The sequence below is a fragment of the Diplotaxodon limnothrissa genome, linkage group LG7 (genome assembly GCF_057381915.1).
Source record: "Diplotaxodon limnothrissa isolate DT_005_m linkage group LG7, D_limnothrissa_male_GT1.1, whole genome shotgun sequence".
Taxonomy (NCBI): domain Eukaryota; kingdom Metazoa; phylum Chordata; class Actinopteri; order Cichliformes; family Cichlidae; genus Diplotaxodon; species Diplotaxodon limnothrissa.
The window spans coordinates 45,700,437-45,976,457 of record NC_140602.1 but is presented as its reverse complement, the minus strand read 5'-3'; the positions used below and the strand labels follow the sequence as shown (position 1 = coordinate 45,976,457).

General features: G+C 41.5%; 21 protein-coding genes across 25 annotated transcripts; 13 read left to right on the top strand and 8 right to left on the bottom strand.

The window, feature by feature from the left end:
- The first annotated feature begins 6,918 nt into the window (after window positions 1-6,918).
- On the top strand, window positions 6,919-21,849 carry LOC146628967 (uncharacterized). The gene is made up of 11 exons (XM_085359761.1): window positions 6,919-8,900; window positions 15,494-15,693; window positions 17,691-17,813; window positions 18,078-18,207; window positions 18,423-18,604; window positions 18,695-18,814; window positions 19,142-19,246; window positions 19,347-19,492; window positions 20,691-20,748; window positions 20,882-21,124; window positions 21,451-21,849. Exons 1-11 carry the CDS (start codon window positions 7,019-7,021, stop codon window positions 21,568-21,570), a joined length of 3,309 nt encoding a protein of 1,102 aa, XP_085215887.1. The 5' UTR covers window positions 6,919-7,018; the 3' UTR covers window positions 21,571-21,849.
- Window positions 21,850-26,128: 4,279 nt separating this feature from the next.
- On the top strand, window positions 26,129-28,238 carry LOC146628966 (uncharacterized). The gene is made up of 3 exons (XM_085358245.1): window positions 26,129-26,146; window positions 26,407-26,510; window positions 26,937-28,238. The coding sequence occupies exon 3, from the start codon at window positions 26,955-26,957 to the stop codon at window positions 28,236-28,238; it is 1,284 nt and encodes a 427-aa protein (XP_085214371.1). The 5' UTR covers window positions 26,129-26,146; window positions 26,407-26,510; window positions 26,937-26,954.
- A 2,718-nt stretch (window positions 28,239-30,956) lies between these two features.
- LOC146628965 (transmembrane protein 119-like) lies at window positions 30,957-33,821 on the top strand. Its single transcript, XM_085358244.1, has 2 exons — window positions 30,957-31,011; window positions 32,953-33,821. The coding sequence occupies exon 2, from the start codon at window positions 32,966-32,968 to the stop codon at window positions 33,812-33,814; it is 849 nt and encodes a 282-aa protein (XP_085214370.1). The 5' UTR covers window positions 30,957-31,011; window positions 32,953-32,965; the 3' UTR covers window positions 33,815-33,821.
- A 2,875-nt stretch (window positions 33,822-36,696) lies between these two features.
- On the bottom strand, window positions 36,697-39,090 carry LOC146628964 (uncharacterized). Its single transcript, XM_085358243.1, has 5 exons — window positions 38,955-39,090; window positions 37,844-37,957; window positions 37,554-37,664; window positions 37,365-37,443; window positions 36,697-37,268 (listed from the first exon to the last, which is right to left on the bottom strand). Exons 1-5 carry the CDS (start codon window positions 39,054-39,056, stop codon window positions 37,177-37,179), a joined length of 498 nt encoding a protein of 165 aa, XP_085214369.1. The 5' UTR covers window positions 39,057-39,090; the 3' UTR covers window positions 36,697-37,176.
- Window positions 39,091-44,203: 5,113 nt separating this feature from the next.
- On the bottom strand, window positions 44,204-47,794 carry LOC146628963 (uncharacterized). The gene is made up of 5 exons (XM_085358242.1): window positions 47,641-47,794; window positions 46,530-46,643; window positions 46,239-46,349; window positions 46,050-46,128; window positions 44,204-45,953 (listed from the first exon to the last, which is right to left on the bottom strand). The coding sequence occupies exons 1-5, from the start codon at window positions 47,740-47,742 to the stop codon at window positions 45,862-45,864; spliced, it is 498 nt and encodes a 165-aa protein (XP_085214368.1). The 5' UTR covers window positions 47,743-47,794; the 3' UTR covers window positions 44,204-45,861.
- An 8,189-nt stretch (window positions 47,795-55,983) lies between these two features.
- On the top strand, window positions 55,984-57,179 carry LOC146628962 (chemerin-like receptor 1). The gene is made up of 2 exons (XM_085358240.1): window positions 55,984-56,046; window positions 56,159-57,179. The coding sequence occupies exon 2, from the start codon at window positions 56,167-56,169 to the stop codon at window positions 57,169-57,171; it is 1,005 nt and encodes a 334-aa protein (XP_085214366.1). The 5' UTR covers window positions 55,984-56,046; window positions 56,159-56,166; the 3' UTR covers window positions 57,172-57,179.
- Window positions 57,180-58,999: 1,820 nt separating this feature from the next.
- rnf185 (ring finger protein 185) lies at window positions 59,000-65,391 on the top strand. 3 transcript variants are annotated; one of them, XM_085358239.1, is made up of 7 exons: window positions 59,000-59,057; window positions 59,294-59,562; window positions 62,695-62,713; window positions 62,833-62,945; window positions 63,035-63,089; window positions 64,116-64,233; window positions 64,317-65,391. In XM_085358239.1, the coding sequence occupies exons 2-7, from the start codon at window positions 59,399-59,401 to the stop codon at window positions 64,412-64,414; spliced, it is 567 nt and encodes a 188-aa protein (XP_085214365.1). In that variant the 5' UTR covers window positions 59,000-59,057; window positions 59,294-59,398; the 3' UTR covers window positions 64,415-65,391. The 3 variants fall into 3 exon arrangements, with proteins under 3 accessions (XP_085214365.1, XP_085214363.1, XP_085214364.1); XM_085358237.1 differs by having other exon boundaries at window positions 64,314-65,391; XM_085358238.1 differs by lacking the exon at window positions 59,000-59,057 and having other exon boundaries at window positions 59,072-59,562; window positions 64,314-65,391.
- A 67-nt stretch (window positions 65,392-65,458) lies between these two features.
- On the bottom strand, window positions 65,459-68,718 carry LOC146628960 (uncharacterized). Its single transcript, XM_085358236.1, has 2 exons — window positions 68,589-68,718; window positions 65,459-66,357 (listed from the first exon to the last, which is right to left on the bottom strand). Exons 1-2 carry the CDS (start codon window positions 68,716-68,718, stop codon window positions 65,645-65,647), a joined length of 843 nt encoding a protein of 280 aa, XP_085214362.1. The 3' UTR covers window positions 65,459-65,644.
- A 6,932-nt stretch (window positions 68,719-75,650) lies between these two features.
- Window positions 75,651-76,406, top strand: LOC146628959 (visual system homeobox 1). Its single transcript, XM_085358235.1, has 3 exons — window positions 75,651-75,873; window positions 75,955-76,187; window positions 76,326-76,406. Exons 1-3 carry the CDS (start codon window positions 75,657-75,659, stop codon window positions 76,404-76,406), a joined length of 531 nt encoding a protein of 176 aa, XP_085214361.1. The 5' UTR covers window positions 75,651-75,656.
- An 896-nt stretch (window positions 76,407-77,302) lies between these two features.
- On the top strand, window positions 77,303-84,003 carry ess2 (ess-2 spliceosome associated protein). Its single transcript, XM_085358234.1, has 10 exons — window positions 77,303-77,663; window positions 80,050-80,218; window positions 80,350-80,433; window positions 80,644-80,813; window positions 82,210-82,327; window positions 82,453-82,586; window positions 82,762-82,864; window positions 83,160-83,269; window positions 83,353-83,468; window positions 83,567-84,003. The coding sequence occupies exons 1-10, from the start codon at window positions 77,517-77,519 to the stop codon at window positions 83,844-83,846; spliced, it is 1,431 nt and encodes a 476-aa protein (XP_085214360.1). The 5' UTR covers window positions 77,303-77,516; the 3' UTR covers window positions 83,847-84,003.
- Window positions 84,004-86,233: 2,230 nt separating this feature from the next.
- dgcr2 (DiGeorge syndrome critical region gene 2) lies at window positions 86,234-108,080 on the top strand. Of its 2 annotated transcripts, none has more exons than XM_085359760.1 (11): window positions 86,234-86,612; window positions 94,975-95,007; window positions 98,169-98,291; window positions 103,694-103,771; window positions 103,860-104,064; window positions 104,319-104,395; window positions 104,490-104,672; window positions 104,765-104,968; window positions 105,381-105,533; window positions 106,198-106,434; window positions 106,534-108,080. In XM_085359760.1, the coding sequence occupies exons 1-11, from the start codon at window positions 86,531-86,533 to the stop codon at window positions 106,764-106,766; spliced, it is 1,608 nt and encodes a 535-aa protein (XP_085215886.1). In that variant the 5' UTR covers window positions 86,234-86,530; the 3' UTR covers window positions 106,767-108,080. The 2 variants fall into 2 exon arrangements, with proteins under 2 accessions (XP_085215886.1, XP_085215885.1); XM_085359759.1 differs by having other exon boundaries at window positions 104,490-104,678.
- Window positions 108,081-109,703: 1,623 nt separating this feature from the next.
- On the top strand, window positions 109,704-113,125 carry car15 (carbonic anhydrase 15). 2 transcript variants are annotated; one of them, XM_085358233.1, is made up of 8 exons: window positions 109,704-109,764; window positions 109,889-109,918; window positions 111,805-111,981; window positions 112,056-112,201; window positions 112,311-112,403; window positions 112,489-112,555; window positions 112,644-112,804; window positions 112,901-113,125. In XM_085358233.1, exons 1-8 carry the CDS (start codon window positions 109,707-109,709, stop codon window positions 113,123-113,125), a joined length of 957 nt encoding a protein of 318 aa, XP_085214359.1. In that variant the 5' UTR covers window positions 109,704-109,706. The 2 variants fall into 2 exon arrangements, with proteins under 2 accessions (XP_085214359.1, XP_085214358.1); XM_085358232.1 differs by having other exon boundaries at window positions 109,707-109,758.
- Window positions 113,126-118,876: 5,751 nt separating this feature from the next.
- Window positions 118,877-131,595, bottom strand: setd1ba (SET domain containing 1B, histone lysine methyltransferase a). Its single transcript, XM_085359758.1, has 18 exons — window positions 131,291-131,595; window positions 130,881-131,032; window positions 130,534-130,632; window positions 129,973-130,243; window positions 128,966-129,087; window positions 127,490-128,578; window positions 125,128-125,847; window positions 124,373-124,546; window positions 124,191-124,284; window positions 123,891-124,099; window positions 123,714-123,795; window positions 123,274-123,618; window positions 121,850-123,136; window positions 121,424-121,590; window positions 121,213-121,338; window positions 120,977-121,096; window positions 120,499-120,636; window positions 118,877-120,392 (listed from the first exon to the last, which is right to left on the bottom strand). Exons 1-18 carry the CDS (start codon window positions 131,349-131,351, stop codon window positions 120,219-120,221), a joined length of 5,430 nt encoding a protein of 1,809 aa, XP_085215884.1. The 5' UTR covers window positions 131,352-131,595; the 3' UTR covers window positions 118,877-120,218.
- A 5,065-nt stretch (window positions 131,596-136,660) lies between these two features.
- On the top strand, window positions 136,661-140,138 carry rhof (ras homolog family member F). The gene is made up of 5 exons (XM_085358231.1): window positions 136,661-137,486; window positions 137,715-137,802; window positions 138,769-138,878; window positions 139,208-139,342; window positions 139,588-140,138. The coding sequence occupies exons 1-5, from the start codon at window positions 137,358-137,360 to the stop codon at window positions 139,750-139,752; spliced, it is 627 nt and encodes a 208-aa protein (XP_085214357.1). The 5' UTR covers window positions 136,661-137,357; the 3' UTR covers window positions 139,753-140,138.
- Window positions 140,139-141,072: 934 nt separating this feature from the next.
- tmem120b (transmembrane protein 120B) lies at window positions 141,073-150,222 on the bottom strand. Its single transcript, XM_085358230.1, has 12 exons — window positions 150,092-150,222; window positions 147,592-147,710; window positions 147,317-147,433; window positions 147,175-147,234; window positions 146,977-147,072; window positions 146,795-146,884; window positions 146,612-146,677; window positions 146,468-146,529; window positions 143,007-143,099; window positions 142,677-142,741; window positions 142,425-142,493; window positions 141,073-141,855 (listed from the first exon to the last, which is right to left on the bottom strand). Exons 1-12 carry the CDS (start codon window positions 150,152-150,154, stop codon window positions 141,739-141,741), a joined length of 1,017 nt encoding a protein of 338 aa, XP_085214356.1. The 5' UTR covers window positions 150,155-150,222; the 3' UTR covers window positions 141,073-141,738.
- Window positions 150,223-151,210: 988 nt separating this feature from the next.
- Window positions 151,211-152,374, top strand: morn3 (MORN repeat containing 3). Its single transcript, XM_085358228.1, has 5 exons — window positions 151,211-151,370; window positions 151,470-151,627; window positions 151,713-151,872; window positions 151,961-152,145; window positions 152,309-152,374. The coding sequence occupies exons 1-5, from the start codon at window positions 151,226-151,228 to the stop codon at window positions 152,372-152,374; spliced, it is 714 nt and encodes a 237-aa protein (XP_085214354.1). The 5' UTR covers window positions 151,211-151,225.
- A 2,592-nt stretch (window positions 152,375-154,966) lies between these two features.
- orai1b (ORAI calcium release-activated calcium modulator 1b) lies at window positions 154,967-156,129 on the bottom strand. The gene is made up of 2 exons (XM_085358227.1): window positions 155,941-156,129; window positions 154,967-155,838 (listed from the first exon to the last, which is right to left on the bottom strand). Exons 1-2 carry the CDS (start codon window positions 156,052-156,054, stop codon window positions 155,281-155,283), a joined length of 672 nt encoding a protein of 223 aa, XP_085214353.1. The 5' UTR covers window positions 156,055-156,129; the 3' UTR covers window positions 154,967-155,280.
- A 1,209-nt stretch (window positions 156,130-157,338) lies between these two features.
- On the top strand, window positions 157,339-184,567 carry kdm2bb (lysine (K)-specific demethylase 2Bb). The gene is made up of 21 exons (XM_085359757.1): window positions 157,339-157,485; window positions 158,035-158,179; window positions 158,283-158,361; window positions 158,504-158,550; window positions 159,584-159,762; window positions 159,918-160,024; window positions 162,117-162,210; window positions 162,356-162,509; window positions 162,622-162,737; window positions 163,307-163,427; window positions 163,807-164,213; window positions 164,321-164,407; window positions 169,660-169,890; window positions 175,179-175,322; window positions 175,412-175,498; window positions 175,636-175,962; window positions 177,735-178,810; window positions 178,902-179,065; window positions 180,401-180,562; window positions 182,315-182,533; window positions 184,232-184,567. The coding sequence occupies exons 1-21, from the start codon at window positions 157,441-157,443 to the stop codon at window positions 184,411-184,413; spliced, it is 4,173 nt and encodes a 1,390-aa protein (XP_085215883.1). The 5' UTR covers window positions 157,339-157,440; the 3' UTR covers window positions 184,414-184,567.
- Window positions 184,568-190,588: 6,021 nt separating this feature from the next.
- On the bottom strand, window positions 190,589-199,387 carry rnf34b (ring finger protein 34b). The gene is made up of 7 exons (XM_085358226.1): window positions 199,184-199,387; window positions 196,984-197,214; window positions 196,705-196,917; window positions 193,008-193,070; window positions 192,684-192,885; window positions 192,569-192,592; window positions 190,589-190,773 (listed from the first exon to the last, which is right to left on the bottom strand). Exons 1-7 carry the CDS (start codon window positions 199,385-199,387, stop codon window positions 190,589-190,591), a joined length of 1,122 nt encoding a protein of 373 aa, XP_085214352.1.
- A 19,297-nt stretch (window positions 199,388-218,684) lies between these two features.
- On the bottom strand, window positions 218,685-259,325 carry lrrc75bb (leucine rich repeat containing 75Bb). The gene is made up of 4 exons (XM_085358225.1): window positions 259,026-259,325; window positions 246,422-246,550; window positions 244,412-244,524; window positions 218,685-219,297 (listed from the first exon to the last, which is right to left on the bottom strand). The coding sequence occupies exons 1-4, from the start codon at window positions 259,311-259,313 to the stop codon at window positions 218,685-218,687; spliced, it is 1,143 nt and encodes a 380-aa protein (XP_085214351.1). The 5' UTR covers window positions 259,314-259,325.
- A 9,825-nt stretch (window positions 259,326-269,150) lies between these two features.
- On the top strand, window positions 269,151-275,819 carry ggt1b (gamma-glutamyltransferase 1b). The gene is made up of 13 exons (XM_085358224.1): window positions 269,151-269,198; window positions 269,926-270,100; window positions 270,197-270,327; window positions 270,453-270,542; window positions 270,785-270,977; window positions 271,066-271,226; window positions 271,653-271,802; window positions 272,942-273,078; window positions 273,351-273,538; window positions 273,633-273,760; window positions 273,992-274,104; window positions 274,200-274,313; window positions 275,545-275,819. Exons 2-13 carry the CDS (start codon window positions 269,934-269,936, stop codon window positions 275,689-275,691), a joined length of 1,719 nt encoding a protein of 572 aa, XP_085214350.1. The 5' UTR covers window positions 269,151-269,198; window positions 269,926-269,933; the 3' UTR covers window positions 275,692-275,819.
- The last annotated feature ends 202 nt before the right edge of the window (window positions 275,820-276,021 follow it).

Sequence of the window (276,021 nt, the reverse complement as noted above, 5' to 3'; positions counted from 1 at the left end):
CTCAATAAGTAATTATAGCTGAGCCACTGTTTCCTCATATTACTACAGATAACTGAACCATCACTGAGCTTAACTTATATTTTACCTGCTGCAGCTGCTTTTGCATCGTGAGAGAACATTTCATGTGAAAGCATACTAGTTTATATGAAAGAAAAAAGTGGATGTGACCGTAGCCTTTTTAATGCCTCTTTGTGAAGCACCGTACCTCGGGCCAGGAGCGTCTCAGACTGTTTTTGGTCAAAGACTGTTTTGTTCTTTCTGCTCAGCGGCTACTTCACCCTGACCTCCTCCAATAAAGTTAATCTAATCATGTACTGAAAGCGCTTAGTTTAGTCCACGCATGACTTTGCAGTATTACATAACATATCTCCAACACATTTACACACAAATGTATCGAACAACAACAAACTTCTACTTGAGTTTTTTAGCATTTGATTTTCTAATAATTGGTTACATTGTAAGTAACAACAAAAAAAGGTGCATTCGTTTTTCAAGTGGATGTTGAATTGATTCAGCCTAACCTGATCAATCATCTTATGCATAAGAGAATGACAGAAGATTGAAAGGCATTTAGACCCCGAGCAACAACCAGATCATTTCTGATGTAACCAAAGCTGTAACATGCACGGACACTCGGATTGCATCCACAGATATTTTTAAATTCACACAAATCACATATACAGTAGATTATGCAGTTGAGCACAACTCTAGTATCCATTCACACCATGCACAGTCATACGAAAACAGACCAGGAAATCAAAAAAATATATTTTTTAATCTCTTGAAAGTTTAAGGGATTAGTTGCGTTTGTTCGCCGTGTCAAGTGGAGCCCATCCCTGTGTAATGTATAACTTATTTGCTCTAATGATAACATTTGATCCACGTGTCAACTGGTTATGCTGTAAAAATTTGTTCATAATATACTGTGAAATTGAAAAAAGTAACTCCAGTCACTCCTATATGAAAATCAGATGATATTTATAACTTATTGTACTGGATTTCCTTTATTTTAAATGCAGAGAAGGTAATCTATGACATCAAGATGATTGCAAAGCTTAGCACATGCAGGTTTACACACATGTGTCCCAGGCAGTTATTTCAGAGCTTTTTCTAATTTTTTATTTATACTTTCTTTCTTTCTTTCTTTTTTTGTTCTTTTTTTTTTTTTTTTTTTTTTTTTACAGTGTCGCATAGCCTAAGGCTTCTTCTGGTTTGTTTGTTTTTAAAGCTGTTTCCTAAGTGGTGTGCCACAAATCCAAAGTTGCTGTGCCACAAGGTTTATTCTCTGTAAAATTCTCTGTTTGGTTGCTCTTGTGTCGATTCCCTTACTGGCGCGCTGGGTGTGCTGCTAAAGGATGCCTGTTTGTCTGCAGAGAAAGCGTGTGCACGATGTATTACTGTGTTTAGCACTTAAGAAAAATGAAAACTGTGCAAAGAACGAATGCAAATCATTTGGTTATCTTCAACTGTGCATTTATTCTTTATTTTTGTGGAAATTTGGTTTGTTTTTAATTCGATAAGTATGAACAACAGTGCAACCTCTGTTCCTTTTTCTCCCCGGACTAACTGAATCAGAGGGAGCTGCAGGTTTGCTCCACTAATTAGATTAAAATATTTTGGTGCTCAATTTAAGCTGGTCTTTTCCTTCACATGGCCATTTGAGTGTTACGTAACACAAGATGATTGAAAGAGCTTGCAACTGAACAACTTCAAACTGAAAAGAGTTTGAATTCAGAAATTGTAACAAGTGATGAACTTGCAAAGGTTTGTGAAAGACAGATTAAGGAAATATTATATGGAGCTAAAAAACTGGTATGCTTTAATGTAAGTATGAAGCTATAGCCATTATCCAGTTAGCTTAGGTTAGTGTGATGACTGGAAGCAGAAACTAAGTTTATGGGTCTCTGTGTAATCCACCAATTTATTTCACTACTTGACATATTATCTTACTTAAAAAATGTGAAAAATCTTCTTTTTTTGTTTGTTTTTGTTGTTTTTAGTTTTCATGCTACGCTAACTAGCTTCTGACTATACCAATCAAATGCCAAGGTGGTGTTGATTTTGTCGAAGTAAGCATACTTTATCAAATTTCAAACTATTTCTTTAATGTATTAAAGGTGGGATTCCACGTTAAGCCAGTTTTTAGCATTTTAAAGCTCTTGGCACATGGACCTGATTAAGGTTGACAAAATTCCTGCATCCCTGCACCACAGCACTATGTTTGGCTGGTTTTGTCCCTTTTTTTCTATTTAAGTGCCTTAACCTCAGCCTTAGCTCTAACATAAAGCATCACAGGCTTTGCAAATTTTCTGTGAGTGTGTTGATGGTCTGGCTTTTTGTACATTACTTAACCTCACTCCCAATAATAACCATTACCCTTTGCAATGTATAACTTAGCACATATTATAATGTATGCAAACACACTCGAGCTCATTTACAGCAGCATCTTCTCCCTCAACGCACTTGGTGGACTTCCATTTATTAATAGCCTCTAATAATGATGTAATTGTTTGATATTGTTGAGACTTGTGGTACATTGTATTGGTTCAATAGCTGAAGAACCTTATTTGCTGGAATGAGAACTATCATTTACATTAAACTGTTAGATAGGATGAATTTATCTTTGAAATTTACCAGTCTGTACATATTTTTCTCTACAATTTGCTATTTGAGTATATTAGCTTGCAGACATGGTCAATATTTAAGAAGAAAGTATTAAAAATGCTACTGTGTATTGATAAGTACTCATAATTAAGTTCTCGTGTTTGTACCACGCAAAATATTTTATATAATCTCTAATTTAGGCAGTTTTCAGGCTCTATGGAAAATGGCTGTGTTTGTTTTATTGCATTAGTCCCAGGCATCAGGCCTCAAAATGACAATCCTACTGAAGAGCCAAGCACTGAGGACGTTAAAAACACATTGTAATGTAGGGAGGGGGGGTTATTTGAGGTATTTGAGTGTATTTATAGAGCACAAGTCAGCCCCAAAGCACGTGAGCTTGAGTGGAAGATGTAAATAAGTAAAAACCTCCCTGAGAGTAAGATTTTGTTACGTTTGATGCTTTTTGTTAACTTTTGTGTACTGTACATTGCCAATGTTCATGTGTATGCACTTTTTTTACATTTTGTTAATATGTTGTCCAGTCTAATGTTTATCATGGAAATAAACTATTTCCTCTGCATTATCTGTGTAATCAGTTGGATTTTGCATGCATCCAGTGTAGACAACACACACTAGACTAAAGAACTCAGTTTAAAATTTTAGCAATGCGTGTCATCATTTGTGTAAACATATAGACTCAACAGCCACTTTGTTAGTTACATCCTTTCAGCTGCTTGTTAACACAAATATAATCAGCCAGTCACATGGCAGCAACTCTGCATATTTAGGTGTGAAGACATGCTTACGATTACCTGTTGCAGCTCAAACCAAGTATGAGAATAGTGGAAAAAAGGTGATTTAAGTGACTTTGGATGTGGCATGCTAGTTAGTGCCAGACAGGCTCGTCTGAATGTTTCAGAAACTGCTGATCTACTGGGATTTTCCCACATAATCATCTCCAGTGCTTACAGAGAATGGTCTGGGGGAAAAAAAGAAAATATCCAGTGAGCAGCAGTTCTCTGGGAAAATGGAGTCTTGATTTCTGCTGTAACATTTGAGTGACAGGGTGAGAATTAGGCGTAAACAAGATGAAAGCATGGATCCATCCTGCCTTGTATTAATGATTCAGGTGGCTGTTGGTGGTGTAATGGTGTAGGGGATCATTTCTTGGCACTATTTGTACTCCTTACTATCAATTGAGTATCATTTAAGCACCATAGACTACCTGAGTATTGTTCCTGACCATTTCCATCCTTTTATGACATCTTCTGATGGCTGCTTCTAACAGGATAGCACACCCTGTCGCAGAGCTTAAATCATCTCATACTGGTTTCTTGTACAAATGGCTTCCACACCTTTGGGTGTGGTGGAACAGGAGGTCTCATCTATGATCTGCAGCATCTGTGCTATCATGTCAACATGGACCAAAATCTCTGAGGAATGTTTCCAACATCTTGTTGATTCTTTGCAATGAAAAAATAAGTCTGTTTTGATGGGAGTTCAACCTGGTACTAGTAAGGTGTACCTATAGTTAAAAATAAAAAAACATTTCTTTAGATGCAGTCTAGTTATGTTGGTACGTTACTACTAAAGAGAATGTAAGGGAAATGAAGCAAATCTGACCAGCAAATCTTCTGGTCTTGTCTTTCTCTTTTAGTCAAATGGACAGAGCAGAAAGCACCCTTATTGAATTAGTCAAATGAAGACGGTGTGACATCACAGGGCAGGTGACTGCTGGAGGAGCAAAAAGTCCAAAGTCCTACGGGCATGCGAAGCATCTGTTTGAAACATCACCCTCAGTAAGTAGCTTCCTCTTTCCATCTGCTTTCTGTAAACATTTTTAGTGTTTTCATGTCAGTGGTGCTTAGATAACATTCAAAACTATGGACAGTTAATTGCTCGAGGGGAATTCAGAATAGTTTCAGAAAGTATTCATTAACAGTAAAGACTACAATAGAAAGCTAGTAGAAAAATGTATGTAACTGCCTCATGACATTTAACAACATAAGAATTTTCATTCAAGCTTTGAAAAGCTCCATTGCTGTATCACCATCTACTATCATTAGATGTTTAATATGGATATGTAATTATATAATTACATATGTATGGTAGATGTTTAATGAAAATGTTTTTCAAGTTTAAGAAACACCTTATTGGAGCGTTTAGTTTATTTAAATCCATCATGCCACCTTTAAAATTGAAGGCCATTTACCTTTTTATGACCAGCCGTACAGAAAGCTATGGAAATTTTACTGTCAGACTAGATAATGCATCTGAATATCATCCCGTTGTACTGACAGTCTGAATTTGAATTTGAGCTTGTTACTTTGTGAGTTAACACTCTAAAGGAACAGTAATGTAGTTTTAACTGGAAAAACAAAGCCTATGCAGAGACCAGGCTAATAGTTTGGGTACTCCAAGTCACAAGTCTCTTATAAACCGTGTGCCTACTATTGAAAGCATGACAGACACATGAATGGGAAATGAAGAGGGGGTGGGGGTTTAAAAGTCAGTGTCACAGATGCCTCCGCCGGCTGCCCTTGTAACACAGCCATCCCAAAATAACACTTTAACACTTTAGATACAGTAAAGCTGCAAGTCGAGCTGTTTTTAGCCGCATAACAGATAACCAGAGCTGGAGAAATAACAATGAATGATGAATTACATCCTACCTTCCCATCAGACACTCACAGTATTATTAAGAGCATTATTTATTTAATTTTAGATACGTATTTAAACATATTTTTGGATGAACCACCTTCCCATTGGCTATCACTTTAGCATCACTTTATTTAATAGAATAATATATTTTTACATTCAAACAAACAGAATTTTTTTTTTAATTGGTAAAGATTCGACACAATCTTTATCTTATGTGAAGGGAGCTAAAACAGGGGTCAAGGTTCAAAGATAACAGTTCTGTTTTTATCTTATTAGGTAGGTAGACAAGCTTAAAAGAAGTGATGAGCCACTTGGTGCTCCTCAGGCGTGAAATGGCTGAAGCAGAAGTACATTCATTCCAAATCCTGAAGAGGTTTGGTCAGTTTCCTCACTCCTTTTTCAGCCAGCAAAATCCGTATTACTATGGCGATTACTCAGTGAGAAAACTTCTCATGCGGCAGCTCATGATTTGGTGTTTGAAATGAAGTCTGTGTGTGCACAAAACTACCTCATGCAACAATACACTCTCCTTGCTTTGCACTTGGTTTGCCTGAAAGCTAAGAATACCAATTCCACATAACACTGAAGCCCGTTAAGCTGTTTTCCCCTTTGTAATAATGGACCTTACACCATCCATCATCATGTCTGTGGTTAAACTCTGTTCTCATCAGACCCTGGACAAACGATTCCAGCTGACCTTTCTCTAAACCCCGTCACCAAAACAATCACAAACATTTACAGACAGTCTGAAGGCAGGCACGCACAGCACAAACACGCCTTGTCTCAGAAGCAGTAATTGACAGCGCATGACGCCTCACAAAGGCACAAGCTTGACTAAAATGTATTTTCTTGCACTCACAAATTATACAAAACATGGATTAGATGCTACTGAATGCTTATTAATGTAGTGATTTAGGTGTTATGTGTTTATTCAGTGATATTAGATTTGTTCAGACTGCCTTGTCTGACCTTGGCACCTGGCAGCTGACCTCCTATATAACTCGTCGTGTTTCCTTTTTGGCCTCCTGACTCATTGGCAGCAGCCAGACCCACTTTAATTATAGCCGCCACAGCATTCCTCTTTGACAGAATAGGAAGAGATAGAGAGAGAGAGGCCTCAGGAGGGCAGGTGTGAACAGTGCAGAAGATTATGCAAAAATAGAGAAAGACTCAAGATAGTTGATAATGGTAGCGTCTGTTGTGTGATTTCATCTCACTGGGATGGGCAGGCAAGCCATCCGCGTGACTTCATTATGCCATGCTGAATCTTGAAGTGTCCCTAACGCTCTTTTCCTAATGCTAAGACAGAGCAACAGCCATGGGCCAGAAGCTGGAGAGGCTGTCGGAAAAAGACGAAGACTCACTTGATAACTCTGACTGTTCAGAGCAAACCGGAGATACACAGCAGACAGAGGTAGCAGAACAAGACGAGGGCAAACAGCAGGATGATGGCAGCTTTGTCACCCCGCGGGGTATTGGTGAGATTAGTGGGATCAGTGGCAGCAGCCTAGCCACTGGGAAAGCATGGGAGCACACAGTCACATCTCCATGGACAGACCCTCAAAGTGGGCAGCCAATCAGGCCTCTAGGTCAGAAGGAGCACCCTCTGAACACTAGGACAGAGTGGGTGGGTGGAGTAAGTAGAAATACAGAGAAGTCAAAAACTGTCCCGAGGGCTAAGGAGACTAGACAAACGTTTGGCAAAAAGCAAGGCTCTGAGAATAAGGCTGTGGCCTGTGCTGGGACTACAGCCATGGAGAAATCAGCCACATGCAATCCAACTACTGAGGAAGACTTTGTGGTTCTTGAGAAGGATGAGACGTGGACGTCACCGGAAAGGGAAAACGATATTGTTTTGAGGCACAGGATAAACACAGAAAAGCCTGAATCACTAAATAAAAGAGGAAGTAAGGAAGACACACCAGATATCTGCAATGACGATAACTTTGTACATCCTTCCAAGAATACCCCTCGGGAAAAGGGTAATGAAAAGAAAAGCAGAGGAAACTCTGACACGCTTTTAATGGGAGCTGACACACATGCTAGGACTTCACCCACGGTCTGTTTTAAGAGGGAAATGGGTCAACGTTTGGCTGAAGTGACAGGCAGCAGGTGTCAGCTAAAAGGAGCTGGTTGTGTTGGAGCTGGAGCCCAGAGTGAGACAACTGGTAGCGGAATAGCAGAGGGGGAGCAAAACTTGAGAGACCACACCAAGGAGAAAGTTTCTACTGACATCCAGCAGGAGCACCTGTCAACGCTAAACAAATCCAAAAGTCAGGATAAGGAAAGCCACAGTTCGGGGTTTCTTGCACAAAGACAACAAGTGGATCAGTCGTACCAGAACAGATTTGCTGGGGCTGTGTATAAGAGGGCTAAAGCAGGGGTCACGGGCATTGTTTCAGCATGCACCAAGAAAGATGACAGCCAAGATGTTGGCAAAGCAGCCAACTCTATAACACTGCTACTGCAAGACAATCCCCCATTTACAGTGGAAGAATGTGATTTGATCCCTAGTCCTCCTCTGCCAGAGAATGGAGGCTGTGATGGAAAGATACAGGTCGCAAGCCTAAAGAAGGAGAGCGAGCTTGTTTGCTTCTCTGCTGTCATCACCCCTCCACCTTTAACTCATGTGATGCCCAATAGAGACACAACAATGATGAAGCAGCTTGACACAAATGCGGTCAGTTCAACAATGGCACCAGACGCCACGTCTAACAAAGGTGAATCGGTGACAAAAGAAAAGCCCAAAATCAAAGGTCCACCGCCACCGGTTCCCAAAAAGCCTAAAAATCCATTTATAAAGCTGAAAACTGCACAGTTAATGTCTACAGATGTGCAAAGACGAGGAAAGGAACACCTGCATTCAGAGGAGAGGGTCAAGAGGAGGCACACTTTTCATTTTAACAGAGACCTTCCGTGCAGCACTCTAGCTAATCAGGACATGTGCTTACTGTGGGATGAAAAGGGCACTTACACTGTGCCAGCTAACATTCGTCGACTCTCTGCTGACCTTAGCCCTTGGGACCATCTTTCACTGAGGCACATGGATGACCGGTATGGAGATATGATTGACTTCGAGTACTGTGTGCGAATGGCAAATCTGTCTCCAGAGGAAGAGACACAAAACTTGGACATGTGGCAGAAAAGAGTATTCCCAGAGAGACGGACCAGAAGTAAATGGTCACCTCCACCCTACGCACAAAAGCCCTCGAATCCATTTGAGACACTTCCCAAACCGGAGGTCACAGCTGAGAATGAAGGTGAAAGACCAAACCCTGCGTCTTCAGGGAAAAAAGAAATAGACCCAGAGGTCCAACCTGAAACAGTCCACACACAGGTCAGCGACCATAACCACGTTAACTATGCTTACCATAGAGATATAAGTGATCGCAGCACTGAGAGAGATGCAGGGAATGGCAGTGAGATTGGTTCCTACAAGCCTGTGGCAAAAATTATCAGAGAAGCAAACCAAATGCAGAGACATCAAGCCGGACAGGGACCTGAAGGGTCCAAAGCTCCAGTTCGTGTGTCAGAGCAGAGTCCGAGCATCAAAGTATCCCAAATGAAGAACGCCTTTGATGTCCCAAAGAAATCCAAAGAAAGGCCAGCAGAAGTGCAACAGTCTCCAAAGAAAGGTAAGTTCTTACATATATTCTATCAAACCATTTATGCAAGCAATAATGTTGACTTTCACTTAAAATAGTTATCTCGTGGTATATGAAATCTACTAGAAGTGTCGTTTGATCAATTCAAACATTTATGTTCAAAGTAAGGTCATGGTTGTCTACATAACGATGGGCTGATTAAGACTGATGTGCTTGAGTGCCAGTTATTTGGAGGGAAAGTGTTTCCATAATATATTTTCATTTGATAACCCAGAGAAGAATTCGCTGCAGTTTCCTGCAGCTCTAAGAAGTGTCCTTTTGGCCTCTTTAAGTAGTTTGTTTTGGTTTTAAGTCTGACCTTTAACGTCATAACTCTTGTGGACAGGAGTAAACAGTTGACAGATAGAGTTAGCAGGAGGCTGATGAGTAGTGGAGCTAGATATTTCTTTGAAGAGGTAAAAGCAATAACCAAAAACAGCTCCATTTCTATTTACAGCTCTATTTACAGCAAGCCTTTTACTCATGCTGAGTGAAACAGAAGTCTACAATAAGGTCTAGGTAATGAACAGCAGTCACAAACCGCATACTCTAGTTAACCCTGAGGTGTTAATGTGAATATTAATATAATAGACCACCTTATAATCCCAGTGGCAGTCTTGGAAACTGTCCATGATTTTCCCCCAACTTCTGTTGACACATACTGGGATAGGCTCCAAAGCCCTTGTCCTTATGTAACAAGCGGGAAAAGAAATTGGAAATGCAGCATTAGAAATTAATGAGAAGTCAGTGTTGACCTTTATGAAGACATGATGATGGGAATGAAAGGCCTGAAATAGGCCTGTTACTTTCTTATCTGTCCCAAAGGTCAATAACAACTTTAAAAAAAATTTGAATCAGACATGTAATTACTAGACTGCATAAAAACAACTGAACCCTTTATTTTAGGCATCAACTAGCAATAAGGGAAACTGGTTCTATCACAAACATCTACAGATGAGGACAAGTCAAACACACATCTCCTCAGCAAATCCAGCCCATTCTTCTTTGGCAAATCACTCAAGCTCGTCCAGATTTGATCGTCTTGTGGCATGAACCTCGCTCTTTAGTTCATGCCACAGATTTTTCTCATTTGTGCAATACATCAGTAATGTGGAGGTAGTTCTTCACGTGAAGCGGCGTATGTTTTGGGTCGTTGTCGTGTTGGAAGACAAAGCGACAACTTAGATCCAGTTTTGCTGCTGACTGCTTGAGTTTTTCTTTCAAAATCTTCACACATACTTTTTCTTCATGAGTGCTCCCACCTTAATGAGCTGTCCAGTTCCAGACACACTGAAGAATGCCCACTTCTACCACCATGATCCACTATAGGGACGGTGTTCTTTGGGTTGTATGATTCTCCCTTCTCTGTGGCCAAAGTTTGGTTTGGTCTCATCTCACCAAAGAACACATTTACATTATTCATAATCTTTCTCCAGGTTGTCCTTGGCATACTTAACTCTGGTTTGAAGGAGTCTCTTCTGCAGAAGTGGAATTTTTCTTGCTCTGCAACCTCACGGTCCCTACCTGTGCAGGGTTCAAGTGGTTGTCTTCTTTGAGACTACAATTTTCAACCTTGCTAAGTCATTCACTGATGTCCTGGCAGTTGTTCTGGGGTCTTTATTCGTGTCTTTTTCTAATTTTCTTTCCAGAGTCTTTGACATATTGTGCTTCCCACCTTAGCTCCCATTCCAGCTTGGCAACACTGTGATAACTTTGTATATCCATCTCCTGCTTTGAGAGAATCTTTTTTTTTTCTCAAGCCCAAACTGATTTCTTTTGTTTTTGGCACAATGTTTTCTCAAGTGACAGGTCAAACCCTTGCCGGTGTTTTTATACTGTGTGTAAACTGGAAGATAACCCTCAGTTTTAACTTGATTTTACAACCTATAACATTAAAGCACATCATTGCATACCAGTGGTTTGTGCTGTGGCTCAATAAAAAGGTCAGTTTTTGTTTAGAAAATTTTGACAAAAACTTTCAATCTCATGGGGGAGGAGATGATACTTGTGTCCTCATCTGTACTTAGCTCATCTGTACTTTGCTTTAACCTCCTAGGACCTGCCGTCCACATATGTGGACATCACATTTTGGGTTATTTAGACCAAAATACTAAATTTTGCTCTACATGGGCCTGATATCCACTTACAAGGACATTATACTGCTACTGTTCTATCAAAATTTTAAATGAATATCCTCATATGTGGCTCTCATTTTTCTTAAAAACAAAAATTCTTTGTTTCTACATTCATCAGGCCCCAATATGCCCAAATATCAAAGAGAAATTAAAAATGCATGTCGTGGAAGAGTTCAGGTCTTAGGAGGTTAAATATGTTCAGTGAAAATATAGTCACTTAATTCAACAAAGGCAGCATTTAATGGCTGATTCCCCTTGTTAGACTGGGTGCGAGAGGTCGGCGGATCAATCCAAATATCGATAGTATCCATACCAACACTGGTATGGGATGGATACTAACGCGATAGGATGAAACCAATACACCTTAAACATCCACTGTGAAAAATGTCCGAACCTTTTGTGCCGACTGTCACGTCTATTTTATTTATGGCCTATAGTACCTATAGCATAACAGAAACAACGAAGGTTGTCCGAAAGTGCTTTAAAGAAAGGCATATTTACATTCCTGGTCTCCAAAAAAAAATAAAAAATCAAAAAAAAAAAATCAAAAATCCCCTTTCAAACTACATAAAAAATTGAAAGGCATTGTGGAAAGTAAAAAATCACAGTGATTTAATGATTATTAAACATAAGGTGTCCGCATAGGTTTAAAGTATTGGTATCGGTAATACTGGCCCTGTATTTACTTGATAGTGGATCAATACCAAAAGTACAGAACAGTACAAATGAGCGCTCGTCCTTTCTTTTTCATGTTTTTGGACAGGACAAGCTGGTAGGTGGGAGGAATGGGACGGAGGGGGAGGGGAGGGACCCTCACACAAAAGATGCTCCTGTTTTTCCACATTTTTTTGCGCTAAACGAATATTTTCAGAATGTCTCCTTAAACAGAAACACGCGGATACAGTGAAGACACCCAGTTTTCCAGCAAACCCCATCCCATTTAATCAGAAGCAAAGAAAAAAATCCGACTTTTCATTTGCGCATGTGCCGTAGCCAGTCGTCAGCGTATTCTATTGAATTCAATAACGAGATGAGAATAGACGAATACTAGACTTCCGCAGGTGAGGACCGAGCTGGAGATGCTCTGTTTGCCATCTGGCATCCTGAAATACCACTAGATTTTTTTAAATTGCCTCTGGCTACCCATCTGCAGTGAAGAAAGGGGAATAAGAGCATTGCGGCTGGGCTTCTTTTTTTTTCTTTTTTTTGGTGGTGAAGTCAAGGGATACTAGCAACGTCCTGCAGGATAAGGGCCCGCCTAAACTACCACATTCATGAGTTGTGATTGATTTGCCCCCCCTCCCCTTCCCCGTGCGTACGAAAAATCTTGCATAGATTTAGGAGGTAAGAAAGAGTGACATTGTGCATTTTGCGTGTTATATATCAGTGGTTTGTTGTGCAGCATCTGTGTAGCTCGTTGGATGGGTTTGAGAATGGGAGCAGCCAAAAAAGAAGGGGGGAAAAAAACCTTTGGGTGGAAATATCTGCACTTGCGTCAGCTGGCAGAGCTCCACCGCAGCTAACTGTTAGCAGCTAGCCGTTAGGATGCAAAACGCGCTGCCCAGCTAGAGCAGCGGTAGTTCGTCCCCGGTAAACGCTGAGTGAACCACACACAAACCCCGCATGTGTGAGGAAAAACACTCCCCGCCCGTCGCCTCCTACTCGCTGGCGGTGAAACGCTTGCGTGCCCGCCGCTGCTGGTGACCCAGCCCCGGCCCACCGGCACAGCTGCCGAGCTCCCCCCCCCTCCCCGGCAGTGCGGCGGAACAGTGTCTGCGGTTATCACCTTCCCCTGAACCGTATAAATTTTAGTCTGTTACACCGTATTTGGTTAAAGCTTAGATTAAACTTCGCTTAGTGCTGTGTTTCTTGGATATCTCTGGGGAATGCTCCCCCAAAACCCTATACTGACCAAAACACACATGTCCACCCCCCATCCTCTTTTTCTTCTTCTTTAAAGCCGGTTTGCTAATGGCACGTAAAGCTTTTAAATAACGGTAACTATCTACTTTTAAGAGTCTGAAGAGGTCATCTAAAATCACAAGTGAACATTGACTGCTAAATAAAATTATTAATATAACTGATTTAAAGAGGAGAGCGGGGGGCGGAGGGGACATGCGGAGCTTTGTGGTTGTGTCGGCTAACGTTAGCCAGCAACCTTTGTTTAACGCTAGCACAGAGCCTCCAATGAATACGACGTACATGAAATACTCAGCCTTTAATTTTAAAATATATATCCCATGTATGTGGCCATTATTATAAACAAAAGCTGAATTGGATTTAAAGTGGCAGTATCGCACACACCCATTTAATCACAGTTGCCCAGACTGTGAGTATAGCAGCCAGGGAGGCCACACACCTTGGGGGGCTGCTGACTGAGTCTTTTTAGCATCACACACCAAACTGTCCCCCTTCTGACTCTCGGACCACAAAATGTTAGCACTAGTCTTTACCTGCAGCGTCAAGGCTAAATACTGTGTGCTCTGCTGTCTGTAAGGCAGGGGTGCCCAATCCCGGTCCTCGAGAGCTACCGTCCTGCAGCTTTTAGATGCATCCTTGTTCCCACACACCTGAATCAAATGAATGGCTTGTTATCAGGCCTTTGCCAAACATGATGGCATGCTGAAGAGATCAAACCATTTGATTCAGCTGTGTTGGAGTAGGGATGCATCTAAAAGCTGCAGGATAGTAGCTCTCGAGGACCGGGATTGGGCACCCCTGCTGTAAGGCCACCATCATGACGCTCAGTGATGTGTGTGCTGGGGTTGGGTGGTGGAGGGCAGAGAGCATCATTTTAAATAAGTAGCATCAACTAAAGCCTGCGGGGTTGTGAGGCATCTCATCTCGTCAGGTGAATATGTGGAGTGAAGGTGACTGCTGCTGAATGGAGATCTAATATTGACTGAGGGAACATGCTGTTCCGATGGGCTGTAAACAGCAGCGCTTTGCTGTTCAAGCATTATGCAGCCCTGCAGCAATGTGGTCAGTGTTTGCAGCTTTGGGAATTGCCATGGGAATTTCCAGAGCAAGCATTGTATTTCTAGGAAGAGCAATTCACCACTTCCTTATATTGCACAAAGGTGTGATAATATTTGCAGATAGAAGTGCTTTTAAGGCATTATCAGTGCTCTCCATATGGGCAGTATAAACTGTGGCTGGTGAGGTAGTTATTTACACACTAAATATGAATTAAAAAGCAGCCACATTATTATACGTGACGCAGCAAAACTACAGAAGAGTGTCAGTCAGTCCTGATCTGTACACATGCGCACAGTCCTGAAGTCTAACCAGCCTGAATAATCAAAGACATCTATTCAGTGTGGGTGTATAATGGGCTTTACAGCGTCAATCTTATCTTGACACATTGAGATTGGTGAGACTGGAGCAGCTCATTCTGCTTTAAATGTCTTTAAAATCAGTAAAATTCTGGAAAACTTATTTGCAAAGCTGTTTTGTTTTTTGTTTTTTTTAACTAAACTGCCAAAAAATGATGGTAGTCAAAAATAATGCGTGATTCAGCTTTCCATTTTCAGAATCTGTGGCTCGACGTGTGAAAGCAGGTGGGTTTGGTGTGTTGACAGACCTGTGGATGTCAAGAGGGAAAAAAGAAAGCCTGCAGCTTGTGTAACGCTCAGTCGGTTCAGACTGGCACCTTAATTACTGTCCTGAGACAGGATGTTTCCCACATAATTATACAATAAAGCCTGTCACTAAAACGGAATAAAAGTCCTGAATACCGAGAGTTTAGGAATTACAATAGACTGTGCCTAAGACAAGCCAGGGTTAACTTCATGAGATGTCTGCACTTACTACCTGATGACTTGGGCTGAATTCAATAAGACACGGGGGTAATGTGCTTAAAGACACACAGAGCTCCAGCGTGCATCAACAATTCAGATCATAGCCAGAATCTTGGAGCAACAACAGGCCATCTGTGGTGTGCTCACAGGAACTGATGCAGCACTTTAAAAATATAACATCCGCGATGACGGGGCTGAACTTTCGTTGCTGCATCTGAATCAATAGACCCAAAATACATTTTGTATGTACATGTTTAAGACTTGAAATGAACCGCCTTGGGTTGTTTTTAATATACCCATCTAATGTGTACGTGTCACACTCGGCATGCAAGATGCGTCTTCTTCTATGGTTTAACTTCATAGCATTTGCCAGTAGGTAGAGCCGACTTGTTTCCTCTGCATGCACAGGACCAAATTTAGTCACTGTTAATGAGCATAATGTGAGATGAGAGTCTGTGTTGGCACTAAACCAAAGTTACCCCGAGGTAACTTTGGTTTAGTGCGTTTACCAGTCTGCACAAATCTGAGGTAATTGTCAGATTTGTGCAGACCAAGAGGCCACTTGGTTTTCACTTGTGTAGCAAACTGTCGTCATTTAATTAGAACATTTGCCTGCAAAATGCACAAAACCCTGACATCCTCTCTGCAGATATGATGCGGCGAGTTGTGCGACAGAGCAAGTTCCGTCACGTGTTCGGCCAGGCCGTGAGGAACGACCAGTGCTACGATGACATCCGCGTGTCCAGGGTCACGTGGGATAGCTCCTTCTGTGCCGTCAACCCCAAGTTTGTCGCCATCATCATAGAGGCCAGCGGGGGAGGTGCTTTTCTTGTACTTCCTCTCCAAAAGGTGAGATGCCTTGCTTCCATCGGTGTCAAAGAGTTGTGATGGCAGATCCATTTAAATGATATAAGAGAGAATAGAAGTGTGCAGTCGTGTGATGTGATCTGTGATGTTCTTTCTTCCGCTGTGGTGGGAAATCATTTTGTTACAAAATGTCCCTCAAATGATGTTCATGTGATATGATAGTGCAGCGTTTTTTCACTTTAAATGCAGCTCACAGTATCCAAGTGGTAATTCATATTCAGAACTGGCCAAACAAGCTAACACCACGACAACACTGAATAGATAGAAACAGCTACTGAACAACAGTGTGAAAGCTGTTATACTTTACGCACCTCATGAATAAGAATATATGTAATTGTTACATTTCGGAGTTCACCAATAATAATTGCAAGAAAAACAAGATTGGGGGGGATCTCAGTGACCACCAATTAGTTGATCTACTGAGAGAATGTTTGCATATAAGCAGCACCTGTCTGGGCGCAACATCAAAGAAATTCTAAGTTCTATAACTAGATATGCTCACCGGCCTCTTTATTAGGTACTAGTAATAATAATAATGCATTGCATTTATATAGCGCTTTTCGAGACCCCCAAAGCGTTTTACAATTCCACTATTCATTCACTCTCACATTCACACACTGGTGGAGGCAGCTACAGTTGTAGCCACAGCTGCCCTGGGACAGACTGACAGAAGCGAGGCTGCCATATCGCGCCATCGGCCCCTCTGGCCAACACCAGTAGGCGTGATGGCCACCATGTTGTTTAGATTGAATTTTAACTCTATCACCTGAACTGAGACTCATCAGAGCAAGAAGTGTTTTTCCACTCTGTTGTCCAACTTTGTGGAAGCTGTGTAAATTGGGTTCATTTTGTTTTAGTTTAGTTTTGAGCTGACAGGAGTGACACCTGGTTTGGTCTTCTGCTGGTGTAGCACATCTGCTTCAAGGTTTGATCTGTTATATATTAACAGATTATTTTTAAATTGATTTTTTAACTGCTGACATCACCAAAATATTTCCACCCAAAGAAATTCTGCTCACTGGATAGTTTCCCATTGTCTGCAAACCCAAGAGATAGTTGTACAGGGAAAATCCTAGTAGACCAGCAGTTTCTTAAATACTCAGACCAGCGCAGCTGGGAACTCGGCTGAAGGCCCATTTGAACTTATGGATATGATGTGATTGGGGTGTTTCATAATGACATTGCAAATGTTTTTGATCTTAATATCAAAGGCAAAAATTGTGGCTTTAAATGTCAGGTTGGAAAAAAAATCTTTTAGAAAACTGTTCCTGGTTCAAAAATTGGACACTGATAGTGTAAAGCTTACCCAGAGGCACAGGGGGTGTTGCAGCACACTCTGTCATTCAGAACATGGTGAATTAACCATGAATACCGGCTCTTCAGTGCGCCCCTGCTGTTAGCCCATAGATAATCAATGTTTAAATTCGCACAATTCTAAAGGCATTCAGTTTGTGTCATGTTACAGCTGTATCAGTCAACACATAATCCACACAGAGGACAGCTGCTCTGACATTATTTTAGGCTGCTTGGATGATTAGGTTATAGTTGCTGCTCAGTGTCCTACATCTGGAGTAAAGTGCTTTTACTTTGAGTCATGTGGAAAAGACAGAAATGATACTTGGATATCAGATTTTAAGTAAATACCCAAAAAGCATTAAACTGATCTCCCGTCTGCAGCAAGTTGTTTTGCAGCTGAATATCAAAGTTCACCACCTCCACTTCGGCCACAAATGAATTCAGTCTTTGGAAAACATCGTGAAATGTTAGGTGCTCTTTTTACGGGTTGTAATGGACTAAATGTGATTAAACAGACTTTTGTGAATGAACATGTGTTTTCTACTAAAATTCAACAGGACTGAATCGCTTCTGTTGGCAATTTTTGCCTATTTTTAACTCCTATCAGCTAGCTAGACTTGACTGCGCTGCCTTAGCTTACACTTTTTGACCTCTTTATAATAAGCTTGTGCTGTGTGTTGTAGACTGGCCGTATAGACAAGGCCTACCCGACAGTATGTGGTCACACAGGCCCAGTGTTGGACATCGAGTGGTGTCCTCATAATGACCATGTCATTGCTAGCAGCTCGGAGGACTGCACAGTCATGGTAAGAACATGACATTTGATTTTTCTTGGGGTTTTTATGGTTTATGCTTTAGTATTTAACAGAGCAGTACTTTAAGTGCAGTTGCCCTTTACAGTTTATGTATTGTGAACTATGTGCTGTATAATATAAGAGAAAATAGGATGTTGTTATAAACTAGAATGGAGTTAATGTACCGCTGTAAAACTTGCACTACTTTCTGTGTAATATTTATTTAAAAAGATCTTTATTCAGCAGATTTTCTCTAACTTTCTTTGTCCGGTGTAGGTCTGGCAGATACCTGAGAACGGACTGGAATCTCCCCTTTCAGAGCCTGTGGTTGTGTTAGAGGGCCATTCTAAAAGGGTTGGCATTGTGTCTTGGCACCCCACCGCACGCAATGTTCTTCTCAGCGCAGGTAACCTTTACCTGAAGCTTTGGAACAATCCATTCCCTCCAAGTGCAGTAATGCTGCCTGCATGGGTAACTCATCCTCTGCACACAGCTGAACTCCAGATCTGACCGATTATCTCGACCCCCTACCGTCGTTGCATTGCTCCGTGTGGTGTAAAGTGCTGAAAATAAACTCGGACAAAGAGGCGTGTGCACTCACACTGTGCGTGTCCATTTTAGGGTGTGACAATCAGATCATCATCTGGAATGTGGGCACAGGAGAGGCTATGATAAACCTGGAGGACATGCACCCTGATGTTATCTTTAGTGTCAGCTGGAGCCGCAACGGCAGCCTGCTCTGCACCGCCTGCAAGGACAAGAAGGTCCGCGTCATTGACCCTCGTAAAAAAAAGATTGTGGCGGTAAGTGAAAGCCCTGAGGGATTCGGGGGCCGTAGCGCTTCACTTCAAAGCATTGATCGCCAAACCTGACCAGTGTGTTTCTGTTTTAAGGAGAAGGACAAAGCTCACGAGGGAGCTCGGCCAATGAGAGCAATCTTTTTAGCAGATGGAAACATTTTCACCACTGGATTCAGCCGCATGAGCGAGCGCCAGCTAGCCCTCTGGAAAACTGTATGTCACTGAAGTCATTTAATACTGAACACACTGATACATCACATTACACTGTTATCCTCACGACACTCCTGTCTTTTAAAGTAATGTTAAGGTTAGGGAATTTTGCTTTCTGTCCAATAATACAAGTCAAAATATCAGGGGCATCGTCAGTTTCTCCTGTCCTGATTGGTACAGGAGGAGCATTTATCTGTACTCTGAGGCTATGACACCTCATCTCCAGCTGGGGGCAGTCAAATCAAAGTCTAACAGGGGCAGATCTATTAGATCTGTAAATGTTATCCGACACTATGCTGTCACTACATGGGAGGAATTTTATGTTTCCAGGATAGCATGGATGAACCAATATGTGTTCAAGAGATGGACACCAGTAATGGAGTCCTGCTGCCCTTCTATGACCCCGACACCAACATAGTTTACCTGTGTGGAAAGGTACATCAACCTCTTATTTACAAATGCTTTTCTTTTTATTTGAATTACCCTTTATCACTCTTTTCACAAACTTAACTTTAAGCTGTGAATGTGTCCTCAGGGTGACAGCAGCATTCGGTACTTTGAGATAACTGATGAGGCACCATTCGTTCACTACCTCAACACCTTTTCCACCAAGGAGCCCCAGAGGGGCATGGGGTACATGCCGAAAAGAGGTCTGGATGTCAACAAATGTGAAATAGCAAGGTACAGTAATAATATTTCTACTCGATGTCCAAGGTTAACTAGAAATAAACTAAAAACTACGATTCAATGTGAAAACCCATTTTAGTTCATTAAAAGGAATATGAGACATGTTAAAAAAGTAAGCTAAATTAAATTCTTTTTTTGAAATTGGAAAAATGAACTAAAATAAAAATATAAAGGAAATATCATTAGTTTTATTTTCTGTCAAAAATTTACTACAGCTTGCCTGATGAGTCTTTGATGGACGTGTTTATTGAGACGAGCAAGTCTGTGAGTCGACTGAGCACTCAAAGGACCTTCCTTCTACATATTCACCCATATGCATAGAAGGGCTTTTTTTTCTTCTAAGGCTAATCCCGTTTCACCCAACATTTACGCACTTGCGCTCCAATGCGTGTATCAGGGGCAGCTTGGGGTTCCTCGACATGTAGACATGTGATCGAATCGCCGACCTTCTGATTGGTAGGCGACCTGCTCTACCTCCAGAGCCGCAGCCTCCCCAAATTAGATTTACCAGTAATTCTCAAAGTGGAAAGTCCCCAAGGAGATGTGACTCACAGTTGAGGGAATCACAGAATATTTTTTTTTATAAATAATGTAGTTGTGGTATACCATAGAAAATGTGTGTGTGTGTATGTAGATGTGGTGGTTATTTATGCCAGCAAAACAAGTGTGTTAAGTTCATAACTCTATTTTTAGCTTAATCCAAACTTCACTCTAAGCCCAAAGCAGCAAAATCTGTGTTTCAGATAATATTTTATGTGACCAACAATCCACAGATGTTCAGTATCAAAATATTCACACTTTAGACTTCATGTAAAACTCATTTAACATAATGGAAAGTTTTTGTTTTGTTTTTACTGTAAAGCCATAAGGGGGGAAAAAAACTTCTATAATAGTGACATCTTTTTATTCAAATGTTTAAATGTCTATTGCTTTGGCATTCATTCATATTACATCAATGCGCGAAGGCTTTTATCAGTTGGAAAAGCTGTAAAACTTATGAAAATGCAGTTAAAAGTCCCAAGCTTATGTCCCCCTTTATATTTTCTAAAGCTGTCCAATTGTCCGGATTGGAGTCTTTGTCAGGCCAATTTTAGTCCCTGGCCCTGCTTTAGAAACTAGAAGTAGGACTTCTTTTGATATTTTTGCTCCTCTGACAGCTCGTATTCTTGTCTAATATTAACTTTCTCTGTAGGTTCTACAAATTACACGAGAGAAAATGCGAACCAATCATCATGACAGTCCCACGTAAGGTAAGTCTGTTTATATAGCTTTACCTGCCTGCTGTGCTTCCTTTGCTGCTCTAAAGACCAGGTCCTCTAACTTTTACACCTCAACATTTGTTTTTGTTTTTTTTCTCTCCCTGTATCATCTGCACCTGCCCAGTCGGATCTGTTCCAGGACGACCTGTACCCAGACACGGCCGGCCCTGATCCCTCCCTGGAGGCGGAGGAGTGGTTTGCGGGCAAGAACGGTGGGCCCATCCTGATCTCACTGAAAGATGGCTACGTCTCCACAAAGAACCGGGACCTGAAAGTGGTCAAGACGAATGTTCTGGAGAGCAAGCCGGCCACAAAAGTGGAAAATGTCCCGACTGTCCAGAAGCACGCTTCTCCACAATCCTCAGTAGTGAGTGTCGGGACTGAAAAGCCGAATCTGTGTTGTGTAACGTCGTCTCATTACTGCTCCCTCTTTTAGCTGACTTTTCAATTCTCCGATCCCAGTAATTATTATGGTTGGAACAATTCACTAAAATTATGGATCAGCACATACTCGGGTGTTGGAGTCACAATTGAGTGTGACAGCAAAGGAAAATGTTAACTGCTGCAGGGTCTCTAAGTCAAGAAATAAATAAAAAAATCACAGTTTCCAAAAAGTTGTTTAAATGTTTAAAATGATAAACGACGTTTTTAAATGGCTTCATGGAGCTAACTCACTCTGTGTTTTTTGACCAGAAAATGGAAGACAAGCTGGAAGAGGTGCTCCGAGAGTTCAAGTCGCTCAGGGACCGCGTCATCCTTCAGGACCGTCGCATCGCCAGACTGGAAGAGCAGGTCGCAAAGGTCGCCATGTAAGACGCGGCCCCTTCCCAGGACCACTCGTCGTTTTTAGGGAGAGAACCGACCAGATGGGGTCAGCCACGGCCAAATTCAACAGATTCGGCTTCATCGAGCTTGGCATCGTCCCCGTGACGATTCCAAGCCCACATTCCAAGATGAACTTTTTATCTTTCCTCATCAAAGCCTTCTGTCTCACATTTCGCCCCGACAGCACGGCGGGAAAAGGAAAAACTCTCGCAGCCCGTGTTCACATCTGAAGCAAAGACATTTTTGTTGAAGGAACAGTCTTAATTTCTTTTATTTTCTTTGTTTTTTTGTTTGTTTTGTTTTTTTCAAATTGTGGTTCTTATGTAACGTTTGTACTCTACAACTGTATGTAGCATCAGTATTTCCATTGTTCATTTTTGTGTTGCCAAATATGGATTGTGTGCCATTTCATGCACTGCTTTTACATTTTGTTTTCTTTCTCCTGTTGTACATTCCAGTCACAGCCTGGTAGAATGACAAACAACCTGGATTGTTTTTTGTTTTTTTTAAACAGTATATGCTTCTTCCTCCCATCAGTTTGCTCAATGATAATCCATCAGATTTATGAATGTGAAAGAATCCCTTCTTAAAAAAACATTTTATTCCTGATCTTCTGGGCTTTAAATTTAACTGGGGTTTTAATCGAGGGAGAGGGGTGGGAGGGGTGCATCTCTCTGGTGTAAATGTTGTGCAAATGTAGTGGTGCCTCTCGTCACTGTCAAGGGTCAAAGGTTGCCCTCTCCAGTGTATATTGGTGTTGGGAAGGGACCACTCACCCAGCTCGTGTTTCACTCAAACCCCTCCCCCTGACGAACAGTTCTGTGCACATAATAAAGATTTTACACATGGGAACCCTCCACCTGCCTCCGTTTATTCTGATCCTTTTGGTGCGTCAATCCAAACCCATCATGCTGTCTCATTCAAGTTCTCACACTGAAAAATTAAGCGTAGCATTTCAGGCTAGTTTTACAGGCCTCATCTGGAGACGCACTGCGCATCAGTCACTGTTGGCAAGAAGGACATTTGATGACTGCTGTAAGTGTGATACTATTTAGCATTTCTACCACTTTCTTACATCTCAGGTTTACAAGATCAAGGTAATCTCACAAGGTTGCCAGATTCCATTTTGCTTATGACAGCTGTAGTTATTTCACAACATTTAGCATTCAAATGTGTTGTTACTTGGCTGAAATCATCTTCCTTTGGCTGCTTCCATCTGTTCCCCCTCGCTCCAGTCCTCTACATGTCGTCCTTCACCATGTACATGAATCTTTTCTGTGGTCTTCCTCTCCTCCTGCCTGGCGGATCTATATTCTGTGTCGTTTGTAGTCCCTACATTTCAAATCACTCTCGCCTCCACACTCCTGTCTTCCCTCCTCTCTCGCTGCCTCCATGCATACCTTCTTCCTCTCCTCCTTTGTTTTTAGTCAACAGTAGCACAGCTTCCACTAGCACAGCAGTATCATTGGTGGTCATTGTTATTGTAGGCCTCAGCTGATAGTCAATGGAAGTCTAATGGAGGATGCCCTTCCTATTTATCCAGGCTTGGTACCAGTGCTAGCACTACAATGGCCTGTGGGCCCCCGTGATCATCAAGATCATTTAACCTGTACTCTGAGCTGACCAGCACCTTTATTACAATTCTCTAATGTGTAAATAGACCAATAATGATAATCCAGGAGGCCCCTTGGCACTGTGATGCTTTAAAGAAAAGGTCAGGCTATGTTTTTTCTAAATCTAAAGTAACCTGTGAAGTGGTCTGAGGAGGGACTAGATTCCTGCTCCAACTTTGGGCTCTGCTTTCAGAACAGAGGTTCTCAAACTATGAGGGCAGAGCACAGAGCCTACACAGGGGAGAAGTGGAGGACTAACCTATGCTAAGCTGAGCTAAAATGATTTTTTTAAAGGGAAAATTAACAAGAATTTGGTTTTGCTGTAGTGTTGACTTTAAATACCTTGACCCTTGTAAAGATGGGGAATGTCAGAAAAAATGTTTGCGATCAACTGTTTTAGTATAAAGGGGCAGGGACAGTTATGGGTTAGTTCTGTGCAGAGCCAACACGCAGCTCTGTGGACCGTTGTCAACATGTTTACTGTCAGCAGGGGGCAAAAAAAGTGAGGTGGACCAACTGGACTGTGAGCTATTTGTGTTTGTGCTGTTGTTGGTCCATCACTCAGACGACTGAAGTTCAAACTTGCAAAGAGCTCAAGTGAAACTGAGTGTTAAAGATAACTAAATGTGTCCACTGCAGGCCCTGTATGGTCTTTTCTTCGTCTTTTTTTAAATGGTTTTTGTGCCTCTCCTCAGTGGTTAACTCCAGTGGTTCTCCCTTAACTGTTCAGGCCCAATTTTCAACCAATCAGCATTAGCTCTGTGCACAACATCATCCACAAAGAGCCATTGTGAGCTACTTAATGTTGGGTTTTTGCACATCTGCGGATGTTGTATACCTGGAGTCCTTCACTCTGCATGGCCAAATATCTATGCACATAGACAAGCTTGAATTGCGACTTTGGAGGTGATCCGCAGTTTCTTTAATGGCCATTTGTGGCTCACTTCAAAAGCGAGTCATTCCTCACATATTTGCACGTAAAACCGCTGTCTGTGAGTCACTGAACCTCTGACTGTGCTGGTGGTGCCATTACTGGAGTTATAGTTGTAATATTATGGCCTGCTGTGTGGTTTAGACTGTGAGTGAGTGAGTGAAATTCTTGTGGTTAATCAGTCTATTACTTTGAGTTAATTAATTGTTAATTAATTGAGCTTTTGGATGGTGCTTGCTTTATTTAGCATCCACCCTATGTCTAAATATGCGGTGTGATTAAAAAGTTCTGGAAATGAGAATAATTCTCATACAAATCAGAAACCTTAACTGATTTCAATTTGAAGGTCATTTCTCTAGACGGCAACAAACTTGTTTATTTCAAACTGACCCCAGTTTCTCCAACTGTAACTTTGAAGAGTCCAGCATTTCCAGGAACAAGGAGTAAGGTCAAGAGCGTACGCATCATCTTTTAATACAATTAACAGGGTCATGCACTGTGAATTTCAACACTGGCTGTCAGTGCGCCCTGAGTGGAGGGCAGGGCATTCAGAAGGAAACAACCTTAGTTGTTGTGCAGACCAGCCCACCATTGTGCCCAGGAAGTGAGCTTTTTTCATCCACAACAAAACCACCTTAAACCTACTTTCCAAATCTGCCTCTCTGCGGCTTTGGCCACTTCTTGTTAGTAAAGCTGGAGGCTTACCATTATGAAGAGGCACGGGTACAAGAGGCCCATAACGTATGCATAGTGGCAAAAACAGTGCGAACACTTAAAATGGTCCAGAGGTGACTATTAAGGAGGTATCAGCCAGATAAAAAACTAGGGTTTTTTTTAGTTTTTTTGGACTGATTTCCAGGATTTTCTTTTTTTTTTCTTTAAACACACCTGGTATGATCACTGTTGGCTCCAGAAAAAAATTTATAAATAAAATAAAGCACTGGTTAAAAGCATGGTGCTACACTTCAGACAGCTGCTGCTCAGGCGTTGGAGCAGCTGATCAGAAGGCTCCCACAGTGTGCATGTCGAAGTTTCCTCAGCAATTAGACGTGTTTGTATTAAGTCGAAAAGGCACTACACAAGTACAGTGTATGGCCATGATTGGACAATTTTGAGTCTGATCTAGAAGATACAGCTGCACAGCTTTAGTCTTAATATTTCTTCCAAAAAATCCAACAAGAAAAAAGTCTGTATGCAGTTACAGTTTTACTCAGTGAATTTTCTCATCTAAAGCAGGTTAACAATATCTGACAGCACTGGCACCTAGCTATAAATATCCACTATACAATAATAGAAGACAAACTGTAGATATTGACAGTGAGATTTAGCCAATATTGATGGATTATTTTAAGCCACATGTAATCATCTAACTGCTCAATGTTTTAGATAAAGAGCTTCGTTGCATGATCTGTATAGATCTATGTTGTCAGTTTTTCAATTTGGTAGTTGTGTGTGTGTGTGTGTGTGTGTGTGTGTGTGTGTGTGTGTGTGTGTGTGTGTGTGTGTGTGTTTGTTTGTTTTGTTCACTTCTTGGCAACGGAACAAAAAAAAATCTCATTTTTGTGTCACTGTCTTTTAAAGCTTGCGTTTTGCTTTTTTTGTAGCCACATCTCAGTGTGACTCACCAGTACAGGAAGTGACAGTTATCATTTCCACAGAAGATGAGCATTTCAGTTTCCCCAGCGTGCAAATGTGGGTGTCCAAGCTTCTTGTGAGGTGACTGTTACAAGGTGACAGGCTTTCAAATCATAAGACACCAAATCAGGTATCCGTCTATTACACACGATCCATCCATCGTATATACGTTTATATGTAACTTTGTGTCCTGTCGCTGTGGTTAACCATGATATGCGCATGACATGTAGCTTTAAATCTTAGACAGAAATGTGACCATAGGGTGACATGCGGGAAGCATCTGAGCAGTTTGCAGAACTGAGTACTTCCTGTTACGTTAGATGAAGTAGTAATCAGACTGGCCAAAGAGCAACAACTGATCCATTCTGAGCTTTCCATCAGAAAGGTAAGACAGATCTTCTGCTACATACCCGATTATAGCTGACAGGACTTGGTTATGTCTTCAAATGTTATTTTTTATAAAAATGATAAAAACGAAACAAGGTTGTGAAACGGTTTGCCTCCTGGCTGATGCAAGCTTAAGCTGTGTGCTTCAAAAGGAACTGTCTGTATCTGAAAACATTACATAGTGCCGTGTTGGGTTTTTCAAAAAAAAAAAAAGTGTGAACATTTCCTGTTTTCTTTTATTCTCTTCTTTCTGTCAAGCACCTACAGTCAGTACTGCGAGACTGTCCTCTGAGAGTGGCTGAAATGAGCTGAACTTTTATCACTTTTCGTCCTCACCCGTGCTCTGTTCCACCTGCAGACAGGTAAGACACGTCCACTGCTGTGGTTAAACTTTTCTGACTTAAGGATCTACCGCTTATCTCGTTATGTTTAATGGTGCCAGATAAGTTCTGGCACAGGAGTCCGATTTATCAGATTTTATTTCTCTCTACATATTTTACATTTTGGTTTGTTTTTTTGTTTTTGTTTTTTAAAGATTAGAATTTTCTCTGACTGAAAATACAAAATGTGAATCCTCTGTCAGTCTGCTTAAAAGTTTTCACATTTAATATTCAGTGCTATACTTTTGAGTTTTGGTGTGAACGTAAAGCAAAGGGTGTGGTGACAGACACATGATTGCCTCATCACACGATGTAACTGGTACACTTGACACAATGATTTTTCCTCCCATGTATCTTTTTTCCATGTATCTTTTTTTTTTAAACTTTTAACTTATTCTGCAATTTCAGATTTGGTTTAACGCAGCTATGACACTCCTCGCCATGAAGACATTTCCAGCCTTTTTATGGGGAATATTCATCGTGGCTGCTTCCACCCCAGAAACCAGTGGTTCTACCTACACTGTTGAGCCCAACAAGACAAGCGCCCAGCTGACAACTGCACTTGCGTTTCACAATAAAACAGATTCACACCCTGCAGTGTGGGGAACAACTCACAGACCTGCAGCTACTACCGTTTCTGCAGCGGCACAGAGCACAGTGGTAACCACAGTGGAAACTAGCGCGGCAGCTATCAGTAACAAAACTAAAAGCTCCATTGACAGTGTAGTCACTTTGATTCCTACAAGCCCTGCAGCAGCAGTCCCAAGCAGCTCCGCTCCGCAGTTACTTCATACCTCCACAGCTTTGATTGAAACTCAACCCACCCACCAAGTGACCATGAAAGAAACAACAACACATGCAGAGGACGGGTCCCATCCACAGTCAACCACAGCGCCAGACACCACTGCTCCTGCAACATTCTCATCAACAGCAGCTGTGTCTTCTCCACAGCCCACATCCATCACTGAGTCTGCAATGACATCAGTGTTATCATCCACTTTCTCTTCTGAGAAATCTACTGCAGCTCCAGGCACTCAGAACCTCAGCAGCCTTTCAGTTTCTACTGCACGCCCATTGACGGCAGAGTCGATCTCAGAGACAACACGTGTGCCACAGGTGTCCACCTCTTTGCCCCCCACAACAGCCAAGACACTGAAAACCAGCCCTGAGATTTCATCTGCAACTCAGTCCGTTTCTGCCTCGAGTTCTTCTATCTCCACACAGTCAAATGCTACCTCTACGTCAACTGAATCTCCCAACTCCACCATTGCAATAATCCCGTTCCCCCGTAGGCCCACGGTGTTACCACATCCAATAACTAAGCCAGCCCCAGCTACTAAATCGCCACACGGTGAAATCTCAAAATCAACCCCCAGCACCGAGGTTCAACCCTGCTTGACCCAGAACGTGGTGAAGCAGTGCCTCATTGTCATCGCCTGCCTGGCTTTGGTGTGCACAATCTTTATCTTTACTACCATTGTCCTCTGCGCCAAACTGTCATCGAGGAAGCGCAAGCGCAAACCTCAAAAGGAAACGGAAATGATGTGCATTTCTGCTCTGCTGCCCGAGAGGAGCTACAACTATACGAGACAGCACAATCCGGTGCCCAATGGTGTCCTGGTGATGCCAAGGGCTGAAGACAGCGATGACGAGGTGGGAGATAATCTGACTCTCAGCAGCTTCCTTCCAGAGAATGATCGCTACGTGTAGATGGATTTTACTATGCTTTCATCTGTTTGCTATCAGTCAGCATGGAAATAGCTGCTTTTTTAATAAACTCCTGCTTCCCCTTTGATATTACTGGTTTTGCTTCAGTACCTGCCGTATTTCAGTGGAGGAAGAGAGAAACCACAAACAGACAAACATTCACGGTTTCATGTGCAAGTGCCTGTAACTGCATGTGGTATTTGACAAGGTCTGTGCTTTTTGCATGACTTTAGCCTCCACAGGATGAAGTGATCAAAGTTTGTTTTTTGTTTTTTTTCATCCGGAGTTGAGCCCTGCTGGTATTTCACTTTACGACAGGGGACAGGAAGACTTGCTGTGCAAAGGGATATTATTGCTCTGTTCAGACACTGTTCAGTTTACAAGAACTATCCAGGTGGCTGAACGCTTAAAGGGACAGTTCAGCCTCAAGTCAAATTTACATGTTGTTCTGCTGGCCTGTAGTGCTATTTGTCCACCTGATGTGCCGGTGTTTGCAGATATTTACTGTAGAGTTGCCTTCCTTGTCTTGAATATACCAGAACCAGGTTACAACTGACTTCTGCTACTCATTGCAAATTTCCTTTTTCAAGAAATCATCCTCAAATGGTGTTGTGAGCAGTTTTATGCAGGAACTATGTCTTTTCGACCTAACTGCATCAGCCAGTCAAAAGCTAATATCACACCTCAGCTAAGGGGGGAAACAATCGGTGTTTACATCCTGTCACAACGTCGTTGTGCAGTGGCACACTTCCTTCTGCAAAGTGATGCAATTGGCTGGTGCACTTTAGAAAAAAGAAAATGTAACCACACAAAACTGCTCGTTATGGTGGATTTATTTTCCATAAGTGGGTTGTTATGATTGATAAGAGCCAGGGAGGTTTCAAAGACAGTTTTTGAAGCTGTGAGCACCATAATTTTAATATCTAACACCATTATATTAAATAAAAAAAGTGAGATAAGAGAAAAAACAAGAGATGGATGGATGGATATCACCAATTTTGTGCAATTCACACCAAAAGATGAGCAGATACATAGATGGTTGAACGCTTGATGATGTAATGACCCTCTTGTCAGTTTGTCTTGGTAGGTCATGTGACCCTGGCATGGAGCTAACATGGCTTAGTTGTAGGGTTTTCATTCATCAGGGGCTGATTGTGGCATATAAGGAGCAGTCCTGGTGACTCTTTGTGTCCTGTCCTGTCCTCTTCTGTATGGACTCCCTGCAAGCCTGTAAGAAAATAGGATCACCCGACTAGGCCACCTTCGGTCCACCTGAGTATCACATGACCTATAAAAACAAACCAACATGGGGGTCGTCACAATGCACAAAACTAATTTCATGTTGTTTAAGTGTGTGTGTGAAGAGATCTACTTTCTGATAATTTATTAAATAAATGTCTTTGTTAACTTTAACATTTTAGTAACTCTTCAGGTTAAGAGTCATAATGAAAAAAAGAATAAAACATTTCTGCAAACTTAGAACTGATCACTTCTCAGTGTAGAAGTTAAACATATTCTGTGGTTCTCTCATGACAACAAAAGTTTGAGGAACTTATCTGAAAGATTTCCTCAAAACGATTATGCCTTGCAATCCATATTGTGCTTAGTGTTATGAATATTTTCAACATTAAAAGTAGCCTTTTTAATAAAAAAAAAAAACTGTCTGTAAATTTCTAAACAGTCAAAATAGAAATAAACTTTCTGTGATCTCCGTCAGTGCCCTCGTTTATGAAAGCCCTCACAAAAAAAAGCTTTTTTCCTGCTCCTGACTGGATCTCAATTTCACTTCCTTTCCTGAGAAAAGAAAACAATTCCCTGAATACATATTAGGGCCATGAGACCACATTTTTTTCTCTCTCTTTTTAAATTTTCCCCCGACATTTACAGACGTCGGTGACTATCAACAGAGCTGAGGCAAATGTAAACCTGGAGGATGCAGGAACCCATCGCACGCTCCTCATGACCATATAAAGCTACGTTTGTCGTGAGCGATCAAAAGCAAAACAGACATGCAAGAAAAATGCAATCACTCAAACAAAGTCACACTCTCTCCCTTAAGTGGTCTCACACACATACATACACACACACACGCTTTAATTGCTCGTCTCTGGATAAAATGCTCCACATTGTTTCTAACAGTCTCCAGCGTGTGGCCTTTACCTTCCCCCTTCTCTTTGCTGTCCACACAGGAACCATTAACCTTTTCCTGCATTGGCAGATCACTCATACAAGCTGCTCTCTGACTCTTTTTTTAGCCCCAGAGGTTTGCTGTTATTCATCAGTGTGAGGGACTAAGGGGGTAAAACGAAGGAAAGGCTGTCAGTCAGAGGCTCTGTTTTATTTTTAGAGGGTTTATTTATTTGTGATGCTTTTATAGCTCTTAAGAATTAATTTTGTTTTGTGGAATTGGCTTTCCACATCCACTGAGCCAAACATCAGAGTGGAGAAGAGGTCCCTGCCCCCACAGCACATTATAAACTCCCACATAACAAGAACAATCTGTGTGCAGGCCGGAGAGCTCAGACGCTCTCGGGGGAAACTGGAGGGGGAGGAGAACAGTGGATAGGCAGAAGGAGGGATTTCTCCTCATGGTAAACTGCTTTTTTTTTTTTTTAAATACCCAGACAAACCTCCACACTGAAACCTGAAACTCGCGGAGGGGGCGTGCTTCACCGAGCATTCGCCGCTCTTTGCTGTGCTAAGTTCACTTTTTTCCAGTCTCATCCTCCTCATTCTGAGGGCTTTTCAGCAGACAGCTCTTCTTCTGCAGTGGATGGTGAGTCAAATGTGTCATTTCATAAGGTTTTGTCCTTAAAATTCAATAACAGCATCTTGACACCTTGTTTGACAGCATCATGATAGAAGGATTCAAACTCAGGAATTAGGAACATGATAATAAAAAAGTAGAGACAAGGTTCAGATTTAGACATTAAAAGTTTTCGACATTACGTTTGCAAATAAAATAGTCGCACTTGTTAAATCTGCTGAGTGAAGATTTGTGTGTGCTTGTGACCTCCTTCTGTGCGTGTTACTGTGTCAGTGTATATTAGGTCCAGGGTGAGCAGGGTGATTGATTTGGGAAAAAAGAAAGAAACAACAACATCAGAACCCGTTTCCCAGACTTTCATGTCTCGCAGCTTGCACACAGATGGCGCAGAAAGATTTGGGAGACAGACTGAGCACGTAGCTTAGTGTGATCAAAGTTCTGGTTGAATTCTGGTTGTTCGGTTAAATTAATCAAGTTGCAAACACACATACTATTTATACTTCTTGTTGTAGAAAGCCATGTAAGATACTTTTGGTTATATCTGAGCAGGAAGTTTTCCTGCTAAATCAACACCTCTCGGGTTAATGATACGCTCAATATAATTTATTCTAATATGTAAAAAGGTGTAGTAAAAATTGTAATTTGTAGAGATTTGGTTAATTTGCTTGAGATATAATTCTATGGTCACTTCTTTAGATACACATTGCTAGTACTGGGTTGGATGCACTTCAGGGTTTTCATGGCAGAGATTCAAAAAGGTGCTGGGAACATTCCTCAGAGATTTTAGTCCATATTACCATGACAGCACACAGTTGCTGCAGCTGTGTCTCATCCGTGATGTGAATCTTCCATTCCACCACATCCCATCGAGATCAAGATCTGGTGACTGTGGAGGGTATTTGAGTGCAGGGAACTCAATCTCATGTTTAAGAAACCAATTTGAGATGATCTGAGCTGTGCGTTATCCTCCTGGGAGCATGTGGGCATAAAAGGGATGGAGATAATCAGCAACAAAAGTCAGGTAGGCTGTTGCATTTAAACGATTCTCAGTTGGAACTATTAGGTCCAATGTGTGCCAAGAAGCCGTCAGCCTAAGCCATTGATGCAAGGCAGGATGGATCCATGCTTTCATGTAGTTTATGCTAAATTCTGACCTTAACACCTGGATTTCATCAGACTAAACAATGTTTTCCACGCTTGTCTTCTTGTCTGGTGTCGTCCTCTGCTGCTGTAGTCAGTCTGCTTCAAGAGAGATGCTCTTCTGCATACCTCGGTTGTGGTGATTTTAGTTTATTGTTGCCGTCTTATCTGTTTGAAGCAGTCTGGCCATTCTCCTTTGACTTCTGGGATTAACGAGGCATTTTCACCCAGAGAACTGCTCACTGGATAGCTTTGCTTTATTGGACCACTCTCTGTAAACCCTAGAGAAGATCAAGACCAGCCTGTCTGACACAAGCAACAAAGTCTCTTAAATCACTTTTCTTTTTTATTCTGATGCTCGGTTTGAACTGTAACAGATCAATGCACTAAGTTGCTGCCATGTGACTGATTAGAAATTTGCATTGATAAGCAGTTGAAAGTGTATGCCTAATACAGTGGCAATAAGCGTATAAGGCATAAGTATAAGTTTACATGTATTTCTTTCAAAGTGCAATTTCAACTAACCCAGAGCTGGGAGCCTTTTCTACTCTAACTTTTACTCATGACATTTAAAACAGTGCAACCAAGTGAACATTAAGATAGACAAATATAACTAATAAAACATGATCTTCTCGTACTTTGTAAACTGTGGAATTTCAGTCATCCATCTTTGTTTTTGTTGTAAAGCAGACTGAATGTCTCAAGAGCAGCACTACTAATTTTACTTTTCTGAAAAAAAGATGTTAAGCAAATACACACAAAGCACATATTCTCTTGACGTGTGGCACTGATGTTAAGTGTTATTTACAGATTCCGAGGGGAAATGCCGCTCCTGATGGCCCTTCATCACATTGGTCTGTGCGTGGTGCTTTGCATCAGTAGCAGCCTCTCCACACCTCTGCCTTACTCAGATACTCTGGAGGGAAGCATAGATGAGGAAGACAACAACTACTTCACTTTCTATCTGCCTATTACCAATGTCTCCACAGAGTACCAGACCGCACCTGCCAACACAGCCCAGGAGGAAACTGACTTTCTGAATCAGCTTGTGAACTTTCTTAATGAGAACATGCTCCTCATCCTCGTTGCAGCCAGTCTCATCCTTCTCGTCTTCCTTATCATCTGCGGGGCAGTTTTCATGAGCCACAGACGCAAAGTCAACGCTTACTATCCTTCCTCCTTCCCCTCAAAGATGTATGTGGATGACAGGGACAAAAGTGGAGGTGCTAAACCCTTTAACGAAGTTCAAGAAAAAGCTTCCCCGGGGCAGGAAAGCGAGCCAGTGGACTCTCACAAGCAGCTCCAGGCTGACATTATGAGGGCTGCCAAGAGCCTGCGCGCTCCAAATAAATCTGTTGATGCTGCAGAGAGAAGCGATCCCAGTCAGAAAGTAGCAGACCACAGTCCCGAGGACAGCTCAAAAGCAGATGACAGCATCCTAGACCATCAGCTCCCAAGTCTCCCAGAGGAAAATGAGCCGAGCGAGCTTTCCGACAGTGAGGCCACCACCACAGAGGGCAGCTCAGAGCCGAATCCTCCTGAGCTGCCTCGGTCAGAGGAAGTTGATTCACAAGAGCCTTTGACGGGCAGGAGTCCGCGGCCCTCCTCTCTGCACATTCACAATGACTCTGCTACACTTCAGCTCATCGCAGGAGAGAAAACTGCCTTCTAAGAAATCACATTTTTGCAGAAAACCAAAGATTTCTGCAGGATTTTATTTGAGGAAATGCAGAGAAGTTACTAAAGATACAGCAGGCAGAGTTGAAGATGATACATGATACTCTCTTTATGCACCTTTGTACAAGTTTCACAGTACACAAATAGTGTTAGTATTTTTTGTGTTCCTGTGTTTGAATTTAAACATCTCTGCTGGTAACAGTAGGTGGTGTGGTCCCAATTACTCTGCGCTTCTATGCAGAGGTGTGGACTCGAGTCACATGACTTGGACTCGAGTCAGACTCGAGTCATTAATTTTATGACTTTAGACTTGACTTGAAAAAATGTTCTAAGACTTGTGACTTGACTTGGACTTTTACACCAATGACTTGGGACTTGAATTGGACTTGAACCGGTTTACTTGAAAAGACTTGATATTTTACCCCAAATATAAAATTTAACATGCATATTATATAGAGATTGAAAATGTGACGTCATTCACGGGTAGAACCGCAAAGGATTCTGGGAACTCGTGGCAAGCGGTACTAGCGCACGCAGGCTTTCAATTAAAATCAGTCACACAGCGATAAAAAGAAACACAAAAATGTCAAGAAGCTGTTGTATTATTAACTGCAATAGCCGGTCGCATGACAGCCACGGGAAGCCGACGGGTAAAGAGATCGGTTGTTATCGGATTACCTCGTTGAAGAGAAATTGTTCAAGCCATGTTTCCGAAGTAACAAAGAGGCGACTGGATTGCAGCCATTCTAAGACCAAATATAACGTCCCAGAACACTCCAGCTCACAGGTTAGTCTGCTCCAAGCATTTACACGAAGGTCAGTGTTTTTTAGTAGTTAATACGTCATTTTCTTAACATAATTGGTGATATAGGTTACAAGCAAGTCTGGCGCTGAACAGAAATTGTCGCGCTATGCTCCTTTATTTATTGTGCATAAATAGTGAATTGTCCTGACACAATATTGCGTTTCTCCTCTGTTATTATGGTACACTGATAAAAACACATACTTTTATTCACAGGATAAAACAGGTTTTTTGTATCACTAATTGTCCAGTACGATTACAGCATACAATATTGTTGTCACTGCCTCATTTCTGTGATGGGTACCAGAAATTATTTCCACTGCTAATTAATTACCGTTGAGCTCAAAGGTCCTATTAATAAACGGTTAACGAATGTGTATTTATGACGACAATTTGTGAGACTGGTAAACTTATGATACGTACGATGGTCTTTCGTTCTACACGGTACATTTCAAGGTCCTGTACCCATCCGTCGGTAAACTGTACCTGGGCTTGTTGCAGTGACCTGAAGTTACTAAACTTCATGAGTGTATGCACTCACTCCAAGAGCCGTATGATTATAAATATGCATATAAATATGCTAAGATGAGATAGCTGACTTCATCTAACTAGCAAATGTTTTCCAGGCTACGTTGGTGATACAGTTTTTTTTAATGTGTATATTTTTGTCATGCGATTTTAAAGCCGGTCCTACAACCGCATCCAAGAATAACATGCAGCTTATCTCAGAACTGTCGGTGAAAATTATTCTTGGAGCTAGGTTTAATTGAGCTGCATTTTAAAGAGGTGCAATTTCACAATTTGTGTATATTTTCTAAGTTCACTATTTTGTCATGTGTTGAGAAAAACACAGATTTTAAAATTACATGGTCTAATATTTACATTTAGCATATAACTGCAACATGCTTTTTTCATATTTTTTTTAAAGATTCGAAAGGACTTGAAATTCAAAGTTTCAGACTTGTGACTTTACTTGGACTTTTACACCAGTGACTTGAGACTCGACTCTGACTTGCCTGACATTACTTGAGACTTGACTTGAGACTTGAGGATAAAGACTTGAGACTTACTTGAGACTTGCAAAACAATGACTTGGTCCCACCTCTGCTTCTATGCAAAAAAAACAAAAACAAAATTGAACAACTAGGACTCAGTTCCGTTTTTGAATTTTTAATATGAACCTGTTATGCTTTTCCCCATTTTCTGTCATATATACACTGCTACAGTAGGGTGGACTTTTATATTAAACATGTCCGGAGTTTCAAATAAAAAGTTCTCTGTGACATCACCAGGGTACACATTCCTGATAATGGCTTGTTTCAGGAAGTAGATGCATTGAGGCAATGCTCTTTAAAAAAAAAAACAAAAAAAAAAACAAAACAGCATGATGATTTTTGACCTGCGAGTCATGTAAAGCTACTCCAGCAGACTCCAAGAGTAAAACTGTGGAGTTTTAAATTTTTCTCTTTTTAGGGTGCACGCTTAGGATTCCATACTTTTACGGAGCCCGTCTGACTGGTTTTATCACTGCACATCACACGCTGGACCGCTTAAACATGTGGGCTCGTACACATCTCAGTGGGACTCCAACGCAGCCGCCTCTGTGAAAAGCCTCCAAATTAATCAAAACGGCAATCGGACGGCATGTCGGGTCTTCATGTAACAGCCCAATAAAGCTAGTGAGTGCAGATGATGTTGAACGTCGCTGTGTTCTGCAAAGGCGCTTTTCAAAATTGTGTGCACGTAAGTCAGAGAAATAGAAAGCGGGTGTGAGGGAGAGAGAAGCTGAGACACTGAGATAAAGCGAAGCAGTCAGGATTTGTCAAGTGTATAAAACCACAATCTGGTGTGTTTTGGCTGCAGCGGATCTCAGCTGCAGAGCTTTTTTAGGTGCGTTATTGTAGCAGGAAGTGCATGGGCGTATTTGCAGGCTCTGTGTCTATGTGCAGCTTACTCAAATGGATCACAAGGATGACTTATTTAAAGAGAATTAAGAATAACCTCATTAGTTATACCTGTATTTTTCTGTAGCTGGAGGGTCAAATGTTTAAATAATAAACAGGATTCAAAAAGTACAATTAGGGATCATTTTATTACAGACTTTTAAAGAAGCATTTGTAAATATAAGTTGCATTTGAAACTACTGGACCCCCTTTCTTTGGTTCAAGCCACTTTGCTTAATCAACAGGTCAGTGCGTTTAGAGTGCAGAGGGTATAAACAGCTTTTAGCTTTCATCCATACCTCCATCACACCTTTCAAAATAAAAAACACTCCACCTGTACAAAGCAATTTCCAAAATAAGGCTCATCTCTGTACCAACAACCCAAAACAGTGCTTATATTGTGCGTTTACGTGACAGGCTAAAAGATACAGTATACACGGTTAGAGGATCGCAGACTAATAAAAACAGCCTGGTGTAACACTGCTACAGAGGGTTGAAAGGTGGTGGGCTCGTCATCATTGCCGCAGGAAAGTGAGGTGTTGACGCTGGACTATTTCTCTTCTTGGCAGCAGGGAGCCAAACCGGGCCCAGCACAAAGCGTGAGCGCTCCATTTAATTGCTGGCTCTGACTGCCTCCTGCTGGTCATCTTGTTGCTTGAGACGATAGTCAGCAAGGGCTGCCTTGATGGCATCTTCGGCAAGCACTGAACAGGAAATAATTGGAGGTTAAATGTGCACATGTGCAGAGAAGTTTGGAAAAAAGAAAAAGAAGAGCCTTGGCGTATTAAAAGAAAACTTACTGGAGCAGTGAAGCTTAACAGGAGGAAGACTGAGCTCCTTGGCGATGTCTGTGTTCTTTATCTTCAAAGCTTCGTCCACCTGAAAATAAAAGCCCACACACAGCCATGAGCGGAGCAGAACACGCTAAATATTTAATAGATTAAACATTCAAAGGAGCTGAGATGCAGGTCTGTAATGTGTTCACTCACAGATTTGCCTTTCACCCACTCGGTGGCCAGAGAGCTTGAGGCGATGGCAGAACCACAGCCAAAAGTTTTGAACCTGGCATTCACAATCTTCCCCAGGTCATCCACCTCAATCTGAGAAAAGTTTTGACTGTTACTCATGTGACCAAAAAAAATGAGCAAGAAAAAAAACAAAAAAACAAAAAAAAAAAAAACCCAAACAATCCTGATCTCTCCCATTCTTTAAAATGTATCCCTACTAAACTAACAAAAATAAACGCCTTTAAGTCACACACACTTTGTAACAAACATACCTGAAGCTTCATTACATCCCCACAGGCCGGGGCACCCACCAAACCAGTTCCAACATTCTTGGAGTTTTTGTTCAGCGAGCCCACATTTCTGGGGTTCTCATAATGATCCACCACCTTCAGACAACAGAGAGGGGAAAAGGAGCATCAGGCCAAATGCACTCTTCCTGTTGCTGTCAGAATTCAACAATCACATATTTGCAGGAAGGAAATGCCATCTATATTCAGATACAATGGTAAAAAGAATGTGTACAAGTCTTGGCATCCTTGTTACACAACTACAACTTGACTCACTTGCATAACTGACACTGGCATGAGCAGATTACGACTGGATTTCATGGTCTACACAGTGCAAACTCTGTCCTTCAGCCCTCCTACTCTATTTCTTGCTGAGTCACTCTGACCAAGACAGTGTGAAGTGGCCGAGCATCGCAAAACCTTTTGCATTTTTCATCAGAAATTAAAGGTTTAAAGCCAGATTCCTCAGCTGATGGCTAAAACATGACCTCTTATCCAAGAAATAATTTTAATAAAAGGCATATAATGTCTAAACCTCCACAATCACCCAAAAACATCCAGCTAAACATAAATACATCACAGTTATGGCTGCCATGACCCGGTTAACCTGCTGTTGCATCAGTACACCTTCACAGGTATCACATAACATTTACCTGACTCTAGCACAACATACTGCCACCCTTTAAAGCGCATCAATCGGATATGGTTAAAACTGTGGCAGTGGACAGCTGGTTGCAGATTAGTGACGTTATTCCAGCCTTCAGTAAGCTAAATAGCTACAATGAAACAATACATTTGTTCATTTTAACGGGCTAGCATCATGGAGGTGAAGGGTTTGAGATAACCAGCGTAAAGGCAGTCTGATGTAACTTGAAACATTTGTGCAGCCAGCTAAATATAAGCCACCGTCCTATGGTTGTCAACAAAATGCCCGAGCAGAAAGATCTTACAGAGTCGTGGTTGCCCGTGTTTAGTAGATCAGTTAGCTGATATACTCCAGGATGCTTTCAGTAGGAGTAAACATGAACCAACAAGCAGCTGCGACGCTGTAAGCCGAGCTCCCCGTTAAAGAGAAGCTACAGACTGGACCACTTACCTTCTTGTGATAGCAACACTGAGTGATGAACTCGGGAGCGGAGAGCCTCCCAGTGAGGAAAGCCAGAGGACTGAGACACTTGTTCGCCACGGTGCTCGCCATGTTGATCCAATGTCGCAGTTAAGAAAGCTCGCAGCTCAAGAGAATGGAACTACACGTTACTGACAGGAGGAGGAGCTACAATAATCACATCTGCGCATGTCTGGTTTATGCAATTTACAAAAAACGCTCTTTTGATAATACAATACAATTAGACTTTCATTTGTTTATTTTTTTTTCTCTTTGTATTTTAATTGATCAAATTATCTCTCTTTACGAGTCTTTATCAAGCATTTAGTAGAGGTGGGTAGATTAAGCCAAATATGGAGTGCCACAGGATTCATACTTTAGTTTATTTCTGTCCTCTAAGGTTCATCAAAAAAGAAACATGCCTGTGCAATCGCTGCTCCACTCATGCAGTCACTTTGACATTAACTAATTATAAAAATAAAGTGTTATTGGTCGTCTTGGCTGTTAGGTTTGCTAACTGATTAACAATAGACTATATTCAGACATTCAAATAATATATTCAGCCCACTGAATTGTGTTAAATACTTTATTTTATTGGAAATGAAAAACTACACCTCAGACATGAATTCTGAAAAATTCCTGAGCCCTTTTGTGTTGACTGTTAGGTCCATTTTATTTATAGCCTAAGAAGCATTTAAATGGCAGGCGTTGACCCAAAATAGGAGACAGTCACGTTAAAAAACAAAAAACAAGTTTCAAAATACACGAAAAAGCTGAAAGGTGGGTTTTGTTCTGTTAACTAATTAATCTGTGAAGTTGAAAGAAAATGACAATGATTTAGTAGGGAGTAAAATGTGTTCAGAATTTGCTAATTGATGATGATTCATGTCATAAATCAAGACACACTGCTCTCCACTACATAAGCTGCATCAGCAATACTGGCCCTGTATTTACTTGGTATCAGATCGATACTGATATTTGCATCGCACTAGTATTTAAAGAAAACCTTTATGTTCTCCAGAGTCAAAAGATTACATTCAACTTATATGTGGGTTTTTCTTCTTGCTGCTGTTCCCTTGAGGGGTTGGCGCAACAGATCTTCCTGCATTTCACCCTATCTCTAGCATCCACCTCTGTCGTACAGCCCTCTGCATGTCTTCCTTCACTACAGCCCTGAATTTCCTCTGTGGTCTTCCTCTTTTGCTCCTGCCTGGCAGCTCCATATTCATAGAGTCCCGATCAAAAATTTAAGTCCACTTGAAAAATGGCAAAAAAAAAATCATATTGTGCATGGTTGGACCTTAACAAGGTTCCAAGTCAAGCTTCAACGTGCAACAAGAAGAAATGGGAGTGAGACGAAACTTTTTTATTTATTTTTTTTGAGATATTCAGAGCTCTTCTTTGGATGTTTGCTGCCTTTTCTTCTGTTCTCTGTCAGATAGATCTCACACTGCTTCAGTGATGTTGAGGTCTGGGCTCTGGAGAGGCTGAGTGATATCCATGCTTTTACTGCATTGCCAGTTTGTTTGTGTATCACTGTTATGATGAAATATGAAGCTATTTCTAATCAGTAGTTTTTGAGATGTTACTGCTTGGTGGATTAAAATCTGAGGGTACTTTTCAGTGTTCACAGTTTTATCATTTCATTTGACAAGATGCCCAACTGGACTGTCTCCACCGCGACAGAGCCTCCACCGTGTTTGACAGATAGACACTTACTGTTGTACCTCTCTCCTGAACTCCTCCATACATGCTTTCGTTGTATTATTGTAATGTCTTTAACTTTAGGGAGTGAATGAGCCAACTGCAAAACTACAGGCCTTCAGCTTTTGGGAACAACCAACTGCTCACCAACTTTGCTACGACGATACAGTCGTTCGTTCTTTACAATGAATACTTCCCGTACTCTGTCTGTAATCTGTGTTGATTCTTGGATGCTCTTAGTAAACAAGGGTGCTAAAGAGGGGTCCTCCCTTTGGAGTTGGACAATATTGCTCGGGACAACCAGGAGCTCCTCAATCTCTGGTTCAGGGAGTGACTCAGCAATTTCTGTCCCCCTCACTTTTTCCTGTCTTCTCTGCATTCTACTTTTCTTTAAATGTGGCCTATTTGGTCCATCAACATCCGGAATTTCACTGACTGAAAAGGGCAACTCACTCAAACCTAGCTCTGACTGAGACACTCTATTACCAGACCTAGTGACGACTAGCAGACCTTCACATGCAACATGCAGATTCTTCTCTTCTCTGTCTTTGCTAATAACTCTCCAAGAATTGGCATGTCCGGGTCCAAGACAATCTGGTACTGTAAGTACGTACTCCTTTTCATTAACTTGAAGGCAAACATTGGCAATAGGATAATCAACATTATCACCATGAACACACCAGACTTTAACAAAATGCGGTGTCGCTAGGGAGACAATCTTGCCTGACAAGTGTGCGGCTACTGCCTGAATCCAAGAGGGCAACACACTGCTTTCCCTCAATGAAAACACAGATGGTGTGCTCCTGATCACTGGAGGGTACGAGAGACTCAGTTTCCTCCTCTAGCAAGTCAAAACACTGTGGTGAAAGACACATGTAAGTCTTACTGACTTGCTGACCTGGGCAATCTGCCTTAAAGTGACCTGCTTGACCACAAGCATGACATACCAATGGGCCTCTCTGCTTTACTTCTCTAGCGTGGCTACTGCTAGTGATTGGAGAACTTTGTTTAGGGCCTTTAGCTCTGGACCCATTCCCACCCCCTGACTTACCCACAAATACAAGGGCTGAACTGGGTTTTCCTACCATGTACCCTTTTTGTGGGCATCCGGCTGCAAGAAAAGCCTCTGCCATCTCTGCAGCTTCTTTTGAAGTGGTGGAGTTGCACTCTTTCACCCAGGTCCTCAGCTCTGGGTTAAGAACTCTGAGAAACTGCTCCATCACTATGACATCTCCTATTTGGTCCTTTGTCTTCTCCTTTGGAAGCATCCACTTTTCATATAGGTCTTTAAAGCGCGTTCTCAGCTCTTTGGGTGTCTCATCGTCCTTCACCGTCATGTCGTGGAATCTGATTCGGTAAGTCTCAGCACTTATTTCAAATTTTTCAAGAACGGCGGTTTTTACTTTATCATAGTCCATCAGTGTCCATAGCAACATATGCCGCACGTGCTTTAACACTAAGAAGTGGAGCCAGATGCAGTGCCCATTCTTCTTGTGGACATCCTGTCGCAATCCTCTCAAAAGTGGTTAAGTAATGTTCAATATCTTCATCCTCACCATAGGGCTGCATCTTCGGGCCTTTCCAACCGCTTACTCTGCCCAGATTGGATGAATGTGGTGCTGCGAAAGATTCAGGGGGGTTTCCTCGCTGTTGAACAGGCTGTTGCACCTTTTGCCGAACTGAGGGTCTCAGTGGCACTCCGGAATCAGCTACTGCACCTTCCCACAGCACCTGATGCTCCCGGCGCTCCGACTGGACCTCCTGCTGCAGTTGGCTGAACTGGTGTTGCATTCTACGCCACCGTTAATCCTGGCGTTGTCTGTCCTGCTCCCATTTTGCCTCACGGTCAGCATGCTGTTGCATCAGGCCTTTCAATAAAGTTGAGAGCTCAGAGAGACTTTGTGCTTTGGTGCTGTGCTCACCCGTAGTTTCTGGCAGGTTGCCATCATCTGGGGCCTCCTCTGGGGGAAAATCTGTTGGCCCTTGAGGTTTCCTTGACTTGGTTGATTTCTGCATTGCTATCACCTATTGGCCTGGAGCCACTGCTGCCACCATTTGTGAAGTAGCGTAACATAAGCAGCATGGAAAGTGATAGGAAGACAGCATCTGCAGACTGTTCAAGTTTCTTTTAAGTGTTCTTTATTTTCTGGCGTAGCCTTTCAACAATTGTTTCACAAAAACATAAGAACCTTTCAGTCTTCTTCTTTTTCCTTTTACGTATTATTGGCGGTTGGCAAACAACTGCATGGTGCATTACCGCCACCACTGGTATGGAGTATGGACAGAAATCACGCTAAAAAAAAACAAACAAAAAACAAAAAAACAAAAACAAAACACTTCATATCCTCCCAAACAACTTTCCTTCTCTCAAAAACTGAAACAATGCCTGATAACATTTATCCCCCGACTCCTTCTGTAGTAACCCTACAAGATCAAGGTTCATATCAATGCTACTGAGATTTCGGACCAACCGTCTCCTCTCTACCATATATTTCCGACACTGCAAAATAACATGCTCCAAAGTTTCATCCGCTCAACAATAATCACATTTCCCTGAGGCATGCTTCCCTATCAAGAACAGTGTGGAATTCAAACCCGTATGCCCAAATCTCAGTCTTGACACCACCGCCTCCTCTCGCCTACTCCTTCTTGTGGATCGCCTCACTCCCACCCCCCTTTGAATTTTATATAACCACCTTCCCCTCCTGTCTTCGTCCCACTGTTTCTGCCATCTTCCCCTGATTTCTAGCTTAATAATACTCTTTACTTCCTCCTGACCAAAATTCACCGCCAGATCAACTATCTCATGATTAGTGGCTGCTTTTGCTAACCTGTCCGCTGCTTCATTCCCCCTTACCCCATAGTGAGCAGGGACCCATACAAACACTACCGATAGACCCATCATATGTATCCTGTAAAGGGTTTGTTGAACCTCTAATAAAATATCTGACCTACCTTTCGAATGACCATTCTGTAGACTAACCAAGGCTGCACTGGAATCTGAACAAATAATTGTGTTCAATGACCTCAAATCTTCCACCCACTGCACTGCTAATAGAATCGCTATCATTTCTCCTGTAAACACAGACAAACCATTATTAATCCTCATCCCAATTTTTACCATAAAGTCCAGAATTACCACTGCCACCCCCACTTGACTAGCTGGATTCTTCGAAGCGTCCGTATATACCTGCACATACCCATAATACTGATCTCTGAAACCCTGAACTATATTAGAGTCTAGACCGCCTGCCCCGTCCTTACTCTTCTGGCGCAACAAAGAAAAATCTACAGCTGCTTCAGGAAGTATCCATGGAGGGATTGCAGGCCTAGGCACTCGCCGACATATGTCTAAGTGGTCCAATTTAAGTTGGTGCGTTATTGTAGCAGGAAGTGCATGGGCGTATTTGCAGGCTCTGTGTCTATGTGCAGCTTACTCAAATGGATCACAAGGATGACTTATTTAAAGAGAATTAAGAATAACCTCATTAGTTATGCCTGTATTTTTCTGTAGCTGGAGGGTCAAATGTTTAAATAATAAACAGGATTCAAAAAGTACAATTAGGGATAATTTTATTACAGACTTTTAAAGAAGCATTTGTAAATATAAGTTGCATTTGAAACTACTGGACCCCCTTTCTTTGGTTCAAGCCACTTTGCTTAATCAACAGGTCAGTGCGTTTAGAGTGCAGAGGGTATAAACAGCTTTTAGCTTTCATCCATACCGCCATCACACCTTTCAAAATAAAAAAAACTCCACCTGTACAAAGCAATTTCCAAAATAAGGCTCATCTCTGTACCAACAACCCAAAACAGTGCTTATATTGTGCGTTTACGTGACAGGCTAAAAGATACAGTATACACGGTTAGAGGATCGCAGACTAATAAAAACAGCCTGGTGTAACACTGCTACAGAGGGTTGAAAGTAGGGGTGGGTTCTTATAATCGATTCATCGATTAAAATCGATTCTGGCTTGGATAACGTAAAATCGATTCATTAAAATCCTGAATCGATTTTTTAATATAAATTTATTTTGCCCAAAATGCCAGAATCTCAGGTGAAATCTCACAAAATTTCAAGAACCACCAAACAGTTAAGACAGTAAATGAGAGCAGGAACACGGATTCTGCACAAAGACTTAAACACACAGCGGGACCCGCGGATCAGAATCAGTTAGATGTCGCTTTTCTCACAGTCGGGGCTGAAAGCCGACAGCTCGCTGACTCTGATCTGTCGGCGGGTCTGCGCTTTGTGTGCACGCCCTTTATGCGCCGATTCTAAAGCTGTTAGTTTGATCTCTCTCCAAACAATATTGACTGAACCAGCAGCAAAAGAAGATCCAAACGCTTCACATAAACATCGTCATGAATTCACTCAGACTTTTACTGTTTTGCTTCCACTGCGATGCACAGCTCTCTCTCTCTGTACTTCAAGAACAGTTTCCCTTTCTTCATTATTCGCTTGCTTGTTACGCACAAGTCTACTGTTGTTTACAGGCTGTCGGCCGCTGTTTTTTCCCTTTTACATTCTTCCGAAAAGAAAACCTCATTTCTGCTGTTCAATACTGAACAAATTTAAACTTTTTAAAATTAGATTAGATAGAACTTTATTAATCCCTCGGGTGGGTTCCTCTGGGAAATTCGATAATTATTCGATAATTATTCAAAATGCAAAACGCTGTGTCTGTAATAAAACCGCTGTAACTTCAGAGGTGATGTTCATATGTTGATTAATGGTTTTCTTTCGTTTTTGATGTACTGCAGAATATTTTTATAAAATCCCAGGCCAGGAAAATCACCTTCATGTTTTTCTGTGTTTTATCCTCAGCTACTTTGACACAAAGGCCTCTGCTGTGATGCTCACACCTGTGATAAAGTCTTGCGTGTGTCAGCTTCCTTTTTATTGATACAAAAATATGTAAATGTACTGATCTGAATTATAATATTTCTGACTGTCAAAATTTCCCAGATTTAAATCGAATCGAATTAAATCGAATCGTGGATCGAATCAATTCGGGGCCTTGTGAATCGGAATTGAATCGATTCTAGAAATCAGTGACGATACCCAGCCCTAGTTGAAAGGTGGTGGGCTCGTCATCATTGCCGCAGGAAAGTGAGGTGTTGACGCTGGACTATTTCTCTTCTTGGCAGCAGGGAGCCAAACCGGGCCCAGCACAAAGCGTGAGCGCTCCATTTAATTGCTGGCTCTGACTGCCTCCTGCTGGTCATCTTGTTGCTTGAGACGATAGTCAGCAAGGGCTGCCTTGATGGCATCTTCGGCAAGCACTGAACAGGAAATAATTGGAGGTTAAATGTGCACATGTGCAGAGAAGTTTGGAAAAAAGAAAAAGAAGAGCCTTGACGTATTAAAAGAAAACTTACTGGAGCAGTGAAGCTTAACAGGAGGAAGACTGAGCTCCTTGGCGATGTCTGTGTTCTTTATCGTCAAAGCTTCGTCCACCTGAAAATAAAAGCCCACACACAGCCATGAGCGGAGCAGAACACGCTAAATATTTAATAGATTAAACATTCAAAGGAGCTGAGATGCAGGTCTGTAATGTGTTCACTCACAGATTTGCCTTTCACCCACTCGGTGGCCAGAGAGCTTGAGGCGATGGCAGAACCACAGCCAAAAGTTTTGAACCTGGCATTCACAATCTTCCCCAGGTCATCCACCTCAATCTGAGAAAAGTTTTGACTGTTACTCATGTGACCAAAAAAAATGAGCAAGAAAAAAAACAAACAAACAAAAAAAAACAAAACCCCAAACAATCCTGATCTCTCCCATTCTTTAAAATGTATCCCTACTAAACTAACAAAAATAAACGCCTTTAAGTCACACACACTTTGTAACAAACATACCTGAAGCTTCATTACATCCCCACAGGCCGGGGCACCCACCAAACCAGTTCCAACATTCTTGGAGTTTTTGTCCAGCGAGCCCACATTTCTGGGGTTCTCATAATGATCCACCACCTTCAGACAACAGAGAGGGGAAAAGGAGCATCAGGCCAAATGCACTCTTCCTGTTGCTGTCAGAATTCAACAATCACATATTTGCAGGAAGGAAATGCCATCTATATTCAGATACAATGGTAAAAAGAATGTGTACAAGTCTTGGCATCCTTGTTACACAACTACAACTTGACTCACTTGCATAACTGACACTGGCATGAGCAGATTAGGACTGGATTTCATGGTCTACACAGTGCAAACTCTGTCCTTCAGCCCTCCTACTCTATTTCTTGCTGAGTCACTCTGACCAAGACAGTGTGAAGTGGCCGAGCATCGCAAAACCTTTTGCATTTTTCATCAGAAATTAAAGGTTTAAAGCCAGATTCCTCAGCTGATGGCTAAAACATGACCTCTTATCCAAGAAATAATTTTAATAAAAGGCATATAATGTCTAAACCTCCACAATCACCCAAAAACATCCAGCTAAACATAAATACATCACAGTTATGGCTGCCATGACCCGGTTAACCTGCTGTTGCATCAGTACACCTTCACAGGTATCACATAACATTTACCTGACTCTAGCACAACATACTGCCACCCTTTAAAGCGCATCAATCGGATATGGTTAAAACTGTGGCAGTGGACAGCTGGTTGCAGATTAGTGACGTTATTCCAGCCTTCAGTAAGCTAAATAGCTACAATGAAACAATACATTTGTTCATTTTAACGGGCTAGCATCATGGAGGTGAAGGGTTTGAGATAACCAGCGTAAAGGCAGTCTGATGTAACTTGAAACATTTGTGCAGCCAGCTAAATATAAGCCACCGTCCTATGGTTGTCAACAAAATGCCCGAGCAGAAAGATCTTACAGAGTCGTGGTTGCCCGTGTTTAGTAGATCAGTTAGCTGATATACTCCAGGATGCTTTCAGTAGGAGTAAACATGAACCAACAAGCAGCTGCGACGCTGTAAGCCGAGCTCCCCGTTAAAGAGAAGCTACAGACTGGACCACTTACCTTCTTGTGATAGCAACACTGAGTGATGAACTCGGGAGCGGAGAGCCTCCTAGTGAGGAAAGCCAGAGGACTGAGACACTTGTTCGCCACGGTGCTCGCCATGTCGATCCAATGTCGCAGTTAAGAAAGCTCGCAGCTCAAGAGAATGGAACTACACGTCACTGACAGGAGGAGGAGCTACAATAATCACATCTGCGCATGTCTGGTTTATGCAATTTACAAAAAACGCTCTTTTGATAATACAATACAATTAGACTTTCATTTGTTTATTTTTTTTCTCTTTGTATTTTAATTGATCAAATTATCTCTCTTTACGAGTCTTTATCAAGCATTTAGTAGAGGTGGGTAGATTAAGCCAAATATGGAGTGCCACAGGATTCATACTTTAGTTTATTTCTGTCCTCTAAGGTTCATCAAAAAAGAAACATGCCTGTGCAATCGCTGCTCCACTCATGCAGTCACTTTGACATTAACTAATTATAAAAATAAAGTGTTATTGGTCGTCTTGGCTGTTAGGTTTGCTAACTGATTAACAATAGACTATATTCAGACATTCAAATAATATATTCAGCCCACTGAATTGTGTTAAATACTTTATTTTATTGGAAATGAAAAACTACACCTCAGACATGAATTCTGAAAAATTCCTGAGCCCTTTTGTGTTGACTGTTAGGTCCATTTTATTTATAGCCTAAGAAGCATTTAAATGGCAGGCGTTGACCCAAAATAGGAGACAGTCACGTTAAAAAACAAAAAACAAGTTTCAAAATACACGAAAAAGCTGAAAGGTGGGTTTTGTTCTGTTAACTAATTAATCTGTGAAGTTGAAAGAAAATGACAATGATTTAGTAGGGAGTAAAATGTGTTCAGAATTTGCTAATTGATGATGATTCATGTCATAAATCAAGACACACTGCTCTCCACTACATAAGCTGCATCAGCAATACTGGCCCTGTATTTACTTGGTATCAGATCGATACTGATATTTGCATCGCACTAGTATTTAAAGAAAACCTTTATGTTCTCCAGAGTCAAAAGATTACATTCAACTTATATGTGGGTTTTTCTTCTTGCTGCTGTTCCCTTGAGGGGTTGGCGCAACAGATCTTCCTGCATTTCACCCTATCTCTAGCATCCACCTCTGTCGTACAGCCCTCTGCATGTCTTCCTTCACTACAGCCCTGAATTTCCTCTGTGGTCTTCCTCTTTTGCTCCTGCCTGGCAGCTCCATATTCATAGAGTCCCGATCAAAAATTTAAGTCCACTTGAAAAATGGCAAAAAAAAAATCATATTGTGCATGGTTGGACCTTAACAAGGTTCCAAGTCAAGCTTCAACGTGCAACAAGAAGAAATGGGAGTGAGACGAAACTTTTTTATTTATTTTTTTTGAGATATTCAGAGCTCTTCTTTGGATGTTTGCTGCCTTTTCTTCTGTTCTCTGTCAGATAGATCTCACACTGCTTCAGTGATGTTGAGGTCTGGGCTCTGGAGAGGCTGAGTGATATCCATGCTTTTACTGCATTGCCAGTTTGTTTGTGTATCACTGTTATGATGAAATATGAAGCTATTTCTAATCAGTAGTTTTTGAGATGTTACTGCTTGGTGGATTAAAATCTGAGGGTACTTTTCAGTGTTCACAGTTTTATCATTTCATTTGACAAGATGCCCAACTGGACTGTCTCCACCGCGACAGAGCCTCCACCGTGTTTGACAGATAGACACTTACTGTTGTACCTCTCTCCTGAACTCCTCCATACATGCTTTCGTTGTATTATTGTAATGTCTTTAACTTTAGGGAGTGAATGAGCCAACTGCAAAACTACAGGCCTTCAGCTTTTGGGAACAACCAACTGCTCACCAACTTTGCTACGACGATACAGTCGTTCGTTCTTTACAATGAATACTTCCCGTACTCTGTCTGTAATCTGTGTTGATTCTTGGATGCTCTTAGTAAACAAGGGTGCTAAAGAGGGGTCCTCCCTTTGGAGTTGGACAATATTGCTCGGGACAACCAGGAGCTCCTCAATCTCTGGTTCAGGGAGTGACTCAGCAATTTCTGTCCCCCTCACTTTTTCCTGTCTTCTCTGCATTCTACTTTTCTTTAAATGTGGCCTATTTGGTCCATCAACATCCGGAATTTCACTGACTGAAAAGGGCAACTCACTCAAACCTAGCTCTGACTGAGACACTCTATTACCAGACCTAGTGACGACTAGCAGACCTTCACATGCAACATGCAGATTCTTCTCTTCTCTGTCTTTGCTAATAACTCTCCAAGAATTGGCATGTCCGGGTCCAAGACAATCTGGTACTGTAAGTACGTACTCCTTTTCATTAACTTGAAGGCAAACATTGGCAATAGGATAATCAACATTATCACCATGAACACACCAGACTTTAACAAAATGCGGTGTCGCTAGGGAGACAATCTTGCCTGACAAGTGTGCGGCTACTGCCTGAATCCAAGAGGGCAACACACGGCTTTCCCTCAATGAAAACACAGATGGTGTGCTCCTGATCACTGGAGGGTACGAGAGACTCAGTTTCCTCCTCTAGCAAGTCAAAACACTGTGGTGAAAGACACATGTAAGTCTTACTGACTTGCTGACCTGGGCAATCTGCCTTAAAGTGACCTGCTTGACCACAAGCATGACATACCAATGGGCCTCTCTGCTTTACTTCTCTAGCGTGGCTACTGCTAGTGATTGGAGAACTTTGTTTAGGGCCTTTAGCTCTGGACCCATTCCCACCCCCTGACTTACCCACAAATACAAGGGCTGAACTGGGTTTTCCTACCATGTACCCTTTTTGTGGGCATCCGGCTGCAAGAAAAGCCTCTGCCATCTCTGCAGCTTCTTTTGAAGTGGTGGAGTTGCACTCTTTCACCCAGGTCCTCAGCTCTGGGTTAAGAACTCTGAGAAACTGCTCCATCACTATGACATCTCCTATTTGGTCCTTTGTCTTCTCCTTTGGAAGCATCCACTTTTCATATAGGTCTTTAAAGCGCGTTCTCAGCTCTTTGGGTGTCTCATCGTCCTTCACCGTCATGTCGTGGAATCTGATTCGGTAAGTCTCAGCACTTATTTCAAATTTTTCAAGAACGGCGGTTTTTACTTTATCATAGTCCATCAGTGTCCATAGCAACATATGCCGCACGTGCTTTAACACTAAGAAGCAGTGTTGGTCAAGTTACTTGAAAAAAGTAATCAGTAATTAATTACTGATTACTCCCCCCAAAAAGTAATCCCGTTACTTTACTGATTACTTATTTTCAAAAGTAATTAATTACTTAGTTACTTAGTTACTTTTTAAAAACACGATTTACAACCTGAAGAGGTGATAAAGTGATAGATCTTTCAGCCCAATTCTACTTTTTCTACATAATCCATCATACAAAATGTAATCAAATGGAAAAGTCTCTTTTTTTTAACTTGTTTTATCAGTTTTAATCTTTTAACTTTATGCATCAAGCAAAACATTTAATTATATGCAACATTCTCTGACTTGAATAAATTAGTTTAACATTTAAACCTATTTTCTACACATTCCAGCACATAAAATAAAATATTTTTTGTGTTTTCACTCACTCTTTCAAACAGATGCAAGTAAAACACAGCAGAAAATAAATAAAGTCAAAGACTCAGCGGTCCTTTTGCTCTATTTTCACCTGTAAAGCAGGAGCAGGGTAGGCGGAGGGTTACCCTGGTGTAGGTGTGCTGCGGTCAGTTGAAGAATCCGCGCGAGTGTCTCTGTGAGTTTCCCATCACATCGTAGCTACTCGGTGCTTGCTCGGAAGTTTAGGGGTTTTTTTCGCTGTAAAAAGAAGTTTTCTTCCCACGCACGATGGACGCTAATGTTTTTGTCACTTTTTATGGAATCAAACTCAAAGTAAGGTCAGTACTTCCACGCTTTAAACGCTGCACGCTCATACTCTCTCCCGCACTCGATATATTATCCATTGTTGATCTGCACACAGCTGCTGTCACCAACGTCGCACTTGCTTACGTCACTGTCATGAGACATTCTCGCAAAAAAAAATCACGGTTTTAGTAACGCAGTAACGCAGCGTTCCTACGGGAAAGTAACGGTAATCTAATTACCGATTTTGCAATAGTAATCCCTTACTTTACGCGTTACTTGAAAAAAGTAATCAGATTACAGTAACGCGTTACAAGTAACGCGTTACTGCCCATCTCTGCTAAGAAGTGGAGCCAGATGCAGTGCCCATTCTTCTTGTGGACATCCTGTTGCAATCCTCTCAAAAGTGGTTAAGTAATGTTCAATATCTTCATCCTCACCATAGGGCTGCATCTTCGGGCCTTTCCAACCGCTTACTCTGCCCAGATTGGATGAATGTGGTGCTGCGAAAGATTCAGGGGGGTTTCCTCGCTGTTGAACAGGCTGTTGCACCTTTTGCCGAACTGAGGGTCTCAGTGGCACTCCGGAATCAGCTACTGCACCTTCCCACAGCACCTGATGCTCCCGGCGCTCCGACTGGACCTCCTGCTGCAGTTGGCTGAACTGGTGTTGCATTCTACGCCACCGTTAATCCTGGCGTTGTCTGTCCTGCTCCCATTTTGCCTCACGGTCAGCATGCTGTTGCATCAGGCCTTTCAATAAAGTTGAGAGCTCAGAGAGACTTTGTGCTTTGGTGCTGTGCTCACCCGTAGTTTCTGGCAGGTTGCCATCATCTGGGGCCTCCTCTGGGGGAAAATCTGTTGGCCCTTGAGGTTTCCTTGACTTGGTTGATTTCTGCATTGCTATCACCTATTGGCCTGGAGCCACTGCTGCCACCATTTGTGAAGTAGCGTAACATAAGCAGCATGGAAAGTGATAGGAAGACAGCATCTGCAGACTGTTCAAGTTTCTTTTAAGTGTTCTTTATTTTCTGGCGTAGCCTTTCAACAATTGTTTCACAAAAACATAAGAACCTTTCAGTCTTCTTCTTTTTCCTTTTACGTATTATTGGCGGTTGGCAAACAACTGCATGGTGCATTACCGCCACCACTGGTATGGAGTATGGACAGAAATCACGCTAAAAAAAAACAAACAAAAAAACAAAAACAAAACACTTCATATCCTCCCAAACAACTTTCCTTCTCTCAAAAACTGAAACAATGCCTGATAACATTTATCCCCCGACTCCTTCTGTAGTAACCCTACAAGATCAAGGTTCATATCAATGCTACTGAGATTTCGGACCAACCGTCTCCTCTCTACCATATATTTCCGACACTGCAAAATAACATGCTCCAAAGTTTCATCCGCTCAACAATAATCACATTTCCCTGAGGCATGCTTCCCTATCAAGAACAGTGTGGAATTCAAACCCGTATGCCCAAATCTCAGTCTTGACACCACCGCCTCCTCTCGCCTACTCCTTCTTGTGGATCGCCTCACTCCCACCCCCCTTTGAATTTTATATAACCACCTTCCCCTCCTGTCTTCGTCCCACTGTTTCTGCCATCTTCCCCTGATTTCTAGCTTAATAATACTCTTTACTTCCTCCTGACCAAAATTCACCGCCAGATCAACTATCTCATGATTAGTGGCTGCTTTTGCTAACCTGTCCGCTGCTTCATTCCCCCTTACCCCATAGTGAGCAGGGACCCATACAAACACTACCGATAGACCCATCATATGTATCCTGTAAAGGGTTTGTTGAACCTCTAATAAAATATCTGACCTACCTTTCGAATGACCATTCTGTAGACTAACCAAGGCTGCACTGGAATCTGAACAAATAATTGTGTTCAATGACCTCAAATCTTCCACCCACTGCACTGCTAATAGAATCGCTATCATTTCTCCTGTAAACACAGACAAACCATTATTAATCCTCATCCCAATTTTTACCATAAAGTCCAGAATTACCACTGCCACCCCCACTTGACTAGCTGGATTCTTCGAAGCGTCCGTATATACCTGCACATACCCATAATACTGATCTCTGAAACCCTGAACTATATTAGAGTCTAGACCGCCTGCCCCGTCCTTACTCTTCTGGCGCAACAAAGAAAAATCTACAGCTGCTTCAGGAAGTATCCATGGAGGGATTGCAGGCCTAGGCACTCGCCGACATATGTCTAAGTGGTCCAATTTAAGTTCCCTAGCTCTTCCCCCCACCACCCATCCAAAGCTCTTTAACTCCCTCCTGCCCTTCTCCCAGCAAGGTCTAAGTACATCTAATGCAGGGTGATCTGTCCCCTGACCCTGTAGGTTTGCCCATTATGTCAATGTAAGCTGTTCCCTCCTCAACCCTAGTGGCATTTCCCCCATCTCCACCTGCAAGGCTACAGTGGGAGTCGCCCCTGTACAAAGTCTCAACACCTGATACTGAATCAAATCTAGCTTTCTAAGAGAAGTGTCTGCTGCCGAATTATATGCCACACAACCATAATCTAACGTTGACCTCACCAATCCAGTGTATATAGCCCTCAGGGACTCCCTATCTGCTCCCCAATCCTTCCCAAACACCTCAAAATGTTCAAAACTTTTTTACACTTATCCACCAATTCCTGAACGTGTGCACCCCAAGTTAACCTCTCATCAAACCACAACCCCAGAAACTTAAATTTCCTCACTCTTTCTAATCCTATGCCATATAGCTTCAGCTTAATTTCCTCATTAACCCTCTTACTTGTAAAAAACATTGTCTTAGTCTTATCAACTGAAAACTTGAATCCCCACGACCATTCTTCCACTTTACCAACCGCTTCCTGTAACTTCTTTACAACAAAACCAACATTCCTCCCTCTCCTCCATCATCAGCAAAAAGTGAACACCCCACCCTCTATGTCATTAAACACATCATTAATCATTGAACCTGTCAGTCTTCTTCTTCTTCAGTCAAGTTTAACGGCAGCTTGCATCCAAAACTGTTGCATTACTGCCATCTCCTGGCTGTTAACCGTCCGTCACTCCTGAATCCTCAGATCCTCTTGATGAGACCAGTACTTCTCAAAAACGAAAAACCACCACTTTCCCTTCACGATGACTTAACTTATCAACCACTTGTCCAAATGTAAGTTCCCTTCCACCACTCAGTTCACCCCACATCACCCTCCTGTGTACCTGTCAGTCAAAAGCTCTCCTGCTTTATATAGAATTCCACTCACACCTGGATCTCATTAACCTCTACAATTGGGAAAACAGGGTAGACTAAATAACACAGTCTAGACAAAGAAACAGGAATAAAATCATTTTTCCACTTAACAAACTCATTCACCCAACGAAACAGTTTGAAAAGTCAATCTCTTCACGTAATCTGACTCATGAGGTTATTTTAAATGAAATAAACAATTTTACACAAAAGAAACACCCCTTCATTTGGTTACACCCAATTGACATGATCAGGAAGTACTGGGGCGGCCCTTCCCACATACCTGTTTTACACATAGGACCTGCTCAAAGGAACACACAATGGTAAGTATAACCAAACTACATAAACAAATGAAAGATCCAAATCAATTAATGATGAAGTGACATTTAGCTTTAAGTACATTTGCACAGATGAAATGAATATAACCAATGCTACCACAAACAGACCCAGGATAGTATGTAGAGCCAAGGTTACATGTGTTGTGTTTACATTAAAGCATTATGATAGACTATACAGGATAACAGAACACAAAATAACAATATATGCAAGTGACAAATGGCAAATGAATTCTGTCCTAGCCACTTTGTCACAGGCTTGTGTATTTTTGCTGCTAGGTTAAAGCCACACCCTTGAGCTTTACTAATAAGAAACAGAGAGGAGCTGTATAAATGTACCAATATTGATCTAAAATGTGTCGTGAGTGAGATTTATTTACTGCTTCCTTGTCTTGTGATTCCTGAAATGAAAGTTGTTTATTAATCTTTTTTCCCCACTTGGTTTGTTGCATAACAGCTTGGTATTTGATTTTGGGGAACTGCAAAAGGAACAGAACTCAGAATGTCCTGTACACGTGAGCTAATTGAGCCATAACTGATTCTACCTAATAATGTTGTGTAAACTGGTTTTTACAATGTGGGAATTCAATTTTTTTAGATGCCATGTGTAATATTTGTGGTATTGTATGTCTCCCATCTGCAGTAAACCAGTTTAATTATTTCTTATGAGGTCTAATGCGAGCTCAACCACAGATTACAGTTTTACACAATAACTTCCATTCCACTAAAATGATCTGTAGGCACAATCCTGGTCAAGAAATGTGATATTTTTTTGCCTAAGTTTTGGAGGATATCTCTTTTTGGATATTACAGCAGTTTTTTCCCTTTCTCTTCTAGTTTCCTGTTGCAAAATACCTACGTCAGTACTTACTGAGTACTACTGCCCAAGAAACAGAAGTGAGAAAGTCCACCCAACGGCACAAGCAACTTTAAACTCTCTATTTTCACACGAGACATAAAATCCCTATGTAAGTATCTTTTTCTCTATAAAAAAACTTTGTGTTATTTATAACCTATAATTTTAAAGCTTATATGTGTAAATGTTTGTATTTTTAAAAGTCGTGGTTCCATATATTTCAGGAACAATCATGGACGTGGAGTATTTTGATTATGATAACTACACCGCAGACATCGATAGCAACCTCACCACTGAAGGAACCCTAAATTTATATAGCGCCTCGTCCTCTTCAACTTATGCTCTGGTGGCAGTCAACATCATCATATGCGTTTTGGGGCTTGCAGGAAATTCCCTGGTGATTTGGATTTGTGGATGGAAAATGAAAACCACAGTCATCACCATCTGGTACATCAGCCTGGCCATTTCAAACTTTTTGTTCTGTGCCTTGTTGCCTTTCGAAGTTGTGTACATGATAACTTCACACTGGCCCTTTGGAGAAGGCTTGTGCAAGCTCGCCTCATCTGCCCTGTTTCTCAACATGCACAGCAGTGTGTTCCTGTTGGTTCTCATCAGCACTGACCGCTGTATCATGGTCTTATTTCCTGTGTGGTCGCACAACCACCGCAAAGTAGGAAAAGCCTTTGGAGCCGTCATCCTCATGTGGGTTCTTTCTGCATTCTTAACAGTGCCCTCACTTATGTACAGGAAAACCACGGTCCACGGCTCGGTCATTCAGTGCCACACGGACTATGGGGTCAGACATAAAGCGGTGGTACTGACCCGTTTCATTTGTGGGTTCCTGATTCCTATCCTAATGATTGTCTTCTGTTGCTCTGTGCTTGCCATAAAGCTCAGAAGTCTGACCCACAAGTCAACAAAGCCGTACAAAATCATGGCTGCGCTCATTTTGTCTTTCTTCGCCTGCTGGGTCCCCTACCACACCTTTGTCCTGCTGGAGATAGACTTTAAGAAACACAACCTGGAGGTCATTAAAACTGGACTAAAAGTTGGGGCCACCTTGGCTGCAGCAAACAGCTTCCTATCTCCAGTTCTCTATGTGTTCATCGGCAATGACTTTAAGAAAACCCTAAGGCGGTCTTTATCATCAAGGATTGAGGATGCTCTGGCAGAGGATATTCGTACAGGTGGTCTCAATCACTCAAGGTCCAAAACAATGGAAACTGGCCTAAATTAGAGTTTTTACTAAGGAGTACATCACAGTGCATAAATATGATTAACGTTCTCAATGACACTGATAATATTGAATGTTGAACTAACAGGTTATTATGGTAACTTTAATAGATTTTTGCACAATATCACATTTCAAGACAAAGTGATCACAATCGGTTATTCAGACAAGCAGAAATCTGGGAAATTGCTATTAATTCTTAATCCATTCAGGTTAAACAAAGCATATCTTTGCTCAGGTATTTTTGTGTGTGTGAATGACTGTCTTGTCTTATTGATTATTGTCATGTTTCCTTTGAATTTTATATTTTAAGTTTACTTATTGTACTGCATTGTTAGCTCTGCGATAGATGGGTGACCTGGCCTGGGTGTACCTGCGCCTCTCGCTCCCTGGCAGCTTGGAAAGGCTTCAGGCCTGAAATGGATAAGCACAAGAAAATGGGAAGATGGATGAACTGTGAGGAGCAAAGTGATGCATGTAAATATTAATATGAATATTAATATGAGTGCCAAAAACTGTGGACTCACTAATGAATGTAATAAAATACTGAAAAAAAGATACACACTCAGTCTCCCTTAAAGGGAACTTGACAAATAGTAGTATTTTATTGTCACTTTCTTCTGTCAAAGTTCTTACATTTCAAACTTACACCCGACCTGCACCCATTTTCACACCTTAGCTCGTGTGATTAGTCCAGACGCTTTTCTTTCCAAGCTACTTAGACTTACATTTCAAAGTACAGTCAAGGAAGTCTGCTCTAAATTACTGTATTACTTATATTTGTACTTTTAATTAATAAATATTAAGTGTACCTGTATTCATTTTTCCAGTAAAAATCAAACTATCACCTGACTTTGAAGTTCCTGCAGATTATTTTTCTTTGTAGATAGTTTTTACCTCTGCCAAGAAGGTTATGTCTTTGGTAGCGGTTGTGTGCGTGCGTGTCATTCAGTTCATTCAAGAGCTCGAATTTTTTTTAATTATTCTGATCAAACTTTGTAGGGGTCCAGAGTGAGGTCATGTTAACTATCCATTAAAATTTGACTTTTATCCACTAGGGTCTTCAAGGTCAAGCAAATGATTTATTGGTCAAAAATTGATAAAATGCCTTTTAACTTACAAACTATGATTCTTACATGTGTGGTGTATATAGAGAGTACTGCATGAAGATTTTAAATATCAGGTCACATTTGAACTCTGACTTCTCCTTCAAGGTCTATAGACTGATTTGAAGGTCAAAGTGATAATAATGCCATATGGAGCTATTTGCTGTTTTTTTTTACTGCCATTGTATGTTGATTGACAACATAGGCATGCAGCAAATGATATATGGGGATTTTAAATATCACGTTACTTTAGACCTCTGACCTCTTCTTCACAGTTAAATGAGACCAAACTTTCACAAAATGTCCACATCTTGGGGCGATCGTGGCTCAAGAGTTGGGAGGTCGCCTTGTAATCGGAAGGTTGCCGGTTCGAGCCCCGGCTTGGACAGTCTCGGTCGTTGTGTCCAAGACACTTCACCCGTTGCCTACTGGTGGTGGTCAGAGGGCCCGGTGGCGCCAGTGTCAGGCAGCCTCGCCTCTGTCAGTGCGCCCCAGGGTGGCTGTGGCTACAATGTAGCTTGCCATCACCAGTGTGTGAATGTGTGTGTGAATGGGTGGATGACTGGATATGTAAAGCGCTTTGGGGTCCTTAGGGACTAGTAAAGCGCTATATAAATACAGGCCATTTACCATTTAAAGCTCTGCTTAAAAGTGGTGGAACCTTTTGTCAGGTTCACCTGAAAGGCCTAACTGAGGGCCACAAAATCCCACGGATTCAGTCTTAGCCACGCCCCCTCCAGGGATCTACTACCGGTTAAGTGGCGTTGCTGAAAGTGTGATGCAAAGGTCTGTAAGGCTATTTTCTAGACTCCTCACAACAAATTATGAGTGTCACTCACCATCCAATCATTTTCTGAGTGACACCGTTTAACATCTGTCGCTCAGCTGTTGGTTAATCTCTGTGAAACTGTCGTTTTGTGCTTAGTTTTCCTTGTTTGCTAACGTTAGCGTAAATGTTCGACATGGACGTTTCTTCCAGCAGGGTATTTTTGTTTGTTTTCACTCCTTTCTCCTCTCGTTAGCCCCACTTCCTGGCCACTGGACCTCTTTATGTGTATGTATTGAGACCCCGGGTGCCATTGTAGTCACCCCAGCTACTTGTTTAGAGGATTTAAGCTGTGTGACAAATGGCCAACGCTGCTCCTCCGACTCCGGGCGTTGAAAACGCAAGTCCCGGATCTAGTAGCTCGGCTGCCGCTGACAGTGGCAACCAGGACAGCACCTTTGAATGTAACATATGCCTGGACACCGCCAAGGACGCCGTGATTAGTTTATGTGGACACCTCTTCTGGTAAGAAGCGTGCTGCTGTCTGTGACACATGTTTATATTTTTAATTGTGAGCCACAGGTGAGTCGGGGACACATCAGCATAGCTCCTAAAGACCAATATCGGTTTGTAACTGGCAGACATGACGAGATCGTTTCCAAGCATGCATAACTTATCACATCATACTTGGCAAACACTGAACGGAAATGCTAAGTTTTGGTAGAAGTTAATAGTAGTAGTTAATGTTGCCTGTTTATTAGTAAATTGTGAGGCAGGTCCTACAAAATTTCAGATGTGCAGTGTGACATCCAACATGTAAACAGGGATGGTTTGAGTTCACCTCCACTTCTGAGCCTCTGCGAATGTAATACAGGCCAACCTCGGTCCACACAGAATAGCCAAGGGGTGTGCTATAAAGTGAAGTGTCTCAGATGTGGCTCGATCACTTTGGTAACTTACGCTGAACACACAACCTGGTTCATAACAGGTTATATTCAGAGTTTTGCTTTAAATAAGTATCACATTTGCCCTAATTGTGGTCCTTCACCTTACTAACACTGTCAAATGAAGCAAACCATGCATCATGCATTCAGTTGGTGAAACGTGCTTTGATTCTTAGTTCTGATTAGTTGCCAAGCCTGTTTTAGAAAATTCATCAGTGTATTTGTGGGCTATTAAGTGGCTTTACAGTGTGTGAAGTTTCTCTCTGATATGAGACGGGGAGGAGGCACAAACCGAGCCCTGGGGGTTCACAAGCTCGTGCACTCCCACGAATATTAGGACGGTTGAGCCAGGGTTGGCCGTTGTTATGAAATCTGTGCAAAATCAAATATGCATTGTGAACTCCTGAAAAACAAGAACAGTCAGAAGGACATTTTATTTGTAAGCTCTTTATCACAGAGAATATTAAATCAGTCAAATATACTTCCCTTTGATTAGGCCACAAACTGAGTGATTACCAGATCTTCTTCATGAGGCTTTGTGACACTGACCTGACCTGACAACACCAAGGGCTCTGAAAGCAATGTGCAGCTGTCCTGTCACAAATAAGCAGCAGCTCCAGGAGTGCTAAAAGAAATAAATCAACTTGTGAATTCACAACAACTCTGTCATCTGACACTTTTGCAGCTCCAGCGGTCCTTTCTGCAGTTTTATTATGTTTGATATATCTTTATTCCTGTAGTATACACAGTGTACCTGTTGTGTACACAGACAGCTGGAGACCTGGGGCCCGTTCTTCGTACGTCGCTTACTACATCCAAGATCAAATGACACATCCAAGATCAAATCATCGCGCTAACTCTGAGCTCGCTATTCCGGTTCCCCGAACACACCTGTTGTTGACGATTAGTATAGCTGGATGAAGTAATGTGAGATCACTGGGTGGCCCAACAGGGGCTACGCATCGATAGTAGAAACATTGATCGGCAACCCTTTGATTGGTCGGCGAAAATGTCGAAGGAGCGCGCTCGGTATTTTTCAGCAGCAGAGCAAGAACTCTTGAGTGAGGGATTTTAGGAGTTTCAGAGTCTAATTAAAACGCAAGGGAACACTGCAAAGGCTGCAAAAGCAAGGAGAGAGGGCTGGCAGAAAGTTGCTGACAAATTAAACTCGTAAGTAATTTAATAATAACAATAATAATGGAGTGGATCTATATAGCGCTCTTCAAGGCACCCAAAGCGCTTTACAATGCCACTATTCAGTCACTCTCACATTCACACACTGGTAGCTGTCACAGCTGCCCTGGGGCAGACTGACAGAAGCCAGGCTGCCATATTGCGCCATCGGCCCCTCTGGCCAACACCAGTAGGTGGTAGGGTAGATTTATCATATCACACCATATTATCCAATATTATATTACATTATATTATATTACATTATGTTATATTATATCCCCTTTCACATTAGAGCCACAACAGGACCCACTAGAACATGGGAACAAGTAAAAGTGAAATATAAGAATATTCTACAGAATGGTAATATTGATCACTTATATTGCTTTTCGTCTCTTGGACAGAGACCCTGAAATAATCTGTTTGTTTGTTTATAACAGCAACCAAGAAAAGGGGCAGCGCAAAAAAAGACAGGTGGTGGTCCTGCACCCCCTCGTCAACAAGTTGGTTAAGTAAATAATACCCTCACGGGAAAATCGATATCTCTCTATGAGCACACTGTCGCGCTGAGCTAAAGGATCCTGTCTATCCCGCAATATACGCTGAATTCTGAGGACTCTCCTTATCAATCTTGCACCTTCCGCAATGGGTGGCTCGCGTATACGGACAGGACATGGCTGCGACAGACTTCCCAAATCCACCTTCGCTTTTATAGCCGTGGTCTCTCATCTTGATTACACGAAGTAATTTACAATTACTACTCTGAAATATGAATTACATCTGTAATAATCACATACATGTAATAGAATGTTAATAGTACATTTCCCTTTTTTAGGAAATGACCTGTATGTATCTGTGTGACATCAATAAAAGGATCAAGTGCTGCATTATCTTTAGTTACATTGATGTTATTTATTTATGGTGAAACAGTGGTAAAATATCGCTGTTGCTTTCGTATACATGAAGCGGAAATACCTGAGTGGCCGCGATCTAATCCTGTTTACATAAAGTAAACCTGCTCCCGAGCAGGTTTACGCTTACGGCTCTGTTGCTATGACAGCAAGTCCCGGATGGGCTTCGAAGAACCGAACGATCCAGGATCACGCGAAATCGTCAACAGTCAAATCCGGCTAACTTACTTAGCGAGGTACGAAGAACGGGCCCCTGCTGGTTGAGTAGTCGTTCCTGTTATACTACTTTGAAGCCACCTGGAATGCCTGTGTAGTTGGTGCACTGGGGTGTAAATTCTCACTGGATGAGTCTTTTGTGTTCACAAAAAATACCCAAGCATGCAAGATGAACTTTACATTACTAGGATCCAAGCAAACCCCAGCAGACTTACAGACACAGAAAGCATAATCCCGGCCTAAAGCAAAGAAAGCCTGACCCTGTAGAACATGCTTTGTAGTACACCCCTTCTGGGCAAAATTAAGTTAAATTTTCAAATTTAAGTTCCTGCTTTGTGACTCATAGGTGCTCAAGGACATTTAATATCTAACTAATCAAGCTTCTCCCATCTTCATTTGCATCTCCTCCTGATTAGCTGGCCTTGTTTGCATCAGGTAAGCTGAAACCGTTGTTTCCTCTTGTTTTTGCACTCCACCAGAAGCAGCACATCGTTACAGATAAAGGAAGCGATTAGCTTCTTCACTTTTTTTTTTTTTTTTTTTAAATTTTGTAGTGGCTGGAGACTCGACCCAACAGACAAGTGTGTCCAGTATGCAAAGCTGGTATCAGCCGAGATAAAGTAATCCCCATATATGGGCGCGGAAGTACAGGTCAACAGGATCCAAGGTGGGTAAAATTGGTGACTGTGATAATTAGATAGTATTAAATATTAGTGATTTGGAGTCATTTTGGGTAATTCTGGTTATGTTTTACAGAGAAAAAACACCCCCACGACCACAAGGACAAAGGCCCGAGCCAGAAAACCGTGGGGTAAGTACTATAGATCAGTATACAGGGCTCTAGAGTGCGACCAAAGTGTACTTCAAGAACAGTTTCCCATCTCAAATCTCTGTTTTCTGCATTATTCATTCGCTTATTATTACCCGCCAGTCTACTGTTGTTTACAGCGCTGTCGGCTGCTGTCTGTCAAGAAAGCCTAATTTCTGCTGTTCAATACTGAAGTTTAGACTTTTTAAAATTGTGCAAAATTGCAGAATATTTTTAAGGTTATCTGCTATAAAAAGCCAGGCCAGGAAAATCTTCATGTTTTTCTGTGTTTTATTCTCAGTTACTTTGACACAAAGGCATCTGCAGTGATGCTTACACACCACACAGAAAAGATCAAAAGAACGATTGATAACCTTTTTGTTAAGTTAAGGCCTGATCCGTCTGAAATTCATAGCCAGTGCTCTGACACGGAGCCATCAATCTCTGAACTCTGAAAAAGCACAGTGTACCCAGGAAACACATGGGCAGTGCATTTATCGCAGCATAAGTGTCCCCTCTCCCCCCCTCTGCCTTTCAGCAGCAGGCAGCAGCAAACAGGTAAAACTTTAGTGTTAAGCGATGCAGTTGAAAAATTTGGGTGTGCCTAAGAAAAAAAGTTAGGTGCACCAGTGCAACCGTGGCAAAAAGTTAGTCTAGAGCCCTGGTATATTTTTATTATCATCCTGAAGTATGCCAAATTTTAAGCTCTTTTTAAAAAAGAATTTAGACATAGTGTAGTGTTTTATAGCCCTGTAAGCTGCCCAGCAATATTATGAATTCATGATGAAACCATTGCATACAGTGATGTAGGTTTGCTGTATCCATTAACAGACTGACATTCCCCACCGGGATCTGTTGGATAATAAGTGTGGAGAGCCAGCGCGTCTCCAGAGAATGATATCATTTGGCACTTGCTGTTGCGTCACGTCTCACTTGCTGTACATTAAACTGTACCTCAGATATTGCAAAGACACGTCTGCTCATTAAGGCAACTCAGACTTTCGTAACTTTTGATGATACGTATTACAGGGTTTTCAGGGATTTGGCTTTGGAGATGGAGGCTTCCAAATGTCGTTTGGGATCGGTGCCTTTCCGTTTGGTATTTTTGCAACAGCTTTTAACATCAATGATGGAAGACCTCCTCCAGGTATTTGTTTGTCACACATCACTATGACCGCTCCAAGCATTTAGCATGTCAAATAACCTCCTGTAAAACAATTTCCCAAGCAGCGGCTCCGGGGACACCGCAGCACACGGACGAGCAGTTTCTGTCTCGACTCTTCCTCTTTGTGGCTCTCGTGATCATGTTTTGGCTGCTAATTGCATAAAACTCAAGAGATCTGACACATCTGTGATTCTGCTTTCATACTTCTCCCCCCCCCCTCTTGCAATAAATGTGATTATACATAAACAAATGACACATAACTGAACTTTTGTCATTTTCATGCTATAAATAATAAAAAGCAAAATGATCCTACTTATAAAAGCAGTTCAAAGTTTTATACAAACATTCTTTAGGGACTGATGAGTGAAATGTACAGTGTTTAAATTTATTGAAGTGTATGTTGTTATTGTTGCCATCTAAATCTAAAGATCTCCAGATTATTTGGAATTGTATTTAATTTTTTTTCCTGGGTCTGGTCACTGAAACAAGGTCAACCTCAGTGCTGATCATTTGTTGCAAAAAAAGTTTTCAGAAACCCCAAAGTTTCATCACACAATTAGTGGTTTAGTCTTGCTAGTGATGGCGACATAGTGTATGGGTCTACAGCCAGAAAGAGAAAACAGAACTTTATTCTGCATGGAAGGCATGCTGGGAAAAGACAAGAAAAAACAGTTTGCCAAACAGGACTTTTGGCTTGATGCACTTTGCAGTTAAAGTTATTTGGCTACAGTAACAATGAGCATGTCCTTTGGGACATACTTTGGGGATCCAGTGATTATTTTAACTGAGTTTTGCAACATAACAAAATTACTTAAATGTAATCTGAAGCTGTTGAACTGTGTGTCGACCTTTACAGATGGTAGTGACCTTAAAAAAAACAAATCTGTCCAGGAACTGCTCGAAATGAAATTACCCGATCAGAGCATAAATCCCACTAAATAGCTGAGGGTGACTTCAAACGGACACTTTTTCAGAATACAAGAATCTTTATTTTAGATTTAAAAAGAAGCATGTAAGCAGAAAGAGTCATTCATTAAACAGTGTTCACCTACGCATTTATTCTCATCAGTTTACTGTATGCAATTGTAATTACATGTAAAATACTGTAATTATTAGAGTAAAAATTAAGACTGACTAAGAAACAGCTTTTTCGAAATATGTTTGAAATCTATTGATAAAGTTATGTAAATAAAGATTAACTGTCTGTTTATGGTGTAAATCTAATGACCTCATTGCCTCTAAGTCTTTATTGCCTAATAAATACACTAATCAGGGGGAAACAAACTACTTCACATAAAAAATTTCTTCAATATCTACCACTTTTACTAATTCTGTGGCAGAAGTTTATATAAAAGAAATACAATAAAGTATTTTTTTAAAAGTTTAAATGTAATCAGTGCTGTGTTTCTGTCTCCACCTTCTTTTCTTGAGACGCTGAATGTGTAACGTTGAACTCTGCCTCGTACATAATCTGCTGGATCTTTATTTTCGTCTCGCACCTCTTCTGTGGAGCGAGTCTCTTCAGAGCGGGAACAAAGCTCAGCAGGAACAGTTCATCCTCGTCCCGCGGCTTAGTGGGAAAAGAGGGGACATTGTCTTTGACCAACCATTTTGTCGGCATGGGCGCACTTTGGGAGGAAGGTGCAGACGGCGGCTCTTGGGCCGGTTTCCGTTTCTGTCCAGTAACGCCAGTGACAGGCGAGACCTGTGGGGGTGATGGTATCTTGGCCAGAACAGCCAGCTGAGCCACCTGTGTGTCCTGAGTCGCTGGAGGAAGCTGCGTTACAAATGTCACCTGTGGTTTGAGGTCGGGCAGACTCGCGGGGACCTTTACAGCACTCTGTGGTGTTTTGATTGCCTCTGACAAAGCGGTTTCTCCATCCACGTTGCTAGAGTCTTCAGGGTTGTCGTGGTCCTCATCATTGTTGGCAGAGATTTCCTGCAGTCCACTTCTTGACCCAGTGAACGGCGCAATGAAGTTCATAAGTTGTCTATATTTCCATTTGCTTTGAACGTTTTCTCCCTGCTTCTTGCTTTTAAGCTCCATTCGGACCTCCTTCAGGTACCTGTCTCTCATGTTCTTCCATCTTCTTTTGCAATCCTCGGCTTGAAAAGTAGAACATCAGAACGTAAGAAGCAAGAAGCCACAGGATCATTTCTTAATGAGCAATAATAAATATTCAGAAGAGTAAAACAATGGTCTTTTGAAATGAACTGCTCATTGCTGTCCATTTTAGAAATATTTAAAAACTGAATACAACATCTGTCAAAACAACAACTAAAACCTTTAATTGTATTGACGTGTAATACAGTGTTTCTGTTTAAAACTGGGGGCTGTGTGGGCTTAATGTTGTCAAACTTTTTATTCACATGCTCCTAAATCTGTTTGCATTGCAGGTCTATTCTTAGCTGCAAATGTGGGTGAAATGCTCGCGTTTACATCGTTTAGCCCATCTGCGTGCTACAAAGCCGTGCCTTAATATCTGTCGAGAATTTTTTTTATAATTAAATTATCTGAAATGATGCAGACCTACTGTATTGAACTGATTTTTTTCCCCTCATCTCTAGAGTAAAGCCTACCACTGCTGACTTGATCAGTCAAGTCATTTTGCATCGAGGGGCACATACAGCCCACTTTGATCTTAAGTGGCCCAGTAAAACTATTTTTGTCAGTGTAAAGACATTTAATTGCACATTTAATCCTTAAGATATCTTACTATGAAATAAAGAAGTGTCATTTCAACACCACATTTCAGTTTTTCAACATGATAAATGTGTATATATAAAAAAAAAAAAGTTTTGGCAGTTTTTCGCAATTGATGAAAATTTTGTTTTAACCAACATTTTTATAGTAGACAGTAAAAAACAGGACCTTTTCTGTCATATATAATTCATTATCTGCTTTAATGTAGCATGAATGGCTGTTGGCAGTTTGCCTTGTAATCGGAAGGTTGCCAGTTCGAGCCCCGGCTTGGACAGTCTCGGTCGTTGTGTCCTTGGGCAAGACACTTCACCCGTAGCCTACTGGTGGTGGTCAGAGGGCCCGGTGGCGCCAGTGTCCGGCAGCCTCGCCTCTGTCAGTGCGCCCCAGGGTGGCTGTGGCTACAATGTAGCTTACCATCACCAGTGTGTGAATGTGTGTGTGAATGGGTGGATGACTGGATATGTAAAGCGCTTTGGGGTCCTTAGGGACTAGTAAAGCGCTATATAAATACAGGCCATTTACCATGTAACATTGCTCAGGTGATACCAAGGGGCTCAAAGTGCGCCAAGAAAACATCTCCCACCTCATTACAGCACCATCAGCCTGAAGTGTTGGTACAAGGTGGCATGGATCCATACTTTCATGTCTGTACCTAACAACACTGGTGAGTGTGTGTTTTTATACTAGACCAGAGTTTTACCTGGCCCAGAAATGGCCTTTTTAGGTGGTTTGTTGTTGTTTTTGTTTGTTTGTTTGTTTGTTTTTATATCCATGCTTAGTTGTGCTTTTATTTAAGACAGTGAACCTGAAGTAACATATTTACAGCCATTTAATAAACAAAAGGAATTATATTTATCTCATGCGGTTTAGTCTAGGGGAGGGCCAAATTTCTCACCAGGCACTCCAGGTTAACTCTTTGCCTCTTATTTCTTTCTTCTTCCTTTTTAAATTTTGTATTCTTTACTTTTGAGTGACTTTCCATGTCTGTCACTTTGCTACTGGAACACCTGAATTTGCCCAATGAGGGAGAATAAAGGTCGTTTCTTTTTTTTTTTTAGAATTTTTCTTTATAAAGAAAAGTGACGCGCTTTGACGATACTTTCATCTCTTTGTACAATTTTTATTTGTGCTCCTTTTTCCTTGCAAAGTCTGGAGGTCATGAGTTCACCCCTTGGCCGCGAAGCAGTGCACCTGCTTGTATTTGAGGCTGGGGGCTCTCCCTGCCCACGAGCTTTCGAAAGAGGCACGCGGCTCTACGACTCCGTACCGGAGCGCAAATATCTTCTTTCCTCCGCCGCGCGGTGCTGAGCACGCGGCGGGGAGCGCGGAGGAGCGGGACCGTGCGGTTCGGTGCAGCGCGGCCTGCGCACCTCGGGCCCACGACGGCGGCGTGCGAGCGAGCCGCTACCGCTAGCACGGTGCGCGCGACTGCATCCACACCGCAGGTCAGCCGTGCAGAGAAACACAAAAACCATTACAGATGCCCCCAGGTCAGTGTGAGAAACAGCCGCAGCTCTCAGAAAAGCGCAGTTAACATTTCGCGTCCTTTCAGCCCTCCGCGCCGAAAACAGCTGAACAAATAATAACTGCCATTAAAGTTGTAGCGAACAGAAAAAACAAGCGGCACACTCACTCGGAAGTCCCAGCTCCATGCTGATGCTTCTCCAGGAATTTGTCCGACTTTCTGTGCAGCGGTAATTCGGCAGTGTAACGTTGTAAAGCTCCGGGTAATTAAATACAGCCAATATTAACTTATCGTCCATTTTGCCCCAGCGTCGTCTGTGCTGCGCGGACGCGGAAGCGGCAGTCTTCTCCCGCCTTTTCCGCCCAGCAGCTGCTGCTAGCGCGTGTTATCGCGAGTGGCGGGCCGCCTGCCGCGCCGTGCCGTGCCGCTCTGCTGTCAACACTGCAGGCTTCCGCCACACGGGGGCGCACGTCACCTGTCAGCCCTGAACTATTGAGCGGGGAAGCTTTAATATGTATGCTTAATAATAACAATAATAAATTTCAAAAAATGTGTCTTTCTTTTTGAAACCTCTTTTTAAATATAAACTTTTATCAGAAAGTCTGTTATTTGAATTTTTTTATGATTATTGAATCAGAATCAGAAAGGGTTTTATTGCCAAATGTTGAGTGGGTTTACAACATTAGGAAATTGCTGCGGTGCTTCAGTGCAAACATACTGTTATAAATACTGTTATAAATTAAGCTTAAATAGACATGAAAATAAAAATGAGAATAAGAATTAAAAGTGCTAAGTAGACAGATAGATATATACATGATATATACATGAGTGTAGGTGGTGATCAGTGCCAAACATGGAATGATGCAGTGAACACAGCGTAGGGTCATGTGTTAGTGGTGGGAACATTGTACAGCTTTAATGTCTTGTGACATAGGATGCTTTGAAGGGAGCCATTGAGTTTTCTTCCTGTTAGAGATGTTACAGAATAGTAGCTGTTGCAGTTTACCAGTGTCATCTTTGTCACATTTCTTTATTTTCATATATATATATATATATATTAGGGGTGCAACGATACACAAAATTCACGGTTCGGAATCACTCATCTTTGGAAAAGAGAGTTTATTACAGAGAAATGGTTCTTTCCAAAATAAAAGCTATACTATACGCTTCTTCTGGGCTATATTCTCAGCAGCATATTAAACATATCAGGTCCCCATAAGGAGAATCATGTGCTAACGGCTGTCTAAATGACTCGGGTAAAGTTTGTCGTTGCACCCCTAATAAATATATATACATATATATATTAGGGGTGCAACGATATTCGTATCGATATTGAACCGTTCGATACAGTGCTTTCGGTTCGGTACGCATATGTATCGAACAATACAACATTTGTAATTTATTTTATCAATTTTCCTTCTGACGATGCTGTCTGTGTTGAGCGCTCAGTGAATCTGCGTTCGACTACTCCGCCTAGGCTGCACTGTCGAGCGCAGATCCACTGAGCGCTCCACACAGACAGCATAGTCAGAAGGAAGAGCGCAGGGCAAGCTAGCGTGACAGAAGTTAAGCTCTCGTTGCAACATGGACCTCCCCCACCCTCATTCAGATCTGGCGTTTGGAATTATTTTGGTTTTCATGTGACGTATTACCCTGAAGGTAAGCGCGTCATGGACTAAAGTAAAACAGTATGTTGGATGTGCCACGCAATGCTCAATTACATTGGTGGGAGCTAGTGCGTTAGCGCAGTTAGCTCGTTAACGTGTTGGCCGTCCAGCCCCACGCACTGGGCGATCCGCAGTAGCTCGTTAATGGAGATTTGCCGTGTTGTGGCGTTAAAATCATTTCAGATTAACGCTGACAGCACTAGTGGGAACAAAACGAATGTGACTGCACATTTACTCTGACATCATCCTAGTGCAAAGACAAAAACAACAAGCATGCTACAAACTTTACCCGAGTCATTTAGACAGCCGTTAGCACACGATTCTCCTTATGGGGACCTGATATGTTTAATATGCTGCTGAGAATATAGCCCAGAAGAAGCGTATAGTATAGCTTTTATTTTGGAAAGAACCATTTCTCTGTAATAAACTCTCTTTTCCAAAGATGAGTGATTCCTCAATCAGATAGATTTATTTTTTTTATTACTTTGTTGTTTCAGCAACATTAAATTTAAAAACTGTACTTTTGAGTTAAAATATATATTTATAATTTTAATAAATGACAAATTAAAAAGGCATGAACATTTTTTTTTGTATCGAAAAAATATCGAACCGTGAATCTTGTGTATCGTTGCACCCCTTATATATATATATATCTATATATAAAAATTGTCGTTATTATTATTATTATTACTTGGTTAATGTGTATTATAACAATATCAAAGCTGGCACATTGGGGGAAAGTCTGGAAGAAAAAAGAAAAGGGAAGAGAATATAATAAAATGATAGAACATAATTAGAAAAGCACAACACCTGGAAGAGAAAAATATGCAAAACCACAGATACACAAATCAACAATCTAGTTAAGACAGTTTACCACATGAAGACTACCTCTAGTATTCAGAAGTCAACACTGCAGGGCACACACTTTTCTAAAGTGGTTATGAAGAAAGCACAAAAGACTGCCATTGTGGGTCAAGTGCATGTTAACATTCGCCACTTTTCCTGCACCTAAACAGCTCCCAAGAGAGGAAATGTTGACACAGTACAAAGCAACAAGCTACTTCCACAAAGAAAAGAAAATGCAGCTACAATAAAGGCAGGAAAGATGCCGGCTGACTCTGTGGGAAGGCAGTCCTCGGAGCTTTTGTTAGCTTAATTTCTGGCTTACAATATTTACCTAGCTGGAAAAGTTGCATTCAAATATACTGTAAAACTGTACATGTAGGATTTATGTGTATTTATGTTTTAAGTCATACATACACGGATTTCAGATTAGCGTGGGAGATTAGAAGTGCTCTTTGTTTAGTTTGTTGGGAGCTAATCACCTAATATTTTATTAATTAAAGACACATTTCATTCATTATTTAATGATGTACTTACTTAAGTTATTTTGGCACCCTAGGCTTTCCTTAATGTCATCACCATACTGAGGCATCTCTATAGGTTAACCTGTGATTGGGGGTCTCAAGTAGACTTTATTTCATTTTAAGGAGTCAAAAGTCAAAAAGGTAAGGAAACCCTGGCATATAACCTACAGGATTTCTGCATTTATTACTGAACGTTGTCAGATCTTCATCTAAGTCACAGTTATAGACAAACACAATCAATAAGGTACTCAGTGCTTTTATTCTCATGTCTTTATTGAGTACACGAGTAATCAATTAAGGTGCAGGGATAAAAAAAATATTAAGTGAACCAAAACCCCTGTGCTACAGATTTCTCCAACTGCTGAAGTCAAGTGTCCCAAATGTAAGAGGTGAAACTGGAAGCATGGGCTGGAGGGGCGTCCCTCCCCCTACATGAACGCACACAGAGTATGATTAAATTCAAAGTGCACATCTAACACAACAGCTTTCACAGGTCCTCAGAGGTGACTGGAAAAAGCTTGAAAAGGCCTTTTAAGGGCCTGTGTCGATCAATCCACAGTGAAGTGTGCACTCCTTTAAAAAAAAAATTAAAAAGGTGATAAAGAGCAGAACATCTGCACAAACCTCTTGAAGTCTTTGTTTATGTGTGCATTTGAGCTGTCAGTGAAATGAAATGAAAATGATACAAATCGAATCTTTAATTTGTTTAATGTGTTTTTTGTCTGTTTAGCTGTTATTTATTTTTTGGGAAATGAATAAAATTGTAAATATGAGTGTGAAGAGGAAGCGAGTCTCTATAACCTGAGCTGCAGAATGAAAAAAGCAGACCAAAAAAAGAAATTGCGCAATTTTTCCCTGTTACTCCCTTTTTGATTCCATCTTTTTCTTGCAAGCTCAGTCTTGCGCCATGATTTTGAAGCAAAACAAACTAAACACCAGATCCCACTTCAGGTCCTTGAGGGGATATAATATATATATTTTAAAAACACAATAAAGAAAAACATTGTGCAATGCAATTAAAAAATACTTTATGCAACAATGGAGTGGTACTCCAGATTCCTCCTCCCTGTTGGTGCATTATGTCTACAGTTTTTTTTTTTCTGCACAAGTTCAGGAGGAAACAGAAAGAGTAGGAGGGTGTGATCCCCCGGTCGCCCTGATTCAATCTCTGTTTCTGCAGGAGGTATTGGGCCTGGGTCCAAACACCAAGCACCAAGCAGAGAAGCTGAGCATTTTCACACGTCAGCGTTCTGCTGCCTTGCACAGCTCCCTGCTCGTTTATCAACAGTCCGTGTGTGGGTGTATTTATAATCCAGTGTCTCCTGTCTGATGTGCACTGATTTGATTTGTGTCCTTTAATCTTCTCATTTTTTCCACCCACGCGCTTTCTGTCTGAATAGCCATTTAAAATATAAGACTGTGACACGTAACCCTAAAGAGCGCACACGCTCAGAAGCATCCAAGCAAATCAACATTCTGTGTGGCAACTAATATTTTCCAGGCTCTGTCTTTCAAATGCAGTGTCACACAACAAAAAAGAAGTTATTATAATGATTACAGTGTCTCATTCACCCTCCGCCTCATTTAGTTTATTTATTCAGTCTTCTCATAAAACACAGACAGTGTCGTCTTCTTCTCTTCTTTCAGCTGCTCCCTTTAGGGTTCATCTGCCTTCATCTCATCGTCTCCCCAGCCTCCTCCTCTGTCACACCAACCCCCTGCATGTCCTGCTTCACTACATCCATGAATCTGCTCTATGGTTTTCCTCTTTTCCTCTATCTCTCCTCTCCAAATCTCCAAACCATCTCAACCTTGCCTCTATAACTCCCACTGACAATCTTAGCATCCAGCTCTTCCACCTTCAGATCCACCTCTCGTCTTATTGTTAGTGCCATCGTCTCCGAACCATACATCACAGCAGGTCTCACTGTCGTCTAATCATCCTTTCATTATTGCTGTTATCCTTCCGTCACAAATCACCCCTAACACTCGTGTCCTCTCGGTCCACCCTCCTGCGCTCTTATCTTCACCTCTGTTGTGCTCTGTCCACTGGTTTGGATGACTGAGCCCAGGTACAGCCTGATATTTCACCTTCACTACCTCTCTTCCTTGCATCTTCACTGTTACACCCATCTTCCTCTCACTGACACACATATTATGTTTTGCTTCTTCACCTTCACTCTCTTCACTTTTTTGTGTATTTCCATCTCTGTCCTTAATCACCCTGACCATCAGTTCAATCTCTCATGAGTCCTTTTCTTCTTCCTTAGCGTCCAGCCTCAAATATAACTCTTTGAAAGCCTTTTTCTTGTCTCTTTGCTGCTATACGCCTAGCCTCCTGGTACCCCTGCCTCCTCTCTTCATCTCTTCGATTATCCCACTTTTTCTTTGCCAACTCCTTCCTTTAAATACTTTCCTGTATTTTCACAACCAAGTCTCTTGCTTTTCTGCCCAGAGGATACAGCAAAAGCCTTCTTGCCAGTTTCCTTCAGCACTTTAACAGTTATCTGTTATCTGCACAACATTCTACTTTTTTCAACCTCCACTATTTAATCCTTGCCTCTGCCTTCACGCGCTTCCTCTTGTTGATTTCCATCCTACAGACTACTATCTGATGCTGTGTAGATACATCCTCCCCAGACTTCTGCAGACCTTCTGCACTGGAGATAGTCAACCTGTCCACCTGTGTATTGTAGAGGCAGCCAATCAGAAGAATGTTGACAGAGGTGCTGAGCCAAGGTCCATTTTAATGATTATGATTATGAAATTATTATTTTGAACAGTTATTCATTCACAACTACCTTATAATACCATACCAACATACTTTATTTATAAAGCACTTTTAAAAATACATTGTACAATTCATGTGATATTCAGTGTAATAAATTCCAGCATATCAAGCAAGATTTTTCCTTAAGACAAAGAGTTTTATACTATTTTTGAATCTCCTAAAAATGCGGAAAAGAATTCATCTGCCACCCATCGGCTGTGGTTCTTTTCTCTTTTACTCCTTGTACCAAATATTGCTTACAACAATAAAATGGATCTTTATTGTTGTAATCCCCAGTAATGAATTTTGAACTGTTTGAACCAACATGGATATAGTACAATTCCTTCTATTGAGAACCACAATAACTGCAGATAAGGATCTCACTTTCTGCGCAAACTATACATCAACAATCTGGATGCTATTAAACCCGAGTGAAAAGGATGAGATGGTGTTTGTTGTTATCTGTTTTCAAAAAGCGCTTATAAAGGGAGCTTAGGACAGATTGTGGAAATCCATTAATTCTCTGGGAGGGGGAAAAAAAAAGGTGTATTGCCTTGTATGAAATCACAGGATTTGTCGGGGTTGGAGGTGGTGGTGGTGGGGGGGCTGAATTTAACCTGTAATAGCTTTACCTCAGCTGCGCACATTGTCAGAAAAGTCAGACTGAAAAGACTGCAGCACAAAGATAAGACACATGATGCACGATCGTGAATACAAACGACTGGGATGGATCCATATCTCTGAATTTTCTCTCTCTGTGTGCAAACATACACAGGCCAAATGAGTCACCCCATCATCTGCAGCGCCCTAATCACTTTGTAATCACTTTAAGTCTGCATTGTTGTTGACAGTGTAGCCCCAGCTTGTGTAAATAAATATACCAATTTATGCAGGATCGTTTGTTGACAGAGCTATACGTGGAAGCGACATTATGAAGTGAATTTGAAGAACTAATCCTCAGACTCAGCATACACAAGTCTGTGGCCACACCAAGAACGCTCATCTTTAAATCCAGGTTTCTAATACCAAGAAATCCCCTTGCCTCTAAAACCTTAACAATAAGGATCTTAGGAGCTCTCCACTTCTCATTTTATGCAGCGAAATCTGATTTCTTTTGAAGAAAGGAATGAGGCGAGATTAACTGAATCTGCCATCCTCCCTAACCTCTTCACAAAACTGCCCAGATTAGCAAGGAATTAAGTTTCAACCGTTTTTATGTGTCTGGTCCATAGGGGGGGATTATGGTTTTACTTCTTTTTTTTTGGCCTCCCAATTTCACTATAAGGGCTTGACACGCTGCTGTAAAGAGAAGAAGGAGAAGGAGAAGAGCAACTGAGGCTCGAAAAGTCCTCTGTGTGTGTGTCACAATAACCTGTGATCACCACTGCTTTTGAGCTTTCACTGAAACCTCTTTGGAGGTGGACTGATCAGGATGGAGAGGCAGAAGTTCCCCTTTACTATTGAGAACATCCTGAAGTATCCGAGCAGGAGTGGAGATAAACGGTCCTACGGAGCGAGTGGTCTTGGCTTAAAAGAGAAGACAGTGAGTCCTGCTGGAGGCCAAACAGAGGCGGTTCATCATGCCTGCCTGTGCTGCTGCTACTGCTCCCACTGTGCTGACATACTCCAGCCTGACTTCATCCACGAAGGTAGGACCATACCTTCCGCTTTTGTCTGTGGTTGAGCTTGATTCTGCTCCCCCAACCTTAAATCAGACCTCCTCCCTGCAGCTTGTCAGTATGGCTGGAACCCAGCAATCCTCTCAGATTCGTGCAGGCTGGGAGACACTCACAGGGAGGAGCAGTCACCCAGTCAACAGAGGCGAACCCGGCGTCACCGGACCATTTTCACTGAGGAACAGCTGGACGCACTGGAGGAGCTGTTCCTGCAGAACCAGTACCCAGATGTGAACACAAGAGAGAAACTCGCACAGCGCACTCACTTAAGAGAAGAGAGAGTGGAGGTAACACTGCAGCATCACATAATTGTTTTTATTAAATATGATGGTCTGCTAATAATGTAAATGTGAATAAAGACTACTGTAGATACTGAATTTAATAAAATGACAGCTCAACAATGTTGCCTCTTTTCTGTCAATCAGGTTTGGTTTAAAAACAGAAGAGCCAAGTGGAGACGTCAGAAAAGACTTTCATTTGTTGTGGGAAACACAGAAAAAAAGTGAAAAAAAAAGAAGTTTGCATGGCTCTGTGTGATCCAATCAAAATAGTTTGCATATACCTATATGTAACATATAATTCTTATATGTAACCATATATGTAAAATCCTGGCATGTATTGATACTATTACTGTAAGTAAAACCTTGAATTTGTAAATGGGTTGTTGTAGTTTGCACAGACTGTTAAAAAAAAACGTGTCCTTGAGAAAAAATACAGTTGTCTGGGGATTTTTTTAAGAAAAGAAGAAATGCCTTTTTTGTGCCACCAATAGAAAACGCAGCTAACTTATTATTATTACGGTATTATTATTATTATTTTTTATTTTTTTTAATAGAATTTTAACGCCTTACTTTATCGATTTCTTTAGCATTTCTTTGTCAAACAAACGACCAGGGGGTCAGAACTAGCCCGCCAAAGAGTCCAACATGGCTCAGTGGATGGTTTGCTATATCTGAAAATTACAATGAAGTCATTAATATGTTTAGTATGTCTAATATAAATTTTCCCACAAAATGTTGTTCGTTTCTGGTGATGACAGGCATGAAAATGTTTCAAAAGTTTAAATCACTTCTGACTAATTGTTTACACTGTAAATAAATATATAAAAAAATTATTAAATTGTTAGGCACTAAAAACTCCACATGTGAAGGTCTTGTGCTTTTGTAAAGCCACTGTGAGACATGACACTAGAGTTTGTCTTCTGTACTGTAAATGGAGTGTAAGTGTATTTCATGAAACAAAAACTATATAAAGCCTTTTTAAAAATTATATATATAAATATTTTTTTTTTTTTTTTAATTTAAGTTAAGGTCTGCGAACTATCAAACCGCTGTTGGCTTTCAGGGTTTATTTTGGAAAATTCTAGCGAAGCCGTAAATTTCCGGTGACGTAATTGTTCGGCTGTGCGTTGTTTGTACGCTGGTGGCTAAAAGTCAGCTAATGTGTTAGAGTTGGTGGCGTTGGGCATTTTTAAGTATCGGGTTTTTACGTTGTTGGTTAACTATTTAAACGGTGTTAACCCACTGAAAGAAACACCCTCTAATAGCTTAATTTTCGTCGCTATTTGTAGTAGAAGATTATTTAGCCATCTGGCTAGGAGGCTAACAGGGACCACAATGGAGGGCAGCGCCAGCGTGAGGAAAGCACTGTCCGGGACTCTCGTCCCTTTGGCGGTCTCAACAGTGGCTCTTCAACAGCAACCAGAGGATGAGGAGAAGGGAACGCTGAAGAGAAACGTCCTGGATGAGGAGGAATACATTGAGGTAAATAATAGCAGACATAGACAGGCGCGACTGTGTTAGCTAACAACTGTAAGTTAGCAGGCAGGTAATGTACAACACAGCTACATTTCTTTAGACTAAATACTTTATTGTACTAGTCTGGACAGACATAGAAGTGTATAACAGCTCCAAATATTATGCAGTCAGTGTGGAAAACGTGTTTACTTATCAAATCTACGTATAGGTTTAAAGTAAGGTGCTTGTTATGACAGTACTTCACGATATGAAAGTGCAATAGCAAATTGCTCAAGTAAGGATTAAGTTACTAAATTTACATGAATAGCATGGTAATGGCATGCTTATACCCCGAAAATATTTGGTTAAAAATTGTTTAACCAGTTGCACCACGACGAGACACTTAAGTAGCTATCAAAAAGCCCTAAATAAATCTAGCTGGATATTGGATCACTCTTCTTAGAAGAATTGTTAGAGTTCATTTAAACTGATTTGGTTCCTGGCACAGACGTGGCTTTAACCGCAGTCCACAAGTTTTACAAATTTTCTTGTGTTGGAGCACACAGCCCATTGCCACAATGCCATCCAGAGGGTCTTTTAATAATGCTACTGTTTCACACAGTGGGGCAGTCAGACCACAGGGTCTCTTGATAGGACCTAGATGGCCATCAAGGATCTGGTTCTCCACACTCCTCAGTCTGGTGAGTGGGGTCCTGTGTGTCTGTATACTGTGGCAACTCAGAGTTTAAGCTCAGAGCAGGGCTATATGTTATATTTGTAAGAAAAAGGGAAAAGCTCTGCCAAAACAGCTTTCCCACCAGATTGTTGACACAGTAAAACAGATGTACAAAAAGTCTCTTCAGATATTAGTTGCCACACTACCAGGAACATTGCCTGGGCAGTAATTCGAGGTGTTCCATGAGGGGAAATCTGTGCAGCAGAATCCTTGGCAGTGCCTTACACGGTTGCTAGGGTCACCTGACTTAATCTGGTCTCAGGACCCACTCAAGCTTCAACTATTCTGCCATTGGCTGACCAGTAAGTTTTTCCTCACGACACTGCTAGTATAAGTCATCTTCATTGTTTACTGCAACTTCTGTAGGCAGGAGGGAAAGAAACCTAATTAAAGTTACAAAAGTTACCACGGTTCTGTGAACTCCCAGATAACTGCCAGTCATGCAGTTCACTTGGAGCATCTCAGTGCAAGAACATTTATAGAGATCGGATGTAGGGTACCGGGGGGGTTTTATGGTGTACACGCGTAGGTAGCCTACAGGTCACACAGTTGACTTTGTTTATATGAAATCTCAACCTGCACTGAGCACAAGAAGACATAGCTGCATTGTTTATTGTCACTGGCAGTCTTCTGGGAATTCACAGAACCATAATTACCTTCGTAACTTCTGTTTGGAAACCTCACCTTTAGTCCTCCAAATGTAACTCTTGACATTGTGGCCAATGAGCTCAAACTTTGTCACTTCTGACCATAAAACCTTTCTCCAGAAGGCATTTGGCTTCTCCATGTGGGCAGCAACAAGTTTAAGTCGAGTTTTTAAAGGTATCGATTTTAGAGCAGAGGCTTCTTTCTTGGTCAGCTCCCAGTTGGTCCACAGTGAGTGGAAAAACTTTTTTTTTCTTCAGCAGTTTTCAGTTCATGGCAGGTTTTATGCCTTGGTGGTTACAGGGTTGTTCCTGAACAGCCTAACCAATTTCCTGTCATCTGAGGTTGACAGTTTGGATTTTCTTTAAGACCTCTGCAAAGTGGTGACACATCTGTTAATCTTTTACGTACAGTTATTTGAAATGATGATCTTGTAATCTGCAGTTGTTTAGAAATGGATTCAAGAGATCTTTGCAACTTGTGTAAATCTAAACTTCTCATTCTTAGATCTTCATTGTGTTCACTGGACCTTCCCATTGTTCTGAGTATTGGTCAATCCAGTGACTACAGTCAAACAAATCCTTTCTATGCTGGTGAAGAGAAAATACCAGTTGTAGTCAGTCGTGATCAGTTACACAAAGTTTTGTCCTTGTTGTGTCCTTGCCCTTGTTTTGGCTTTGTTAAACCTTTAGCAACACTCAAAAGATTTTAGTGTGTGTATATATTGAACCTGTTTACATATATCTAACCCTGTTTGAATTAGAGAAAATCCAAAGTGAATTCAAATGTGTACACTCTTGTTTTTTTGTTGTTGTTAATTTTTTAATTGATTAAAGTCGTGTACTGTGCAGTAATTGCACCATGGAAACAAACTATTCAAAAAAAAAATTAAGACTAAAATTACCATGACATCCATGCCCATGATGAGTGTATGTAAACATCTGAACACATCTCTATGTGCCATAAGCCCATATTTCCTGGTAATATGTCCTCTGTATTAACCTTCTGCTTGTGTTTTGTTTTTGTTGACAGAGCTTAGAGAAAATTATCCAGAGGGACTTTTTCCCAGATGTGACAAAGCTGCAGGCACAGAAGGAATATCTTGAAGCAGAGGAAAATGGAGACCTGGAGAGGATGAGAGAAATTTCCATCCGATACGGATCTTCGTTGACAAAATCTACACCGCAGTCTTCTGCACCATGTGAGTGAAGTGGAATTAAATAAGACATTATGTGTTCTCCAAGTAAAATACTTGTTAATGATAAAATACTTGAATTCAACAGGTGTTTTTTTTCTCATTCAAATTTTTTCTTTCTCTTCTGTTTGTGTAAGATGTGACGCCTGCTAGCTTTGAAACACCAGTGGGCCAGTTGGGATCCCCTGCTTCCACTTATTCTGCTAAAGCTGTAGATGGAGGTAAGTAAGCAGGGTGATGAACACATAACGACATGCAGTAAATGTGTAATTTGTTAAAGCTTCACATCCACGTCTCGCTGTTAATCCTTCTTTTGACATTTACATGCTTTCCCATATTGTATACCATTCTGTTTCTCATTAGTGGTTAACATGTTTGGCACTAAATTGATCGACTATGAGAAATTATTGGTATTTTTTCTTTTTTTCTAGAGAAGAGGGCTGACGACACAGAAGAACAAAATCTGCCCAGCCTGGACCGCTTCCTCGCTAAGAATACCAGTGAGGATAATGCATCCTTTGAACAGATAATGGATCTGGCAAAAGACAAGGAGAAACTGAAGCATGCCTGGTTGTATGAGGCTGAAGCTGAATTCAAACAGGTATGGATGGTTAGCTGTGTAAATGCAGGTGTGCTGATCTGTTTTCTGGGGCTTTCATATGTTCACGAGTGTCAATTTATCGCAAAAACTTGTAAAAGTATTTAAATCATTGCATTAGTTTCCCACAGACTTAAACTCATAATTTGTGGCGATGTGGAGCACGTATGTTAGGGATGACCATTTAAACTAGAATTGTTATTCACCAAAAACTAGAAACAGTTTTTTTGAGATTGCTCACTCTAGCTTTACCTGGTGGAGTTTGCGGTGAACCAGATTTTTTTGTTTTGTTTTTCAGGCTGTAGTCCTCTTTGGCTCTGCATGTTTCCCCTGTTTTATATAGTAGCATCGCATCTGAATGTGCCACACGCCTTTTATCTGCCAGCAAATGGAAGCTAATGTGTTGCTTCTTCTATTTGCTCATCGCATGGTGGTCAGCGAACAGTTTGTAGGACCATTAATACCACTTCCTTCTGGTAGAGGTGCATTATATATTCACTTAGTATATATACTAACTAATTATATACTAACTAATTAAATTATACTCAGGATTTATTCCCCCCTTTAATAGCAGTTACATTGCTTAAAAAAATACTTTGTGCAGCTGTTTCTTGTCTTAAAGGATAAACAGCATTTTCCATTCTTTTTAAAACAAGAAAAAAGAAACTCATGTCTGGTATGACATAATAGACTTGTGCCACCAGAAGGTGACATTAGTGCACCCAGAAGCTTTGTCAGCTGCCAATAAACAAGAACACGAAGCTATTTCCCAGATGCTACTGTACAAACAGAAGATTGCTTTTATAAAGATTTTTACCAAGACAGTCTTGTGCAGAACTCCTTAAAAAAAAAAACAAAAGACAAAATAAATGTAAATAAACTTTAGTCACTCCACCAGGTAAAGCTAGTGTGACGTAGTGTAACTTCTGAGAAGAGTTTGGAGTTGAAGAGGATGAGTATGAGTCCCTTATTCTAAAGATAGACTCCTAACAGGAGTCTTTGTTTCACAGTCTTTCAAAATAAGAGCAACAGGCTTGTCGAGTAAAGTAAAAGTGTAAAGTGTGCGTGTTAGTCCCCATAGGGAAATAGTTCCTCTGCATTTAACCCATTCACCCAGTGAAGCAGTGGGCAGCCACCAGTGCAGCGCCCGGGGAGCAGTGTGTAGGGACGGTACCTTGCTCAGGGGTACCTCAGGGTAGCCGTTCAGTGGAGTCGAACCCCCGACCTTCCTATCATGGGGCCACCACTCTACCTACTGAGCTATCCCTGCCCCTGAGTAGTAAACCACTCACCTAAAACATGCTAAACTGAGTCACCAAATAGACTTAGGTGAGTGTTAATAGATCCTACCTCTTGGCTGCATTCAAATCATTTATAAAAGCTTGTGATTGTTTTCCAGCGTCATGAGCAGAACCTTGCCTTACCGTCAGTAGAGAAGGCAGCACTCGAATGCACCAAAGCTGGACTGGAGACCTGGGAGTACAAAGCCAAGAATGCCTTGATGTATTATCCAGAGGGTAGGCTCGAGCGTCGATAGTTGTGTGAATTTGCAAAATTGGCTAAATTCACTTGTGTATGTCAGTGAGTGAGGTTTTTATTTTGTTCTACAATTATTATTATTTTCTTCCTTTTTTAAAATCAGGTGTTAAAGATGATGATGCCATCTTCAAGAAACCAAGGGAGGTGGTTCACAAGAACACTCGCTTTGTTGGAGACCCATTCAGCAAAGCTCTCAACAAGAGCCAGATTCAGCAGGCAGCAGCTCTCAATGCACAGGTAGGTGTTGTTAATGTGATACTGTATTTAAAACAATGACTGTCGTTGCCTTTATGTGCCACTTATTTCTGAATGAAGTGCTTGCACTGCCTGCCAGTCTGTTCAAATGGAGGTAGGGGAGGCAAAAAAGTGGATTTCTTGATGATGCAGAACATATGTTGTGTTGTTTCTGTAGTTCAAACAGGGTAAAGTAGGTCCTGATGGGAAAGAGCTTATCCCACATGAATCCCCATCAATGAATGGATATGGTTACGTAAAAACTCCTTCACCTGCACCTGGTGAGTAATCTTATTATTGTGCTTTGCATAGAACAGACCTGTTCCATTATCTGACTGGGGCAGCTAAAGAATTAAAAGTTTACCACATTGAACTGTTTCCTTATCAAAGACGTGATGTGACTACGTTTCGTCTGTTCGCTTCGCCTGCTGCCAAAAATCAAGCCCCCCCCTCTCATTGTTAGCGATTGTGGTATTTGATAGACAGCAGATAAAACATGAATACCAAAGTATCTGTTTCCACAATCAGCTTGGAGCTGCTTTGGCACTAGATCTCTTAATGCATTTGTCTTTTCAGGTGTAGCTGAGTCACCTCTGATGACCTGGGGTGAGATCGAGAGCACACCATTTCGTCTGGATGGATCAGACACCCCGTATGTTGAGAGGAATCATGGACCTTCTTTTAAGGTGCTGAGAATTTACAGGTGGATTGATGGTTAATTTGTAATTGTTTAAGTAAAATAGTTGACTTTAATTACCTTTTGTTAAAGATCCCAGAACCAGGGAGACGAGAAAGGCTTGGTTTAAAGATGGCCAACGAGGCTGCCGCTAAGAACCGTGCAAAGAAACAGGAAGCGTTACGAAAAGTCACAGAGAACCTTGCAAGGTATTGATGCTCACTGCGTCTGTCATTTCATTTCTACCAGAATTAAAGTTGTGAAGTCTTGAAGAAATGAAACTAACATTATATTCTTTGTCTTGCAGCCTGACGCCTAAAGGTTTGAGCCCGGCCCTTTCGCCTGCCCTGCAACGGCTCGTAAATCGGACTTCCAGCAAATACACAGACAAAGCACTGCGAGCAAGTTACACCCCATCACCCTCACACAGACTCGCTGCATGCAAGTCTCCCTTCGGGGGCCCGGCGACTCCTTCGGGAACGCCAACGCCAAACAAAGCAAAGACTCCAAATTCTCAGGACGTCACGTCGCTCACAGACAATCTGCTGCAGCTTCCCAAAAGACGGAAAGCATCGGACTTTTTCTAAGAGCAGCACCTCTCTGCTTGGATTGTACAAAAAAAAGACTTAACATATACATTAAAGAGCACATCATTTTGCTGGAGGACTGGAAAAAGAAATAAATGGTGGAGTAGAGACTATAAAAACTTTATGCACTAAAATGCAACAAAGGTCATTGTAGGTCCAAGAGAAATAATTTGAATGTCTGAATTCTATTTTGATTTTATTGTCTTTATCTCGCATACAAGGGTTTTTGTTTGTTGTTTTTTTTTTGGTTTTTTTTAAACAGCTCCTGCTACTCTAACAGACTGACATTCTCAACAGACAATATTTGCATATTTTAAATCATTTGTATTGTCATTGAACGTTTTTCCCAAAAAATTCACAGATAAATGAGATGACATTTCAGAGTTTCTCTGCTTCACAGGAATTAATCAGGACAGGAACAGGAATCTCCGGCTGCCGTGTTTCCAAATGGGAGAAGAAAATGTGTTTTATTAAAGCTTGAGCCTGCTCTCACCATCATAAAGATGTAGAACCCTTTCCTAAACTTTCTAAATGTAAAATATACCTTTTGGGGCTAAAATCTGTGTTTGCAATCAGATAATGAATTGTCAGCCGTATAGTTTTGTTCTCCCATCTGTTGGTGCTAAAGGAGTTGGGTCAGGGTCCAAATAAAAAGACCTGTCATGCTTTTATGTTTTCAAATGCTCCAGTTTGCCTTCAGTCTGGTTTGCTGTCAGAACTGATGGTAAAGAGGCCCCTTTTTTTTTTTTTTTTTTTTTTTTTAACTTGCCACAGATTTAAAGTGTCACCCTGTCAGTTGTGTGCATCCTAGTTAAAGTTAACATTTTATTTGATCTAAGTATGTTTTATCTCAAAGAAAAAGGTGCTTGTGTAGAGTTGCCACACACTTTTCATGTCCATATGTCCATTTAAAGAATGATTGGCCTGACTAAAAAAATATATATTTTTCCAATGTTAGAGATTCCTTTCTTGTGCAGGACAGCACTAAGACATGGCAGAGACAATATTTACATTTAAAATAAATAAAGCCAATACGAAACTTCAGTCAAGTAGTTATGAAAGCTTGTCAACGTTTTAAGTTGCTATCTCAAAGTTTTGATTACAGATGGCAAAAAAAATTTTGGGTTTTTTGTTCAGTGGTGGAAAGGAGCTTCCATAAGTAGGTGTCATCTGACAATACAGCTATTTTCGTACAAAGGTCTCACCTGTTTCCTCTTACCTCCATCATTTTTTGATAGAGGTAAGGGTGAATAATAAAACATCATTATTGTTTCAGCTGAATTTACTCCTTTTTAATAAGCTACTGACTCTAAATGATGTTGTAGTAAAGTGGGAAGAGATTGCATTCACTGTCTGTGTTGTCTGAAAGAATAATTCCACTGATCATTAGGTCTTCTAGTGCACAAACAATGTGATTTATTTTAAATGTAAGCTTCTTCAGTTCAATTCAAGTTTATTTATACAGCGCCAAAACACAACAACAGTTGCCTCAAGGTGCTTTACGGTAAAAACTCTGCAGTAGTTTTGGAGAAAACCTCAACAGTCAGATGATCCCCTGTGAGCAAGCACTAGATGATTGTGGGAAAACTCCAGTTTACCAGGAAGTGACCTCTGTTTGGATCAGGCTCAGGGAGAGGTAGCCATCTGCCCCAACCGGCTGGAGGGGTTGAATGGAAACTTAAGTAAGATTCATAATAGCTTTAGGACAAGGTTTGTCATCCACATTCCACAAACTTCATCTAGACATGTTCCAAATGTCTGGCACGATTTAGTGTTGTTGGGTTAAACTATACTCTTTCTCAGCTGCTTTTTTCCTTAATTTTTTATTGAAAAAGACTATTTGGTTTAAAGTCTTTCAGAATTGACATAGGTTTGTATAACTTTGCAGGATAAATTATCTAAAGTTTAATTTTCTTTAAAAAAAAAAAAGTTCTAAAAAGAAAACACAAAATGTGCACACAGCTTGAAATATGTGCAAATTATCTGAAAGTAAATATTTTCAGCTTTAAACTGAACTGACTGTTTTAAATACATTTACAACAAAATAGAAAAGACAATACTAAATACAATCAGTTAAATTTACAAGAATAACAGTTATATTTAGAACGTTTTATTCGATACATTAGTCTTAAAACCCTTTTCTCACGTTAAATATTATTATTATTTCCCAGAGATGATAATAATAATAATAGTATGATGTACATCTTGTGCCTTTTTAGTTTTATCTTGAGTCAAAGAAATTATTTAACTAGCGATATTTAGAGTTGAATGGCCTCAGCACACACACAAACACACACGCACGCGCGCAGTAAGCCCCGCCCCTGGCTCCTCCAGCTGATGGCCTGTGTGTGCGCGCTGCATGTTTGGGATTGTTGTGATGGGAGGCCGCGGCCATCTTGGATGAGAGTCGCTCGGCACCGAGCAGCGGGACGGGACGTTAACGGCAGAGCGGCTCAGCTAGCTAACGTTAGCCCCTCGGAAGCACGACCCTGGTCGCTGAGCGGTACGACTATGCTTGTGCACACGCTGTTTTCTTCCCTCAGCTGCCGCTCCGACTGCGTGAAAATGGGCACAAATTGCGTTCAGCTTTTCGCGGTGTAGTTTCGGAAAGGGCGGCGGCGGTGCAGATCCTCGGAATATATCTTACATTTCTGGATAGAGGAGTTACTATGAATGGAGGATAAATGTTGCCGAAAGCTGACAGCAGCAGTTTCGTCCTCTTCTCTCTTCTCTTCGTCCTCACCTTAACGGACCCACCACGGGCAGGTAAATAGCCTCTCCGAGTTGTTTTTCTTGTGCATGTATTCCCCCCGGGCTCTGCTAGAAAGTGGGACAAACGGATTAGAGCTGGAGGCAGGGGGCGGCAGGTTCACCGGGGAGGCCTGCTCCACAAGCCGGGGACTCCGGTACTTTTTAACCCGTGTTCCTGCTGCTGCTGGACAGCGGGGAGGACCCCTTTACTGCTGCTGCTGGCACTCTTGTTATGTTTAATCTTTTAAAGTAATGCCCACCAGCTTGAAATCTCTAAACGAAATTATAATTTATTTCACCTGAAAATCAAGTAAGGCTGTGTGTTGTTGTCAAAATAAACAAGGTCGCTTCGAGTCAACCGTCTAGTTTTGACCTTTTGATACAGCTCATAATCATTTATTCACTTAATTGTGCTTACGCAAGGTGGAAACGATATCTTGGCTCAATCCAAAGCTTTGTAAACAATGTAGGTGTATTTAGGCTTCACTACATTCCAGGGTTGGTCTCCGCTTCCGCCGTGAAGCCTCAATTTGAAATGCATGTCAGAGATTCATGCTCCTGCATCACTAAACCGGTCTCACATCATAGAGCTGCAAGCCCAGGCACATCGCACTACACACCAGTGTGATGACTAAAACGATAAAGCTGTCTGAAGGAAACTTCTTAGTTGATGAATAGAGATTAAAGGGTAATGCGTCATGTCTCTGTGGCAACATAAGCTCGTAAGCTAATACTCAGGGCTAGTGGTGCCACTATATGAATATAGTGGTCAAAAAAACATCTGTATAGAAAAATTCAGTTTAACTTCATTTATTGGATGTTTTGTCTTATTTTGACAAATTGCTTGCACTAAAAATCTGCAGCACATTAGTGCAGGGAGTAGAGCAGGGCGATATGGCCAAAAATATTTATCACGATATATATTTGAAAATTTGCGATAACGATATAACCGACGATATAATTGATGCGAGACAAAATACAACTCCACAACATTACTAGCGCAAAAAGACAACCTTCCATTTATTTTCACTTAAACAAGAAGCTGGTTTTTATGTACATTAAAGCTTTATAAAAATGTAACAGTGCAAATGCAAATTCCTTGCTGAAAGTTTAACCAAAAGGCATTTCCAGTAGAAATGGGCTGACATATCCTGAGCATAACCATATATAATATCCACTGAAGTTAAAAAGAGGTGCAGTACGCATTTTTCGGACCATAAGGTGCACGGGATTATAAGGCACATTAAGCGAAACAAAGCAGTCAGATAAATCAAACTTTATTAAACTCATTCTTCTTGCTTCCTCCACTTCTGTACCATTGATTCATTAATGTTGAATTCTCTGGCAGCTGCTCTATTCCCATGTTGTTGCAGTATATTAATGACTAACCTCGTATTGTGGATGGATTATCTCAGTTGTTCTCCTGACTGAAGTTTGGTCCGTTTACAGCACCCTGCCATGCGATTGCATTTGTCTCTAACCATGAAGAACCTTCACGTTAACTTTTATAAGTGGAAAAGTGTTAGTGTTCGTCCTCCAGCTTCACTGTTTATGTTATGCTAACATAGCTGTGTCGCTAGCGATCACGTAGCACATCATTATATACCAGCTAGCCCAACTTCAGTAACCCTACAAACGTCACTGCTGTTTAGTTTCCTGTCTTCATTTATGTTGGAAGTGATAGCAGAGCTGTACGTTTGATTTTTTTCAGAAATCTCTCAGTCAGAACATGCAATATCATGCTTAGGTAACTAGCGAAACTAGCGAGCTAACTTCCGCTAGCTTCCTGCTAACTTCTAACTCCGTTAAATGTAATAACTTTTGTTTTCATGGATGCCTGGAAGTTAAACTTTATAGTTACACCTGGTAAAGCAGCAATGCTGATCGTTTTATTAAAGATGAAATAATTTAGACAGTTTTTAACTCTAAGTGATGCTGCAGTGTTGTTTGACCTGAAGCATATGGAGTTTAGGACCCAGATTACTCCCAGATTTAAGAGCATCTTAGTCCGACAAATATGACAATAACGACGGCCGCTTGCATGTTCTGCAAAAAAATGTGCTTTGTTGTGTATCTGACGGACAAACACCAAACCAGTTCCACATCACGGAAGTTGCACCATTTTTACAAACCAATTCTGGTTCATCTGTTTCACTCAACAATCGGCCATGTGCGTATGAAAACAAAGGCACTGCGCATGCGCGTTTTACTCCCATTCTATCGCGATATTTCATTTTCCTATCGTTGCCTAACATTATACCGGTATTACCGTGAACGGTATAATATGGCCCAGCCCTAGCAGGGAGGTAGGGTAAGGGAATGTAGCCAGAAAAACACCTTTCTTAGATGATTATATATATTTTAGAGTCCACAAAAGACGGGGATTGTGTGTTGCAAATCAGTTTTCTAAAGCTGAGTTTAGTTGATTTAAGGTTAAATACAATAAAAGGAAAAGGTTTGTTAAATCAGGTAACACAGGCTTTTTGCCTTAACTACATGCGCCCTGATCAATATCAAAAGTCACTGCCAAAAGCTCATTTTGAGCAAAAGGAACCCTGATTTATGTCTATTATTAACATCATGGCAGTATTTGTTTTAAATATCATGGCACCCCTGCACAGGACACACTGTAACATTTGAAAAGGGAAAAAGAAACAATCAAATCCCTAAACAAAGAAATGCATTTTTTTGTTTAAAACTACTCTCCATTTTAACACAATATTGTTTCATATCTGTAAAAACCACCCAAAGTAAGAGCTTATCAACTGATGTTTAGGAACAATCACTTTGACTTGTGTGTATTGTGTTGAAGAGATGCCCACTTAATAAGAACTAGTGCTGTGCTATACTTTTGTGTAATACCATTTTAAACTCGAAGATGGTTTAGTGAGTCAGTGTAACCTTCAATGAGGCTTTTTATAATTGCAGCCTGGCACAAAGGAAACAGCAGTACCTAAAAAGAAATGCCAACAGTTAAACAGCAGCTCTTGTTTGAAAGTACCTGAGCACATCCACTGGTAAAATGCTGCCCCCTGGTGACAGTGAATAATTATAAAATACACCTGGAAGGTCATAGAAATCCAAACAGGTAAAAAAAAATTATTATTTGTCTCTGCTGTAAGTGTGTTCTACTTTTGTTTCAAATGCAGAGCTTCTAAGGTGCTGTTTAGATGTCCATTTGAGCAGGGAAAGGCCAAATGCGTCTTGTGGTTTGCTTTAATCCCCGTCTTGTGATCCTGATATTCAGTTCAGACTATCAGTTCAGCCTCATGAATAAACACTTTATTGTCTGCCTCGATCCAAAGGAGAAACCTCCCACCTAGAAAACAATTGGCACACCAAACAGGGCGTGCTTTTTATCGGTCGTGTCGAGGTTTGTTCCCTGGGCAAATGTTTATTTATATTAGGAGTTTCCAAATAGTACAGTCATGATTTTCTTAAATGCTCAGGAGTGAATGCATCATCTTGTGTTTTTATAAGTTGGGCTGGCTTTTTTTTGTCACTATTTCAACCATGACTTGGTCATTTGACTTGAGATCAAGACTGCGGGAGTATAACTCCAAATCTGAACGTACATGTAAATAATTGCTTAAGACTTCGTGTTGTGGAGACATTAACTTGGTATTGATGTAACCCGCTAAACCACATCATCCTCATACATTTTTAACACTTATAAAGGGCATACCTGCTTTCTACATTTGTTTCACAGCTGACTCCAGCAAACTCTCAAAGGTTCAGATTATGCATTTTCCAATGAGGCAGGCAACACTGAAGTGTCACACATTTTAAGGCAAATCTATGTGATCGGGATCATCTCAATTGGCCAGCTGAGTTTCACGTGCAAATAAGGCAAATCAGCAGGTTTCCTGCATTTGCATGATGCATAACAATACACGCTAGAAGCAGTATGTATGGTTAAGATAAAAGCAGAAATGCACATGATAGGCCCAGTGGTTAGCATGTGTCCTGTGGGTTACAGAGACTAGAGGTGAACCGAGCTGTCTGAGAGTGAAAAACTTCAGTGTGCGCTCTAAAAAAAGAGTCAAGAGGTTAAGCACAGCCAACAGCGTATAAAAGTGAACAGAGCTTGGTTGTTTTTGTGTAGTGTGACTGACACAACCATCAGCTTAAACTTGAGCTGCAGTCAGCTAATCTTTGGGTCTTGTCTGTGGGTCTGAGCAGCCGATTTGTGTTGCACTGTCGGCTGTTCAGTAGTCTGTTTTTCACAAAAAAATTGGCGGTGTTTCAACCTGTGCCATTTATCGTTTGAGGATTTTAACAGGTAGACTTGAAGTACAGCCACGCAATAATACAGTGATGCAGTTTATTGAAAGGTCACTGAGGCAAATGTTTGAAACATGACATGTGGGCAAAATAACCCTGTGTACGTGTATTCTGGCAGCTAGCGAAAAGCAGTAAATGAGATAATATGGCGCTTGAGAGAACTCGTGAAATTTGATGTCAACATTGTCCAGACATGAGGCTAAGTTATGGTTTCCATTTGGTTGTTTTATGGGGTAAATAGTGTCTATACGGGTGAATTACTTCCTTCTGCAGGATTGCTGTAAGACAGCCCTCATCCCCTTTCACATTTCTGGCTGTAGAGCAAAACTTTTTCACTTTGACACTTCTCGTCCTGGTTTGCTGGGGACTGCTTTTGTAGAGGAATTTAAAATAATATAGAAGTGACTCAAGGACTGATTTCATAAGGCGTCTTATAGCTAACATGGTGAATTGGTCTATAGAGATAATCCGTATTGCCCCTTTGACACTACTTACTTTGGAAACAGTGTTAACTTTTTCTAATAACATTGTAGCTTCCAGTCACACAGCTTTGTTTACAATTTTAAATATTAAGTGTGTCTCACAGCTGAACTGACAGTGTTAGCACAGGAAAGGCGCTTTACTTTGGTTAATTATCACAGGAAGCTGACCAGCAGTGCTTTCATGCACAAGGTGCAGATAAAAATATGGCTTGTTAATGTGAGATGGTGCAATGAAAAAGAAATAAATGAATGTCCATACCCACACAGTGCTTTTAACAGCAAAGCTCAGTGCTGATATGAATCATCAGCAGCTGGAGATGATGCAGCGTGTGCACAAGGCCGGTTCACTGTGCCGTTACACTTGAGCGGGACCGAGCTGGGGCAGTCTCATAGTCTTTATTGTGCTTTCCTGTCGGTTATATAAGAGATGCAGAGGCTCACTTCGCTCAGGGTAACCAGTGTTTGCTGATTCTTTTGTCAACATGTACAGATCATAAAATCCTGAAAAAAAGCCTCGGCAAGGGATGGGGTTTTTTAGTTGTTGTTGTTTTTTTTTGTTTTTTTGCCCCTGTTGCCTTTAACTAAACTGAGATCTCTGATTTTCTGACCTTGTGTTTTCCCGCAGCAGTAACAAAACAATAACTGCCTAATCATTGTTATTCTGATATATGAACAGGTTGGATATGCACAAGTCCTGATTTCAGCTTGTAATGTCTGATAACCTAAAGCAGGCAGCTGCTGGCATCTTATTCTGATTCCAGTAGCATTTGTGGGTTTTCGAGCAGTACAGATACCAGCTATGCACTGAAAGCATGAATACTGATGTGCACAGACAGTCATCATTCAAATGGAGCACATATGCTTGTATTTTATAGTTCTGAAGGAGCACATGTAACTATATAAAGAGTCAGCCAGTAACAAGCTGGATTTGGCTTTGTTTGCTTCTTAGCCTTAGCAACAAGTCTTATTGCAATATTCATTAGTGGGAAATGTATGGGGAAAATTTTTTAAATTAAAATATTGTTCCCTGTCGGAGGATTTGTTACAATTATCTGGCAGCCTTGTAGGGAAGAGGAAAAAGCTCACATCCTTCTCTGATGAAAGTGTTTATTCAGCTACACACAGCAAGAGGCTTGTTTTCTTTAGCAAGTCTGCAAACATGTACATTATAAGGTAATTGGTTAATTCGTTTGTAATATATTTAATACACAAGAAAATGTTTCACAATAAAAGCATGCGTGTTTCAATAAACTGTATTGCTAGTGTCCACTGAAACACTAGGGATTTTGATTTGAAGCAGCTTTTATTGTGGCATATCAGAGGTTTTATCAGAGGTTTTATTGGGCTGTGTTTTATTTATCTTTCTGTAAATAAAAAGCATGGAAAGTCAACCTGTCCTCATGATCAATTTTCAGGGTCGCCACTTCCCAAAATCCTTAGCTACTACCATAGCCGGTGGGTATCCACATAAAAGAAAAATCACACATAAGTCTGGATGTCCTTTTTTGTGTTTCAGTCACTGTTTGCAGTCTGACTATGAGTAAGGAGCTTTTTATTTAAACTCAATAAATAGCTGAATTGTGATTGGACAAAGTGTTGATGTGTTTGAGATTCATTTCAGCCAATGTATTCCTATTTTCCAAGTCTGTGCTAGTCAGTAAGACTCAAAATAGAAACCAGAACTGCTAATAAAAGTCTTGTTTGCTTCCTGCACATGGAGAATACTATATATCAGAAACTAGGGCCTCAAATTAGCATTTATAATGTAGGAAAATACCCAAAACAATTAAAAGCATTGCACCGGACTGGTCCAAATTGCTCCAAAGATGAATTGACATCCAATGTGGACAACGTCTGATGTGCTTTCCTTCCATGTTTCTATGAGACTTAAAAGATGTGAAATTGACAGAGTGCAGACATCTAAATCTACTTAAGACACCTAGGATCACACTCTGGAGAAAAAGGAAGTGCCTTCATCTGAACAGGGACTCAAACCAGTGACCTGCACGTTACTTATCGGTTATTCGGACCTCCAGTCTTGAGCTCACTCGGCTTATCCCCCCAACAGTTTGATCCTCAAACTGACCCTGATCCCTCCCAAAGTGTATAAATCCCCCCTGTGGAAGCATTTAAAGGGGAAATCCCCTCACTTTTGAAATATGATTGCCTGCAGTCATAATGTCATGACTTTAAGAGGGCAAATATGAGGGAATCTGAGCGAAGCTTCATTCAATGCACTGATTGAACTGGGGCATTAGATTTAAAAAAAAAATCGGACTCTAAAACAAGCCTGCTTCCAACTAAGGGCCATCACCTTCTGCCCCTGTTTGATTACCGTAAACAAAGCTTTTTAACCCATCCACCAACAATTATTTATCATAAACTTAAGGATGAATTATTATTATTAGCTCCCTCTAATGTGTTTAATTGTTAATGTCTTTAAAGTTATCTGTCATTTTGACACACATTCAAGTTTGATGATGCACTCACTCCCTGGAGACTGAGATGTGTCTGTAATGCACCTCAGTCCACTTAGCATTAACCAAGAGGTGACATTTCTGTGTGAGATGGCTATTAAAACACCCGTGGACTGTGTGATCTTGTTAACCTTAAGGGTTACAGGTTCAGTAGCACTGCTTCGATCTAACATTAGCTTTCCTAAGCTTAAATTAACAACTCTGGCGCTGTTTAACCCTCGGACAAGCATTACACTAAAATATAGATGAACTGGTAGCGTTGTAATGCTTCCAAGAACAAATTGCAATGAATTCATCCCAGCCACAATGTGGGGTTTTTTCTTCATCCTGCTTCTCTATAAAATAGGGATGTACAGTCCAGTACTAGAAAAAGCTTTTTAATGCTTAAATCATGGTGTAAAGCCCAGTGAGAAGTTCCCACAGGGTTGTTAGTGTCTAAGGAATCCTTGTGCAGTAAGGTTGCAGCAATCAGAACTAGGCTTTCTGGAAATCCGGTGGTGTTGTTGGGCTTTAATGCTTGTTGCAAAAGAACGGTAGCTAAATAGTTTGGCTATAAAAGTTGAAGTATGATGGTAATGAAGTCAGACATCTGGGAAATAACTTTTATTTAGAAAATCTGACATCAAAACTAACTCTTATAACTAACTGACAGCTTTTATTTGGGAAATCTGGTTTTTTTTTTCTTGTAATTGCTTATTTATTTTGCACCACCTGTAGTACAAATAAATAATATTTAACACTGAAGTCCAGTTTAGGTTGTGGTCGCAGCTGTGTTGATTTTCAAAGCTGGAGGTCTGGTTTTAAATTAAATAAGCTTTTTTTTTCTCCCTTTCTCTCTCTTCTAAGAAAAAAATTGTGTTGCTATATTTGTCAGGCAAGTGGGTGATGCAGCTCCTCTGCAGGTTTACATGACTACCTGTGTCCTCACAAACAAGAGGGTGGAGAGAACAGGTGACAGTAAGAAATAAAGAAAAAAATCACGAGCAGCATAAAAAGGATTAAAAAAATATAACTTTTTTTTTTTTTTTTTTTAAATCGGACTGGATTAAATGAAATATATTTTTACTTTTTTTTGAAAGACGACACACTGATATACAGGCTAGTCACTCTATTTTTTTTTTCTATTTGTTTCAGGTCCACGGGTAGCTCTGGCAAGATTATTGTCAGGTAAGCACAGTATGTTTTTGGGGTTTTCAAGCAGATTTTCAATATAAGAGTCACCCTGTATTAAACTAAAAGTCCTTTTAAAGCAGTCAAATTTATATTTTAATATAAACCAGGTGGGCTAAAACAGATTTTAGTTAATGGGCTTCATGTAGCACAGTCTGATCTCTAATGGGCAGGACTGTTAAATCTATTGTTGAAAATAATACCCTGTATTAAGGAAAGGAACTTAAATTTCAGTTTTTATTTTCATTCACTCTGTCCTAGGGCTGTTCGATATAATGATATATATCGGATGACGATATAAAAACGTCTATCGTTTCATTTTACGCTATCGTTTGTTTCGTGGTGTCGCAAAATAAACTGTTTACGGAAATATTTTTTTCATCGTTTTGATGGTCACTGTAGTGGCTATATTAATTTCTTAAAGTTCTCTCTTTCTCTTATATTTAATATAACCACAGTACGGTCGGACAAGCGCCTGTTTTTATGAGTTGTCGTTAGCAACAACAACGATAAAACCATTGGTGTCCGCTTGTTTATTTTCCACATAAACCTTTCAGAATAAAGATCAAGAGCCTGTTGAGACTTTTCAAAATAAACTGAATCACGTGAAAGAGCAGATTATTTACGGATGAGAAGCAAAAAAGAGCCGCCAGGTGCTAAAAAATAAACCTTAGACTCAAACGTTAGAACAGGCTTTTCCCCGCAGCACGCCGTGTAATAAATATTCACAAATAAAACGGCAGCCATTACCACTTATGTCTAAAAATGTATTGTTTCATGCATCGGTTAAAACATTTGACTCCAGGTAGGGCTGCTCGATTATGGCAAAAATGATAATCACGATTATTTTCACTGAAATTGAGATCTCGATTATTTGACAATATTTATTTAACCCTTACGACCTACTATAGAACCAAGTCCGCCAGAGCTTATATTATTTTTTTATATGTTGTAGTGCCATTTGTGGGAGCATTTCAAGTTGCTATACAACTGTTATAGCCCATATTTTAATAATATGTATGCATTAAGTCCATAGTAACTACATTAATTGCAAAAAAGTGCAATAAACTAGAAAAAAATTGAAAATCGTTTTTGTTTTTTTTTACATATATTTCTACTTGGAGAAATTTAAGAGGTTTATCCCTCAAAACTTTTAAATACAAAAAAGTTGCAAAAAATAGTTTACAACAACAGGAAATCTAAAAACAGCAGGTGCATCAAAATAAACTATTTCCAGCAGTGCAATTCGAGTTGCAAGCATCCCAGAAACTATTCAGAAAAGTCAAACATGACTTATAAAAACACCAGTATAGGCTTTTAAAGCCTACAAGTAAAAAACTACATTTTCCGCGAAAATTATGTCACTTCCGGTTTCGGGCAGGAAATGGCGGACATGCGATAGTTTGCGCTGACGTCTGTTTCACTGTGGGAAGTGTTACGAACAGCTGATCGGATCGGCAAAGCGTGTTTCTGGAATATTGTGTTTTTGTTCCTGCAAGCGCTTTTTATGCAACTTTTGCAAAGCTATATGTGGAAGGAAACCGTGACCGAGGACAAGCTGATGGCATAAGATGTAAGTAAAACTCCTCTGGTTTCTTATGCAAAAAAAAAAAAAATATTGCCCTAGCTTACACGGTTCAGGTTCTACAGGGATTTAAAAATGTTACACAAAACGGAGCATGGTGCTCTGACCGGCTTTAAAGGGTTAACAATAACAATGTATTGAATAATGACTTTAAAAAATAATATAAAATAGTGTACAACACCACTGAGGTTTTTTTTTTTTTACCTCTCTTTTCAACCAACGGCAGTCACTCTCCAAATAACTTCTGCTTAGCTTTCCGAGCTTCCCTCGGGTCCTCTTAATCAGCGGTCTCCAACCTTTTTTGCGCCAAGGGCCGGTTTATGCCTGACAATATTTTCACGGACCGGCCTTTAAGGTGTCGCGGATAAATGAGGGAGGGGCTAATAATCGGCTCAGTCATTTTTAATGATCGTTGAAAGCCCAGATCGTAATCGTGATTAAAATTTGATTAATTGAGCAGCCCTAACTCCAGGTACACGATGCCCAGCTGGAAACACTTAACAGAAGTATATGTACTTTCATATGACAGCTTAAGTAAAGGCAAGCGATATCCCGAGTATGTTGAACTTACCCTTTTCTGTAACAATCTAAAAACAAGCAAATAGTGATAAGTTATTGATCTGATGATCAGTAATGTTGACACTGCCCACTGAGCTGTTTAACTGCATCGGGAAAGCTCAGTTTATTTCATAGGCCGCTAAACAGACAGAACATAGAAGTTCAGTATTGTCTGCTGTGTGCCTTAGGCTTCTTCTTGAGTTGCTGTCATCACTGAACTGCTTGCAGGAGTACTCAGCGCTCTAATGTTACTGAATATCATGAAATACTCTTAGCAGCAGATTCTATTAATGTCAGGCTATAAACATAACGCAGTGGCTTGCAGACATGATGAAATGGCTCTGCAGATTATCTTCCTCCTTGCAGTTGATCGACATCTCTGATAAAGTTTAAGAAATCCAAACATACAAGCAAGGGGCTTAAGGGTCACTATTACTTCCTAGGCACAGAAATGACACCACTACGTCAAAGGAAATACCAGACAAATTCTGTTAAAGTGGCAGAGCTACTCTTAGGACAGTAGCTCTGCCCTAAGAGTACCCTAAGAGTAATAATTAGGACAGTCACAATCACAGGAAGCACAGTTGATTGAATTTTTATTCAGTTACAATTTTGTCTTCCACTCATTTATTAACATAATAACGTTGTGTGTTTTCCAATAATGCTCTTGTTTGGCCAAAAAGTGCATCCCTTTCCTTTGCATTTGGCCTGTTGTGGTTTTTTTGTTGTTGTTGTTTTTGTTTTGAGCGTGTAAGCAGTTGTGTTAAATCATCCCAATGTCAATACTCACGAAGTAATGGTGATGATGATTTTTGCCGTGATCAAGCAGCTCTAATTGTACATTTACCCATTCGCCATCTCAGACATCTTATTTTATTAACTGCCTTGAAAGCTCACACGGCGCCATTCAGACTGCTGCACTCTGAGTTTAAATGGTTTTTCTCTTCTTAGGAAAAAGGCCTTGGTTATGTGCAGGTTTAACCACATAAACCCTCTTTTTTTGTGTGTATTTCAGAGCAGCGCTGCAGCCCCGGGCAGTTTGCCTGCCGCAGTGGGAAGATGCAGTGTATCCCGATGTCCTGGCAGTGTGACGGCTGGACAGCGTGTGAGGACAAGAGTGACGAGATGGACTGTCCCCGTGAGTGCAGCTCACTTAAGCCCTTTCACACTCAGTCTGTTACCTAACACCCATAACATGATTGATTTTTGGAAAGTCTAGCAACACCCAGAACCTTTTAGAACCTTTTCACGCTTGGATGATCAGACCACAGCTGAGCAGCTCTGAATACAGGTGTGGAGGATGTAGCGCAATCTAATCAAGCCAAACTGAGAGATGTTCAGGTGAATATATGCACAGATTTAGTATACAGGGTAAATGGAAGTTATCTGCAGGTGATCAGCCATCAGTGCCTCAGTTTGTAAACAAAGACGCTGTTAGTCCATGTCATTAATGAGCAGTGACATCTACATACAGAAGAGTTGATTGAGTGAGTGTGTATTAAGGAATATGATGGAGTAAAAGAGCAGGATGAACAGGACATGTGCTTTCTCTTTGAAAGAGCATGGCAGCTCAGATCAATGAGAGGCAGCTGAAGGAAAATCAATATGTTTTTGTTTTCTGGGTAATCTCCTTCCATCTAAACCGGTTATCCAGCTCATGGTTGTATGGAGGCTGGAGTTATCCCACCTATCCCACCTGGCTACACCCTGGACAGGTCGCCAGTGCGCCAGACCTGTGCAGGGAAGCTTTGTGGAGCCCACAGCTTGCACTTACTCTTGTGCTGGTGCATTACATGTTAATTACAGTGTGGTCGTGTCCTGGTGTTTTCCATGCGATGCCAGGCAATGTCAATGCTTTGTTGTGGTCAGTGTTCTTCGGGGGCTTGAGGGGACTTTTTCCATTTCTTTGTACACTCCCTCGTCTTCATTCTGATAGTTTCAACAATCTCCCTTCAGGAATTTGCTGATATTTGTGAGTTCTAATATTGATTATTATTCCTTACATTGAGGCGATGATTTTATGCTCTCACTGATAAATTTGAAAAACTGAACCAAAAAGTAGCCAGACATACACAGGAATAATTGACCAATCAGAGTAGTTGTGGGCTGCATTAACCCAATGTGTGGTTACATTTCTAGGGAGGTGCATGTAAGGCTAATGCGTTGAGTTTCGACATAGTTAGGTTGTAGATTTCCTGCTAAAGCGTAATCCCACAGGAACACGGCTACAAAGCAAGTCGCACACCATCCATAAACATGCTTTTGCACTACAGGAGACGGTTGGAATACTAACTGGGTCTGAACTGGATGAAGCCAGAATATCTGTTTCTTTCTTTTCTTGTTCAGAAAAATCAGCTGGCCCCATGTCAGTGTTTTTTATTTTTTTCACAGTGCTATTTTTGACACTGAGCATTCACACGTTTGGTGTTCAGTGTGTATGTATGTTACTGAGCAAGTTCGGAAGTGGAAAATTAGGAATTACATGTCACTTGGGTGAATATCGGTAGTATTGAGGGCCAGAAATATGCGGCGCTCAGCCTTAAGTTTTTCTACTTTGAACACATGCCATCTCTCCTTCTCATTCCAGAGAAGTTGGAGAACTGAGTTAAATTGAGCACAGTTGGCAGTAAAATCACCTGCCTTTAGCATTAGTAGATCAGGTTTTATGACTTTTAAATACCTGCGTCCACTCCTTTCAGTGCACCTCTTCAACAGATACTGACAATAGCTTTGTTTTTATCACAGAGGTTTTTCCTACCAAACGTAAAAATAGTAAATCTTGGCCCTTGCGTCCCTGTCTGAACTGCAGCATGGCATAGTTGCATTTAATACAATAACCACCCACATAAACAGTCCTGTCTTACTAATTTGCTTTTGCTCAGCTGCTCAGATGTGGTTTTGTAGTCCTCACAGTGAGTCCGCTCTATTGACAGCGTCAGATGGCAGGGGGAAGAAGGGTTAAAGGCTGAGTGGCTGCACATGTGTCTCTGTTTTTGTTTACTGCTGGTTCATCTGTCCTACACTGCATAGATGTCACTAAGCCTTTGACCAAAATCCTATTGTCCATCCATCCATTCGCTTCCGCTTATCCTTTTCAGGGTCGCGGGGGGCGCTGGAGCCTATCCCAGCTGTCATAGGGCGAAAGGCGGGGTACACCCTGGACAAGTCGCCAGTCTGTCGCAGGGCTAACACATAGGGACAGACAACCATTCACACTCACATTCACTCGCACATTCACACCTAGTGACAATTTGGATTAATCAATTAACCTATCCCCACAAGCTGCATGTCTTTGGACGGTGGGAGGAAGCCGGAGTACCCGGAGGGAACCCACGCAAACATGGGGAGAACATGCAAACTCCACACAGAAAGACCCCGGCCTGATGGTGGAATTGAACTCAGGACCTTCTTGCTGTGCGGCAACAGTGCTAACCACAAAATCCTATTGTTCTCCGCTTAAATCTAGAAAGACCTTATCCCGAGATCTCTAACAGCATAACAGGAGTTAGTGAAAGGATTGAGTGCAGCATGTGACCTCCATACAGCAGCCGTCCACGCTCCGAGTTAACGCTCCATGCCGGCACTGCTGTTAAACGATTAAGGGTTCACACTGAAGTCTATTCATTCTGCAGTAAAACCCCATTTTTAACAGAACAGCTTAAGAAGTTGAGAAGTAATTTCCTTCTGCTTCTTTTTCTTTCTGTTTATTCAGCAGTAAAACTGGACAAATTCATATATCTGATAGTCTGCATGTTTAGAGGGACAACTACTGACCTTTTGTTTTTTTTAAGTGTGAGCTTACTGAGAAATGCAAGCCTTACTCAAGTCAAGGGCTTATTGTCACGTTAATCAGCGGCTTGCTGGAGAGTCTTTGTTCTTGTTAGGGCACTCATCGTTGTATTTTTACTCAGTTGTATATAGTATTTGTATTTGTATTCTATTTTTATCTTATTGTATATTTATTTTATTTTATTCTACTGTATATAGTATTTTATTTTATTCTATTCTGTACAGTTGTGTACTGTATTTATTCTTATTGTATTCTAATTTTTGCCTCATAACTTTTGCACTGTCCACTTCCTGCTGTGACAAAACAAATTTCCCACGTGTGGGACTAATAAAGGTTATCTTATCTTATCTTAACTTTTTTTAATAACACTAAAAGGTGAAGCAATCCTTCAATCTTATAATAACAGCAGAGTGGCCGATGCAAGAAGAAACGTCTCAACTTTACAGTTGAGAAACTTGAAAAGTTGAAAATACCCAGCTGAAGGCCTGTCACTGTATGCAGTGAAAACTGTGGCTACAGATTGTTGTCATTAGAGATGGACCGATCCGATATTATGTATCCGTATTAGTCCAATACTGACCTAAATTACTGGATCGGATGTCGGAGAGAAATAAAAAAATGTAATCCAATCCATTAAATATCACGAAAGCACCTCACAAAACTTGCAACATGGCGTAACTCAGCTCATAACCTTAGCACATCAGTCCAATATGTGTCACATGATAGAGCGGCTGTAGCGTGCGAGACCTCTTGGCGGTCTGGTTGAGCATTTGGAGCCTCGCTACCAAACCGGCATTTCATCTCAGAGAAAGTTAACCCAGAGAGAAGTAAAGCAAGTGTGTAAGTTCATCTGTGAATGTTTGTAAAGCATTCCCACGTTAAGCTTAACAACCAATATATGGAGCGACTGCCTCTCATTCTCTCCCTCCCTCTCCTGTTGCTACTTCAATCATGAAACTGATCAATGATCGGCTGATCAGCTTTTCTGTCGCGAGTCCGTCTCTCTTGTTAGTTTTTGGCCCACTTTGCACCAGAAAAAGGAAACCAGCGGCTAAACAACAGCAGCAAGTTTAACCGTGATAAGCTGTTGTTAGAATTTATTTAATATTAATTTCTACACCAGAATCTTTTTCTACGTAGCTGACGGCTGGCAACTGTGCAGGGGCGGATCTAGCAAAGTTATGCAGGGGGCCGATAGGGCATTAACAGGGAAACGGGGGCACATTTAAAATGTCTAGCTGTTCCCTATTTTTTTTTTCTGCTGGTAGTTGACATCCCTATTAGTTAGGTTGTTTAATATTTCTGCTAAGTACTCTTTAAAACACCAGAATAGGAAGGATGGTGCAGGTTTAAGTTTATTAGATTGATCAGTATTGCTGAACTATGAAATATTTTGGGTGCAGTGTATTTTTTGCATACAAATATAGCAGAATAGCTTTAGTGTTTTGTTTTGTTTTTAGACTTGAATATGAACTTATACAAAATGCAGCAAGATATTTTTTTTATTTTTTTTTTAAAGAAGTTTTATTGATTAAAAATTACACTATCGGATTCATATCGGAATCTTCAGATATCCAAATTTATGATATCTATATCGGACATTAAAAAAGTGGTATCGTGCCATCTCTAGTTGTCATGAATCTCAGTGCAAAATCAAAATAAATGCTGTTATAAATGTAAACAAAGTGTATGCTCCTCAAATTTGGTGGGTTTTTTTCAGTTAAGTTCTTCAGTATTTGCTGTTTTTATAGCCTGCAGTTCCTTCCTTTTTGAAGCATCAGTCAAGAACAAAATCTCATTGAGTCATGTAACAGAGAAATAGTCTTTTTTTATCTGCTACCCATTACTCCCTTCAGGGGTCACCATTGTCTCACACCAGCCTGTCCTCTTTTCTACATCACCACATCCATGAACCTCCTCTGAGGTCGTCCTCTTTTCCTTCCTGCCTGCTCCAAATCCAGCATCCGTTGTCCAATATAGCCACCATCAAAAAAAGCAACACACCTCTGGTTGTTGTGCCAGAGGTGTTTTGCTAACAGGGAAGTTACAGAGGGCCCTCTGGTGGACAGATTATGCAGCATCAACACAGAAAAGCATTTGAAGGCTGTTTCTCTTGTCTTTTTACATTTTAAATGCTCATTTATCAGCTGTTATAAATGCCAATATCAGTAAACACCTATTATCTGCTGATATATCATATGTGCTCTAAGAGATCAAGCATATTCCCCGTTTTTAAATCTGATCTTTTTCTTCTAGTTTATACTAAGAAAAAGTAGTAAAGATGCCACAATTGAGACAGTGTGTTTTCTTTATAGTTTGTAACATACCTACGTACTTTATTTTCTTACTAGCTAGTCAAAGAGTAGCAAGAGATCCATCGCATTAACAACTTTGTCATTAAAAAGTGTATATTATATTGTGTTGCACATAGACGGTACTGGGGTGCTTCCCTCAGTCTAGACTTTAGTCTCTGTGAACTCCTGATAAAACATAGTAGAGGATGCTATCTGCACGGTCAGCAAAGCATTGCTTCTGCTTTCATATTCCTCAGATTAGAATCAGCCTCAGTATATATCTTATTTTCACTGATGTGTGGTGGTTTTGACTTCTAAATATTATCGCGGGCTGTTAACAATTATCCTACACACTGAAAACACCATCTGTTGTTCTCAGTTACATTTGTTATGGCAGAACGTACAAACAAGTCCACTTTTTTAACCTTTTTGTCTTGATTTGTGCTGTTATAAAAGAGGAGAGGTTTCGTTATGGCAGCGGGTACGACCAGGTGGAAGACGTCATCGGTGTGGCTCAGCCGGTGCGCTTCAACAGTAAGTGTCTCACTTTGCTCTCAGCAGGTTTATTTGAATCGAATCTGCATGGCGATCATGTGCTCACTCTTGTCTTCTCTGTCTGCAGAGAAATGTCCCAGCGGGTGGCATCACTACGAGAAAACAGCGAGCTGCTACAAAGTGTACCTGAAGAACGAGAACTACTGGCAGGCCGTGGATACGTGTCAGAAAGTCAACGGCTCGTTGGCCACGTTTGTGACCAACGAGGAGCTGCAGTTCATACTGAAGATCGAGGTGGACTTTGACGATAAAGTGTGCAGAGATCAGTGCAAGTAAGTTTTCTTTATTGCCACAGAAATAAGCTGCCAGGTTTCAGTTCCTGAACAGAGATCTCATTTCAGTCTTTAAACTTCTGCTTTAATTCTGGTTTGTTTTTGTTTTTTTAATAAGGAAGATATTGCAGAAGTGCGTGTGCTTGTTGTTTTAGATGTTATACTGCTCTGTAGCTGGTTGCAGGCCATCTAGTGGCTGGTAGTAGCTAATGCGTCATCACTAGACATGGTGTAAGTGGTGTTGTTTGTTTCAGATTTTGGGTGGGTTACCAGTATGTGATCACCAATCAGAGCCACTCCTTGGATGGCCGCTGGGAAGTAGCATACAAAGGTATAAAAGATTCAGCTTTGTGAAGTACCTACATGTGCTGTTTGTCTTCTGCAATTTATTTGAATGCTTTAATGTGTGAATTGTTTGTGTTCAGGCTCTATGCAGGTGTTTTTGCCTCCTGAGGGTCTGAAAGACTTGGGGGAGGCCTCCGCCACCCAAGACAATGTCTTCTGTGCACAGCTGCAGCGCTTTCAGTACAAAAGCATGAACGAGCGAGGCCTGCACAGCTGGCACGCTGAGAACTGCTACAAGAAGTTTCCGTTTCTGTGCAAGAGGAGTACGGGTTAATTTTCTGTTTGTTATCAAAAATGTGTCAGTTATTTGCTCCGCTGGGGCCATGTGTTTATTTTGATATTCTCTGTGCCACAGGGCAAACGTGCGTGGATATAAAAGACAATGTCGTAAACGAGGGCTACTACTTCACCCCCAAAGGAGACGACCCGTGTCTCAGCTGCACGTGTCATGACGGCGAGCCTGAGATGTGCGTCGCCGCGCTGTGTGAGCGGCCACAAGGCTGCCAGCACTTCCGCAAGGATCCCAAAGAGTGCTGCAAGTTCACCTGCCTCGATCCAGGTACTACCACCGCATCCAAACACATCCCACTGGTTACAAACCACCACCACCAGTGTGTAATGATTATCAGTGATTAGAAGCCTTCCAGTGCTCGTAGTCCTATAAGATGTTATTCTGCATCACGATTCGTCACCTACACATTTTTACACTGTTTGATATTCAGTATATTAAGTTAAATGAGTCAGGAGGATTCAAATTGCCTAATTTATATAAACAATTAGCTCCTGCTCCTCTTCTAAATAGTGCTGCAAGGAAAAGATGTGAAAGTGTTGTTTAATGTGCAAATTGTGTCACATTCACACATAAACGGTGCAGAATTTCCTTCGAAGCTCAGCAAAAGAACGTTTTTAACAAAGTACGTTTGCAAGGACATATCCTGATTTGATTAGATTTTTCCCGTCTTCTCCGTCAGATGGGAATAGTCTGTTTGACTCGATGGCCAGCGGGATGAGGCTGATCGTCAGCTGCATCTCGTCCTTCCTTATCCTCTCTCTGCTGCTCTTCATGGTACACAGACTCCGTCAGAGAAGACGTGAACGCATCGAAACGCTGATTGGAGGAAACTGTGAGTAAAGTGTTGCAGCACTGAGATCCAAAGTTTACACCTGTGGTCACTTTTTAATCTTTGTCTGTATGAGGAACGATTTAAAAAGCTGAGATAAAAATCTTCCTTTCTAAAAATGAAAACTCAATAAGGATGGCAAAAACGGCCACAAACAACAGTAAATAAATAAATAAAATAATTGTTGAAATTAATTCTAAATATTGATATTTATGTTTTAAGCTACTTATTTTTATTAATTCGTTTAATTTCCCCTCTTGTTTTATGCTTTATACAGCTAAAATGTATTTGTTTGTTTTTTTTTTCTATTTTACATTTATTTCTATTTTTCTGCATCTTCATACAAATGAGAGTAACAACAGTCTTGGCTGTTGCTGCAGTCACATTGGGGAAATAGGTTATTGGAGATGGCAGCACAAAGTTTTTGTGACAATTTACAATCTTGTTGTTTTTGAAGTGGTTGCTTTGGAAACGGAGACCAGATCTGCGACCACTCAGTCAGTTGCCATCTTCAAAGCATCTTAAGTGCGATAAAACAGCAATAAGACAGAGATGATAATGCAATCCATTATTATTATTATTATTATTATTATTTTTAGATGGTCTGAATAATCCAAAAAGCTCACTTTAAATGCACCTTAAACTTTAAACTCTGCTTTAATCTCAGTGCACCACTTTAACCTTGGAAGACGAGTCCCAGGCTTTGACTACGGCCCAGACGCCTTCGGCACTGGTCTCACTCCCCTGCATCTGTCCGATGATGGGGAGGGAGGCGCTTTTCATTTCCAAGAGCCTCCTCCGCCTTATGCAGCCTACAAATACCCCGACATCCAGCATCCCGACGACCCCCCTCCTCCATACGAAGCCTCCATAAACCCAGACAGCCTCCTCTACGTGGACCTCGGTAGGCGCACATCCTTTTCTCTTGTTCTTTACAAACATCGTCATGTGCGGAGTGATAAATGCTCGTTTCCCACTTCTCTGTCTGCGTCTGTATCTTCAGGGCATGGTGGGGTTTCCATCGTGCCGAGCCAGATGAACGCCATGGGTGACGGGCTCCAGGCCAATATTCCCAACGCGACAGGCCCGGTGCCAGACTCCGCGCCGTCCTGTCAGGAGAGGGAGGACTCCATAGACAGCAGCACCCTCCTGGTGGGGCCCGACACACCGACAGATGGCCACGCCCCCGTCTCCATGCCTGCAGACTGCGCCTCCTCCCTCAGCACCGTGGTATAAGACTGTGGGCAGACACCTGCACGTTACCCACAGTTGGAGGAGGGTCGTAGATGTTTTCCGTACCAGGAGCACAAAATGCTGACTGCAGAGAGGACAGTTACAGTTTGTACAGACTCATCAGAGTGTTTTTGTTTTGTTTCGTTTGTTTTTTTTAAAGACGATGACATCTGAAGGAGCAAAGAGACAAAAACTCTACATCCAGGCTGAGAAGGCCACACTTCTGCTTTTAGCCCAGACTGAGAAAAGCTTTTCAAACATCTCAAAACGGGCCTGTTGGTCATAAAAAAACAAAGCCCCTAGTGCAAATACACCCTTTGGTCAGATTTGTAACAGCACGAGGAAAAATAACCGCATACGGACAGAAGAGCCAACTTTTGTTTGTGTTTGCGGCATACTTTCAAACACATACGTATCAATCAGTGTTCAGGCTACGATAACTTTCTCATCCACCCCACAGTCTGTTGCAGCGCGTACAGAAACTGTCCCCTGGTGTTTATTAGTCTGACACACGAAGCCGTCTTCCAGGTTTTTAGAGCAAGTTTGCAGAAAAACATGTTTTGTAGTTGAGAGGTTCAACCTCGCGAGATACGGCTAAATTTCCTGCTGTGGGGTTTTTATCGGGCGAAGCTGACATGTGGCGTCGTAGTGTCAAAGGATGTTGTGCTCTTTTTTTTCTTTTTCTTTTTTTTTGATAATAATTTATGGCTGCAGGTCGTTACCTTGATTGTTTAATTGTGGGATAGATATAGGCTGATTTTCTTTCCCTGTCCATCAACAAAGCGACAAAAGGCTTTATGAGCGTATATGTGAAGATCAAGTTTGAAAAACCCAAAAAAAAAAAAATCATTTATATGAGATAAATGCTCCAATCATTAAGTCGTATAATCATCCAGATGGTCCCAGAGTTGCTTCTGTTTCATTACCAACTCTTTCCAGGATAATTCTGCATTTTCTTTGTGATTTAATTCCTCCCTCGGTTGGATCAGGTGCGTTTCTGTGCTATTCTTCATGCAGTTGCAACTCCGTTACTGAGGTTTGTCTTCAGTTAGTGATGGGATGTCACCAACTGCAGCGGCGGGATTTTTTTTTTTTTTTTTAATGTGTCAGTGATGAGGGTCTGTATACTTGGGGAGAATTACGGTGTCAATCATCAGAGGAGTAATCGTCTGCAGATCAGAGCTGACCCACAACCACCAGCATCCAAGCCGCTCATGATCTGCCTCGAGGAGGGAAAAACGGCTTAAACATGTCAGACTGTGCACATCTGTATAACTTATGTTTGAATGTATTGTATGTAAAAAGAAGTTGTTTTTTTTGAGGGGGGGGTTTTGCTTGTTTTTATTTTATTTTATTTTTGTTTAAACTACCCTCCCCCCTTTTTTTTTTCTTTACTTTGACAATCCACAGTGGATTGTCCAAGAAACAAAATCATGTTCACAGAAATTGTGGGAAAGTGTTCATGTGTGTTTAGGAAATGATGTATTCAGTTTGATTTTTCTTATGTTTTTTTTTTTTTCTTATTTTAAATCAAGTTTCTTTTGCTTTTTTTGCGTTTTCGACCTGTGGTGCATGTTTTTAATCTTTTGGCATGCTGAGAGATTTTTAGTTTTAGTTTTTGTTCTTTTTGATTTGGACAAAAATGTTTTATGCTCAACCATGTGTCCTGTACAGTAGGCTCAAAAGACTCCTGCATATAGTTTAATATCCCCGTATGCATCCAAAACGTGCCCACCACAACCCATCCGGCTGCATTTACACTGTAGTTTCTTTGCTAGAAGGTGGTGTTGATGGTGGCGTGAGAGCTTGTTTTTTGGATTTGGAGGGGGAGCGGGGTTTGAAATGTTTTATGTACAATACAGCAGATGCTACATTTCATTGATGTTTATTTCATAGCCTTTACCATTTAAAAAAGAAATGCTTAATTTGCAGGGGAGCTTGTGTTTTTTCTGAGGTAGATGTACATCTAATCAAATGCCAAATAAATTGCACCATGAAGGACGAGCTTGTGCGTCAGTGGCTCTGAACACATGCTGAACTTTACGTTGAACCTCGCTACATCGTGACATTTAGCTGGTCTGCGAGGCTTTGAGGAGGAAATTCCTTCGTCTGCGGTCACCAAATGTCAATTTAGATTAAGGTGGGATGCAGGGAAATCCCCCCGCCTCCTCGCACCAGTGTCCAATACACGGCAATGAAAAGATTCTCATAATTTAAAGAAAGCGGATATAGTGCACCTCGCGGTGACTCACAAGGGGGCAGGCGGAGAGGAGAGAGTGATACCCAGCCGAGAAGCACCGTCGGAGAAAAGAGGCTTTGTTCATGCAGGCTGAGTAGTGACGGAGTCGCACAATCTATTCCTGGATGGGAAACACGTAACACTTAACACTGAGCTGTTAGGAGAGGAAGTGTAACATCACTTAAAAACATGCGTTTAAGTGTAAAATTAGGTGTTAATTTGAGGGTTTTTAACTGGATTCCCAGAGCTTGGCACTGATTAGAGGGTGGTCCCTCCCACTGTAAAGCGTGGGGCAGTGATGAGCAAATATAAAGAGAACCTCTGAAGTTTAAACACGGTGTCATTTTTACAGCCTCTTTATACCGAGTCATATATATTCTGTTCACTTCTAATCCAGCCTCCTAACACATCCTCTGACTTTCCCATGAGATGAATGGGTCTTGTTACTAGTCACTGGGCATCTATGCTTACAGCAGCAGCAGCTGGGGAGGTGGGGGTGTGTGTGGGTGTAGGGGGGGTGAAGCTCTCCCTGTATCAATGAGCCTGTTTATCAGAAAAGACCACTAGACTGGTAATGACACGGTTGACTGATCAGCCCAGGAGAAAGTAAATCTCAGCTTTCACCTTCCTTCCTATATTTAAGCCGGACGTTCGCCCTCGATTGTTTCAGTCTACCTCACTGTGCGCTCCACCAGGATCCTGGGATGATTTGGACCGCAGCTCTCCTCGTGATCGTCGGCTCATACGCTGACTCAGGTGAGGGCACGACTCTGGTCTCGCGGGGTGAAAAGATATTGCGAACGTCTCTTACGCGCAATTTCGTGTAATTGGATGGAAGGGAAAGAAAGGTGATGTTTGTCGTCACTGTGCCGTTTTCATTTCGCAGATGACTACTGTTATGATGAGCCACATTGTGGTGAGTAACTTATTTGTTTTTTAATTTTAAAACGAGCGCTGTCACGATGTCACATTTTCACTTTATGATTAGAACGGTGAAAAGGGTTCACGATGATAGTATGAAATCTTTAGAAAGGATTTTATCAAATTCCATCAATGACACAGTTACAGTGCACAATACAGACCAAATGCCCACTTCTTTGGTTACACCTTGCTCGTACCCCTTTTGCCTTCAGATCTGCCAGATTCTTGATTCAACAAGGTGCTGGAAATACTACTCAGTGATTTGTCAGCTGAACGCCCATGATCCAAATCTCCTGTTCCACTAAATCACAGATGTGCTCTATTGGACTGAGCTCTGATGGCTGTGGAGGGCATTTGAGTACAGTGAACTCATTGTCATGTTCAAGAAATTGAGATGATTTGAGCTTTGTGACATGGCATGTTATCCTACTGGAATCAGATTATGGCCACACTGTGGTCATAAAGGGATGGACGTGACCGGCAACAATACTCTGGTGGTAGTGCTTTAATGCTCAGTTGCCATTGCACCACCAGCAGCCTGAACCATTGATACCACACAGGATGAGTTCATGCTTTCATATGGTTCACACCAAATTCTGACCATCTGAATGTGACAACAGTCAGTCACGTGGCAGCAACTGAATGCCTTTAGGCATGTAGACATGGTCAAGGGGGCATATTGAAGTTCAAAACGGGTATTTAAGTGACTTTGATTGTTGATGCCAGATGAGCTGACTGAGTATTTCAGAAACTGCTGATTTGCTGGGATTTTCCACACAACCATGTCTAGAGTTTACTGTACGGGGTCTAAAAATAAATAAATAAAGGACAAAATGTCAAGTGGGCAGCAGAGAAGAGAATAAAGCGGCAGACTGCTTCAAGCTGAATGAAAGGCAACAGTAAATAACCAGTTGCTACAACCAAGGTGTGCAGAAGTGTGTGAATCTTGAAGCAGATGTGCTACAGTGGCAGAAGAGACCACATTAGGTATCACTCCTGTCAGCTAAGAACAGGAAGCCGAGGCTACAATTCACATGAGCCCACCAAAGCTGGAAAATAGAGAGTTGAAATGTTGACGCTTGGTCTGATGAGTCTCGATTTCTACTGCAACATTTGCCTGCGAGGATCAGAAATGAACATGAAAGGATGGATCTATTCTGCCTTGTATCAACTTGGTGGTGGTGTAATGGTGTGGGTTTCTTGGCACACTTTGGGGCCCTTAGTACCAACTGAGCATCATTAAAACTCAACAGCCTATCAGCCGGATGGTTGCTGACCACATCAACCCAACAGAGCACCTTTGGGATGTGCTGGAACAGCTGACTGACATCATGGATGTGATGCTCGCATGTCAGTGTGGACCAAACTCTGGGGAATTTTTCCAGCACTTTGTTCAATCTCTGCCATGAAGAGTTAAGGCAATGCTGAAGGTAAAACGACTTATATATTAGATGATCTGAAGCTGAAGTCACTGTTGAAAGTCTAAAGCAGGGATCTCCAATCCCAGTCCACGAGGGCCGGTGTCCCTGCAGGTTTTAGGTGTCCTTGATCCATCACAGCTGATTTAAATGGTTAAACGACCTCCTCAACATGTCTTGCAGTTCTCCAGAGGCCTGGTAATGAACTAATCATGTGATTCAGGTGTTTTGACCCAGGGTGAGATCTAAAACCTACAGGGACACCGGCCCTCGTGGACTGGGATTGGGGACCCTGGGTCTAAAGTATCCTTTCAAAATAAAAGCCAAAATATCAGATATTCGGAAAGCATGGGTTGTCCAAAACTGATTGCTGTGAGCTGATTTTAAGGTTAAGCAAGCAAGGTTCTTCTTACACTTTTTAGTTGTCTGTCTGGAGCTCATGAGTCTTCTTTCACATCCTCAGATCCTTACTCATGGGGAGACATGGTCCCTTCCTGTTACTCTTTACTTAATCACCATCACTCTCCCATCAACTTGGACGAACACATGGTCAGAAACGCCTCTCTGGGCGCTCTGTATCTAGAGGGCTTCGAGGAGACGCAAACAGGCCACTGGACGCTCAAAAACGACGGGCACTCAGGTGAATACCCCACATATTGTAGCGCGTTTTTGTCGCGTGGGCGCTGGGGGTGACGCGTGCGCTGTTGCTCTCAGTCATACTGCAGGTCGGCAGCGGCATGGCGGTGAGTGGTGGCGGTCTTCCAGATGTGTACCACACCATCCAGCTGCACTTCCACTGGGGAGGTCCGGCGTCCAACGGCTCAGAGCACACTGTGGACAGACGCAGATACCCAATGGAGGTACAGTATGGTCAGTAGACGGAGTTACACAGTCACAAGCCACCTGTGTAAGCACACAGATGCAGTGCAGCCTTCCCTTAATGTCTCTGTGGACTTTCTTTACTTCCAGATGCACATAGTCAACATGAAGTCCATCCATCCAAATCTGTCTGCAGCCCTCGACGATCCAACGGGACTTGCCGTTCTTGGATTCTTCATTGATGTCAGTTTATTTCTCAGCCTAGTCCTGAACTACATTTTTAAGGATTTTTAAAGCAAAACTATTAAGACATTATCATATTTCTCAGGTTGTGTATGCAGATAATGTGCACTTTGGACACATCTCACAGAAACTCTCCTCTGTTGCTTACAAAGGTGAGTGGAGCCTTAAGAAAAATCCACTCCTGCCTTCTTGTGTTAGTCGTAGCAATGTTCTCATTATGTCTGTGCATCCTTCCCCCAGGGCAAGCAACTAAAGTAAAGCCATTTCCTCTAATGAGCCTCCTGCCGAAGCACAACATGAGTCAGTATTACCGATATTACGGCAGCCTTACCACCCCTCCATGTTCTGAAGCGGTTGTGTGGACTTTGTATGAGGTCCCCATCTACATTTCATGGTCCCAAGTAAGTCGCCTAGGTTCAGATCAGGTTTTATTTATTTTTTTAAAAGACTTACTTGTTGCTTTAAAATATTATTTTTGGGTTTGGTTGTCTCCTCAGCTGGCTCAGTTTACCTCGCAGATCTTCTCCACAGAGGAGGACGCAGAGCAGGTGACCCCTCTCCAGAACAATTTCAGACACATTCATCACATCTTCAGTCGCGTTGTCTCAGCCTCCATAGATGCCAAACTCCTCAGAGGAGCGGCAGGTCGAAGCCTCTTGTCTGCTACATCAGTGCATCTGCTTCCAGTCCTTTTACTGGGAGGCTTCTTATCTGGACTTTAGCACCATGGTAAATCCAAGGCGTGAAATAGTACAACACCAAAATTAAAATTAAATAAAGAACAGGTTAGTTGAACTTTTCATTTAAGGAGAAGTTTTCAGACATTTAGAAATACTCTAGGAAAAACAAGCAAACTGTGAAGAAGAGTACTGTAAGTGTTATTTAACGTCTCGTGTGTTTTCAGGAAATTTGAATTTATTAGCATGTTGCTAACCGTTTAATGTGAAGCCCTTTGCATTCAAAGTGTGCTTTTAAAAACTACAACCTAATGTACATGCGTATACCTTTGTTTTTCTGTAGTGAGCAATTAAAAAATAAAAATAAAAGCAAAGTTAAGTCAAAGCAAAACTTGGTTGGTTAGCATAGCATGTTAGCATGCTAACAAGATTGATTGTTTATAAAACATTTGAAAAATTAAAAGTATTGGTCAGGCATTTTAAGCTGATGATAATGATTTAAAAATATGCCCAAATAACGCAGTAATGCAGATTTATGAAAAAAGTAAAGAAATATATAAAGAAAAATACAATTAGATCTATAATTCATTAGACAACATAATTTCCATGTCCTTGTATGTCACTACAGTGGATTTCAAACAGTTGAGATGTGATTTAAATGAGAATTTCAGTTTTAATTTATAAACGTTTTATAAAATTTATATACCGTCTTTTAATTAATTGAACAAACCATATGAATTTAAACATAAAGATTGTTGAAACTGACACTCTTACTTCCTCAAGAGTGTGACTAGATGTGAAACTGTTTTTTCTTTACCATCGAAATAATTCTGTGGTCATCCACTTCACCATTTCTGTGGTCTTTCAGACCTTTTTGATGTCGCCAAGCTGCCTAGTATTTATTCCCTTTAAGGTTGAACTGAACTGCTAAAGCTTTTGCTATCGCTCTGATAGATTTATGTATTTCAGGCTAACAGAGGTCTCCCTTACTTGTACTTCCACCTTTATGGGCCTCACATTTAAAATTAGAGTGAAAAGCCACTATATGAAGCTGAAGGTCTTACCCTTCAATCATTTCTTGATTTTGTTTTAATATAAAGTATCCACTGTTGTGTTATAATGAGGCAAAACTATAAAATATATTCATATTAATTAATATTAACCTCCTAAGACCTGAACTCTTTCATGGCATGCATTTTTAATTTTTCTTTGCTATTTGGGTTGATTGGGACTTGATGAATTTAAAAACAAAGAATTAGCAGATTTCTTTTTTTTTTTCTTTTTTTTTTAAACCTAATTTTAGTTTCTGAGAAAAATGAGATCCACAGTTGAGGACATTCGTTTTAAACTTTGATAGAACAGTGGCAGTATAACGTCCTCGTAAGTGGATATCAGGTCCTTGTAGAGAAAAATTAAGTATTTTGGTCTAGACAACCCAAAATGTGATGTCCACATATGTGTACGCCAGGTCCTAGGAGGTTAATATTAATTCTAAGTGTAACTCCTCTGTTCAGTAACCTCAATAGATGCAGAGTCAATCGCAACATTGTTCTGAAGCACAGACATGTCGCTGCTCCGTCAGCATCACCACCATTCAAAATTATTGTTATTTAACACTTAATACCACTTAATGATATGAAAATTGATAGATTATAACCCATTAAACTGTCCGCGTTTGTAGCTATTTCCTATTTACTCATTAGTGTAAGTTATATATTAACATCAGTAGTTTCAGCTTTTTTATGTAATGCAATACTTTTAAGGATTTAACTTCTTTATAATTTACTCATAGCTATTTTAACAATTTTCCAAACTACTTTCAGCACCTTAATTGTGATATTAACATTACTGATTAAGGTTAACTGTGTGTGTTTTCTAAGGGTTTAATTTTTAGTTCAGAAAGTAGTCAAGAGAGCATGGAGAGGATGCTTAGCTGTTTTAACCACCGAGCCAGCTACTCATTGCTTAACTGTGTGCTTGTGTTGGTTAGCGATAAACTCTAACCCTTTCAACTCTAATAGATTTAGCCATACTTTAAGCTGGCTGTTTAAAAGATTTATGATACTATTACATCATGCAGGCCTGTACATTCCTTTCCAAATGACTTGGGCTAAAGCAAAATGTCCCCCTGGGCACTGTTAGCCTTTGATTGGGACGAACATTAGTGCTTTACGGTTATTCCTGCAACAGTACGTTTTCACTGCAGACATTTTGAAATCCAAAGTTACATTACTTTGCATGGTGCCTCACCTGCTTTTCCTACAGTAGCAGGAGGAAAGGTCTGTTTTGAAAAGAAGAGGGCGTTAAGGAAAGGTGCTAGAATATAGCACAGTAATGGCTGCCTAATGAGCCGATTTACCAGCGTCACGCAAAAACATGCAAACATTAGTTTGTACTCAGTGCTCAAGTCTGCATTGAATTTTGAAGTGTGGCCGTACGTCGTGTAAAGGAGGACTGCGGGTTACGCCAGGAAAAAAAGAAACCTGCAAGGAAACAAAAGCCTTAATATTTTCTGTGTGACTGTTCTTTAAAGTGTGACTCGCTCCCTTATAACACTTGTGTATCCTAACAATAAAATCATTCTTTAAAATCCTATTTGCTGCTGTTGTTTTTTTGTTATTCCTCATGCAAAAAGGTTTCAGTATAGGTTAAAGTATGTGGCTGAACTGTGGTCAGCAATAAATGGGGAAACATGCCAGCCGACTCACACAGGTGTAGAATATATGGTGATCATGGTCACCACTGTGACAACATCCATGTGACCTTAATCATCTACCAAGTCTGGGATGTAAATCTCTCTAAATTTAGCATTTCAGGCCTTTTATAACACAAGCAAATAAATGCAAATACTCCACCAAGCAGCTACCTGCAGCTGGGCTCAGACGTTTGCATCCAGTCACCGTGGACATGATTGTCATGATAATTTTGGACCTTTATTTATTTGACGTCAGGGTGGAATGATTGTACAGCATATGTCATTAATGGTTTTAATGGCAAGAATTAGGTGCACGTGGCTGTATTTTATTTTTTTTTAGATCTTCTTGAGGCCACACAGTCAAATTATATACATACATTCATTTAAATCTTTTAATAAGAGGTGCTAAAGGTTCTACAGTGTCTTTTAACTTGGCATGTACATGGCCTGTTATCTTCTCATTAGGGATTATGATTGACTACAACTAGTAGTTTCTCTTTGCCAGCATAGAAAGGATTTGTTTTGACTCACTGGATAGGCCGATGCTCCGAGCAATAGGACAGTCCAAGAACCTCAGTGAAGGTGTAAGAAGCTGAATTGTAGATTTACACAAGTTGGAAAGGTCTCTTCCCTGCCATTACCGGGAAACTGCTGAAACAGCATTACTGTCACCAGCCTGAGAGGCTGCTGACGCCTTCAAAGTCAACTAAAATCTGCAGCTGCATCTGCACCTGCCCGCATCATGCTCTGGGGCTGTTTTTGCCAGTGGTACTGGTGGTGAAAAACTACCTGCGAAATCTTCAACTTCATGTCAAATCAACAGCTAGATGGTTGAAATTTTGATACAGGGAACCAGTCTCACATGAAAACTGTGAAACTGTGAAAACCTTGTGTGCTCAGTTCTTGTTAAAGGCGTACGCTGTACAATCATTCCACCCTGGAAACAGAACAACTCCACGAAATCTTTAACAGCAACAAAATAACCCTGAGCTTCATGCCCATGATTAGTGAGTGTAAACTCCTGAGCACACCTGCACATCATCCCCAATAATGGTAAAATGTAAATATCAGTTTTTCTTTCAGCTTTTATTTTCTAACTTCCCTTTTCATAAGGATTAGCAAAAGAATCAAAGAAAACATTTTAAGACGATCTGAGCTGCAAAGATGACCGGCAAAGCAAGACAGCACAGTTGGAGTGACAACGACCAACCAATCAGATCCTGTGTTTGATTTCGCTAAGCAGATGGCGACGAGTGCGACTCGGGCTCCCATGCTGTCTAAGCTCGCTCTCTGAGCCCAGCCTCCCCGCTTGTGGTCACACCATCCTCCTCCTGTCACGGCCTTAGGGCGGAGCGCGCACACAGGGAGACCACACTGTGAGCCTTTTCTGTCTCCCTGGGGACTGTGTGAATGTGAATCCAGGCTTCTGCAGATTTTCACTGCAGATAAACACAAAAGCTTCTAAATTCACTGATCAAACACATTATTAATCCCAACTACAGAGAGGAGGGTTGGAGCACTGAATCAAAGTAGTTGGAGTCTTGCTTTGACAACTCGTTGGTTTGGTGAATGTTTTATTAAAAAAAAAAAAAAGCCTTGGAAAAAAAATCTAATGCCTTTTCTGGGGTTTATTTAGATGAGCTTCACTACAATGCTTCTTCTGCCAGGGTGCTGTACTCGCTGTCAGCCACAGTCAGATCTGTTGGAGCAGTCATGGATGAAAGGGCACCCTCTACCTCTAACCCTCAGGCCACAAGTCCCATGCATGTATGTTGACTTGCCATTTGCTCATGGAGAATTGTGACTGACCCCTCAGTGAACTGACGCAAGACCTGGTTTGGACTAAAAGTCTCTTTGCGTTCATGTTTGTGTATATAGCGAGAGAGAAAGTCAGCATGTTGACAGTTTTAATTTGAATTGTTTTAGAGTCAGGTTGAATCACCTATGGTCACGTGAAATTTAACAAACCTCTCCCATAAACAATTTGGCTCCTCTCTGCAATCCATCCATCCAATGATCCAGCAAATTCAGGGTTATGTGGTACAGCCTGGGAGGTCATCAGTCCATCGGAGTTTGAAAATGTGAATATTGTTCAAATCATCAGTAATACATTCATAGGAGCATTCAAGAATTTGGGAGTTGAAAGTGGCTCGACAGTAGCAGTGGAGCGCATGATGAGCGTAAGCAGAATCCCCCCACCTGTAGTATTATGAAACCTGCACTGAGTCGCATGATTGATGCATCAGCAGGACGATCTTCATTCCATCAGTCGTATTTCTATCTCACATCGTGCAGCCTCAGGAATAACAAACCACCAGCGTTTATGGATGTATGCAAAAATGCTTTATTTCCATTTTTTCTTCCTTTTTCATACATTTGTTGTATAATAAATAGACAGGAGAAACAGGCTGACACATCAGTCCTCTTCTCATGCCGATTCTGCACCTTTCTTTTCTCCACACCGCAAACTTTTCATAGAATTTACAACAGAAAATTTAAAAAAAACAAAAAACCCCAAAGCTTGACACAAGCTGAATTTCCTGCTACCAGCTCATCTAATTCTGATAGATGTCTGAGCTGTGTTTATGTAGCAAATCCCAGGGAACAAAAATATATATATATTTATATATATATATATATTTATTTATATAGTATTCACAGTTACACTATTTACACATATTAGGATTACAAAGCAAATGGGCAGAAAAATGAAGACGTTTCTACAAGAAACAATCTTTCTAAAGGGAGGTGGAGACTCGTCCTGTACACAGTGGACCTTTTTTTTTTTCTTTAAATAAACAACCTTTTAAACCATCAGATTTCTTTTACAGATCCCTGAAAATACGTTTGTTTGTCTTTTTAAATACTCAGTCTTTTGTGAAAAACAAAGAGAGAGAGAAAGATGCATTTTAAAAGTTGTCAAGATGTATATAAAAAAAGCATTAGATCTTCTGTACAAGTCATCATTTACAATATGAACATCACTGGTGGAAAAAAAAAATCTCCATTTTCAATTTAACTGAATGAAAAGCAAAATGTTAGACTTGGTCTTAGCGGGAGGACTGAGTGGGTGAAAAAGGGGGCGGGGGGGGGGGGGGGGGGGGGGGGGGGCGGACGCATAAGTGCGAGCCCCGAGTGCATTCACAAGTTTGTCTTTTTCATTGCGATGAGTTTAAAGAATCGGCTCTCTTCTGCCTCGCGGGGAACATTAAACACTGGTAGTATAACGAGGACAGAAATCTGTGAGCACACAAACACGAGACGGTGAACCCAGATAGAAAAAGGAAAAGAAAAATCCTCCATCAGCCAAAAACAGGAAGCATTTCTGTGCACATCCATGTTAACGCATCTCTGGATTCCTCGGGTTAAACAAAGACAGTAACGCATTCATATGGCACTTAAAATGAGAACTAACTACTCTCTCCACAGCTGAAAACTTGTACCTTCACTTGCTCTGGAAGTAGACAGGACTTGATTAATCTTTAGTCTTTCTTGCTCTGCATGATTGGTTGGCTTTTTCCATGCTGCGACCCACGGAAGGGGGGGGTGTGTGTCAGTGCACTCACAGTCTCGCGCTCTATCCGGACACGATAACGAACACATTCACACACGAATATAGTGTCTTTGAAGTAAGAAGAGAACCTAAACGAAACCGCAAAACACTGGAATATCATCAATACAAAGTTTGAACATCTTAATTAGCATTTTTTTGCATAAACTAAGAGGAAGCAGCATGATCCGTCGCTGGCTGGTGAGAGCAGGAGATGGTTGGATATTCCAGATTTTGCAATGGTAAGCTTGATTTTTTTTCCTTTTGTTTCATTAGTTTGATTCACGTCCAGGAAAACCACCCGCGTGGAAACGGCACCGTCTGCCATCCGCCTCTCTTCCCACAAGTGGGGAAGAGGGTGGCGTTTACCTGGTGGGCTTGTGCGTCTTAACAGTGTTAGTGAGCAGCTGAACATGAGAGTCTGTGTTGTTTCTATGTACCACGTGTGGTGTGGGTAAAGCTTATGAGACAAATGAGAAAAAAGGAAGAAGAAAAAAACAAAAGGTGTAAAACTTGTACGAGCCAGGCGTAGAAGCAGCCACGCTGAAATACTGTCCGATGTTGAGAGGAGGGGAGGAAACGCTGCACCCGCAAGTCAAGTGTTTGCACATAAAAAACTAGAAGTTTTCTTCTTCTTCATTTTTTTTTTTTTAATTTGTATGTTAAGAGCACCATAATTCGTAAACAATCTAGAGTTAAATATGTGAAGAGGGCCAGACAGGTAGCTGAACTCTGTCCGGGTGACTTGCCGGTTTTCTTCTCCTCACTCCCAAACAAGCGTTCCTTCTTCAGTTCCTCCTGATCCGAGATTTCAAGCACGGAGTTTGCGCCGAGTTTGGGGCGAGCTTAGAGAGAAGCTGGGGGAGACCTTTCTTTCTGACCTCGACTTGACGTTAATTCAGCGTTCCCCGACAGTTCTCTGCCCCACACAAACAGGGGATCTTTTCGTCCTCGATGGGGAACTTGTAGTCGTACGTGATCTCCTCGTTAACGTTGATTGGCTGCCTGGAGTAGATCACGATCTTCTTTTGAGACTCCACAGTGATGACCTTCGCATAACAGTTAGGCTGCAAGAGGGAGGAGAGGGGGGGAAAAAAAGAAGGGCATAAGAACAAATTTTCTTTTTTATATTCATGCTGCTAAACCTTTTTCCCCATGCAGATGTTGCCTTACATTGCAGCTGTGATTGATGAAACGAGCAAAGTTGCCACACTTCGTGGCGTCTATGATGGTGTCGTGGTCGACACGGAACATGTAGCTGCTGCCGATGCCCTCTTCTTCATAGCGTTTCTCCCTCATGTCCGCGATCACCTGCCAGACAAGAACGTCAATCATTAGATGGTATGTTAATACTGCAGATATCTGCTGACACCCCGTGAACATATTAACAGCTTCACTCCTTAGAACCACTGGTGAAGAGCTTGACAACCTAACCCTCTGGCTTCTGTCAAGTCACAATTGTTGGTTACCTGGACTAACCTGAGGAAAGGTTACTTTCAGTGGTACTGAAATTCCTCATGATGCACTATTTCTATACTGTAGGTTAATCAGACACATGTGAGTCACATAAAAGTAGGTTAAAAACAAAAAACTGTTTACATACATGCAGAAAGAAAACCCACATTACACAAACCAGCTGTCTGCCTCTCACCTGTCTGATGTTCTGTCCCACATATTCGATCACCATTTCATCAGCAGCGATGGGCTCCATGGCGAACAGACCCCAATCGTGGATGTGTGATTTGCAGAATCTGATCTTCTTCTTACGGAACTGAAACAGACAAACACTTGGGTGTCACAGGAAGTTTGATAACATTTTAAAGTGTCTGCTGGTAAAAACTGTAGAGTAAGGCAACCTCTGCACAGGTTCTCCTGCATAATATTTACCTTCAGCTGGTTGAACTTGAGCAGGTCGCTGTCACACGCAAAAGAGGACAGCAAGCGCCGCTGCTCCGAACGCCGCTCCGAGCCAGCTCTGGTTGAGGCGTGGACCTGCGCAGGAATACTCATGCCCTGCAGAGACAGAGAGAAGCTAAACGTGTTCACCCACAGCAAGTTTTTGTTACACACACCATCACAATCCACACGTCCTGCCCACCTGTGTGTCAACCGGCGGCTCCTCCGACTGCAGCCGCGTGCTCTGAAGGTACTTGATCTTGTCCTTCTTGTCGATCTTGTAGTATCCCTCGCTTCGCGCGCAGCCCGTCGCATGATCCCTCATTCCGTCATCTCGCCTCTTTTTCTTCACTCCAGGGATGCTGGTAGGTGCAGGGAAGTCAAGGAAGGGACTAAAAACACCTTGAAAATTATTCCAGAAAGCCAGAAAAATCCTTGAACCCTGACTCAAAATTTGCCAACTTCCTCTTTTTCACCACCAGAGGGTGCTGCTGTTCAAAATACAGTGCAATACAATTTCATTTACAAAAAAAGAAAGAAAAAAACCTTTAATAAGAACTTTTATGTTGTTTCTCTCTGTGATATAAATTAGAGACTTGAGCATCGACTTTTGAGAATGAAAGGATATGAGGATGGTTGACCCAGAGCGTGTCGTTGAGCCAGTCGTTACCGTTGTCCTGCTGGAGCATCTTGTCGTAGGTGATCTGCAGAAGCCGTATGTCCTCCTCGTCTATGCCTTCGTTCCAGATGTCATACAGGATGGTCATCTCCTCAAAATCAGAGCGTCGGGTGAAGTATGGCCGTGGAGGCGTGGTGACAGGAGACAGGCTTCCCAGCAGGATCTCATCCCAGGGCCGCCGCGCCCTTCGTGCCGGCTTTGAGACCACAGTGGGTGCCTCGTCTTTGTAGGTCAGGAAGTTGTCTTCATCAGGTAACACCGTCTGAGGCTCCACTTCTCCTTCCCGGAAGTCCAGGCTCGAGTGCTTGGGGGACTGTGCACAGATCGTCTGTACAGAGAGAGCTTCGAGATGTGCTTCATCAGGCAGATGGATGGACTCGGATGAGAGCTCCAAAGACTCCTCAGCCGCAGAAGCCGCTGGCAGCTTTTTGCTTCTGGGTCGTCCAGGTTTCTTCTTCAACGGCGTGACATCGGACGGCACAGGGACATCTAGAGAGAGACCAGTAGGTAGATCTTCAGGGATGCTGACTGAGTGCTCTGTGCCGGCTGCCAGGACCTGGCCTGGCACAGCGCTGATGTGCGGCTCCTTAAAAACTGGTCTATCATCCAAGCTCTCCAAGGACACTTTCCTATTAATTGCTGCAGGGTCAGGGAAGACAGGGGCGAATGTTAAGTCCCTTCCTGGAGTACGGGGCACTCCAGCGCTAAGGACAGGGGACTGAGCAGGGTAGGAGAAAGGACTACCAGGGATGTGAGGGGAACTAAGCAACAGACTGCTGCCCGTGAGCGGAGCATCACTGCCTGGTGTGTTGGGCACTGTGTCGGTGCTCTGGGATTTACCCAGACTTCGGGCACGCTCCATGAGGTCCCTGCCAGGCGTGCGGGGGATATCCTCATCTGTTGGGAGCCGGGGCCGCTGAGGGAAGTCGGGCAGGGGGCCTGGAGGCGGATGGAGAAGGGATCGGCCTTCTATTGCCGGGTGAGGAGGGAGAGGGAGGTGCATTACAGATGCGGAGGCCGATTTGGGGAGACCCATGCTTGAATCTAATTGGGAGGAAGCTAATCGACCAGGGGTGCTGGCTACATCTTCAGGCTCTGCTTTACCTTTTGCTTTTGTCTCCTGGTCACTGTCAAACAGGACGCCTGTGGGAGTGGGTGGCCGAAGATTTGCTACAATCTCCTGATGTTCAGACTTCACTGCAGGAATGTGGCTGTCACTGATGTCTCGCTCTTGGACTGAAAGACAAGAAACAGTTTTTTTTTCCCCCTTCTCTAATTTTCATTTAACCTCTGACAGCATCATTTTAAAAATTAGAAATGCTTTTTGTTGAAGTGATGCACGCTAGACTACAGAAATGGGAGCAAACATTTACCAGGGATGTGTTGAGGTGACGGTGGCTTCAGGTCCTCTGCTGACGGCTCCTCAGGACTAGGAGGTCTGCGTATCTGCTCCTCCTTGACCTCTGGGAGCGGTACTGCAGGAGAGCTCGGAGGCTTAGCTTCTGTTTCTTCCTCCTCGTCCTCCGAAGATGAAGATGTAGAGGATGAAGTAGATGAGGAGGTCGCGGCATCTTTGCCGTCAACCTCCGCATCTTCTGCTGCCTCCCTTTCTTCCTCATCGTCGTCTTCCTCTTCCGAGCTTAACCCGTAGCCAGAGGAGTCAGAGCTTTCTGACGAGGAGTCTGAGCTGGCCTTGGAAGAAGACGAACTCTCAGCTTCTGTAAGAAAAGAGGCAAAAACAAATGAATAACTACTGGAAACGCATTAAAATAAATAAAGCCAACCAGCTGTTTCTGTCAAATATCTGAAGTACCATCATCAGACGAATCTGAAGAGGAGCTTTCACTGGATAAGTCTCCCTCATCTTCACCTTCGCCCTCCTCATCACCACTCTCCTGGAAGAAATCAGAACGAAAAGGTTTATGATACACACAAAATTTCTGTACACTTGCTGCTTTTTTCCCCCCCTTTCATTTTGGAGGCGACTTACTTTGCCAAGCGACAGCCTCTCCGCAACCTCCATTTTAACAGGTTCTTCCTCCCTGTCAGACAGCGACTCTTCCTTCCCTGAGGTGTCCACCTCCTCCTCTCCCTCACTGTCCAGCTCAAGCGGTCGAGAGTGGCGTCTCTTTGCCGACGTGCCGTCGCCATCCAGTTTGGAATCATCTGAGGGGAGCTCAGCTGGGTCTCGTTCCCGGTCTGACAGAAAATTACCAAAAGATAAATTGGGTTTTGAAAGAGAACTGCAAGCATGGAGGACCGAGTGAGAGTGTAAACGGTGGAGGGTTACCTTCGTCCTCCAGTTCGTCGTCCACAGGCGTGGAGGGTCGGGCTCGTTTGTTGTCGCCTGCAGCTGCGGCCTCAGGAGGGTCCTTCCGTTTGACCTGAGCACGACATGCACCATTTTAAACACCTGGTGCATATGATGCTTCCTTCTACAGTTCAGTAAATAAAATTTAGAAATCATGATACCTTGAAGGAGGGTAAGCGGATGGCCCCTCGCAACCCGATTCCTAGGCCCATACCCTCATAGCCCAGCCCCTCACCCTTGTTCCAGTTCTCAAGGAGACTTGAACCAATCGTCTCTTTGGGTTTAGGTCTCTCTTCTTCTTTCCCTTCTGCGCCTTTTACTGGAGTCAAAGATGCCTTGGAAAGAAAGACGTCAACTAAATGAAACCCTGTGTTTCTCATTACCACGAACAGCAAAAAGTAGCTCAGTCAGATTTCCTCAGTGATCAAAGAAAAGGGATTTTAAATTACTTCTTCATCCTCTGATTGTTTGTTTTATCCAATCAGGCACAAAAATGCAAATGAATTAAGTGATTTTAAACAACAAAAAAATAATTAATTTACAAGATGAAACGCGTGACCTCTTCAGCTGTTCTTGCATTCATAACAATTCATTACCACATCAGATGAATTCATTATGACGCTTGTCAAAATAATATCTCGTATTAATGCAAATCTCCTCGTTGTGTAAGCACGCCGGACCACAAACAGGAAAATCAGCTGCAAACGTGCCTTTTTATTACTCTCCTTAATAATCTTGAAACGCATCACGTGATCCAACATTAATGTCACTGCAGTCTGTGGCCTCTGGTACGTATAATTAATTCATATCCTATGGATCTAATTTTATTTCACTATTTAACTGATCGTAATTCAAAACTAGTACAATAAGCAGTCAGTACATGCAGATTTTCCCGCTGGAGCTCTTGATAGCTTACCTTAGCAGAACGTTCCTTCTTATCCCACCAGTCATCGAAGGCCCTAAAAGCCACAACCTCCACCATTTTGCGGTTCAGGTCGCGCTTCATGATGGCCTTCAGCTCTTTGACAATGACCAGGAGCACGCCATCAACAGTGGCCTTGTGGGGATCTTCTTTTTTAGTCTCATATCCAGGAGGAGGAACGGTGGGGTTGAACTTTGGTAAACTGGGATGCTGCCATTGTTGTCCAGGTGCCCCTGTGCTGCCTGCAGGTGTAGCACCCATGGAAAGAGGTGCATAGGGTCCCCCGAAAGGTCCGGAAGCGCCATTGTCCATAAAATGTGGATAGGGATAGGGCCCTCTGGTCTGAGCCATGCGACTCAGCATCTGCTGCTGCATCTGGAAGGACATCGGAATCGTGCTCCACTGCTCCCACCGGAAGCAGCTCATCAGATCCATAGGCACCACCGGCATCGGAGGGTAGGGACCCATGGGCGGCAGCATGGGGTGAGGCACTCCGGTATGGGCGGCCAGGTGAGGGGCCAGGGGGTGATGCGCGATGGCAAAGCCGGCTTGGTGGGACAGGGGGTGGTAGCTGGAAGGATGCATGGCCATGGTCTGCATCGGGGACACGGCAGAGTTCACGACGATGCCTTTGCCACACTCTCCGCTTGTGATCGGAGTCCCGGGCATCTCATCGTCTGAGATTTCCATATCCTCTCCCGATGACTGTTGACCCTGTGTGGAGACAGGACAGCCTGTCAGGACTGAACAAATCTGTGCAATCACCTGCCCTTTTTCACCTGACACCTGAGTAAATGTTATTTTCTTATGAAGACCTTAAAATGAGGTCAAACTATCAGACTAAAAAAAAAACACAAAAAACAAACCAAAGCAAAATGAATATACCTCGACTTGAGAAATGTGGCAGCCCCTTAAATATAAACAGCGCTGGGCATTGTGTGGAAATGTTTGAGATGTTTGAATAAAACATAATGATAGTAAAGGGATGATTTCTTGGGATACACCACTTTAAAAAACAAAACAAATGAACAAACAACAACAACAAAAACACTGGTTTTGTAATGTTACATTTGTCAACATTTAAAAAAGGAAACCCTACAAATCTCAGTAGGCATTCAGTGCCAACTCTCTTTTATTGCCCTCACTGATGTGCTACAGGAAAACTTCAGACTGTACCAAATATTATCTTGGACTCACAGCACCTTCAAAATAAGAGCACTAAATGATTCTACACCTGGTCTGAGTTCAAAGTTCAGTCACAGTCAAACACAGCCGACCCGAGTCTTCGATCAGCGTGTTACCAAACCGAGATGTTTGCTTAGGCACCGAACTAAAGCGCCGAGGTGCAAAACACAAATGCAATACTCTGAAAAACATCTGAGCACTGAACTCTCATCTGTTCTGTTTTATTTCATAAGTCTCAGCTGCTGCAGAAATGAAACCGAGCAGGGAAAGCTCAGCATGGGAGTGGCGTTGTTACCCAAATGACCTGTTTGTACTGTTTGCTTTGCGATAACTTGAAATATGAGAACAGAGACGCCTCGGCCAATCCTGACTGTCAGGCTCAGCTAAACCAGGAAATGTGGCGTGCTGAAAGGGGCCAACAGCCAAACCGTGCTTTTCGTCCATGTGAGCGTGTGCTGCGAGTGTTAGAAAGAGGAAACGAGAGTGTTCAATTCCCCAACAGCAGAGAGGCTGTTATTCTTCCTCGCAGCACGCTGTGTTGAAACGCAACCTGACAGGCCAGACGGTGCTACTGCGACTTTAAAACAAAGAGAGGTGGTTTGTCTTCCCATGAATGCGAAGGCATTTGTAAGGCTGCACCGAAAGCTTTTTCATTCATAACTTGCTGCAACTCTTTTATCTGCGCCTGACAAGGAGTGCGTGTGCGCACATGAGGCAAACAAACACGCTTCCTCAGAAGGTTACAGGTGCTTTATTCTTCATTTTTCATTTGCAGAAAAATAAATAAAGAAAAATGCCAGTGGTAAACTGGAGGAGCAAACACCTTTTTGGTATGGCCCCTATTTTTTTTTTAAAGCACGGTTTGCTGTGAAACCGGAATTTCCTTTACAAAGCAGAAGAAGAAAAAGAATGAAACAAAAGGGAAGGTTTACTACTACCGCCGCACACTGAAACTAGACCCGACTTCCTGCGTCCTCTGTGTAACTGTCATTCACAGCTGTGCGTAAACATCAGCACCGCGCTTCCATCAACTTAATCAGTGCCATTAATGAGAGGTAATTGAAGCAGCACCTGTGCGCCGTTTCTTGTCAAATGTGACAAGCATGGAGGTAAATATGGCGCTATTTGGACACAAATATCAGGGAATTAAGAAAATAAATATTTGCTTTACCGTGTCCATTTTCTCAGCGGGAGAGTGGCCTCCAAAAGATCCTTCTTTCTCTTTCTCGTGGACAGGAGAGCTGATTCTCTTGATCAGTGAGGCAGTCCCGGGAATTGGCTCTTCATCTTCCGAGTCCGGCAGTGGCGTGGGGCTGATGTCCTCCAAACCTGTGCTGGAGGGACGGGAATTTTGCTGACCACCTTGAGAGCCACCTGTGTAAGGAGGGATCGGGGATAGCTGCGAGGACGAGGAGGAAATCGGACTTCCCTCCATTCGCACCTCGTTGTCCGAGTCCCGCTCGTCCAGGAACGGCAGCAGTTTTGTCCTTTTCTCCTTGAGCAGCATCTCAATGCGAGAATCCAGGCTGTTCCTCTCTGGATCCAGAATGGGGGAACCGGGTGAAGGGCAGTGCTCTGGTGTTTGAGGAGGAGGGGTGGTTGGATGAGGAGCGGGCTCTGGTGGCGGAGGCTCCGGGATTGGAGGAGTCTCTGGTCGCTCCTTGGCGGGCAAAAAGTCAACAGCAGCCGTCAGGGGCGGCTCTGGCGGTCGGAGGTATTCACCCTCCCTTTGGGCTGGGTGATGGAAAGCTGGCTCTGTTGGAGGGAACGCAGGGGGCAAAGGGGGCTGGTAGGGTGAGAAGGCGGACTTGAAGTTGGGTGTAGCGGGGGGAGGCGCTGTGTAGTTGAAAGAAGTGGTGGAAGGTGGAGGTTCAGGTGGTGTGAGCTGGTGCTGTTTGAAAGGAGGCTGCTCAGGCGTACTTCGATACATGTTGCTGCGATACTGAGGCCTCTCCGGTCTCCGGTTGTACGCATCCTGAAATTTACTCTCGTGTCGGCGAGATTTGTAACCTCCGGAGCTCTCAGGACGGCTAGATTGGTAGGCAGGCGTGGACTGCCGACTGGAATAACTAGAGTCCTGAGAGAAAGGCGTACCAGCCTGACGCGGGGTATGAGGGGTTCCCTGGGATTGTGGCGTATCCTGTCTTAGGCTGGAGTAGCCGGTCTCCAGGGTCAGGGGGGTGGAGGAACTGCTGGGCGGCAATGTTCCTCCCCCAGCAGACACGCTGCTCTCTGATAACCTGCGGATGGGCTCGCAAGCCTTAGAGGACACAAATATGAAATTGTTAGAGGCGAATTCTAATTTGGGCATTTTCTTGAGAACATCTTTAGGTTCGAGAAGATTCTTTAAATCAGTTTCTCAAACAACTAAAGCAAGTAAGATTTTTTAAAATCAAAATAGCAAGCTGGTGGCACAGCAGTGTGAGGACATCTCAAGATACAAAGCCACAGGTTTGCCTGACTTTCAGTTAAGTTCCTGCTCAGGTGTATCTTGAACCATTTCTACAAAGCACAATAAAGCATCTACACAAGAGTGTGCAACAGTTCCTCCAAATTGACCTTCAACAAACTAGCACAAAACTACTACTGAATTACTATTTTACTCTTAACTGCACAACCTAAGCTTTATTTCTTTTTGTTTTTTTACCAGTAAGGCTTCTGCCAGGCTTCGAGGGGAAACTTCTCTGGCCTCCTCTCCACCAACAGGCAGCGTGCGTGGAGTGTAGCTGCCATTCATCAGGAGCTGGAAGTACCTCAGGCGATTCTCACCTGCAGAACAGTAAACATGTCTGGGTCTGATGCCAGGTTTACAAAGCCAACAGACTTCATCGGGCATCATTTAAGTGACAGTGATTATTCTCCAGTAGCTGAACTCCAAGCTAAACATTTTAAAGCAACAACTTGTGCTTATGGAGGGGGGTTTGCAAACTAATATGATGCATTATTATTTGTATCTGCAAAAGCATCATTATGTTCTGGGATAAATACCACTGATCAGCATATTTTAATTTAAAAAAGCATGCATTCCTTTAGCATATTGATCAAAAAAGCAAACCCTAACTGCACTTCTTAAAAAGACATCAATCACACTTAGGGAAAAAAAATCCATCAATTTGGGGTAATACTTTAACATAAAGACATTACTACGGACAATGAAAACAGTGCAAGCTGTGAATCAAAATATTTGCCAGTATTTATAACATTAAATAATAAGCAAAACTGCTAAAGTGGTATGTTACGATGCGTTCAAGCTGCAGTTTTGCATCAGTAAAAAAAATAACAAGACAGAACATGCATGGACTTGGAATTCAAACAGTGTTAACAACAGAAAAACTAACTTCTTTTCTTAGTTTTAAGTTAAATGCAAACAATTTAAAGTACAGAGGACTCGGACAGATTGGCTTGTGTTTGTTTGCAGGTCTGAAATTATGCACAGTGGGAGTGCACAGCACCGTCAGCTCTGGGCTTGTGGGAGCAGGCTTATATTCAATGAATGAATTCAATTATCCACGTAACCAGGCAACGCACGTAAATATGCACACGTGAACGCTGTCACTCTAAAGGTAACACTCGGCTTGTCATATTTCTGTGCTCCCGACTCTTATAACACATATGATTCTGATTTTTTTTAAGCAAACTTAAGCTCTTGTTTACCTTTCGGGTCCAGCTCCACGTGGATGATGTTTCCCATAACAGACGTGTTGTGAAGCGACTGCACGGCCACTTTGGCGGCTTTCACGCTCTCGAAAACAACTTTGGCTATCCCCAGGTGCTTTTTGTTCTTCGGATTGTACAGGATCTCGACCTCCTCGATTTCTCCGAATTTTTTGCACATGTCGGTAAGAAATCCTTCCCTGATATTGTCGTTGAGCCTGGCGAAAGTCACCTCCTTTGGAGGCACGGGGCCGATGTAACACTCATCGATCTGGAAGAAGAATGACAGGAGTTAATGTTGCACCGCGTGTGTGGAGGGTCATTTCTGACAGCTGAGATAACAACTGCTAGGAGAAGTTTCAAAGATCGCGTTGATGCACTCGGTCGAGTCCGTAAAAGCAGACATGCATCAGAGCAGAGCGTATTATTTTGGTCACCGACAGGCACATTTTCACTTCGCATCCCGGAGATGAGTGAGAGGGGGGTGTGTCTGCAACTTTTGACAGCACCCCGTATCCGCAAGGAAAAGTGTGGCATCGATCTTCAAGCCAGAGTGGATACCTTAAATTTTGGCACCGGCAGGTCCGTCTCTTTGTACTTAGTCCACAGACGACCGATCCTGGGGTCTCGGACGATGTCCACCGGTGGTATCCCGGGGTTCTGTGGGAGAAGAGGGGGGAGACACACACACAATGCCGTTATCCATTCACAGCTCCACACGCTACTAACTTGTTGCAAAGTTGTCCTGCGTCGGTGAATCAACACGAACACCTCCGGGCACCGTGTTCAAGATGCTGAACGTGCCCGTGACAAACCCACGGCCAGCACAGCCACATTGTAACCTATCATGGAGGTCGGCTACTCGGTTACTATTGTAGCCGCTCCGCCGCGTCAAATGCGGCACTTACGGGCATGCTGAAAGTCTGTCCATCGTAGCGATACAGTTTGTGAGATCCCTTCTTAAGCGCCGGGTCGATTATCAACTTGTAACTTCTCCAGTGGTGACTCCGCTTCTCCGCTGAGCCGCAGACGGGATGACTGTCCATGCCGTTCGCCAAACCTGAAACGACAGGCAGCGACAAGGAGAGGAGAGCTAACGTTATCGGGAGCCAAGCGCTAAGCACGGTTCTCCTACCAGCAAAACCTCCCCCCTTTCCACCCCTTCCAACACTTTAAAACAGCCAAACGTTACAGATGCATGACTTCGGTGGCGGGGGTAACCCCAAGCGAGAGCGAAAAATGGGATCTAGTGTATATCCCACTTACGGAAAACAGGCATTAGGAGGGCTGGAGAAAGAGGAAAAAAGAACAAGCTTACTTGAACTCTGCTTTCTGCCATGGTCTTCGTTCAATCTGTTCCTCTCCCCTGGCTTGGACATGGTTCGTCCGATCGAGTGTTGTTCTCTTTGTAATTGATGAAAAGACGAAATCGCTTTCCTTTCGCCGCTTACATTACATGATTTAGCTTAAAGAATACTGCCTCCTTTTCGGCGAGAGCCAACACATATTGTGTGCCTCTGGTCTGTAGCTGCTTGTCTCTCCCACAATACACCGCTAGGCTTGCCCACCTCCAACGGCACTTTCGTTACAAACTTGCCTCCATGGCCGCAGCTTATTTGACGCTGCATTAGCCTAACAATAAAATAAACGTGTTTTTAGGCAGGCCACGCAGAAACGCTCCCATTTATATCCGCGACTAAATGAGGTCTGGCGATAGTTTAGTGTCTCACAAATCCTCTAAACGACATAGTGTTGAATCTACCGGCTGTATTTACCTAACTGGCAAACACAAGACAGACACAGGGGGTAATATCTTCTTAACTGCCACTAAAGGGCTAATAAAACTGCTTTGGTGGCGAGCTTTTCTGTGCGGTCTTGCGGGCGTTTGTACATTCAGGACATGTCGGTTGATATGTTAGGGTAAAAGAGTCATTACGGCGACACGGCAATAGGTGATGGCGGCTAATATAAAAATGTCAAACACGGGGATTGGAATTTTAATACGAACACTCGCATGTCTGGCAGCTCGATTTCGCTACCCGGCTATATAACCGTTGGAACGCGGCGGTTTGTTTGGTTACAGCAACAGACTAGTGCCAATCCGTCGCCTATGTTCCCCATTTGTCCTCTTTTTAAAAATTATTAATGTTATGCTAGCATTTTTTTTTTTTAAACGGTGGCGCTTTTATTTATATAATACTAAACCTGACTGTGCTTCTCTTAGTTTGTAAATTATTTCAGTGGAGGTGCGTTGCTATCGGACTAACTGGGTTTTGTTTGACATTGCCTGGTGCTGTTTGCAGTGCTCGGGCAATTGGCTGGTTAACAGCGGTAGCTCAACGAGCCAATCAGAGCGCAGCAGCAGAGGAGCCGTCTGCTATTAGAGGCACGGCTCAGGAGTCCTTCAACAGAGAGCAGAGAGAGGGGGCTGAGCGCTCTCGGCAGCCATTTTCCTTAAACAGGACTCAATGGCCTATATGGGTTTCCTTTGTTCCAAAGGGATCTTACATTTGATTTCCTCATCTCTCACGGACTATGATAAAACTATGATTGCTCCTTTTAAAGGATTGAGAAGAAGGAAGAGAATGTGCTGGATGCAATTACCCCGTGACATTTTGAGCCTTTTTTCCTCTGCCTTGGAATCCATCTTTGTCTTAACTAGGTCATGGCACACCCATATAACAGTATTTATATTTCTTAAGTGAAAAGAAACCAAAAGTGTTGTGAATAAACAGCTTTATGCTTTTGGAGATGTTTAAAATGATAGAGGTTGGGGTGGGGGAAAAACACAAAGTGACAAAATGTGCAATGGCAGCTTGCTGGCATTGCACTTATGGCCTTGTAGGATATGAGTTGCAATGAGTAAGTTCAAGTCTTTTATCATAATTTATTTTTAAATTTAACAAATTAATGTAAAATGTGAGGCATGCAGTTAATGTTATTAAAAGTATGTCTGTCACTTTTGTCTACTTGAGCTATGTGATCACATAAAAATGCTGCAGCTTTATTGTTTAAAAAAATATGTCCACTGGCATGCTGACATTAAAACATACAAGGCTAAAGGTGCAGGGTTTGTAACATCAGTGCTCCTCAAATGACTGAAAGCAGGCCACGGAGACCTAATGGCCGCTTGTTAAATAGTTTGTTGACTGATAATCCATTTGCTCTGATTAACAACGTCTCCCACTTTTCCTCTCACAACAGCAACGCTTTAAACACCCTGGTGTCTCCTGTTGTGTCCTGTACTGCAACTGTGGAGACAGCTTGAATCGACTAGGTTTGTGCTGTCCAACTAAGAAAGCCAAATGTGCAATTGTCGACTTGACCTTACTTCAAGGGCATAATTTAAATTTAGAAAGAAGCCCACTTAGGAAGTCCCCCATCACCACCACCATTTTTAATTATTTAATTTTTTTTCCAGCTTCTACAGCGATTTTTTTTTCCTCTTAAAAACACAACCTCAGATTAAAGAGATGGAGGGAAAACTTTCAGGCTGAAAATATTTACCTCAGCAGTTAACAGGCCTAAACGCAGGGGCAGGAGGAATGTTTTCAGCTCCATCTTCGGATCCTCTAATAATGGCATTAATAAGGGGTGGGAATGCGTCTCCTGAAAAGGAAGGAATCCATTAGCACGAAAAGATAGAGCTCTTTTGATAACTTTTTTTTTTGATCAGTGGTAGCTTTGCCTCTCTCAGCCAGCGAATATGCATCTTCAAGCATCATCTGTGTGGGCAATATGCAAAACCATCTCTTCTCTCTCCCTGAAGACAGGATTGCAGTCGATAATAGCCTCTCTTGCTTTTTTTTTCGACATTTCTAGCTGATCTACACTTCACTTAAAACTGCAAGGATAATGTTTTGGACAGGTAATGGATTTTTGAGCTATTTCACTCAATTTGCCAGCTTTATGTGTCTACATTAAATAGTCTCATAAGAGAGCAGACATCAAAGAAGCAGTTGATACAAAACGACGTCAGCGTAATTGTTTAAAAAAGGGAAAAATGAGTAACTGTAACCCACATTTTTAATGATATTGCAAACTTACAGGCAGTATTCAAAACATGTAATCCAAGTCTTAAACGAGCCACCAAAAAAGAATCTTATGGGAAGAAATCTTGTGTTTTTTAAACTGCTTCTTCCCCCTCTCCAAACAGAGACCTTTTTAGTGGTATGTAGGCAACACTTGTTCTGTGGTTTTCTCTGCTGTTCTCTGTCTCAAAATGGCTTCTTTACAGACAAAGGAGAGCACTGTGCCGTGAAAAAGCTGCTGCGCCATAACTGGGTGAGGCTCAGGAGAGCGTTTTTTTTTTTTTTTTTTTTTTTAATCCGAGGGTAATTTCAACTGGAAGTAACCACAATAAGCGCCACTGGGGGGTGATTTATTTTTTATTTATTTAATCCAAAATGGTGGCTGCTTTTACACGAATATAAAAAGAGAAGAAAAGACGACAACTGCGTGTGAGGAAGGAAACTTTCATAAAACCGGCGTAGTCAGGCGGTCGGTTGCTAGGCTGACTCGCGCCGAGAGCTCGAGCTCATTCGTTGGAACCCCCTCCCCCTCCTACACACCGTTGCCATATAAGGTCACGAAGAATCCACTGCAGCGGCAGCTCTGTTGTTTGGTATCTAGGCGAAAATAGCACGCAGCGTGCGCGTGATCTCTCGCTTCAAAGTCCAGCGGATCAACGGCTGCTTTACCAGATTAGACAAACATGACATGAACCTCTTTTTTTCGGTGAAGGAGTTAAATATACAGAAGGGGAGGGTCTTTATTCACGTACGTAAAATGGAAGGGGGCGCGGGGGGTCTCTAGATACACCTCTTTAGTTAAATGGTGCAGTCTTTCTCTATGTGTCAGTGTGCGTGTCAGAGGCCTGTTTTTCTTGTTATCAACTGCCGGCCCTAAGCTGCCGGGCGCGCGCATTCAGGTCACAGGGCTTCAATACCCTCCCCCCCTCTCTCTATGTTAAGCTTGTCCTTGCTCACAGCCAGCCCACGGTTACGGCATGTAGAGGGTTTTATGGATATGTTTAAAACAAACAACATAAAAGTGAAAATGTGACATTACTTTAGAGATGGATTTGCGATTAAATCGACACCCATTTGGTTACTTATAGGCCTTTTCTTTTTCTTTTTTCTGTTGTTAAAAAAAAAAAAGCTTCCCGAGTGGGTTGTGCCCGTTCAGCGCTGCCGCTGACAGTCTGGAATATTCCACACAGAGAAGACTGGCCTTTTTCCCCTGCAGGACAGCTGTCTCTTTCTCTTCGGAGTGATAATATTTTGACAATTGTTCTTTCTTTATTAACTGATGAAAATGGGCTGTATGCGTGTGGATATGTAAGGACAATTTAATATCCTTTTAAGCCATATGTTATACTGCCAGTTACACCTTGTAAGTCAATCAAGCACTTTAAAAAATGTAACTTATTCAACATATTTCTTTTAAAATTTATTGCGCTAAATACTGTACAAAACTGACAGGTACACTGCTGTGTCTATTTTTTATGGCTTTTTGTACTTTCAGCTTTAAATCCCGACGGACTGAATCAAATCAAACATTCCTCGGAGTCGTGTTTTTCATTATTTATGGGCACAGTTGGCTTTTTCAAGGATTTTTTCCCCCTCTTCCCCGTGCAGAGATTGATTGGTACTGTAAAGGGGGGGAAAAGCCAGATTTCTTCTTCTTAGCTCTTAAATATTTGCATATGTAGTGTATTGCTGTACTATTCCACATAATGATCTGTAACATACTCTCATTGCAAGTTTTATTACCTCTTGGCTGTGTGTGTGTGTTTGTGAGATGATGAAATAAATAGACTATGCATTAATTTTATTGTTTTCTTTTTATGGAAACTAAAAGGAGATTTTGTTGAATTTTTGGGCCCATCCTTAAAACTGTGCCTTAGCTGTGATGACACAATATATGGCATGTTTCACATGCTGTGGGGTGAGATTACTGGAGGAATTTTGAGTAGAAACACGTTTATCTTGTGCCAATTTATTCACATTTTAAGAATAGAATTTTTGAAATGGAGGAAGGGTGTCAGCCTTTTCTCTTAAAGGGACAGGTTGTTCACATTTTCAGCACTTCCATGATCCAGCTAAACATATCATTAAACATCCCTGGGTTTAATTTGACTTTTTAGTCCACGTCAGCATGTTTAAGTGTTTGGCGTTTTGTGATCATATATGGTTGTTCCCTGTGATCTGCTCTCTCCCGACACCCACAGTCACTGATAACCAATCATCTACACTGCCGAATGAAACACGTTCCCAAACCTGCTTTCTCACACTTTCTGCTGTGTTTGTCTTTTAATATCTAGCCACGTCAGTGTTTAGCTCTAGTTTGTAACACTCACCCTTGTGACAAGAAAATACACCCAAAACACTGGAAAATACAAAAATAAACTTTAAAAAAAATCCTCACGCCCTTGAAAAGATTCATCACATTATAAAAAAAAAGACCAAAAAACCCCCACATCCATAAACTGCACCCTGGGAAGAGAGAAAATAGTTTGTCCTGATGGTACCATCTGTGATGTCACAGCAGAGAAGCATTACTCACATCCTGCTGAGGACTCAAAATGATCACATGGTACAGAAAACACTTTAATTTTAAAGTAATATACAGTTATTTTGATCTAATCTGGAAGCGCTGGTGCTCAGATGCTCTGTTTTCTGTTTCAGATATATTAAATATTCTACCTGCAAGCTGCTTGCATGCTTCCTTAAGGTTCCAACTGTTATATCTTTCCAGCCTGACAGTGGAAAAGATAACCAAAACAGGCTTTTTACCTGGAAAAAGCTCACATTTAGATGGGTGCACCCAGTGACCCACTCAGTCTCACCAAGACAATGCTTCACACCTCCACAGGCAGGAGTCTAGAAACCTCTGTAGTGACAGCTGTCAGCGTCAACAAAAACCTGCTGATCCTGCATCAGTAGGATCAGCGTGAAAAGTGAGCATTTCTCAGTGTTATCCCTCGCACACACACGCCACACGGTCAGTGGGGGCAGTGCTTCAGACTGAGTACCCACCCAGAAAATGAAATACGCAAACACATTGCGGTAGAGGAAGTAGGAGCAGCCAGACTCAGTCGCTTCACATGTGTAATTCGGCGAGAGAGCGGCATGCTTTCAGTGAACAGGCTCATAATAGGAGAGGAGAGAAGTGGGGGGTCAATTGGAGGCAGACAGTGTGACAGGAACAGGAAGTGGTGAGCAGAGTGAGCTACCTGGTAAAACATGAGGCTTGGCTGTTCCTCACTCTGCCTGACACTCCCTGTAAATCATCTCAACCATTCAAAAAATAGACTCGCTAGGCTGTGTCATGTATTTAAGTTAAATCTGGAGGGAGCACCTGCGTGACACTTTGGAGGCGAGATGACACAAAACGGTGCCGGGAGCGGCACCACGAAAAAGGGAGATGAACTTAAAATTGTAATTGTGGGAGATGGAGGCTGCGGGAAAACATCTCTTCTGATGGTTTATGCCAAAGGTGATTTTCCAGAGGTAAGAAGAGCTCCCATGTCACTTTTCACTCATCACAGCTTTCTGAATTTATGAACGCAGTTCAGATGTGTGACTGTAACCTGTCACACCCAGCACTGTAAGCTGCCTTTCCAAAGATTAACGAGGCACACCTCTGAAACACTTCAAATCGGTATAAATGAAGGGATATATAAACATGACACTGTCTCTTAAAGTTGGAAATCTTTCTTTTTTGTGTGTCAAAAACAGAAGTATGCACCTTCAGTGTTCGAAAAATACACCACGACTATCACTCTCGGAGGAAAAGAGATAAAGCTCAACCTGTATGACACAGCCGGTAAGACAAAAAAAAATAAATAAATCAATGATCATCTCTGTGATTCAGGGTTCTTTTCTTCACTTAAATTTCACATTGTATGAGAAGACATCAGGGTTTATTTTTTAGCTCAGAGGCCACATTATTTGTCCTCTGGGTGGAATAAAACAGAAGTATTGTATCTAATCTAATGTGATTATCAAGCGAGTGGAAGAGAAACACCCTTTTATTTTTTTGCTTTTTAAGATATTAAAGTTCAACCACACTCCCATCTTGTGAATTCGGTTGTTATCTTCGTGCTCTGAGAAACACTGTAGAAGGAAGTAGTAAAGGTTGACGCTCATGTCAGAGCATCATCATCATGATATTTCAGGAACTGTCTAAAATATAAGTGTACTAAGCAGCTGTTAATATGAGGGTTTTTTTATAGGGTAAATAAACCAAACGAAACACCTACAATCAAGTAAATATCCAAAAACTTGACTGGAGTCTCAGATTAGACCCTCAAAACATTTTATGGACTAATTTTATGTATTTTTGCTTTGTCAAACCATTTAAATATATATTAATAACAGTATTTTATATGTTTTGAAACAGAGCACGTATGGCCAGCTGTACAGCGTCGACTTGCTAGTACCAAAATTAGATTCGTAAAGTGGTCAGCGTGACTCAAAAGTGACAGTTTTAACACAGAAGAGCTTTTTTAAGAAGACATTTCATTGTCAGGAAAAGCCACGGCAGTCTGGTCTGTCAGCTTATCTGCTGTAGGGTGCCTTACATCAGCTGCAGAGGAAACTGAAGCCAGGATGTGGTTTCTTATAGCCACCATAAACTTTGTAGCATTTTTATGTTTAGACTGTTGCATTTAAAGCAGAATATTTGTTCTTTTGTTTCTTTAGACGCACACACAGAGTTTTGTAGCGTATGGGCGTATTCACACTTCTACATTTATCGGCTAACCCATATTTCTTGCCCTTCTCCTTTCAGGACAGGACGACTATGATCGACTGAGGCCACTTTCGTACCAAGAAGCTAATCTGGTTCTAGTCTGCTTTGATGTCACAAACCCAACCAGCTATGAGAACGTCCTGATAAAGGTGATCCTTTTCTATTTTACAATAAGTGTTAACAATGAGCCAAGTTACTCATGCAGGCACAGGAATGTCGCCAAACGTTCTTGTTTTTTTGTTTAAGATCCAGTTTACGATTAATCATTAATCGCCTGGTATGTTGGTGCTGCCTTGCATTGTCTCGTATATTATTAACTCTTATGTTGTGCAAGCCTTCATGTGAGCAAGGATTACAATACAGGACCAATCAGTGCTGCAAACAAACAGAGTAATGCCAAATAATTCAAAAATCTAATAGGAGAAATAACAGACATGTACTGTATCACACCGTTAAACTCCCTATTCTGTTTGCCTAGTGGTACCCAGAGGTGAAGCACTTCTGTCGGGACACGCCAGTCATCCTGATTGGCTGCAAGACTGACCTCAGGAAGGACAAAGAGTGTGCCAGGAAGCTGAAGGCTATGAATCTGGCTCATGTCACTTACATGCAAGTAAGAAGCGAACCATGCAGACGTTCACCGATCTCTGTAAACATGTTTTCACTGATGTTACAGGATACAAGAGCATGCACGCTAACCAGAACCCATCACCACATCTAAAAGCTACAGAGTTCCTTCAGATACATGTTTTTTCCTTCTTCCTTTACTGATCGTTGTCTTCGCAGCTTTACAGTCTAATTCTTGCTTTTTTCTAAAACTTGCTTTGATTTTTGTTCATTTTTTTCCCCCTCACCCAGGGTGAGGAGACTCGCCAGCACATGAACGCAGAGCTCTACCTCGAGTGCTCGGCGAAGTATCAGGAGAACGTGGAAGACGTTTTCAGAGAGGCAACGAAGAGGGCTTTGGCCTTCAACCGAAAACAGAGGAATAACAAGAGGAAGAAGAAATGTATCATTTTGTGAAAGTTTTTTTTTTTTTAAAAAGGACAAAAAGCCACAAGAACCCTCTTCTTCAGTGAGACAGATTGTGCTCAGTGTCTTGCAGAGATTGAAAGTTGGGGGCCTGCACATGATCCTTCAGTGTTACAAGGAAATGAGTGATGACACAACAGGAAAGACAATTTTGCAAGTTGCAACGTGGAGCTTGAAACACCCTCTTTTGGAGGGTTTTACTTTCATATGTTATGTCTGGTATTTTTATGTATTTTCTTCTTCCTGAGGAATTTTGTACTCTCTCTACTTTTGTACTGTTATTTTACCAAAAACATATTTATTGGAGGCACCGAGTTATTGTTTGTATTGTGATGTAGCTTTTACAATCTAAAGGAGTGAAGGAGAAGAAAAAAAAAACAAAAACCAAAAAACCCAACTCATGACTGTTAGGTTGTTTTGTGGCCGTCAGTCTGAAGCACGACTCTTAGCTTTACCAATAGCGCCCACTAGAGTTGAAAAACCATAACGTGTTAGAGCGGCTGCACAGTTTATTTAGGCTTTTATCACAGGTTGGACTGAAACAATGTAATGAATACAGTGAACACCTGTGAGAACAAGAAAAAACGAGTTACTGTTCTTAATCAGGTGCTGATTTAACCATAACGGACACATGAAAAACTCAGGGAGCAAATTGCATTCTTGAAAAATGGCTACGTACAATTTTTCTTTGTGTTAAAGACAAAGTGTTTTAATCACATCAGATGTGATCAATTTCCCTCAATAAAAAAAAAAAAAAAAAAAAAAAAAAGTACACAGACACTGAGATTCTCTCCAGGAGCATGATTGCACAAGACATGACACAATCAATGAAACCATTTTCACAAAACAAGTGGTTTTTTTTGTCCCCTCCCCCATCCCATGAATAAAAAGTAAGGCATCAGAGAAAACTATGTGAAGCAAAGTGAAAGGTCTCACCATAAATTAATTCAAATATTATAGGGTATATGGGTCTGTGGAATTAGAAAAATAATTGAAAACATTAAAAAAATTCATAATCAGTCTCACAGTACTGGTGCCAATAGCAGCATTTAATCAAAACATTTCTCCAACATGTAACAAAACGGGAACTCAGAACAGTAATTTGAACCATCTTCCCCAAAAACTGTGTCGCTAAATGTTATGTGCGTCTTCTTGGGATTAAAAAAAAAAAAAGTTATGGCTTTTGAAACCGCTGCTTTCAAAAAGACAAACAATGTAGTGCTCCCTTTGTAGTCCCAACTCATCTGGAAACAAAACAGTGACAGTAAAGACAGAGCAGCTGCTCTCACTCGAGACAGCAGAGGGATTCTCTTTTTCTTCCACCCTTTCAGATAATTCTCAATACTCAAGTATCAGCTTGATATATATATATTTTTTAAGCTTTGGACCTACATTTGAGATTTTCAGGACCTAAAGACTAGCAGTAAAAATAATATCACACAACAGGGAGATGAGACAAAAAGGTGGTGGTGAAGTACAGCCTCAAACTGAAAGTGATCAATTTTTTCGGGAGACGTTTTGATCATCATTACTTCACAGAAGTATGAAGCATGTGTGTGACAGACGTTAGGTCTTCAAAGGCAAACTATTTTCTGTTCTGTTAAACGATGCTACCTTCCCTCATTACTTGCATATGATTTGAACAGAGGCTCTCCGCTAAGGTTCATGCACAGACACAAACACCCAAATAAACGCACTCTTTCCACACACACACACACACACACACACACACACACACACACACACACACCTATCAGGTGGACGTCACTTTGTGATGTGCCCATATGAACATCAACACAGTCATACATATGTAAAAACATGTTTGTCAGAAACTTTGGCCGGACGCTGCTGCCCGAGACAAAACGGTGGCTTCAGCCTCGTCGTCTCGACCTGATCACACTCTGTTCAGTCCATCAAGCGATTGTGCGTGTTACTTCAAAATGACTGGCCACTGAAGATGCCTCGCTGAGGTTATTCTCAGTCAGTTTTTTGGACCTTCTCCGGGTTTTTCTGAACTTTTTGGTGGACGACTTTTACCGTGGTGAGAAAGTTTCCCAGGAACAGGACGAGAAATGTTAGAGCCAGCATGAATACCTAAAAGAAGAAAAAAGGGTTACAAGTCATGGCATGTGCAGCTGTGCGTCTTTCAAACAGGACACGAAAATGAAGACGACTGTTCTAAAACGCATCATTTCCTAACACTTGTGTTCGCAGACGGTTCTTGCTGTGATGAGGAAAGTGCAGGCACAGCGCGAGCAAAGTTCAACAGATTGTAGGCGACACTGAACATGGCACAGTTATTAGTGTCAGACTGGGACTTTCCCGCACAACCATCTCTGGGGTTTACAGAGAATGGTCCGAAAACAGAGAATATTCAGTGAGCGGCACTTCTCTAGGTTAAAAAGCCTTCATGTCAGAGATTAGAGGAAATGAGACGGAGGATGAGACTCTGATGGTAGGGTCAGAATTTGTAAATATAACTCTGAATACGACCCCAAATGTGGCCTTAGCTTATACTGCTACCAAATATACATGAGGAATGTACAAATGAGATCCAAAAGAAGCGTCTCAAACATTTTCCTCTTACATAAAATTATCTTTGAGCTCTGCTTCAACATGTCGGTTTGACATTTAAGCACTTGAACTGCAAATGCGATCCTTACCTGCCACTCCTTACAATCCTCATGGCTTGCCAAGCGGAACAAGGTCACAGAGTTGTACAGCTGCCAAAACTGAAAGAAGAGGAGGCATCATCTTTCATGATGTTGCTGCACAGACACATGTTTCTTTTAAAAAACGCCAGGCCATTTTATGCTCTTAATGCCCAGTGAGGATCTTGTGCAGTCCTCCTGAAAAGTGCAATCGAGCAATAGAAGTTTTATATTGGATACAAGTAGAAAAACATGAAAACTTACATGGCCAAAAAATAGAAAAGGCAAAAGAAACGTGAGTCCCCTCCACATCCAAGATTGAAATCCCTCTGCAGAGACAGAAAAACAGTCACTTGTCATGTTTTGTTTTTTTGGAGTGCTCTCACTCCGATTTCACTGCTCAACAGCTTGACGTTTGAGATGTTTGAGGAAGCAGATCTGTGTCATCGGTGCTCCAGCGTGTTGGGACATCTGTGACCCTGCACGCTGTTAACAACTGCCCCCATCTCTCACCCATCCCCCATTTCCCCCACCCAGTCATGATGTTGCAGATGACTCAAACAACTGAAATGGTTATCATCAAAAATAGCTTACCCACTGTGAGGTCCAGCTGATTTCTCTCTCCCAAAGCTCGCAGCCTGTATAAGCAGCCGCTCTGGTAGTAGTACTGAAGGAACTGAACAAAGCCTGGAGGAACAAAAAGATTAAAAATAATTATTCATCGCTGCACTTTGTAACCACGTTCTTATTGTAGAGCACTGATGGCAACAATAACAATCAACAAACTGCAGCTCTCCATGTGAAGTTTGGCTCAAAACCACAAGTTCTACATTCGGTTGAATCTGTCAGGCAGACTTTTTTTTTTTTTTTTAATTATTACGCTTTCAAACATTTGACTTGTCATCCAAAACCCTGACCAGAGAGCACCCTCACAGAGTTGACACCTCATGATATACATAGCAACAAGTACAACCGCCAGTGTGTCACATGACTTCCCTTCTATACTCAGGAGAAGACATATTTCCACAAACTGCTTAACAACGGCTGATGAAGCAGCTACAATCTCATCATTTTCCATCACTGTTAAATAAACTGCTCTTTGTTATAGTCCGGTTAGTTTTTAGGCCTTTCTACAACCTTATTAAATCCAACTATCAACTTTAAATCATCTGTATTATTAAAGCTCTTATTTAAAAAGGTTCTCACCAGGAACCTTTTTACAGACATTTACAGCAAGTTCTGCAAATACAGATCAAATCTAATCCCAGACTACAACAAAGATTTAATGAAGCTCTTCACTGACAGCTTTTTATTTGTGTACCTCAGCTCAATCCAGTTGTATGGCTCCATCCAATGACTTGTACAGTTTAAGAGTAAATATACAGACACATAATACAAAGAGACACGGTTTGCAAGAGCAGTTGCAGACACACTAATAAATCTTAGCTGCCTACAAATGGAAAGGAAAAGTATTCAAATCCAGTTTTTCCAACATCATTGTGAACATGAGATACTGTGACATGACTTTCTAACTACTGTATTTCTTTGTAGTACAAACTTGTAAGTAGGGATGGGTACCGGTGTCCGGTGCCATCATGGCACCGGTTCTGACATAAACGGTAGTAACCAGACCGAAAAGCAGCGCACATTTCGGTGCTTTATTTCGGTGCTTTTTTTTCCTGAGCTGTGATACACCTCTAGCCAATAATTTTACGTTTCCGAGGATAGTAGGCGGGTCCAGGTACGTGCGTTCTTTTAGAGCAGAGCTACAGATTAAAAATGTCCAAGGCGAAGCGGTCATAAGTCTGGCTGTACTTCACAGCAAAATATGCAAACTCAGCAACCTGCAACAAGTGCTTTAAGGTGATACTGTGATACTGTCAAAGGAGGTAACACCTCAAATCCGATGAAACACCTGGCGACGCATAGCGGGTTTTTTTAAAAGCCCAGAAATGCGCCGTATTTGATAGCTTGCTGCGAGACCTCACACCGAGCACATCTACTGTGCGTGGGTTGCCTGTTATCGGACCCGGAGTTAGCAATATCCCCCAAAAACACGAAGAGGAGAGTCCTGGCCCCTAGCCCTGTCAGTGTAGCAGAAATGATGACGGATGATGGTGGCAGCAGCAGCCGTTCTTCTCTGCGTGAGTAGCTTAATGTTGTTCGCATGTAATTTACGTTTAGTAGGCTAACCACGTTATTACATTAATGCATGTAAGGTGAACTAGCAAACATCATCATAGCTACATGCGGCTGTCTTCTTGTTTGATGGCAGATACTCCCTTCACCCTGGCCAAAAAGGCTAAAATGACCAAAGAAAAAGTGGAAAACAGTTAAACATGAGAGGTTTTGGACAAAGTTTGTGTTTTTTCCATTGTTTAAGCACTGCTTCCAGCCAAGAGTGATACCATATATGCCCCATAGCTGCAGAAAAGGCTAACATTGTTATCTTTTTACAAAAAACCAGCTGAACATGAGAGGTTTTTGGACCAATTTTGTGTTCTCCAGTCTTTAAGCACCGGTTTGAGCACCGGCACCGTTTCAAAAGTACCGATTTGGCACCGGTATCGGATAAAACCTAAACGATACCCATCCCTACTTGTAAGTCATCACCTTTAAGTGCTGCCCCATCCTGAAGTCATTCAAAGTTTTTGTTTTATTGGGGGGTTATGTAACAAATTTGGTTTTGCAAGTGACCTGACCTTGCCCTCTTCTGGCACAGTGTGGCATCACACCACAGTGTGACTGCATGTGAGCATCTGACATGGGAACATTCGAGGGAAAATAGTGATGAAAGCATCTGAAGTTTGTTTTACCCCCTCTGGGTCCTCAACTAGAGCTTTGATTTACAGAGTGTGTGTGTGTGTGTGTGTGTCTCCCCTTTTTTTTTTTTTTTTTTTAAATATTGAAATCCCAGATTTTAGACCTTAAGCTCAAGTGCATCTTCTCTCTCCATGCACAGTTTTATGCAATAATTGGCTGAAGGGCAGAAATTATTATTTTCATCCCTTAAATATCACAAAAGCCAAATAAAATGTGATAGAAGCACCTCCAGTCTGACAATTTGCTTTTTAATATTTCTTTTTGTTTACTTCCGCAAATAATCAAAATATATTTGTCTCCGTCTCCAGGAAGACACTCGTATTGCCAACTATTGATGCAATTGGTAGTCATTTATTTGGCACTGCGACAGCATGGTGCCTCAAATGTGATGCAGTGTGGCAATGTTTGACGAAACAACAGAAAACCATGTGAAATGCATTATTTGTTATGAGGTTCCTTATAACAAACAGGAAAGGCTTTCATGCTTAAAACCCCTTTTTTTAAACTGAGGTTTAAGTCAACCCTAAGTACTTTTAGTACTGTACTTCATCTATACTTTTCAGTGGTGTGCCCAGATTGCTCTGCTGTCATGATGTAACTGAGCTGTTTATGTTGGACTTTGAACTATTAAATCTTGAACTGTTGCTTTTAAAGAAGCGCAGGAAGGGGAGTTGGAAAAACAGAAGAATACCTGCTGAAGTTCTGAGCAGCAGAATGAGGAAAGGTGAGAGATTTAAGAGACTTTGACTGTGGGATGGTTGTTTCTGCCAGACGAGCTTGTCTGAATATTTCATAAACTACTCAGCTGCTCTGATTTTGCCCACATAACCATCTCTAGAGTTTACAGAAAATGGTCCAAAAACGAGACAACACCCCATGTGAAAGCTCAAATAACCTCAAACTGGTTTCTTAAAAATCACAAAGAGTTCACTCTACTCAGATTACCTCCAAAGTCATCAGATCTCAGTCTAATAGAGGACCTTTGATTTATTGGAACTGGAGTTTTGCATCACATGTGTGCAGCTGACAAATCTGCAGCAACTGTCAATATGGAGCAAATGTTTCGAGGACCATATTGAATCTTACATGTCATGAAGAATTCTGATCTGAATGCAAAAGGGTTCCCAACTTGGTACTAACATCTGTATCTAATAAAGTGGCCAGTGAGTGTAAAAAAATAAGCTAATTTAGCACCACTAAGTAAATGAATTAATCTCATGGATTCATCTTACTTTGATAGATGGAGAAGGCAAGAAACTGGCTCCTGAACATCTGATACATAGCTCCTTCTGGCCTGAGGAAAGAAAAGACCAACTCATTCACATTTCCCAAAATAAAAACAACACAATGCTGAATCAACAAAGACGATATCTCACCATGTCAGCATAACACCTGACAAGAAGGTGGAGACATAATGGTGAGACACCCACCACCCTTTGATCCTGAAAAGAAAAAAGGAGGAACTTGAAAATTTTCCCAACTAAAAATCTTCCATAGACAAAGGCTTTAATTTAAAAATAACCCACTAAAGGATAAATGCTCCGATAGTAGCAACACACCTGGAGCCGTTGTTTATGAGGATGCTTTCCCTTATGGTCAATGTGCAGTAGTACCACACCAACAAGAAGTTGAAGATTTCATCAGTGACCCTAAACAAGGCAGAAAACAAATAAATAAGAAGCCAATCCTTAATAAAATAACACCACCAGTCATGCTTTGAGGGGGAGGTAGGTTATCTCACCGACAGTTTAGAAAGAAGAGGCAGGTTATTGCTCCGAACATCAGGATTATTGTCATGTAAAGCTTGAACTTCTCATACTCGTCTTTGTAGGCAAATCTTTGTACATAAACGGAAGAAAGAGATGATAAGAGACTGACATAAAAAACAATCTGAACCCACAGCGGGAACCTGCTCCTGAGGCTAAAAGGTGACACATACTTTGCCTGGTTGCTGAGAAGGGTTACATTCACGTTGCCCAGGACCAAATTCAAGTATAGTCTGAAAATGAAAAGCATGCAAGTTAATGAAATAAAGCTTAGTGATTACAGCAGATCTCTCACTAACAACAAATAGTACTCACCCATTTTTCTTTGGCAAATATGCTTCCATGTCAAAGAAAACATTTTCTTTATCTTTTATTTGTGTTTTGATGTCAGTTATTAGTTTCAGCTCTTTCTCGTCACACGTCTGTGCGCACCTGTAAGGAAAGCAGAAGGGCAAAAAGAGAAAAGACGAAGGATACTTTTCACTCTCCATGATATCACCGAAATCAAAACCAGATCATTTAAGTGCTTATTTTAGTCGTGGGAAACCGTCGACTACTTGCTTGACTACTTTTATAGCAGGTGTACTTACTTGGTTAAACTGTGCCTCAAGTCTTTCAGACATTTCCTCTGTTTACTGATGGCGTTGCTGCAAGTTGCTTGAAGACTGGTGAGCTCTTCTAGTTTTTGTCTGTATATTTTGTGAGTTTCCTGTGAATAAATTAAATACATGTCTGGTTAGAAACATCTGCTGAAATGCAGAAATAAGGATTAAGCACAACCAGCTAGGACTTAAAGATAAATACAGCCACAACTGAATCAAAATACAAATACAAAGAAAAGCCAGTGGGTGTTTACAGATTAACTTCAACTGAAATTTGTCATATTCCCTTGAAAACCTTGTTTGATAGAATAAAAATGCATTATTATCCCACACAAGTCTTTGCCAAGCTTTAAAAAACAAACAAAACAACAAAAGATGAAACTTTTGGCTCATAGTCTCTTTCAGCAGTAGTGGAAAAACTGTCCAACCTTTCTGTATGAAGACAAACCGCAAATTCCACAAGATTTTTTAGTAAAATAAATACTCAGGTTTACTTGCGCTCGTAGCTACACTGTCATCACTTTCTCCCCATCAAAAAGCATGAAGCATCTGACACACACACACACACACACACACACACACACACACACACACACACACACCTGTCTTTTACCTGACAGCTTCAATAAGAATTATAAATTAATTAAAAGTAAATTATATCATTTGGAAATATGAACTGCAGTTCAAACAATTAGTAGACTTCAAAATGTAAATAGAAACGTCCTGGCTAAACACTGAAAACTGATGACACACCCATATATAGTCATGCTTCTAAGTTTAAGTTCTTTTATCATTAATTACATACCCATTTTTATTAATCCTATTTATTTATTCATTCTGTTCATTTATTGTCATTTTAATCCTAAGAGAAAGTACAATGAAAGTTTGCCTATGTATAATGACAATAAAAGTTCATTCATCCATTCATGCTGAGAGTGACTCACTATCCTCTGAATCTTTGAGCCTTTAATACTCTGTTCTTCAGTGAAACAGTCCCCGTAAGCGGATCCTATTGTCATACATGTAAACTACATGTAAGTTTGCTAATCAGGGGTCAGATTCCTATCCCCCTTAGAGCCAGTTCAACCCCCTTTGTTGTACCTCCATCCATCCAGCACACCATCACAAAAGCAGGACTGATCTCTTCAGCAGAGAACAGTAATTGTTTAATACTTGTCCTATGAGTGTCCTTATGATGAAATAATTCAAAGTTAGCGACACTACAAAAAGTAGGGAGAACTCCCCAGCAATTAATAGGTAAAAGAAAGCAATCTACATGCAGCTCTCATTTGTTGTGTTTCAGCATTCTTTGTTTTATCACATGATCATTTCCTGACATCAGTTATGATGAGGCAAATGGCCTGTTAAAAGAATGGGTTATACCAGTCAGCCAGTACTGAGCACACGATCTAAGTACACGTCCATTCAAACTGACACGAAAACGATGCAAAATCTGTTTTAAATTCTTCTATGGGTCTGGCACCAGTCTCTTTCTCTCAGAGGTCACATAATCATCATATACAGATAAACAGATAAGTCAGATGCTATGCAGCTGGCCTCCTGGTCCCAAGATCTATACACACAGGAGGAATCAGCTTTTAGCCATCGTGGCCCCAGTGTCTGAAGGTGAATGACTCCACCTCAGTGGCAATTTAAAAAAACCCTTGACTTTTGTTTTTTAATTGAAGTGGGCTCAATATTTCTGTACGTGTTAAAGCTTTACGACATTTTTCTTTTATCGTTTCAAAATTTGTTTACACATTTGTTTATAGTTGTAAAAGTTTAGTCAAAATATGTGTATTAACATTCTCTAAAGAACTGCAGCTGTTTGAAAGATGTAAATAAAGCTGAAATATAAAAGCTATAATATGAACGGGAGGCGGTTTCTGCTCAGTTTCAGATCCACGTGTGCACAAACTGTGAGGTGTCTCAGAATCAGAGATTTTAGGCGAACAATACAGTTTCTTATCTTCATGTTGTTCAAAGTTAGCAAACTATGGCTAACGTGAGCTAGCGTGTCAACTTCACGATGGCTGCTGATGTCCCCAAGGACTCCTAAATAAATCACCCAAGCCAAAGACCCAGAAACTAATTTGTGAAGCCACTTTAACCTCTACCTCAACTTCGGTAGCAATGATTTAACATTAGTCAATAGCACAACAATGCAGTGTGCGGTTAGCTAAGTTACTGTATCTGCTTATTAGCAGCAAAGCACATTAGCCCTAAGAAGACTATTGCTAATGTTAGCGACTACAACACAGCGATGTTACAGTAAAGTCAGAAAAATTATAAAACGCACGGCAAATATATTGCATCCCTCGGATACTGCTGCCAACAGCGCACTTATTGGCTCGATGCTCGGTTTACGGATGACCTGAGAATGAATGTCGAATAGGAAAGAGCTAGACAAACTGCTACAGAACCCTGCATGTCCTCGACGGCACGCTAGCACAAATTATACTATACTCGTTTAAGAGTTTTCAGTCACCTGTAATTGTTGATATTCCTCATCAATTTCCTCCCACTCCGCCTGAAACCTCGGCTTGGACATTGCAGTGTTGTAGCTTATTCGGCGAAGAAGACTCTTTCACAAGGCTTTTCACCCACGGGCTGCTCCTGCTCCGGCCACTCAGGCGAGTTTTAACTGTCTTGTGCGGAGCATGCGCACTTCGTAAACCGCCGTGATGACCAAACACTGTGGTTTAACCACGGGTGAAGCCATCAAACAGTAAATAAAAAAAAATAACGGCAGATAAATAAAACATGACTTGTGGATTAAAAATGACACCCAAACATGTTAAACTCGAATTTTTAAATGGTCTCCCAATTACATTTATAAGTCACCAATAACTGTACACATTGCTGTTGCTAGGATACAGCATACAAACTTGCTCGCCTGCTGCTGCTGCTGGTCACCAGGGAAGCTGTGTACGGCTAGTCGTGTAACATGTTTTCTGGATTTCTTCGGTAAATTAATGGCTTTTGTTTGGCAAAGTTTGCAAGCGGATTCAGTTTCAGTAAGTTATCCGCTTGGAAACTCCGCGAAGGTACAACTACTTTGCTATTTTGCTTTTCCACGTTTCTATTTTACTTGTAATGCTAACTAAGCTGGAGAGCTTAACTAGTTTCCTTAGATTACCTTGTGGCTACTTTTCATATTCTGAATTAGAAAATACAGTTTTGATATACAATTAGACATCATGGAAAAGTGTGTTTAAAATACTGTCAATTCCTAATTAAAACCTCAAAGAAGGGCAGTGTTTTTTGTTGTTGTTGTATGAATTTGGTGATACGTACTGCTTAATGGGTATGGAAGCTTGTTTGTGCCACCAACAAAACTTTTTTTTTTTTTTTTTTGACATCTATCAAGTCAAAAATGTATGTTAGGTATCTCAAAAAATAAAATATCAATTTACTAACTCAAACATGACAAAATAATTTTAAAGTTTGAGTTATTAAGTCAGATTTTGAGACAATAACTTTAGATTTTGACTTATGGGTGGCAAAAAATACAAATAAAAATATTTGTTTTCATTTTCAGTGGCAGAAAGACAGCAAACATGTATTTGTTTTTTTAAATTTCATTCTAATGCTTACAGGTTTCATCAAGCTACAACTAGCAATGCCATTTCTCAAAAGACCTCCAACTAGTCCCCCATTGTCAACACTGCTGGACATTAAATCACAGAAATGTGGACTACGACACACAGTTTTTTCAGCCAGTGGAAACGAATACACCGGGAAGTGGCAGAACAATAAGAAGCATGGTGAGATATAGTTTGTCGTCAGCTTCCACTCAACTCCTGAGAGGTTCGAAGTATAGTGCAGCTGTCATGTTTGCTTGTTTGTGTATTTATTTTTATAAGGCAAGGGAAATCAGGTTTGGAAGAAGTCTGGTGCCATTTATAATGGAGAGTGGAAATTCGGAAAACGTGACGGGTATGGTACCTACAGCATTTTACTCCCAGAATCAAAGAAGTATGTGAAGAAGTACTGTGGTGAATGGACAGATGGAAAGAAGCATGTATGTATCTGCCATAATGTTTCACATGCACGCTACAAGACATATCGGTATGTATGGTCAGTGATGTACTTGTCCGGCTTCTCAGGGGTATGGCACATACTTTTACAAAAACTCATCAGTGTACGAGGGGGAGTGGAGCGAGGACCAACGGAGTGGCTGGGGAAGGATATACTATGCAAATGGAGACATCTATGAGGGCAAGTGGCTGAAGGATAAGAATCATGGAGAAGGAATCTTTATATTTTGTAAGAGAAAATTTTCTATACATGCATGTGAATCAAAACTAGATTATAATTTGGATGTTATAATGCGACTTTCAAATTTTTGTTTAAGCAAATGGAAACAGGTATGAAGGTAGCTGGCGAGAGGGGAAGAAGGATGGTCATGGAAAGTTCTACTACTGTGACAAAGGCCAGCTTTATGAAGGCCTTTGGGTGGATGGAGTGCCAAAATGTGGGACCCTGTCTGATTTTGGGAGAGATGGCGCACCAATGCCTGCAAAATATCAGATTCCAAAGGTACAGCGTTGCTTCTGACTGTTACAGCCATGGATCAAAATTAAATTACACGACTAATTACATTACACTGCTTACATGACATAATCATATGAGCACTGACAACAAAGCCCTGTTCCATTTGTACTACTGTGCATGAAAGCATGCACTTATCTTCTATTTTCAGGTACACCTGATCGATACTCAGCTGGTTTTAAGGGAAGCCGAATCAGCTTACCTTGGCCGGTTCTGATAAACAACAAGAGGATCAAGAGCAAGTTTCCACTTCACCGCATGCTTGCTGATAAAGAATAAAAAAAAAAAAAAGCATAATGGGTTCGCAGCATGTATCCATTTTGTCACAGATTATTTGTCCTTGTCAGAGGGGCAAAATCCTTTAATCATCCATTAATGTGACAAATTTATCTGTTGCCAATGCCAATTAAAAGTGTTTAGATAATAGATCATAAAGGAAAAAAATGCCTCATCAGATTATATTTTATATATATAATATATAATATATTATATATTATATATAATATATATAATATATATATATATATATATATATATATATATATATATATATATATATATATATATATATATATATATATATATATATATATATATATATATATATATACACACCTCTTAAGATTGAAAACATTATATTGGATGACTTCATAAAAATATGAGCACACAGTTGAAAGAGATTGTCATATGATAAATTCAGTATTACACATCCATCTGTTTGTCATATGGTGTCTGATCACACATTAGCCTTGAGTGTGTAAATCCTTGTGAACTTGTAACTAACACACAAGCCGCTTTGTTCTGTTTATAGTTTGTGTAGTTGTCCTAAGAATAAAACACTAGTCCTAACAACCAGTCTGTAAGAGGATGATATTTTGCTATGTTTACCACATCTAAACCTTGAAAAATACTACTGCTTCTCAAAGAAATACAAAAAGATAAAATTTCATATTATTCTATATTCATCGCACACGCAGTGATATATTTCACTACATTTCTTTTTTTCTTAATTTTGGTGATTATGGAATATAGATGAAAATCAAGAATCCTGTATCTAAAATTATTAGAATATTTAATTTAGAGTTTGAGTAAATTACTATTCAAACAGTATAAATACAGTGTATCTCACGGTTTAGTTCAATACCACCAACCACAATCATGTGGAAGACTGCTGACTTGACAGTTGACTAGATGATGATGATCATCACTGCGAATGAACACAGGAAGTCATTGCTGAAAAGGCTGGCTGTTCTCGAGAGTGCTGCATCACAGGATTTAAAAAGTTGACTGCTAGTGTGGCAAGAAAGGGTGCAAAAAAGATAATCACACCTTTGAGAGGATTGTCAAAAACAGCTGACTCAGGAAGTGATATTCAGGCACTCCTGAAGCAGAGACATCACAAATGTCTTACCTCGGCTAAAGATGAAGAACTGAATTTGCTCAGCGGTCCAAAGTTCTCTTTTAAGACGAAAGCAAATGTTGCATTTTGTTTGCAAATTACAGTCTTAGAGGTTTGGAAGAAGAACTGAGAAGCGCAGACTCCATAGTGTCTGAAGTCCAGTGTGAAGTTTCTGCAGTCTGTGGTGATTTGAGGTGCTGTATTATCTGCCGCTGTTTTGGTGTGTGTCCTGTGTTTTACATCAACTCCAAAATCAACACAGATGTCTGCCAGGGTTTTCCAGTGCTCTGCATGCTTCCATCTGCTGACAAGCTTTAAGGAGATGCCAATTTTCTTTTCCAGCAGGACTCAGCCCCTTCCCACAGAGCCAAGCATTCTACTACAAGGTGTGCTGACTCTGCCGTTACTGTGTGCAAGTGGTCAGCCAACTCAGGAGACTGGATTTCAGATTTTCATGAGCTACAAGCCATACTCATCAAAATTAAAACAAACAAAAAAAAAGCTTAAAATGTCACTCTAAGTGTAATATGGTTTCCCCTTTAGAAATACAAAAAAAAAACCAAAAAACTTTTTCATTATATTTTAATTTTTTAGAATTCACTAGCAACTGGATTATGGCCATCTATCAATGTTCCAGCTGCTTAAGTAAACACATCTCTGACCACATTTGGACTACAGCCTCACATAGACTCTTAATTCAAAACTTTTTATGTTAAAAACACAATTGGAAAGCTCTCCGTATGTACTTCAAGACTGAATCACAAAGGCAAAATGCCAGTTCAGAATATGTGAGTGCTCAGACTCTTCAAAATACAGCACTAACAATTAATATTAACATTAACACATTAACATTATAAAGCTGTGTTAGTGTGTATAAAAATGTCAGCAGTCTAAGGCAAACAGATAGGACTAAGCTCTTTTTCATACATATACTGCATAATTTTCTAGATAATCTAGTGTGTGATAACACAAATGTCTGGCTTGCTCTGACATTAGAGGCTCTTTATCCTGCCAGCTCCATAGTGCAAAGTCTGTGTAATATAAGGACAGAACATCTATCTATTGGCAAGTCAGCATCCTCACGAAGCCCAAACCAGACTCTCCACACGCAGTCACATTTTTTGATTTTTGCTATGATCGTTAACTTTTAACATCACTTTGTGAAAAGGTGTTTATTTGAACACCACAGCCTGTGCAAAACGAGACAGCAAAACATACTGAAGTTGTACTGTAAGTTGTGCAGCTGATTAGTCGACACAAATGGAGAGCATTCTGAATGCAAATGATGAACATTTAAAAAAACAAAAACAATAAGACCGTGTAAATAAAGGGTTAAATACACGTGGTGCACATGGTAATATACATAAACAAATGAAGTATTCACTGGCAGACGGTTAAATAAATACAGCAGGCAGCAACAGACAGGATTCCAGGTTACTGTTCAGACATCTCTCCCATACCGTTGGAGATCAGTGAGGCAGCTACCACTGTTAAGACTTTCCGATTTCAAGCTACATGCAGCACGGCGGATATACGAGTTCACAGTCAATCAAGTGTGTTTTCTAAAAAATACAACTGTTCTTCACAAAATAAGTTTCACAATAAAGAGTGAGATTAATCTTCATTCCTGTAAAAACCATAGAAGTCAATAACGAGGCTTCTGACTTGGAGAATTCCCAAAGGGGTCACGAGTTCCAACACAGATGTGCATCAGCTGGACCCGACTATGGGAAATGTGAGCTTGGCGACTGCAAGATGGAAGATTCTCCTCTGTTATCAAGCTCGTTCTGTAGCCTGGTGAGGTTGGAGAGCTCCTCCAGCTCCTCAAACTGTCTGTCAGTCTTGTGGCTCACCAAGGAGCGATAGAAATGCACAGCGAAGACTATGAAAACCAAACCAAAGGGCACCATGATGGAGGTGGAGGTAATGGCAGCAGCCACTCCGGAGGAAACTGTGCTGTTGCTGGATTTGTTGGGCTTGATGGGCAAAAACTTAACCCAGCAGAGTAGAACCACCTCTGCCAGGAAGAGCAAAGTACCAATGACTGTGGAAAACGCCCACGCCAGCTCAATGTGCCGGTGCATTCGCTCATGTGGGGACTCCTTCACCGAGTTGAGATTGTGGACGTTGCTCACGGCCTCTATGTTGGGTAAAATGCAGGTGCTGACCATCAGAGCGAACAGGTGAACGGCTACGAGCACAGTGGTGCAGGCACTGAAGGCAATAAGGAGGGCAGGTGGGTAGGGGTAGCTGTTGTCCAGCTGCACTTCTACCATAGCCACCTGAGAAGACGGAAGGAAACGGGAAACACGTTACAACACAGGTCAGTAATGTCCTCTAACAGATTCGGAAGAGTGCCAGTGCTTGCCAGGAGACCGTGTTACCATAGCAAATCCAGACAGCAGAGCCGAGGTCCGACTGGAAGCCTTCAGTTTAGCTCGACTCAGGTACAGCTTTCTCCAGGACAGCGCTTGCAGGGAATGCTCGTTCAGACTCATACTGCGACACTTAGCAAAAACACTCTGTTACTTAAAAAAGGACAGCGTACACTTACACAGCATTTAACCTCGCACGCTAACTGAACTGCGGAAGCAATTTCTTGTCGTTCTTCAGCGTGCCGCTGTACCGCCTGCACCTTGCATTACCCATAAGTCTGCGCGCTCCCATGGAAACATCCGCTGCTGAGCATTTGCTTTAAAAACATGGTGCTACTCATTATTAATTAGTCAGCGATAATAGTGTAACTACGGAGTTATATATGTTAGCTTGTTTCTGCCAGTATAAATAAATACATACATTTTTTGAAAAAATGGCTAAAGTCACATTTTGCCGGTACTTACTCAACCGTATGAGTAAATAACTCGAAAATTGAGGAAGTATTTGGAAATTCGAGATGTTAAGTTGAAATTTTGAGAAAATAACCGGAAAATTCAGCTTAGCTACGCTTAATGGAGGCTTGTTTCCGCCATTGATTTTTTTTTTTAAATAAATAAATAAAAATGATGCCAGGCAGAGGTAAGTTCAAATTCGGAGTTATTATCTCAAAATGTTCTCAGCGCTTTAAGTTGGTAAGTCAAGATTTTGAGTTAACCTATAATTTCGACTGAGCTACGTTTTACGGACCCTTGTTTCTCCCAGTGGAAAAAAAAGAAGTAGAAAATAAAAATAAAATGATGCCGGGGAGAGGTGAGTCGATATTTGGAGTTATCTCAAAAAAATTGAGTAACTCAAAGAGATAAAAATATGACTTAACAGTTTCGAGTTATGAAATTAAAAAATTTGCAACAATAACCCCAAATTTTGAATTAACTCTGTACTTTCCTCGCACTAGGGAAAAAGGAGAAAAAAACTGATTGAATAGCTTGAAATTTCAAGCTATTTAGTTAACATTTTAAGATAATAACTATTTTTTTTTACATTTTATCTTATTTTTCAGCGGTGGAAACAAGCTTATTAGAATTGCACGTGTAAAACTTATAAACAAAGAAATAAAAAATAAACTTTTTAAGTTAAATGTACCGTTCTTTATAGTTTAATAAACGTGAGTAAATATACCTCCTTTTTATTGCTTGATGTTTAAAATAGATATCAGCGCTATTCGATAACAGGGGGTTTAACCAGTATTAGTATCATTTTCCCCCCACTACTACAATAAAACCGTGTGACGTGGGGAATGTTTATTGTTGGTGAGCGAGGTTAAAAAGCGTACTGACATGCCGTGACGTTGTCCAACAATGTTTTGGTTCCTGGCGGTGACGTAATACACAAAAACATGGTTCCCTTGTTTTGAACCCGTAAAGCGTGCTAAGTGTTTTCTCTCAACTTCGCCACGCACGGAGATGCATTCGCGAAACTGAGTGGCCGGAAAACAATCGTAAAAGACGATGGCTCAGGCCGCAGAGACGTGTGCTGAATCCGGACGCAGGCTGGTGTGTACCATCTGCCGTGTTAAATGTTAGCTTATGAGGCGAGACTGGCAGCGAGCTAATTAGTTAGCTAAGCTAACCCTCGCCACTGTGAGCGTTGGGATATCTGTCAAGTCACTTAAGATGTCCAAGTTTAAGCAAAACGAGGAAAAACGGCTAACTGTCGCATTTTAGAGTCTATAACTTCTTTTCTGATCGCAGTAGTTGAGCGAGCGTAGCGTAATTAAAACGAGATAAATCAATATCTGGAGCAGCGGAGTCGAGCAAACATTTTACAATCGCTTCCATAAAATATCACAAACAGCTGGCTTTGTAGTTTTTGCACTAGTTCACACATTCAAAGAAATGACTGCTGTTATAGTACTATCAAAACTTTAGCACAACCCACTGCTCCAGTTTGAAAGTCACACGTAAAATTAACGATCGGTTCCCTCACACGAGTCACAATGACCGTTCAAGGGGGGCAGAAAGTGGCCTTTTGGGGTAGAAAGAGTTCTCTCTTTCCGCGTGGCTCTGTTTTTGTCTTGTAAAACATCTCGTTTTCAATGGCAGCGCTCCATCTCCCGGACGATGTACGACGAAAACGAGGACCTGTCTGACGTGGAGGAAATTGTAAACATCAGAGGGTTCAGCGTGGAGGAAAAGGTCCTCAGTGACAGCTACAGCGCAGACTTTGTCCGGGTGATGGAGGGTAAAGGTAAAGCAGCACGGTGCATATTAGCTTTCTTATAGGTTACATGTGACTGCAGTAGTTTTCAAATAATTGCTTTGGACCTAAATGTAAAACTACTGTCTTGCAGACTTCACTTATGAGTATGTGCAAAGGGAGGGTCTAAGGATCCCTCTCATTTTTAAAGAGAAAGATCAATTAGGGATCAGGTGAGAAACCTTTCCTTTAAATGTGCAATGCCTGTGCACATGCTGTAGATTCAACCTACTTTCTATTTTATTTATATATATATTTATGGTTTTAAGTCTTTGGGAACTAAACAACATGCATCCCTTTCCTATAAATATGCAGAATGCCAGATCCAGAATTCACAGTCAGTGAAATTAAAGGACTAGTTGGTAAGTAGACACTGATGCACACACATGCATATTTTTACCCGTGCATATACTTATTACTCTTAGCCTGTGTGCAAACACGACCAAAGTATATCTGCATCTTCTTCAGAGAATAAGGGCTTTTGCATTGTTGTAAAAAGTAAAAAAAACAAACAAACCCCAAAACAGTCTGTGATATGGTGAGGCTCCATGCTGACTTAAAAAAATGTAATGAAGTCATGTTTCATGGTCAAATTTCCTTTTAATTTAATTTATGATGAAACATGTTCAGTCTGCACTAACTATGACTAGGCATGTGGGAAGTTTCAGGATAATGAGTAGCTGTTTTAGTTTTGTCACAACAATTTGCTAATTTTATCTGATATTATAGAAATTGCTAACTTGAAAGATATAGTAGAAATGATTTATTTACTGATCTGCCTACCAACCATCCAAATCTAGTGGATGTTGCCGATGCCAAATGCTAGAAATGGACATAAAAAATAGAAGAGAACGTCAAAAAAAGTCACATTTTAATCATGCATGTTAATACATCAGTGTTGTTTTTTGTATTTTTCTTAGGAAATAAGTTATTTAGTGAGCATGCATCTGTTAGTCACTCTGCTGTATGCCTGTATCTCTGTCTGTGTCTACCTCTTGTACTATTGTGTTATGTGTGTAGGATCATCACGATAGGTTCACCCAGGGCCTCTTGCTCATATTGTGGGGTTATGTTAAAGGTCTCATCATGCTGTTTTCTGTTTGCGACTGTTTTCTAATGCAGTGAAATATAATTATGTTAAGTGTGCCCTGGAAGAAATTGAGCCAGGGTATGATTGGGGTGTAGTTGCCCCATCTAGTGGTTAAATTTGGGAATTACAAATAAGAAGTACTGCTCTTGTTCATAGTAGAATATTTTGCAACAGTACAACTTCTCTGTGTATAAATATGACAAAGCATACGCCGACTCACAGACAGACTGCACTGGATTGTGTGTTGATGTTGATGCGTATGATCTCATTGGCTAAATTCATCATATCCTGGTTGTTTTTCGCAGGCAGTCGCCGGTCTGTGGACGTTATGGATGTGAGCACTCAGAAAGGTTCTGAAATGAGCATGGCTCAGTTTGTCCGCTATTATGAGACGCCAGAGGAAGAGCGGGACAAACTGTTCAATGTCATTAGCTTGGAGTTCAGCCACACCAAGCTGGAGAACCTCATCAAGCGTCCCACAGTGGTAATCTGCCCCCGACCCTCGCTGTGTATCATACTATAAGAGGTTTGATAGAGGTCACAAATCTGGTGAAAGATTCAAAGAAGAATGACAAAAATAGAAGATGATAGAACACTGTGATTGGTTGCTGAATGGTGCTGCTTTGATTGCTCTTATAGGTGGATCAAGTGGACTGGGTGGACAACATGTGGCCTCCTGGTTTGAAACAAAGCCAAACTGAAGCCACCAATATCATCTCAGAGATGAAATACCCCAAAGTGCAAAGGTATGCATTGCACTGTTGTGCTTTTGTTTTTATGAAGTTCTCTTTGGAGCTGTGTGTCAGTCTACGAGGGGTGAAAAAAAACTGTGTGTAGAGCAAGAAAATAAATACTAATAAAAAGAAAACACTTGTAGAAAATGTCTGTTTCTCCTCCCATCTCTCATCCATCGCTCCATCACGGTAGAGTACTGCATACTGTCACCTCCTGTACGTGCTCCTTGTTGTTGCTAGGCAGCAGGATTTTTTCCCCCTCCTCGCATAAGAGAAAGGTTTCTAACAACTGTGGTCTGACTGCACACACACACCACTCAGCCAATCAGCCGTTGAAGAGTCAAAATGAATCAAAACCAGGGCTGCCTGTCTTTTTAATGTCAGCTGCCCATATTTTCTACTGTTACACTTAAACCCTGCTAATCTCCTGTATTGTTCATAGAGGTTAGGGAGATGCTGGCAGTGGTTTAGGGTGTAACAGAGTAGAATATCAAACAAGACTATTTTACTGCTGCAATTTCAGCACACTGTGCAGAAGCTAGTTTAGAATCTATTACTTAAAATAAAGCCATTTTCAAAACTAAAACATTTCAGTCATCTGTACTCTTGTATTTTTCCCTTCAGCACACTCACTGGTGTCCCCTTTGCCTAGAGGCTTCACTTTAAAATTGTTAATCTAGTATACTGTTGCATGAAGACACATCCCATGTTGTTTCTCACCTCCTGTTCTATTTAATTGGACACCAGCTTTTTGTTAGGTACACCTGTTCAACTGCTCATTAACACAAATATCTAATCAGCCTGCTGATGTTCAAACTGAGTGGGGAATGGGGAAGAAAGGTGACATAAGTGACTTTGAACGTGGCATGGTTGTTGGTCCCAGACTCGCTGGTCATATGAAAATGTTGATTTACTGCACAGCCAACCCATCCAGGTTGCTTTGAGTTGATACGAAGGCAACAGAAGCTCAAACAACTTCTTGTTACAGCCAAGTTATGCAGAAGAGCATCTCTGAATGCATATCTTGGACTACAGCAGCAGAAGACCACACTGACATTTTTAAGATGGGGGCAGACCAACATGAAAGCATCCATCCATCCATCCATCCATCCATCCTTCCTTCCTTCCTTCCTTCCTTCCTTCCTTCCTTCCTGCATTGTATCAGTGGTTCAGCCATCTTCTAATGGCTGCTTCCTGCAGGATAATGTGCCAGATCACATAGCTCAAACTGATTTTCTTTTAAACATGACATTGATGTCACTGTACTCAAATGGCCTCACATCAATATGAACCAACATCTGAACTGGAATGACTGACTGTTCGCTTTATAATTTCAAATAAAGTTCAGAAAAAGAAAAAAAAAAAACAGGAAAAAAACCAAAAACAATATGAACCGACATCTGAGGTATGTTCCCAGCACCTTGTTGAATCTATGCCATGAAGAATTAAACCAGCTCTGAAGGCATAACGGGGTCCAGCCGAGAACTAGTGAGGTGAAACTCGTGATATAGCTGTGGAGTGTTAAATTTTTTATTATTGTTGCAGTGAAAGCTACCCTGGATATGCTCTCATTTATGATTCACTAGGAACTCAGTCTTCTTTCATGCGGTGATAACACACAAGTCTTTAAATTAAAAAGCTGTGAAATAGTCAATAATGATGTCAGGATTTTTTTTTATTTTTAATTTTGGCTTTGCTGTTTGACGGATGGTTCAACTGGCAAAATTCAAACTTCTTTTTATTTGTGAAGGTGTTAGATTCTCTCTCAGTGGCATTCACAGTATCATCGTGTGCAAGATGTCCTTAGAAGGGCTTTCCTTTAAATGTCTCCAAGTCAGTGGGGATTCTCTTAGAGATTATACTCTTTAGCTAAATTGGCAAATCATTTGTGTCTTGGGGTTCTAATCATTCCTAAATTAATTTCTAGAGGAGAATTGCCTTATTGTGAAGTGTTTTCTACGCTGTGTCGCTCCCGAGAGTTACCTGTGTCGGTAGCATCCTGAGATTATTGCTGCCTTGTAATTAGCCATGTTGTGTTTACCACTTTTTTCTGTTTACCTATTTACTTCTTGTCTCTTAGATGATTTTCTAATTTCCTTTGTAGGTATTGTTTGATGAGCGTGAAGGGCTGCTACACAGATTTCCACATCGATTTTGGGGGAACTTCAGTTTGGTATCACGTATTCAAGGGACAGAAAGTAAGTTTATTCTTTCTTTGTAAAGCTTGGTTGCCTCTTTAGGATATACTGATCACACCTACGAAGACGTCTGCTAATATTCCTCAAAGCTTTGAATGTTGTTAACAGTTACAGACTCTAAGTAGAAATGACTGCTTCTCCTCAGGTGTTCTGGCTTGTGCCTCCAACTCCCTATAACCTTGCCCTGTATGAGGACTGGGTCCTGTCAGGCAAGCAGAGTGATGTCTTCCTGGGAGACCGAGCTGATGGATGCCAGAGAGTGGAGCTTCAACAAGGATACACCTTCTTCATCCCATCTGGTGTGTTGGCATGGTTGTCTTAAAGTAGCCAGCAGGAATAGATTAGGCTCCGTTAATGCTCAGCTTTGAATATTTGACCATTTTATAACACATTTAACTCTCTGTAATTAAGGGTGGATCCACGCTGTCTACACTCCCGTGGACACACTGGTGTTTGGAGGCAACATTCTGCACAGCTTTAACATTCCTATGCAGCTTACCATCTATGAGATAGAGAACAGGACAAAGGTAGGAGTCTATTTTCTCCACTTTGTGGCTTAACTCTGATCTGGACTGCAATATAGTAAACTCCACGTGGGAGAAATTAATCTCTCTGAGAACCAGGGGAAGGTGAAAAGTTTACCCTTGAGAGAGACAGGAGAATAAGAGGTGTGGGCATTTGCAAAACTAATTTTTGGATAAAGTAACCCTTTCTTGGGTTCTTTCTATATTTTACTTGCGTTGTGCATTAACATCTTTGTGGCTATCTTTTTCCACTTCCTGTTAAATGTGAGCTGGTCTGCTGGGATTACAGTTGCATTACTGAGAATTCTGCATAGCCTCTGACTGTCAGAGCACAAGATACTGCTACAGATAGCAGCCGCCTCGTTCCTTATAGTCCTTTATAGTTTGACTTACGCTTTAAGCTGTTTTTTATATGCATTAAAGCTTTTGTGGTAATGGAAGGCCAACTTTGTTTTAACCTTACTTAAATGACCAATCATTGAAAGCATCCATTTGAGATTTTCATTTACTTTTTAATGGTTCTTTAATTGAATCTGTCATTTTTAATTTTTTTTGTTTTGTCATCCCTTCAGGTTCATTCCAAGTTTCGTTTCCCCTTCTATTATGAGATATGCTGGTATGTCCTGGAGAGATACCTGCATTGCCTTACCAAACGGTCCTACTTTTCTCAGGAGATCCGTAAAGAATCTATGGGTGAGTGAAAAACCTCAATTACGGCACCAAAGTAATTGCACTCTATACCTCTTTGTGACCAACAACCACCAGCAACTGCTCGCCGGCTGGTTGGGTAATACATATTTTTCCCTAGCGACATGTGGTTGCCGGGGAGGGGAAGGGGCACTGACTGGAGCCTAACCCAGCTGGTATGTCACAGGAAGTCACTTTAGATCAAACTTGAATGTTTCAGGGGTTTGGATGTGTTGTTGTTGCTTTGTTATATGTGCTAACCTACAAATTGACCCATAATTTCAGGATTACTAACAGGTGCTCCCCAAACTAGAGAAATTATTTGCTCATTGGTATGCCCGTTATCAAAACATCCATTATAGGAAATCTGCTTTCATCCCTGCAGATTTTGAGACAAAGTCAAAGACAGAAAGCCCCTCCTCTGACTCCAGGAGTCAAGACATGAACGAGGACTCGTGTGGGACTCATGTCAGAGATGAGCAGGGTGAAAAACTAGAGAGAGTTCCTCAGGATGGACCCTGCACACCCGACAATGGGAAGGGCCAACATCTCAAAGCTGTTTTATCCATCGACTCTGAGGACAGCTGTAACCCCAGCTCGGCCTCTTTAGATTTCCTTAAAACTCCTTCAGACTCTCCAAACTCAGAGCCTCAGAATAAATGGATTCATTTAACAGAGTTTGAACTGAATGGGCTAAGGACGCTGATTGAAAAGCTCGAGTCACTCCCGGAAAATAGGAAATGTATTCCAATGGGAATAGAGAACCCCCAAGCGCTGTTGGATGACTTAAAGGTAAAAAAACCAAAAACCAAACATGTTTGCGGCATGCCTTCAGATTACTTAACAGACAGGAATCATAGTTCGGCCCTATTTTGATTTTGTTCTCTGTGCCCGTCTAGGTTGTCTTAAAGGAACATACTGATGATGACCCTAAATTAGCCATCACTGGATATCCTGTGGTGTACTGGCCTAAGAAAACCATAAAGGTAAGAAAGTGTCACCTGCAATACATCTGTTTTCCAGCAAATATAGTGTTTTTACTTAATTTTCAGGCACTTGAGAATCATTTTATGTGCTACATACCTGTGTAGTACAAAGCTTATGCACCTTTTGCTTAAATTTGTGGTGCAAGCAACATCACTGAGTATATTTTAAATAGATATTTACCTATCAATACAGGTGTGCATATTTTATATATTTCTTTACCTATGTTATATAGGTACATATCTGGTACAGGACAATTATTAATGGCTAAGGTCCTGTCTTCCCTCACTCATCCCACCACTCACTGCACTCCTTCCCTTTAGCAGGAGATTTAACAGTTTGCATAATTTTGTCATAACGGGCTGCAGTATTGCCTAATGAAGTAAATGATTAGATATTTTTGCTCCTCTGCATAATTTGACATGTGTTTTGTTGTCATTAATGCTTTTTGGTGTGCCTTCCGAATCCAAAACAAGCCTTTAGTGTCCATAAAAACATTGTTTACTAAGAGCAGAAATTATATGGCATGTCTCACCATGTCACAGCCTTCGCGTTTTACGTTGGGGGGACTAAATATTTACAGAGATCCAGAAATATTGCCCTCGCTAGCCTTTTTGCTGTCATATGTTTTGAGTGGTGTCGAGTTCCACAAATGCGGTGTTTCGCATTTGTTCGAAACACCGCGATACGGTTCATTTGAAATTGTGATATCGTAAGACGAAAATGGTTGTTGATGTCAGAAGGCTCGAAGTGCATTTGATGTCATGTTACCTGAGTTTCTCTAGCCATGAGCTGAGCAGCAGACTGTGAGGTCATAATTGAGGCTTTTCATTTATTATCCAAATATAACAACAACAACAAAAAAAACATGCTCCTTAATATCAGTACAATTCTTATCTCACTCACGGTGTAACATAAGATATCCCAAAACAAATCAAAATGTGAATAAATGGCTTTAATCTGTGTGATGGTTGCAATTTTAATTAGAAGTGTTTAAATATGCCACGGTGCTGCTCTATTTTAGTCGCTGAATATGTGTGATTAAAAATGTATCCAAACAAACACACAAGACATCGGAGCCTCAGCTGAAAGTTTAAGAATGAGATGTGCTTTACAGGAATGCATGAAAGTGAAGTTTGTATGGGTCTTACAAACCCTCAGGATCTCCCCCACCGGGCTCTCCAAAGGCCAGCTGCTGGTCGTGGGGCCTCTTTGTGTTTGCCTTTTGTAATGAGATGCCATCTGGCTCTGGCTGTGCAGAGCCTGCTCTCCTCTCCCTCTGCTACTCATCATAAATATGATAATACCTTTACTGCATTTTCTCTCCACATTGGATGGAGGCAGACTCCCCCCGAGTGCATATTCTGATTCACAGCAGCCTCCCATTGGCTCTGCGCTGCCCAGCACCCCCTCCTCTTCCTCAGTGAGTCGATCCATATTAATGAGGCAGGCTTGTATGTGTTTCCTACATCTGCTTGTGGTATTGTGGAGCTTTTGGAGCAGGAGGGAGGGCTATAGGCCTGACAGCAGTAGCAGGAGGAGGAGGAGGAGGAGACTGCAGCCATGTCAGTTTGCTGTAAGCTGGACGGTATCTGAAAACCAGCCATGGCCATGTCGCTGAGCGCCGATGATGAGGACTACGACTCAGACTCCGAGCAGGTTAGCACCCTAAAAGCCCTGCAGGCAGGCGTAAGCAGGCCGCCAGAGGAATGCTTGTGTGAGACAGAGCAGTGTGCAGCATCACAGGGCAGTGAAGTAATGGAGATACCTGAAGACAAAAGCACTGATTCAGTTTATCTTCTGTGCTTGGGCTTTGATTTTCTATTTTATTTTTTTGCCTTTGTTTTTATTTTTTTTTTGCTTCTTTTTTTGTGGTAGATTTGTTGTTTGTGCGTGCGTGCGTGCTTGCATTTTTATTATCAGATAAATCCAGCAATAGGAGCTTCTGTTTATGTAGCTCGAGGTTGCTATTGGTTGTGTGAAGATGCAGGAGCTGAATCTCTAACGGTCTGATTGTAAACCTATCGATTGATATCAGAATACATGTCATGGTAAACCAAAACAAAAGGGGAAGGTTTTTCTTTCAGTGTGCGTTAATGAAAAGACATAATTTTTTGTGAAAACGTTAGACGATGGGACTTGCACGGAAATTGTTAATTCAAATATTTCCCCCCCTACACTCTTTACTCTGAACCACACCCCCCTTACATTAAGCCTGTGCCTGCATTTAGATTAAAAAAATGCTGACTGCAGATGAATGAGTCAATTCTGCTCTGCTGACAGATATTAAAAAGGCTTTTTCCCCCCTCCAAGTTTTATCCCAAAGTTCAACTATTCAAACATCTTTGGGATGTATTACGTCCACAGCAGGTTGTATAACTGTTAAATCACTGCGTTGCTCCAAAGCATAGCAGTTCAACTTCAACCTGAGCAACTTGTGAAATATCACTGCCCGATTATCTGCTTGTGCTGTGTGGTCTCAATATCTCCGATGCATGCTCTGTATATATGGAGATTTTAAAACTGATTGACATTGTAATTGATCTCCATTGAAAAGTTTACTTATCTATATCCCCTTGAAGAGAAATTGTGAATACCAGGAACCGTTATTGCATCAGAGCAACGTGAACATGGTGTGTTTATGTCAGTGCAGAGTTTAGATCATCACAGTGTTCCATGTATTACTGCTGTCAGCTATCTGATTGTGAAGTTTGCCATATTGTGTGCAGTGTGTGTTCGTGTGTGTGCTGTCTTCACTGCAATGATGGGTATCTTCCTACTAGCTCAGGGCTGTGTCACTGAACATAAGGGTCTGCTCCTCATAATGTTTTCCAGCTGAATGAGCTCTGTAGTGCTAAGAAATTACTAGCGGGTCACCCATGCTGTCCTTGTTACTGCACAAAGGGGACAAATGTCCATCCTTCTTGCTGTAAAAAGGCACACGCTACATAATACAGATTTCATTGGCTGCTTTTCCTGAAACATGCTGATGAAGGCTTAGCTGCCACCGGTGACATATTTTCTTGTCAGGAGTTCTTGGATATCATTGCAAAAAAACATGAGCAGATACAGGGAGTACTTACTGAGATTTAAGGGAAGTTGGTTGTCTTTGGTGATGTTGCTGTTGCCAGCCTTTCCTGTGATTGAAAATTGTGTGTCAGAAGGATATCTGCTTTAGAGATCACCCCACTTATCTGTCTGCAGGGAGGGAGCAGAGTTGGAGGGGGAATTGGTGGAAAATATAGACTACAATCCAAAACCTGCCTCCTTGTGGTTCATGTCACAGACATAAACAAACATGAATGGAGGCAGTGTTCCTGCACGGCCTGGTTACTTGTTGTTTCGTGTGAATCTATTGCAACTTCAGCCCATCAGCTGACACTTAAAATGGCAAAAGCTGAGTTGCAGAACATCATGTGTGTTGTTTTGCTGGGTAATCTGGTCTCATTTCATTGTTTCTTCTCTTCTTAATCCCACCCCCTCCCCAACCATCCCATCCTACACACACACACACACACACACACACACACACACACACACACACACACACACCAATATCTCCCGCTAATCCTGTCTGGTCACCACATATCTGACTGCCTATGTCAGTCAATTCTGTGGCTATTGTTGGAATAAATTATTACAATGTGCGCAAGACAGAGCCTACTTAATTTTTTTTCTTTTTTTTTTTGTGTTAGATGGTCTCATTACAGTTCTTATTGGTTACAAGTCCGTGTGTCATAGACTGTTCTGTTAGGGAATGGGACGTGGCTGTTGCTATGCTGACACTAGGAAAATCTGCACTGCCGATGTAACTAAAGAAATCCGATCTTCATTTCCAGGAGCTGCAGTGTTTTGCACTCCTCGTTCATGTTTATTTCATTTCACACACTCCACTCTTTTTATTTTTGATTTTTTTCTTCATGTGGCATGGCTGGCAGTGTTTTGACTTGTGGTTTTCATGTTAAAAATACATTGTTGTGGTGGGGATGTGAGCCCGAGGGGGTGGGGGCAAAATATATATATATATATATATATATATATGACACAAGAAAAATAATGATGCTGATCAAAGACTCCCTCATTTCAATTGGCCACTTCTGTTAAATAGAGCACATTTAATAACGCGCACGGCTGTAAACCATGGAATAATAGATCCTAGTGATCCATGTGTGAAATGTAGCCATAAGTGCAGCTCCTCTTTGAAGTAGAAACACGCAAGCAATTGAGGTGCTAAATTTGGAAGACGCCTCCAGGGACGTTTTTGATGTGTTTGTTTTCTCTCGTACTCTGAGCTATACCAGGCGTGAATAATGTGTTTATGCGCAGCATGTTTCGATCAGGTTTGTGGATATGTGTTATGTGCTGTTTTTGCGTATATAAATGCAGGTGTTTTTTTTCCTTTTTGCTTTCGTCTGCGCCTGGAAATCTTGACCCAGAGATGGGGGGGAAACAAAGAAGGGTCCAGGCAGTACTTTAGACATCAGCTGTAGCACCAACCGCAGCTGGATTTAATTGCCTCTTTTTTTGTTTTTTTCTTTTTTTTTCTTTTTATGTAACATGATTGTAAGTGTGCTCTAAAAGGGCCGCTCGACTGCAGAGCTTCATTATTAGAATGGAGATAATCAGTCATCAGAATGATGATAAACATGTACAGCGGTTTGTTATTAACAATGCAAACCAAAGGTAGTGAAAGCTAATGATGCGAGTACTTTGCCAATGACATCCTAATTGTTATATTAATTAACTGCGCTGCGCTGCATCCCGCGGCGTGCTTAACATGTACTTGGTGAATATTTTGAACATTCACTCTTTGCCAACACATGACTCTATCTGACCTTTAAGTGCATACTTGTTGGCTTATCGTTACTGATGCACCGCACTTTGTCCTCCTCTCTGTTTTGTCTTTCTTGGGGCGATCGTGGCCCAAGAGTTGGCAGTTCGTCTTGTAATCGGAAGGTTGCCGGTTTGAGCTCCGGCTCCGACAGTCTCGGTTGTTGTGTCCTTGGGCAAGACACTTCACCCGTTGCCTACTGGTGGCGCCAGTGTCCGGCAGCCTCGCCTCCGTCAGTGCGTCCCAGGGCAGCTGTGGCTACAATGTAGCTTACCATCACCAGTGTGTGAATGTGTGTGTGAATGGGTGAATGACTGAATGTAGTGTAAAGCGCTTTGGGGTCCTTAAGGACTAAGTAAAGCGCTATACAAATACAGGCCATTTACCATTTCTTTTTTCCTTTTTCTTTTTTTTTTTCCTTAGCCCCGGCCTCCCAACCGGCCAAAACCTAAGATGGCAGCATCTCCCGCATCAGCGGTCAAGCTGTCGGCCAGCCGGGGTACATCTGGAGCCAGGAGGAGACGGACACGCTGTCGGAAATGCGAGGCGTGTCTGCGGACGGAGTGCGGAGAGTGTCACTTCTGCAAAGACATGAAGAAGTTCGGCGGGCCGGGACGCATGAAGCAGTCCTGCATCATGAGGCAGTGCATTGCTGTAAGTATGATGTGTGTGAGTGAACTTTTGTGTGGTGTAGTCATCAGTGTGGGCAGCACGGTGGTTAGCAGTGTTGGGTCGCAGCAAGAAGGTCCTCAGTTCGACTCCACCATCTGGCCGGGGCCTTTCTGTTTGCATGTTTTCTCTGGGTACTCTGGCTTCCTCCTATAGTACAAAGTAGAGCAGGGCGATATGGCCAAAAATATTTATCACGATATATATTTGAAAATTTGCGATAACGATATAACCGACGATATAATTGATGCGAGACAAAATACAACTCCACAACATTACTAGCGCAAAAAGACAACCTTCCATTTATTTTCACTTAAACAAGAAGCTGGTTTTTATGTACATTAAAGCTTTATAAAAATGTAACAGTGCAAATGCAAATTCCTTGCTGAAAGTTTAACCAAAAGGCATTTCCAGTAGAAATGGGCTGACATATCCTGAGCATAACCATGTATAATATCCACTGAAGTTAAAAAGAGGTGCTTTGCAACATTAAACTGCAGTGTGCAGTACGCATTTTTCGGACCATAAGGTGCACAGGATTATAAGGCACATTAAGCGAAACAAAGCAGTCAGATAAATCAAACTTTATTAAACTCATTCTTCTTGCTTCCTCCACTTCTGTACCATTGATTCATTAATGTTGAATTCTCTGGCAGCTGCTCTATTCCCATGTTGTTGCAGTATAGTAATGACTAACCTCGTATTGTGGATGGATTATCTCAGTTGTTCACCTGACTGAAGTTTGGTCCGTTTACAGCATCCTGCCATGCGATTGCATTTGTCTCTAACCATGAGGAACCTTAACGTTAACTTTTATAAGTGGAAAAGTGTTAGTGTTCGTCCTCCAGCTTCACTGTTTATGTTATGCTAACATAGCTGTGTCGCTAGCGATCACGTAGCACATCATTATATACCAGCTAGCCCAACTTCAGTAACCCTGCAAACGTCAATGCTGTTTAGTTTCCTGTCTTCATTTATGTTGGAAGTGATAGCAGAGCTGTACGTTTGATTTTTTTCAGAAATCTCTCAGTCAGAACATGCAATATCATGCTTAGGTAACTAGCGAAACTAGTGAGCTAACTTCCGCTAGCTTCCTGCTAACTTCTAACTCCGTTAAATGTAATAACTTTTGTTTTCATGGATGCCTGGAAGTTAAACTTTATAGTTACACCTGGTAAAGCAGCAATGCTGATCGTTTTATTAAAGATGAAAGAATTTAGACAGTTTTTAACTCTAAGTGATGCTGCAGTGTTGTTTGACCTGAAGTATACGGAGTTTAGGACCCAGATTACTCCCAGATTTAAGAGCATCTTAGTCCGACAAATACGACAATAACAACGGCCGCTTGCATGTTCTGCAAAAAAATGTGCTTTGTTGTGTATCTGATGGACAAACACCAAACCAGTTCCACATCACGGAAGTTGCACCATTTTTACAAACCAATTCTGGTTCATCTGTTTCACTCAACAATCGGCCATGTGCGTATGAAAACAAAGGCACTGCGCATGCGCGTTTTACTCCCATTCTATCGCGATATTTCATTTTCCTATCGTTGCCTAACATTATACCGGTATTACCGTGAACGGTATAATATGGCCCAGCCCTAGTACAAAGACATGCAGTTAGTGGGGTTAGGTTAAATGGTGATTCTAAATTGCCCGTAGGTGTGAATGTGAGTGTGAATGGTTGCCTTTCTTACTGTTTTAGCCCTGTGTAGGATTGGTGACCTGTCCAGGCTGTACCTTGCCGTATGGTAGCTGGGATAGGCTCCAAGCCCCCTGTGATCCTGAAAAGGATAAGCAGAAGAGGATGGATGGATGTACTCCTAAGTGTGCCTGATTTAGGCTTCTGCAGGAAATTTACTTATGACCTATCTTAGCCCTACGCCGTGACCTGACATGTAGTTAAATTTCTCGGAAGATAGATGTCAGGGTACGTGGAAGGTTATGCCGCAGGGTTAAAAGAGGGTAGATTTCCTGCTGAAGTATAGTTCGGGCATTAATTTTGACAGCAATTTCGATGTAGTTGTAGTCTGTTGACTAAAAGGTCATTTAGTTTTAGTCATAAGTTAGGCATCTAAATTCTTATAGTTTTATTAGACTAAATATCATTATAGTAGGCTAAATCTGAAGCTGATTCAGTTGATTAAAATATAAAGTGTAAATGTTGGGCTGTGAGGGTTCGCTCAGCACAGTTTACAAAGCTTCTCATCTTTGAGATCAAATGTGAAGAGCTTCCACATATCTGCTCTTTTCTTGTTCCGAAGCGTTGACATGTTGTCGCGTTTTCATTAGAAACAGGAAGCATGGATGCTAGCTGAATCCTTCCTTACACAATTACAAGGAGATTACTTCTCATTGGATCACTTCCGACTTGTCCTGCCTTTCATCACAGCTTCATTATTTCTGATTGGATCTCATCTGTCCTGAGTACTTTCAACTTGTTTTGATTTGTTGTTGATTTATTCCGTTATTATCTTAATTTCATCAGGAAAAAAAGAATCTTTGAGGAAAAGTATTGGTTAACGAATTAACATTGGTTCTTGTGCTCATTGGAGAACGCACAAACAAATCGTGGTATGCTTGTTGGCTACAGGGGAACAAGCATCATAAATAACACACATTAATGTAAAAAAAATAGAATAAAATTGGGAGAGCTGATTCCTTTCCATCACAAAAGTTCACCAAACTCATACCAGTAGAGCAGCTGTATTCACTGCTTCAAATATAGGAATCCAACAAGCAGCTCTTTCCAATTGAAAGTAATTCTCATCAGATATAGTCACTGATGCTGCTCGAAGCTCGACAACAAGTGATAATGATTGGCCTCCTGGGAGCCACATGCCTCCAGCACCTTGAAGAGCCTGAGCAGGCGTCTGCACAGCTGTGGTGACATATCTACTAGGACTCTCCACGAGTTTCATATACTTATATTCAAAATTGTTAGTTTCACATTTCCATTTCTGTTTTATATAAACGGTACTCACTGTTTTAACTTCCTGAAGTCCCTGATTGGTGGCAAATTCAAAGCCTTTGGTGAAATAAGGAGGTACACCCAGTGGGTGATTCACTTTGGATGAATACTGAAAATGAATGGAAACGCCTACATAAGCTATCTAAAACTTACTGTATCTTCTTTGTTTGATGATGAAGTTATTTAAATGTAAGTCTCTTGCATATTGGTGTCACTATCAGTGAAGAAGTCAAACCTTCTCGACAAGAAATAATTCAAGTATTTAACCTCTGATCAAACGACAGCTTGGTTTCTCTACAGATTAAACAAACAACTTCTAATGCCTCAGTGAGCTTTAAAGTACTTACAGAGCTAGGATAGCTGTTTGTTGTATCTATTGTTAGCTAAACTAAAAGTCTCAGTCACAATCACTTTATTGTCCTTGAGTGCATCTGTAGTGACATAGACCAGTGTTATCCTTTCACTCAGCAGCTGGTTCTGCTTAGCTTTATGTCCCTCGACTGTGGACCCAAGGCGTCTGCACATTAGGTTAAAGCAGAGGTGGTTCCTTTAGTCAACTTCCTTGATACTGTTTCATATTCCTGCACCAATTGAAGGGTGTTCCTCCCTCCCTAGGCAATATTTTCTGTGTAGATTCTCAGTCATCCAGGTCATGGTAGTCTTAAGCATTGAAGGAAACTGCAGTTCCTTTTAGGTTTGTGAAGGTGTTTCACGAAGCCTCTCGAGTGTGGTGAGTTCTCAGAACTGATTGAAGAGTTTCAGATGTTGGTACCACATTTAAGACAATTCTTGAGGTCCTTTTCCAGGTGCTTCAGCTGTCATTCACACATTCATGTGACCTTAAACATAAAGATCCCAGGATTAGATACCACTTGATGAAGAGGTGAAACATCCTCATGAATCTATAGAAAGAAGTCCAGTTGTCTTTGACTCAAATGCTAGACCGAATGGCTCATGACCTCAATGACTGAGAAAGTGAGAAACTCATAAGCCTGGCTTTCTTATAATTATTATAATTATTATAAGAAAATAGTAATTATATTATTATATAAGTATAACTATAATTTATTATGTTTGGTTCTGGAGTAGCTGCCTGAATGTTTTTTTTTTTTTTAGTTGCTGTTTGTTGTAGCTGTGTAATAAAAAAGAATGCAAGTAGCAGTATCAGATATTACCTGTTACAGTAGCAATTATATAGACGCACGGAGAAAGTGATAATGGCCTGGTCTAAATGTTTCAGTACCAAGGACAGAGACTTGTAGAGAGGCTGAGTTTGATTATTTCTGCCTTTTATATGATGAGAAGGACTGTGTTTTAATGTTTAATCATGCTAGTTAAAAGATAGCGAGAGCTGTCGGGTCTTCGGCTTTTTAGCCACCGTGACTCGTGTTTAAATAATGCAAAACATGCTTAACTCGCCCTTCATATTAACTTACTCTAACACAGATAGAGAGCAGTCATCAGAGCCAGCGATTACACACAGTTCATCAAGAGCCACTCTGTTGCTTTAGCCCATTTATTAGTTGGCTAATGTTGTTGTAAATCTGTTTGGAACCTCACGGTAAATGATGAACTAGCTGTTAGGGCTATAACACTCTGGATTCATATGGAATATAAATGAATGAATAAATCAGGTCATTTTTTTTAAAGCTATGGTGGCAAACTTGAGCTGTCAGGCTTTTAGATCACAATTAAGGGTAGCTTATACAACTCTATAAACCAGCTACTGTCTTAGCAATTAGTGAAGTCAATCTTCCATCAATATTACATTATTATTACTTTGAGGTTGCTGTGGCTCAGAGGAGATAGAGGAAGCTGGGAGCTGAAGCAAATGGCTTGATGTTGTGCGTTTGGTCCATGTGATCTTTGGGAACTGAACTCCAGATTGCCTCCAGTGAGTGATTTGTGTGTGTCTATGATGGAGAAAGTATTGGATGTATAGAATAAAACGATCTGTCTGTACGTGTGTGTAAATGGGCGACTGTTGCTTGTAGTGTAAAGTGCTTTGAGTGGTCGATAAGACGAGAAAAGAGCTATATAAATGCCAGTCAATTTACATTTTTCCATCACTCAGATTGGATTTAAAATTTTCTGGGTCCTTAGTTGAGTCATATGAGGAGTAGGCTGTTGAAAGCCATGGCAGCAAATAGTTCCAGCTCTGCTTTGTTTCACCCTTCTGAAAAAGTGTGGGTTAAATTTTGTTGTGACAAAGAATTGCTTAAAAAGACGAGAGTGAGCTGATGCAGAGCCTTTATCTTCTGCACTGTCTTTTCTTTGTTTTTTTTTTCTCCCTCCTCCAGCCCGTCCTACCCCACACAGCAGTGTGTCTCGTCTGTGGCGAGGCAGGCAAGGAGGACACCGTGGAGGATGAGGAAGAGAAGTTTAACCTTATGCTCATGGAGTGTTCCATCTGTAACGAGATCGTTCACCCTAACTGTCTCAAGGTGAAGACCTGAGTGTCAGTCAGCTGTTGAATAATTGCTCGTTTCATGTCAAACGCTGTTTAATAGCCAGTGTGTTTCTTGTTATTCAGATTAAAGATTCAAATGGAGTAGTCAATGATGAGCTGCCAAACTGCTGGGAGTGCCCAAAATGTAACCATGCTGGGAAAACTGGAAAAGTAAGCATCAGTATGGACTTTATTCTGTGTGTGTGTGTGTGTGATGCATTTGTTAAACAGCCGAGTTTTAGTTAAGAATCTAAGAACCAGAAAAATAAAGTTGTGCTCTCTTTTTTCCTAACCTTTTGGCCTCAAAGCAAAAAAGAGGCCCAGGGTTTAAGTATGCATCCAACCTTCCTGGCTCGCTGCTCAAAGAACCGAGGTTAAACCGAGATTCAAAGGAAGAGCCAGACCTACCCATGGTGGCGCCAACACCTATTGCTGCCTTGACTACCACTTCTGCTGTGAAGAGGAAGGTGGAACGGGATGTAATCGCAAAGAAAAATGACGAGGAGCCTCCTAAAAAACGCCCCCCCTTGCTTTCTCTAGATGGTATGCCCCGGCCGAGATTGGAGGACAATCCTCTTAGGAAAAAGAGGAAACTTTTTGACACAAATGATGAGCCTAGCTTTGTTAAAAAGAAGGTAAGACTCATGTCTCTTTGTAAAGTTTTTTTATTTAGGCTTTTTAAAAATATATTTAAAATAGTTTTTTAATGTTGTCGGAAATGTTACAAACGGTGAAGATGCAGAAAACCAAAAATGGAAGAATATAACTATTCTTGAACCACCCTTCATTTCTTTATACTTTGCTTCTAAGAAGTCAGACTGTCTTTTTTTTTTTTAAGTGATCTTGAGCAATAGTTCACCTGGCTTTGTTACAGCCCTCCAAAGTTTTTCTTTGGACATTGGCTGCTTTTTCACTCATTTTCAGAGCAGTCTTTGTATCTGACCATTTTCAAATCAGTGTTTTTTCAATGCCAGGTAAGCTGCTTAACGGTGATCTATGAATCCTTTTGGCACTTTGTTACTAGCGGGCTGTTTCTAAAACATGTAATCTGTTCCCATTTATTTTGGTGAATCTATGAAAAATGCCAAAGAAAACACAGTTTGATAAAAATAAAGTAGTAATTATGTCGTTACCCAGAAGGTGATTTCCAAAGAGCAACTAGCTGAAAACCATATGCCTTATGCATTCACAGCATAGTGCATACTGTGCAATATGTCCTTAAAACATTTGAGGAAGCTGGACAAAAAGAAGGCGTGACATGCCTAAAACAAAAGTCATGTCCTCAAGAAATTGGAAAACATTTAGCAAAGATTTCACACATTGCATAGCATCTGAGCTATCAGTTGATCCATCTACTTTTCACTGATGCCTCAGAAAGGGTCTTAGTTGAAGGTTGGCTGTCAAGAAGCCATTCTTATAGAAGGGAAACAGACTGAGGTATGACAAACTACACAAGTTCTGGACTGAAAATCAGTGACAAAGGGCCTTATGCAGTGATAAAGTTTTTAGTTTTAGTTAATTGTTATCAATATATTTCAAGATTCATATTGTCAATACAGCAGTATACACAGTATACAGTGTACCGAAATTCTGTTTCACCCCAAGCCCCCATGGTTCATTTATAACTATATAAAAGATATATCTCCAAGAGATATAAAACTAGAAATTACAAATAAATAACATGCTAAATTTTGGTAAAATTAAGGGATACAAAGGTAATAATTACTAACTATACAACTACACTATACAACTATACACATGGAGGAGGTGAGGAGAGATACAACAGTGAGTGTCTACAGCAGTTTGTAAAGCATGGTGGAGGCTCTGTCATGGTTTAAGGCTGCATTTCAGCCAGTGGTGTTGGAATTATGAAAGCAGAAAATTACAGTCAGATTTTGATCCACCATGCAATCTCATGTAGAAAGCACGCAGTAAAAGCATACCAGGATGGAAAACACGGAGTGCAACTCTATCAGTCATGGATGGGCCTCCTCAGAAGAGAACGAAGGCCAGCCGACATCCAAAAAAGAGCTTTGAATGTCCTTCAAGAAGCCTGGAGAACTATTCCTAAAGACCTGAAGAAATGACAAGAAAGCTGCCTAAGAGAGTTCAGGCTGTGTTTGAGATTAAGGTGGTAATTTTCCAGTGAAAATTAAATAAATGAGGCTCAAGACTTTTGCAGAGTACGATATTTTTTTGTCAACTTTGGTTTAAGATGTTGCATAAAATGCAGACAGGCACTAAAGTTTTCAAATATTTGTCTGCAGATGTTTAATTAAAAACTCGAATATATTTAAAATATGTCAAAGAAACAAGAACTTAATTGAAAGTCCTGATCTTTATGTGGAAAAACTGATAATTCTGTCTGCTTTCAAAACATAATTACACTCCCTCTTTTCTTTCTTAGAAGAAGCTTTCAAAACCGGATGACTCATTTACTTCGAAGCTGCTTCAGCATATTAAGAGAGAGAATGATCACGGTGATGAAGAAGACGACCAGGAGGATCATGAAGAAGATGGGCTGTCCTTGGAGAGGATGCATTTAAGGGAGAAAAATGAGTATGACGACGAGGACCAAGATGGGGACGCTGAGGAAGAGGTGACGGTGAAAAAAGAGAGGGACAATAATGCAGAGGACAAAGCTAAGGTCCTTCTAAGCCCGCTGCTGAGAACGTCTGCAGCCAGAGAAAGTGACCAGACATCCTCTAACTCTCCCAGAGCGGGACCAAGCGGTGAGTCGGGAGAAGCCCAAGAGAGAAGCTCCGCTCAGCTTAAAGCACGACATCAGCGTAAGCGGCTCCCCAACAAGGAGGCGAGCAAAGAGTTCTGCCAGGAGACTCCGAAGATAGAAGACTGTCTGAGCAGCCAGAAGCTGGGCTCAGTGAAGAAGGAGGAGGACAGCCCAGCCAACCTCAATCGTCGACCACTTAAGACCGAAGACTCCCTGACCAATCAGAACCGAAAACCACTAAAAACTGAGGACCCACCTGCCAATCCGAGTCGTAAAGCCCTTAAAATGGAAGAAGGCGTAAACAATCAAAACAGACTGCCGCTGAAAACAGAAGACAGCTTGACCAATCAGAATCAAAGGCCAGTGAAATCTGAGCCCGAGAGTGAAGTGGACGAACAGAAGCCCAGGTGGCCTCTTAATAATGGCAGCAGCGACTTGGGCGACTGGCTGCGACACCGGGGGCGGGAGATGAACGGGATGCCGCGTGGCTACTCGCCGCTCAGTTGGAACAGAAACACACCGATCGCACCAATATGCCCTCGACCGCTTCCCTGCCGGTCGCCACCGAAGTGTATCCAAATGGAGCGCCACGTGATCCGGCCCCCTCCCATCAGCCCCCCGCCCGACAGACTGCCCCTGAACGACGGCGAAGCGCATGTGATGCAGCGAGAGACCTGGATGATGGTGTTCGGTCACCTCAGTCACAGAGATCTCTGCGTCTGCATGCGTGTCTGCCGGACCTGGAACAGATGGTGAGTAGAAAGATGGTGAAGATGAAAAACGTGCCTTCTGCACTTCATCACACAGCAGTCCAGCGAAAACGTCCGCTGTCTCTCTCATCAGGTGCTGTGACAAAAGGCTTTGGAAGCACATCAATCTGAACCGCTGCAAGTCCATCACTCCCCTGATGCTGAGCGGGATCATCCGCAGACAGCCGGTAGCCCTAGACCTCAGTTGGACCAACATTTCCAAGAAGCAGCTCAGCTGGCTCATCAACAGACTTCCAGGTAAGTAAATCCACCCATCTACACAGGTGTGTTTGTGTCTGTATGAAACAGCCTTAGTGACATGTACAGGTAATGATGAAGGATTTTATGTGGCAGTTTTGTGTATTTATCCGTTTATTAACACCGGAAACATGACACAATTTAGGGAGTTGGTCTGACGGGCTTTAGAAAGAGACATTTTTAAAACTAGTTAATCTCAATCAATATGTATTGAGACTAACTCATTATGTAGTGTCAGTCCATTGAGGACTGACTCAAAATGGATTGGGACAATTTGTAATTGTCTTACGTCTTCACTCTCAGCTTAGTCATGAAAAGAAAGAGACTCGCTGCAAAACAGTTTTACCACCCTTTGGCCATAATTGTGGCAAATAAACCAGATATAAGGCAATATCATGTAATTTTATTTTTTTTTTGGGGGGGGGGGGGGTCAGCACGTTTGTCTCACTGCAAAACCAAATGTAGTGAGCTCATCATGTTACAGAGCCCCCTAATGGTCACATATGGGAAAAAATATTTTCAAACTACTTTTGGGAATCATTCAGAATCATTTTTCCTTTTCTCTTGAGGCTTATGCTGTACTGTTAGAGGATATTTGCAGTCTATTGAAAGGATGTTTCAACAGGCAGAGTGGCCGCAGTGTAGAGCTAATGCCTGTTAGCTCTGCTGCAGCTGCTCTGCCTGGTTGTGGAGGTAAATGTGGTTATGGTTTGGAGTTTATGGCTGATTCTGTGGTAATAAAATTATTTAGATCTGTGGTCCTTATATAGCTCACGTGTTAGTATGTGTTAGCATTCCAAGAGTTCAGAAATACTGCAACATAAATGTAATGCAACCAGTGCATGTAGTTGGTGTTAAACCTTTCCAGACACAGCCCAAATCGCAGCCACAGTCGTCGCTGCAGCTCATCTCATAAGGTTTCTGGAAGAGTGGTGTGAACAGGTTTTACTTACACCTGTGTAGCCACGAGGGTGCATTGATTCACCCTGTGGTCATTGCCAGCAGCTGTATACGTTATAATGTATAATACTGTATCGGAGTGGATGGTATGTCACTGTTCAATCTTCCAGAGAATTTCTAATTCAAATCCATTCATTATGTGCGTTTTATTTTATTTATTTATTTATTTTTTCGGGGGGAGTATTTGATTAAATGTAATTTTTCTGTGCTGACATTTGTAGAGGATGTTTTTTTTTCTTTGCTACACCAAGAATACTGCATCTGAGACAGAAAACGAAGAAGCAGATGCCACATTGTTGCATTTGTCCACATGAAATCAAACAGCAAACCAAACTTTAAGAACTGTCTATAACAAGGTTTTTTGTGTCCTTGCAGGTCTACGTGTGCTGCTTCTCTCTGGATGCTCATGGGTAGCCGTCTCTGCTCTCTGCACCTCCAGCTGTCCTCTCCTGCGAACTCTGGATGTTCAGTGGGTCGAGGGACTGAAAGACGCTCAGATGAGAGACTTGCTGTCGCCTCCCACAGATAATAGGCCAGGTACCAACCGTTTTTCTGTCACAGAACACCAGGACAACATTATTGACTGAGTGAGAGAGCTTGATTACAGAGGGGGGGAAAGGAGATTGTTGGTATAGTGACTCTGTCTGTGTTTTCTTTTCTGAATCACTATACTTCAAGTCACTCCGTTTCACAATGGTAGAATACAAATTCATCTAAAGACAAGCTCAGATGAAGTTTATGTACTAAACTAAATATCTTTGAGAGCTGTTTTCACACATGCCCTTCCCCTGAATTTATCTCAACCTGTTAAAACTGTTTTTAAAAAGCCTCCACAGTCAAATGGCAGTTCTATCACATGCATAGAGTCCTGTGAAAGCCAAATACACTGTTACAGCTTTCATAGGGATTAAGAAGGTCAGTAGCAGCCAGGTGCTGCTAAAAAAAAGCACTTGATTAAGTGATCATCAGCAAGTGTGAGCACCTCAGTGGCAAAATGGATGTCCCAGCAAATTCTCCCCAAAGTCAGACTGTGCAATGTGCAGAAAAACACAAGAGCTACATCTCAGAGACTACAAGTCTCTGTTAGCATTTTGCATGTCAAAGCTCGTGACGGCAAAATTGGAAAAAAGACTGAACAAGTATGACTTCTTTGAAAGGGTTGCCAGGGGAATGTATCTTCTCTCTAAAAAAGAGGCTTAGGTTTGCATCTGCGCAAACCACAAGACTTTGAGACCAAAGTGGAGGTGTTTGGCCATAATAGATAGGAAAAGTAGATTGATTGGTGCATAGATTAACTGATTGATCCTAAAAGGCAAATTATTGTGTTACAGCATTAAGAATAACAATAGTACTGTGTACTGTAGATAAATAACAAAGTTAAAATGTTTCAGGTGCATAGTGAAGGGCCTTTACTGTGTGATGGATGTGTGCAAAATCTGCATACAACAGTGACTTTGAACCCCCCCCCCCCCAATAAAAATAAAAATGAGGCAAAGTTAAAGAAGAGTAAAAATTAAGACTGAGATTGAGCAAGAGTAGTGTAAATTGCATTTATCATAAATAATATGTAGACTATAAATACTGCCTCGGGCAGGATTTTAAACATACTTTACTCTCCCTGCTCAGTAGTTCTTAGTTTGTCTGATTTCTTACTGAACCCATGTGAAGACAGAGCAATTCATTGTTTGACTTTAAAGTGGTCCTGCAGGGTCTGTCCAGGCAGCATCCTGACCTAAACTAAATTGAGACCTTTGAGTAGTATCAGAAATGAATGAAAAGAGCTCTGTGTCAACAAATTCTGATAACTGACCAAAATAAAACATCAAATTAATCAGTCTATCAATAATTGGCCACTTCCTTACCTGGTCTGTAACTCAGACCGAGAGCCAACCCACTGGTTCCTGTTGAAGACCTGCATACATTTAAAAAGTCTGGCCTCTCCAATTTAGCAAATTGCTGTAACTGGTGTATTTTCTGTTGAATGCAGAATTATCAGCCATGAATGAATGCAAAATTGGAGTCTTGGCTAAAGCAGCCATGTTGTAGGAACATGTCACCCAGATGTGCGATGTGTGCCTTTAATGTTGTTTGTAGACAACAATGCAGCTTTGTGGCAGAGAGATGAGTTATGTCAGGCTTTAGATCCAGAGACAGCAGTTGTTAGTAGGATTACTTCACTGTTGGGGGATTTGTTTCTTTTCCATGCTCATTAACTATATACCATGAATCATCTCTCTTTACTTAATCCCTCTGGTAATCTCCTCCCCTGTGTTTTTACACATTTTGTAGGTCAGTTGGACAACAGGAGTAAACTGCGTAACGTAGAGGACCTGCGTCTGGCAGGGTTGGACATCACTGACACGTCTCTGCGCCTCATCATTCGTTACATGCCCCTCTTATCTAAGCTGGACCTCAGCTACTGCAACCACGTTACTGACCAGTCGGTTAACATCCTGACTGCTGCGGGGACAACCACCAGAGACTCACTCACTGACATCAATCTGTCAGGTATGAGTCTGTCTTTGTAGGCTCTAAATCTGCCTGGATTAGACTCATTGCACTGACTTGTGGCTGAAATCAAAATGTATTAGACCTGAATACTGAATTATCACCTCTGTCCCCTTTAGATAATCCCAGTGAATGTATAAAACAGCTTGATATTTAGCCCCATTAGCAACACCGTGCTTTAGAAAACTTGGGTCCAATATTAATAAATAATGCAGTTATAGTACTGTGCAAATAACTCCCATCACCCCTCATTCCTTTATATGTTGCTGGGAAAATTGAAATTAGGTGCAGAAGTTTATTAAAAATTGTGCAAATATACACTGAAGTACAGCATATACGGCAAAAACAGTTTGTGCAGTTTTAATGAGATTAAAAGTCAATATTCGGTCTTTATTCTTTAACATAGCCTGAACTCTCTTAGGGTTAGGCTTCTTGAAGGACATTCAAAGCTCTACTTTGGATGTCGGCTGCCTTTTGTTCTGCTCTCTGTCAAGATGATCCCACACTACTTCAGTAATGCTGAGGTCTGGGCTCTGAGGAGGCTGATCCATGACTGATGGTGTTTTCGTCATGTGTTTGTCTATCCAGGTATGCTTTTACTGTATTAGCAGTGCATCATGTTGAAAAATGAAGCCGCTGCCAATCAGATGCTTTCCAGATGGTATTACATGGTGAATGAAAATCTGACGGTACTTTCCTGCGTTCATAATTCCATTAATTTTGACAAGATCCACAATACCAGATGGCTGTAGACACTCACTGTTGTATCTCCATACAAACGAACGATGATGATAATTGATGATTTCAAATCCTTAAGAGTGGCGTCTTGACAGCCAGCCATCCACTGAGACTGATTCTGACTTGATGTTTGTAGACCGCAAAGTAGGCTTCAGTGAACAGTAGATGGATCAACTGAGGGGCCAGGTGCATGTCTCAGGTCCTGTGTTCAGTCTTTGGATGTTTTTCTAGTTCTTCAGGACCCAGCTTTCAGATACTGTTTATCTGTTGTAGATAGATTTTTGTAGCCCTGCCACTTCTTCTTTGGTCCTGTGCTTGTTTAGTTTTGCATTGCGCACCAGGCAGAGCTGACTGGCTACTAGTAATGTTTTTTAAATTTCTTTTTTGCTAAGCTTTCTGTTATGTGTTGATACAACACTGGTTTATCCCTAGATTTAGGTACCTTTTTGGTTCTTAAATGATTCATAGGTCAGTCTTAAGTGGCTTTGGCTTAACAAACAAACAGACAAACAAAAACATTACTCTGAAAATGTCAGGTACAAGGACTGGACTGAAAAATAGTGAAAAGCAGCCAGTGTGTAAGAAAAATTGCCTTCACAAAGCCTATTGCTTAAGATCGCATGAAGAAATTCCTAGAAAATCTGGCTCCTTGGATCCAAAGCATAAAGAAATGAGGGGTGAGTCAAGACTTTTGCACAGTACTGTAATTTTGGAGAGGAAATCTTGTTCAGTGGCCTGTGCAGAACTGATAAAAATAACTCAATACTTTTCCTCCAAGAATATTATCAAATGGTAAACGCGGTAAATCAAAGGGCCATTTTAGAAACCTCACCATACTGAGACCGTTTGAGCTCCTGTCCCAAAAGGCTGATTAATCCATGCGTGTGCAGAGTCTGTTTCAGCGCAGGTGACCTGTTATACACCATTTAATTTTTTTCCCAACCCAATTTCTCCCTGCAGTCTGTAACAGGGTCACAGACCAGTCGCTGACCTATTTCAAGCGCTGTGGAAGCATTTGCCATATCGACCTGCGATACTGCAAACAGGTGACCAAGGAAGGATGTGACCAGTTCATCGCCGAAATGTCCGTCAGTGTGCAGTTTGAACTCATTGAGGATAAACTGCTGCAGAAGATCAGTTAGGCACACGGACAACTCTGGTGTGATTTATTTTTTTTTTTTTTCACAAGTAGTAAAAGTGCCGTCCACATGGAGGCAGCAGAAGACTGCTTACTTGTGTGTGAAAGAGCGTGAAGGACTCCTGTAAAACTGATATAAAGGGAGTTTGCGCTGCTAAGCAAGAATGTAAAAATGGTCCTGTAATGGAGATATATATATATGTATATATATATATAAGTTTTTGTTGTCACACCTGTTTATACGTTATTTATTCTTTATATTGATTGTTTTATGTATTGTATCCTGGTTATCTTTTTGGTGTTTATAGACTATTTTTTGTTTCAATGCAAAGTTTATTGCATTATAGAAGAATATTTTTGTATCAGAAAGTGTTTCATACATTTATGTGCAGTATTAAATGGACCACTGTAGTGGCTCCATGCTGTAGTGGTTTTCAAATTCGCCTAATAAGCGAAGGAACCCCCAGTATCCGGGGAGGAGACACGAATCCCTTTGAGGACTGCGTCAGGAAGGGCATTCGGACATAAAAAAAGAAAAACAACAGCCAAATTAAAACACGCGGAGCTACCCGCTGTGGTGACCCCTTTCCAATAAGGGAGTGGCTAAAAGTAGCTTTTATTAAATGCACCACTGTACAGTATCACAGCACTGAAAGCGATTATTAGTTGGCATTACTGTTAAGCTTTTTATTGTCGAGAGACAAAGGTCTAACGATTTGTTGCCAGACTTGTAGGATGGTAGTTTTTGTTTGTGTGGGTGTTTTTATATTTTATTATTGTATATGCCAGAGTTCTGCTTCCTTTTAGATAAAGGTACTGTATATTTTGTTTTCCATGTCTGTTTGGATGAAATATCTAGTTATTTGCACTGATGTGGTCAATACGAATACATGAATGCATTCTTACATACACTATACAGTGTACAGTGTATAAAGCATATTTTTTAAACACTAAAACGTTCTGCTAATTTTACTAACAGCTTGTAGGTAACTGGGCTATTATAAGATAAAAACATCTCCATTACTCTTTAGTATTCCCGGTGCTTTGTGGAAGGAAGCGTTTTAGCTCTGCATGCAGACATGTTTACACCACTGTCAGTAGAGTTAGTAACAGTTAAACGATATAACCATGTTTACTCCCGCTGAACTCCACGTTACCATAAAGAAGAGACTGTGCTGAATCATGCAAGGAGTAAAGAATCTGTAAAGCCCATAAGGTTTAAATTTAGAAAAGAGGATCAGACATACAAATGAAAAATGCAGCTGAGTGTCTCTACTTTGTAAATCGCTCTTATTTTGGGCTTTATATGCCTAAAGTGTCATGTTCCAAGGAAATTGACAACAACATTGAGAAAACAAGTGAAACCAATAACAGTGAAGCCATTCCAATCTCAAAATGTGAGGCCTTCACCAGAAACTCAGCATGAGACCAAATACACTGTATCCAGTGTAGGAGAAAAGTGAAAAGGTCAGCAGAGGGTTGTATGAAAGATTTCTGTAAAATATAAAAGTTAAAAAAGGCTTTTTTTCTTTGTTAGCCAGAAAGTTCACTGAAAACAAAAAACACATTAACACTGGTTTATTTTTTATTTTTTTATGATATTTTGAGTTGATCTTCTGATGTAAGTACATTGTGACCTGTCATTCAGTGATAAAGTTTCAAATTCATAAGCAATGTTCTTACTGTGCACCTATACTCTTTATAATTGTATTAAGACATTCAGAAGTCGTTGGAAGTTTTGACTGACTCATGAGTTTAGTGATTAATAGAATTTCGTTTTCCTCTTTAAAACTCCAGATTTTTCTAAAATGAAGTCTTTTGCGTAATTTTTGAATAGCACTCCAGTCCATACAGGTCAGTGGATGGGTTTACATTTAAAATTTTATGTTTTTATTAAAAGGCCGTGTCTCCATGAAATATTTTAGTACATTACTTCAGATCTATTTATCTGTACATAATGTACACGCAAAGCCTCTTCAGAGTCGACCTTTGAGATATTAAATTCATTTTAAATACTGATGAGTGTGTGAGTTTCGTCCTTTGGGTTTAATCAGTAACAGGTTTGTATCTTATACTGGAAAGCTGGTCATGTTAGATTTACCTCTGTGTTTAATACACGCTGGCTCCTATACAGTACTGTGCAAAACTCTTGAGCCACCCCTCATTTCTTTATATTTTACTTGTAACGAGCCAGACTTTATTGAGAATTTTAAAAGTGGTCTTGAACAATATTTCTCCTGGGTTTCTGGAGGTCTTTCAAAGTTTGATTTTGGAAATTGTCTGCTTTTTCAAAAAAGTCTTTAACTCTATTGGCCCCTCTGTGCTCACTATAATCAGCACCTCGCTGTTCTCTGGTCAAGTCCCTGCTAATTTTAAGTACACTATCATCCATCCATTTACAAAACAAAAAACAAGCTTGACCCTTCTCTTCTTAGCAATTAGAGACCAATTTTAAAATGTCATTTATTGCTAAGATTTTAGAAAAGGCTGTGGCTAAGCAGCTTACTTGGACAAATACAGTTTACATGGCAAATTTCAATCTGGTTTTCTAGAGCTCATTCTACTGAAACTGCATTTCTTAGTGTCCAGTGAGATTTTGATGCCGACTGAGGCTGGAGACTGTTCTGGTCTACTAATATTGGACCTGATCTCCACTTTTGATACTGCTCACCACCACATTTTGTTTTATAGGCTAAAATGTTGGGTGAGTATATCTGGATCTGCTCTGGAGTGGTTCGCATCATCTGTCTGAACGAAGCTTTCCTGCTTCAGGTCCTTGTCTTCTTCCTTTAGCTATGGTGTGCCACAAGGTTCTGTACTAGGACCTTTAATATTTCTATTATATCTGCTCCCTCTTCAGCACATTTTGAGCACCTTTGAGGGCATTTGCTATATATTCCCTTGTATATCTCTTTTAAGCCCCAAGATGTTTCTAAGCTGCATATCCTGAATAAGTGCCTAGCCTTGTCCAACTTAATTTTTTCGTCATTAAGCCCCTTTTTGAGCCCCTGAGAGATTTATGCCTAGTTTGTTGCTGATCCAACTGCAGTGGCTCCCCATTAAATTGAGAGTCCATTTCAAGATTCTGGTTCTGACTTTTACAGCTCTTCATGGACATGGACCAGCAATTAAAAACTTTCTAGATTTGCATTTAGGTAACGATTTCCTTTTTTGTGAGGGACTTATCTTTTTCTTAAAAGGTGCTGTAAAATACAATTTTACTTTTTCAGTAATTTTGAGTCCAGTCCTACTCTGTAACCATTTTCACAGAAAAGTTTCTTTTATCCATCATTTGTTCCCATTTCTTGGAAAAAAAAAATCCAATATAACACAGTTTGACAGGCATACAAATGTATTTTTACTTCAACAGGATGATTCCCAAACCATTGACACTATAGCTGCAATGCTGTCTGGAAAGTGTCTGATTACCTTAATTTTTTTGTATTGTAATGATCCCAAACACACCGCCATTGCAGTAAAAGCATACTTGGATAGAAAAACACTATCAGTCATGGATTGGCTCAAGACTTTTAAACAGTATATCAATCAGTGAGAATATCACAGTTTTATAAAATGAAAAGCAGGGTTTTACATTCTGGTTTGTAGTACTGCATTTTATTGAATCTAATAAATTCTTTTTTTAATATCTTGATTACCAAAATAAAAAGGTTGAACAGTCAAAAATATAAAGATCCAGGATTACGAGTGCTTATGATGTGCTCTCACTCTGATAATACCTTAGCTGCCCGTGAGTGACATCTTTGAGAGACAGCAGCAACAACAAACTGACAGAGTAACAGCGACTGCTACATCGCACGGTGCGAGTGAATTGGAAGCAGAAGACAACAGAAAGGTTGTAGAAAGCAAGACTATGATGCAACTTTAATAGTGAGAGACATGATCAAACTCATGTGACCATAACTAGCAGAAATACATTCTGAAAAACAGTAAATTCTCCTTTTTTTAAACCTTTGTAATGATTAGAATTTTTAATCCTGTCAACTCCAAGGTAAATGGAAAAATATACATTTAATAAAGTATCAGTAAACAACAATAAAAGCTATCTATGCAATTTACTTAACAGCGATTAAATTGCAGTTATTTTATTTACCACAGGCATACTGTACACACAGATACTTCAGTGACATCCGAGTTAACTGGATCTCGTGACAAGAACAAAATGTTTTATTTGCATAACAGGTTAAAGTAAATCAGGCTGCCTCTTACTGTGTGATGGATATTTGGAAACGACGTGGCAAAACGTCTGCGTGAGGAAGTTTCACTCAAAAAAAAAAAAAAGAGTAGCACCCGTTGCCTTCCTACGATCTGACATTAAAAAGGATGACACAAACACGTGATCAATTTGGAAATGAAACTGTATTGCTTGGTGAAAGCTATAGAAGACTAAACCAACTTTAAAATGTAGATAAATATAGGGGCTAAACTCAAGGTCCACTTAGTACCTCCTACTGGGATGTCTAGCAGCATGTCATGGGTTTGTTTTCATTAAATGAAGCTGCTCACTTCATTCGCTCCTGTGTCGTCCTCACCTCTCAGCTCCTCCCGGCAAAGATGGGAGAGAGATTTGAGTACAGAAGCTGCCAAATGAGAAACTCTTGCTTCCATTGTGTCAGACCTATTAGGCAACATCACTTATTTATGATAGGCTGCACAGCAGGATCATTTGTCAGCCCGACTGGTTCTACTGTCCACAGAAAAATTCCCTTAGAAGCTGGTAAAATGCAAGAAGACTTAAACTGATTAACTTAGTTGTGCATTTATAGCTGTGTTACAGTTGTTGATTTAATCATCTTCTAAGTCCTTCATGGATAAGTGATATGTTATCTCTTCTGCTTTTTTGTATCAGGAAACGTAGTTGGTAACAACTGCTACACAATTTTGCAGTAAAATTATATTCCACTGTGTTAGAGTTACTGTGAGATGATGGAATAAAACTGTCTCACGTGCATCCTGTCTATAATCACTGGTGGACGTGTGAGATTTATAAATCAGTTTAGCTCCTAAGGTACATTTAACGATGACTGTGAGGAGAAATGGACCAGTAGGAGAAAGGACGTGGGGAAATAAAATGTACACAGGAGAAGAAGGAGGCCTTTCACATGATCTCCCACCTTAAGTCATGCGACATCAAGGAACATGTCAATGGCAAATCAATGAACGATCACATTACAGAGACTGTAAAATGCAGCAAAAAGCTCTACAACAAGCTTGAAAGTGGGCCTTGAGTTCATTTTGTTGTCGTTGTCTTAATAAACATTCGCACAGTAGATCTAGCAGGAATGTACACTGTGACTTAACCAACCGGCAAACTGCAGGAGTCTTGGATGAGACAACGGAGAAACGATCCTTCACACAGTAAGTGTTAACCGGCTCACGTGTACACACTCTGTTTCCCCAAAGTTCATTTGAGTAAATGGAAAAATAAGAATAAGGTATCACACCAAGCTTGCTGGTTATGTGATGCATATACTGTGAAACTTAACCAAATATCAACTCAAGGCATGATTTTTTTTGGCACCCTACATGCTCCTGTGTGAGACGACCTGGTGCATAATAAATATTTTCTAAGAACACTTCTTTTTTATTTTTTACTTTTTTCTGATATTGCACATCCTAAAAAGAAACAAAGAAACAAACAAAACAACACTGAAGGAGAATGACACAATGCCATGTGGCATGACTGTGTAAACCATACTGACTCAAACCCTGGGATCTTATATTTTAACTGCTTCTCTTCCCCACAAATAACAAGGCGGTCCACTTCAAGTACCCGCAGGACCACCTCCTGCCCACTCCTCTCTTGTGGGTCGAATCTATACAGACACTGGCGAGTACAACGTGATGGCAGGGGCTTCTGCTGTGTGTTTTACGACCAAAGACAGAGAAAATGAAAGTCCCGATGTAGCCGATGCCGGTCCACCAGGGTACAGAAAGGGGGACTGGAACATAAGTTAGTAAGGAGGGCAGGGGGGCAAACCGTGGTAGGCCAGATACAACAGTCTGGTTTTCAAGACCGAGAAGTTGCTCACGCCTGCTGCAGCATTAGGCCCTGTGAGACGTCATGCACAGCAGTTCATTCTCAGTGATAAATTCAGGGCTCGGGCCACGCCTGAGAGCCGCGCCGACATTCACCCACTCACCCACGCTCACACTGAGTTTTAAGACTTGAAGACATGCACGGCCCGCACAACATACTGCCTGCAGATGGGGCACTCGCTCATCCTCTTTCCGCATTTGGTGCAAGTTACCATGTGACCACATTCCAGTAACACACAGTCAATGATGGCATCCATGCAGATGCGACACAGGTTTTCATCAGCCGCCAGCTGAGCTTTGACGCCATCTGTGGATGGGAATATATATATATATATATATATGTAAAATAAATATTTTCAATAAGAAATCCTTCTTTGCTGTGGGCTCATAAGAGTGTATGGAGATCAGCGTTGAGGTGCAGATGCAAGACAGAATAATAAGCACAAACACCATCACCAATGTTCGGCCCAGTAAACTACAGCCCTACACTCCCTGTGGGTTTGAGATGTTATTTAAAATGATAAAGTACTTTGAAGCTTTATTGCAGATATTTATATCTACACTTCTTGTGAGGTGGAAGCTCTCCATCTCCAGCGATTAAAAATATTACCATTCATTTTATTTGGTGACAAGTTAGTTCTCGGACTAATCTAAATCCCTGCACTTTCCATGCCAAAGTAAAAAAACACAAAGAACAAAAAAACTAAACTAAAAAACTTAAAAGCATGTGGTCCTTCCTCTTGGACTGAAACAGTGAAGCCAGTACTGAGGTACTAAAAACGGGTGAAGCTCTAAAATGCCACAAGATGCTGCCATCTCATTTAAATCTGATTAAGGATTAAAGACAGGCATTATTAGGGGTACGGCAACTTTGATTGACATGTCGATGCCAACGAGGCTTGCTTGACTGTCTTTGTGGTGTTGGTTCCTTTTGGAGCCCTGTATATTGCAAACAATATGGCCTTCTGTATGGTTAACTGAACTAGCAGACATGTCAAGAGGTCTGTGCTCTGGTTTTAGTCTAGGCTCTATTTTGAAATGTGTGTGTTAGTGCCAAATAGAGCAACATAAACCTGTCTGTGCTAAATGTTTCCATGTGCAGGGCAAAATAAGGGGTTTTATTTTTTTGAGTTGGAGATAAAATATCGATACTAACAAAAGGAAACTGCTGAGCCGTCCTGTGACAGCTTGTGAACAGAGCCATGCATAATGATCAACACATGCTGATGGTAGGCAGACAGCCTCTCCCATCAAAACCATTTAAAATCACAGCGGCAAATTGTATCAGTGCTCTGGTTTTACTAACACTTAAATGATTTCTGACTGATCAGCTGACTGGCCTAAATCTGGGTCCTGCTGCTCACATCTAGCGTGACAGGAAAAGACCAATGCAGCTGCAGCCTGTCTGCTGCCTGTGCACAGCTGACTAATAAGAGGAGCTAATGTGATCCGCAAGCCCTTCATGTCAACGAGGACGCTTGACAATGCAATTACACCTGAAGACATGCTGCCACTGAAGCACCATGACGGCTCATCAAGAGGTAAAAGCCCTTAAAGAGGGCATTAACGACGGCATGAGAGGCTGTCCTTCAGAATAAACAGAGATGATGTACACAGGAGAAGAAGCACGAGTGACAGAATGCAGACACACCGAACCAGGCAGGAAATAATGACTTAATAAAAAGCACCCTTGCAAGATCACAACAAAGAGGAAGATGGTAAAGGACGGGGTGAGTAAAAGCAGCTGCAGCATGCCTTAACTGGTCTAGCAGATGAGTTGCAAATGCAGTATCAGTACAATGGCGATCATGGAGGAGATGGAAATAGTGTGTGATGTGGCTTTTTTTTTTAGAAACACATCTTACCTCCAACTCCACTGTTGCAGAGAGGTGGAGGATATGCAACCACTATATAGTTAAGAAGGGGCAGTAACAAAGAAGATTAGTTTGGGGGACGTGAACTTGCTCATTAATATAAAAAGTGAAGCAGCAAATAAGCAGGTTGTTTTGCATTAAATGCTTCCTCACATAATTACAGCACATCAGCGGCATAAATGCAATGTTGTAATCACAGATGAATAGACATAATTAAATGTAAGTTACCTGCAGTTATGTTGACATTTTCCACTAAAGCACAAGGAGAAAAAAAAAGTGTTCATCAAGCAAAAAATAAAAATAGTGAAATTTGTAAGAAACAATGAAAATTCAAAGCTCTCACTTGACTTCCTGTTCTGCGCGTTTTCTCTGTAGAGTCGATGCACTCGCTCCAGCAGCTCCCACTTCTCGCAGCAGCCAGAGTAATTGACAAAGTTCCTGGCGAGAATCTCTTTCAGCTGGCGGACGGACAGGTTTTCTATCGCCTCTTCGTTGTCGAGATCCGACAGCGAGGCTCTGATCCTCCTTTGTGTCGCCGGACTGACCTGCAATCCACACACAGCAGCAGAGCCGTAATCACTTACAGAGCAACAGGATAGCATTTCCTTTGACTTTAAAGATACGGACAGTTCGACGCTGTAGATGTGCACAAAAGCGGGTCTCACACCTCTATGAGACTTTCCGTGGGCTCCAGGTTCAAGAGGGATGCTGTTGGAGTATCATCATGCTCCTGTGTGAGTGGAGACAAACAGTCAGGTTAACTTAAGTCAGATCCAACTGTCACAATGATTTTGAACTTGTTAAGATAAATACCAAAGACTTCTCAGGTGTGACAATGACTGATTTTCGTAGTTCGTAGTTTAACTCATAAGATCTAATGCACATCCCATATTAGTTCTTTTCCCTGTGTAAAAATACTTTAAAAATCTCAGGTATATAATGCACATTCATGCTCCTCCCTGAGCCTGGTTCTACTGGAGGTTTCTTCTTGTTATAAGCGAGTTTTTCCTTCCCACTGTTGCCAAAAGCTAGTTCAAAGGGGCCATCTGATTACTGGAGTTCTCTCAGTATTGTTGTACGGTCTTTACCTTACAATATAAAGCGCCTTGAGTTCGACTGTTGTGTTGGTGCTACATAAATAAAACTGAATTGAAGTTATTTACACGACTTTTTGTTAGAACAACCTATTCTTTCAGAATACATGTGCTACAACACTATTGAATGAATGCATAAAATGTTACATCACAATAAAAAGTTCTATACAAGAACCACTCGGTTATTGCAGTTAAAAAAAAGACACTGCAGAGATAAACATTACATACTTTGCCATTTTACCTGATGGCTTAGACCTCTTTTGGTCAAAGTAACAAATGTGGAACCTTTATGGAAAGCATAATAAAATAAATTGTTCCTGCTCTGTGTGACAAGGTTTCATCATTGCCACGATAAAAGAAATTACTTTACCGCTATCTGTGACTTTAACTGCTCAGAAAGCCAACGAATGAACAGAACGAAAGGAGCTACATAAGAGTTTAGGCTCTGTTTTGTGTAGCTGTGCTATCACTGCTGATATTGCCCTCTTTGTTCTTTTATCTGTGTGACAAAACGAACTCGTGAGGCACTGAAATAAGCTCTAATTGATACCACTGAGTTCAGCGCCTCTCCTTCTAGACCATAAAAACTAAACTCCCTCTCTCTGCTTCAGCACATTCCCGCAGACCATTGTCTTTCTTGAATAAAGACGTGTTAATAATGAATCCATCAGGAGCGCTGCTAGGTGCCTAACGCTTTGTGCAGACATCGTGCTTTTGCTCAGACGGCACTCCTCAGAGACACAAACATGAGCTGCAGTCTCGACTCTCACAGAGAGCCGAACCTCAGTGGAACACATGAATGATGTTAGATTTTATTCAACCATCAAAACGACATAGAAGTACTAGAAAGCACTTGAATTAACCAGCAAGGCTGCAGAAGCACAAGCAGAAACAAAACGTTCAGAAGGCTTTTGTGTACAACAAAACATACACGGGCTAGATAGTTTTTATTTTGGCTCTGCACAGAAGGATTTCCTTGAAATGTGTCAGGTTCCATCACATGCTTACTGATTCATAGATTTGATACCAAATGTTAGCAAAAAATGTCCAGACATTTTCAAGGGCCATAACCTCCTGGACGGATGCCGATATCGTCGTATCTCATGCCAGAGAGCTACAAATGTCAAGGTAATTTAAAAGAGAAATTACGGCATCTTGTCAAACAAAGAGGCTTCTAGTTTTGACATTATATTGTGATAAAACAATCCTGTCAATCATCCTGTGCACTGAAATGTTAAATCTCAAAGCAACTGATCCAATTTCTCCCCCTTTCTTTGATATTCAGTCAATTTTCCAGCTCCAGTCTGAAAAGTGACACCAATATCCCCCAAACATCGCCTCAGACAAAATGGGTTATTCATCAAAAGCAACGATGTGTACGGTCCTTTTTTTTGTGAAAATGGTTGAAGTGGTATCAACTCGAGAGTTTGAATATCTAAGTGAGCATGAAAATCTTACTCAGTTCATGCAGTGGCTTTGCATTATCACACAAAAAACTGCATCACCCAAAAAGGTATTTCACTGCAATGTGTAGTTTCAGAAGCTAAAGCTAATAGACGACAAGTGATGTTAACCACTAATCAATCACAAAGCAGAGCCCTGAGCAAAGTGGACACTGTCATTTAAAAAAACAAAACAAAACAAACAAAAGCAGACACCACACTAGGGACATTATCAGGAATTATTTCACAACCCCACAGATCTCAACATATAACATATATATCTGCAACATGCAGGATCTGTGTGGCTTGTCCTGCTGAAATGGTGCCAACTCCAGCACCGGGCATCTTTGTCACTCATCGGTCCTTCTGCTGGAGCAGAAATAGAGACTCCACTGTAGCCCATCTGCTTCAAGTTTTGATGTGTTGCATGCTCAGAGATGCTCTTCTGCATACCTTTGTTTTAACTAGTGGTTACTTGACTTGCATTTGCCTTCGTATCAGGCTATTCTACTCTGACCTCTGGCATCTTCTTGCCCAGAGGTTTGCAGATTCTTGGATATTTTCTTTATTTCAGACAATTCTCCATAAACCGTAGAAATGATTGTGCAGGAAAATCCGAGCAGTTTCTGACATGCTCAGCTCGCCATTCTGATGCTCTGTTTGAACTTGAGCTGCCGACCTTGTCTAAAGGCCTAAATGCACTGATTTGCTGTCATGCGATTTGCTGATATTCAAACAGCAAAAATCAGATGTACCTAAAACGTGACTGTGTCTTTATGTTAATTCACTGAGCTTTTGTAACTATACGTGGAAGTTTCGTCTGCCACCACACTTTTACTGGCAATGATGCCTGTTAATTCTCAGTTAATTTTAATGATGAGGTATATTTTAGGAAGACCACGGCACAAATATATCTGGTACATACGTTAGATTAGTTCAGATCTCACCCCCCAAAAAGCCCCATATCCTACATATGTCTAGTCTAAGAGTGCCGTTTGGAGTGATCTAGTTGGACCGTCCAAATTTTTTGACAGATTGTTTTCTCAATAATTCATGAAGTTAGCACAAATGTCTTAGATGACTTTTGCTTTCTTGTCTGACTGTCTTTGTAGTATTTGTGTCAAAATTTGGTGGTAAGAAATTTAAAGTGCCACAAACTAAAATTTGCACAGTGCCCATCCCATGAAGAGATGAGAGGAGGAGTGTACAGTGGTGTTTCTGCTGTTTGGTTGCAGCTGTGACGCTGTGGGGAGTTCTCAACCTGTGCTCCTGTTACATAACAGGCTCAGTACATGTAACAGTACTAAAAAAAGGCAAAGGGCTTAATCTGCCTCGCTGGCTGGTCTGAGGGTTTTGCACTTACACACAGAGTTAGCCCACATAGCTAACACAGCTGTTTTCAGCTGTCACATGGATATTTTGCTGAACACCACGGAGGAGAGTTAACCTTTTTTCCCTTCAATGGAGTCGATTTTTCATTCATAACAAAGCAACAAGACCAGAAAACAAAACAAAACACAGAAAGCAGCACAAAGGAAAGAGTAAAGCATGAAATCAAATGAAACAGACATCTAAGCCCTCTATGCACACGAGAGTGCTTGTTTGTTAGCGAGTTAAAAAGAGAAGAAGTTAAAACAGCCACTCTGAAACTTAATATGTTGATTTCACCTCTGAAATTAATTATCTCGGACAGAATGAGGACAGATGTGAAGGAAGTATGGCGGATGTAAATCAGGGAATGATGCTTGTGCACGTGCGGCTGCCAGGATGCTCGTTGTTAGGATGCTGACACACTCTGAATGAAAGCGGTGTGTTTGTGAGCACAGACCTGGCTGGTGGTCCCTGAGCTGTCACTTGGGCTGAGCACGTCTCCCTGAGAGGCGGACAGGACCGACTGTTCAGAGGTGGAGCGCGTTGCGGAAGGGGGCGAGGCGGCACGTGAGTGCGGGAGCGAGTGCAGGCTGTCTGTGTCATCTCCCCCTTCATCTTCCTCCTCTTCATCTTCCTCCTCCTCCTCCTCCTCATGTGTATCCTCCTCCTCCTCCTCTTCATCCTCCTCATCCTCCTCCATCACCGGTCTCGGGGTCTGCCTCGCGCCCTGTCTCGCGCCCTGGTGACAGAGCACCAGGTCCACCAGGTCCTCCTTCTCCCTGCATGTGTCGGTCGGTATGTTGCGCAGCAGCAGGTACTGGCGCAGGTCCTTCACCCTGAGCTGCATGAGCCGAGGCCGCTGGAAGGCCGTGCCGCGCAGGAGGTGGCAGGTCGTGCAGCAGCGCAGGTTCTCCTGCAGCACCGAGCACAGAGCGCAGAAGCTCTTCTTACAGTCACAGCAGATGTGCTGCAGGGGGAGGAGAGATTGAAAGACAGATGTGATGTGATCAGTTATTCTTTCTCTTCTGACTGACGCAAACAAACTTGTTCTTGAAGTTGTTCTTTTTCAGCAACATAAGGGTGATGATGTTTGGCCTGTTAACTTATAAACTCTTCACCATTTATGCCACTTTAAAAATAAATAAATAAATAAGGGAAACACCTTCTGAAAGAAATCTAATCAGATCAGACCTCTGAAAAATGGGCAAAGTTTAGCTTTTGACAGACATTCCTTTTAATCAGTACTGAGTGCAGCCATGTCCCCATATAGCCACTTATTTAAATACTGCATGCAGGAGTCGCCTGGCTCTGCCTGAATCGCCCTGACAAAGAGAAACCTTAATAACCACGAACACAGAGTCCCATCTGAAACAGTGCCCAGTCATTTCTAGGAAAGAGAGTCCAGAAAAGAGACGTAAACCATCTGTAGCTCCTGGTGATGTTTGACATTTAACAGGCTTAACACTGTCTCCTGATACAGAGCCTCTGAGTAGATTGACACTTCAAATGGGCAGGAAAGCGGGTCGGCCACGGCTGTAAACATTTTCTTATCGCTTGTGCACAAATGTGCTCTTGGTTCACAAGAAGCACATTTGCACCGTAACAGATACTTTGCTTCAATCAGTTGTTGTTAATCCCCCAGCAGGTTTTTTTCCCCCCTTCTTTTTATAAAGATACCATAAAAATACCACACTGACAGTGAAATGGAAGTCAACCCGGCATCTGTGAAGCTGCGTGGAAAGAGGAAGAGTTTTAATCAGTCCGTCTGACTGCCAGGCAGATAAAACTCTGCCATGCTAACATGTTGAGCTGTGCAGACACCCTGGAAAGGTACGGCGCACATTCTAACACAACCACGTAAGATGTTTAGCAGAGTCCTCTTAAAAATAGTTTTACTCTAAAACAGCGCGTTTGCTGCAGAAACCAGCGAATAAATATACATTAGAGGAATAAATACTATGAAATGTTCAAAAATCTGAAGTTTTAGAGTTTCGAGACGTCAAAAAGAGACAAGCCCGTGAGTTCTCAATGGCTACGCTTACGTGGAGGCTAATATTCACATTATGAAAAGTTTAAAAGTAGGAAAATAATACAACTGCCTCATCATGCACAGCTTGAGCTTTTCTTTAAAGGATTTCTGTCAATAGCGCAAAACAATGTTCTTGACTTGCACCAAAATGGGATAGATATATACAAGTATCAAAGACCAGTCTGAATAATATTACTCTTCACTAACAGGGACCAATTAGATTGACAATGTTTCTTGTAAGAGAACGGCTGCTGTAACAAAGATGGATCTATGCCTACGACTGTGGTTTGGGGAAGGCCTCGGTGAGGACTGGTGGGGGCACCTCAGAGCTGGGCAGATCTCCATGTACTAATGAGAGCCATGAGAACTGAGGAGAAAATGAAAATGAGAACAGAAGAGTGAAAATTTGGCCTTGCTCCTTAAATTAAAAGGTATCTCAAATTAATGATTGTGCTGATTAAGAAGAGCAACATAGGCCCTTTAAAAATAGTAAAGAATTACATCATTTATTATGGATTGAATATAATATTGTATGTATAAATCTTATAAGTTATTAGGTTTATATTAAAATATAATAAATAGGATTTTAAGGTTGAGAAACTTCTAAATTTTTTGCAAGATTTAAAAGAAAAAAAAGAAAAGAAAAAAGATGACTCCGAACTTTAGGGTGCGTTTTCCTGAATGCACAAGGAAGGAAAAGTCGCTGCTCACAACCGCACAGAATGATTACAAGGCTGAAAAAAGGTGTGTAAAATGTTGAGTGTGAGGGATTACTTCGCACCTTTGCAGTCTCTGCGAGTTCATTTTTATATAGCACTGGCATGATGTGACTCTCTCGCCCTACGACAGCTGGGATAGGCTCCACTTACTGCTTTGTCACATGTCACTCGCTGACATCCGTGTTTACCTTGCGTCTGAAGACCGAGAAGGCCAGTCCGCAGGCCTTGCACAGCTGCCCGGCGCTCCCTGAGCTGGTGGGGGGGTAGGTGGAGTACCCAGCACTGGGGGCGAAGCGAAAGGGCCCCGCGCCTGCTCCAAACCCCGGCTGCTGGGCCCGCACCGTGCCCGTGCCCATCACCTCGTTCAACAGCCCGCAGCATGACGCCCACATGGACGATGCTCCTGCCTATAACAACACAGACAGAAATACACCCACATGACTTAGATATGACTTTTAGAGACATCTAGTACAGAAGTTTATGCAGTACTTAAGTATTATCATCGATGAAATTAATGACATTTGAGGATGACATTTTAAATTCTTTTTCAGGCAGATGTAATAATAAAAACATTTTTGTTTGTGCCCTTCTGTTGGCAGAGTCGCATGAAAGACAAGAGGAGCTAAAACGGTTAGTTTTGGGGATTGGATGAGGGGCTGCACTTAGGTCAGTAGGGTGAATAAGGATTGTTTTGAACTGTAAATCAATCAAACCCCCGATAGAAACAGAAATATGGAGCTAGGGAAGAGCAGAACAGCACTTAGGTCTTTTAACTTACTTTCAAATGACTGAAAAATAGAACCTATGTTGTAGAAACATCATTAACATTGGGGCAGATAAAGGTAGAGCCAACTTTAATTACTTTAAAACTACACCTCTGGGTAGCTTGTGAAGATTAATTAAGTATGATCTTATCTTAATACATCATAACGCCATAATTTCTTTACTAATTATAATTACTGTACTGTTAATTAGAACCTACAAAGTTATGAAACAAATAAAGATAAAGTACAATATTGCATAAAGACCCATATAAAATATCAAACTACAGTACGACACTTGAGTAATACTGTGCTCAGGGGAGATCAATGACCGGAAAGAGAGAGAAGCACATTATTGAGAGTGCTCCTGCAGGTCAGAGATAATTAGAAAGAAGACGTCTCAAAAATATATTAATGACATTTTTACCAACAGCGCTGTGGCTTAAATTTATAAATTTAATTTATTTTGAGCCACGTTAAAAGAGTCCAAGCCAACGGCTATTCTTGTGTAGCTCAAATGGGAAGAGGTGGATGTAAATACATACTCTAAACGTCCCGAGGTAGCTTCCAGACTTAAGTTGGTATATGTAAAATTAAAGCAAAATGCCCCATGCAGAAAGAATAAATCGGATGCGTCTGCAGATCTCAAAAACGGCCCAGAGACGGGGAGCAAAGATGGTGCGATGGGAGCTACGGCTCCTTGGAGCATACTGATGCGGGGAGGAAGGAGGGGGGAGGACAGCGAGGAGAGAATATGTCTTCTGTTGTTCCCCAGCCTGCTGAATCAATAGCTGACATGAGCATAATATAAGCCCTCTTTGGTTCATGGCTCCAAAGGAAAAACAAAGGAATTCACGGGATCCTGCCACATCTTTTCTTAAGACGGCCCTCTGCTCCGACTTGTCACAAACACCCTGTGATCTGACTTCACCCATCTGCTTAAGGATGGCGTTATGTAATCTTAGAAAAGACACACTAAATGTGGACTCGGGACGCGGAGGGGAAAAGTCCACTTCCACCGGCTCCACAGTTCAAATCATTAACTAATCTCATTAATTGAATGAATGACTGTTTCCGGTGGGCACCATTAATCTTTCTGTCTCCCTGCCTGCATTTCTGTTTGTCTGTCATTAAATTAATGAATAACAATTTTGCCCGATTTCAATTCATATTTTTTGAGGCTACTACTTAATTCACATGGCATCAACTGGTTTATTATTTTTCAGTTAACCGATAAATTGTTTAGCCTGTAAAATGAAGTATGGAGGAAAATGTCTTCCTCCATTACTCTCGGCCCGAGGTGATATTTTGAAGAGATCGTTTCGTCTTTCCAAAACGCTGGAAGTTTTCCTTTTACAGTGATACAAACACCCCCCTCCCATTGCCGCATGGGTATAGATTCCAGGGAGCTGTGCTCCTCAGAGATTCTGCTCCATATGGTCCTTATTGACATGATATGTTAGCATCATGCAGCTGCTGCACATCCATGATGTGAATCTCGGTTCCACCACATCCCCAAGGTGCTCTATTGGATTGAGATCTTATGACTGTGGAAGGCCATTTGAGTACATCATTACTAGGGGTGCAACGATACACAAAATTCACGGTTCGGTTCGATACTTTGGTGTCACGGTTCGATATTTTTTCGATACAAAAAAAATGTTCATGCCTTTTTAATTTGTCATTTATTAAAATTATAAATATATATTTTAACTCAAAAGTACAGTTTTTAAATTTAATATTGCTGAAACAAAAGTAATTAAAAAAATAAATATATCTGATTGAGGAATCACTCATCTTTGGAAAAGAGAGTTTATTACAGAGAAATGGCTCTTTCCAAAATAAAAGCTATACTATACGCTTCTTCTGGGCTATATTCTCAGCAGCATATTGTAGCGGGTCAGGGCTGTTCGGGGTTCTGTTTGTACAGTTATGTTTTGTTTATGTTGCCATAGTGACGGGTGACGCCCTCTCGCTGCGACGGTGTGTCCTTCCGGGGTCAGAGGGCGCCCTGTGTGTTGTTGTTGTTGTTGCTGTGCGGTTGCCGCGCTGAGCAGTTAGCTAGCGGCAGTGTTCTTCTGCAGATGTCAATAAACGGCTGTGCTCCCTGGCTAGCTCACGGTAAGCAAGACCAAACAACACCTCCGTCTCCTCGTTGTCTGAGCTCGCCACATTGGTGTCAGAAGTGGGATGATGGTGGCACCCCATGTTCTGACCCGAGTGACTTTTCCCCCGCCGGTTGTGACCGGCCGGTGCGCCAAAAGAAGGCACCTGGACATTTGCAGGACTTTGTGTGGGGCAATGGGGTCGTCGGGGACGACTGACCCCTTAGGCGGGGGCTATGTAGCGGGTCAGGGCTGTTCAGGGTTCTGTTTGTACAGTTATGTTTTGTTTATGTTGCCATAGTGACGGGTGACGCCTTCTCGCTGCGACGGTGTGTCCTTCCGGGGTCAGAGGGCGCTCTGTGTGTTGTTGTTGCTGTGCGGTTTCCGCGCTGAGGAGTTAGCTAGCGGCAGTGTTCTTCTGCAGATGTCAATAAACGGCTGTGCTCCCTGGCTAGCTCACGGTAAGCAAGACCAAACGACACCTCCATCTCCTCCTTGTCTGAGCTCGCCACAATATTAAACATATCAGGTCCCCATAAGGAGAATCATGTGCTAACGGCTGTCTAAATGACTCGGGTAAAGTTTGTAGCATGCATGCTTGTTGTTTTTGTCTGCTTCCACTTGTCTTTGCACTAGGATGATGTCGGCGTAAATGTGCAGTCATATTCGTTGTGTTCCCACTAGTGCTGTCAGCGGCAAATCTCCGTTAACGAGCTACCCCTGCTTGGGGCTAGACGGCTAACACGTTAACGAGCTAACTGCTCGCTAACACACTAGTTCCCACCCATGTAATTGAGCATTGCGTGGCACATCCAACATACTGTTTTACTTTAGTCCATGACGCGCTTACCTTCAGAGTCATACGTCACATGAAAACCAAAATAATTCCAAACGCCACATCTGAATGAGGGTGGGGGAGGTTCAATTTGCCATGTTGCAAGGAGAGCTTAACTTCTGTCTCGCTAGCTTGCCCTGCGCTCGTCCTTCTGATGATGCTGTCTGTGTTGAGCGCTCAGTGGATCTGCGCTTGACAGTGCAGCCTAGGCTGAGTAGTCGAACGCAGATTCACTGAGCGCTCAACACAGACAGCATCGTCAGAAGGAAAGTTGATAAAATAAATTACAAATTTTGTATTGTTCGATACATATGCGTACCGAACCGAAAGCACTGTATCGAACGGTTCAATATCGATACGAGTATCGTTGCACCCCTAATCATTACACCAGGACCAGCCCGAATCCTTGAATGCATAGCTCGCAGTTGTTTATGCCGAATTATCTCCAATTTTCCTTTTCTTAGCTGACAGCAGTGGCACCCGGCGTGGTCATCTGCTGCTGTACCCCATCTGCTTCAACGCTTCACTTGTTGTGTGTCCAGAGATGGTCTTCTGTGGACCTTGATTGTAACAAGAGGTTATTTGGGTTTTTTTTCCTCACTGGATATTTTCTCTTTTATCACACCAGTTTTATCTGTAAACCTGAGAGGTAGTTGTGTGGAAAAATCCCTGTATATCAGCAGTTTCTACAATACTCTGGAACCAACAACCACGCCACGTTCAGTCACTTTAATCCTGTTTTTTCCTAATCCTGATGCTCAGTTTGAACTCCAGCAGGTCCTCCTGACCATGTCAAAACCTGCCGAGTTGCTGTCAGGTGACTGGATGAATTACATATCGTAGAAAAATGTAAAAAAGTAAAATAAAAATAAACAAGAGATTTTGAACTTTTCTGATTGTCAAATTTGTTGTAGAGGATGACCCCAGATGCCTCACTCACTGTCTCCTTCTCAATACTTAAACAAACCATACAACCACGCATTATCGGTGGATTGGTAGCTACCTGGCTACCAATCCACCAGTATATTATGTTATATTAATGAAATAAATATCTATAAACATATATATAAAAAAAAAACGCTATATAATAAAAGTACATTTTTAATTTTATTATATAGGTTTTATTTGTTTTTTATAGATTGCTGCTTATCCTTGGTACATTCCTCCACAAGCTGCTCACTTTATCCAGATATATTTATGTAGAGTTACACTAAATCTTGTATTACTCGCCTGTGGCACAAACTTGACCCCGTGGTTAGCTGCTAAGAAGTCTCCGGTTAGATAAAACCTCTCTCATAAGGGAATGAAGCCACTAAAAGGAATTTTACTGCATTCTCCAGGATGAGGAGCCACTGCAGCCTGGCCATGAAAACAGTCTTATTTGGCTTTAAGCCAGCAGCACGAGTTCCCCGTGTCACTTCAATTAGCACACTGCGAGCTCTGTAGGCAGGGAGTCCTGAATAAACAAGTGACAAGTGCAAACATCACATGTAGGGCAGCGATTTATAGTTTTTTTTTTGTGCGTTTTATCTTCACTCAACAGTCTTAACTTGAATGATACCTCTGGGGATACTGTACTGTGCATTTTTATCATTCCTGTCACCTGTCACATTTCACACACTGCTGCTGGGGTTCAGCCATCACACTGACTAGCCCCTACACACAAGCTTAAAGTGTGAAAGTAGCAAAATCTAACAGAGGCATGGATTTAAATAGAAAAACCCACAGGGGAGAGCCTTGTGTGGCCAAACAGCTAGCCGACCTCATAAAATGAGCCTAGAAGATAAAAACTTAAAAACTGCCCAAGCATCCACAAGTGTAACCGGGATGAGAACCTAGATGAGGCTTAAATGGGTCACTGACAGACTGACGCAAACTGGAGAAATGAGTCACATACTGAGACAGACGATTTTAACCTTGCTTCAAACTGTACTGGGTGACTTTTGATAGCGTTTGTGCATGACTTTCTGAACTACTAAACATCAAATGAAGAAACAGTCTCTCAAACAAAAGATCTTCTCTTTCTCTGGACGTGGATATGTAATAGTAAGCAAACACGCTGACCCCACAGTGAAACAGAGAGGACAGGAGAGCAGCAAAGCGGCAGCAGAGACTCTCACGCAGAGCTGAAATTACATAAGTGCACATGAATTGGACTATATAATTAACATAAATGACTTTGTTTTACTTGGAGCTCTGACACTGCTTTTACTTTTATTTTCTGTCCTTATAACTGACATTTTGAATATAGACTAACATGTATCAAGCCAGCTACAAAAACAACACGAGGATGGGGTTCTAATAAAATTACTCAAGTTGCACTATGGGAAATGTAGGAATTGAATAATAAGAATGGAATTCAGCGTAGAAGGAAAATAAACTTTAAATACTTTAAATGGGAGTGCTTTACTGGTGCATTGCAGTGCCCCGATAGCATAATTTGATTATCGATGGTGACCTTTGTTGATGTCACGTCCCCATCCCTCTTCCTTTACCTTTTCCCCCTTGCAAGAAACACAACTGCAAAACTTAAGATGTATTTTAAGTGTTTGCAGGACTCGGAAAGCACTGACGCACGTTGCATTGTTGAATTAAGTCATCGGCTGGGTCTTGGCTTCTTGTAGCAGTACTCAATGTGAACCTCTGAATGATGTTTGTGGTAATGTAAGCATAAGGCTTTGATAAACAGAGGGAAATCTGTAAAAGTGGATATTATTCTTCTGTTAAAGGAGTGAAATCTAAACAAAAAAAACAAAACCCAAAGTTCTCTGGCTACATCTGTCTAAATGATACAAATGACACCTGGGGCTGACTTCTGCAAGTCTGCACGCACATGTGGACCAACCAGAGTCTATTATGAGGACTTTTGAGAGAAAACTGTGCACTGTCATATATTTTATTGAAGGGGCCTTCAACGCTAATCTTCCACCATCCACCACCTCTCTCCCGCCTTTTCATTTCCTTTCTCTCTCCTGAATCTCTCTCAGTTTCCCCCCCTCTTGTATCAACTGCAAATGTCACTCACACTGTGAAAAGTGAATTCAGCTGGCTGCCTGTTTATACCGGAGATAATGGTTTCAGAAAAAAACAACAACTAATTGATTTAACGCCTTTAGACATTTGTCTGAAGATGATGGAGCTAAATGTGATATTTTTCCATTTAAATTATGACACAAATACAGTCAGTGATGTCTGCTGGAGGATGCAGATGTCAAAGTCTGGAGAAATATGCATGTGCAAATCAAACTGCTACAGGCAAAGTTGGATTTGTGCGTGCAAAATGTGAAATTGACAAAGTCTACTCTGAAGGCAAAGGACGACTTGGCTGGATTTAGCCCTGGAAACAGATGCCGAGTCCTGCAGTCCTGCAATATAAAAACTGTCATGAAATATCACCAGGAATCTCGTGCACCCCTTTGATTCTTTATAGCTTCAGTCAGTTTAGTCCCATTTGGAACAAAGTGTGATACACTGGAAGCGGGGATTTGTGACTATTTACTCCCACCATGCCCAGTATGGGCTTCGAGATGGCCGTGAAAACGAGAATTTTTAAATGCAAAATAAAGAAAAAAAAAAGAAAAAGCCAACCACTTAAGTCAGAGGTTTAACTCTGAATAAAATGGCACTGGCAGCACAGACTGTACAGCAGTCTTTCCCGTTTTGAGATGCATGCTTACACAACCCAGCGCCGTCCCGTCCACAGGGGCAGAAAAGCTGCTTTTCAATTTAAACCAGATTAGTCAATAAAACGTCACATCCATTTTGCTTTCCCGGGACACAGCGAGTGATGATGTGCCTCGGGAAAATTAACTTCACAGAGTTAAGCCGTCTGTTTTCTTATCTGCCACAATATTGTGATAAACAGGAGGGGGGGAGGAAGGGAGGCATTAAAAAAGAAAAAAAGGTCTTAGTTGAATCTGCAAGCAAAAAAAAAAAAATTTATCAGAACAGCCTTTCAGTCAAAAATCACGTCCTCTGTGATTTCAACCTGAACCCCAGCTCACTTATTCTCCAAAAAAGCTTCTATTTTATGAGGACGGGCCTTGCACATAAAATCAAGTTAGTTAAAAGCAACCATTAAGAGCTACAAATGCACCGATATATCAGCCAAACATCAATATCGTCCCTGTTCGCTGCCATCAACCTGCCAGCAAATGGGATGACATTTACTGATGACTCTGGCCAAAATGTCTTCTGCTGTGCCACATAAATTTTGTGCCTGTTTAATGTTTGAATATAGTGATATGATGGGAGTTTTATTCCCTTGTTTTCTTAGCACACAGGAGGAAAACTGCAAAAACAAACAACTTCTTTGGTAATCAGCCAAATGGTTATTTTAAGCATCAGAATTGGCTCACAAGTTCAAGATGGGTGCATCACCACTAATTGCAACTATAGAAAAAATATTTCCCTTTTTACCCACTAAGAGCCAAATGAGAAGCTACAATAACACTGATGAATCCAAAGCTAAACAGAAGAGCAGCATAGCTCCAAAACAAGAAAAAAGGGGGATTAGTAAAAGAAAACCTACATAACACAAATAAACATCAAATATTATAACAATCCAGCAATCTTTAGAGACTTGACTGTAAAAATTTGGCAGGCAAAACCTAAATAATATTAAAAATAAAAAAAACCCCTCCTCAACACACTGCAGCCTAAAACGTGCAGGAAAACAGACGACGGGGTGATGGGCCAACACATGTTCAACATTTACAAGAAATGCTGCAAAGTGAGAAAATGTGACCATACACACAAACCACGCAAGAAGCTAAAACGCCCTTCTGTTTAAATGTTTCAGTGGCATGTTTCAGAAAATGTTCCATCTGCTGAAATCCCTGCAGCATTTCAGTGCTGATGATGCTTCCATAAGTTTGCTGTGTGTTGGGCCACTTCGGGGTGACTAAAGAAACAGCCTGACCTGGCACAAAGAACATATCATTTCACTATGAATCGTAGGAAAAGGATTTCACAGAAAAAAAGAGACACGCCAATCCAAAGCAGTGCTTTAGTGAGGAGTTAAAAAGCTATGTATTTGGTTATTTTGCACCTCTGGAATTAAGAGAGGCTTTATTTATAAAAAGGGGGACATTTCCCTTTTAAGGTAATCACTGATGCATGCGATGAGCTTTTAAAAAAATCATCCAGTCAGCTTTAACTGTAACAGATGACTAAGTGTCAACTGCCACCGACAGCAGCACAGTTTTCGTACTGTGTACACTCACGTTCCTTGATGCTGCTGCTGTTTCACTTCACCTTTCACACCGACTGCCACCAGAAACCTGCCACCACCAGAGGACCAATGACATCATCGTTGTAGTCTTCATCATTATCTGTCCTAAGCTGCCAGACAGCTTCATCACCTTTCCTTCCTATGCTGCAGCCTGTAGCTGCTACAGCACAGGCGCACACAAACAAACACACGCATATACACAAGCGCACACTGAGAGGAAGGAGACTCCTGCACAGCCTGACACAGCTTGGACCTGAGAGGTGACCCTCTCGGTATCCCGAGACGTCTCCCGAACATCCCCACGCTCTCTCACTCACCGGCCGCAGTGTCTCTATCTCGTTAGAGCGGATTAAAGCCTGACGATGAATGGATGTCGCTCTGGCCACTGAACTAGCACTCTGGGGTCAAAGCAGGCTCATTAAAAGGCTACACACACTACCCAGTGTTTATCAGGACGGCTGGAGACGTGGGGAAAGCGTTTCCAGGCTTGCACCCTCGACAGGAAAATAATGCAAACCCCAGACTGTCAGGCGCTGGAATGACAGCGGCGAGTAATGAAATGTGATGGCAAGTTAAAAAATTAAAGAGTGTCTGCAGCGTTCAAGCCTGTTGATACAACTGCACACAAATGAAATTAACTGGCATTAGGATGGGGATATTCCCTGCTTCTCGATGCAGCACCCCCTGCACATCACGGCACCGCATGAGCCTCGTTAACAATCCAAATCACAAACGAGCTGCAGAAACAGGCACATACCTTCATTGCACCTCTCGTCTGAGGAATTTGCCGAGTAATGTCAGAACGACGACCATTGCAAGTGCACACGGAATCAAACCATTACGTCTTCCCTCTCTCCGGCTACCAGTGTGTATGGAGTAAGCATAACGTAATGGCCAAGACAGCCACAGCCAATCACAAAGAGCACACGGACTCTGGTATCTTTAGCAGCCAATCCGCCCCGACACATCACCGGAGTAGGCGTTCACGCCTGTGCGTAAGGACGCATCTGAGCGTGCCAGACGAATCACGCTATTTTTTCTCTCCTCAGCGTTGGTTTATTCTGGTGACTTAGCAGCAATAAGCATTATAATAAGGTGGTCAGCTTTAACAGCCCTCACACAAATTTGGTGCCTTTCACAATGAAAACTCCTTGAAATCGCAAAATATAACACATCAGCTTGAAGGGGTCGTATCTACAGGAAGAGGTGATAACTAAGCTTATCTTCCGCACCAGCACACGCTGTGTTATTTCTGTCTGTTTGTACCAAAACTAAATGCGTTTACAGTCTTATTTACAGGCACATTTAGCCCCTCTCTGTGTGTGCGCGCGTGTGCGTCTGTGTGCGCACAAGGATATCGTCTGCAGTAAGAAGATTAGAGGGGTTTTCTTTCTTCACATAGACAGTACCTGCTGAAAGCCCGCAGGGGGCAGCAGATAGCCTTCAGTGAGTTATTATCGTTCAGACACGAGGAAGCCGCAGGCATGAAGGATGCTCCCGATGTTCTTAGTGTGTAATATTACGAAATCCTACAGAAAATATGCGTCTTTGAAATACGCGCAGCTGCTGCAGCAGTGGTGCAGGAGAGAAAAAGTGCATCTGAGGTAACTACACAAGACGCATTGTTGTGTGTGAAGTGAGTACAGTGCCGACTCTCTTTAAATTCACTGTCATCCACAGTAGTACATCAAACAGTGACCTTATGGTGATTTTATTTCACGTAGCCACGTTAAAATAAATTTGTGGATCCCTTCAGGCCAGCAGTGACAGACTTTAGAGTTTTAGATTCGACCTGAATATTTTTTGCACTGTGTGGCTGCACTGCAGGATGGAAGAGTTCTACTTTTTTCTTTCATTTTAAAAACATGCAACCAAGTAGAGGTAGACATATAATCCAGCATGTTCGACGCATCTTTAAACTACTTTTTGGTGGTTGCTGCTTCTAGTTGTTCAAGTTCTGATCTGATAGAGCCACCACGAACAAAGGCTCTTTTGTTCCAGTGATGTTAAAGCGTTTGAATTCTTCTCTTTGTGTACGATCGCTTGTTTTAATTTATTTCCATCTGTGTTTCCTCCTTCTGATCTGGTCATGTCTAAATTGCTTTGACCTCTCTCTGTCCTCTAGTGTAGTGCGGTTCCCACGTCTCAGTGTTATTTTTCTGGGAGTTATATCCTGTTTTACATCCAGTGTCTGTTCTGTGTTGTGTCACACAGTTTTATTTTCTGTTCCTTTCCTTCCTTTTGTGATTTTTTTGCCCCTCCCTCATTCTGTCTCAGTGCCCTGAGATATATATTTATATATTTGTAGTCCTATGTGTTTCCGAATCTTTGTCTGGCTGTTAAATTCTTTGCTTTTTATGGTCCCTTTTGTGATGTTCTGCTTTATTGTTTGTGACCCCGTTTCCTTTTGTGTGCTTTCATTTTTGGCTATTAAACAAATCTTTTGTTAAATTATTCTGTAAAACTCTAGAGGTACACTCTAGAGTTTTACAGGAAGAGCATACTCTTGTGCAACAGGACAGATTTTATATAAAGTCTTTGATGTGGTGACCACAGATGGATCCTGGCTTACATTGTTACAGTTAGCTTGTAACTGACAGAAGATGTGTGGAAATCAGTTCATGTGGTTGCTTTTTTATTAGTTAAAAGTAATTGTTCAACTGTTACACTCTTCTGCAATTAGAGTTACAGACTCTGGGGTAAAGACATGGGGTAAATCTAATAAACTTAACCGAACAACCTGGGAACCATGGGATAAATAAAGAACAAAATACAAAAACACAAGAAAGTCAAGTCAAGAAAGCCTTTGTCCTTACATACACAACACAGACATCACATAGGGAGGAGACCGGTAGTACCATGGAAAAACACTGAAATGTACAATACAATGGGCAAGTTCAGGAGGGGAAAAAAGAGACCTCTACTCATGCTGGGCTCCTATGGGGGGACAGCATGAGAACAGAAAACAAAAGAAACCTCCTCTGCACAAAGAGCACATAAATGTCCACATCACAACATCATGAAGCACGTGACAAGCAACAGGGGTGGGTAAGGGGTGAGAAGTAAGCCGATCCAGACACAGCCATCCTGCCCTGCAACTATTCATCCAGCGCTGGGCCAGACCCGCCGTCCGACTCGGCCTTGGAGATAAGCATACAAGGGCGTTTGGAACGAAGAGTCCAAACACAGTTTGTTATCAGGGGAGAAGTTGTTTGTTATGCTCAGCTCCAGCCTTGAGACCGCAGCTGGTGCCGATATGGTAGCCGCATATGCGAAAAACTGCATGTCAATTTTACAGTCGATCTAACGTCCATCACTGGTTCCTCACCATTCCCGTTGGAGAGCCGTGAGCCTCTCCACGATGTTATCCAGCTACACCAAGATGTTATCCAGTTTGCTCATAGAGCACGAGTGTTCACGACAGCCGTGAGCCTCTCCAAGACGTTGTCAGAGTCTCAGCACTCAACGCAGCTGCAAGCTTCTCCAAGATGTCATCCGTGCTGCGTCTAATGCGCCCATTCTGAGAAGCCACGGCTCGCTCCATCGTTCCAATCAACATAGTGGGCAGCCTTGTGGGGATTTGAACAGCCGTTTCCGCTTTCTTTATTCTTCGATAAGCCAGGGACAAGCCAGCGCCGATCAGCAAGAACCCTGTTATCATGGTTCCAAAAAGGTGGATGTCTTCAGTGGGCTCTCCCGAACCCAGGCTTCTCGTCGAGACGAGGGTGTCAGTTGCATTCAGAAAACCAAGGGCGCTGGGTCAAAGTGACCCAGGACAATGACTTTACTGTGCAAGGCATAACTTTTCATTACTTTACAGTCTCCAACTTTACACAAATTCATTATTAGATTAAAGTGATACATTGTAAAGTACAGTAACCATCGGGTGTGCTGGTTTTGGTGTTTTGTGTTCCCGCCTTCTGGCTTCCCTGCACCTGTGGGTTATCATGCACCTGAGGCTGTTGACTTCCTCTTCTTAAGGAAGCGATTGGAATTGTTGTAATCACCGCACTTAGTGAAGCCTGGCTCATATACCTTAACTTACCTGCTTCTCTTTGTGCTCAGATTGTCTGGGAAACTGCTTGAAGAGGAAAAGTTTGGAGATTGTTTTTGAGCCGTGTATTGTTCAACCCATCTTAAGTACTTGATAAACATCAGCAGATCTGGACACACTCCATTTGTAACTTAATGGCACACTGGACACAGGAGTACTAAACTAGCATGTTTCCACTCCTGTATGTCATTCAGGTACATGGATGATGCATATCAGTAGTTTAGTCTTGCATGGCGGGTTTTAAAAAATCCTTTTTAAGTGAATTAGCTTAAAAATATCAAAGTGACAAAAAGCAAAGCTCACCTCTGAGTGAAAGGGAAATAAATCTTCAGGTCTATCAGATCCAAATAAGGAGAAGCAGCACATCTTCAGATTTCACAGGCTGTAGCCAAATTATCTTCGGTGCTTTCCCTTAACCGACTTTTTAAGACTGTCACTGATTAATAAGCTCTCACCTTAATGTTTCATCTCACACACTGGACACTGTCTTCTTTTCCTCTTAGCATGCCCCTCATTTGCCTTTTACTCTCACAGCTGCACTCAAATCTGAACAAATTTAGTAACTGATTTACGCTGCTAGTTATGCAAATTATAAAAGAAGACCTTGTCGCTGATAGGAAATCAACATTAGTGGACAAGGTGCTTTCCCGTGAGAAATAAATTGTATTCTTTGACTGCCACAAATGAGGAAGACCAAAGCAAAGACCACTTTCGAAGCAGTGTTTTTGGAACCCCCGCATTTCTGGAGGTGGTTTGTGTTCTTTTGTCTGTAGAAACTAACTTTGGATGAGAACCATATGACAAGTTCAAACTCAAGGACTACAAACTCTGGGAGAGAGTCCAGAAGCTATCAGTCTCCAGGATTGTGAAACAAAGCATACTATGGGAATGACTGATCGGTCCCCCCATCGCTTTTTGTTGAGGTAGGGAAGAAATAAGCCATGTGTGTTTGCTTTATTAATGACACATTTACCGCAGTTTCTCATCTGTTCTCCTGGTGAGATCAGAAATGCATGGATGAGTGGAATAAACTCTGAACTACCGCTTGCACTAACAAGCTCTTCTTTCAGCTGACATCCGGAGCTGGCTCTGTGCAGCCAACAAACGCCACTAGATGGAGCATGTATGCTTTCCAAGAAAAGAGCAATCCACTGCTCACTAAAGGCTTGGGTTCATGCACATCTCAGGAGAAGTTAAACAAATGTTCAAGTATTTGGTGTACTGTATTTTTATTACACAGAAAAAGCAGTTTTAGTCACAATATTTTGAATGGAGCAAATCTACTGAAATACAATTGTGCTATACTTATACTCTAGCTCATGCAATTAATAGAAGAAAATCATTTTTTATTTTACTTTATTTCACTTTTTATTTGTACTCAATAATAATTTATCACAAACGAACAGATTTTTACACTGTAGCTATGACGTCTTTTAAAATGTTTTATTGTTACTTTCAGCTCCAGAGAAAATCCAGCACTCCCTGTTTTGAAAGTTGAGTGAATGAATAAACTCCCTTTGCTGCCAACATGAAACATGGCTGTAATGCAGTGTGTTTGCTAACCTGCTAATATGCATTTCATGCCTGAGAAGACCCAGAACAATGAGTAATGAACTGGACTGTTGGTTCAGAAAACCCTGGAGTGCAATCTATCCCAAAATATGTGCAAACACTTTGAGATGATAAAACTGCAGCTATGTTCTCACGTTGCCTTATCACATGTACATCATATTCAGCAGGGGGCTACAGCACATGCCAGTGGCGTACATTCAAAAGCTCCATTTTAAAACTTGGTGATAAATGATTCCTGGACTGACACGAAAGCAGCATTTTATTCCCGCTGCTCACATACTAGGTGGACGATGTAATGGTTGATAATTCAAAGGTAATCCATAAAAGCTTTACTGGTGGATTTCTCTTGTTTAAGGGAACTTCAGATTCATAGTAAAACCTGTTGAGGAATTACCCTCGGTTTAGATGAATGGGAAGTCTTTGATGTCTTCTGCTTTCCAAATTCTGTAGAAAATGTCTGTGACATTTACCTATGACGTCAAACTAAGAGAAAGAGAAAGAGGAAGAATACATGTTTATATATACTTCTTGGCTAAAAAAGTGTTCCCACTGGATTTGAACTAAACAAATAGAGGCTTGGAGTGGACTGTTGGTCTAGGTTTAGAAACACCAGGTGCCCAAAAATGAGGCCAACCATGTACCTGAACATACCGAATAACCAGGTTTTTCCATCAGGGGTTTTTCTTCTTCCGGATGCCATATCCCAGGATGACAATGTTGGGTTTCATCTGGCTCAAAATGTGAGAGACATCATTTTTACACATGCATTGGCCACCACAGAGTTTGCATTTTGACCCGATTCAGAATTTTGGGGATTGTTCTGGAGAAGACTTTACACTTGGTGAAAACATAATGCAATTTCTGGACAGAAATAAATGTGACACTGCATAATCTTACCGATGCGACATCATGACAAATGTGCGCTGCCATCAAAGCTAAAAGTGGACCGATGAGACAGGAGTGTGTGAGCGTTGATGTACTTTAGGACTCCTAAAACATTTGAATGATTCTTTGTTTAGTGTGATGTGTTGTTTTTGCTGCTGCATTTTTTTCTTGTTCAAACTTTGTGCTCGATTTTCATCTTAACGAGAATGCCTGAAGAAATATAATAGTTATACACCCAACGGCAGTGTTACACCTCTGATCTTTGTTTTGAAAGGCAGAGAAACTAAACCCAGCCAGTAAAAGTATTTACAATAAGTAAATATGCTTTATTATTGTCCACTCTGATTTTTGAGACAGTAGTCACAAACTGCACAGATGTGAGGCTCCAGAGGTAAATAGGGGCAGGGATAGCTTAGTAGGTAGAGTGGTGGCCCCATGATCGGAAGGTCAGGGGTTCGATTCCCCTGAACAGCTACCCTGAGGTACCCCTGAGCAAGGTACCATCCCTACACACTGCTCCCGGGGTGCCCAATGGCTGCCCACTGCCTCACTGAGTGAATGGGTTAAATGCAGAGAGGAATTTCCACACGGGGATCAATAAAGTATACATTCTTTCTTTCTGTAAATGTCTGCATAGTGTTTCGGCGTCCTCTACAAACCAGAACAACATCCTCTGTTATCTGACACTCCCGTGTTTCCTTTAGAGGGACAGACAGGAATCACAGATGGACAGCCTCAGGCTCTGCTCCTGCAAACATAAAAATGCCTTGCAAGCAGAGCCACAACTAGCCATCAGGATGTTGATATGGTGGTGCCTCTGACAGGCCCGTACAAGGAACCGTTCTCATCTCTACGCAGCACTAAGAACATGAAACATGGAAACCAGCTGCTGAAATTGGAGCCCCTTGAAAATGTTTAAAGTATTCCTGATGAATGAGAGTACGCATGTGCTTTCCAGGCAGAGTGACTTAGGTGCAACTTGTGGTGGGAGGAATATATCTCTTTAAAGCATATATATATATACGTGCATGTCATAAAAATACAAACATCAAATATACCTTATGCCCCCATAGATCTGACACACATCTTTCCAGTCAGATGAGTAAATTTCCCAGTTATAAGACTGACAGAGTATAAAGCACCGGTAAAACCTGAAAAACAGAAATGTGGGTATGTTTTCCCATGGCAGGCTTAAAACAAAGAGAGACTGTTTAGTGTTTCTACAGAGTAACGAATGAATGTTTATGGTGTGAAACCGGTCCTTTGTGTTAACGAACCAGTGATTATACTGGTCACACGCTCCCATGAGTGCCCTGTTTTGATTTTCCACCCCTGTTCTAAACTAGACAAGCGAGCTGTCAAAACTGCAGCTTGACAAAGTCAGCGTGGATGGATGTGGGTACACGGTAAAGGAATGACTAGTATCAGAGTAAATAAGGGCGATCGCTCTCCTTCTTCTTAAGGAGACAAACTATGTAAGCAGAGCGATCCAGATGCTTCACCAAACAGAATTATTTCTCACTTTAGCGAGAAACAAGTCCACAGAAGGGAAATGTTATTCAAACTGTGTTTACTTCTGAAGGAACAGCAGGCTCGCGAGCCAAAGTCAAATTTGAGTAAACTTTCAAACGACTTTACCGCAGTGAATTTCCAGGAAGGTCAACGTCTTATCTATCAAATCGAGAATGTGGACAGATTTTCATTTCTGCTATGCAGCTGAGTCACTCGTTTATTTTTATATTAACAATAAAAACAGGAAAGATTGCGAATTCAGGGACGGAGTTGCGCAAATGAGTAAACATTTCATTTCTGTGATCAAAGGTAGTAATTTACTCTGCATGTTCAAAACACACTCATGCACACAGTCTAATTACCATCTCACAGACACACAAAAGCCAAGGATTCATTTCATTAATGTCCCCCTGTAAACACAAATACTCTGAATTTCATGAATAACAGCACTGAAAGAGAACAGACCACATTAATACTGGTAGGATAAAGTGTGAGCTGTATTCACAGACAGCAGTTTTTTTTTTTTAAAAAGAAATCATCAAGCTCCCCATTCAAAAGAATTTGAAATGTATTTGGAAATGTAGTGCACACGTAGATGCTATCTGTCTGCGGGTTAAATGCTGTGTTACAGTAAACAGTCATGCCCACTTGTTAAAACCAATACAAAAGGGTGGCAGCCACCCATATATATAAAAACAAACAAACAAAACTCATGCCACAACAAAATCTGATCTGTCCGTGGGAGCGTAACAGCAGAAAGGGAAAGAAAAAGCAGAACTGCTTGTAGTCTACAAAACTGTGAGAACATCTTCAAAATAGGCGGTTTCCTTCTCGTTTCTTGTTGTCTGATTCATAAACGGAATCATTCGATGATCACCATTGGACGAAATGATCTGGGGCTACGGTCCTATTTGCTGAGAAAAAAAATAGATCCTCTGTACACCGTCTCTGACTGAAGGGGCATAACGAGCCCTGATAGAGGCAGTAACCAGTTCATCAGCAGCTCACAAACTCTGTGTGCTCCTGCCAGCATGTGTCCATGCGTGCATCAGGGCTTCTGTCGGCACATCGGCACGGACTTGAAGCATCATTCAGTATGCTTTAGCTTATCATAACTGATCGATTAAAAAAAATAACTCCTGAAGAAATGCAGAGTCCCAGCTACAGCTACAGCTACAGCAAAACTGAAATCATATTTAATGAAAACAGAATTACTTTAATTTATTTCCAGATAAAACATACATATCACAAAAAAGCTCTAAGATTTTACAATAAAGGGCAGAAAAAAACTTGCTTAGTTAGAACAAGAGAGGAATGACTCAGGAATGAACCGATATGTAATCAGTCGTTCATCAGTGCTCTCCCACCCGAACTTCTGACAATTACTTCCTACAGAACCAGCTGGAAAATACGATATTAGTGTGCCATTAGGTGAAACACCTGGGGGTAACCATCCAAAGAGAGAGGTAGTGCACAAGAGATGTGAAGAAGAGAGTGCAGGCAGGGTGGAGATGATGAGTGCCAGAAGGATAGCAGCGAGAGTCAAAAGGAAAGTTTACAGGAAGGTAGTGAGACCTGCGGTGGTGTATGACTTGGAGATGGTGGTACTCATAGTTTGGAGACAAAGTTAGAGAGGCAATACTGAGACGGTTTGGACATGTGCAGAGGAGGGATAGTGGAGATAATGGACAAAGGATGCTAATGATGGAGCTGCCAGGGAGGAGGAAAAGAGGAAAACCACAAAAGAGATTCAAAGATGTAGTGAAGGAGTAATTGCAGAGGGTTGGTGTGACAGGATGTTAGGGATTGGGTGGGACGGAGGAGGGAGAGGAGGACTGGTTCATAATCATACAAAAATTCATCAACTCTGATCCAAATATTCATCAACCCAAAACAATAACTGCTTATTCATTACTAAAAATCTAATTAATATTTAATATTTGTTACTCTGTCTGTGTGGCCTCAGCAGTTCCTCATGACTACTCTATCACTTTGTGTTTCAATCAAACCCCTCACTTTATGGATAACTATGAACGAATCACTAATATAGTGCCTCCAGCTGGCTCTAGTGAATAATTACCCAGTGTACAGTCTTGGATCAGGAGTGCTGATGAACGACTCATTACAGTCAACTTGTTGCTTATACTTTCCATACTCTTTCTTCTCTAAGTAAGTTAAATGTTCCTGTTTCTTAAGTGTTTCCTATGCAGGATAAAATCAAATCAAATCAAATCAAATCACTTTTATTGTCACATCACATGTGCAGAATATATAGTTACTTACATATATATCAGACCCTGACATATTCAGGCAAGGAATGGAAAAAAGAAAGGATGTGCTTAGAGAAAGTGAATTAATAACACTCCCCTCTTCCTCAGCAGCTACTGCTGATGTGCCCTCGTGGAAGGCACTTAATCCACAGCTGCTCCAGCTTCCAAGTGGGACAAGCACACAACTTCAGTAAGATGAAGCACTGGAAGCTGGATCAGTTCAGACTCCCCTGGATAAATGAAGGATAAATCAGTCCGCAAACATATTCTCACATTTAATTTCAGTAGTCAGAGCATCCAGAGGGACACACAGCACATTTACTTATTTTAAAGTTATTTTCAGAAACGTGTGGGTCACTGTAAGCATCTTCTACCACACTGACATCGGCTAACGCAGGAGGAGCAAGGTGATACAGAGGGATATGCAAGGCTGCCAGTCAAAAAGAAAGCAGCTCTGGGCGATCACCTCCCACAGAAGTGCACCGGCACATTTTTTGACATGCTTTCTTCTCCAAAGCCCCAGGCTTGAAGCTCCAGTCTGTCCTCCTCCTCCTCCTCCTCCTCTCTATCATCTTCTACTATATCTCCCTCCTCGTACAGACTAGGCTCCTCCACAGAGGTCTCCATGTTCGGGTTATAGCTACCAAAAGCCTGCGCCTCACTGTACTCGTAGATGGTGGGGAGGCTGCTGCGTAAACCGAAGCGGCGCCGCAGCGCCACGAGCAGCGGCTGCGGGATGGTGAAGATATCCACATTGTTCCCCAAGTCAATCCAGGCCAGCGTGGGGAACTTCTTGGGCTCCTTCATTACATCTGTCAGGTCTTTCAGGATGGCCGCTGTCAGACGGTTGCCATTAACAGCAAGTATGGTGAGTTTCGGCAAGCAGCTGAGGTAGGGCAGCAGCATGCGTAAGCTGTCGTCCTGCAGTTCAGTGAAGCTCAGGTCTACGGCGGACACCATGTCACTGCTGCTCTGAAGGTAGAAGGCCACGCGGTGGACATCCCGGCCGGAGAGCGGGATTCCCGACAGGTTGACAACGTCTCCCGAAAGCTTCTTTTTCAGCGTGGTCTTCAGGCTATTTAAAAGAAAAACAAATCATTATCACGATGTTCAAAAGTTTGGTCTCCGAGGTACAAAATGGTGATTTGCTGCAGACATTAAATGTGCAAGAAAATGCTTAGTTATGCAAACACAAGTAGGTGTTACTTATTGATACAGACATTATTGATTTAAGGGCTCCATAATGTAGACTCTAAATGTTCCACTGCTGCAAAAAAGACTGCAAAAAAAGAAACAGCATTAGGCTGAGTTCAGCCCACAATAACACGCAGAAGAGAATTTGCATTTATGTTTCGTCCCGAGGCTCTCAAACAACAAATTTTGTCTCCGGTGCTGAATGTGCGGCGTAGAAAGGCGCCAGGTGTTTTCAGCTTTGAGTGTCATCTGTTTTTTTCACCTCTGTGTCACCTCCAGTTCTACTAGTAAATAAAAAATCCATAAAATAAACCCCACAGAGACAAGAAAATTAAAATATTTGTGATTAAGCAAACCGAGCAAACAAAGCAAAAGTAAACATGTTACCCTGACAAATGAGTCTCCTTGCTATGATCTGGGACTGTAGCGTCACTCCTGGGACACGGATTATTTTGAAAACAGGGATTCAGTGGAAAGTTTGGGTTTTTTGGGGGTTAGAAAAAAGAAAATCGGGCCACTTGTGTTTGAAATATTGTGAGTGACAGGTTAATAAGCCACTGGAGTTGAGATGAATGCAGTTTAGAGATGAGAGTATTCGCAGTTGAGTCTTTATGCCAGGAGCATTAGGATGCGCCACATTTTGCAGTACGCTTTATAAGAATACAGACAGTGTAAAGTTGGGCGTTAGAGGCGATGATTACCATTGGACTGACTCCCTATTAAGTTAATTTAGCCAGAAACTGGCGTTAGCTTTAAATTTAATGTATACACTTGAGAGATGCATGATTCCTCTCCACAAACTGTCAGCAAGAAGGCAAATACATGTACTTCCCTGAACTTTTCCCTGTCAGGATTTGATAAATGGCTGTTAGGATATTGTGTAGAACAGACAGGAGGATAAAAGAGTCGATGATGCACGTACAAACAGTCTCGAAAAGGCAAGACACACAAGTGATAAAAGCAACACGTCACCATCTATGTCAGTCAAACTGTGGATAACAGATGTTAGGGTGAAACCATCTGAAAGGAAACTCCTACGCAGATAGGTCCATAACTTTTTGGACAAAGACTCAATTCTTGTGGTTTTGCTTCTGTAGATTGCCACGTTGGACCAGAGCAGTCAAGATGTGATTGAAGTGCCGACATTCAGCTTTAATTTAAGGGGTTTTACAAAAGCCTCGCATTAACTGTTTACAATCTTTTTTTATAAATGTTAACATTTCAAGAATGTTTATCCAAAGTAACTGGACAAACAAACACAATTTTAAATATATAATATATGTTTTTGATAGTTGGAGGAAATGCCTTTGACTCCCTGGAGTGTAGAACCCGTGGATGTTACCAAACGCGGTTTCCTCCTGCTTGTTTGTGGGTTTCTTTAGGTTTGTCTTCAGTTTTTTAAAAACCTGCCCCACTAGGTTGAGATCAGTTTACAGACTTGGCCACTGAAGAATATCCAATTTCTTTGAATTGAGAAACTCTTGGTTTTTTTTGCACTTTGCTTTGGGTCATTATCCCTGTGCGCTGGGAAGTGCCATCTGATCGGTTTTGCAGCACTGCTTCTTCTCTCAGCACTTACATCATCCATAAAAACTAGTGACCCAGTTCCACTGGCAGTCACACATGCCCAACATTACCTCCACATGTTTGCAGTATGCATCAGTTCATCTTGGTTTCATCCAAATATATGTGCAGGCTCTATTAGGTTTTTTTCTGGCAGTCTAATCTGGCATTCTTGTTCTTGACTGTAACCAGTGGTTTGCACCTTGCACCCTCTGTGTTTACATCTCCTGATTTAGGACCCCATGCAATCTGCATGTTATAAGAATAAGAGGAAGTACAGCATCATTTATAAGAACAAGTTTGTGGCAGTAAGGACGGACCCGACCACATATTTGCACTTTGTAACACTATTCCCGGTTGCTGCTCTTTTAACTCTGGCTGCAGCTTCCCAGCTGCCAGCCACACATACGGCACAACAACAACAAACTCAGGTGTCAGTCTCCACTGCAGGTCACCACAAACCACACCCTCCACAACAGAATGGATGTTGTGTATTTTGGGTTATAACAGGATCCGTAGTGGGCTTGCCCCGATGCATTAGGGGAAATGATGCTTTTCGGCTGTTGCTCGGGCTAGCTCCATGTTAAGTTGCTCCGTTATAATAAATACCGCAAGTTACGTCGTGGTCCGAGTATCATTGTTATACTAGTAACCCGGAGTGAAGATATAACAAAAGTGGCGACGAGGACGTCTGGACCGACGCTGCAGTCCGCTTTGGAGTTTTACATTTTTTTTTCCTGCTGATGCCTCGCGCTAACCTGGTGTTAGACAGCGCCGGAGGTAGGACGACGCTACCGGTGTGCGAAGGTGGATGTTGTTTTTTTTTTTCTCAGCGAAACGGGGAGGAATGTACAGCGGACAGGACGACGAAGGCAGACTCCGTAAGTGACGTTAACCAAAACATAAACGGATAAAAGAGACGTTACGAAAAGGAACAGTTGTGAGGGGAAGAGTGCCATTCAACCAGGAGCCGAGTAATGGCTGGAGTTACTGGCCCTATCGGTCCCTTCGACGAAAGCACGGAGCAATGGAGCTCATATACGGAGCGTTTTGGATATTTCGTTGCGGCTAACGACATACAGGATGCTAAACTGGTGCCCATTTTTTTGAGTGTGATAGGCCCAAAGACTTTTACCCTGCTAAGGAGCCTGCTACAGCCAGCAAAGCCAGGCAGTAAAAGTTTCACAGAGATCGTGGACACACTGACCAAACACTTCTCGCCCAAGCCCCTCGTGATCGCTGAACGGTTCAAGTTTCACAAGCGAAACCAAGAAGAGGGTGAGTCTGTCACAATGTTCGTTGCATCGTTACGCAAATTAGCTGAACACTGTGAGTTTAAAGATGTTTTAAATGACACATTAAGAGACAGACTCGTGTGTGGTTTAAGAAATGAAGCTGCACAGAAGAAATTGCTCACGGAAAGTGATTTGACTCTTGAGAAGGCAATTAATATCAGTGTGACCATGGAAATGGCATCAAAAGAAGCCCATGCGCTACATGCTACAGACAGAGTACACAAACTAGACAATGGTAAAGCAAATGCACAGGGACCATGCTTCCGCTGTGGCAAGTTAGGACACCTTGCTAGTGATTGCTGGTGCAAAGAAATGGATTGCAACAACTGTGGAAAAAAAGGTCATGTAGCACGGGCATGCAGGAACAAAAGGTGCAAGGATAAGGGCTCAAAGCCTGGGAATAAAAGAGGCACTGCAAGATTCAAAAAAGAAAGACATGTTCACACAGTTAAGCTTCATGAGGATAGAGCAAATGACTCCTCAGATGAAGAAGTGTTGTCTGCAATAAATACTGTGCGAATACTGAAGGTGGACGAAACCTCAGACGGCTTTTGGGTCACGCCCAAACTGGAGGGACATGTTGTAAAAATGCAGATTGACACTGGGTCAAAAGCATCACTAGTGTCATATAATGTCTATAGGACATGTCTGAAGCACCTTCCACTCAAACCCTCCGACACAGTATTTAAAGGATATACTGGACATCGAGTGCCTATGAAAGGAATGGCAGAGGTGACTGTTCAATACAATGGCCAAACTGCTAAGCTGCCTGTGTATGTTACGCAGAAGAACTGCCCTGCTATAATGGGACGTGTGTGGCTCAAAACAATCAGACTCAACTGGCAAGAGGTGAGAAAGCTGTCGCATGGTTCCTCTCAGCTACAGGCCATACTGGGAAAACATCAGGTTTTTCGTGAGGAGCTGGGCAGCATGAAAAAAATTACAGTGAAGCTGCATCTCAAGCCTGACTCCAAGCCAGTCTTTATGAAGGCTAGACCTGTGCCGTACGCCATTCGGCCCAAGGTGGAGTCTAATTTAGACGCATTGGTCAAGAATGGTGTTCTGGAGCCGGTTACGACCAGCGAGTGGGCCACGCCCATCGTTCCAGTTCCCAAAAAGGACGGCGGAATCCGGATCTGCGGAGACTTCAAGGTATCCGTGAATCCTGTATTAACAGCAGAGCAGTATCCCCTTCCACTGATTGATGACTTATTTGCTGGTCTGAGTGGAGGACAAAAGTTCAGCAAAATAGATCTCAACCAAGCTTACCTGCAAATGCACGTTGAAGAGCAGTCACGTGACATGTTGACTATTAACACACATAAGGGACTTTTCAGATTTTGCAGGTTGCCTTTTGGCATCACATCAGCTCCAGCATTGTTTCAACGAGCGATTGATCAAATCCTGAGCGGATTACCTGGTGTGCAATGCTATCTGGATGATATCCTGTGTACAGGAGCAGATGATGAAGAGCATCTGCGCAACTTGGATGCGACCCTTCAGAGGCTGAAGGAATACGGATTGAGAGTCCGTAAGGAGAAATGTGACTTTTTCCAGTCATCTGTGGAATATCTAGGGCACGTGATTGATGCAAATGGACTTCACACTGCACCTTCGAAGATCACAGCAATCGTGGATGCACCCCCACCACGAAATGTCAGTCAGTTAAAGTCTTTCTTAGGGCTGTTGAACTACTACGGACGGTTCATACCCAACTTGGCATCACTCCTGAAACCACTGCACAACCTGCTACGCAAGGAAGAAGCATGGGAGTGGACAGCAAGCTGCCAAGACGCCTTTCAAAAGGCAAAGGATTCACTGACTGCATCTGAGGTGCTAACCCACTTCAATCCCAAGTTCCCAATTCAGCTTGCTTGTGATGCTTCTCCCTATGGGGTGGGGGCAGTGATTTCCCACATTCTCCCAAATGGCGAAGAAAGGCCAATTGCATTCGCATCAAGGACATTAAACACAGCAGAGTCCAACTATGCTCAGCTGGAACGAGAGGCGCTGAGCATTGTATTCGGTGTTCGGAAATTCCACCAGTACCTGTACGGTAGGAAGTTTACACTGTTTACTGACCATAGGCCTCTCACAACCATCCTGGGACCCTATACAGGGATTCCATCTCTTGCTGCTTCACGTCTCCAGAGGTGGGCGTTGATATTGTCAGGACATTCTTATGACATCAAGTATCGCAAATCGGAGTCTCATTGCAATGCAGATGGGTTGTCCAGGTTACCCCTTCCTGTTAAAAAACCCGTCTCTGACACAGTTGAGATCCTCTACTTCAGGGAGGTAGAGACAGCACCTGTTTCGGCTGTGCAGGTGAAAAAGGCGTCCAGAAATGACCCTGTGTTGGCAGCAGTGCTGGACTGGATCATTAAGGGTCTGCCTGCAAGTAAGGGTGTAGACCTGAAGGCTTTCCTGGGAAAGCGGGCGGAGCTTTCTGTTCAGGCGGGATGTTTGCTGTGGGGGAGGAGAGTCATCATTCCCATGTCACTGCGACCAAAACTGTTGAAGCAACTGCATGCAGGACATAGTGGAATAGTGAGAATGAAGGAAATAGCGAGAAGCTATTTTTGGTGGCCAAATATGGACAAACAGATCGAGGAGATTGCTAAGAACTGCTCTTCGTGTCAGATGGTCCGGAACAACCCACCACTTGCTCCTCTTCATCCCTGGGAGTTCCCACAGGAGCCATGGCATCGGGTACACATTGACTTTGCAGGTCCATACGAGGACAAAATGTTTCTTGTAGCTGTTGATGCACACAGTAAATGGCCTGAAGTGACCATCATGAAATCAGCCACCACTGAAAAGACCATAGAAGCTCTAGGAGAAATGTGCAGTAGGTTTGGATCTCCTACTCAGATAGTCTCTGACAATGGACCTCAACTGGTTTCACAGGAAATGGAGGCTTTCCTACAGGCTAATGGAGTGCAGCACATTACGTCAGCTCCATACCATCCTGCAACGAATGGTCTTGCAGAAAGGTTTGTTCAGACAATGAAACATGCACTGAAAACATCACAAGGCCAAGGAACACTGCATCAGAGACTGCACAAGTTTCTGCTTAACTACCGGAATAGTCCACATGCGACCACAAGGACATCTCCTGCCAACGCAATGTTCAAAAGAGATCTGCGCACTACCTTTGATCTTTTGAAACCCTCAACTGTGAAGGACACTGTACAAAAACAACAAGAGAAACAAATCATGTACAGGGGTCAAAAGGTCAAGGGCAGAGTCTTCAGCACCGGCGAGTCAGTGCAGGCCAGGAACTACCGAGGAGTACACAAGTGGGTTCCTGCAACTGTCATTGCTCAAACTGGTCCAGTTTCATATACAGTTCAGGTGGCCGATGGAGTCTGGAGAAGACACGTGGATCAGCTACTCCGGTCCGCACCAGTGTCTGCAGAAGGGTCTTGCGGAGATCTTGAAAATGCACTCATCGACTCGTCAGCCCCTTCACACACACAAGTAGAGAACTCCACCACATCAGGAACAGTGGTTCCACCTGTAAAGGAGACTGTAAGAGAGACTGAGACATCTTCGGTGTCAGGAACAAAGGCTCCACAAGAGAGCACACAGACTGACGTTACCACAGACCGCCGATACCCCAATAGAGAGCGGCGGCCTCCTGTTCGTCTGAGTTATTAGATGGCACCTGACCCAAATGAACGGGGCAGAATAATCCCCATGGGTCATGGGGGAGGTTGAGGTAGTCCACCCTCACTCCCCAAGATAGCAATTAAAAGAGTTGGTGTTGTAACCTTACAGTTAAGAGGTGAAATGTTTGTGAGGCTATTACTGTCATGTGCCAGTGAAGACTGAAGTTTGTGAGTAGATCACCTGTTTATTTCATAGTACATCCTTTGTAAGAGGGGAGGAGATGTTGTGTATTTTGGGTTATAACAGGATCCGTAGTGGGCTTGCCCCGATGCATTAGGGGAAATGATGCTTTTCGGCTGTTGCTCGGGCTAGCTCCATGTTAAGTTGCTCCGTTATAATAAATACCGCAAGTTACGTCGTGGTCCGAGTATCATTGTTATACTAGTAACCCGGAGTGAAGATATAACAATGGATACTACGGAATCTCTCCATTTAGCAGGAACACAGTGAAAGGTGAAATACTACTATCGGTAACTATCAGACTTCCAGATCTGTCATGGAATTGCTCAACAAAACATTTGCTTTATAAAAGAACTTGGTTGAATATGGATAGCTGAGCTAAAAGGAGGAAACATACATGTTAGGGCGGTACAGGAGTGTGTAGACAGAGCCTGCTGCAGAACACTGTTTTTTTTGAAGAAGTCAGAGGAAACAGATATGCCAAACAAATGGAGAATTAGTTAAAGAAAATCAACAAACAGCAGAAAAACGCTCTGTTTGAGCGACCAGAGGTTCATTCTGTTTTTGTCTTAGTCCTGTTTGCTTTTCCTCGCCCCTCTGCCTCCTCAGGCGCAGTAAAGTCAAGTCAAGTCAAGTCAAGTTTATTTATAGAGCACATTTAAAAACAACCAAGGCTGACCAAAGTGCTGTACAGTAAATACAGATAAAAATACAATAGAACACAATTTCGTAAAACACCTCGCTGATAAAAATAAAATAAAAATATATAAAACAAATAAATTAAACCTTTCTAAAAGCCAATGAAAAGAGGTGAGTTTTAAGAGCGGTTTTAAAAGTTTCTAGGCTTTTGGAGAGTCTGACGTGAGGAGGTAAACTGTTCCACAGTCTGGGTGCAGCCACAGCAAACGCCCTCTCTCCCTTTGTCTTTAATTTATACCTGGGAACATCTAAAAGCATCAGGTCGGCTGACCTCAAAGATCTCCTGGGGCGATAAGTACTAAGGAGTTCTGACAGGTAAGAAGGTGCAGTGCCATTTAAAACCTTAAAAGCCAGCAATAAGATTTTAAAATCAATCCTAAAGGCAACTGGGAGCCAGTGGAGAGAGCAGAGAACCGGAGTGATGTGTTCTCTTTTTTTTGAACCGGTCAACAGGCGAGCGGCAGCGTTCTGCACCAGTTGAAGGCGATGTAGACAGGAACGATCTAGGCCAGCATAAAGGATTATCCCTACATCTCTCTCTGCTCTCTGGTCTGTCTGGGAGCCTCATAAATTGGCAGGCTGTGCTCTTTACATCTGTCACCCTCTCTGCTCGGTTAAGGGAAAGAAGAAGATCTGTAGCACACCGGGGCTGCGATTCGCAAGATTATTGATTTGAGGAGTAGGCTATAATTCATCTCTCCCTCCCTCATATCCTCACTCCTGCTCACTGCCTCTCACTTTCTTGCTCTTTTCTATTTTCTTGGCCTCTTCGGTTTGTTTTGTTCACAGCCTCACAGTCTCTCCTGTTCTAAATCTGATCTGCTGAAGCAAACATATTCACCCCTTCATTCTCTCATTTTTGAATGGCTCCCTTCAAAAGGTTATTGAATTGCACGCACCAGGTACACCTAAACCTCTAATAATTAACAGATTAAAAGACCTAGAACAGTTTTCATATGAGAATGAAAACCGTATTTTTGGGTTATGTATTATAGGGGACATCCACAAAGTGAATCTCCTGTTCCATCACATCCTAAAAATACTGGCAGCTGCCAGCGCTACACTGCAGCCTCCTAGTAGATACATGCATGGTATAAATTTCAAAGTCCTACATCGCCTCGTTCTCCAGTTATCGCATTCACAAGATTTTCAGAAAACATGACCTCTGACCTTGAGGTCAGACTCGAACTCGTCCAATATTTTTAGTAGATACACTTATGCTATTGATTTTAAACGCCTACCTCTCCTCTTCCTCGAGTTATCGCATTCACAAACGTAGGTGTGCACGCCACTTGCCTGGCCGCCCACCCGGCGGGGTGATGACAATACCCCATCAGTCTTGTACTGCTGAGGGTAAAATGCTCAACTGGATTGATGTCTGCTGACTGTGTCATTTGATTACAGTGGCTCAATGCCATGTTCAAGAAACCAGTTTGAGATAATGACACAGCGAGTTATTGTGGTGGAAGCAGCAATCAGAAGACGGTCATCACAACACTGTGGTCATAAAAGGACGGGCATAGTCACGGACAATACTCAGGTAAGCTGTGACATTTAAACAATGCTAAGAAAGAAAATATAGCCACATCATTATACCACAACAGCGGTACCCAACCCCCGGGCCACAGACTGGTGTCGGTCCGCGAGTTGTTTGCTCTGGGCTGCGAGAGTTGAGGCTCGGGTGTGAAATTGATGGTTCTCAGGGTTTTTAACATTATTTTTTTAATTGTTTTTATCGTTAACTTGGTTTCCCTGGGTCTTTTCCCGTGTCTTATAAATAAATCTTCTTTTTTCTGGTACCGGTACTGGTTTTATTTTGTTGTATTATTCCGCAACATGTGAAAATATTGTCGGGCATAAACTGGTCCGTGGTGCAAAAAAGGTTGGGGTTGTACTACAACACATCCATGCTGTCATGTTTTTTATTTTATTTTAACCCTATCATCTGGAAATCACAGCAGAAATTGAGAGTCATCAGACCTGGCAACACCAATCTTCTTGTTCAGCCCATACAAAAGTTTTGCTGACAAGAGTGGCACCGATTGTGGTCTTCTGCTGCTGCAGGTTCAATATGCTGTGTTCAGAGATGCTCTTCTGCATACCCTGGTTGTAATGTTTTTTTAGCCTTCCTATTAGCTCAAAGGAGTCTTGACATTCATCTCTTACCTCTGGCATCAACAAAGCATTTTCACCATGAGACCTGCTGCTCACAAGATATTTTCGCCTTTTTAATGCATTTTCTGTAAACTGATGGCTGTGTGTGAAAAATCCAGAATCAGCAGTTTCTAAAATACTCAAACTGGCCTGTCTGGCACCAGCAGTCTTGCAGCATTCAAAGTGATATTCATCTTTCTTCTCCATTTTGATGTTTGGTTTGAACTTCAGCAGGTTATTTTGATCTCGTCTGCATGCCTTGAGTTGCTGCCATGTGATTGGCTGATAACAGTGAACGTTAGTGAACCTAACATAATAACAACATAAAATCCTAACCAGGGCAATTGATGTGCAAGTATGTCTGACCTTCAAGAAGCTAATTTGCAGAGATTCAGTTAAACAAAGGTTTTTTTTTCAGTGCTACTTTTCATGTAATTTTTATGTTCTACCTGTACCAGTGCATGTGACACAGCACAGGAGCCTGAAAACTGTCCAAAGTCTTCTATGCTAATTTTCATTGCTTAATTTGTAATATATATTTTTTTAATTTTCCATGGTCCCCCTCTGATTCGTTCTCATTGTCCCCCTGTTACACCTAGTTTGGGGATCGCTCCTCATATTTGACGTTAGTTTCTCGGCAAATTCTGTGATCTCTTATATGTTAACAATTAAATTACTATTCAATAATTTTTTCTCAGTTTAATAATACAGAAAACAGAAAATGATGAATGAGGTTTGCACATTGCTAAGAAGCAACTTAAAAAGCAGGAGAAGTCTTCTTGGGTTAATCAACCACAGGTTTTCTGTTCCACTGTGCAGCTTCTGCTCTTTACTGTCATCTAAGTGACTATTGTTCTCTCTGACTTATTTATAGGAGGTTTTCCTCCTTCTGCTAGAACCTTTCCCTCTCACCTGTGGTGCCTTTGCATTCATGTAGAAAGAGCTATTTCATGAGACAGGCACAGTAGGTGCTGCAACTGAGTAGGTGGTGCACGGGGAGGTGGGGCTCTAATATGATTTTAATGAGACAGAGTAAAGACCCCCCCCCCCCCCCCCCCCATCCCCCAAAATGTGCTTCCTCCCAGCTCCGTGAGCTCAGTTCCACCCACGGGCTCCTTAGTTAGCTGCAGGCCCAGGGGGCATAAGTAGGATTTCTAAAGCCACAGTGTATGCAACTGTCCATCAGCATGAAAATGATAACAACATAAACAACAAAATGTCTTATTTTGCTCTTTCTGATGTGGTTGCACACTTGTAGGCAGTGGTGCGTTTCCTCTTGGACCAGCTCAGTCACAAACAACTTCAAAGGCTAGCACGTCCCCATAAATATGATGTGAACGAGAGCGTCCCCAGCTTCGGGACCAATTTAAAAGCAAATAACTGAGGAAAATCCATCTATTGACATCTTCAGGAGCAACTGATACAACAGCGCAGGAATCCAATAATGGCTGAGTCTCATGTGTCAAACTATTGGCTGCTTAAATGTGGGTTCACACAGGCTGTCTAATTGCTTTTCATATGCCGTCTTTCCTCTGGGATGTTGTTAACTTTTATCCACTGAACCAGGGTCCTTGTTGATTTGTAGTTATGTAAACCCCAGAGGTGGAGACTAAAACATCTGGGGTTTGTGACGTTAAAAATGAGTGCAGGCAAAGAGAGTGGAGTGCACAAAAAGGGTCAGAACAAATTGAAAGAATAATGACTTAATGAAACATTTTTGAGAATTCGGTTTAGGAGCTACACGAGTGATTCAGCGTGTTTCAGACTGCAATGGAGTTAGCGCTGATTAAAAAACCTACAGTGGCTTGATCTATTGCACAATCTGCTGCTGTTGAGACAGAGATTTATTCAGTCTAGGCTGCCCGGCGACTTCTGTGCCTTTTGAATACATAACAGCTGATTTTTTTTTTTTTTTTTTTAAACAAAAATGAATAGAAAAATATTCATATTCAATTTGCAACTTTTATTTCCAGATGTAAAATATACAACTTTGGCTTTTTTCCCATTTTCACTGAAACATTTACCAGATACATGTAGGAGTTGTAATTTTGTTCTATACATCCCCAGACAGCATTAAAGCCTCTCCATTAAGGCTCGGTCGTAGCAGGTCCATTGATTTCTGCATTCACACTCATTTTCTGTTCCCCGTTAGTCTCCACTCAGTCTAGCTGTCTCAAAAAGTTAAGTGCCCATCATTAGTCTGCAGCTTCCCTCCTTCACCAATGTACTAATCAATTTTTGCTTGAATGCAACCAAACACTTTCTCAGCACTGAACCAGGCAGAGATGGAAGGCTGAGGAGATGAACACATTTAAAAAGAGCTGATAGGGTGAGAAATGTGGGGAAAATCTTATCTGCAGACTTCATGACTCGTGGACTACATGGATCTCTTTTTATCCTGGGGAGCTAGAGCCAACCCTATCTGGGCATAGAATGAGAGGCGGGGTATTCTTGCATAGGTCACGGGTCCATCACAGGGCAAACGTAAAGAGAAAGACAATGCTTATATTCACACCTACGGCCAATTTAGACTGACCAGTTAACCTCACATGCATGTCTTTGTACTGTGGGAGGAAAGCGGAGAACCTGGGAAAAATCATTAATCTGTTTCTTGAGATGCTAACTGCATGGCTGACATCTCGATTCATCTTTTCACTCATGCAGTTGCATATAGTTTCTGTAAAGAACTATTACTGTTAAGCAGTTATTTTTAAAAATTAAAAAAGCTTGCTAACAATAATGAGATGTATGATATTAAATATGCCTCACTGTCATTATAAGTTATTAAAATGACCCCCAACTGGTCACGGCAGATGGCTGCCCCTCCCTGAGCCTGTTTCTACTGCATTTTTATTCCTGTTAAAAGGGAGTTTTGTTTCCAAGTAACTTCCTCAAGTGAGAAATTCTGACTTTAATCACAGAATTTGGGTTTTTATTTTTTCACAATGATGAAAAAAATTATAATTCTGAGGCGAAAGTCAAAATTCTGACCTCAAATAAAACAGAACAAAAAAAATCTATAAAAACCCCTCCAAAACAAAGCAAAACTCACAAAACACAATGGAAGTGTTTTTGTGGAGACGGTAGAAATGACAAGCTAACATTTTACTGCTAATAGCAAACATGCGCTGGTTTTGTATGAATTATGCGATTTAAACACACACTACCCCTTTTCTCCCTCACAACACTGAAGAATTCTCTGCTTCTCTTAAGTTTGTTCCGGTCCCTCAGATGTTTTCTTTTTTCTATTGTGTTTTTATTCAATTTCCATTGTGTTTTGTGTGCTTTTGCAGCAATTTTTATTGTTAATTTACAAGCGTCTTCTTAAATTACAGTATATTTGACCCCTTGGGGCCACCGTAGATTTCTGACTTTTTCCCCCCTCATAATTTTAATGTGATAATTCTTACTTTTCTCACTTTTTTCTTTAATTATAAAAAACTCTTACCCTAACCTATAACCCTAACCTCTATAATCCTCTAACAGCACCTCTGAGTAGTGTTTTCATAGCGTTATTTTATTTAATTTTCTTTTGACAAATAAGGTCTTGCTGTGCAATCAATTACACTAACAGCCCATCCAAGAAGTCTCCGGTCTCTGTTATGAAATATATTAATTTCTTGGTTTGAAGCATTATTAAGCAGATATGTCTGTGTGGGCCATACAGCTGAAGTTTGTGGGTGATTTGATGGTGGCATTATCCATATTCTCTCCAGTCTCTTAAAAGCATGAAAGCTGAATACTTTATTACAAATTATAACCCATTAATAAATCATTTATATTATATAATCTGTCTCATTAGAACATGTTATTAGAAAAGGTCTGTGGTCCATTTGCACAGCTCTGACCAAGTTCAGCATGTCCGTGATCACATCAGAGAGAATAACGAGCAGTATCTCAGCTGTGAGGAGAAACTTCTCTGAACTACAAATTTGATTTGAATTTTTTCCCGCTGAGCATGCAGAGATACACCAGATTCATTTCAGGGCAATAAAATAAAAGCACTTAAGAAACACTGGATATGGATGCTGTACCACAGACCCGTGGGACGACCAGATCAATGTCTGCTTCATCAACGCTTTGGTCTTGACTTGTTTATACCTCAGATCGATCTGAACTGTTTTACCTCCGGGCATTTGTATAATACATGCGTGGTAGTCTGTCTCAGTCAGGGAGGGCCTTACAAGGGTCCAATGTACTGTACAAACTCATCGCTGAAAAGTGAGCTGCTAAAGGGCCGATCCTTCAGTTCTCTGCAGATGTCACTTCAGGCCTTTTGACTGCAGGCTCAACATTTTCTCCACCAGCTTGTGGAGCTTGACTCAGTTATAGCATCGGCTATGTGTCACTCTTACGCCTCAGGCTACTTTGACCCGTGTTAATGAGGATTCTTTACAGCGACTCTAAAAATGGAGTTGAATTTGCACAACTATGCAACTGTCATACTGATACTACGGTTCCTGCAGAAAATGCACTAGGAAACATGAAAGTGGTGATTACATACACCATCCAGAGTCCTCCAGTTTCATGGGGATAATGGCACATTTTCTGGGAAGGAAAAAATAGCCTCAAAGCTCATTTGGATTTGGATTAAATTTCAGTGAAACATTTAGCGGATGGGCTGATTAAGGCTGCCTCTATTGTACACTGTCAATGCAGCAGCTTGAGGCTGTGCAGTGTTTTGACATCTCAAATCATTCACTTGGTTCTTGGAAACTTTGAATTCGAAGTTTCGGGGAAACGTCGGTGTTGACTGAGAAAGAAGTGACAGCGTGTGCCCTTAAAATGAGAAAAGCTCTCGCTATTTTTTGTTTTGTTTTTTTGTCTCATCTCACCGAAAGACACAAATCATGGAAAACACAGGTCGAACAGTCTCCAACTTACAGTCCCACCCTTAAAGATGCAGCGCCATTAGTCACCATCCGCCTTTCGTACGAGTCTGAAGGTGGAGTTTTAATTAGCACAAAGAAAAACAGGAACAAAAAAGACTCCAGGGTCTGTCGAGTTTCTATAAACCACAACTATAAGCTACTCCATCACACAACTCTCAGAGGTCTCTTCACACATCGATGTGGAAAACACGTCAGACTGCACAACCTGCTGTGACATTTTTTCTCATAAAAAAAAAAATTTCCCACCAAAAAATGTAAGTAATGTACAGTACAGCGCAAAAGAAACCAAATGTCTTTGACTCCCATGTAAATACCACTAACATTAACGCCCTGTTATGTTCATTTTACACCAAAAATAACACAAACGGCCCAGCGACGCAATGACGCGGATCTCTTCTAATGACATGTAAATTCAAACCAAAAGCATATCGTTGCCTTTGTGCCGATGATACTTAAACCTCTCGGTACAGGATGTACCACAATTCAACTGCGCAGTGTGGCAGAAGCAACACGTGCTTCTCGGGTGAGCTATAAATTCACCCATGATTTGATTTCATGTGACAAACTAGATGATTGGGAGGAAAGAGCGCTGCGACAGAACACATAGAAACAGTTTGCATTACATAACTGTATATCATGGAGGAGTGTGCCTGTCTCTGCTACACCGTGTCACGGCGCAGTTATGAAACCAGCATTAAAATGCAGGGCTCCAAACACAGGCCCGGGGGCTTGATCGTGTGGAGTGATCTGTGTCAGCCTTCAAGGAAGGAGACCCCGCAGATCATCAAAAACACAACAATCCTTATTTATGTTTTAGTGAAGCAGCCTTATCTCTGATTCACAGTTAAAAACATGAACGGTTAGGAGAGGAGAAACCATCAGAAAGAAGCTCTTGAAATGCATAAAGAGGATTTTATCTCAGTTAAACGAACTACACCAGCGATCTTCAGTTCAAAGATCAACACATTTAATCATTCTAATTATTTAATTGTCACCCCGTGCCCTGAAGTCACTGAGCGCCTCCTCCTCCCTCCGCCTCACTCTGCAGGATCTCCACGGGAAGCCCTCAATTATTCATGGACAAGGATGGTGGATGGATCTTTAAGGCTGTATTAAAAGTGGAGGTCAGAGAGACAGGAGATCGAGGAGACTGAATGTGGCGTGCATTCAAGTAGAGTACTCCATCGCCGAAGGGAAATAAAAACAGGGACGGTCACATTTTACAAAAAACAGACATCTGTAGTTCATATTTTCCCACAAACTCTTTCCCCTCCTCAGTTATGCGTTGACCTTGCGGCGTAGTCAGAGGTCAGGCACGCTGTGTCAGAGCCTGTTTGGACTGCCAGAGTACACTTCAGGGGGGTAATTTGGCTCCAGACAAATAGGTCACGCATGCTTTAAAGGCAGATGACACAAAACTTAGTTTGCAGATGTCACAAGTACAGTAAAAACATTAAAGAAGAACTAGATAGTTAATTTTACCAGCAGCAGATGTGCACATTATTGGTAACAGCTTAATATTTAGCTCTACGCTAAAGTGTTGGACAGATGTAAGTTTCAACTGTTGATGGCTTAAAGAAGAACAAAAAAATGTCTGTCCACAGTTTCATGGTTTTAATAGGTCAAGGAAGCACAACAGCTAAAGTCAGAAAGTAACCAAAAGGTGCTTTCAGACCTGAGTTAGAGGAACTGTCTGGGACTAAATGCCTAATCGGGTGCCGTCCCATCAACGACACACCTTTAAAGGCTTTTTCTTCCGTGTATTTGCACCACTTAGTACACACACATGATTGGATTACTAGTATAGCTGCTGCTACTACTATACAAACAGTGTCCTGTGTATTGTGTTGAGAAAGGCAACGTTTCAACCAGAAAGCAGGGTTGAAATGTGTAGTGCTATACTGTCGCTATAACACCATTACACTGCATGAAACATATGTTCACATGTTTCCAGTCAGCTTCTTCAGTTTCCCTTCACGGAAAGGCCAAGGATGTGAGCTGAGGACCAGTTTGCCTTGCTCGGTTGACATTGTGTTGTATTTCCTTATACAGACGTAAAAACTTTAACAAAGCTTAAAGTAACACTGTTGTTTGATTGTCTCCACAGATCGTGTTTACATCATCGTGTTGTTTTGGTTTCTTTTTTTAGGGGTCACCACATCTCACCCTAGCATACTTTCCTGTCACGCCAAGACTCTGGATGTCTTTCATTACATCCATGAACCTCCTATGAGATCTTCCCTTTTTCCTCTTGCCTGGCAGCTCATTCTTCAACATCCTTTGTTCAATATATCCACTATCCCTCTGCATGCGACCAAAGCATCTCACTCTTGAATATTTGACTTTGTCTCCAAACTGCTCAACCTGAGCTGTCCCTCTCATATACTCATTTGTAATCCTATCCATCATGCTCACTCCCAATGACAGCCTGAGCATCTTCAATTCTGCCATCGCCAGCTCGACCTCCAGTCTTTTTGTCAGTGCCACTGTCTCCAAACAATAGACTAGGTCTCACTACCATCTTGTTAACCTTCTCTCTCACTCTTTCTGTCACACATGAAATCCGACACTTGTCTTCAACCGCTCCACCCTGCCCGCATGCTCTTCTCTTGCTTTGGATGATTGGCCCCAGTTTGCATTTCCACCCATCTCCCTCTCATTCACTTATTTTCAAACAGATTATGTTTGCATACATTTTTGAAATATCTTTCCTTAACACTGGATACCACAAAGTATGAATATATAAATAAGAACTCTGACAGTCTGACAGACCTTGTGCACAAAGACCAAGAACTTCCTCCTGCAGTGTTTAAAAAACCTGGCCGGTAACTAAAGTCCTGTCCACAATTAAAACAAGTTTCTCATTGTCACAGTTGGGCTGAAGTGAACAGATCCAGCTTTCTTTGCTTTTATTTGCTTTCTCTTTTCGGTGTTAACGTTTCCCACGCCATCCAATGTCGGTAAGCATTATTATTCCATCCCCTGGTGCATATTTGAGTTACATCACTTCCAAGTTGAGACCCACTTGGTGTTCCCAGCAAATTATCACAGCAGCAGAGGTAAAGTCAGGACATCATGACATGAAAGTGAGTAGAATACATCGTCAGGGAGCCAAGAAACTTTCATGGTCAGTGTGTTTAAGATTACTGAAATTTCTTTATTTCTTTGCCTTTGCTCATGTTAGCAGTTTCCCCCTCTTTTCCCTGTATCTCACAGGATGTGTGTTAAGGAAGTCTCTGCCATTAAAAAAGATTTCTCACCATTCTTAAGCCAAAATATCGATTTATTAGCTGAAAATGTTGACTTACAGATTCGACTTCTGAATAATTAAATCAAAATTGAAAAACAACTTGAAATTTTGAGTTAAGTTAAACATTTAAGATAATAATAAATAGAAATAACTTGAATGTGTCCTCATGTGCCTTTGTTCTTCTCATCACTGTCTGGTTTAATTTATGAGCGCCTCACTGTGCATTTCTCACTGCTGTCTATTTGATCTGAGTGGTGTATTTCAGCCTTTTTAAAGCCAATGAGTCAAAGCAGCGTTTTGTTATTGCGTTTCTTAAAATTAACACTTAGAGTAGCTCTGCTTCCATCATGGTGTCCTTTCAGAACTTCACCTTAAAAACACCATAAATATCCCATCTGGTCTGACTTTCCCAGAAAGATAAATTAAAGACAGACATTTTTTAAAACCACATCAGTGTAAATGTTGGCTTGAGGTAAGCTCTGAGTCAAATATTGCTGTGGCTCTGGAAGGATTGTGCAAAAGGGGAATTCTCGAAATAACAGCAAGGAAACGAGGAAGACGGGAGTTCTTTAAAGATTAGAGCAAATGAGGCTGAGGAGAGCAGAAAAAAGCTAGTTAGAAAATCCCACTGAGCTTTTTTCCCTTGTGATTAGTGAAAAGCTGTCACAGATTCGGGGCTGAAGCTGTAAAAGTGGTCATGGGCATCCAAACTGTTAAAGAGATGTCTAGAGAATTTTCACTACTCAACCAAAATTAGTTGTATAGTGAAGATGCCTGGATGGCTTTTCACTCGTTAGTGCTGCAGGGGTGTGATTCCGAAGTGACAACATGACATGAAGTGCCACTTGTGCAAGTGCAGCCTATGAGCAAAGGCACGGAAAAGGTGATCTTGTTAAAGTAGGAAGGGCATTTCAACTCTGGTAGAAAGGAGAATGACACATTTGTGAGCTTTGTGCAGTAGATGCAAGATTTAGGCAGATCATGGCTATTAGTGTACTTGTTTCTTGAGTTGAGATCTAATGTTTATGTCGAAATTGTTTATGCAAAAACAGCCAACTAACAACTCATTAAAATATAGTCCCATACTGTCTATGATCCAGTAGGCTGCTCGGTATGTGCTGGAAGACAGGTGCACATTTCACATGTTGTGATTGGACTTCAGTTGAGGTATGACCAGAAATCAGGCTGAAAATGAGCAAAACAAAGCATAACCGATGGTCCAGCCATGAATACTTCATACATGACAGAAGCTCAAGATTATAGATATCTGCCTCTTGTTTCTTTTCCCTTTACTCTGCTGGTTTCCACTGAAATTCCCGATGAACACGTGGCATTTTTAATCTTTGTTGTAAATTTGTGTTATTACAAAATATTTGAGTTGTGCAACAGTAAAGTGATCTCAGATGTTAAATGTTATCAGATGTTTCCAGATGCTTTCTTTCTGACTATTTCATAACACACTAAACACATCTAAATCACTGCTACATCACTATGAAAGCGTGAGTACTTACAGACGAACAAGACCTTGGAAGATGTCAGTTGTTAAAACTTGAAGCCAAAATGAAAGTGATGAAACTGGCATCTGGACATCCTTCACAGTGTGAAATGTGGGTGGAAAAGCAGTTTAGTTTGAGCAGTGTGAGGTCTGGGTCAAATATCAGGACTTGGGTTATCAACACTCATCCGCAGCTGTTCCCACCTGCTCAAAACAGCTGTCACAGCCGCGCCTGGTTTCAGCATTGGACAGCATGACGAACAAAACTGAAGATGAGCTTCAGTTAAATCTTGACTCAAATACACCAACAACAACAACAACCAAAAAAACAGCTCCACAGATATTTTTCCAATACTTGGATGGTTTTCTCTCTACCCTATTAGAATGAGTGCTCTTCTTGAGCTATAGTAATTTTACCTGAAGACGCCTCTAATATCTGCTGCCAGAGCATCGCATCAATTATTGCCCTGCAGTAAAGACGAGTAATGAAATAGCAATCTGCAATTGGATTCCAATCTCTTCAAAATGTGCTGGAGGCGCAATTTTAGTGCAATATGAAGCATGAGCTTGATTAATCTGAAATTCAATACCAATTACGGTAACATTAAAAACTCCACTGGATGTTTGGCAATACTGTAGAAAGCTGGCACAAGCAGCTGCAGAGTAAGAATGAAACTGCCTCGATAATATATTATGCGCGACACACTTGCTTTGCACTTACAGTGTTAGAGAAAAAAAAAAAACAAGACTCTGTAATAAAGCTTGAATTATAGTTTATATGTCATCTGTTGAACATTTGGAACCACTTGCATATATTTCATGAAAGTAATCTCCCGTGTGAATGGAGAAAATAAGATTGCGAGGGTACAATGCAGCTTACGTAATAGCTATCGCCTTTTCATTTTATAAAAAGATCAAATTGTTGATCGATTCAAAGTGAGTCTGGAAGAAGGGGAGGGCAGGCGGGGGCTGCGTGTGACTTTTAATCTGCTACCTTGCACTGATTCCAGATTTTCTCTCTCCCTCTCTCTCACTGACAGGCCTTTCCCCCAGAGCGTTTCCCCAGAGCCTCGACTCAAACTGCAGAACCGCTCGGTGTGGCAACTGTTGAACAAAATGGACTCTCACAAGGAGGAGAGAAAAAAATCCCACAGGAAAGGGGGAGAGGGAGAAAATCGATGCAAGAAGGGGATTTTCAAATAGGTTGAACTGAAGGTCGGGGGGTTACTGAAAGAGAAGAGCTTAAAGGTGGGCGAGAAGATTGCCAAAGAAAGGAGTGAGGGATTGAGAAAGAGAAGATTGAGCTGTAATGAAAAGCATCTGAAATCAAGTAAACTGATGCTTAATCTAATCCAAAGGCAGCCACGTTTTCTGCATGTTTCAGACAGCATCGTATCCAGCAGCAGAGAGACAGCCACAGTAAAGTGCTGCTGTGTGGATGTTTGCAGCCGAAGCTGTGAGAGAGACAGAGCTTGCTAATGAGCACACTGGGAGTGTCTGCCTTGTTGTTTTGTTGAGTGTTATTTCGAAACATTGCAACCAAGAGACTCGGGCGGGAAGGCAACTCTAGCTGTCAAACCATCTTTCGATCTGGGTTAATTGTTCGGGGAGAGTGCCGTATTATTATGATTAGCACTGTTTTTCTTTTCTTTTTCCCCCCATAATGTTTCCTCAAATGTAACTGTTACTTAACTGAGTTTGAGCATTTTTATTTGTTTACACGGATTTTTCTCGAGCTGATCAAATCAGTGTCCTTTGTTTACTCCTTTACATCCTTTATCTCGCTCTCTCTCTACCTCTCAAGCATTGATAACACACTTAAAGCACACTTCACAAAGTACATCAGTTTAGGGGTTGGTTAAAATATCATCCAGTCAAAGAAGCAACTCAATTTAGACATGCAGACATGGTCAAAGTCAAACTGAGCACCAGCCTGGGGAAGAAATTTGATTTATGTGGTTGTTGGTGCCAGACAGGCAGGACTGAGTATGTCAGAAACTGATTTTTCCACAGAGCCATCTCTAGTTTAAGAGAGAAAACATCTAGTGAGCAGCGGTTTTCTGGGTGAAAATGCCTTGTTGATGTCATGGAGAATGGCGAGACTGCCTCAAGCTGACTGGAAGGACAGAGTAATGCAAATAACCATTCATTACAATAGGCAGATGGGCTACAGCAGCAGAAGACAACACTAGATTCAACTCCTGTCAGCCGAGAACAGGAAACAGAGGCTACAATATACAGGGGCTCCCCTGTAAATTATAGCCTCAGTTGGACAACAGAAAATTGGAAAAACATTGTCTGGTGATGACACTGTAGTGTAACGGTGTGGGGGATATTTTCTTGGCACTCTTCTGGCCCCTTAGTACCAACATCATTTAAACACCACAGCCTGCCTGATTATTGTTGCTGACCATCTATCCCTTTATTATCACAGTGTAGCTGTTTTCTGATGGCTTCTTTCAGCAGAATAACACAACAGGTCATAAAGCTCAAATGATCTCAAACTAGTTTCTTGAACACGATAATGAGTTCACTGTGCTCAAATGGCCTCCACAGTCACCAGATTCAAATCCATTAGAGCACCTTTGGGATCTGTGTCATAATCTGCAGGATGTGCAGACTGGAAGCTGAGTTGTACTCAAATGCGGACACGAGCAGGCGGGGTTTAACAGAAAGCAAACTCTTTATTCAACTGATGGCAAAAAATGAACAAAAGCAGCAAACGTCCAAAAGGGGAAAACAGAAAACTATAAACTGCTAAGAAATACACCGGAGTTACTAGGACTGAGAAAACACTAAGCACAAGACGAAACAGGAACTAAACAGATGCTGACAAAGAACAGAGAGACAGACAACACACACAGGAGGGTGATTAGGGGAAGTGGAGACAGCTGGGGAGAACGAGGCATTGATGAGCAGAATCATAACAGACGACACAAAGGAAGCAAAACTCAAGACGGCGCACATGAACAAGAGATCACCAAAATAAAACAGGAAGCACAAACACAGACAGAGACTAATACACATGAACTTGACATAGACAAAAGGTAAACAAACCGGGAGGCACGGCAGACTTCAGGGAGACACAAAAGGACGAAGCACAAAGAGATGACTAAGGTTACAGGAAGGGAACTAATGAAAAGCGATTTACAACTAACCTAGAGACATAAAAATAATACAACAGGGAACTGTTGTAGTAATTATTTATAAAACTCAAAACAGTGTATGAAGTGACACGGGACAGGTTTGTAGCAGATTTTACTACTGAGGGAACGAGAGGGCGACTAACGCTCTGGGTTTGTCAAACTTGTCACTGGCAGTGTTTCAGTCACAGCAGTATTGGATGAGAGAGAGAGAAAAAAGAAGCATTGCTGTTGAGAGGCCAGTGAGAAAACGGACACATCCCAGTAAGCACACATTGTGATGTGTTATTTTACAACAAGAAAAATTACATTTACCAGGAAAAACTCCACTTTTCATAACTAAAGTAAGTAAAACAACAAAAGTAAAAGATTCACAATTACTTTATTCATTCTTGACTTTGTTATTTTGCAGATAATACAACCTTATACCTGTACATATGCACAGATATAATATGCTGTATTTAAAACGTCAATCAAATTCAAATTCAAATTTTATTTGTCACACACACACAACCATACACAGTATGACATGGGGGTGAAATGCTTGTAGCTGTACAATGCCCGACCATTAAATGACAGAAGAAAAGTTTTACAATATTTACAATTTACAGTTTACTACAAAAATTTACAAATTAACTTAGGAATTTACAGTAAAGAATGTGCAAATAGCAGAAGAGATTATAAAGATAAGGATTATAAATTATAGGAATTATAGGATTATAGGAAATGTGTGGTGACGTGTGTGAGAGTCCAGTCTTATAGTGATGTTTAAGAAATGTACTGTAAATGAAGCAAGAGAGCACAGGCAGGCTAGTGGTGGTGTTAGACTGACTGACTATGCACTGAAAGTTGATTTGGATCACAAACATGTCCATGTAAACAAATACAGGGCACAAGGTGGAAAACTGTAACCTGAGGACTTAAGTTCAGATGAAAAGAACTGCGTTAAAGATGCGTCTTCTATTTTTCTTAGGAAGGATCTTGGTCAGGGGTGTGATCAGATAAATGTCAGTACAAATTAAAAATTAAAGAGCGGTTCATCGGCCTATCCCAGTGTTATTATCACAGCTGGGATAGGCTCGCAGTCCACCAACAGCCATGAATAGGATAAGTGGTAAAGACCAGAACCATAGTGATGCTCATTTAACTCACGAGCCATTACAATTCACAGGTTTTTGAACATATGTGATTTTGACCTTGAGCACAGTTTGCACAGATGAAGACCCATCAAGTAATTTCTGTATGCAAGTTTGATCAAATTCTGACCAACACGTAGGGGGAGCAGCGATTTTTGTGAATTATTGATGGGGGACGCCTCTCTGTGGCATAAGCTCATCGGTCCTTCTGCTGCATGTAATGAACTGACGACCTTTAAAAGTCTGCATTCTGCCACCTGAGCCGATGTCAGCGTGGGTAGTTTACCATATCGCTTCATAACTGAAGCAAAACTATGTGAATGAATATAAGAAACACTTAAAAAGCACAGAAATGTCCTTAACAGTGGAATACTACATTTTTTGTCTTTATGTTTTGTGTTGATTAATGATACAAAAACATCATTACTGGCTACACACAAGGATTTGTAAGGGCATATCAGCTCTAATGTTATTTAGGTAGAAGAAAAAACATCAGGTAAACAATTTTTTTAAAAGAAAAAATGAAACCTGTCATTTAGTGTTCCCCTGTGATTGGTTGTGGGTTAGAAGTGCAAGCTACGCCTTGTGGTCATGGTACCCTTGGTTGTATTACTAATGCAACCCTGACTGGCTAATGTAAGCAAGGAAATAATGTTTTTAAGAAGAGCAGCATGCAGGAAACATAAATCCCACTCCAACTGCCAGTTTTCACATCATAACCTAATAACCAAATGGAAAACAAATCCAGACAGGGCAGGTCAAATGTATTCACAGTCAGAGGATGAGCTCTACAGATTGTTGTTGAAATGACATGATAAATGATAATGATCCGATCAGCTCTGATGATACAGATCTTGAATAGTTTAAAGCCCATATTGTTAAATTCACTCTGCACTGAGAAAGAACCTTACTTTGTCTAATTAGTAGCATATTTAAGACTTATTTTAAGACAAAACAGCAAGAACAATTTAAAATTGAGCCAAAGAAACCCCTTTCTGCTAACTGGAGCAGTTATCTTAGCTGTGTAGCTTTATTAGTGCGCAAATTGATATAAAATCTGTTGCACACAATCATTCCAGCCATCAAATTCAGCAGCTTATCTCTACAAATGAGACGCTGATTTTTCTCTTCTCCTGTCTGGGCTCCTTATGTTGGAAAATCTAGAGCTTGGTCAGTGAACCCCAAGCAACCCCAAATCCTTGCAACCTCCACTTGCAAGCTGGTTGAGGACTTTACATTTTCCTCTAGTGACTGGTGGTTGCCAGGGGATCTGACTGGATCTTAAATCTGCACTGTTCTCCTGGTAAGTTGGAGATAGATTAGCTGCATGAGCTAAGAGGAGCAGGGCTTAGCAAGAAGTCAAGGAACATATTCCTAGACACAGAGATTGTTCCACACTTGCTTTATTCCACAGATGCTCCGGAGGGTTGTGAATCACACTGACACACACGGTGAGGATATATTTACTGTGTGATGGCACAGTTTCAGGCGGTAGCCAAGAGAACACACTCACCAGGCCTGGGACTTTCTCCTGGGCACGCTCTGTCTTGTCCACTTGGAGTGAGGGGTCAGGTGGTAAATCAGCTGGCGACATATCTTGTTAGTAGACTTAAACGAGTCAGTCTCCTGCAACACACAAAAGGGGCGAATGAGGGACAGAAAAGCAAGCCACAAATCTATAAACAAACTGTTCCTCATGCATGAGCACACCTGAAACAGGGAACTAAGCAAACAATGTGATACTGGACAGCTTTTCCAGATGTTAGATATACTAAAAGTCAGTAATTAGCATATATTTTCTTCCTTTATTACTGCTGAAAAAAAAATACTTGTGAAACTACCAAATTTTACATGTTTACAAAGTATTTCTTTGTCTTGCTTTAAACATTTTCCACATGACTCAGTAATTCAGCTTCTCTTTTGCGTTCCTGTTCCTTCCTGATTCTCCGGCACCTCTTTACATTCTTTTTCTTCGCTCTCCCTCCTCCGTCAAACACTGGAACGGGTTGCGCTGGGCAGGCTAAATCTAATTAATGGTACAACACGACAACTAGAAAGAGGCAATGCGGCGAGAGAGGAAAAAAGACAGGGCCAATTTACCTTAAGGCGATTAACCGTTCCCGCTGCCTCTTCTTTTCTTGGGTGACAAACAAACATGTCACGCGCTTCAAAACATTCAGTGCTTCTCTTTCAGCCACTTGGATGAATGAGCACGATGTTAAGCAGCGCATGCTGATTTACAGAGCAAAAGTGCTCTTAGAAAAATGCGTGCTCCAGAGTTATTGACAGAGTGCAGTACTGTAACTCTATAAGCAATGCTAAGCATTAATAATGGGTCTGCATTAAAACAAGACACTGGCATATGATGTATGTTTTAACCCACGGTATGCCCTTGAATGCTCAGCCTAAATAAATCTAAGGTGGAAAATACTGGCCACAGAAGCACCTGCGGGGCCCTATATCCACCACATTGCCGCTATACACCCTTGTCACGTTTAACACAGTATCCTGCCACGGGTCGCCAGCCAGTCAGGAGAACATTGCTGCCAGCTTCTCACTTTTCTTCCCTACCTCCAGGGCTTTCCTCGCTGAAGTAAACAAAGATAAGATTAGAGTTTCTTCCAGGTGATTATCATCTGAACTCAGTAAGTAATAACTACACCACAAGGACGTTTTTTTCCCCCTGTGGCAGCCATTCTTTCATAACTGTATCCGTAATAGCTTCTGGGTTCATGTTTTACAGCCACTCTGAGTAGATTGTGTAATGTCTTCAGCCTCTTACCTTAGATTGAAATGTACTTTGAATTTCAACGTGTCTGATTTGTATGCTGTGCTGCAAGTAAACGAGCCGACTGCCAGTTTGGACAAAGAAAAAAAAAAGTGGCTTTGATTTTTGGGCAGAATTCAAATTTTGTGTTGGAAAATCTCTCTTTGCTCTTTCCTAGATTTCCCAGTTCCAAGAGGAAAGCATTACCTTCCCCAGTTTGATTTTTCTGGCTATTTATCAAAGCCCTCAAACTTCCCTCACTGTTAGTGCCAGGGTAATGAGCCCCCTAAAGCCAGGAAGCTAGAGGTTAAGAGCTCTGTTGACCTCTGGCTGCCTGGCACCTGACCGTGCTTTCCAGTATAACCCAACCAGAGCAGGTATTTTAATACACCTGGTGCATAGCTGCTTCCCACTTGCAACTGGGCTAACCGAGCGCAGAGTAACAATGAAGAGTCATACCCTGGTTCTGTTTGGCCCTGATATTCATCCCTAACCTCTCATGCTAATGAGTCAGCGCTTACAATATTTTCCATTCTTCCTGTCTTCTGCATTTGTGCCTGCACAAAGCAAACCGATGGTTCATTGTTATTGCAATAGCATGACAATGAATATGACACAAGCATCTAAGCGTGGCTAATGAAGGCGTGCGTGTAGCCTCTGTGTGAAATGTACTGCTTGTCCTTTTTACTGGTGTCAAGTCTGTAAACAAACAGCTGCTTTGAATGTTCACTATGAATAAAACTGTTTTATTCATACCCTTTTTGGACACTGCAGGTCCCGGGCAAGGCTGAGCAGCAACTCGTGGGAAATGGGGTCCACCAGGTTTAGAAACGCTGCATTTTTGTACAAAATGTCATTGAGTGACGTTCCCTGAAGTCCCAAATCCTAAAGGAGAGACAAGAAAAAGGATGTGAGTGATTCAATTTACTCTTTCTAACCCATGGATTAGAATTTCAAAAACAGAATTTGATTCAACTGAACCACACTTTAAATATTAAACTGAGATTTCATAGCTAGTTAACTGAAAATAGACTTTCAGTATTGTCAGCTATGTTCATTATTCCCTTTCATCACGGCTCCTTAACACAAGGTCAGCTGATGAGTGTTTCCCATCATAGCTGTGTTTCTCCACCCAACGTAGCTGATTAGGGTGTGCTGGGCAGTATACAGAATATACAGTTGTAGTTAACATCCACTCATCATTGCCAAATGTCTTTGTAATTGTGAGCATTTAATGAGCTCTCTGAACTGTTCTTTTCCCACTGTAATATAATTATACAGCATACATCTTTGATGACTTTAAAAAACAAGAGAAAAAAAGAAGATAAAAAGATGAAAAACAAGACCTAATATTTTCAAGTTGGTGATCATGATCGACTGCAATTTGTAGTTTCTCTTTGCGTTCAAAAAGTTTGTTTGACATGATTCAATTGATTTATCAATACTGAGTGGGAATAGGAACAATTATAAAAGAGGAGTAAAACTGAGGCTTTCAAACGAAAGAACTATACCAGCTGTTGGAGGTTGGTAAAATTTGTGGACTAAACTATAATGAAAATTTTTTCCTTTCAAATGGTCTGTATTTGGTTTTACTTACTTGGGAATCAAAACATTGCCAAACCTAAAGGACCTGTGGAAACCTAATTTTCTTCCAGTTTATTCCTCAATAAAAAGAAAAGACATTGACCTTGGCATGACGTACCACTTTCTCTGATAGGCCACATTAGTTTCATTAAAATGAATATCCTCCCTCATATTTTATAAACTTTGTAGATGCTTCCTCTGTAATTGCCCAGAAGAATATTCAGGATATACAAAAGGCCTTCTCTAAATGAATCTGTCATGGCAAAAAACCTAGACAGAGGCTTATACCTTTACAGTTACATACAGACATGGGTGGCCTTTCCATGCCTAAATTACTGTTCTACAACCAGACTTGCCATGCTCACATCTTTGGTCTTGGCTAATGCAAATCTTAAATTGGAATCATGTATTGCTTCTTGGAGTTCTCCACGCTTCCTATGGAGTCTGGTCACGTTATGTCAGTAATATAAGCCCAGTGGTAAAGCACCATCTTATTTTATATAACAGTATTAAAGACTGGCACTATATTACTAAATACCTTGGAAGGAATAATATGAAATCCTTGCTGTCCCTTATTGTCCAAAATGCTGACTTTCCTGCTGGCACTGGCTCATCTGCTTTCTCCTTATTGTGGGACGGGGAGATAATGTGTCCAAAGGAACAATTCTTTGGATATTTGAAAGTTAGGCACTTTTTATCTTCTAATCTCACCTCTACTTCTATTAACCTACCTACCTACAGGGTTCAGTTACCTACCTATAGCATCATAGAGCGGTTTGTCTTAGAGCCTTAATCTGGGAAGTCTTTTATTTCGCTATTCTACTCCCTTCTCTGTTCCTCTGATGAATATGAGCTGCCTAATATTGCTCATAAGTGGGAAAAGGATTCAGGCACAGAATATATAGAGGATGACTGGCAGGGAGCATTATAAAATCTGCCCTCATATGCAATAGACAGAGCGACTCAGTATAAGATTCTTCACAGATTGCATATCACCCCTGTTGTTTTGTACAAGATCAACTGCTCTCTCCCTTCTCTGTTCTCTTCTGATTGGGGAACATATTTTCATTGCTTCTGGGAGTAAATTAATTTCCAGCTTGTGGTCATTTATATCTACAGAACATAGTAGAATATTTAAAATGAAAATTTAAAATGATCCTGGTGTTTTCCTCTTAGGCCTATCCTTTAGAGAGTTGCATCTAGCAGTAGCTAGCAGTCATAGCTCAAGAATTGGGAGTTCGCTTTGGAAGATTGCCGATTTGAGCCCCGGCTTGGACAGTCTCGGTCGTTGTGTCCTTGGGCAAGACATTTCACCCGTTGCCTACTGGTGGTGGTCAGAGGGCCCGGTGGCGCCAGTGTCTGGCAGCCTTGCCTCTGTCAGTGCGCCCCAGGGTGGCTGTGGCAATGTAGCTTACCATCACCAGTGTGTGAATGGGTGGATGACTGGATGTGTAAAGGGCTTTGGGGTCCTTAGGGACTAGTAAAGCTCTATACAAATACAGGCCATTTACCATTTACACTACAGACTTCTGGAGAAGCCTCTTTTAATTGCCAAAAAGTGTATTTTACACAACTGGATCAAAGCTTCTTTGCCAAGTGTTACCATTTGGTACCAGGAAATCTAATACTCTCCACATGAAAGACTACAAAACAGAAATGACTCATTATTTTTTAGGGTCTGGTCACTCTTTCAAGACTTTCTACCTTCTGGCCTGAAAACCCCAAAAAGTCAAACACTTATCCAGTGTCACAAAATGTATTTCTGTCCACGGTTTCATTACTTCTTTGCCAACATCTTGTGTTAATGATGGAAGAATCTGACCACTCATGCTCCCTGAACCACTCTTGCACATTTTGAGCTCAGTGAATCTTGGACTATGACTCTGCCATCAGGGGAGAAAATATCACCTGATGGACAAACCTGGTCATTCAGTATGTTTAGGTAGTCAGCCAAACTCAGTTTTGGGCACATAATGTTGCTGAAGCTAAACCTTCAATCTAGACACTGGCAAGCAGATCGTTATTGGTTAGTGCCTCTGCTGATTGGGCTTTTTTCAATCCATCCTGCAGATGCTCATTTGGACTGAGCGCTAGACAGTTTGCAGGGTAGATCAGTGCCTCATTGTCATGTTGCTCAAGCTGTTCGTGAGCAGATTTTGTGGAGTGGTGCTACGGGTGGGGAGCACCATTGTCATATTATAGCAACACAGTGGTGGAGAAAATGAAACTTCTGTTGCCCTGTATCTGCTTTGCAAATGTTAAAAAAGCTTGATCTACAGAGACGTGCACACAAGCATAAAGCATCACAATCTTTTACTAATTGAAGTTGATCTACTCAGACATATTAAGAGATTACTGGCATTTTTATAGCATGAAAAGAATAGAAAAACATGTTCCTCTGGCCCATCCTCTTACAGTTTACAGTGATGGCAGATTTACATAAGGACACAACAAGAGATTATGGACCTTAAAAATTTGTTCAGCTTTGTAAACATACATATAACAATGTACAATTGTCCTCATTCAGGCTTTCAGTACAGCCCACCGGGATCCACAGTGCAACCTTTTTTTGTTTGCAGAGACAAACCTGTCAGACTGCTAACTTTAACTGTTTCTGCCTGCACAAGTACATGCGAGAGTCTTCACTCCCCCCAGGCATCTGAGAAATGAAGATCTAGTAGTAATGCCACCACATCCGACAACATTGTGCGTAATGTAGCAATTTCTGCCAGAGTTTCATGTGGGTTTTTAATCAAAACACGCACAGGTAAACTCCAGGGTTCAGTTAACATGTGAGAGGACTATAGCTATACTTGTGCAACCTGCAAGAACACAAGTTTATTTTGCCTGGTTCTCAGGCCAGGGTTATTTCATTAAACAAAGGTAAAGCTACAGACACCGAAAAAGAACTTTTGCAACATGGATAAAACTTGTAGCATGTTCAGTCACAACTAAGAGGATGGTTTTTGTTGCTGGTTTGAGATGTTTCCCTGAAACTGTAGGAAATGGTGTGAGGCTGTGAACTGCATCTCCTCTCAACTGTTTGATGCATCAGACGTCACATGTATAATAATCCCCCCCCCAAAAAAAAAAAAAAAAATGCTGTGAAGACAACAGATCCTCTGTCACAGGTGCACCACTAAAGGGCTGAATGCAGGGATGCTAAAATGGGCAATCAGTGTGATATTTGGAGCTGGATACTTACATTAACCAGTTGAAATGGGAAAAAATGTAAGACCTCTAATCCATTTGAGGATAATGCTTTTTGATTCAATCTAACGTCGCTTTTTTTTTATCTTGATAGTTCATAACCAGAAGACTGTGTGATGTGCAGAAGATTTTAATAAAACCATAAAACAGGTCACATCCCCAGTGGGGTGGCTGATGATATTTTTTGACCGGGCTTTATTTTCGTTTGTGGCGACAATGTAAATAGAGTATATTGAAGTTTGAGTGTTTGAGATGTAATGTTTTCAGACGCGCTGAATAACCCCAGCAGCACGCAGTGTCAGCCACCTTTTCGATGAAGACGCCGACACGTAAACACACAACAAGCCATATTAAAAAAAGAAACAACAAACGGCGGAGAAGATATGAACGAAGCGGAGGAGACCAAATAATCCGAAGATTAAAGGCTGGCAGCAAAAGGAAAGGAAGTCAAAGGAAATCTGGTCTTTAAAGGCATAAAGCATCAACGTCTTTTCCTAGTTCAAGACAAATTAAAGAGTTTCCCTACTCAGATATATCAACAGACTACAGACCCTTTTTTTTAAATACGAAAAGAATATAAAATCGTGTTTCACTGGCCGATCTTCCTTTAACAGTTTACTGTGATGGCAGTTTTATGTAAGCATGCAACAAGAGGCCGTGGAGCTTAAAAATAAATACTGTCAGCTCTATATGAACTGAAAAGCTTTTCAAACTGCAGGCTGGAGGTTGAAACTGTGTAAGACATGCTCTATATGTGCTGACAGCCATAACACTGCGGGGCACAGTGGAGGCAAAGAGGAAAACTCCCATCAGCATTTTCTCCTCCTCCAGCTTTTGTGTTGATTTATTACAGCAGAGATCTGTGGGATTCCCTGACGCCGGGCTATCCTCCAGACCAGCTCTCCTTTCAATAAACCTCATTAATTGGAGACAGAAGGTGCCACATGCGTCTAAAAGTGGAGGCATAGAGGATTTTGGAGATTATGATCATGATGCGTGTTAACCATAGCACAGCTGCGGCATCAGATATGATTTTTTTTTCTTTGTGGAGCATTCACAGCTAAATCGAAAGACATTTCAACTACGCAAAACAAGATCTGATCCCGTGGATTAATCCGACCGATTCCTAATTATAAAAGCATGAAATGTTTTGCTATTTCTCACTGAGACGATGCCTGTGCATACGCTTGTGTGCCTTCAGATCCCACGACAAATGTCCCCTGTGAAAGCTGCATATCTAATCTGGTGTGTGCTTTGTCACAAAAAAGTCTGAATCGAGCGATGAGCTCCAAACCGCAGAACATCATCCCACACATGCAGTTCATTAGAATCCAATTAAATATATTGCAGAGTGCAACAAATCCAGTCCCACCATTTTATGTAGGAAGAAACATGCCAGAGCTGTCAGGTGAAGGATGCTCCAACTCCAGTTATGCTAACCCTTTTTTTTTCTTCACTGACTGGACTAAATTCAAAATATCATGGCTGTAATATGAAAATGAAAGCTGTAAAGACTTAAACAACACTTTGGTAAGGGTAGGATGGAGTCTGTATGTTTGGTCACAGGTGTCAGGACACAGTAAGATGACTATTTCTGTATTTTATGATATTTTGGTTGTTGCTTTTCGCTGTCACGTTGATACATGGGAACGCTAATATGAGTCACTACATATTGGTTTTGAAGTAGACACTTGCATCCAGTGCTGGCTTTACAAAAAGTCAAGTATTTCTGAAACTAGCTTGTTCATTAGCCTGTGTATAGAAACCAAACTGTTTCTAGATACAAAGTGTGGCGGGGTGTAGTCTGCGGTGCTGCTGCAGGGGAGGCAGACGCACCTGCACGGCATCCGCAATCATGACTCGCCGGCTTAAAGTCTGTGCTCTCTGACTGTTGTTGCTGAAGAGCTGCAGCTGTTTTGTACATTTCAAAAGCCGTGAATAAAGATGCTGAAAAGTATGCAAACGTGGACGGGTCTTCTGTGGTTCTGTTACACAAACAAAAAACTTCTTGCGCCCTGTTAGTCACCTGAAACTTCAGGAAGTTCTAACTTATTTGTAACATTTATAACACATGCTAATTAGCAAGCAAGCTTTAAAGACACTTGCTGATATACTTTGTTTCTCTCAGACAGAGTTGAGCTAAGTCCTTCCCTCGGTGGCTGTATTATGAAGCAAATTCGACAAAGCCAGGCTTTTCCCTGCATTAGCTTGGTGCTGCATTTCTAGCATTATAGCTGCACATCCCTAACCCTAACCCATTTGGAAGAAACATTAACCTCCTAAGACCTGAACTCTTTCATGACATGCATTTTTAATTTCTCTTTGTTATTTGGGCTGATTGGGACCTGATGAATGGAAAAACAAAGAATTACCTTTTTTTTTTTTTACCAGATTTTTTCTGAGAAAAATGAGATCCACATATGAGGACATTCATTTTAAATTATCAAGCCCTTGTAGAGCAAAAATTAAGTATGTTGGTCTAGACAACACAAAATGTGATGTTCACATATGTGGAAGCCAGGTACTAGTTGCCCTCCCCTGTACTAGGAGGTTAAATGTTATTCACTGTGCTCAGATCTATCATACCCCCACAGTCAAATAAACAAAATGTAGAGGGAGTTCAGCACCTAACCAAGTACAAGCCTGGAAATACCACGATGGCTGAGGGCAACGAGGCGCTTGCGGAGAAACTGAACCACGTCTTTGCACGCTTCACGGTGAAGGGACAACAGGCAGCCGCAGCTCAAACATCGGACAACAGCAGCAGCCCAAGCCTCATGGTGCAGGTATATGAGGTGAGGTGCACACTGAGGGCAGTGAACCCCAGGAAGGCCGCCGGTCCAGACAGGGTGAGTGGGAGTGTCCTAAAAGAATGTGCAGACCAGCTGGCTGGGGTCTTCACTTTGATCTTCAACACGTCACTGTCCCAGTCCTGCATCCTGCCATGCCTAAAGTCGGTCACAATTGTCCTACTGCCAAAGTGTACCAACATTAGCAGCCTCAACAACTACCGACCAGTTGCTCTAACACCTGTTATACTGAAGTTTTTCGAGAAACTGGTCCGATGCCACATCATGTCCTGCCTGCCACTCACACTCGACACGCTCCAGGTTGCATACAGAGCTAACAGATCAACTGAAGATGCCATTGTCCAAAATGCCATCTCTCACCTGGAACAACAGGGGTGTTATGCCAGGCTGCTGCTTTTAATACGAAACTCCTGGACGGACTAATAGTTAAACTGCTCGATATCAGATTTCCTTCTACCACCTGCTGCTGGATCAGAGAGTTCCTGTCAGACCGTGTACAGAGAGTTAGAGTGGGTCCCCTTCTTTCCTCAGCCCTCAGCCTTAACCCCGGCTCTCCACAAGTCTGTGTACTAAGTCCCCTACAGTGCACTCTGTACACACATGACTGTATCAGCACCCAGTCAACGCAGTTATTAAGTTCGCAGATGATACGATGGTGGAGCTCATCTCTGGGGGCGACGAGACAGCATACAGAGCTGAGGTTCAGAGGCTGTCGGATTGGTGTGTAGACAATAACTTGGACCTCAATATCACCAAGACAAAAGAACTGGTAGTCGACTTCAGAAGGAGGAAGTCCCTGCTGCAGCCCTTCAGCATCAACGGGAAGTGTGTAGAAAGGGTGTCCAGTTTCAGGTTAATGGGTATGCACATAGACACAGACATCCAATGGAGCTCAAACACTTCGACGGTTGTAAAGAAGGCCCAACAGCGTCTCCATTTTTGTGAGAATCCTCAGAAAAATGGACCTGAAGAGGGAGCTGCTGATCGTCTTCTACTGTTGCTCAAGTTAAAGTGTGCTGAGATACTGCATCTCTGTATAATTCTTCAGCACACAAAAAGGCACTTCAGAGGGTCATCAACATGGCCCAAAAAATCATTGGACATCCTCTTCCCTCCCTGAAGGACCCGTACAGCACTCGCTGTCTCAAGAGGGCACGCAGCATCCTACGGGATTCACACACCCAGGACACCGGGTGTTTAAGCTGCTGCCGTCTGGCAGGAGATTTAGGTTGCTGAGGTCACAAACAAACACACTCAAGGACAGCTTTTACAACAGTTACAGTAACAGTTAGATATTAATCAGTGCTAACAGCTGACCTGAATGGCTACCTCCCTTGACTTTTTTGGTGTGCAATAAAAATAATGTACAATAAGCATTCACTTATTCTTTTATTTATTAAGTGCTGACGTGGCACCAATTTCGTTGTACTACTGTACTAGGTATGACTGTGTAATGACAATAAAGAGTTATCTATCTTATCTATCTAATTTGGCTGACTGAAAATGATTAGCAATAAATAGCCTACACATGTAAATAATTGATTTTCTAATCAGAGCTCTGTTAGCTGCTAACTCATCAGCGTTAGGACCAGTCACACTGTAAAATCCATTCAAAGCAGCCCCCCAACGTGATTCAGTGTGAAGCTTTTATTTAGACTATTAAAACATTACCTCGCATGTACATAAGCAAGAATGCTGCCATTAAGAGGGTTGCATCTTGGCTGCAATCCAGCTATACTGTTATTACCATATTAACAAACTTAAGGCAAGTTGATTTTCTTTTGTATTTTAATTCCAAGGAGCCAGGCTGTTGTAATTTTTAAGTGGTCTTGAGGAATAGTTTTCCAAGCTTTCTCAGGACATTTTAAACTTTAACAGTGGACACTGACTACGTTTTCACTCATTTTCAGTCCAGTCCTTTCAACTGACCAATTTCAGAGTTTTTTTTCCTTTTAAGCCACTGACCACCAACCTCTGACTTATTCAATCATTAAAAGGCTTTTAAGTCAACTGAATAACTGGTATTGTGTCTACGCATAACAGACAACTTAGCAAAGAGCCAAATTTTCTTACCAGCAGCAAAACACACGTCTCCACTTCTTTACTTGGATATCCAAAAATTGCCAAAGATAACACAGTTAGCAGGCATAAAATAGCTTTTTTAGACCAACAAGGTGATTCCCAAAGAGCCAAAAACTTGACGTAGCGTGTCTTAAAAAAGGAAACCGGACAAGTGGTGAACAAAAGAAGAAGTGGCAGGTCTAAAAAAGATCTGAAAGTCATCTAATTAAGAAATAGGAAAAATCCTGTAGAGATCAGACACAGGACCCGAGAGATGCATCTGACCCTTCAGCTGATCCATCTACTGCTCACTGAACCCGCATCAAAACTGTTTTAGTGGAAGGCTGGCTGTCAACAAGCCATTCTTAAAGAACGGGATGAAAATTACAAAAACTGGACTAAAAATTGGTGGCAAGATGTTTTATGAAACGATGAATCCAAATGTTAAATTTCTGGTTTAAATCATCGTCAGTTTACATTGAGGTACAACAGTGATGTGTCTACAGCCATCTGTGCAACACAGCGGAGGCTCTGTCATATTTTGGGGCTGGATTTCAACCAGTGGTGTCAGAGATCTTGTCAAAATTGATCAATTTTGAATGTAGAAAACTAGAGTCAGATTTTGACTCTTCATGCAATACGACTGGGAAAGCGTCCGGTGCATTTATCAGCAGTGATCTGAAGCACACTGCCAATGAAGAACAAACAGCAGAATGTTATCAGTCATAGATTGGCTTCCCCGAGTCTGATTATTACTGAAGCAGTGTGGGATCATCTTGACAGAGAGCGAAACAAAAGTCCGCCAACATCCAAATAAGAGCTTTGAATATCCTTCAAGAAGCCTGGAGAACTATTCCTGAAGACAACTTAAACAAATGACAAGAAAACTTGTCTAAGAGAGTTTAAGCTGTGTTGAAAAATTAAAGGTGGCCATACCAAATATCGATTTTCAAGCTTGTTAGAATTGTACAAATTATGTTTTTGCTTTATATGCCGCATTTCCATGTATTTTTTTTATATCCATTTCTAGCCCACTGTTATTTAGGATGTTTTTCCAGTTAATAAAATGAGTGTGCTTCTGACAACTAATCTTAATCTTTAAAAAGGTCACATACAATAATGTGGAGCAGTTTAATTACTGTTTTCTCCATAGCTACATATTGGTAATTAATATCAGTATTTGCTGATTCTTTGTTTGCTAATAAATATCTAGAAGATCCCAAACTAATTAACTTAATGGCCCAGAAGGCAGATCTACCACAGAGATATCATGTGGGGGCCGATGTTATTCGTTCCTCTTTGAAACGACTTCCTCGATGTGAAAGACACTTGTTCCAGCATCCATCACTTCGAGGTGATTATCTCCAAAACCATCCGTCCCTGAGAGGAAAAGCTGCTTTACTGCTAGAGAACAACAACAGGAGATCAACTGGCAGTTTTTTTTCCCCTCCAGTCTTGAAGTATTATTAGTCAGACACTTGGCTTCAGCCCCAACAACGTAGCAGTGCTCTGGCTTCACCTCACTGAGTGATGGAGAGACTATTCGTGCTTCGTGAGCAGTTTAAATGCCGAGCTATGGAGAAAGCAGCCCCTGCACACGACCAACAAATCTACATGTTGATCTTTAAAATCCTTTAAAAAAATAAAAAGAAATGAGTGACTGTAGGTCTGCTTTAATAAACATAGACACTTTGAAGTCTTAAAGGAATATGTATGAGTCACTTCCCTCCTGCTTCATGCAAATAGTGTATGAAGCTTAACAATTCATCCTATTTTGTGCTCTGCTATTGGTTTTAGCAGAAGGATACCCATAAATCTGTCTTTAATTCAGACTTTTGAGAGCTTCCCATCGGCATTGTTTCCTGCTTTAATCTGCACACATCTGTATAATTTATTCTACAGCACCCTACAGATGGGCAGGGACTTTTCATGACAGGAGGCCCTCTTGATCAAAACTGCTTTTGTCTGAACTTCAGAACTGTTCCCTTTGATCACAGCTAACAGAAGGCAGCAGGAAGCTCAGGCTTCAAGCTTGAAAAATATTTATTTTTTCTTATTTCTCTAGTTTGTATAAATCTAGAGCAAGGATTAACCCAGAGATGGCAACACACAGCAATGTGTAACAGATGAGAGAAGAAAGGCTTCCCTTACCCTAGACCTGTATATTATTTCAGAGCTATGAAGCTGGGGAAAGAAAGGTGTTTCGATCGGGGACTGATTAGAGCTATTTTTAACAATGGTGTATTATAACCTCCAAGACTTTTGGATAAACTGCTTCTTAAGCCTTCTTAACAATGAAAACAGTGAACAGACATGCCATTCATTTACATTATATACAGGCTTTGTATACTCTATAAACTTGACTGGTAAACAGAGTCACCCCAGGTTCTTAAGTCTGCCTACTCACACTTTCAGTGTTAATATAAAAGGCTGATAAAAATATTGAGCCTGAGTTTATCATCTCTATCTTCATCATCTGAATCTTAATATTTCACCAGCATCTGAATTTTTAATCTCACATTTCTAAGCTCATTCAAACCTATTTCGTTCAACCAAAAAACAATGCATAAATCAAACACAGATCATTTAGACCCACCCATAATTTAGAGCTTTTAGTACGCACTTTAATTTTCTCTCATCTCTCACATTTTATGTGCGTCCCTCAGTCCCGCTTAGCCCATCATCAGCTCATCCAGAATTGCAGCTGCTCACAAAAAACATGGCCACCACCCTTCTTATCCTGGCTTCCCTTTCACTGACATCCAGTGAAATTTGTGAATTCATTTCAAAAGTGTTACTAATTTCATATAAAGCCTTTATAGCCTTGTATGGCCAGGCTCCAGGCTCCGGTCATCTGAGCAGTCTTTATATACTGACCCAAGCTCTAATTTGAAATCTTTTTGACTTTATTGTAAACTCTTTTGAGGTTGTAGTACATCAGCCCCCTCAGTTTATCAGGTAAGCTGAATAAGTGGGTGTGTTTTAAATAACTACTGAGAACTAATTTCTGTGGTTTCATATGTTTCTCTAATCTTTCATCCAGTATTTTTGTGATATAACTCAAACCGAATGGATGCACAGAACTATGCCTTTATGAAAAAACACAATCAAAAGATTGTGTGTGCCTGTGTGTTTGCATGATGGATTGTGTATACTTATCTTTAATGTGTTTTTTTGTAATTGTGAAGAGCTCTGCAACAATGTGTTAAGAAATGCCGTACAACAACAACAAAATAAAATCATTATTCATAGTATAATAATGTTTGATTGGACCAGAATGTAACCAAAGAAACAGACTTTATGGAACTATTCAGCATGCCTTCATTTGAGGAGAAGTTGCACAGGATTTTAGAAATCAGAAACGCTGATGGCCAAAGGCTATTACTAGCTGGGGTGTGATCATTATGCTGAACTTCTGCTTTTAGTGAATGTTCTGTTAGACGTGACCAGGTTTTAGCAGACATGCAAAAACTGAACTACAGAATTTTACAAATGCACTTGTGGATGGTTCAAACATTAAGCACACAGTTTCACGCAAAACCAGCTTCCTAGCGATTTAAGAAGGCCAGTTGTTTAAAAACCACCTTCCATTCTTTAGTCACAAAGTTTCAGGTACACTAGGAATAAAGTAGTCCCCCCTCCCCCAAGCTTCCACAGTAAGCGCATGCATGATTAAAATAAGCTCGGTCTCTTGCCTTTCTCAGCACTTTCAGCACTTCGGCCGCTTGCTCCATCTTCTGCTCTCGGAGAAGCCTCTGGATTTCCCGGACCCAAGCCACCCGCCTGACATATGGGCTGTGGTTGGTTTTCCGCAGCATCCCTGGAAGCTTGTCGGACTTGAGCATCAGGGAGGTAAACAAGAAGTCTCCGCTCCTGCCGCCACTCCTCTCGCTCTCTCCAGGAATATCATTCCTCTGGCGTCTCCTTTTTGACAATTTGCTATCAAAATCGAGACTTCTCTGTCTGGTCAACTTAGAGCCCATCACTCCTGGGAGGATGTGTCACTGTTGGTGCGGAGAGCGAATTTTCAGCGTGCAGCCAAAACATCACACTTAACTTGAAATGTGAGGAGATGCATAAAATAGTGCCTCAAAGTTTGAAGGCTACTAACCAACCGCACAGCATCGCCACCGTAAATGTGCGGCTGGTTTCGCCGCCGTCTTCTCTCAGTCTGCATCTGTCCATGCACTGCCTAAGCACTCTGGCATCCCTCGCTTTACTCGGGGATGGTGTTTCTTCTCAGCCAATCAGATCGGTACTCGCTGCACAGCTTGAGAGTGCAGGAAAACACTCAGCTGAGTTTTCTTGCATAGCTATTAGAGTTGGCTAAAGCTGAACTACAATCTGAAACTGGGTGCGAATAAAGTGAATAAAAATAAAAGCATCCAGAAAATATGTTTAGTTTGAGTTTTTGTCAGTTTGGTGAAATTTGTTATCACAACATGATGCTTTGATGCGTCTGTTTATTGAGATTTGGAGCGTCTGTATGGGTCACCTGCCTTCAGTGGTATTTACACTCACTGGCCACTTTGTTAGGTACACATGTTCAACTTAAATATACAATCACGACCTGTTAATGTTCAAAGTGAGCATCAGAGTGGGCCAGAAATGTGACCTACGTGACTTGACTGAACGTGTCATGGCTGTTGGTGTCAGTCAGACTGTCATACTGGGATTTTCCCACTCAGTCATCAATAGGGTTTACAGAGAATGGTCTGAAAAACAATATATCCAGTGATCAGCCGTTTTGTGGGTGAAAATGCCTTGCTGATGTCAGAGGTCAGAGGAAAATTGTCACACTGCTTTGAGCTGATAGGAAAGCAACAGTCGGTCAAATACATACTCATTATGACAAAGGTACGCAGAAGTGCATCTCTAAATGCACACTGGATCTTGTAGCAGATGAGCTAAAACAGCAGAAGACCACACTGATCAGCACTTCTATAAGCTAAAAACAGTAAAATAAATGTCATAATCTGCACAGGTTCACCAAAATTGGACAACAGGAGATTGGAAAAATGTTGCCTGGTCTGATGGGCATTGATTTCCACCGTGACATTACAATGGTAGGAATCAGACTTTGAAAAAAAAGAAGCATGGATCTATCTGGGCTAGTGCCAGCAGTTTAGGCTGCTGGTGGTGTAACAGTGTGAGGATATTTTCTTGGCATTTTTTTAGGTCCCTTAGAACCAACTGAGCATCGTTTAAATGCCACAGTCTGCCTGAGTATTGCTGCTGACCATGTCTCTTTATGACCACAGTGTACCCATCTTCTGATGGGTGCTTTCAGCGGGGTGATGCACCACATCACAAATCTTGGATTATCTGAGATTGGTTTCTCAAATGTCCTCTCAAATGTCCTCCACAGTCACACGATTTCAGTCCAATAGAGCACCTTTGGGATGTGTTGGAACAGGAGACTCACATCATGGACGTGGAGCTGATAAATCTGCAGCAACTGTGTAATGCTGTTATGTTAACAAGTTTAACAAGCCTTGTAAGCCAAAGATGCTTGCATTTTTTTCAGTCCTGTTATCAAAACTCAAAAAACATGTTTAAAGCATGGATGAATTCCACTGACTTTCCAAGAAAAGTCAAGAAAGTCAAATAACTGATATTTGTGACCAAAAATCCTTATGTACACACAGAAACTGTGTTTTTTAAAGATCCAAAGGTACATTTATCAGTTCAAGTTGACACAAACCTCAAGTTCATCGTATTTATTAAGCGACATAATTGCAGAAACAAAGCAAAGTAACAGGATTGAACATGTCCTGAGAATGTGTGCATGTCAGTGTGTGTGTGAGTGTGTGTGAAAACAAACTTATGTAACCTTTTCTAAGAGTCCCTCTCTAGTTTGAGCCTCTTTTTCAATTTCCATATAGCAGGCTGTGACTGGCTTCAGTGGTGGGATGACCCCAGTTTTGTTCATGCACCTCAACATGTGTATCTGTGATGACACCTGGTTGGAGGTCACCACTACTTTACCACACACCATTCGCCAACAACTTCAGGACTTTGCCACAGAATATCTGTGGCTTTGGGTGCTATCTGTTAATGATTGAGTGTGAAATGCTTTGCATTAAAGCACTCACAGATCAGAATTTAGTGTGCACAGGCACCCGACATCCCTGCATGTCAGTTTTGCCTGGGCAATGGTCACTGCCTGATGTATCCTCATTGTGGATTGAATTGATGGCACATCTTTGGGCATCTCCTGAACTGCTTTCTCTACTGCATCATCATTGGCAAAAAACAACCTGATTACCATTTCTGTCTTTTGTAACGCAGCAAACAGTTCTGTAGCATCAGGAATGTCTGTCCCTTTGCTGACCAGACTGTCAGCCTTCCTCTTTAGGGCTCCTCCCACACCACCCAGTGCACCCTTTACAAAGATCGCCTCAAAGAAGTTCCATGTCCCAACAGCGAATCCTTGTTTGAACAGTTCATGGGCCGTCACTACAAAAATGGACCGCGGAGACCTTTGGATGTGCCCTCTGTCATGCACTGGTGACGAGTACTGCCAGATTGCTGGTGGGCCCTTAAATCTCGTTCCTTTAACTTTAACTTTCCTTTAACGTTGTTTAACAACCCTCCACCTCAAAAGTATTTAGGTGCAGTTGTGAAAGTGGAACTGGAGAACCCACCTGTGAGGCTGAGTGAGGCTAGAGGTAAAAAAAATCCTTTTTCACTGACATGTAGTTTGAACAGCTGTGTTTGAATGTCAGGGAACAATGTCAGGGAACGTCAGCTCCTTAGATTACCATGACCTGGATGACTGAGAACCTACATACATGTTTTCTTTCCTTGTATGGAAACCTAGTATAACCCCTGTCAAGCATCTAATTTAGAGGGGTTGTCCCCCCTTCATCTTGCATTTAATTCTGCCTTGACACCATCATTATGGCCTATGGCAGCAGGTAACAGCCACTTTCTCTAAACACAAGATTAACAACAACACAGAAATTAGTTTATTAATCTAGGCCTTTTTTCTAAAACTGAAGTGGATAATGAGAAAGCTTATAATTTCTGACTTACTGTAGCAGTACTGAAGAGTCATACTAATCTTATACAGATCCTTGAAGAGAGACGCAAGTGGACTTTTAGAACGAAATCGAACTCTTTGTTTACTGTGGATTTCACCTTTCATCTGCCCTTGTGTCTCCAAACTGATGCAGAGCCTTTGGGATGCTGTGCTGCAGGATGTGTCGGCGCTCACAGGCGGAGGCCTACTCCAGGAGCAGCAGGTGTACGGAAAAAAATCTTTAATGATCTGCAGCTCCATCTCCTGGATTCCTCATTCTCTCTGTTCTGCTTGAGGGACACCACAGTCACCGTGTGGTTTATGAGACGTGGGCTAACATTTAAATTCAAGGAGAATCATTAGCGTGCTGCGAGAACACCTGTGGCTCACTTTGCTCACTGCTCTTTATGGCGGTGGAGTGAGGCATTCCTTTACCTTCCCAGCCACACTCATGCTTCTTAGCTGACGTGTCTCAGTGGTTCAACATACCTGCATGCAACATAGGAACTGATTTACCAACCTGTGTTGCACCACCACCACATAGATGGTTTGGGGTCAGGCTTTGCCATGAGCTCCTTATATGCTTTTGTATGCCAGACTGTCATAAAATGGTGTGTGAGGCAAGACAGAAAAGGACCCAGATGTAAGACTCTCAGGCAGAACTAAACTCCACAATAATTTAAAAATCCCCAAAAAAGAATGTAAAAAAAAAAATCCCCAAACCTCCGACAAACTCAAAACTGACCATGACACAGACATAGCTGCCTTTAGATAAAAATTACACACTATATGAATGAAGACTCCATATCTAGTCTTCATCCTCACAGGGCTGGGTAATAACTAATAAAATGTCATCTAAGTTACACAATCAAAAAAAATAATGACATTTAGATTGACAAGAACTGCTTGATTAATCCCTGATTACGTGGTTAGATTCAGATTGATTCTGATTATGTTCCACTGTATATTGAAATTACTCCTTGAACTTTAATCATGCTAATAAAACCCATGCAGGCCACAGGTTGAACAATGCAAAGTCCATAACAGAAACTCCACAACCAGTCTGGTGGAACCAAACTAGAAAACTTGGAGTGCAATTTGTATTTTAGAGTAATCTGACTCACCCACAGTTCTGCAATAACATCTTTTATTAAAGACGCCATTAAACCAAACTTTAAAAAAAATCTGTCTGGCGGATGGCTGTCAGTTGGGTGGAGCCTGAGGAGAAATCTACAGCTTCATTGTTCTTGTGAAAAGGAAAGAACAATATCCCATCTCTTCTGTGTTTTGTTGCATTATGAAGGCACCATTTTCCTGCTGTTCTCTTTCGTCTGACATGGAGCAATGCACCTAACTCTGAATATTTAGTACAGCCTGAGGGTTACAGCTATGAAAACATCAATGCTGTCTGTTGGTGATGTCACAGCAGGAGCAAAGTGATGGGGACAAATTAGTAAAGAAGAAGAAGACTATAATTGTTTTGTTTGGCAATTCAAAGGTCAAAGGTCTGTGTTCCTTAAATGCCTAAATTGGATTTTTGAGTGCTTTGATAGCTGCGGCTCCACAGATTCAAGATTCGTTATTCGTCACATGCATAGTGATACAAGTACAACACACAGTCAAATGTGTCCTGAACTGCTCCTTTGACTGTGCAAGACATTATATTAAAAACAAGTACATTTAAATTTAAATTAAATCTGGAAATTTTAAATTTAAATCTGAAAAAAGTACAATGTGCGAACTTAATGTTAAAGTGCTTTGTGCCATATTAGCACAACAATGTATTGACAGAGCAATGAAAGCAGAGAAAACAAAGTGACCAGAGTAATGTAAGCAGAGTATTTTAACAGGATAATTAAACAGAGTAACTAGAGTAATATAAATAGTAGTGAAGCAGTATGATCAGTGAATCAGTGTGTGATGTAATAATAAATCAGATATGATATGAAACATGACAGTAAAAGTTCTGGGACGTGACAAGAATATGATATAATGTCCTGTTTCCGTCACTTTGGGTGATGTTATGAGGGAAGTGGGAGTGGGAGCTCCTCTTGAGTCTCTCTGTTTTTGCCCTGATAGTGTGGAAACTTCTGCCTGATTGCAGAAGTCGAAATAGTTCGTCACTGGGATGGGACGGGACCTGCACCTTGTCCCATGTGCACCGGCCACATGGGACAAGGGATCCAGAATTTAAAACACACATAGGGAAAATACAGCTAAATGACCAGAGCCATCCTGCAAACCATCTCAATCTGGCCTCTGATATCCTTAAAAACAAACCCCAGCATTAGGATGGAATGAAACATTATTTTAGTTGAGGTGAACAACTCTACATAATAACAAAACCACCTACAGGGAGCAGGTCAGGCCTCTCACAGGTTATTGCTATCACAATCATTTGGATTTAAACACTACAAAAACCAAGGAAATGATTGTGGACTTCAAGAAGTAGAGCAGGTAGATAGTTTTAGTTACCTTGGTGTTCACATTTAGGTTGACCTCATTTGAACCACGGATCTCCTGTCAGGTGGGGAAGGCCCAGCTGAGGCGTTTGCTTCCTGAGGAAGCTAAGACACGTTCACCTCCCTTGCTACCTGCTGAGCAGCTTCTATCATTCAACAGCAGAGAGCCTTCGGACCCTCTGCTGCGTGGTGTGGTTCGCCAGCTGCATAGCTGGTGAGGGCAGGTGGTGGTCAGCGCGACACCCTGACTCCAGTGGAAAGCCAGGTGTATAATAATGGATCACACCCACCCGGACATCACTGATTCTTTGCCCTGCTCTCTGGGGAAAGATTCAGATTAATCAAATTCAGCAGTTTAAACGAATCAGCCTCTTATCAGTAAAAAGCACATTCTGTTTGATTCTATTCTATAATAGGTTGGAGCTGCTACATCACTCATTTCCACCTGTGTGTGTTTTCTGTGATGAGCTACACTGAAAGCTTACACAGAATTTAACCCAGTGAAGCCCGAACCATTAAATAATTACCAGAAAATTCAATTAAAAAAGCAAAAAACAAAAAACGGGAGTGCTTATTTAAGAAATCCACACAAATATACTAAATAGACATCCGAAATATAAATACATATATAAAAAATATATCAATTTGCATATATGAGTTTGTCATTTTATCATAAATTAAAAATCCTATCTTTTTAGCTACACCTGGCAATCATGCAGTTTATTGCTCACATAAAAACTGCAAAAACCCATGTATGTGGGTAGTTTTTCTAACAAAAAATCCTTGGTTTTTAAACAAGGACGTATTTGAATGTAAAATCCATAGTTTAGCATAATTCAACACCAGGTGCACCATATTTTAATTCAGTTATTAGAAGTGTCTTTGCTAAAGTAAAGATGTTCCTGGATTCATTCAAGTTTTGAGGTTCAAATCAGTCAAAAATAAGAATAGAATAGAATAGAATAGAATAATCCTTTAATTGTCCCACAAAGGGAAATTTGGTTGTAACAGCAGCCAAAAACACACATATACAAACAAACAGTACACAGGACACAGAACAGAAACATACACAATTTTTCTTACATAAGAAGGTAATCCATCGTGTCCCTGCTGCTTTCGGCCTGAATGCTTACTTACAGTTTTTTCTGAATGCTTAAACCCTAACTGTGATTCCTGTAGCACAATCTCTAAAACTATTCAGACTTATAGCAAAACCACTCACTGAGTTTGCAAAACTAAAAGCACAAAAACTGCTTTGCACTCAGTTTGCAATTTTGTAACACACACTTTGCAAAACTGTAGGCACAATTCACTGCACAACACTCAATTACCAAATTTCCAACACACTCCTAGCAAAAGTATACACATGTATGGCTATCATTAACACTAACTTGCCAACTGTCTGGCACACTTTCACATGTGAAAACTTTTTTAGATAATTAGTTCACTTTGCAATCAGCCTAAGCACTATAATACAGGTAAGCTGTGTGTGCGGAGTACAATGGAGGGAGCAGAAAGAGTGAGAAGTAGAGGAGGCCGAGGAAGAGGACGTGGAGGTGAAGAAGTAGGATGAAGAGGACGACAAGGACAAGGAGGAGCAAGAGGAAGACGAGGAGGAGGGAGAGGAGGATGAGGAGGGGGGAGAGGAAGGGTAGGAAGAGTAAGAAATAGAATTGCTGATGACATCAGAGCTACAATAGTGAACCATGTAATCAACCGTGGAATGACCCTGAGGGTAGCTGGCCAACGGGTCCAGCCTAACTCGAGCCGCTACACTGTAGCAAGTACCATAAGGACATTTTGAAATGAGAATCGGTTAGTACAGTCACTTCGCACAAAGATTTGTAGCACTGCCATATGCCAATGAGAAACACACCAATACCATTGATGTAAAAATACTGAAATTGTTACTTTACAGAATTGCTAGATGACCAGATGCTCGGGGCAGAGGAAGCATGTTCACTGCAGACCAAGTAACCCATAGAGTCATTATGGCGATTGCAAATAATCCTATACTTGGAAATAAACACTTGTGTTTGTTTTGATGTACTTGAAGTTTGGATCCCTCTATGCTTATGGATCTATGACAGAAGTATGAGCTCAAACTGACATAGCCTACCTTGTGCACAGAGAAAGCAAAAGCCAGATGTGTTTTGTATTCATACCATCAGTGTGCAGTTGGCGCATTGTGTGCTTAGTAGATGATGGCTTGTGTGTACTGTTTGATACGGAAACACCATTTTTACGAAGGTGTGAAGAGTTAATCTAGCTGTGTTTGCTTTTGCAAGAGAACTACAATGTTTTGATTATTGGGTGACAGGTTTTCTTATTTGTGTGAAGAGTTTTACAAAATTAGCCAATAGTTACAAAAAATGTGCTTACAGTTTTTTCTGAATGCTTAAACCCTAACTGTGATTCCTGTAGCACAATCTCCAAAACTATTCAGACTTATAGCAAAACCACTCACTGAGTTTGCAAAACTAAAAGCACAAAAACTGCTTTGCACTCAGTTTGCAATTTTGTAACACACACTTTGCAAAACTGTAGGCACAATTCACTGCACAACACTCAATTACCAAATTTCCAACACACTCCTAGCAAAAGTATACACATGTATGGCTATCATTAACACTAATTTGCCAACTGTCTGGCACACTTTCACATGTGAAAACTTTTTTAGATAATTAGTTCACTTTGCAATCAGCCTAAGCACTATAATACAGGTAAGCTGTGTGTGCGGAGTACAATGGAGGGAGCAGAAAGAGTGAGAAGTAGAGGAGGCCGAGGAAGAGGACGTGGAGGTGAAGAAGTAGGATGAAGAGGACAACAAGGACAAGGAGGAGCAAGAGGAAGACGAGGAGGGGGGAGAGGAAGATGAGGAGGGGGGAGAGGAAGGGTAGGAAGAGTAAGAAATAGAATTGCTGATGACATCAGAGCTACAATAGTGGACCATGTAATCAACCGTGGAATGACCCTGAGGGTAGCTGGCCAACGGGTCCAGCCTAACTCGAGCCGCTACACTGTAGCAAGCACCATAAGGACATCTTGAAATGAGAATCGGTGAGTACAGTCACTCCGCACAAAGATTTGTAGCACTGCCATATGCCAATGAGAAACACACCAATACCATTGATGTAAAAATACTGAAATTGTTACTTTACAGAATTGCTAGATGACCAGATGCTCGGGGCAGAGGAAGCATGTTCACTGCAGACCAAGTAACCCATATAGTCATTATGGCGATTGCAAATAATCCTATACTTGGAAATAAACACTTGTGTTTGTTTTGATGTGTTTGAATAAACACCAGTACTTGAAGTTTGGATCCCTCTATGCTTATGGATCTATGACAGAAGTAGCTCAAACTGACATAGCCTACCTTGTGCACAGAGGAAGCAAAAGCCAGATGTGTTTTGTATTCATACCATCAGTGTGCAGTTGGCGCATTGTGTGCTTAGTAGATGATGGCTTGTGTGTACTGTTTGATACGGAAACACCATTTTTACGAAGGTGTGAAGAGTTAATCTAGCTGTGTTTGCTTTTGCAAGAGAACTACAATGTTTTGATTATTGGGTGACAGGTTTTCTTATTTGTGTGAAGAGTTTTGCAAAATTAGCCAATAGTTACAAAAAATGTGCTTAAGCAATCAGAAAAAACTGTAAGCAATCAGAAAAAACTGTAAGCAATCAGAAAAAACTGTAACTGACCTTCCTCAGTCAGCTTTGCACTCGTTCACATGGTTCTCCTGCAGTTTGTTCAGAGAGTTTGTTTCCTCGCCTCATGGCAGATCTTCTCCCTCGCAGCCGAGAAAACCTTCACTTTTCCGATGAGAAGGCACTTTATTTAAAAACCTAAATATTAGGTTTTGTGTGAAGTCATAGAAAGAAAAAAAACTCAATGACATTCCTGCAGGCGCTGCGTTACTTAAGAGAAGGAAACAGGTCCTGTGTTAACTATAAAACGTTTGGCATTTATTTAAAGTGAACCATCAGCAAACTGAGGCTACTGCTGGTTAATCTTTTTCACAGATAAAGTATTACCACAGATAAAGAGCCTTTCATCTGGCGATTATTTCTTACTCTCAGCTCCAGGGTTGTGCAGTTGTCTGTGGATATTAGAAAGTTGCTTGAATACAGAAAACTAATTATTTGAAAGCAGCTGTCTAAGGTTTTTTTTTTTCTTTCATTTTCTATACTTTCGTCTGCCTGCATCTTTCACCCCAATCAAAAACACAAGTATGGTGTTTTATGGTGGGATGGTTTAAAGTTTAACTACTCTGTGACAATCACACATCGAGACCTTGAGTGAGCCTTTTACCGTTCAACTCCTGCAGACCGTGGCACAGCGTGCAGCCTGCTGCTGAGACCCCGAGAGGAACTGAAGTAAGAGAGGTCATTGATTCATATCTGTGAAAGCAAAATGTTCAATTTAAATTGAAGAAAGGGGCCGTTTTCAGTTTATTGAAGTTATTTTGTGTGTGAGGTGTGAAAACAGACGACAGCTTTGTATAACTAGTCAGTTTATACTGATGTGCACTAATATTAAATGTGCTGCGCAGCTATTAATTTGCTTTCCCGTCACATTCTCTGGTTTTATTCGTGTAGTGAAGCTTTGCAGGCTACAATTTCCAAGACGTTTTTTCAGGGAAGTATTAGAAATGGATTCTCTTAGGGCTCTTACTGTGGTTATGTTAATATTACACAACGTTGGAAATCTTGTGCCTCAGACTTATCAAATCTACAAATCTTTTCCTCAAACTGGCATTGCTGACCTGGATCAAATGGGAATACATGATGAGCGTAGCTGTATAATGATGACTAAATTTCTAAATTATTTACCCAAGCCACTGGACATGATATATATTTTTAGTTTTCTCTCTGCTGAATTAATTTCATCTACAACCTCTTTATGTAGCTGGTACAGGTGCGAGCAGTCGTGTTTGGTTTCACATTGCACAAAGTATTTAAACATGTATTGTATGTCTGTCAGAGGATGTATAATCTCAGTGTTTTGCATGTTCCTGCTGCTTTGTTTTAGCTCAACATTGCAACTTTTAAAATACAAGCCAAGTCTTCTGAGGTATTAAAGAAATTATTTGTTGTGTTTGAGGTATAAAAATGAAAAAGAAGACAATAATTGTGGCACTGACAATACTGCTGCTGGCAGCAGCTGCTACTTTTGTGGGCGTCTACTTTGGTGTGGGGAGAAGGGAGACAAAAAGTGAGAGGGGGTACTCTAAGGCAGCTGTGGCAGCAGACGCTGGACCATGTTCAGAGATCGGCAGGTAAGATCTGTCCACAAGATACTTCGGAGGATCTTAACTGTAAAACTTCCAGCACCTTCCCTTCCCACTTTGTCTCCTTTTTATTTCAAACCTCAGGGACATGCTGAAGAGAGGGGGCTCTGCAGTAGATGCTGCTATAGCTGCTTTTTTGTGTGTTGGACTGATGAATGCTCATAGTATGGGTATCGGAGGAGGACTTTTCTTCACCATCTATAATGCAAAGACTGGTACACCTGCCGTCTTAAATGCATTTTACTTCAAATACTCTGTTCTTATACTTTCCCACTAACACAACAAACCCATAAAGCTTCCACTTCATTGGGCCCCTAAATGCTTTTCCTGACCTGCACAGGGAGAGTTGAGACCATTGATGCCAGGGAGACGGCACCACGCAACGCAACAGAAAACATGTTTGGGAACAGTACAGATCTATCCCAGAAAGGTAATGTTTAACCAGCACTATCTGACATGGCAACAAACTGAGGGAAGCTGATGACTTTGTGATTGTGATGGAGAAAAGGGTGATCAGTGTCAGAGAGTGTAATTTCTTAAAGATTTGCTTGTGAAATAAATAATTAAACAATCATTTAGATTAAAAATTATTTTAAAAAACCTCTAAAGAACTTCAGTGCACCAAAATAAAATCTTTAAGACTTCCTTGTGCCTGATCCTCATTGTTATTAGGAGGGTTGGCAATTGCTGTGCCAGGGGAGATTCGAGGTTACCAGATGGCACACCAGCGACATGGAAAACTGCCTTGGAAAGACTTGTTTATGCCAAGCATTGAACTTGCAGAGAAAGGATTTCCTTTGGGAAAGGCACTTGCCTCAGCTTTGTCTAGTAATAAGCAAACCATCATGCAGGACCCAACCTTGTGGTGAGAAGAAGGGAACTATCCCTATAAAAACTGTGACATTATTTAGACAGTGACTAAATCCATTGTAAATCATCTTCTCTTCTTTCAGTCAAGTTTTTTGCGGGGAGAAAAGCGACGTCCTAAAAGAAAATGAAACCGTTAAATTTACCAAGCTCGCGGAAACCTATAGAAAAATAGCCGAAGAGGGTCCTGATGCTTTTTACAAGGGAGAATTGGCTCAGAAGCTTGTGGCAGATATCCAGGCAGCAGGTACTATTTTTATTTTACAAAGTATAGTTTTTAACACTAATAAGCAGACATTTTAATTGAACGGGAAAACAGATGAGTTGGAGTCACATATATAGAAATTCACCAGCACTTAACATCAGGACTGAACTGATTTGAGTCTGGCAGCAAACGTTCAGTTCTCCTGTGCTGATAGTCGCAGCTATCTTCCCAGTTTTGAGATTTACAGTCAAAGGGTTAGACTTATGAGAACAGCAGTTTCTGCAATTAAAATCATGTTTCTGTACCTAGAAAACCCCATATACGCAGTTTCCATAAAAAGTCTTTATATTTAGTCTTTAAATAGCTACATACACCTCTATGCACATCTAATTTTCACGATAAAGAGGATTTGTGCAACGCAGCAGTTCTGTCCAAGTGTGCGTTCACAGTGTATGTCAATCTGTTTAGGCGGCATCATCACAATGGAGGATCTGCAGGATTATACGCCTGTCTTGGATGAGAACCCTCTAAGGGTGAACGTGGGGGAGTACACCATGGTTGTTCCCAATGCCCCCGCTAGCGGCCCTGTGCTCTCGCTGATATTAAACATCTTGAATGGTAAGCCTTGATGCTTTGTCCAAAAAAACATCCCGAGTGGGAGAGAATAAGCTTTTATGTGAGCTGCCTTCACACTACCAGTCAGTCTTTCAGAAAAGACTCAACAAGCTGATCTACTGTGCACTAAATCTCTTCAGTCTCACTTCAATAAAAAGCACCTTTGACTTATTGCTACCTAAGAGCAGCTGGAATGATGGGATAAAGCACAGATCTACCTTTGGGATGATTTTCAGTGAACTATCATATAGATATGGGATAACTATGCCAAAATTAAATTAGTGCTCCAGGTTGAAAGTGTGGGGCCCATTTGGATTAAAAGAGCTTTAATTTTATTGAAGTAGTGAAGATCCAAAGATAATTGTCTGTTTTACATCTGTGATGCTATTTCCATGCTCCACTTTGTGCAGCATGGACTGTTGGCAATGTGATATATAAATAAAGTTGACCTTGACCTTGTTGGTTGGGGAATGCTATACTATCTAAAATATTTGCCTGGGAGGACACTGTCTCCCTGCTTCAGTAACTTTTTAGGTCAGAGACAGTCTCTTCTTCTAACGATTAGATCCCAAATCTTCCTTTAAAGATATTAATCTTTCCTTTCCTTTCCTTTCCTTTCCTTTCCTTTCCTTTCCTTTCCTTTCCTTTCCTTTCCTTTCCTTTCCTTTCCTTTCCTTTCCTTTCCTTTCCTTTCCTCACTATTTCCGCCCTGCCTCCCACACACTCACATTAATCTCACTATTTCATCTCTAATTGGACAGAGTTGAATGGTGGAGGCTTCACACACACACACACACACACACACACACACACACACACACACACACACACACACACACACACACACACACACACACACACACACACACACATTTCACTGTCCAAAAACTTCCATCCGGCTGATTTACTGTGACTCCTGCCGCTGTCAGCTGAAACCCATCAGACCCAGACTCTGGCTCTCTCAGCCATCTCCCTGTTTCCTCATGTGGCTGTCAGCTCTGGTCTGATTGCAGCTCCCTTTTAGACTAAATGAAAAGCACAGGAACAGCCTGCATTTTGTGTCTCATTTCCTACCTGAACAACCATTTGTGGGTAAGGCTGTGCTTTAAATGAAATGGTACTTATTGTTGTATTTTCTGCAGGCTACAACTTCACCTCAGATAGCGTGGCAAGCACTGAGAAAAAGATCCTAACCTACCACCGCATGGTGGAGGCCTATCGTTTCGCTTACGCAAAGAGAACCATGCTCGGAGATCGGAAGTTTCTCAACATCACAGGTGTAAGGTTATAGATTATACAATTATTAAAGGAGTTTTTGACATCACTTCTATAATGAAACAAATCAAACAAATTTTAAAAAAACAATTGAAATTAATCCAAATTTGATGTTAGTCCTCCATGAGAGTCATTGTTCGACACTGTTTGAAAAGAGAAAAACAAAATTACCCTGCATATTCTGATTAGGCTAGAATCTTTAAAACCTGAGGACAGAATAATAGGAAACCTTTTTAGGTTTTGCATGTGTATAATTATAATATTTCTCCCCCAAAGCTCATCCAGAATATGACTTCACAATTGTATGCCGATGCCCTCCGTGAAAAGATTACCGATGAAACCACACATCACATGAACTACTACGAGCCAGAGTTTTATCTGCCTGAAAACTACGGGACCTCGCACCTCTCGGTGGTAGCTGAAGATGGAAGTGCTGTGGCTGCCACCAGCACTATCAACCTATAGTACGACTTCCTAACTGACACTTCATGAAGTTAATCACTCATGTGTGTACAACTTATGTGATTTCTTACTGGTTATTGGGTTTGTTTTTTGCAGTTTGGGCTCCAAAGTTATGTCAGCATCAACAGGGATCATTCTCAACAATGAGATGGACGACTTCAGCTCGCCTGATATCACAAACAGCTTCGGTGTGCCTCCTTCACCGAACAACTTCATCAGGCCAGGTAAGGTTATGGCCACCACGCTCGTACAGACTGAGAACACACATAAGAGGGCCTTAAAACCAGCGACTCTGCAAGACAGATGAGCTTTTTAATGACAGAGTGATTAAAAGTCATGCAGATGTCAGCCTGGTTATTGACGGTTACTGAATAATATCTTGTGTGCATGCACATGAATCTGCTCTGACTCAGACATTCAGAAAGTAATTATTATCAACATATCATTTTAAAAAGGGAAACGGCCAATGTCTTCAATGTGTCCAACAATCCTTTTTGACAAAAGCAACAAAGTGAAGATGGTGGTCGGAGGTTCAGGAGGAACAAAAATCACCACCTCTGTTGCTCAGGTAAAATGCGTACCGATACCTATGTAAAACACTCATTTCTACTCGTTAAATGTAGAAACTAATTAATAACTTGGTTTCTATTTAATACTTATTAGGTGATTCTAAACACCCTGTTCTTCAACTATGATCTGAAAGAAGCTGTGTTAGATCCAAGGGTCCACAACCAGCTGAGTCCTAACATCACTGTAGCGGAGCCTGGCTTTGACAAAGTGAGTGTCACAAGCAGTAAACAACAACTGGGCGGTGGTGTGGTGTGCAGGGAAACTATGTTTTATTCACAACCCTAAGAAACACTGTATAAACCAAAGTCATGACTAGAACTGGGAACACTGTTTCATCTTTAGCTTCATGGGTAAAAACAGCGTAACAATAAGGGAGGAAATGGTTGTACTAGGGTTATGCTAATGGTCTAATTTGTGGCATTTCACCTCTGTTCACAAAATTGAACAAGACACCAGACCAGGACTCTCTGAGTGTTCATAACATGTGTGTTAATTCATGGTGAGAAGTTTAGAGGCTAGGCTGGAGCAGACTAGAACAATTATAAAAGGCTGGAACAAAGCTGATATTTACTGAGTTTATAATCTGGGGATGTGGTGGAGCTGAAAACTGGACTGCAAGCAGAAACAATTACAGATGATTTCATGATTCTAGAGCCATACTTCTGTAATCAGGTTACACAGAGAGGAGAAGAAGGGAGAGAGAAAGAGAAAACTGAAAACAAGAACAGTTTTAGGTGATATATTTGTACATCACAAATACAATGCTTGACAAATTTATGTTTTTCTGGTGTAAATTTACTACCACAGCTACTCTGAATTAGCAGTATTGGTAATTACAAAATTTCTCTGTTTCTGTTACAGTTAATCCACCAATCATAACGATATTTTAATGCAAAAATATAAGTATTGCTGTTCTGAATTTTCTAATTCAGTTTGACTAAAAAGCAAAAAAAAAAAAAAAAAAAAATGTAGCACACTTTTTTTTTATTGGCACCAGTTTACAATTATGAATTTCCATACCTGAAAAGAAAAAAATGTTTCAGTAATAGAGTTTTATGCTTGGTTCATTTCAAACTTCCACCCCCTTTAAATTCTGCATCTGTTTTTTCTAACAGGAGACACTGACTTCCTGGTCCAAAGATCGTTCATGTTTTATATTCTTATTCTTACATAGTTAACTTGGTTGCACCATTACATGTGGGGTGATTGCTGACCAGCACTCCAGTTCTCTTATTAAAAGTGCTCTTTACAAGTACAGTTTACAAGTACTGTGCAATGCAAAAAGTATTAAAATAATCCTCTCTACTCTCATGCAAAAACAGCAGTGTTAATGGACAAACACTGAACAGACAACCCCTCCCCACATGTTTACATGGCACGCCTAGTCAGTCATGTTTTTGTGCTTAGAGTCTGTCTTCACTCATGCTTTGGTTTCCAGGATGTCCTGGATGGTTTGGCAAGGAAGAACCATGAGACAGAACTCCTCACATCGACGGGAGCCGTGGTGCAGGCAGTACTGTGTCATGATGACAAGGTGTATGCTCAGTCCGATCCACGCAAGGGGGGGTATGCAGCAGGATACTGAAGTTATAAACACACCTATGATTATGGAGAGATACTGTAGTTTTGTGAACCTTGACACCAGTGGGACAACCTCAAAGATTAGAAAGTTGATAAAGATTCAGCCAACATGGGCGTTTGTCTTGGGCACCAGTTGTTTTGTACTGATTGTACAAAACAACTAGTACCAGCTGAACAAGCCTTTAACCATTACAAGCTATACTTTAACACTGAGTGCCTTGGCTGAACCTTCTTAACTTCACATCATTCTAATGATCACATCAATCTAGTGAATAAAATCTTTTAAAAAAGATATCTTTTGGTATAACAGTAAAAACAAACAAAACTGTTCAGA

Bases quoted from the DNA above. Each gene is read 5' to 3' on its own strand.
- LOC146628963 (XM_085358242.1), bottom strand. From the start codon at position 47,742: ATGGCGAGCACCGTGGCGAACAAGTGTCTCAGTCCTCTGGCTTTCCTC. The intron at 46,129-46,238 runs GTGAGTGAACAC...TTTTATTTTCAG, and splicing joins AGTGGGTGAAAGGCAAATCT to GTGGACGAAGCTTTGACGAT. The intron at 45,954-46,049 runs GTAAGTTTTCTT...TTTCCTGTTCAG, and splicing joins TGTTAAGCTTCACTGCTCCA to TGCTTGCCGAAGATGCCATC.
- setd1ba (XM_085359758.1), bottom strand. From the start codon at position 131,351: ATGTCCAAGCCAGGGGAGAGGAACAGATTGAACGAAGACCATGGCAGA. The intron at 128,579-128,965 runs GTAAAAAAACAA...GTGTCCTCTAAG, and splicing joins GCCTGGCAGAAGCCTTACTG to GCTTGCGAGCCCATCCGCAG. The intron at 123,137-123,273 runs GTAAATGTTTGC...CTTGTCTTTCAG, and splicing joins GTCACCTCAACACATCCCTG to TCCAAGAGCGAGACATCAGT.
- morn3 (XM_085358228.1), top strand. From the start codon at position 151,226: ATGCCATTTCTCAAAAGACCTCCAACTAGTCCCCCATTGTCAACACTG. The intron at 151,371-151,469 runs GTGAGATATAGT...TATTTTTATAAG, and splicing joins GCAGAACAATAAGAAGCATG to GCAAGGGAAATCAGGTTTGG. The intron at 151,628-151,712 runs GTATGTATCTGC...CCGGCTTCTCAG, and splicing joins GGACAGATGGAAAGAAGCAT to GGGTATGGCACATACTTTTA.
- LOC146628964 (XM_085358243.1), bottom strand. From the start codon at position 39,056: ATGGCGAGCACCGTGGCGAACAAGTGTCTCAGTCCTCTGGCTTTCCTC. The intron at 37,665-37,843 runs GTATGTTTGTTA...AACTTTTCTCAG, and splicing joins GGGATGTAATGAAGCTTCAG to ATTGAGGTGGATGACCTGGG. The intron at 37,444-37,553 runs GTGAGTGAACAC...TTTTATTTTCAG, and splicing joins AGTGGGTGAAAGGCAAATCT to GTGGACGAAGCTTTGAAGAT.
- kdm2bb (XM_085359757.1), top strand. From the start codon at position 157,441: ATGGCTCAGGCCGCAGAGACGTGTGCTGAATCCGGACGCAGGCTG. The intron at 163,428-163,806 runs GTGAGTGAAAAA...TCATCCCTGCAG, and splicing joins GATCCGTAAAGAATCTATGG to ATTTTGAGACAAAGTCAAAG. The intron at 178,811-178,901 runs GTGAGTAGAAAG...CTCTCTCATCAG, and splicing joins TGCCGGACCTGGAACAGATG to GTGCTGTGACAAAAGGCTTT.
- rnf185 (XM_085358237.1), top strand. From the start codon at position 59,399: ATGGCCAACGCTGCTCCTCCGACTCCGGGCGTTGAAAACGCAAGTCCC. The intron at 62,946-63,034 runs GTGGGTAAAATT...TATGTTTTACAG, and splicing joins ACAGGTCAACAGGATCCAAG to AGAAAAAACACCCCCACGAC. The intron at 64,234-64,313 runs GTATTTGTTTGT...CAATTTCCCAAG, and splicing joins TGATGGAAGACCTCCTCCAG to CAGCGGCTCCGGGGACACCG.
- LOC146628965 (XM_085358244.1), top strand. From the start codon at position 32,966: ATGCCGCTCCTGATGGCCCTTCATCACATTGGTCTGTGCGTGGTGCTT.
- dgcr2 (XM_085359759.1), top strand. From the start codon at position 86,531: ATGTTGCCGAAAGCTGACAGCAGCAGTTTCGTCCTCTTCTCTCTTCTC. The intron at 103,772-103,859 runs GTAAGTGTCTCA...CTCTGTCTGCAG, and splicing joins TCAGCCGGTGCGCTTCAACA to AGAAATGTCCCAGCGGGTGG. The intron at 104,396-104,489 runs GTATAAAAGATT...GTTTGTGTTCAG, and splicing joins CTGGGAAGTAGCATACAAAG to GCTCTATGCAGGTGTTTTTG.
- rhof (XM_085358231.1), top strand. From the start codon at position 137,358: ATGACACAAAACGGTGCCGGGAGCGGCACCACGAAAAAGGGAGATGAA. The intron at 137,487-137,714 runs GTAAGAAGAGCT...TGTCAAAAACAG, and splicing joins CCAAAGGTGATTTTCCAGAG to AAGTATGCACCTTCAGTGTT. The intron at 138,879-139,207 runs GTGATCCTTTTC...CTGTTTGCCTAG, and splicing joins ATGAGAACGTCCTGATAAAG to TGGTACCCAGAGGTGAAGCA.
- car15 (XM_085358233.1), top strand. From the start codon at position 109,707: ATGATTTGGACCGCAGCTCTCCTCGTGATCGTCGGCTCATACGCTGAC. The intron at 109,919-111,804 runs GTGAGTAACTTA...TCACATCCTCAG, and splicing joins TTATGATGAGCCACATTGTG to ATCCTTACTCATGGGGAGAC. The intron at 112,404-112,488 runs GTCAGTTTATTT...CATATTTCTCAG, and splicing joins TTCTTGGATTCTTCATTGAT to GTTGTGTATGCAGATAATGT.
- tmem120b (XM_085358230.1), bottom strand. From the start codon at position 150,154: ATGTCCAAGCCGAGGTTTCAGGCGGAGTGGGAGGAAATTGATGAGGAA. The intron at 147,073-147,174 runs GTATGTGTCACC...TTATGTACAAAG, and splicing joins CTTCTCAGCAACCAGGCAAA to ATTTGCCTACAAAGACGAGT. The intron at 146,885-146,976 runs GTGAGATAACCT...TGCCTTGTTTAG, and splicing joins CTCTTCTTTCTAAACTGTCG to GGTCACTGATGAAATCTTCA.
- lrrc75bb (XM_085358225.1), bottom strand. From the start codon at position 259,313: ATGGGCTCTAAGTTGACCAGACAGAGAAGTCTCGATTTTGATAGCAAA. The intron at 246,551-259,025 runs GCAAGAGACCGA...TCTCTCCTTTAG, and splicing joins TGCTGAAAGTGCTGAGAAAG to GATTTGGGACTTCAGGGAAC. The intron at 244,525-246,421 runs GTATGAATAAAA...TGTGTGTTGCAG, and splicing joins ACCTGCAGTGTCCAAAAAGG to GAGACTGACTCGTTTAAGTC.
- ess2 (XM_085358234.1), top strand. From the start codon at position 77,517: ATGGAGGGCAGCGCCAGCGTGAGGAAAGCACTGTCCGGGACTCTCGTC. The intron at 83,270-83,352 runs GTGCTGAGAATT...CTTTTGTTAAAG, and splicing joins ATCATGGACCTTCTTTTAAG to ATCCCAGAACCAGGGAGACG. The intron at 83,469-83,566 runs GTATTGATGCTC...TTTGTCTTGCAG, and splicing joins GTCACAGAGAACCTTGCAAG to CCTGACGCCTAAAGGTTTGA.
- rnf34b (XM_085358226.1), bottom strand. From the start codon at position 199,387: ATGTGGGCGTCATGCTGCGGGCTGTTGAACGAGGTGATGGGCACGGGC. The intron at 197,215-199,183 runs GTAAACACGGAT...CTCCCCCTGCAG, and splicing joins TCTCGGTCTTCAGACGCAAG to CACATCTGCTGTGACTGTAA. The intron at 192,593-192,683 runs GTGAGAGCTTTG...CTTGTGCTTTAG, and splicing joins CGCGCAGAACAGGAAGTCAA to TGGAAAATGTCAACATAACT.
- ggt1b (XM_085358224.1), top strand. From the start codon at position 269,934: ATGAAAAAGAAGACAATAATTGTGGCACTGACAATACTGCTGCTGGCA. The intron at 270,328-270,452 runs GTACACCTGCCG...TGACCTGCACAG, and splicing joins CATCTATAATGCAAAGACTG to GGAGAGTTGAGACCATTGAT. The intron at 270,978-271,065 runs GTGAGAAGAAGG...CTCTTCTTTCAG, and splicing joins ATGCAGGACCCAACCTTGTG to TCAAGTTTTTTGCGGGGAGA.
- orai1b (XM_085358227.1), bottom strand. From the start codon at position 156,054: ATGAGTCTGAACGAGCATTCCCTGCAAGCGCTGTCCTGGAGAAAGCTG. The intron at 155,839-155,940 runs GTAACACGGTCT...CCGTCTTCTCAG, and splicing joins TGCTGTCTGGATTTGCTATG to GTGGCTATGGTAGAAGTGCA.
- LOC146628962 (XM_085358240.1), top strand. From the start codon at position 56,167: ATGGACGTGGAGTATTTTGATTATGATAACTACACCGCAGACATCGAT.
- LOC146628959 (XM_085358235.1), top strand. From the start codon at position 75,657: ATGGAGAGGCAGAAGTTCCCCTTTACTATTGAGAACATCCTGAAGTAT. The intron at 75,874-75,954 runs GTAGGACCATAC...TCCTCCCTGCAG, and splicing joins GCCTGACTTCATCCACGAAG to CTTGTCAGTATGGCTGGAAC. The intron at 76,188-76,325 runs GTAACACTGCAG...TCTGTCAATCAG, and splicing joins TAAGAGAAGAGAGAGTGGAG to GTTTGGTTTAAAAACAGAAG.
- LOC146628967 (XM_085359761.1), top strand. From the start codon at position 7,019: ATGGAGAAATCAGCCACATGCAATCCAACTACTGAGGAAGACTTTGTG. The intron at 8,901-15,493 runs GTAAGTTCTTAC...TCCTCTCTGCAG, and splicing joins GCAACAGTCTCCAAAGAAAG to ATATGATGCGGCGAGTTGTG. The intron at 19,493-20,690 runs GTACAGTAATAA...CTTTCTCTGTAG, and splicing joins AACAAATGTGAAATAGCAAG to GTTCTACAAATTACACGAGA.
- LOC146628966 (XM_085358245.1), top strand. From the start codon at position 26,955: ATGACACTCCTCGCCATGAAGACATTTCCAGCCTTTTTATGGGGAATA.
- LOC146628960 (XM_085358236.1), bottom strand. From the start codon at position 68,718: ATGGACGATAAGTTAATATTGGCTGTATTTAATTACCCGGAGCTTTAC. The intron at 66,358-68,588 runs GTGAGTGTGCCG...CTACTTTTCAAG, and splicing joins CATGGAGCTGGGACTTCCGA to CCGAGGATTGCAAAAGAAGA.